Raw genomic sequence first — 264,790 nt, 5'->3', positions numbered from 1 at the left:
GAAACTGTTCTTGGTTCTTTATTTTGGAGAGTACCTTATTTGTGGGAAGAGTTGGGAGGGGAGCTTGAGGTGGTTATGCCATTCAAGGCCATCCCAATTTTATCAAATGTCAAGGCAGCACATAATATTGAACCTTAATTTTAGGCCTTACATCACTGTGTATTACATGTTTAAGGGTGAGGTGAAGGTGGGACTTAGCTACTGAGTGGGGAAACAAAGGACACAGGAGGCTAACAAGATCAAAAGCAGTGCTGTTCTGTGAACCATATGCCACCTGTCTGCAGTGAGGTAAGTACAAAAATCCAAAGTGTTCAGATACTTTTAGAAAAATTTGATGCAAATCTAATAGTACATGATTCTAGGCACACGCATAAAGCAAGCACACCCCAACAGGTATGGTTTTACACCAAGGAGAGCTCAGACATATTGCCAACCAGGTTGGAAACTGGTGAATATTGGTAGACAGGAGTGTTATTTTATTAATGGTTAATTCTGCTCCTGCACTCTTATCCCCATTCCAATTAAGTATAAAATACACATTTCAAGATTTGATGTCTAACCATAAAAGCTAGAGACATGCCTTGCCACCCAGCAGTAAATATTAAGGGAAAGATTTAATGTAAACAGCAGTATATGGCAGTGTCGATGATTTCTCATAAACTACATGGATTAATTTAGAAAGAAAAAAAAAGGCAGAGAAGCCTTCAAGGAAGTAATAACCCAGAGGTAAAAAATATTGATTAGGGAAAAATATTATCTTAATCAAAATATATCTTTTAGCTGTAAGTTGTTTGGGCTTCAGAAAAAGGAAACAAAGTATGTTTCTAAGATGAACATTTTTCCTTGTGGTTTTTGTTGAATAATGAGCAAGACCATCACTCTTTCTGAAGTCGTGGCTGTATAAATCAAACAAAGGCTTTGATAATCTTGCAGGAAAACTTATTAACTACTCTGATAAGAAGAAAGCAATGTTAATTGTTTTTTAAAATTTATCAATATATACCTGTGACTTTTGGTATTTCTTTGATAATATATCCTGATAAATTTTTTAGGACTTGCCACATGCTGTGTTTTCTTCTAATGAGAGCTTCTGATCTTTCTCATCTCTGTCTTCAAAATGGTTCAAAATAACTTGTTTCTGTTAGCATTTGTTGATGTTCAAGCAACTTATTTTTACTACCCTTCAAAGTTTAAGCTTTGTTTTAAACATTACAACCAGACAATATTTAAATATGCCACATGTATTTTTTAGAGCTTTTATAAATTCTTTTTTTAAGATTTTATTTATTTATTTTCAGAGAGGGCAGGGAGGGAGATAGAGAGAGAGAAACATCAATGTACGGTTGCTGGGGGTCATGGCCTGCAACCCAGGCATGTACCCTGACTGGGAATCGAACCTGTGACACTTTGGTTCACAACCTGTGCTCAATCCACTGAGCTACGCCAGCCAGGGCCCGGCTTTTATAAATTCAAACTGAATCTGAATTTTAAGTAGGTAAGAACTACTTCAAATCCTAACACCATTCCAGTTTTTCCTTAATCTTCAAATGTGTGGTTGTCCTCAGATTTTTATATACTAAAATGCCTTATTTTCATTTGCTTTTTGGACTCCATGAAGTTTATTCCTAAAAAAAACTGTCCATGGGAACACACAACCGCATTTTGCATTCTATATGTGTAGAGCAGAAACTGAGTGCTAAGTTATGTGTTAGGAGTAACAGGGGAAAAAGGAAAATTAGAACATATTTTCTCACTGTTCACTCTGTTTCTGAGTACACAAAGTCAGAAGTTGATAAATTATCCAATAAATTAAGTCATTTAGCCAAGAGAATTCAGATATAATTCATGATCAATGACCCAAATTCTTCAGGCATCCCGATACCACAGAATCTCAGTCCTGATCCGTGTATAAATACTGGCTCTCTCTTAGGCCCCCTTCACTGACCTCTGCATTCCTTCACTCTGATTCTGAACATATTTGCAAAATCTTTGTGTTTGAGGAGAACTACAGTTTTTAGTTTTGCATTGAATTTAAGGAAAAATAAAACTGGGTTGTTTCAAATCAAATCTTTTCCCCTTCATCCAAATATGCAGTGAGCACCCCCTGTTGGCTGCCCAGCAACAACAGCAAGTCATAAACTTGCAGCTTTGTGAGTCACCAGTACACAAAGAAGACAACAAAGTAAAGGGCCATGGTCATTTGGACTCCTGTATCAGAAGCAAGGGAGAGGAAATCAATATTTGCTTAATAGAAAAGGAAAACACTGATAGGGCAGGAGTTTTATTCTCAAGCTTTTAATGGGGTATCTTAACACTAGGAAGGGGGAAATTCTCTTTTCTTTTCCTTTCCTTTTTGAAACTTAAGGCTATATTCACTTTCAGTGCTAGATGAGTTTCTGAAACAAATAGTGGGCAGAAACCCTAACATATTCATTTTGGCTAAGACTACATCTAACTTTTTAGGTTGTGACTTTCCGTTATTCAATACTTATCAGGACTAAGAAATCTACTATAAATTCTAGGTCTCCCCTTCCACCCAATATTTTCAAGTAAGATGGGCATTGAAATGGGGGAAATGGTTAGGAGAATAATGCATAAACATACACATTTACTTTCATTCTGATATTCTAAGGATTTAATCAATAAAAATAGATTTCCTCTCCATTTATCATAAATATACTTCCAGCCCCTCCAAGCCTGCCTGCTAAAATTTGGTTTTACTCATCTACAGGGAAAGATGGATTTTACTTTAAGATTCTGTTCTAAAAGTGCAATAATAGATTACTTTTAAGACAATAGATATTTTGTCAATCCTGTCAGTAGAGGAATCAGGTGAATTTTTCTCCAAAAAAAATCTCTTATTTTAGGAATTTTAAATGTTCATTCTTTTGTTCTCAATGATCTCTTTCCTTAATTATAAGTTTAAAATATATGATTAGTGAGTGACATGGCAAGAACAGTAGACTAAGAATTAAAGCACTTGTGTCCTAATCCCAACTTTGCCACTAGAACCATGCAGGCCATTTAATCTTCCTTAGTTTCATTTTTCTCATTTGAGATATGGAAGTAATCAATCTGACCATTAATGCAAGATACATGAGGTGCCAATAACCAGAAGCATTAACTCTGGATGCCATGCAGGAGAAGGACTTATTATAACAATGAGCATGTATTGAGCTTCTGCTCTGTCCCAATCTTTGTAAACATCAGTGACTTGACTCTCAGGAGCTTAAAGGAGCCCAGCTCTGGAATCAGACTGGGTCCCAATCCCATCTGCCATTTCCCATCCAGATAACCTTGGGGAAACTAATATTTCTGAAGCTCATTTTCCTTATATATTTAGAAACATTGGGTTGTTTCTCCAAAGTCACATGAATGGAAAATGATAGAGACAGAATTCAAATGCAATCATACACTGTGAGGACCACAATATAGAAATGAATTGGCCACAGATAAAACATTTTAATGTTGTTCAACTTTGTTCCTTTATTGTTCCTTCTATTCCTTGAATGGCCCTCAATGTTATGCTAAAAAGCTTAGACATTATTTTGTAGTTAGATGAGAGATGGTAGAAAATTTTGAGTAGGGAAGGGGCATGATTGTGATTATTGAGTTCTGATATTCTGATTCTCATAATTCTCATCAGAATATTGAGAAAATTTAAGGAGCACCTATATATAAAACATAATACATTTCTGCAAAGCACTACAATTCTATTGTAGGTGATCACATAAGAAAAAGACCTACATACTATTCCTTACTCTGATGTTGGAGTACTGTGTTCTAATATGATATCCTATGGGGTTAAAGTAGGACCACTCCCCACAGTTCAGAGATATTAAGGAACTTTCTAGATGTCAGTCACACTGGAAAAATATCCAGGAAAAGGAATTGAAAATTGGAAACTGAGCATTAGTCAGTGGCCCAAAGTAAATCTTGCTTGTCTCCAGTTATCTTTTTCTTTGGCCTGTATTCTAAGGAATGCTTGAGAGCTGTCTACATTGGTATGGAAAATGGCCTCTGCCAAGGGAGGCAGCCAGCCTTCTAATCTGAGAATTCTCTCTCCATTGCCAGCCTTGGAACATGTCATGTAATGAAGTTGCAGCCATATATGTGAAGAGCATGAGTAAGGTGAATTTTGTTGTTTTAAAGAGAGGCATCTATTAATTGTGGCTATAAAGCAATATATGAACATGGCACTTAAGTTCAATATCTAGTCCGTGACAGTAAACAGGAATATGTTCCACCCATCTAATATGACATCTAACTAGTTTAACTTATTGCCAAAATGTAATAGGGTTTAGTTAAACTTTTGTTTATAATCCTAGTACATGTATTTCCAGATTTCTGAATTTTATCCTTTAGAATCATTTTGAAGGAGTGAACTCTGATTATTATGAAAGGTCAGCATGTTGTCCTGGCTGGGTGTGGGCTCAGTGGAATGAGCAGCCAGCCTGTGATCTAAAAGGTTGCAGGTTCAATTCCCAGTCAGGACACATGCCTGGGTTGTGGGTCAGATAATGTATCTCTCACACATTGATGTTTTTCTCCCTCTTTCTCTCTTCCTTCTCCTCTCTATAAAAATAAATAAATTTAAAAATCTTTAAAAGAAAAAAGGTCAGTATGCAGTGATTACAGCTTTTCTAAATACTGGTCATGGGTTCATAAAAGGCTTATGATCCATCAAAATACTTTGTTTGAGTCTACAGAATGAGAAATAATGTAGAAAAGCTATTGTTGAGGGAAATGCTTTGCATGTACTTAATGCCTGATCAGGTTTAGTTATTACTTATCCTACAACAAGTTTGGAATGCTCTACTTAAAGTGTGTGTCTTTGGAATGTCACATCATTTTTTTCAAAATTGGTACATCTTCCGTTTCTGAAAAATCTCTCTCTCTCTGTCTCTGTCTCCGTCTTCCTCTCCCTCTCCCTCTCTTTCTTTCTCTTACTGGTTAGTAAGGTGGGTCACTTACTTAAGAGCAGCAGCCTCCTCCAGGACTGATGTTTGCCTCCATTTTAACTATGTGTGTGGGGGGAGGGGGAGCCAGCTTGGATTTTAATGCCGTGAAACCTGCTGATATAGTCTCTACCCTGGAAGAGGCTCTTAGTTCAAATGTATTTCCTTAGAAAGGTTAGAGAAGAGTGGAGGGAAAAAATAGCACAACCCACCACGAAACCATGTACTTAGGCAGGCTCTTTCAAGTACCACTTAATGTGTGCAGCTGACGTGCAGAGATCAAGATTCTGACGTAGGGTGCTGCCACTTGGTGACCTCTTAATCAAGGGGTTGTCCAAGAATGAGTGTTGTGGCCTTTGGGCTCTGGGATTTTGACAATTATTGAAGGAGTTTGGTAGAATAGAGGAAATAGGACGGACAGGCTATTTCTATGAAGAGAAGAGAATTGGATACAGCACTGGATGGAAATTGTACTAAAAGAGGTTATCCCATTGGCAAAGCTGTGTGTGATTGGAGCCAGACCCAGTGGAAAGCATTTGGGACAGATGGAACTGGTGCCATGAACTCCTGTCAGAATTTATCAATAAAGCTTGGGGACGAGATCTATCAAAGGCTGTTTCATGCATCATCTACTCTGGGTTTTTTAAACTGCAATTAATGCTAAATTTTTCTCCTCAGGAGATATTATAAGAAAACTCCTTCATTGAACTATACAGGCTGAATATTTATGGCTAAACCAAACAAAGTTTGTGACAATGCAGGGTAGCTTTTGACTAAAAATAAAAAAATAACAGATTTGGAATGGAAGAGGTCTTGGGAGGCCACCCAGGCAGACCCCTATTCCATCAGCCCTTTGAATCAGTTGCATTTCGGCACCTACCCACTCCCCTACACTGTGAGCAACATCAGAGTGGGGAATCTTTTATTAGTCATCTATATACCAACAGTGCCTGGCACTGGGCTCAATTAACATTGATTAACTTTTGTTGAAAAGCTATGATACAAAAGTATATAAAATAGTTTAGTGCTGACTGACTGAGTCCCTGTTCAGTACATATTCAAGTGCAGAGGTGATGGTGTGGTGGTGGTGGCAGCGGTGGTGGTGGTGATGATGTATGTTGAGCGCAGGAGGCTTGGGAGTCAGGTTGGATTCTTATTACTGCCTAGCTCTGGAGAGATTTCTGGCTACTAATAATTTGCTTCATCTAAGTTCAGATGCAGTAGGGTTTCCTTCATCCTCAGTTCTTCATTGTCCGTAATATCTTTCTGTGTACCCAGACCTCACACTCTATTTCAGGAGGCTTGTGTGTGTGTCCCAGTGGAGGTTGTCTGCTCAGGGTTTGTGGAGTGCGTACATAGGGATTCAGAGGGGCATCTTCCCCAATACTTGAGCCTTTTGTGTAATTACCACTGTAGAAGAAAGATTCTCACAGATGCTGGAACAGAACTGGGTGGCTTTCTTAGCACCTCTCCGAACTTTCTCCACTCATGCCCCTTTCATCTTTCACTCCATTCAGCCTGGACATTCCTTTCTAGCCTTGTTACAGAACCCAGGGGGCCTGGGGCAATATACTACTACCACCGAAAGGACCCCTACTGAGCTCTATTGTCGGTCGCCAATAGGAAAGACATCTCTCAATGCCAGAGATTTGTGAAAAGGAAAGGAAATGTTTATTTAATTCTATACAGACTTAAAGTAGTGACTTAACATCTTCATTAAAATATCAAAGTCCTATAGAATACCCACAGCGGTCCACAGTGCTTCTTTCTCCCTCTGCCCTAATTCAGGGTGTGTAACTCCGAAAAAGAGGCAAACATCGGTGTTTCGGGCTCCCGGTACCATCAGCTGTATCACAGTCCAGGCAGGATCTCTAATTAATCCAAAACCATATTTCAGGCTGCTTGGCAAGAGTTCTTTCACCCTTCTTCCAGGCAAAGTTTCTCCTGCTTCCTAAGCCACATGGTCAAAGGGAGCATCCCAAAGCGTTGTGTTCCTGTTCTACTAAAGCTGCAGGGGTCTGCACTCTGGCAAAGACTGCATGGTCCTTCTCTCCACCAAAGCTGCGGGAGTCCCCATTCTGGCAAACCTCGTGGCTCTCTCTACAATGGCTGCCATGTCTGGGTTTAAATCCCCATGCCAATCTTCCTCTGTACCCCCATTTCCAACTCCTCCTACAATCAGTTACACCTTCCAGCATTCCTGTATTATTCCAAGTCTAGTGAGTTGCCATCATGAGCCTGGGCAGGAGTGGCCCCATGTCATGGAACCAGTCTTCTCCAAGCTCCCCCAGCCACACAGGCACTATAACTTGAGGGACCTTCCCCCCAGTCACATCTTGGATGGGGGGAAATCCCTTTCCATCACCCTAGCCCAGAACATGGCCACAGCTATTTAACATATCTAAGTGACCAGCCAAAGGCCTTAGGTATGTTAAATGACCATGCCATGGATTAGCTGCAAAGCTGTGGCTGTACAAAACAGCTCTGCATGTTCGTGCTCCATGTGTTCCTTCCCCCAACTCACACCTGTGGGGGAAGGGGTGAAGACATCTTATATGTCTTTCTAATATTTTCTAGACACCTTGAGTTCTGGACCCCATTCCAAATCTGTTTTTTGCCCCTTCCCCACCCCCTTGGCTGCACCCTGTATCAGCCTTACAATTAGAAAGCTTCTTTTTCTTATTCCACATCTCCTTGGTGTTCTCCTGAAGCCCAGGCAATTGAAAATGAAAAGCCAAAACTTTGTATCTCTTCAGTGCCATCCCTTTTCTGAGGAAATTAATAAGGAATGCCAAGCTGACTGAATGGAGGGAAAGGCAAGGAGTAGAAGAACCAATAAGGGAAAGGACATATGAATTAATACTTAAAATACTCTTAAAAATAAAATTTCCTGCCACATTAGTCACAGAACATCCCATTCTTATGGAGTTAAGGAAAGAGCCAAAAGGATATAGCCTTTAATATTTCCAGTAGTGTACAGGCACGTGATCTTTGCATGCACATCACAAATATCAAGCCCTATGTATCCATCTGCTTTAAAGAAGACTATGTTATCCGTACACCTTAGAAATGGAAGGTAAATATAGAATACTTCATATCTTTACCTAATTGTCCAAACATTGCTCTTAGAGTTTTCTTTCTGTCTCTTGCCATCCCTCAGTAGACCTTGGTTTCGTTATTCATTCACACTTCTTCCTCAAGCAAGACGAAGGGGACTGCCAACAGCCCACACCATAGCTCACAAGCTGGCACCCCAAAAGAAAGAGGCCATATTCCACATTTGCTCTTAGAAGTGAAATTTAAAGAGAAGTTTTTGAGCCCACCAGGATCACCTGTGGATGCAAAGAAAAAAAAAGTTGGGAAAATGTTCTGGAAAGAAAGAAGAAAAGAAAAGGACAGGAACTGGAAAGGAAGGAAAGGAAAGGAAATGAAAGGAAAGGAAAGGAAAGGAAACCCTATAGTACTACAATGTACCTTACTTGCCTTATTGTCCATCATATTGTTAAAATAATAATCCAATGCTTTTAAAATTGCAAGGTTTGCTTAATTGTACTAGCCATAATAATTATAGGCTACATAGCCTAGGTTTAGAACAAATAAAAAATTTCAATGATGGCCAATGTTAATTACATAAAACTACGTAAGTATTAATTCATATATATAGATTTTCTTACTGTGTGGCATTCAATAGATAGAAAACAAAACAAACAAAACCCAAAAGAAATCAAAAACCTTTAAAGTACACTAAGTTAGCCCACCTAGCAGAGAGACTTTTAAAGCATACTCTTAATTCTTTGGAAGATAAAAATTAATTCTACTCAGCACTTGGAAAGATTAAATATTTCCATTAAGAAATCAAATTTACTTTCCATATTTAATGACTTTATATCAATATGTTTCTAAAGGCTTTGACCATCAGAAACAATGAAACCAAAAATCCCTATAGTGCTTACAACAAGTGCCCATGGTTTGAATGTTCTAGATTTGGGTGCTCTAACTCAGAAATGAGAACCTCAGAGACAGTCCACTTGGCTGGCTTGTGGAACACATAAGTGGCAACACTTCATGTAGTAACTAAGGCAGCATTGGAGTCATATGTCTTTCAGAAGGTAGGACAGCAATCTGCAAAGATTCAGAAAAAACTATGCTAAGTTTCCAAGAGCCAAAGGTTTGTTTGAGGGCTACATTATTTTACAATAACTCACTTTGCCTAGAATAAAGAACCATTCTATGTCTGCAAAAAATGTTATAGTTTCATGATAACCAGGCATAGATAAACTAGCATCTTGAGATGGCCAAAATCTTAGGAAATTTGCTACAATTACAAACCAAAAAAGAACTGTATTCCCAATGGAAAGATTAATAGACCAATTTGTATTGCTGTTGTGAGGCAACAACAATAAGTGACAACATTGAAGCCAGAAGTTTTAGCAAACAAGTATGGATGTGGGGTAAAGGGGACAGGGACAGGATATTATTTGAGATAAAGAGAATAGCACAGCAAAGGCCCAGAAATGAGAGAGAATGAGGCATATAAGGCACTCCAAGTGATTCTGTTTGGTTGGAGAAGACAGTAGAAGAGGAAGTGGCAGCATGTTAGGCTGGAGAGGTAGAGTATATAAAGCCCCTGGATTTTATTCCAAGAGCAGTGGAGAGCCAGTGAAGAGTTTAAAGCAGAGGAGTTTTGCAAACATGTATCCTTTCTAAAATATCACTAGCTGCAATGAGAAAAAGGAAGGAGAGAGAAGTAGTCACAGAGGCAGAGAGACCAATTAAATTAGGAAGCTATTAACATAATCTAGGAGAGGGTTAATGGTGCATTGAACTAGGAAAACATAATGGAAGAAAGGGAAGTATACAGAGAGAGATGTGAACAAGTCAAATTAAACAGAACTTGGGTGACTTGTTGGGATATAGAAGTATGAATGAAGGATATACATCAGAGATGACACCTTATTTCTAACTGGGCAACTATTGTAAGGGTGGTTCCAATCACAGGAAATGAAAATTCAGGAGGAGGTTTGGATAGAAGATAATGGAATTAATCCTTAGATATATCCTCAAAGAAGAGAGAAAAGTTGGTAATACTAAGATATCCTATGCAGCATTTATTTGAGTCTCTATCTAACTTATCATATGTCACATTCTCAATAATGTACAATTTCTTATTTGGGGGGTTCATGTGTCCACCCTTACTACAGACTAATCCTTAAATGAATGACACCATCTGCCTAAATTAAGTAATAAAAGAGCCTGCCTTTGGAACAATATTCAAAGGAAAATTACATAGTATAATATATTGTTAATATTTCTGAATGAATAAGGATCTTAGACACAGTTTTGTGGATAACGAATTCAGTAAAGACTCAGAACAAACTATGGAAGCCCTAGTGTCAAGCTGCTGGCTCTGCCCCATATAATCTTTTGAATGGGCTGAATAAAAAATTCTCTCAGAAACCTTCCTTCAATAAACAATGAGAGAAAGTATCTAAGCACATTTTTACCCTCACAATATTAACTACACAGCACCAGATTTAATATACAGTAAATCCTCACTTAACATTGGTTGTAGGTTCTGTGATTTAAGCGAAACAACTTAAAATTAGTTTTTCCATAGGTTTAATTGATGTAAACAAGAAGTAAGTTCTTAAGGCCTGTCATCAATATTACAATGAAGTGATTTTGAACAAAATGATTGTTTATTCAAAGATCTGCTGTATTATAATGCCAATATCGTATGCACAGAGGAAGGAATAACTTCCTGACAACATAAGTTGGGGTACTATCCAGTGAGGAGCCAACTGCCTTTACCTTGCAAGAATCCACACCTGTTAAAGTGGGGAGATGGACTGCCCTGGCTGAGTGGCACAGTGGTTGGAGAGCTTGTCCTAGGCACCAAAAATTTGGTGGGGTCCATTCCCAGTTGGAAATCACTAGGTTTTTAGTTCGATTCCTGGTCACGGCTAGGGGTGTAAAGGAGGCAATTGATTGATGTTTTTCTCTCTCATTGATATTTCTTTTTCTCTGCCTAAAAAATCAATAGATATATCCTTGGGTGAGGATTTAAAAAGAAAAAAAAAAAGCTGGGAGGGGACTTTCTGGTTGAAATACATGTTATCCACAGGGTAGCACAGTTCTTGCATGACCAGTGGATCTGGGAGTCACTCTGGTGTGATTTCTAAGACTTTCATCTAGACTAGCTCACTTCATGGAATTCAGGAAGAGCAAACACAGAAAAGAGCCACTATTACGGATGAAAGGACTCTGAGTCTATAGATACATTAAATGCATTGATCCTCCAGCTATTTTGCAGCTATGTGGCACTTGGAGCATGATATATAACTGTTAGTAGTGAATCCTTTCCTAGGTATGAAATTACACTGAAATCACACCAGGTCTATAAGACTATCAACTTAAGATCTAACTATTTCCTCATCCTGCAGTTTAACATAGAAAAGTATCTTAGATAACACTGACAAATTGTGGGCCAAAGTGCAAATTTAGCAACATTTTAGATTATTATAAAGAGAAATACCAATTCATTTCAGTTTGTTTGTGGAAGAGGAAAATTTCCAAGTATTGTAAGGTGAGAACTCAAAGAAGGTAGAAATTCAATCTCTGAGAGCAAACAGTACCTTATTTAGGAAGGGTTGGAATGCAGAAAGTCATGTCTAAGTCTTAGTTGTTCAGTGCTTTATTTTTTTCTGTCAACAAGCAAGAGACATCTCCTTTCAACCACATGACACTCAAACAAGTGGCTATGTTGTTACTTGTGAACTCAAATAGTCATAATGCTATGACAATTGCATGTAGGTTTTTGACTGGCTTCCCTGTTGGCCTCAGGATTTTCCTGAACACTCTCTCCTTCATAGTCATCCCACCTCCAGGTCAACCAGGAGCAGGGACCCAAGGCTAGTACCCTACTGACTTAGTCCCTGAACCATATAAATGAGCTAGTATCCTATAATATTGAGTGCTAAAAGCACTCAGTATTATAGTTTCTCCTGAATTTGAAATTGCCTTTACACTGGATCCTGGCCTAGTAGCCAGCTAATCTGCAATTGCCTGTCTGAAATCCAACAAAGAAGGCATGGTAAAATCAGTTACTGGCTGAAATTTAGTGTCTCTAGAATGAGGAGTAGGAACTGGTTTGTGGGAACAGGAAGGCCAGAAAATCCCAGTTTGAAGTGGTATCTATAAGAATCAAAGTGTGTGAAGGAAAGATGTGAAGGGAAGAGTATTGCAGATGGGAATGGGAGGGGAACAGTGGGCAGAGAGGTACCTCCAAAATTTTTCAGGCATTTATATTTCAAAGAAGAAGTTGGTGATATATCATCTAGAGATATTAGGCCTTAGGTTCTTGTGCTGCTATATAAGTATAATGGGGACTGGGCACTAATTTTTTCCAGCACCTGCTGGATCAGCGAGAACATCACATGGGAATCTAACAAGTATTACCTAAAGATGCAGGGCTGGTTTCACTTTAGTATGCAGTGTTACCTTATGCATTCATTTTGTGAACTTTCTGCTTCCTTATAGTCTTCCCAGTATGCTCTCTTTTTAAGGGGATAAGGCTTCCTTAGTGATGGTTAAAGTTATTTCTCTCTTTAAAGCAACAATCAAAAGACCCGAATCTCATTTCTAGGTCAGCGATCTGCAACTAAGGTGGTGCCATCCTGTGGTAACTGCCATAAATGGTGGATAAACTCCTGGGTTGTCATATTTCAATAAATAACTGGAACTCCACACAAACACGACGAAGTAAAAACAACATTTTGTGATGACTAAGTGTAGTTTCATTCATGAACCAATGCCATGAAAGCACAAAACCACTGAACCAACATCATGGTGTTTTTATTTTATTTAATTGCTGGTACCGCAACAGTTATATTTTCTCTTTCATAACATGTATAGATTCAACAGTACTGTGGATTAAATAGTTTTCTGGCTAAGAAACATTTGCATTACTGTTTACACAAAAAGTGAATATTAAGTTTTATTTAATTAATGTAATGATTATGTTAAATCTTGGAATACAATTGGGGGACCCTTGCTTTCGCTTAGTGTAGCAGACCCTTCCTTGTTCCTCCTTTTCTTTTCTCTTCTTTTTCTTCTTTTTCAATTTTTGTGTCTTTGTGTTTGAAGGACTCAAATATATGGAAGAGAAAGGCTCTTGTTCCACAAACATACCTTGAAATTGAATTCTTACTGAAAAATGGACCTTGTTTCACAAATAATATTTGAATCCAATGGCAGGATGTGTTTAAGTATTTTGTTTCAAAATTTTGATTGAAAATGAAAGATTCTCTATAAAATAATATGTTTTCTTGGCACAACTAAACACCTGGATTCGGAACAGATTGAATCCATGCTTTAAGCTAAAAAATTAGTTTTGTGTTTTCCTGTCAAAAATATGAAAGAAATTCTGTAAATAGATTGCACATAAGCAGTCTATGTCTGGGGGAAACCGAAACAGATGGCCTTTGAAATATTTGTTAGTAAGACATATAATAGAAATCTGAAGGATGAATAACAGATTTCCTAAATTATTAAAAATTACAACATTAGGGCATTCTTGTTATTTCCAAAGAACTCATATGACAACTTCAAAGGTCCTCTGACCAAGCCATTCCATTTCTAGACATTTTTCTAAGAAAATATCTATAAATTGTAAAAGTGCACAAAGATACAATGTTCATCACAGTATGGCTTGTAATAAGAAAAAATGAAGCTATCTAAATGTTCAAAAGTGGGGGGATTTGATACATAAGTTATAATAATTCAATAGCCTATATAAGCACAGACAGTTATGTAGTTCCAAATGCATAGTTATGTGAAATTACATTTTTATATACTAATAATTAAAAACTGCTCCACAGAGCTATAGAGTATGATCCAAATTATATTTAAAATTCACATGTAGGTAGTTCCCTGTATATGCATATGAGAAAAATAGTATGGAAAAGTAACCCACAAAACTATCACAATAAACATAAGAAGAAAAAAAATCTTCCTAAAAATCTCTTCTCTCTTATTCATTATTGTGTAATATTTGACAGGTCTTTTCACAAAGAGATTAAACTTCACCATTCCCTTTAAAAAATCATAGATGTGATGAATTAACATGCATAAAGTAATGATTATTTAAGGGAAATTATGATGGAAAAGGATGACCATAATATTTTCTACCCTCACTATGGTCAAGATACAACCTGATACTCTCTATAATTACACAGGAAATATTTTTTAAAAAAGACTTGATTTTTGTAGAGCAGTTTTAGGCTCACAACAAAATTGAGAGGAAAGTACAAAGATTTCTCATATACTCCCATCTTCACACATGCATGAGCTCCCCCACTACAAACATCACTCAACAGAGTGGTGTATTTGTTACAACTGATGAACCTGTGTTAACACATCATAATCACCCAAAGTCCATAGTTTGCCTTAGAGTTCACTCATTTTAAAAAATACTTTGTTTATTTGTTTTTAGAGAGACAGAAAGGGAGGGAGAGAGGGAGAGAAAGATCAGTGTATGAGAGAAATATCAATTGCTTTCCTCTCCCAAGTCCCCACCTGGGGACCTGGCCCACAAACCTAGGCATATGCCCTGACTGAGATTCAAACCAGCAACCTTTCACTTCACAGGCCTGTTCTCAGTCCACTGAGCCACACCAGCAAGTGCTAGAATTGAGTCTTGATGTTGTATATTCTATGGGTTTGGACAACTATCTAAGGACATATATGCATCATAATATCATGCAGTGTATTTTCACTGCACTAAAAATCCTCTGTGCTTTGCCTATGCATCCTACCCTCACTTCAGCTCCACTCCACCCACCAAGGACCACTTACCTTTTTATTGTCTCCATAGTTTTGCCCTTCCCAGAATGCCATATAATTGGAATCATACAGTAGGTAGTGTTTTCAGATTGCCTCCTTTTACTAAGTAATATGCATTTAAGCTTCCTTCATATCTTTTCATGAATTGATAGCTCATTTCTTTTTAGTGCTGAATTATATTTCATTGTCTGCATGTATCACAATTTATTTACCCATTCATCTATTAAAGGACATCTTTGTTGCTTCCAAATTTGGGCAATTATAAATAAAGTTGCCATAAACATCCATGTGCAGGCTTTTGTTTGGACATAAATTTCAAACTTCTTTGGGTAAATACCAAAGAGCAAGATTACTGGATTGTATCATAAAAGAATGTTTAGTTTTGTAAAAAGCTGCCAAAACTATCTTCCAAAGTATCCTTGCCCTCCCACTTGCAGTAAATGAGAGTTCCTATTGCTCTACAACCTTACCAACATTTGGTGTTGTCAGTGTTCAGATTTTGGACATTCTTATAGGTGTGTAGTGGTATCTGACTGTTGTTCTAATTTGTATTTCCCTATATTTGATACATAGCATCTTTTTTTCATAAGCTTATTTGGCTTCTATATATCTTTTTTAGTGAGATGTCTATTTAGGTCTTTGGCCCAATTTTTAATCAGATTATTTTCTTAAGAGTCATAGATAGCAGGCTGACAGCTGTTGGAGCGGCATGAGCTAGGGTAGGTGAAGGGAGTGATCAAAAAGAGAGAGAAAACTGAAAAAAGAAGAGTTCTTTGTATATTTTGGGTAAGTCCTTTGTCAGTTTTGTCATTTGCAAATATTTTCTGCCAGTCTATGGCATGTCTTCTAATTCTTCTGACATTGTCATTCACAGAGCTGAAGTTTTCAATTTTAATGAAATTTGACTTAACAGTTATTTCCTTGTGGATCATGTCTTATCTGTTCCATTGATCTATTGGCTGATCTTTCACTAATACCACACTGACTTGATTATTGTAGCTTTATAGTAATATTTGGAGTTGAGTAGCATCAATCATGTAGCTTTGTTCTTCTTCAATATTGTGTTAGCTCTTCTAGATCTTTTGCCTCTTTATATAAACTTTAGAATCAGTTTGTCAATATCCATAAAATAAATTGCTAGGATTTTGAATGGAATTGCATGCAATTTGTAGATCAAGTTAGGAAGAACTGACCTCTGACAATACTGAGTCTTCCTATTCAAGAACATGGTATGGTTTCCAATTTATTTAGTTGCTATTTAATTTCATTCACCACAGTTGTGTAGTTTGTACATATTTTGTTTGAGTTACAACTGGAATTTCATTTTTGAGGTCCTAATGTAAATGGTGTTATGTTTTTAAGGTCAATTTTTTTTTATTCATCGATGATATACAGGAAAACAATTGACTTTTGTAAATTAACCTTGTATTCTGCAACCATGCCACAATCACTTATTAGTTCTAGGAGGTTGTTTTGGTAATTATTTCAGATTTTCTATATGATCATGGCATCTGCAAGCAAAGTTAGTTTCATGTTTCCCTTCCCAATCTGTATATATTTTATTTCTCCTTCTTACCTTATCTCATTAGCAAGAGTTTCCAGTAGGACGTTGAAAGGACTGGTGAGGGTGGACATCCTTGCCTTGGACTTGGCTTAGTGAGAAAGCTTTGAGTTTCTCACCATTGAGTATGATGTTAGCTGTAGTTATTTTGTAGATGGTCTTTATCAAGTTTAGGACATTTCCCTCTATTCCTAGTTTACTGAGAATTTTTATCATGAATGTGTTTCTGTATCACTGTTATGATCACATGATTAATCTTTTTTAGTTTGTTAATATGATGTATTTTATTAATTGATTTTCAAATGTTGACCCAGCCTTGTGTACCAGAGATAAATCCTATCTGGTCATGGTGTATAATTTTTATCCTTTTTTGGATTTGATTTGATAATATTTTGTTTAGAATTTTTGAATCTATGTTCATGAAAGACATTGGTCTGCAGTTTTGTTGTATTGTCTTTGTCTAGTTTTGGTATTAGGGTAATGCTGGCCTCACAGAATGAGTTAGTGAATATTCCCTCTGCTTCCATCCTCTGAAAGAGATTGTATATTTCATTCTTAAATGTTTGGTAAAACCCACCAGTGAACTCATCTGGGCCTGGTGCTTTCTTTTTTGAAATGCTATTAATTATTAATTGATTACATGTATTTAAGAGATTTAGGCCTACTCATATTGTCTTTCTTTTTGTGTAAGTATTAGCAGATTGAGTATTTCAAGGAATTGGTTCATTTCATTTAACTTATCAAATTCATGGGCATAGGGTTGGTCATAGCATCCTTTATTATCCTATTAATGTCCATGGGATCTGTTGTGATGTCCCTTCTTTATTCCTGATATTAGTAATTTATGTCTTCCTTTTTCTTAGTTAGCCTGGCTAGAGGTTTATCAATTCTATTGATCTTTTCAAAAAATAAGCTTTTGATTTTGTTGGTATTTTTCCACTTATTTTCTATTTTCAACTTCACTGATCTACTTGAATTCTCATTATTTAGTTTCTTCTGGTTACTTTGGATTTAATGCAGTCATCTTTTTCTAGTTTCCTAAACTGGAAACATAGATTATTAAATTTAGATCTTTCTCCTGTTTTAATATATGCATTAAATGCTATAAATTTCCCTCTATGCACTGCTTTCACTGTATCCTACATATTTTGATAAACTGAGTAATATTTTCCCTTAGTTCAAAATACTTCTATATTTTGTTGAAATTTCTTCTTTGACTCAAGCATTTTTTTTAGAAGCATTCATTTAATCTCCATGTACCTTGGGATTTTCCAATTTTTTTTACTCACAGATTTCTTGTTCAATTCCACTGTGGTCTGTGAGACTTGTCTGGTTTCTATTCTTTTAAAGTTGTTAAGGTATTTTTTTATGGCCCAGATGTAGTCTATCTTGGTGAACATTCCATGTGAGACAGAAAAAATGTGTATTCTGCTGTTGTTGAATGAAGTAGTCTATAGATATTCATTAATATCCAATTGACTGATGGTGTTGTTGACTTCACCTATGTCCTTACTGATCTTCTGGTGTTCTGATCTGTTCTTTTTTGTTAGAGAGGTATTGAAGTCTCAACTATGATAGCCCATTCATCAGTTTCTCCTTGAAATTCTGTTAATTTTTGCCTCACATATTTTGACACTTTGTTATCAGGTGCATACATATTAAGAATTGTTATGTCTTCTTGGAGAATTGAACTCATTTATCATTATGTAATGCCCTGCTTTATCCCTAACTTTCCTTACTTTGATGTTTGCTCTGTCTGAAATTGATGTAGTTATTCCTGCTTTAAAATTTTATTTTTATTTTGTTAATACTCACCCAAAGACACACTTTTTAAAATGAATTTTAGAAAGAGAGGAGGGAAGGAGACACACAAACAGACAGACAGAATCAGAAACATCAACTAGTTGTCTCCCATATGTGCCCTGACCCGGGGTTGAACCCACAACCTAGATATGTGCCCTGACCAGGAATCAAACCTGCAAACTTTTGGTGTACATGATGACACTCTAACCAACTAAGCCACCTGGCCAGGGCTACTAATGCTTTTAATTAGTATTAGCATGTTATATTTTTCTTTTCACATTTACTATATATATATATATATATAGAGAGAGAGAGAGAGAGAGAGAGAGAGAGAATATAAATGTCTTTATATTTAACACAGGTTTCTTATACTCACTATGTAGTTGGGTTGTATTCTTTTATCTAATTTGATAATCTTTGTCTTTTATTGGTGCTTTTAAATCATTGACATTCAAAGTAATTATTGACATAGTTAGATTAATATTTACCATGTCTGTTACTACTTTCTATTTGTTGCCCATGTTCTTTGTTTCTATTTTTGTCTTTTTTCTGCCTTTTGTAGTCTTAATTGAGCATTTTATGAGATTCCATATTCTCTCTTTTCTTAGCATATGTTATACTTCTTTTTAAAAAGTTTTAGATGGTTGCCTTAGAGTTTGCAGTATACAGTTATAACTAATACAAATCCACTTTTAAATAACACTAATATTATATCACAGGTAGTATGATATAATAACTAAATAGTCCTAATTCCTTCTTGTCTTTTATACCATTGCTATCATTTATTTCACTTATAAAAACATACATAAACATATATTGTATTAAACATGCAGTTGAATATAGTGTTCCTATTATTATTTTGAATAAATTTTTATCTGTTAGATCAGTTAAGAATTTTGTAAAAAGCTTTATTTTTACCTTCACTTATTCCTTCTTTGATGCTCTTCTTCTCTTTATGTGGCTCTGAGTTTCTGATCTGTATTATTTTTCTTCTTTCTAAGAACTTCTTTTACATTTATTGCAAAGCAGGTGTACTGGTAATAAATTCTTTCATTTTTTGTTTGCTGAGAAATTCTGTTTCTTTTTCAATATAAAAAAATCATTTCACAGATCTAAGTTGGTGTTCTTTTTCTAATTATATCACTCCTCTTTTCTTGTTTGCATGCTTTCTGAGGAGAAGCTGGATGTAATCCTTATCTTTTTTCCTTTATAGATAAAGGGTTTTTTCCCCTGGTTTTATAGAGAATTTTTTTCTCTATTTTTGATTTTTTGTAATTTGGAAATTATATGTCTATGTGCAATTTTTGACATTTACCCTGTTTGGTGTTTTCTGAGCTTCCTGTATCTGGGGTTTGATGTCTCTCTTTAACTTCTCAGTCATTATTTCAACTATTTATGTAGTTCCTTTTCTCTTTTCCTCTGGTATTCCCATTACATGTATTATATCTTTTGTAGTTGTTCCATAGTACTTGGATATGCTGCTCTTTTTGTCTTTTATTTCTTTGCTTTTTGCTTTTCAAGAACATTTGGTATATCTTCTCATTCAGAGATTCTTTCCTCAACAAAGTCTTGTTTTCAAATAAGCCCACCAAAGGCATTCTTTATATCTGTTACACTTTTGTTTTGTTTTATAGCTAGTATTTCTTTTTCTAATCTCTTAGGATTTCCTGCTCTTTGCTTACATTGCCCATCTGATCTTGCATGCTGTCTACTTCATCCATTAGATCCTTTATCATATTAATAATAGTTGTTTAAAATTGCTTTAAATTCCCAGTCTGATAATTTCAACATTCCTGCTATATCTGTTTCTGGTGCTCGCTCTGTCTCTTCAAATTGTTCTTCTCCCTCTCTCTCTCTCTCTCTCTCCCTCTCTCTCTCTCTCTCTTTTTTTTTCCTTTTCTTCTTTCTAATATGAGCCTCTACTCCATCCTTTGAGACTTTGTTACTTATCCTTTAAGCACCACTTGATGTGCTAATTCCTCCATGAAGTCATTTTTGAACTTTCCCATGGATTTGTTCACACCCATCTTTGAACTCTCATACAACTGCTGATATAAATATCCCAAACACCACCTTCATTGTGTCATCAACTGCCTTGTTCTAAATCTTCAATGTCTCCTTGTTTACTCATAGAAGAGATGGTGGCAGGACACCAAGAAAGTCTATTTCTTGGGAACACATCATGATAAGGAGATATGTTAAATTAATCAACTAGTTAATTGATTGACTCAATCAACAAATAATTACTAAGCTCCATTATGTGCCAGGCACTGTGCTTGGTGCTGGGCATATATTTATTTAAAAATAAGGAGCTGTCAAAGCAAGTCTGATAGTTTCTTTGGATTCTTTTATTAGTATTTATTTATTATTTTCAATGTTTTTGTCTTTATATTTGTTTGTAGCTCTGCAATGGCAAAATCAAAGATTCTAAGAAAAAATATAAATATGTGACCTAGCTAGAATCAAGAAATATCTCTGCTAAAATTAAAGAGTCATAGCATTTCCCAATTTACAGTAAAACTTTAATTAATTGGGAAAATATGTCACTTAGGACTTTTACATATTTTCTTGGAATCAGTCTAAACTCCATCCTCTTCAATGTGCCTTCAAATTTATGTATTCCAAAAGGTTATATTTTAGGTTTCAGTTTACCTTTATTGGTTAGTCCCTGTGTACCTCAAATATCATTTGCATGCTGAAGATCTCATAATATTTATCTCCAGTACCAGACTTCTCTTAGCTTCAAAACTAAATAATCAGCTGTCTGCTGGAGATTCTGTTTTTAATTCAATAAGGAAAAGATCAATTTACCAACAGGCAATGAGTAAAGAACAGAGTAGAAAATACAGAAAAGAATTGAAAATGGCGAGCAAATTTATGAAAAATGACAACTTACCTAAATTCAAATAACTACATATAAAAAAAGTAAAGTATGATTTTCTCATCAAATAAATTGATAAAGTTTTAAAGAAAATGATAATACCTAGAAGGCTACAGATCATATAGATTTTGGGAATATAAATTGTGAAGGATGGAAGATATAAAAAGACAATGATCAGACTATATATAAAAACCATACTCTGACCAGCAATCTGCCACAACTTGCTCAGGAAACCAACCCCTTATACTAAAACAAGCAGCTCAGGAAGCCAGCCTGCTATAAAGCAGACTTGGAGGAAGCCAGACTGTTGTCTCTAGTACAACTCCAAGAAGCTAAACAACAATCAAACAAACAAACAAAACAAATTGTAACAGTTCCCCTAAAGTGGCTAGGTCTTGATTTAGATAATGAAGAGCTCCCTAATTTTTATCTCCACTTCCAACTTTGAGCCAACCTGAGAAAGCTAAATATGCACCCCTAACCAATCACACAGGATGCCCCTTCTAGGTACCCCACCTACATCTTCCCCATGTGAATAGCTTCCAAAACATCACACCTGAAGCCTTCCCTTTTTCCACTATAACACTTTCCCACTCTTGTCCACCTTAGTATCTCTTGCCAAAATGCAAGTGATAGTGGTTGAGTTCCTTGCTAGAGCAGTTTTTGTATAAATAGCCTTGGATTTTTCTCACTTAGTTGGTTTTCATTAATTTCTCCAATGATACTACCTTACAGTACCTTTGGCAGATAATTAAAGCATCTCCCCCAATTATGTGCAGGGATATTAATTAAATATACTCAAAATATACATTAAAATAATGAATATATAAATTATGGTATTTTCATAGAATGTGATTTTAATGTGCACCATGAAATCATATTTTGAACAACACTTTATAATGTTATCGGAAAATGATCTTGAGTTGTGAATAAGTGAAGAAAGCAATGTGCCTGTCACCAATGTGATAAAACTTGAAGATAATGACTTTTCTTTGAAAACACTTTAAATCAGTGATTTTCAACTGGTGTCACACAAGAATTTTTAAAACATGAAATACCTGATTATTTAATCAGGGGCATTGACATCTTTTCCCTTAGATTGTCAAATTGAAAAATGACAACAGCCAACACATCAATACCTGTCTAGTATGAATGAATCAAAATTATATCTATTTTTTGTCAAATTGGCAAAAATATATTTTTTAATGTGCCACAGAATTTTAGTAATTAGTTTATGTGTACCATAAGATGAAAAAGGTTAAAAATCACTGCTTTAAATAAAACAAAGAGAGAGGAGAGAGACTGAGAGAGGGAAGGAAAAGAAGTATATCCAACAATGATGATCTGGGTGAAAAAAATTAAAAATTATAACTGGCTTTTGAATTTTATTTTCATGTGTATTTTTCCAATTCTTTATCATGAATATGCATTACTTTTGTAATTAGAAAATGTTGTTTAAAAATCTGCTGTGTTTGTTTAGGAAACCTCCCAATAAACTATATTTTTAAATAATATCCAAAATTCTTGGAGGTAATAGGTTTCAGTGGGTACACATTTTGAAAATCTAAACTGCAAAATAAGCTGAAGCTTTCCAAAATTATTAATAATAACAAGTACTATTTTAACTATTTGTGAGAGAAAATTAAAGAAAGGCTAAGAACATTGCTTGGAGTTAGTAATTTAATGTGGTGTAAGTTTCCTTGTCACTGGTAATCAAGAAAGACTACTAGACTGAAAAAGGTAGCAATTGAAGAAGGAATGGAAGCCAAAGATTGGGAAAAGAATATAGGGGCTACTATTTTTACATAACTTTTCCATTTTGCTAATTTTTCAAGTTAACTAAATTTAGAAACACCGTCTTAAATGGAAAATCTTGAAGGCATTCATATTGTCTAAAAGATGACATAGGTTATTATGAATAATGCCTACAATTTATTGAGTTTTTAATTGTTTCCAACCTATACAACAAACTTATGAGGCAGATTCTTAAAATCAGTAAACTACTCTGCAAATATAGTGTTCTAGGTTTAATTTGAAGTCTCTTCACTATGTTAGGTCCTATAGACTATCAATGAGAAATTGACTCTTATCTCCACCTCCATAGCTTGAAAATGAGAAAGGTGAACTGATGATGTACAAGAAAGAAACAGGTGATTTTTCCAGAGAATGAAAGAATGTTAAGTCAAACATTTCTCAAACTTTAATGTACGTATCACTTGAGGATGTTATTAAAATTCAGATCAGTAGGTCTCAGGAGGGGCACTAAGCTCTTCATTTCTAACAAGCTCCTAGGTAATATAGATGCTCCTGGTCTATGGACCACATTTTGAGCAGCAGGAAGATAGAGGACTTCTTAGATAAGGAAGCCTCAAACTTTAATTTCACTTGAGAAAACTTGGTGTTTGGAGGTCATATGTGAATTTCATCTTGCTCATGGGCCCAGCATGAACCTGCTTGCCTCTAATGGGTTTCTTCTTCTAATTCATGTTTTTATACCTATGTCTCTTTACCTTCCTAGTCTGTCCAAAAGGAGATAGTAATAGATCCAATGCTCATCATATTTATTATAGTCGAGACAGAACACTTAATAGGGAACAGATTTGGGGATCCAGAGGCTCTGAGGTTGTGTGAGTAAGGTAATTATCTGCAGTAAACTTTGGCTACATCTTCAGTCAGGCCCATTAGAGGTTTATGGGTAGGTCTATCTCATATGGGAGCATTACAGTTTGTAAGGAAAGTCAGAAAAGTAGAGGGGATAGGCTTATTTCTTTTTCCTGTGGAGGAGGGTTTCCATAACATCTTTGGTCTGTATGAGAAAGAGTCCTTGTTGGACTTGAAGCCTATCATGAGCAATACTTGGTACTGGGCTGCTTTTCAAGAGAAGATCTTATTGTACTGGGTTCTTCACTATGGATATCTCAATGTCTTGGGGTTGGTCTTCACTCACTTATGACTGAGTGATCAGCAGACTGGAAAACATATCCCAGCAAAGCCTGGAGGAAGAGGGTGTAACTAAAACTGTTTAGGTCCTGGGGAGAAGACAAGTGTCTCAGATGAAGTCACTCTGGCCATGGGAATCATGGGTTGAGCAGGGTATAGCTAGACACCTGGGAGGCACAGAATATTAAGTCTATGATTACCTACTAGGTCAGAGTCAATAAGAATAAGGAGTCCAAAAGGACATCGGGAAAACAGCACTTGCTGCTATACCTGATACCTTTTGCTTGTTACCAGCTATGGGAGATGAGTGGAAAGAAGAAAATGCCTGCCTTTGGATAAGATACTGCAAATTCCTGAGGGTTAGGAAGGAAAGTTTAAAATGCCTGGAAACATGAAGAGGGGGTCATTCATTCTAAAGGATGTAGGTAATACAGTGGTTTTACAGTGTTTTACCAAGAACAAATTTTTATTCTATTTCAAATATTTACCTATAGAATATACTCAATACTAGTTTAATGGATAATTTAATTAAACAACAGAGAATTTTTAATGTCAATGTCCAGATGCCAGAAGAAGATGTCAACTTAAAGTAACAAGAGTATAAGCTAAACAAATATTTTTGGAGTATAAAATGTTTTTTTGGCTGTTCCTGCAAAGAGTGCTTTACATTCCCTTAATATGCATTTTAAAAAAGGCCAAGAACACTTTTAGACTAGCAGTAGTTGTAATCAAGTCTTAGCATCAGATTGAGGCCAAATTTAAATCCTATTCTGCCTTCTTATTAGCTGTGTGACCTCGGACACAGGGTGTTCTCTTTAAGGAGGATAAAAGTAGGAGGTATTACTGGTAGAATTGAATGAGATAATTTATGCAACTTAATAAACCCAGGACCTGATACGTAGTAAATATTAATAAATACCATAATAATCACGGAAAAAATAAGACCAACAATAAAATAAAGCTATTGACAATGGTTACGTTTAGATTCTTCAAAGCTAACTTTGTTGAGTTTGAAGAGTCAGAAGCCGACAAACCAGGGCCTAGCACCTAACCAGATAGAAAGACCATCCCGGCTCACATGCGCTTAAAACTACATTTCCCAGCAGGGCACTGGGTCACCAGTGTCTCCACTTCTAGCTTTTCCGGGTTTGTCCCAGGACTCCCTGGCTGCGCCATGGCGGAAGCTGAGGAACAGGTAAAGGCCACTGGGCACAGGGAAGGGAAATAAGGGTGATGGTGTTCCAGGCTTGGAAAGCAGCGTGTGGATGTGTGGAGCTGCTGGAGGGCCGGTAGGCCCACGGCAGGGCGGGCATCGGAAAGGCCATTTCAGGAGCAGAGACGCCGGTGGGATGCCTGTTCTTGGAGGGCCTTCAACCGGGGAATGCCCACTGACCCACCGCGAGCGTTCGTGAGGCGTTCCTTTTCCCGGCTCTGCCACTGTGGCCTGTGCTCAGTGAAATTTTGGCTGAAGGCAGCCTGGGATACCCCAGCGGCTGGACTGCCTGTGGGAAGCATAAGAGAGACTTGAGTTTTGAGTCCAGGTGACTGAATTTAAATTGCTTTTTTATTCGAAGAAGGGCAGTGAGAGCGATTTGCAGGAGTCATGGGAGAAAGTAGATGATGATTTTTGGTTCTATCTATTGCATATAACTACAAAGCTAAATCACTGCGCCGTGCAACAGTGGTTAAGTGCATGTATTTTGGAGTGAAAATGAGTAGGCTCCAGCGCTGGTTCTCTTTTAAATATATGACTTGAGGGTAGTTATTTAACTTTACATAGAAGATAGAAATAATATAGTGTCCGTCTTTCTAAGGTGGTTTAAATTGGAATGAATTAGTACACAAAGTTAAAGTTGACCATAAAATTAGGAGAGGAATTATGTGTTGCTGGCACATCAGGTGACAATGTCCAGTCAACAGCTGGCAAAGTGACACTGGAGTTTACGGGAGAAATCGTGATGGCAGTATAGTATTTTCATACAGGCAAGAGTCGCAGCCAGAAATTAGTTGAAATGACAGAGTAACATAAAGAAGACAAAAAGAGAGGACAAAGGCTGGAAGTTGAGAAATACCCTAATTTTCCATTTCGAGGGTCATTTCAGCTTAGCAACTGTTTCTCCTCACAAATTAACAGGACCATCCATATCCATAATCACTCTAAGAAGCATTTGGTGATGAGCTGGTTAGCAACATAATAACAGAAGTTTACCTAGTTTATAATTTGTACCATTTGCAACATACTTACATAATGAAAATATGCCCTTTGTACATTTGATCTATGCCAATGATTAAGGAATAAGGTAGAAATTTGGTTTGGGTGGTCATTGAGATAAGAGTCTCCTACTTACCATTGGAGCCTCCTTTGTGTTTTGGGCATTTCAAAGGAAAATATTCATTAAGCACATGTAATTTCATGGCTCATTGTTGGGTTTGATGATATTAGTGAGATTGGTTTCCATACTGTATCCCTTTCATATTGAAATATAATTTTTGGTGGGTTGATTCAAAAGCAAAAAAAAAAAAACCCTCCTTCAAATCTTAGATATAGGGTAGTAGAAATGGAGAGAGTTACTCTTAGTTTTTGCTGTTGTTTTGTGCAGGAGTTTTTTTGCAAAGCTGCCTGATGTAGAAAGTTCATGATAAAATGACAGTGCTTTGAATTTGTACAGTACTTTTCAGTATAAAGAACCCTTTCACATTTGCATTTGGTCCTCAGAAAAGAATTCTGTGTGGTAAATGTTTATTCTCATATTTATGTCAGGTCCAGCCCATGTTCCAGACTTTCCAGTGGCTTCTCATTGCACTCTGAGGGAAAGCCAGAGTCCTTTTAATAGACTTGATGCTGTACAGGATGTTGCCCCAGTCGCTCTGTCCCCTTTCTCTGACCTCATTTCCACAACTCTTCCCTTCTATCATTTTGAATCAGCTATGCTGGCTTTATTACTGTTTTTTTCTACAAGGCTGGCATGTTTCTGCCTCAGCACCTTTGCTCATGCTGCATGCTTTTTTGACTCGAGATAGGTACAGGGGCTTTCTCCCTCATTCCCTTTATGTCTGTGTTCAAGTGTTATCTGTTTTGAGTGAGACCTTCTCTGATCATTCTTTGAAACCTCTTTCCTTCATATTTTCTTCTTTGTGCTCATCTATCTTTTCTGTGTATTCTGTATGTTCTTATAATCATTTCTGTGTATTTTCCCCATTAGAACATAAACTCCATGATGGCAAGGGGTTTGTTCACCACTGTCTCCCTGATACCTTGAGTAGTGCTTAATACTCAGTACATATTAAGATGATTGAATAGTCAGTACATATTAAAATTTTCTAGGTAAACAATAGAAAGTCAGACAACTTAAGTAGCCTGATCAGACTGGAGATCTGTATCTCCAGTCATCTATCTTCAAAGCTCATAATTTTTCACTAGAACATCCTGTTTTTTAAAAAATACTTAAGAACCTAGTCCTAAATATTTTTTTAACTTTATGAAGTAGAATTAGCCCTTATCACCTTTATACATTTCCTGTAAGTCATTATTTCACTTTTGATGTTTTAACAGCCAGGAAAGGATTGGGCAGACATTCACCGCTCCCTGCCCCACCCCAGTAGTGTTAGTGTCCTTTCAAAAAGACCAGTCAACAGCAGAACGGAGCAGACATTTACAAATTGTTGTTTTGTGTATTTTTTTGAAAGAAAGCTAATAAATAATTGTATCTATATTATTAATCCTTTATAGATTAAAAATGGTTAAAATTTTCTCACTTTTGTTTGTGCAGTTCACATTTTACAGTTGAAAGCCATTATAACCTCAACTATAAGATAATGAGCCTTTATTATACAGTTTTTTGAAGGCCAAAAGTGCACTAAAGTGGAGTTAAGTACATTTGCTGATTCTGTTCTGATACTTTGAACCTTTTAGAAAATCTTTTTTTTTAATATATTTATTGATTATGCTATTACAGTTGTCCCATTTCCCCCCTTTCTCTCCCCTCCACCCTGTACCCCCCTCCCACCCACATTTCCCCCTTTAGTTCATGTCCATGTGTCATACTTATGAGTTCTTTAGTTTCTACATTCCCGTACTATTCTTCCCCTCCTCCTATCTATTTTCAACCTACATTCTATGCTACTTATTCTCTATACCTTTTCCCTCTCTCTCCTCCTCCCACCCCCCCTGCTGCTAACCCTCCATGTGCCCTCCATTTCTGTGGTTCTGTTCCTGTTCTAATTGTTTACTTCGTTTCTTTTGGTTTTGCTTTAGGTGTGGTTGTTGATATTTGTGAGTTTGCTGTCCTTTTACTATACATGTCTTTTCTTTATCTTCTTTTCTTAGATAAGTCCCTTTAGCATTTCATAAAATAAGGGCTTGGTGACGATGAACTCCTTTAACTTGACCTTATCTGAAAAGCACTTTATCTGCCCTTCCATTCTAAATGAGAGCTTTGCTGGATAGAGCAATCTGGGATGTAGGTCCTTGTCTTTCATGACTTGGAATATTTCTTTCCAGCCCCTTCTTGCCTGTAAGGTCTCTTTGGAGAAATCAGCTGACAGTCTGATGGGAACTCCTTTGTAGGTGACTGTCCCCTTACCTCTTGCTGCTTCTAGGATTCTCTCCTTCGATTTTACCTTGGCTAATGTAATTATGATGTGCCTTGGTGTGTTTCTTCTTGGGTCCAACTTCTTTGGGGCTCTCTGAGCTTCTTGGATTTCTTGGAAGACTGTTCCCTTTGCCAGATTGGGGAAGTTCTCCTTTATTATTTGTTCAAATACGTGCTCAATCTGTTGCTTTTCCCCTTCCGATTCTGGTACCCCTATAATTCGGATATTGGAACGTTTAAAGGTGTCTTGGATGCTCTTAATCCTTTCCTCAATTTTTTGAATTCTTATTTCATCATGCTTTCCTGCTTGGTTGATTCTATCTTCCTTCTGGTCCACTGTATTGTTTTGAGACTCATATTCCTTCCTTTCACTATTGGCTCTCCTCCGCGTGTCTTCCTGCATCTGTTTTATGGTAATCTGCATTCTTTCATCTAAATTTCGTCCAAAATCAACCAGTTCCGTGAGCTTTCTGATCACCAGTGTTTTGAACTGTGCATCTGATAGATTGGCTAATTCTTGGTCGCTCAAAAGGATGAGTCCTGGGGGACTGATCTGCTCTGTTGAAAACATTTTTTTTTCCCCCTGTCTCTCCTTTTTTTTTTTTCCAGTCTGGTTGCTCCTGTTACGGTGGGGGGCGGAGCCTTAGGTGCTCACCGGGGCTGGGCACCCTAGTCGCTAGATTGTGACGTTATATGTGGGGGCGGAGCGGGAGCGGGACGGGAGAAAACAATGGCGGTAGTTCCGTTCCCCTGGACTCAGACCCTTGTCTGGGCTTCTGGGCCACGAGTTCTGCCCTGGTCCCACATCGCTACCCCTCTGGGTCTGCCAGCCGCAGCTTGCATACTCAGGGATCGCCGCTGCCTTCTTGCTCGCCGGATGGCTGTCGAGCCGATTTCGCGCCAAACCTTCCCCCGACCTCCGCGCACCGCGACTGGAGCCAGCCCCGCGCCCGCCCGGCTCGTCTTCTCCTACCAGTCCGGATGAACGCGTCTACTTCAACTTCTTGGCTGCCCGACTTCCATTCAGATAAATCCTCTGCCGGATCTGGGTGTTATTCTGATAGTAAATTATTGTTGTAAATTATTGGTTTTCTAATCTTGGTTGTATGAGGAGGAACGGTGCGTCCACCTATTCCTCCATCTTGCCGGAAGTCCCCTTTTAGAAAATCTTGACATAATTTTTCTCCTCCAAATGCTTTAAGAACTAACTATAATGACATGTTAGGGCAAAGGAAGCTTTTTTATTGTAAATGCAAACATTCCTCCATGACAAAACTAAATCTGCCCTGTTATTGTTCCTGAGCATTGTTTTTGATGATTGCTTTAATTTTAGGGAGAACCAATAGTGATATCTGTATTGAGTTAACAAAACTTCAAACAGTAAACTCTCAAACTAAAAATCAATTTTTGGATATGAATAAACATTTTTTAAGGGCTATTGAGATATCTTTGTATATGCTGAGTATGGTAAAGGTACAGTAGTTCTCAAAAATACTTACATATATGTTATATAGTTCACAGGAAGAACTAATACCCTGCCTTCTGCCTGGAAATCTTCTAAACTACAGTTTTATCTAGGACCAAAATAATTTACAGTTGATCTTGATAATCATAAGATGCTCAACCATATTTGTTTATACCTCTCATGAATGACATTCTGCTTCAAGTCTGGTTGTTTGTATATCTGTCTTACCTACTACAGACTGCTAAGTCCTCAAGAATGATGAGAGCTTTCTCATGTCTGTAAATCTCACAGGGCTAGTACTAGGAGCTTGATAAAATGTTTCAATTTATTAGGGGAAGAATAGCCTGAATTGAAAATGTCAAATTGTAAGTAGGTTAAATAGACTTTGTGGTGTTATTTATCTTACTCTAAACTTTTGAAAGTTACTAATTCAAATGTATTCTAGATTACTTCCCCTATGTAGACTCCTTACTCTGCCAGCTTCCCAAGTACTCTTTCATTTTTCCCACAGCAGGGAACTTAGGTGTTAAACTATTTGATCAATCAGATCATGCATTTCTTAACCAAATAGGATAGTTTCTCTTTTGACTTCTCTCTCTATGTTTTAAAACTTAGGGAAATTTCATCCTAATTGTAGAGCATTTACTTATTATCAGAGGCATATTCATGAACATGTATACTTTCATGTGGTTGTGTCCCATGTGTAAAGGAAAAATCAAGTCAATAAATAATTGAGTGCCTCAGTTTCTCTGCCTGTAAATGGGGGCTTTACTCTCCAGAGCTCTTGTATGACATAAAGCATTTTAAAGTGTCCAGATTGAAATGATTTTCTTATAAAGAACACGAATTTATCATCCAAATATGGGCTTGGCTTAGGTATGCATGTTTCTCTTCTCTTAATTTTGGCCAAGACAGACTTTTAAAAGGATCTACTAATACGGAAAGGAAAATCAAAGCCCCAAATAAATTGCAAGAGAAATTTTTAGATGGCCCAATCTTTAGTGTCATGTAACTAAAGTATAGTTACAAGTTAGCTTAGCTGGACATGTTTATTGCCTTGTTAGTTTTTTCCTCTCATATTTGTCTGGGTTGGTTGGCTGAAGGCCGACGTCACTAGCTGATTATTAGTAGTCTTCCTAGAGGTTGTATGGCCACCTTGGAGAGGGAGTTCTCATCAAATCAGGGGCTTCTCGGTTTCATGCAGCTCCCCATTCATGCCTGCCTAGTTGTAGTTGCCTTTTTGTCTTCTAGGTACTTGATTCTCCTGATGTTTTTGTACCAAATGCTTGTAATTCTAGGCTTTTATTAATACCCACTGAATCAGAATCTGTCAAAATGGCATGTATTGGCAGGTATTAGCCAGTTCCCCAAATTGAGTTTAGATGGTTCTAATGCAATGTCAGATTTGGGATTGAGTCACTAAGTCACCAAGCTGGGGCAGGTGTCAAGATGTTTTTTCACTTGCAGAGCAAGATGAGTGCAGTAGCTAAGGCTAGTGAATTGAACAGGGTTGGTCACCTGAGTCTCCTTGCTCCTGCTAGCTCCCTAGATATGTTTTGTTTCTTTCCCACTAAACCAGCCAGTTCCAAGGTACCTAGAAACTTTTTGAAATTGAGCCTCGCTTATACAAGGCTATCAAATACATACCACATAGAATATACCTCATTTCCTGTGCTTGTGTCAGATATTGAGAGTTCTCACACCATCTCTTCCATTAAGCATTGCTCTTTCACACAGATTGCAGGGAAGGGAGTGAAAGTGGCAGTACAACCTTGAATGTTCATTGTCCATATCCAGCCTAGTCTGGTTCCTGAGCCCTGGTCTTTGTTCTGTTTCTTCATTCTGCAGAGTTTGTAGCTGGCCTTCCTCAAACTCCAGCTGCCCATTCCTCTCCCAAATTCCCATCACCCCCACCCCCCCCCCCCCACAAATAGTGAGGATACCCCCAGAATTCTAAGGGCTTCACTACCTTGGAGGTCCTGGTCTCTCTTTCCTGGGCTGACAGCCTTCCTGACCCTTCTGCCTCTAAGGCCAGCTGTGCTGAGTCTTCTCTCAAGCCACTGTCATGGGCCCCATGCTGATGTTGGAAATGGGGGTGATAGATTGATAGCTTTTATTGGAAGTGTCATCTGAGAGCCCTGTTATCCCCTTCCTCAGACTTTTACCAGGTGGTTAACATTTTGTTTGACTTTCTATATGCTTGTTTGCTGCTGCTTCCCTGCAGGCCCCCTATGTAACTGTGTTATAGCCACAAACTAATAATTCAAGCCTGGAGATAATGCACCTGGTATTGCTCATAAGTGGAAAAGGAATATATAGAGGAGGGAGAATGTTAGATCAATTGCTTATTTTCAATCATCATCACCAGTAGATGGATGTTGAGGCTTTTCCTTCAGATAGATAATGGGAGACAAGAGGCAAAAACATTTGGGTTTATCTACATTGTATTTTTAAAGGGTAACCATTAGGACAAGGCTGTTAATATTATAAGTTGAGGGTTTATAGGAAAAAAACAAAGTCCACAGGAGCTCAGATTTGGACCTTGTGTTTTGGGCTTACTAGAGACTATTCTGTGAAAGAGGTGGGACCTAGATTGGGCTATGAAGAAATATTAGGATTTAGAAATGGCCAATGAGTTTTAAACTTTTAAAAAAACCTGATTGGCAACATGAAAGTATCAACCATGGAATCCTAACTCTGTTGGTGAAGCAAGAGTGAAGCCCCTTAGCCTGACTACCTACCTTCCAGAGGTGCCCCTGTGGGTTTCACCGAACCTGTAGAACATGTTGGGATTTGGAAGAATGCTAGGATGAGTGTTGGAGTTGGGACAAGGGCCTCTAAGCTGAGGGAAGCACTTAAGGAAAGGCTCAGTACAGACACTGCAAGTTCAGGGCAAGCACCTGACAATAGAAATGAGTAGAAGTGTCCTGATACAGGGAAACTGGGAGTGCTATGGGTGGGTGAAGTGCATTCTATCTCGGGACATAGCTGCTCAGCTACAACTGATGTTGTGTGGAAATGTAGATCCTAGTAGACATATTGTCTGATTTTTATGAAGGCAGAAATACAGATTTTTATGTGGCAGTCTTAAGATACTACCCAGGGCTGGAGGGCCCTGGGTTGTTCAGAGTGGAAGTGAGGTGTTTATATGGGCCAGGGTGGTCATTGAGTACCTTGCTGAGGAATCTGAAATCTCCTGACTCCTGAGGATTCTTTGAGGAGGACAGTGTCCAGCCTGATATGAGTTTTGGGAATGTAATCTGACACAGTTGAATAGATTTCAGAGGTCACATTTCAAGCTATGGAGAGCATTAGGTTTGGATAGATGATTGAGTTTAAGGGATTGGTGTGTAAAAGCAGTTGTTGACTGCAGCTTTCAACCTGTTGCCCAGAATTTGTTGGGCTGTGCATTTCTGTCACTGCATACCTTCTAGTTCATCATTTTTGCTTCAACCAGAACAGCACTTTTTTTGTGGTAAAATATACATACCATAAGGTTTACCACTTTAACCATTTTAAGTGAATGATTCAGTGGCATTAAGTACATTCACACTGTTGTGCAATCATCACCTGCTTCAGCCTCACCAACTTTTCATCATCACAGATTGAAACTGTGTACCCATTAAATAGTACCCTTCAGTGCTCCCTTCCCTAGCTTTCCCAACCTCTGTTTTACTTTCTTCTTATATTAGAGTAATCCTACAATATTTGTCATTTTGTATCTGGCTTATTTTGCATAGAGAACAACACAGTTTTATAACCTATATTTTCATGATTTAAAGTTAGATTCTTTCAAAGATAGAGTGTGACATTACAAAATGTTTGAAAACCATTGACTTCCTAAATTGTAATGTTTCTCAAGTTTCATCCTTATTTCTTAGATCCTTCACTGGGGACTTTGATGTCACGTTGTTTGCCTGGCTCTACAGCTTATTAAACACAGGGCTTGAATGAATGAAGCTAAGAAATACAGACCAGGCTAATTCTCAGAGTCACTCATTCATTGATCTGGTAGGGTTGTGGACACAAGTGTAAGTTTTTGAGGCCACAGCAATGTTTGGGAGGTTTGTGCTGCTGTTGAGGATCAATCTGAGTGAGGCCTGAAGTAAATGAGCTTGATTGATACTATCATTCACAGGAAGTACCTCTGAAAGCCTGGTTTTCCCTGAAGACTTTTGTTTCTGCAGTCTGATTGCTTTCTCTGGGAGCAAGTGTGTAACCTGGTTTAGAATTTTGGATTGAAATTGCTGGGTGGGGACTTAAGTTTTTGTTTTTAATCAAGAATGTAAGTGGGACATTTGCACTTTGCCCATGTATGTATTTGAATGGATTTCAAATAAGAAAAAAATTCCTTCTGTTGAATGTCATTTTTTCTGAAAAGGGTAGTCGGGTGTCCTTCAGAGTTCTAGAGTTAGGGAATAGGAACCTATGTGTGATTCATTGGCACAGTTATCAAGCCTAGTTTGCTAATGCTAATAATTTAATATTCAGGGACTTTTAGAAGTTCAGCCTCTAACCCTCAGTGTTCTAACATCAGGGATAATTAGGACATTTCAAGATGCTACCTGTAAAGCATTTAGTATTATGGGAATATATATAATAGATGCTGAGTAAAGATGTTAGAATAGTGACTTAATATTAAGTGGAGTGTGTTCTAAAGAGGATAGTAAGTGTACTAAAACTTAGAACTGGGGATGGTTAGCACAAAGGAGAAACATTTAGAAGGATAGGCATACTCTGTGTTATTAATTCAGTGGAGAGCTGTCACATAGTAGTAGAATAATTGCATTTTTTATGTGTCTTATTGGTTTTAATAAAGTTACTGTTGGGAAGATGTGGCTCCAAGTTAATTAAGAACTTCCTAATACTTAGAATAACATGAAAGTAAATAGAATGCATTGGAATGTAGAGAAGAGTCTCATCTTCATCATGGTTAATAATATAACTACAATAAAATTCTTAATTACAGGTAACATTCATCCCCATTTAAAGATGGTCTTTGAGAGCAGGGACTGTATTGTCCACAAGGCTGGTACCTAGGCAGCCTGCCACCTGCCAGGTTCTTACTGATTTTCCATGAATGAAATTAAAAATGTTTTCAAACACCAAATTTATGTTTTTTCCTCTTGTCCAATTTGCATTGAGTAATATATATACACATCATACTTTCTTAAAATGGTCATTCTTTTTGTTGAAAAAATATCTGTTATGTCTAAATGTCCTTGACTCATTTTTTTCTCTTCTTTATCTCATGGATTATTGTAAAATGCTTACATTCAGTGTCAGCATATTAGTTGTAACTTTTTATTGCTATTGATATCTATGAGTACGTTAAGCTAAATCTTCATTTTGCTGACCTGTTTGAGGATGCATGGCATCAGCAGATTCTCTCTTTCAGTGGACAGGTGAGAAATTAGCGGGACCAAGTCAATTTTTCCCTTTTTGCTTTTGTTTCTACAGAGCAGCAAGATCCATTGTCTAGCAAGAGGGAGAACTTTTAATGGTAAAATTTGTCTTTCCAGTTAATGGTTTAAAGAGTGGATGTAAATTATACACTTGTTTGCACAGTGTCTGATAGGTGCCACTGTAGGGGAATTCTTTTTAAATGCTGTTTAAGTGAGACAATTATTTCTATGCAACTAGATTAATAGCATAATAACTAATAGCACAGGAGCTTTTCAGTATAAAAATTGGCTTATAGATAATTTGAGATGGCAGTTCCCTCCTCCCTTCTGAGATTGGTAAGGCCTGTTTTGTCAAAGCAATTTGTATTTTTAACAAGGGAAAAGCCTTCCATATACTCACATGACAATTTCTGGGGTCATTTGTCAGCCTGCTGACCACTCAAGGGAGGCCAGCAGGAGGAGTGGATTCCCGTGGCCCCAGAGTGACCATCTCAGACCTGCAAGGTGTGGAGAAATAAGAGACCTGTGAGAATTGGACCATATGGAGTCCTTTAAACTGTATTTGCAGATTATCTCAAAAAAAGGGAAGGTGGATATTTGTGGTAGGGACATAAGGACCTCTTTTCCCTTGAAAATATTTTTTATTCCACTTCTGGCCAAGATGGAGGTGTAGGTAGACACACTGTGCCTCCTCGCACAACCAAGATAGAGACAACAAAATTTAGAACAGCATAACAGCCAGAACTGACAGAAAATTAAACTGTGTGGAAGTCGGACAACCAAGAGTTAAAAATAGACGTATTCATCCAGACCAGTAGGAGGGGTGGAATTGGGCAGCCTTGCGGAGAGGGTTGTGGAACAAAGAGCATTGGGACTGGCTAAGGCATTCCGGGCTCGCAAGACCCTCAGCGAGCAGACCCCGGCTGAGGGGTGGCAACTGGCAGACCCCAGTGAGGCAGTGATTGGGAAGCAAGGCACTGCTCACAAGGCAGCTGGCTGACCAGGCGGTCCCAGGGCCCCAGCGCTGGGAAAATAGAGCCTCGGGACACTGATTGAAAACACCTTGTGGGGTTGAGGCCAGGGAGAGACTCCAGCCTCACAGAGAGGTTGTTGGAAAGAACCATGGGGTTCACATGGGAATTAGCACCAGAAAGGTCCAGTTTGCTTGGAGGAAGTGGCGGAAGGGACTGAAGTCCTATGGAGAGTGGAGCAAGTGCCATTGTTGCCTCTCGGACCCTGTCCCCATGTACAGTATCACAACCCAGAGGCTGGGGTGCCCTGCCCTGGTGAACACCTAAGGCTCCGCCCCTCATACATAATAGGTGTGACAAGACACAAAAAAGGGTGGCTCAAACAGAAGAACAAATGAAGGCCCAGACCAATACTTTTAAGTGACCAAGAGATAGCCAACCTATCAGATGCATAGTTCAAAACACTGGTGATCAGGATGCTCACAGAATTGGTGGATTTTGGTCGCAAATTAGATGAAAAAAATGAAGGCTGCAATAAGTGAAATGAAGGAAAATGCACAGGGAATCAATATTGATGGAAAGAAAGCTGGGTCTTACATCAATGGAGTGGACCAGAAGGAAGAAAATAACATACAATCAGCAAAGAATGAAGAAATAAGAATTCAAAAAAATGAGGAGAGGCTGAGGAACCTCTAGGACATCTTTAAACGTTCCAACATCCGAATTATAGGGGTGGCAGAAAAGAGGATGAGCAACAAGTGGAAAAGTTATTTGAACATATAATAAAGGAGAACTTCCCCATTCTGGAAAAGGGAGTAGACTTCCAGGACGTCCAGGAAGCTCAGAGAGCCCCAAAGAAGTTGGACCAAGGAGGAACACACCAACACACATCATAATTACATTAGCCAAGGTGAAAATGAAGGAGAGAATCCTAGAGGGCAGCAAGAGATAAGGACCAGTCACCCTACAAAGGAGCTTCCCATCAGACTGTCAGCTGATTTCTCAAAAGAGACCTTACAGGCAAGAAGGGGCCGGAAAGAAGTATTCCAAGTCATGAAAGGCAAGGACCTACATCCAAGATTGCTGTATCCAGCAAAACTTCATTTGGAATGGAAAGGCATATAAGTGCTTTCAGATATAGGTCAAGTTAAAGGAGTTCATCATCACCAAGCCCTTATTTTATGAAGTGTAAAGGGACTTATCTAAGAAAAAGAAGATAAAAAACATGTATAGTACAAATGACAGCAAACACAATTATTACAAACCACACCTAAAAACAAACAAAAACAACAAGCAAACAACTAGAACCGGAAGAGAACCACAAGAAATGGAGGTCACATGGAGGGTTAGCAACAGGGGATTGGGAGGAGGAGAGAGGGGGAAAAGGTACAGAGAATAAGTAGCATAGATGATAGGTAGAAAATAGATGGGGGAGGGCAAGAATAGTATGGGAAATGTAGAAGCTAAAGAACTTATGACACATGGACATGAACTAAAGAGGGGAATGTGCTTGGGATAGTGTCTGCAGGGTGGAGGGGAATGAAAAGGGGGTAATGGGACACTGTAATAGCATAATCAATAAAGTATATTTAAAAGTGGAGGTGGGGACAAATAAACATAAATATACTCAAAAACAAAAGAAAAGACAAAATATTTTTTATTCTTTCTCAGTTTTTCTGACCATTTTCCCCCTTATTGCTTTGTAGGAAACTGGGTCCCTTGAAGAATCTACTGATGAGTCTGAGTGTAAGGTGGTGATTCAGGAGCCTGAGGATTTCTAGCTAACCACGTTATCATCATGACCACCTTCAGTCTTGCTAATACAGTGTTTCCCAAGGCTGGGATGATAAACTAGAGCCATAATTGATTGAGCCCTGGGGAAAAACATACCAGTTGTCTTTAAAAATGTTAAATTGGATTATCTTCAAAACAGAACAAGAAAAGGAACAAAAAGTTTTCTCCTTTTATTGAACAGTCTTTTAACCCGAAGCATGGGAAAATTGACACAAGTTTATAAACTAATCTTGACATTTTAAAACCTATTTAAAAAACAACCATTGTAGGTTCTACAATATTATTCTTACTCATTCTTTTCATAAATGTGGTGTACTCATTGCTGAAAATCTGAGTCATTGAATTGATGGCTTATTTCATAAAATCAAAAAGGGAAACAGTTACCTTAAAAAGCTGTTGGGAACTAAGCTGTATTAAAGATTGTATTTTAAGGAAAACAAGGGATATAAGGAAGGGCTTTTTAAAAAATTCCTTTTCAAGAATATGCAGAAGGAAAATGTTTTAAGCATAATACAGATTAATTAGTGCATCAATTATACAGATGGATTTAATAATAATTATATATTTTCTTTTAATATTTTTAGCTCAGAGGAATATTAATATATTTATGATAAACAGCTAGAGATTTATATCGATGTTGATTGTAGCTGTTACAGTCTATTAAATTTGTGTTGATATTGCATATAGTGTTTTTTTTTAAATATACTTTATTGGTTATGGTATTATAGTTTGTCCCATTTTTTCCTCCCTTTATTCCCCTTTGCCCTGCATCCACCCTCTCCAACCAGCATTGCACTCACTTAGCTCATGTCCAAGGGTTGTACATATATGTTCTTCGGCTTTCTCCATTTCCTATACTATTCTTAACCCCCACTCTCTACTTTGTACCTAACATTTATGCTTATTATTCCCTGTACCTTTTCTCCATTCTCCCCTTGCCCTTCCCCGCTGATAACCCTCCATGTGATCTCCATTTCTGTGATTCTGTTCCTGTTCCAGTTGTTTGCTTAGTTTGTTTTTTGTTTTTGTTTTGTTTTCTTTAGGTTCAGTTGTTGATAGTTGTGAGGTTGTTGTCATTTTCTGTTCGTATTTTTGATCATCTTCTTTTTAGATAAGTATCTTTTACATTTCATGTAATAAGAGCTTGATGATAATGAACTCCTTATCTGGGAAGCACTATATCTGCTCTTCCATTCTAAATGATAGTTTCGTTGGATAGAGTCATCTTGGATGTAGGTCCTTGCCTTTTCATGACTTTGAATATTTTCTTCCAGCCCCTTCTTGCCTGTAAGGTTTCTTTTGAGAAATCAGCTGCGAGTCTTACGGGAACCCTTTGTAGGTAACTGTCTCCTTTCTCTTGCTGCTTTTAAGATTCTCTCTTTATCTTTAATCTTGGCTAATGTAATTATGATGTGCCTTGGTGTGTACTTCCTTGGGTCCAGCTCATTTGTGGCTCTCTGAGCTTCCTGGACTTCCTAGAAGCATATTTCCTTTGCCAGATTGGGGAAGGTCTCCTTCATTACGTCTTCAGTTTCTTGCTGGTTCCTCTTTTCCTTCTGGTACCCTCTGATTCAGATATTGGAACGTTTAAAATTGCCCTGGAGGTTCCTAAGCTTTTCATTTTTTTTGAATATTTCTTCATTCTCTTCTGGTCAAATGTGTATTTTTTCCTTCTAGTCCAAACCATTGATTTGAGTCCCATTTTCCTTCCCTTCATTGTTGGTTCCCTGTGCCTTTTCCTTTATTTCACTTTTATAGCCTTCACTTTTTTCTCTATTTTGCCACTGTAACTCAACTATTCTGTGAGCATCCTGATTACCAGTGGTTTTGAACTCTGCATCTGATAGGTTGTCTGCCTTTTTTGTTCCTTAGTTCTATTTCTGGACTTTTGATCTGTTCTTTTCATTTCAAAGAACCATATTCTTTTGTCTCAGCTTGCCTGTTTGTTAGTAAGGGGTAGAGCCTTAGGTATTCGCCAGGGCGGGGCAACCCAGGTTGTTGTGTATGTGGGGGGAGGGATCTGAGAGGGAACAATGCCATTTAGTCAGTTCTCTGCCAACTTTAGTCACTTCCTTGCTACCCACAAGCAATTGGGCCGTTCTGATGCTGATTCCTGGGTGGATGGGTTTGTGTACATTCTATGACCCTATGGGTCTTTTCAGTGAACTCTCCTTGAGACTGGGAGTTTCTCCCATCATTGGAACCTCCACAGGTTTTTACAGCCAGAGGTTTGAGGTTTTAGTTTTTCCTGCACTGGAACCCTGGAGTGGTAGTTGTCTCACCCCCCTGTTGTTCCTCCTTGTTTACCCTTGTGCAAATGTGGGACTGCCAGCCACCTCTGCCAGTTGCTGCCTTGCTGCTTGTCTTCTTGTGCCCTGGCTTCCCGTCCTGTCCCTCATACCAGTCTGGTTGAATGTTTCTTCTTAACTCCTTGGTTGTTGGGACTTCCATATGGTTTGATTTTCTGGCAGTTCTGGTGGTTTTGGTTTTAAATTGTTGTCCTCTTTTGGTTGTGCTAGGAGGCAAAGTGTATCTACCTACATCTTGGCTGGAAGTCCTTCAGTGAGTTATTTCTTGTGGTTATTATATTTTCTAGTTATAAATGTTTCATTTTTTAATGATATCTCTTTCTTTTGTTGAGATATCCTATTCATTTATTTTAAGGGGATTTATAATTGCCTATTGAAACACTTTTATGATGGCCTGCTTTTAAAATCCTGGCCAGATAAATCTAACTTCTGATTCATTCTTGTACATTTTAAAGGAAGACAGTATTTAAATAATGACGAATCATCATTTGCTTCAATTTTCAGGTCCACTTACTATGTGCTAAGTGCTTTTGCATGAATTATCTCATTAAATATGTGTTACCAGTCTTGTCAGGTACTGTATGAGGCAGGAGAGGCTGTTTGTGCTGCAGGTAACAACAGTTCCAAATTATAGTGGCTTAACAGAGAATACATTTATTTCTGAGTAGATTCAGTGGTGCAGGGAGAGGAAATTGTGTCATCAACATACGGAAATGTCATCATTTTCTGTAGAGTGTTTCCTGTTTATGTATGGACGAGTGTACTATGTAATACTTTGATCATATAGCTGGAAACTGAAGCAGCTCTGTTTCATAGAGAAGTGTATTTTTAAAGCTCTGCTATATTTTGAATAGGTTCTTGGTATATTGTTTATGTAGAAGTATATTTTACCTTTTAAAAGAGTTTAGTGTGTTATACAGAGAAGTTTGCAGTAGAATCTCAAATTGTTAGCCCAGCACTACAAGATTGAACTTGTACAGCACAGAGAAGAATAACAAGGGAAAACCAATTAGGCTGAAGAGGGCTGACAAGGAAATAGAGGAGTGTACCTAGTGGAAATTGATAGGTAATAAGGTCTGCTTTGTACCAGGTATGGGTTCCAGTGACCTTTTATTATTTGTGAAAGCAATTGAATAGTTAAACTCAGGCTTATTCTGCTTGTATTGTGTTCCTTTGTAGCAAAGATTGCATATTGCATATAAATTACAATACCCCTTGTCTGGACCATGGCATGTAATAACAGAGACTTAATTAGTGTTACCTCTGTCTTTGTAACTTTTGTTATTAATAAACATACTCCCTGAATAGATGTCCATTAATATCTGGCTTAGTTCTTGCAAATATCACAAATAGGAGGCCTTAAATATGTTATATATATTAATTTCTATAAACCAAATGGACTGACAAATAGCTATTTAAAATAAACCTGCATGCAATGTATATGAGAAATTAATATTAAAATGCTACTTTTAGATGCATCAGTCACAGTGTTCTTTATCAGTTTTGTTAAAGTGAAAATCAATCATTATGAGAAATCAGTAGATAGCTTTTTTTAATCAGAAAATACATCACACAAAAATAATTTATTTATCTTACCTGGTGGTTAGAACATTGTGAATCATTTAGTGAAATATAAATGGATTCTTTACATATATTAGTTTTAATAAATGAACTTAGAGCAACTGGTAACTAAAATGGTAATGTGCCTTGTTAGGAGATTGATTGCTGAGAAAAATGGACCGCAGAATTATTATATATTCTTCCAAATACATTTGAAGTAAAACTTTGCTGTTTCATTTAATGAGCTATTAATATTAACAAGTTCTGAATGATGAATTATTGCATCATTCAGGCATGGATAAACATTCCCTTTGAAGTATATATTATAAAAATTATTTGTTTGGAAACTTATTAGAAACTTTCTGGATGCAGTACAGATTTGTGAACCTGTATTTCTGCTATTTGTTAGAGATTGGAAAGATAAACATGACTCTGGTATGATGTATCTTTGAACAGAATTTAATTTCACTACCTAGGAGAAAAATTATTTAAGTAGGCCAAATAGACTGATTGATTATTATTATATTTACTCAGCAAATATTTATTGAATACTTTCATCTTTGGGTGCTAACATACACCAGTATTTGATTAAGGAGGGAGACAGCAGGCAGAAACATACGTAGCTATATCAGGTGGTGATAAATGTTGTAGATAATAAAAAAATAACATTGGTTAAGAGGCCTGTGGAGAGTGGGCTGAAGAGGTACTGTTTGTCCTGGTCAGGTAATGCCTCTCTAAGAAGAAGACATTTGAGTAAATATCTGGGGGAAAGGTATTGTAGGTAAAAGCAAGAGCAAATGCAGTATGTCAAGTGGGGTCATGCTAGATCTTTAAGGGTATGATCTTTAAGGGTATGACTGGGGGTTGGAGCTGTGTGGTAGGGAATGAAGTAATGAGTGGCCAAGAACATATAGCCTGTAAGTCAATTACAGATTTCAGTTTTTACTGTGAGTAAGATGGGAATCCACTGGAGAGTCATTGTTTTAGTAAGATCACTCTGGGTGCTGTTGAAAAAAAAACAAATGGGTGGGAGAGGTAGCAAATAGGAAGCAGCACAATCAGTTAGGAGGCTTTGACTGAACTCTTAGGACATTTTGAAGTGAAGTCAATATATTTTCCTATCTAGGATGTGGGCATGCAAGTGAATGATAGGAATCAAGGCTGACCTACTAGAAAGGTAGAGAGGTTAACTGAGATAGGTGAAGACTGGCTATAACTGGTTTTTGATGTTCAGGGTGAGATGTTGGTGGTGGGGGGTATATTAGGAGTTTCAATGTGGGTATTTTAAGTTGGAGATGTCAGTTAGACATCCAGGGGGAAATTTTAGGTAGGTAGTTGGATGAAGATATACTAGTGCAGGTTCTGAGCTGGAGAGAATTTGAGGTCAAATATTTCGATAGCATTTAAAACCATGAAACTGGATTGAGATCATTTAGGGCATGAGGTCAGATGAATCAGGTCTGATGCCTGATCATTAATGGTACTGCAGCATCTGGTTCATGACAGGAAATCAGCACAGGAGACTGAAAACGAGTAGTCAGTGAGGTAGGAAGAGAACAGAATGAGAGTGGTGTCCAAGAAGGTGAGGGTGGAATGCATCTCAGAAGAAGAGCATGTCAACTGTGCAAATGCTCCTGAGAGGAGGAATCAGATGAACTTCAGGGATTCATCCTTGGATCTGCAAAGTTGAGGCCATTGGTGATCCTCACAAGAGCAGTTGTGACTCCTAATGTTTGGGGTGCTGGTAGGACTTGGCTGGACACAAGAGAGAGTGGGTTGGCAAAATGTTTTTGATACTCTAGGAAGTTCTTTACTGTGTATTTTCAATTGGTGACATCTAGAATGCTCATAAGGGACACATTTATTGAATAACTGTTAAAGGAGGTAGTATGTATTTAGCACTATGCCTGTTTTAGAAGGTATTCATTAAACATGTGGTTGATGCTGTTTTATTATTTGTCCAGTTCTATGCCAGGCACTTTCATGAGGGCAGGGGACCCTGTCACTATGGTCTCACTAGCAGAGCTGCTCATGAGTGAATAAATGGATCGATTTCAGTAATTCTGACAGCAACTATATGAAACTAGCATTATGTCTTTATTTCGGGAATGGTGAAACTGGGGTTTTGAGATCCCTTCATCAAAAATAGATATCAAGGACCACTCCTGGCCTCTTGACTTAAGCAGAGAACTGTTGTATTCCATGAAAGTATTTTGATTTAATTTAGGGACAAACAAGTTAGAACTGGGTTTTAGCTTTGGGTTTGGCTTGGGGCATTCAGTTCCATAGCCCACCATTATTTGTATTCTCTCTGATTCTTATACTGTTCTTAGTAATGGCAGAAAATTGGTGGGCAGAATAATGGTCTCCCCAAGATGCCTATGTCTTAATTCCTAGGATCTGTGACTATGTTGTTTTGTGGCAAGGGAAATAAGATTGCAGATGGAATTAACTTTATTAATCAGCTGACTTTAAAATAGGGAGATTATCCTGGATTATCCAGGCTGGGCCAGTTTAGTCACAAGGTCTTTACCAGTAGAGGAGGGAGCTAGAATTCAGAGTGATGTGATTAAGGACCCAACTCACCCTTGCTGGCTTTGAAGGTAGAGAGGGAGGAGGAGACCCATAAACAAGGAACGGAGGTGGCTTACAAAAGCTGGAAAAGTCAAGTAAACAGATTCTCCCCAAGAGCCTCCAGAGAAATGCAGATTTGCTAGTATCTTGATTTTAGCCCAGTGAGATCTGTATTGGACTGTAAGACAGCAAGTTGGTATTGTTTTAAGCCACTGAGTCTATTGTAATTTGTTATAGCAGATATGGGAAACTAATACAGTAAATAATGTGATTGAATGATCTTGTTCCTTTAGTACTTTTCATTAGGCTTTATTTCTCAGGGTTTGGGAATAAAGTACATCCAACAAGGGAAAAAATAGTTGTACTGAAACTGCTGATACTGTCAGGGGCTATATTTTTAGTAAAATGTGTATCTTTTTTTCAGTAATTGTTCAAGAATGTTGTTTAAATGATAATCGCACTTGACATTAGGGATTGATTGTTCCCTGAGTGAATAAATGGATCAAGACTTTAAGGGATTTCTTTCTTTGCAGCCTGGATTTAATTTATGAAATTCTATTTAGACCTTCCACATTTAAATTTTTATGTGAGATGACTAAACTATGTTTTCTTCCTTTGATATACTTTGGGAGTTTTGATATCAGGGTTTAAAAACGATTGAGAAGTTTTTAATATTTCCATGTTGTGCAACTGGTGAAATAGCTTACAAATTTCCTATTCTTTGAGAGTTGTTAATAGAACTTGCTGCTAAAACTGTCCAGGCCTTTCTGCAGGAGATAAGCTATAGTATTTTGACTTTTCTTGGTTTATTCTGTGGTTATTTTATTCCATTTGTCTTTAAAAAGTATTCATCCTTAGACTTACTAATTGCTCAGTTTTCTAGTTTATTAATGCATTTTTGCTTTAACTTTGTTAGTGTTCTTTGGTTCCCTGCAGTGCCCATCTTCCTGCTATCAGTGTTCTCTACTCCTGCAGGGTTTATGGCAGGGACTTGTAGGCCATTGATAATACACTGCCCAGCTATTAGGGACTGGTGGTTCTGCTAGTAGAAGAAAGATGTAGATAATTGGTAGCCCCAGCTGAAAGTGTCGCTGTGGAGAAACAATGGGTGAGGCTGCAGATATTTACTTCCTTTTGAAGGACAGGGCCTAAGGGGTGAGGTGGGTATCTGCTCAGTTGAGAGAGGCAGGCTCCAAGTTTTGAGGGTGGAGGGTTGATAGAAAGCATCTTTCTACCTTTTGTTCAGGTGGTTTATGTTTTCATCAAACAAATCAAGGTATGTCATGAATTCTAATTCATATTAAACGTAAGTATTAGATTTTCCTTGATTTTGATAACCATTTATCTTAATTTTTATTGCTATTGTAGGTTTTTATCTTTATTTGTTTCTTCATAGAAACTTTTGAGAAGCTGACAGGGGCTTTGTTGGGAGTGGTCAGCAAAGTGCTTCTTTGCACCTGGATTATAAATGTGCAATTGAGAATGCTTCGGAGGTATTTAATCTCCTCTAAAACATAAAATAATCCTGAGAACTGTAGCATTTTTTATATAAGATTAAACATATACATTATAAATAAATGTAAATTTTCGTGAAAATTTAGTTTGTAGGACCTCTGCTACTGATGTTAGAAGATGGTGATAGAGCTTCATTTCTGTACATTTATCTATAATTCTAATTTATACTGTTGCAAAATAGCCACCCCCTTCCCTTTCTCTGATACCTCCACCTCCCTGTCTGTAAAATACTACATAGTTCAGATGCTCTTTGAGGTTCCTTTTGGCTGATATTGTATGATTTGAATTTTCCTATGTGGAAATCTCAATGAGAGTGTCTTAGGAAAGTTTCTTATTAGTAATATGGTCTGTTGTTACCAAGTACCATATTTTGCTGTGTAGAATGTGCACTTTTTTGCTCAAATTTTTGAGGGAAAAATAAGGATGTGCATTATACATGGATATAATTATTACATACCATGGGTGCAGTAATGGGTATAATAATCACATGTGTAATATGCACAAAAAACATGGGTGTGCATTATACACAGGAGCACATTATGCATAGCAAAATATGATACTTTTGTTTTCACTGGTGTTTATTAGGTACCCGTAGTTTTGTTGGGTGAAGTTCAGAACAATGAAAAGGCATAAACCCTACTTCTAAGGATGTGATCACCAAGGCATATTGAAAAGAAAGGAAAAGAGTGTTATGTTTGTTGGCTTTAGTGGCAGGAATTGTCCACCTGAGTGGCGTATCTGGAAGATTGGTAAGGTTCTTCCAAATGGCTGAAGAAAATGAAAAGCTTATTTGCTTTTCTCTCTCTCTCTCTCTCTCTTTTATCTTCTATGTATTCTTATTGCTTTCCCAATATAAAATAAATGATGGGAGTAGATCCTGTATATGGTATTTGTCTTGGGGCATAGGAACCTTCACCTTATTTTTCCTCCTTCAATTGAACATGAAATTCTGATACTACAGGGCAAAGGAGAGACCAGGGGTTATGAAGACTTCATATCTTGTGAATCTTAAGTAGAGCTCTTCAATTACTACAAGCTCAACTTTTTCTCACTTGTCCAGTTGAAATACTATGGTAAGGAAAGCAGCTTTGAGAGATTAGGATCTTAGTTCAGTCGATATAAGGTTTTGAAGAGGATGCTGAACAATGGCTTTAAAAATACTATTTATTTTTGTCATATAGTTATTTCTGTAATAAATATATGTTTATTTTAGAAAATTTAGAAAATATTGACAATAGCTCACAATAGTGATTTTATTTGCTGTCTTCTGGAATGATCACAGCAACTCCATGATATGGGTCCTATTATCATTTCTATTCTATAGATGGAGAAACTGAAGCATGGAACAGTTACTGTGGTTTTGGTAGTTATGCTGATTCCCCACCACATATGTATATAAATTTCTTCGGTAAAACTTGAATCATGCAACACAGGTTTTATGACCTGTGTTTTTCACCTAATAAAATATTTTGAGAACATTTCTCTTTGTTATTAGTCTTTGCAAATATATTTTAATGTCTGTACAATATTTAATCTTGTGAAATTTATTTAACCCAGGGTTTCTCATCCTTCTCATCATTGGCCACATAATTTTTTTGCTCTGAGAGATTGTCCTATACATTGTAGGATGTTTAGCATCATCCCTGGCTTCTACCCACAAGATGCCAATAGCACCATCTCCTCCCACTCAGTTATGACAACAAATATGTCTCCAGACATCACCTAATGTATGTCCCAGAAGCACAAAATAATCTCCAGTTAAAGACCACTTATTTAACCATATGTATTTTATGCTTTTTAAAATAATATATGGATATGAATAGATTCATTATGAGTTTTCTCTCTATATGATAAAGTAGACCCATATCATCTAGGTTACATTTTCTATCTCCTAATTTTAGCTAATTTAGGGGGGTTAATATGTTTTTAGTAATAGTAGTATTGCTTGAAAACCAAGAATTTGATAACATTATTTGCATTCATATATGAATGTAATTGCTTACCTGTCACCAGCCTGAATGAAAGGCATCCTGAGAGTTTTGACCACAGTTGTTTTATTGTACATGAATTCCATTATTTCTATGTCACTTTCTTAAAAAGTTTGGTCATTGAGGCAGCTAAGTACCTTGTGTTATTAATAAACACCAGAAATTACTCTGTCAGCATGTTTATATAATTTTCTTGGTATCTTTTGACATTTTAGAAGTATATATAAAGCCATCTTTCTTACCAGGCAATCATCTTTTTGTGTAAGTAAAATCATCTTTCTGTAATAGTACTGTTGCGTACAATAATTAATAGTTGAATTTACCTTTTTAGGAAGTGCTATTCATTTGTGGGGGTGGGGAGGGGTGGTGGTATTACAAAGCTAATTAAAGTCTTCATTTGTCCTTAATTAATTTTGAATCTTAATATGTAGGGTCTTTTTTATACAAATTTTCTCATCATAGATCTCTTCTATTTTTTCTGGACAAGTTCAAAATTGATATATTTGGAGATGTCCTATGTTGTCCGTGTACATTTATTGATACCATTATAGTTTCAAATAAATGTTTATTTATATATGATTTGTACAATGATAGGTAGTTGTTTTTGACTCTGTTGAATTTGTTGATAGTACCATGTTATAGAGATGTGTTATTAAGTTTGTTAGTTTTGTTTTTGAAACTCAATTTGAATGTGATTGACTTACAGTATAATTTCAGTTATGATTTTTTTAAAAATCTTAATTTGTATTTGACACCAACTTTTTGTTGTTGTTTTCCCTCTATTTTTTTCTAATAATGATCAGAAAGAAATATTTTAGTATGTCATGGAGCATGATTTGTAAAAAGAAAAAATTTTTAAATCCAAATGTTCTAAAATTCAAATGTTCTGATATTAAACTTTAATGGCTTTTTTATATCTTAAACTTAAAAGGTTGAGTACTAATTTTGAAAATTTCAATTTTCCTTAAAGTAATTAGAATTCAAGGGAGAATGTTCTAGAGGAGGAAAAACTTTATTTTGTACCTTCATATCCACATTGATTATTAATTTGCTTTTATTAATACTTGTTTTTTCATTGTGGAAGTTTAAATTGCATTTTCTTAACAATAAGAGTTTTTTTAAATAGGTTAGTGTTCCTTATTATATCTAGGTTTAAACCACTGGATATTCATTTAAAAGTATTTGTCCTAGTCAGATGTAGTCAATGGTAAGAGAACTAAACCATTCACCTTATTGATATCCCTACAAGTTCAGCTGAAGTCTTTCTCACAGGTGAAATGGGATGGGATAAAGGCCATCTCCATAAAGTGAGATTATGAATTGTCTAAGAGTGCTCAACTGGTGCTATTCTTCAGTAATTTAATTGAACTTTTTATCTTACTTTTCCCCTTCAGTCTAGTTAGTATCATTTTATTTTGTAGGGAAAAAAACACACAAGACAGAACTGGATTTTAATAAATGATATCCAGAAATAAAAATTTAAGTTCTATGTATTAATAGTAACAATAGAAAATGTAGTGATATTCTGGTTAACCTCCAGAAATCATGTGACACACAGTTTTAAAAAGTAAAATCCAAGGGTTTATTTGGACTATAATAATGAGTTTTAAAATGTACTGATGTGAGGAAGATATGGATAAGGTTAAGACAGCATGAAAACTTGATCATAGACACAAAAAATGTTCTTGTACACAAATTTGAAATTATCAGATGAAGAATGCAATATTCTTGAGGACTCTGTCCATGCAAATTTATCCTTTGGTGTTAGTTGGCATGAACCACAGCTCCTGGGGTTCTCGATGTTATGGATGAGACAAGACAAATTCACACGGGCTACTGAGTCCTGTGGAGGAAAAGGGATGGCGCAGCTTCTCTCTCAAGAGGAGAGTGCCCCGACCCTTGCCTTGAAAATCTTTTAATGCTTTTCTAGGCACATTACATGATGGTCCTCATTTACTATGCATAGGTTTGCTTTAGGTGGTTACGTTTTACAGAAAACAAAGGAGAGGATGGTGCTAATCACCACATCACAGAAGAAGGATATTTGTAAATGCAAAGGGAAAAGTGGTTGAACTGGTTTACAACTCATCCTTGGAAGGTTTAGCATGGATTTTAGGAAGTTACTTTAAAGATTTGCAGTAATCGTTTGCTGTCTCAATTCAGGATGAGGGAGTTTTAGCAAAAGCAAGTCTCATAGCAGTCTAGGTACAATGCAGACCTGATTCCCCATGTGAGAACCTGTCTGTGGGCATGGGTCCTGTGCATCTCTGAGTGGGAGCTGGGCCCACGCCATGCAGAACAGTCTCCTACAGTTAGTAACAAAATTATAATCTTTAATTGCCTTAATTTGTTATCACCAAAGTAAATTTTTTAAGTTCAAAATTTAGTAAGAATGACTATGATATGAAATTTATTTTCAGAGTGTTCTAGAATCCTATACAGTGGTTTAAAGGACTTGTCTTGAATTAAAAGTGCTGTACACTTAGTGAAAATCTATGTTAGTTGATTTTTTTTAAAGGAAAGCTACAAATTTTTCTAGTGTGTGTAAATGTCAGTCTGTTCTTATCTTTGCTTAGCTGCAAGTTAGGACTTGTACTGTTCTGCTAGGTTGTGTTAGAAGCACAGTTAACTGTCATCTCAACTCAAACTGTTGATGGTTTTATTTGTAGGTTTGCACAATTATTAACATTTAACAAAAATTATGATTAGCTTTTTATTAACACTGGTGGTTTTCCATGGAAGTTCAAATTGTATGGAAGTCTTCTTTGTATTTAAATTTTTTATGAAGTGAAACTATTAAATCTGCTTGATTTTTTAAAAAATGTTTTTATTTAAAATGTGATACATAGTCTACAGCAGTAGAATAACCTCTGTGAATTGTATTTTTGAATCACTTTCCATTTTCTTTGTTTACAGCTAGTAGAAAAAAAACCTTAAAAATTCACCTTTAGCATGCTTTGAACTTAACATAAAAGATACCTGTCAGAAAAGTATATTTTCTATATCAAATGCCTAATATTGAGGTTTTCATTTTATTTATGTTTTTTGAAGCTTGGCACAAATACATCAGTGAACTGGGTTGTGAAAGTATTTTTGTACATTTTTGTGAGAGGAATTATTTAGTTTTCAATTGTAAATAAGACAGGCAAACGTTATTTACAGTAAGTTTATCTAATGGTCCGTGGATGAGTGCTTTTATGCAAAATAGTCAAGAGGCTAGAATTAGCTTTTCACATTGGATGCACATTTGATGTCCAGACTTGAGCAGTATGTGACATCTTATTATAAAGACTACCATTCAAGATTCAGTTTGTATTTACTACATTTACTTCAGAATGCACACAGTGTTTTTGCTACATTTAATGTTAACTTTGTAATGATTTCTATTTTTTGCCTGTAGGTACATAAATAGAAGTGTCTATTTGTCACTTTTTGTGACTTTTCCTGGTTTCTTTAGACTTGGTTAATTAGCTGTTTCATGTTTTAACAACATGTCACTTTTTGACAGGTAACAGCTCCTTGGGTTGGGTTATCGTTATTTTTCAATTTATTTATTTTATCTTTAGTTTTTAACCTTCACCAAGGTTACGTTTGTTGATTTTAGAGAAGAAGGGATAGAGAAAAGGGAGGGAGATGGGGAGAGCAAGAGAGAAAGAGGAAGGGAGAAAGTAAGGAAGCGGGGGGGGGGGAGAGAGAGAGAGAGAGAGAGAGAGGAAAGAAAGAAAGACTATTTTGTGAGAAACATCAATCAGTTGCCTCCCACACATGCACCAACCAGGACTGAACCCTCAACCTTTTGCCAAATGGCATGAACTCCAACCAACTGAGCCAACTGTCTGGGACATTAGTTTTTAAAAGAGATATAGGTCTTGACTTCTGCTCAAGATGGAGGTATAGGTAAACATGGCTTGCCTACTCGCACAACCACATCAAAATTACAACCAAACTATAGAAAAAACCATAACATAGAACTGTCAGAAATCCAGTAAAATAGAAGTGCAACAACTGTAGAATTAAAGAAAGCACATCCATCCTGAGTGATAGGCATGGCAGACATGTGGAATGGGCTGGTTTCATATCCACATATAGTAGATACATTTTTGCGGGGGGGTGTATTGGGAGTGAGGGATCCCAACCCCACATCAGGTCCTTCAGTGCTAGGAAAATAAGCTTCCATAACTTCTGGTTGTAAAAACCAGTGGGGTTTGAGTCAGTGAAAGGAACCCCAAGATTCCCAAGAAGGGCCTCTTAAAGGGCCTGAACAAGGACTTACTCAGACTCACTCCCTCTGAGTTTCAGCACTGGAATAGCATCTTGAAAAGCACCAATAGCATATGGGGAGGAACTGGTGTGTGGCATAAAGGCAAGAGCAAGGGAACAGATTTCTCTAAGACAGAAAGATGGGCAGAGGCCGTTTTCCCTATCCTGAAGCCTCCCTTCAAAGAACCACAGAGCCAGCAGAGGGTGCCATTTCTGTGACTCCATGTACCTAGCTAACAGTGTTTGCACCTGACCTAGAGATTCTCTGAGGCTCTGTCCCACACAACATACAGGCCCACAGACAAGCAGTTAACTATGGCTTTTCTTTCTTTTTTTTAATATATTTTATTGATTATGCTATTGCAGTTGTCCCGTTTTCCCCCCTTCACTCCCCTCCATGCTGCATACCCCCTTCCACCCATATTCCCCCCCTTTAGTTCATGTCCATGTGTCATACTTATAAGTTCTTTGGCTTCTACATTTCCCATACTATTCTTACCTTCCCCCTGTCTATTTTCTACCTAGCATCTACGCTACTTATTCTCTGTACCTTTTCCCCTTCTCTCCTCCTCCCACTCCCCTGTTGCTAATCCTTCATGTGATCTCCATTTCTGTGGTTCTGTTCCTGTTCTAGTTGTTTGCTTAGTTTGTTTTGTTTTTTGTTTTTGGTGTGGTTGTTAATATTTGTGAGTTTGCTATCATTTTACTGTACATGTTTTTTTATCTTTTTCTTAGATAAGTCCCTTTACCATTTCATAAAATAAGGGCTTGGTGATGATGAACTTCTTTCACTTGACCTTATCTGAGAAGCACTTTATCTGCCCTTCCATTCTAAATGAAAGCTTTGCTGGATAGAGCAATCTTGGATGTAGGTCCTTGCCTTTCATGACTTGGAATACTTCTTTCCAGCCCCTTCTTGCCTGTAAGGTCTCTTTTGAGAAATCAGCTGACAGTCTTACAGGCTCTCCTTTGTAGGTAACTCTCTCCTTTTGTCTTGCTGCTTTTAAGATCCTCTCCTTATCTTATAATTATGATGTGCTTTGGTGTGTTCCTCCTTGCTGTCCAACTTCTTTGGGACTCTGAGCTTCCTGGACTTCCTGGAAGTCTATTTTCTTTGCCAGAATGGGGAAGTTCTTCTTTATTATATGTTCAAATAACTTTTCTACTTGTCGCTCATCCTCTTCTCCTTCTGGTACCTCTATAATTTGGATGTTGGAACGTTTAAATATGTCCTGAAGGTTCCTAAGCCTCTCCTCATTTTTTTGAATTCTTGTTTCTTCATTCTTTACTGATTGGATGTATCTTTCTTCCTTCTGGCCCACTCCATTGATTTGAGTCCCAGTTTCCTTCCCATCACTGTTGGTTCCCTGGACATTTTCCTTTATTTCACTTAGCATAGGCTTCATTTTCTCATCTAGTTTGCAACCAAATTAAACTAATGTTGTGAGCATCCTGATTACCAGTGTTTTGAACTGTGCAGCTGATAGGTTGGTAACCTCTTTATCACTTAGTTGTATTTTTTCTGGAGCTTTGATCTATTCTTTTGTTTGGGCCATTTCTTTTTGTCTTGATACGCGCCTATTACATAGTGAGGGGTGGAGCCTTAGGTGTTCACCTGGGTGGGGCAACCCACGTTGCTGGGTTGTGATGCTATATGTAGGGCAGGGGTCCAAGAGGGAACAATGCTGCTTGCTCTGCTCTCTGACGAATTTTAGTCACTTCCTCTGCTTCCCACAAGCAAATTGGGCCTTTCTGGTGCTGATTCCTGGGTGGGTGGGTTTGTGTACATTCTAGGACCCTGTGGGTCTCCCCTACAAACTCTCCTGTGAGGCTAGGCATTTCTTCTGGCACCTCAACACCCACAGGTATTTTCAATCAGTGTTTCGAGGCCTTATTTCACTGGGTTGGGACCCTGCGTTGCTCGGTTGTCTTACTCCCCAGTTTCACCTGGTTTAACTGCATGGGAATGTGAGACTGTCTCGTCTGCCAGATGCCTTGCACACTGTGCCCCCTCCACAATCCACCGCCTTGCTGGGTCCACCAGCTGTCACTTTGCCACGCCCCATCTCTACCTGGCTGCCTGACTCCGCCCCTCCTACCAGTCTGGATGAATATGTCTACTTTAACTCCTTGGTTGTTGGACTTCCATACAGTTCAATTTTCTGTCAGTACTGGTTGTTTTTTGTTTTTAAATTGTTGTTGTCCTTATTTTGGTTGTGTGAGGAGGCACAGTGTGTGTATCTACGCCTCCATGTTGGCCAGAAGTCGTAACTGTGGCGCTGGTCTTGGCTCATGCTTCGGAACTTCCTAAATATTCTCAAGCAACAGCCAGCCTCAATGAGCCTGAAGCTCCATACATCTTGCTAAGTGGCTCCAGGCCCAGAACTAGTAGCAGCCAGCCTAGATGTACAGCTTCGCTTTGCCTGGGAACCTCTAAGACAAGCACAAGTAGCAGCCATCTGATTGATTTGTAGCTCATGCAGGGTGGCCTGGGTAAAACACAGGAGGGGGCTGACCTTGGCCTGCACCACCTGTGAAACCCCAGAGCCTGCACAAACCAGTGGACAGCTGGAGATCATGCTGAAGCACCACCACCCTGCCCCCACACAGCGGATCCTCCATGGAGAGCCGAGGTTGGTGGTCAGTGGTCATGGCCAATCTTTGCAGCTGACTGGCCTGGGTAAATTCCTTGAATTGACCTACCAACAGAAATCAAGTCTCAGCTTACAAAAGGAGGGTGTATTCAACCAACATGGAGTGCATACCTCAATACCCAGGGGGGGTGATAGGGGAGGCTGTGCCACTGGACCCTGTAGGATACCTACTACATTAGCTCATGACAGGGACTACCAAGACAGGGAGTCATAGTAGCTCCACCTAATACATAGAAACAACCAGGGAAGCTACTAAAATGAGGAGACAAAGAAACATGGCCCAAGTGAAAGAACACATAAAAACTCCAGAAAAAGAACTAAAAATGGACATAAGCAATCTATCAGATGCAAAGTTCAAAACACTGGTTATAAGGATGATCAAGGAACTCACTGAACACCTCAACAGCATAAAAATGGTCCATTCAGATACAAAGGGTACACTAATTGAAATAGAGAACTATTTACAGAGAAACAGCAGTAGAGTGCATGAAACCAAAAATCAAATCAATGACTTGAAATATGAGGAAGCAAAAAACAACCAATCAGAACAACAAGAAAAAAGAAGAATCCCCCAAAATGAGGATGGTGTCAGCTACCTCTAGGACAACTTCAAGTGTTCCAACATTTGCTTTGTAGGGGTGCCAGAAGGAGAAGAGGAAGAGTAAGAAATTGGAAATCTGTTTGAAAAATATAATGAAACTTCCCTAATTTGGTGAAGGAAATAGACATGAAAGTCCAGGAAGCACAGAGAACCCCAAACAAGATGGAAGCAAAGAAGCCTACTCCAAGACACATCATAATTAAAATGCTAAAGGTTAAAAATAAAGAGAGAATCTTAAAAGCAGCGAGAGAAAAGCAGTTAGTTACCTGCAGCAAAATTCCCATAAGACTGTCAGCTGATTTCTCAAAAGAAACTTTGCAGGCTAGAAGGGATTGGTAAGAACTATTCAAAGTCATGAAAAATGAAGACCTGCAGCCAACATTTCTCTACCCAGCAAAGATATCATTTAGAATAAAAGGGCAGATAAAGACCTTCCCAGAAAAGAGAAAACTAAAGGAGTTCATCATCACCAGACCATTATTATATGAAATGTTAAAGGGACGTGTTTAAGAAAAAGAAGATCAAAACTGTGAAGAATAAAATGGCAATAAATACATATCTATCAACAATTGAATCTAAAAAGCAAACTAAGTAAACCAGAAGAACAAAGACAGAATCGTAGATTCGGAGAGCATTTTGATGGTTGCCAGATGGAGGAGAGGTGGGAGAATTGGTGAAGAGATTAAGGATTAAGAAGTACAAATAGGTAGTTACAAAATAGCCATGGAGAGGTAAAGTACAGTCTAGGAAATGAAGTAGCCAAAGAACCTACACATGACCCATGGACATGAACAATGGTGTGGAGATTGCCTGATGGAGTCAGGGATGCTGGGTGGAGGGGGGAAAGGGAGAACAGTTGGGACAACTGTAATAGCATAATCAATAAAATATAATTAAAAATAGTATAGGTCTTTTATATAACTGCTTATTACATGCACATTTGTTGCTAGTGGTTCTTAAAGATATTCTTGGATAATTAATAGTAGTTAATGTTTTCTTTGATTTTAACACTCTTTCTAAATAAACATCTAATAGCTTATATATGCTTGGAGAAGACAGCTCATCATATGTATGGCATACTGATCTATTTTTAACCAGGTTTATTGTTCTTAAAATGTAATTACTACTCTTGTAGCTAGACTACACAATGGCCTCCAATGACCCTTGCTTCCTATTATTCCTGTCCTGTATCCTCCCTTTTCACTCTGAATCATGGCTGACCTGTATGATCAAAAAATATTGCTAAAGTGTCAGTGTACGACCTCTGAAGCCAGGTCATATATAACATTGAGGCTTCCAATTTGCTCTTTCTTGGATCACTTACTCTGGGAGAAGTCACTTCTATGACCTGAGGACACTCATGGGGCACTAGGGAGAGGCCCATGATGAGGCAAGGAAATATAAATATAAACCCTCCTGCTAACAGCCAGTACCAGCTTGCTGACCATTTGCGTGAGCCATCATGGAAGTAGATACTCTACCTGCAGTCAGGCCTTCAGATGGTTCATACCTCAGCTGGCATCTTGCCTGCAGTCCCATGAGAGACCTGGAGTCTGAATCACTCAGCTAAGCCACTTCTGCGTTACTTATCCACAGACACTATATGAAATGATATATATTTGTTGCTTTAAGTCAATAAATATTAGTATAATAATAACAGCAATAGAAAACTAATGCATCTGCTAAATAAATACATTTTAAAATGTTTTCTGTTTATCCCATAGTTCATATTATTTGTAGTCGTAAAAATTGTGAGGGAGGCTTCTGTTGTGATTTGTAGCATTACTTTCATAGAAGATTGGGTAGTGTGTTATTCAGAGCATTGACTTCAGAGCATTTATAACTGAATTTGAATTTTGTCATTGTGTGTGTCTTAATGAAATTACTTAAAATTTCTGATTAGTGTTTACTGAAAATTTTTAAAATGAAATAAATATATTTAACTCTCAATAGTGTTTTTTAGAGTCAGTATGAAATAAGAGATCTGACATTAAGCTTATGGCATAATGTTTGATATGTGTCATCCTATCCCCTTATGCACAAATTAGCCTCTTCCCATGTGAAGATACAGTTCTTAGCCATGGAGGTAGAAACTTTCATAAGCACTTGAGTTTGCAGTCTCTTCCTAGTGTGTTCTATCAAGTCTTAAAATATTCAGTAGGCCCAGCACTTCTTACTCTGTGAGTCATTTTTTCTTTAAAATATGATGTACCTTGTGATTTTCTTCATATTTTTCATGCTTGGGCTTGTAGAGCTTCGTGAATTTGTGAGTTGATGCCTTTTGTTTTAATAAATTCTGAGTTGTTACTTCTTAAATGTTGTTTCTGCCTCCCATTCTCCTTATCTTTCTGAGACTGTAATTAAAAGTATGTCAGGCCTTTGTGTTTTGTTCCACATATCTCATACATTCCTTTATTTATTTTTTATCCATTTTTTTCTCTAGGATTCCCTTTGGATATATTTTGACATGTTCTCCGTTTTACCAATCCTGTGATCTTCTTTGTTCATCTTCTGTTAAGCCATCTATTGAGTTCTTAATTTCAGTTCTAAACTTTTTGATTCTCTGTTACAGGTTATAAATTCTTGTTGAAAGTTTCTATCTTTTCATCCATTTCCTCCATCTTTTCCTTTGTTTTTTTTTTAACATAGGTGTATTAGTCATAGTTATATTAAAATTCTTTTCTGGTAATTGCCATATTTAGGTCACCCATGGGCCTACTTTTATGTTTGTTTTTTTCTCTTTGATTTCTGGTCATTGTCCTGTCTTGTAGCATACCTAGTCATTTTTTATTTGTCAATATTGTAAGTGAAAATTCCAGGGAGGTTTTCTTTCTCCAGGAGTCACCCATTACTTTACTGGACAGATAGATTGGGGTTACATACGTTATTCCAATCCAGCGTTGAACTGAGTCAAAGCTAGATTGACATTTTGGTAAATAACTTTTTGTGTGCCCTGGGGCCCAGAGTTCCAATTGAAAGTTTGTGGTATTCACCAGAACCTTATTTGCTGATGGCTCCTGAACATTAATTCTTATTTTCTCAGCATATTAAGGTAGCTGGTTTGTTTGCGTTTTTGAGGCTTTCTGTTTTTAACTTTTTAGCTTCATACCTCATATAGCTTTGAGAACTGGCAGTTGTTTTGTGGAGAAAAGTGGCTGCCTCACTCTTGCACTAGGATCTTAGCCCCTCAGGTCTCCAGTTTGTCATCCTATCCCCACAAGTACCAAAAGGTTTGCTGCTTTTCATAACTCCAGCAGTGGCCATCTTCCCAAGCAGATCTTGAGTGTTCAGTTCCTTGTATTGTACCCAGAATTGGTGAAAATCTCTAGGAAGAATGGCTGTAGAACATAAGCTTACCTCTCTATCCTTTCTCCACTACCTTGGAATCTTGGTTCTTCTAGTTCAGGTTGCCCCAGCAGCCTTTTTAATTGATGCCTTAGACTGATGTTGCCATGTATTTCATTAAGCCTTTCTAGTTTTTCTGGACTGGAGCATTGGTATGACTCAGGCTACTTAAATACTAGCTGAAAGGTAAAGACTGTACAATTATTTTTAAGGAAAAGTCCATGAGTAGATTATTTTTGTGAACTTCTGTTTTGGCCAACTTTGTGCTGTCACAAGTATTGATATGTGCATGTTCTTTTTTGTTTCTCATTATTAAAATAAGGTCTTATTCTGAATCACTGTATTAATTTTTATAACAATCCTGGATTTATTAATTAATAGCCATTATAGTCCATAGAGATTCCTAACTTTATTCCATAACTGTGAGGATTAAAGATATCTTATAATGCTGTATCATAATGAGTTTAAACATATAAAGTTAGTAATAATACCTATAAAACAATTAACAAATTTTTAATGCATAAGTAGGTTTATTTGTATGAGAGTAAACAAATATTTTCTGACATAAAAAAGCAGTGATTGTTCATGGATTCTCAGTTAGTTAAAAGAAATATTAAATGTTTTTTAATGTGGAGGGGGAAGCATATATTTTTCTGTATATAAAATTTCCAGTTCACTTTGATTTAATTGTTTATAATTATATTTTCTAATTAAAATGAAAATTTGGCATATATTTACATAGTGGGCCAGTTTTATATTTATTCTAATATGCCAAAGTTGATTAATGTTAATAGTAAGTATATATAATCTTGTTTTCAATCTTTGAATTTATTCTACCAGTGTAGTTGTAGAGGTTGATACACCCAGTTGGAAAAGTGAAACATGAAGATCTTAACCTTTAGCTATAGTTGTAGTTATTTATAATCATTGAGGGAACCATTTCTGGGTCTCCCTTAAGAAATATGTTTTGAATTTTGACAATATCAGGTAAATCCATGACAGCTGTTATTTTCTCTGCTTTTTGTGCAGGAAGAAGAGAGTGAAGAGGAACCCAAACTTAAGTATGAAAGGCTTTCCAATGGGGTAACTGAAATCCTTCAGAAGGATGCTGCTAGCTGCATGACAGTCCATGATAAGGTAAGATAGCCCTTGTAGAAGATTCCTCTGTTTGTCATTTCTTTTGTAAGTTTGTTTATATTTTGCAGTCCTCATGCTTTTAATGGTGATTTTTCACAGTAATTGTGCCTTCCGCCATTCTTCCTTCTTCTTCCTCACCATAAAAAAATCAGAAGAACAATAAAAAATATTATGTGTGTATTTGTACACTCACAGAGAGCACACTGTAAGGCTGTATGATAGAATTTAGACAATGATGGGTGTGCAAGATTTATAGTGAGTGGTTCTTGGAAACACTATCACATAATTCCTCAAATCATAAGTAGTATAGTAGAAAAGTATTAAGATTAGAAACTTGGTGGATCTCAGTGCTTTCACAAAGGTGGAAGGGATTATGTTGGCAGTAATCAGCAGAAAGACCACAAATTATTACTCATATATTATATGAATGAATTAATTTATTCCATTGAGTCTTTGCTGTAACAAAGCTCCCACCAACTTTCTGAGTCCCACCAACAGGCTAAGTACTGCTGTACTGTTTGCCTGTTCTTGGGCTAGAGCAAAATGTGTCATGATTGGGTATTAGAGGCAGGCAGTTTCATTCATTGCCCAATGAGCCCTGTGAGGACGCTTTATCTTTTACAAAAGGCAGACTCCCCAGCTCTGATCCATCTCCTGACTTTATCCTGTGTTACTGTTGCCCATCCTCTTCCTTGACCCCACCCATTTCCTCTGTACTTCAAATTATATTCCATTATAAACATGTTTCCTGTATTCATCATATCTCTAGAACATTTGTTGTCTCTCCTTTTACCAGAAACAACACCATGAGGTGCCTGCCTTTTAGCTGCACCAGCATCTACCCGCCCCCCCCCCCCCCCCCCCTTAATCTTGATACCATTCTGTTACTGTTTTCTTGATCTTTCTGTTTCTCCCTCTGGTTCTTTCACTTACTTTCATCTCTGCCTTTCCTGTACATCTTGGTTATCCCAATATTTGGCCCATTGTCCACATTTATTCTAAACTTGTACTTTTCTTGATTTTAAATTTCACGCTTCCTATGTTTCTGTTTTGACCTGAAACTTAGTATGTTCATAACAAACTCATTTTCTTTTCCATCTAACCTTGTATTTATTTTTTATTCTGATTCTCATTTGGTGGCGTCACTATCTCCTTTGTCATGTAGGCCAAAGCTGACTTCTTCTCCCTCTCTACCCAGTCATTCCCTATGGCATGGTGATTTTCTTATCACCCGTGCCCTAGTTGAGTCCCTCATCTTCTGTCAGCACTCAGATTTTTCTAATTTAAACCAATTTGCACCCTGGTTGTCAGAATCATCTATCGAAAATACAGATTTTAAAACCCTTGTATGATTTTTATGATCTATTAAATAAAGCCAAGTTTCCTTAATGTGGTATGTAAGACTCTGTATGATCTTGCCTCCTATGTAATTGGCCGTAAAAATGGTACTCTGACTGTAGTGCTTGGCTATTTTAACTCATAACATCTCTTGCCTGGCTTCCAACCCATCTCAGCTGCTTGAATCCATTCCCATCCTGACCCTTCTGGTTTAGTTCAGAAATTCTTTGTTCCTGGAACTAATGCATGCAGGGTGAACCAATCTATTTTCCTTCAGACTTGCTTTCATTCTAGTCCATGCCTCACAGTTCTTTATACTAAAATAATCTAGAAACTCAAAGCTGATCTTCTAATCCTCCTTCCTAGAATTCTTCATTGGCTCTCTGATGTCTTCATGATTTGGACACATACACTCCTTCCCTTAACTTTCCTACCTTTTATCTCCATAAATATTAATGCCTTCTATTAACCAATCTTTCCCACTCCATCGCCTGTCTCCTCCCATGGTTATGAACTGGATGCTTCTGTTATATAAAACTATTTGTAATTTCTTGACTTTTTTCTGCTATTTTCACTCCATGCCTTTGATCCAGTTGTATTCACTCTGCCTAAAATCGTTTTTCCCACAGCCAGCCACACTTGCCTAGTGTCTATTGTTTAACTCCTTAAAAATTCAAAGGTCAGCACGGCTGTCATCTCTAATGTTCCATAAAGTCTTAGAGATATTCCATGTTAAGCAAACTCTTTAAATTTAATTACAATCAACCATTTTTATTTCTCCCATTGTACTGTCACCTTTTTAAGTCATACTTACTTATTATCTATGCATGTAACAGGTTAATTTGGGATTTGGCCACCTGCTGCCATACACAACCATAAAACAGAGATTGGTGGGGAGGGAAAAAGGTTTTTATTAACAGGATTCAAGGCTTGGGAGAGCTGAGGTCTCCCCTGCTCCATGTCACTCTCTTCTGCAAAATATAGAAATTTATACCCTTATACCCAAAAAGACTAAAATCCAAACCCATCTCCAGAGGTCCCCCCCACATGCTTCTGTCCTTTTTGGAGCTTGAGGTGGCTACGTGAACAGGTCTCCATTCTCAGGCTCTCTCTTCACTGCATGTACTTGTGGGTTTCATTGTCACCATCACCTCATGCAATTTCTCTTTCTCCCTCCCGAAGCCAGGTTGCACTGCCAGGTCACTGCAGCTGGTCATCCTAGAGCCTTAGTCCTCTGGACCCCAGCATTCAAAGCTGCTTGTGCCCCTGGGACCGAGGGATTTTCCCGATTTACTCATCAGTATGCTGCTCTCAGGACAAAAGAGTGGAAGCAGTCCAGGTCCCATGAGCTGTGCAGCATAAGGTTGCAGTGTGCTGCTGACCCATGGCTGGTGAGGTCCATATCCTGCATGCAGACCTGCTTCAGACCATGCAAGCAAGGCAAGGCAAGAGCTGCAAGCTGGTCCCAGTGTTCCGTGGGGTCCTGTGAACGCTCTGTATGCCACCCTGACTCAGAGCAAGGCATGAGGAAGAGAGAGAGTGGGCTTATGTGTGCCCACCATTTTAAATTTTTCCCTCCAAATCCCACACACTGTGGGATTCTCCAAATCCCAGACAATTCCAGGCCAACATCTACTATGAGTGTCAGTTCGCACTATATCTTTGTCCCTCCTCTGGTTACCATGATCTGGAAGAGGCTAGGAGTTTCCCAGACATACACGAGGGCATAAACATCTCAGCCCACAGTGGGGCTTCATGCTAGAGCCACTTTGGTTTTGTTTACTGTTGCCTCAGGCAACCTCCTCTGTGGCTATCCCGCCATCTCCCAGGAAGTGCAGGCTCTCATGCATGCTTAAGGTTTCTCCCCCGGATTGGGGTGTCTCCTGCTGTGCAGCAATCTGGTCAAATCTCTGTGTTACAGTTTCTCCCTTTAACACTTTGGACTTTGTAAATCTTTCAAAGACAATGGGCAAAGGTCTCGTAATCTGTAACTACTTCCTGCTGACCTTGGGAATAGTCCTACCTATCCCCTGTTCCAGAGATCCCTAACAGAATAGGGATCTGGAGTGGAGGGTGGCCTTCCTGCATGGGAAGGATCTTGCAGAATCCAAGGCAGTTGACTGGCCCTGGAAGGCAGCATGTGTCATGTCCAAATAAATGGCACAGCTGGACAAGTTGGCATCCCTCTGGTTCTTTTGGTGACAGCTTTGGCAAGAGGGTTATTAGAAGCTGCAATCAGAACCGTAACAACTAAATGACAAAGGTAGGAACTAACTCTACAATGTTGCAGATTAAGAAAGAGTGGCTTCCTTGCAGGATAGTGTGAAAGGTGTGTCACACCATCTGAAGCCCTTTTGCCCTCTATACCTAAATTGGATATATGTAATATTCTATGATTCCCCATATAACACTTTGGCTCTTTTCTATCTAAACCATTAGGGCAGAAAAGGAAAGCAGTTTTAAATCGAGGTTGATAGGCTACCCCATACTCACTAACTCAACCACTAGTGCAGTCAAACTGTTGAGTTTCAGGAAGTGGTGATGTAGATGGACTTCTGAAGTGTAGCCTATACTATGTAACCAAACACCCAGGTAGATGAAGTCACAAGCATATACCCTATGAAAATAGAAGGAAGAACACACAGGTTAATTCACACAACTAATCACAGACTAGTCTCTGAGTCCATGAGACTGTCTTTTGAGAAGACATCCACTTGCAAGGCCTTTGCTGGAATGACGTTAAATGGTGACAATCTGATACATCCTTCCTGCTTGTATATTGTACGTCTCTGGTGATATCACAAACCCAGTTCATCTTTCAAGAGAAGACAAAACTTTGAAGACAGTTAGCTCTACCAGAGTCCAATGTCCACATCCAAGCATTGTGATTATCCTTGAAACACAATTTTTCTCCTTGAGATCACCCTCATTGTCGTCAAAGACTGCCAGTTTTAATTTTTGCCTGTTTATTTGCATAAACACAATAAGAACAGCAATTGCTCACATAGGGTTTTTAAATCTGCTTTGCTGTAACTTTTACAAGGAACTTTTAGATTGAGCTTTAGTCAGCCCTTCAGGGCACAAAAGCCAATCCACACACCTGATATAAGCACCTATATTCCTCAAGTCCTTGAGGTTCCCAATGTGCCTTAAAGTTCCTCCTTGTCCTCTTTCAAGAAAGTAACCTTTGCCGCTTCCCTAGAAAGACTGTCGTGAACCACATGATGAAACAAGGTACCAGCCATTTCTCCAGTGGGCTTTTCTTAGCTTTGAAAGTTCTTCTCAGTTCCTCAAGGCTTTCTGGCAAGAGCCAGAGTCCAGGCATGCCTCCTTCAGGGATGCCTTTCCAGTCAAAGTCTTGGTTAAGAAAACCACCATTGTCAGCTGGTCTTACTTGTTTTATGCAAAGAAGCTTTATGCCATCATTCAGTCATTAATAAAAGCAAATTCTGGAGGGATCAGGTAAGGGAGAAAAATACAAAGCCAAAAGGTATATCCTTATTCTTCCAGTATCCATCAAATTGCATCTCCATGTGTTATACCTTTCATTACTTACTTTCCAACTTAATCTAAAGTTTTAACTCAGAAACCTCAGTTTTCTTTCAAGACAGAAACAAAGCAAAATCTAAAGCAAAGATAGAGTTCCAAAAAAAGTGGGGCAGTAGGACTAGCCTTAGAATTTTGACTCACACCAACTGTTCATACCAACCAGTAACACAGATGAGATGACCTTTCCATAGGTTCAAATGTCCTCAACTCCCAATGGTAGAGACACTGTCTTGCCTATTGGTGCACCAACTGATCTCACAGCAGATACATGTTCTTTCTAGCTGGTCTCATGGCTGAGACATGATCGCTCACCCCAGCTGACCTGCTGCCAGCACCCATTGACCTTTCCTAGGTCCAGTGGCAGTGACACTCTATTGATCACTGGTCTCATAGTAGAGACAGAGAATTCCCGTTGTGCACAAACAGCAAAGTTCAAATAACATCCCCAGAAATTTAGAAAGCAAGAAAAGAATAGCTGTTACCAAGGGCTGAAGTTCTTTTCTTTCAAGTTTAAAATTTTTAAAACCTCCTACATACCTTTACAACTTTCTACACACCTTCTGCAACTTTCACAGACCTTATATATTCCTTTACAACTTTCAAAGGCCTTTGCTAACTTTCTGGAACCCTTGTGCAATTTTCATAAACCTTCTATAGTCTTCACAACTTTTCTACCAAACTTTGATCAACTTGACAAACCTTCTTCAACTTTTTATATACCTTATACTCATTCAAAAATAACCATAACTCATTTTCAGTCTTCGTCCTTTTTAACAATGGGAAGGACCACCCTTTAACTCTGTATCAGGCAGCTACAAGTCCTTAGGTCTGCAAGCAGATCTTACAATTTCTTGTGAAACAGACTATAGGAATCCTGTTGTACAATGACCTGAATGCCTGAACATACTGGATCTTTTCCCACTTTCCTAACCATTGGCAATAGCACTCCAACTCCAAGATGGTATAACAATATAGGGAACCATTTATGGGCCATTTCTCCCCATAGTCCAAAATGTACATAGGCCCAACAGTGTTGCAATGGAAATCCAGCTCCTCCTTACACATTGGATGATGACTGTACGTAGTCCAGTCTACTAAAAATCTACCTAGTGGGCTCACTCCAGTAGCCAAAACAGAATAACCTTTATTGACCCAGGTGTACAGACCCATAATTATGAGGCCAACAAGACACCAAGCAAACTGGGAACATAGAAGCAGAACTTGAACCCAGAACTTCATTTCATAAGCAAGTTTTGGGGTCTCATCTTCTGCCAACCAGGGGCAAATTGTGGCCCCTTAAAACTCTGGTGATCCTCACCCAATCCTAGCCACTTACCTTTCCTGGGGACCTGTGCGTGGGGCTGGAACAAATAGTGGCCTCTGAATGGTGCCCCCCAAATGCTTGGGTGATCCTCACACCTTGTTAGAGTCTCTGTTTTCTAGAAGGCCTGTTTCCTCAGTAGCTTCCCAATGTGTGGATAGTCCTTGACCAGAGCCCAGGTTATGGCTCCCAGAGTGGCCCCCATTGGACACTGGTACATGGCCTCCAGAGCTCAAATGATCCCAATTGTGAGCTCAGATGGTCTCTCATAGATGCCAGTTTATGATCCCAGAACCAGAGCTGTTTCCATCAAATCCCAGTTGCGGAGAAAACAGGCAAGTAGCCAAATGGTGGGTGTGGCCCACCACGTTGCCTGGAGCCAAAATGGAAGTGAAACCCAGGTGGCATACCCTGTATGGCAGTGCACTTACATGACACAGCCCAACTGGCACAACCCCCATGTGACCTGCAGCCTGCATGGCAGAGGTGGCCTGCCAAGTGGTACCCCATGTAGCTCTAACTGGATGCATGTGGCACTGTGTTCAACCCCCAGTATGCGTACCAGTACAGTTCACCCAGTCTTGGGGTCCCTTTTCTCCCCCACACTGTTTCCTTCTATCATCCTGGCATTCCCAGTGATTGGCACCTTGAGTAGGAGTGCAGGGAAGTTTCCTTAAACTGGGAAATTCCCACAGCTGTGCTCCTGGGGTCGATCTACCATAGGTGGCTGGAATAAACTTATAGTTTGCTTTGTCCCATCTAAGGGTGTCCAGTTCTGTTACAGGGTAATTTGGAATTTGGCCACCTGTCACCATACACAACAATAAAACACAGATTAGTGGGGAAGGGAAATGGTTTTTATTAACAGGATGCATAGTTTGAGGGAGCTGTAGTCTCCCCTGATCCTAGCCATTCTCTACTGCAAAACACAAAATTCCTCTTGTTCCCAGAAAGACTGAAATCCAAACCCATGCCCAGAAGTTTCTGTCCATTCTTATCTGATATTTTTGGAGCCCAAGGTGGCTACATGAACAGATCTCCATCCTCTGGCTCTCTCCAATGTGTACACATGTGGATTTCAGTGTCACCATCACCTCACACAGCTTTTCTCTCTCCCAGGGCCTGGATTGCACTGCCAGGTCACTATAGCTGGTTGTGGTAGGAGCTAAGTCATTGGGCTCCAGTGTCCAAGGCTGCTCAAGAACTTTTATGGCATGTGTGTTTGTGTGCTGCTCTCAGGATGAGGGAGTGGAAAGTCTAGGACCTGTGTCCCATGCGGCACAGTGTCCTGTTTGCCTGCTGCTGGTGAGGTGCACGTCCTACATATGGACCTACTCCAGACCCTGTGAGCAGGGCAAGGCAAGAACTGTGAGCTGGGCCTGGCATCCCACTGGATCCTATGAACACTCCCTGTCCCCATACGACAAAGAACAATGGGTGAGGAAGAGAGACAGGAAGCTTCTGCATGTCCACTGTTTTAAATCTTTTCCCCTAAATCCTGCAGGCTGTGGGAGTGTCCAGATCCCAACCAATTCCAGGTCAACACCCACCATGAGTGTCAGTCTGCACAGTATCTTTGCCCCCTGGCCATCATGATCTGGAAAATGGTAGGAGTTTCCCAGCCACGTGCAGGGGCACAAGTGTCTCAGCCCAGATCTGGGCATTACACTGGGGCAACTGGAGCCTTGTTGGTTGTTCACTGTTGCCTTGGGCAGCCTCCTCTGTGACCCCTGCCCCATCTCGGGGGAAGTGCAGACTCTCATGCAGTCTCAGGGTTTCTCCACTGGATTGAGGTTTCCCCTCCTCCCCAGTGATCAGTCCTGACCCCTCTGTTACGTGCCAGTCACTTTTGTGTTTTTGTGTGTTGAATGAACGATTGAGTGAATTAAATAGAGAACAAAGTGTACCTGTTCAGATTACACTTCATTATCACCATGCTTAAACAAACTTGCCATGGAGCCTGACTATTGGAAATGTAATATGTGCTAACTTTTAGATCATGCACTTTGATCTGAGGCCCATGTTTTTGTTTTTGTTTTTGTTTTTGTTTTGTTTTAGTGAAGTTTCTGGTTCAGTGGAGAGTATTTTGTCTCTTAATTCTGACCCTAGCTCTGCTGTTCATTGGCTGTTTCTAGGGAAATCACATAAACTGTCAGACTTATTTCTGCTTATGTAATTAAAGGCACTCCCTACTTTGGAAAATGCTATGTTCAACATAGATGATATTATATAGCTGAGCACATTTAAAATATGCTACTTCTTGTTTTGACTGTGGTATCTAAAGGATTGCTTATCATTTCCACTTGTTTATAGACAAAAAACCCAGTTATTCAAAGTAAAAACACTTATGCTAGAGGATGGTTCAGAAGGATTAGATGCCCAATCTGATTGTTAAATGAGTCAAGTTTCTGTAATCAAACATGAAAGGAGCTAATTAAGTTATATTTATTCTTTGCCCATCCTGGATTGCAGGTGCTCTCATGTTAAAAATAATTAATAGTTACAAACACTCAAGACTTTTAATGACTGGAAAGGTAATCACATTTAAATAATTTGTATTTACATTTGTGATTTGTGGACAATTTTGCTTTTTTGTTGTATTTAAGTAGTCAAAACCATTAGTAAATATGTGACTCATTAATAATTTTCATAGTTAAATACATTTTTGAAGACCTCTCCACTTGGCTTACCAAACTTGTTATTTTTTAAGCATATACAGTTATTTCTAAATGGGAATAGCAGTAATTTGTCTAATTGATGAAATATTTTTGTAAACAAAAGGTAGTTTGTCAAAAGCACTGTATTTTTCAAAATAATTCTAAAGTAATTATAATTCTAGGTTAAAACTATAAAATCAAAATAATTATTTTATGTTTCCTTTCTATCTTAACTATTAAATGGATTCAGTTAGTAATTTTGACAAAAGAAAAAGAAAAGGAACTAATGTACCCTACATAGAACCTTTAAAACTTTAATAAAGTATAATTGGAAGTTCAAATATGGCCTTCACAGAGGTGTCAGAGATGATGTAGTAGTAAAACATTTGAAGAATCCAGTTCTCCTTAGTTTTCTAATAAACTAAATGCAGTATTTATGAGGAGAATCAGTATTGTCCAGTACTTGGGGTATAATGAGTTGAAGTACTGTTTGTTTTTAGTTAGTGTTAAGTGGCTTTTTTTAATTGAAATATTGTCAGTGTTACTGTAGAGGAAAAATTAAAACCATCTGAGTCCTGTGTTTCTGATTATAATATTCTTTTGCTTTGGTGAAAACATCCTGGTTTGGTTTATATATTCAAACTAATTTCCCCCCAGAATTATCACTTGCCCCTTCCCTTTCTAGGGCCTGGGCATCCTGTTTTCACCATGTTTGCTGTCTGCTGAAGATGAATATTCGCCATGGCACCTGGTGCATTCAGGCAGGATTGTGCAGCGGAATCGTCATACCTAGTTATGTCTGCACACCTGATGTTTTATTAACCAGTATTGATTTTTTACCCAGGGGATTTTTCTTGAAAAAAGGCAACCTTGCAGGAGTGAAAGGGATTGCTGGGATTGAATTTCTAATGAACCCCTTCTTTCCCTTTTTGTGACTCCTTTTTAGTGTAGCTTTATATTTTAAGTGCTTCAACTGAAAATTTTAAGCAATTCCATTTTGATAAATCTTTTTAAATCTTGACCTTCTATAGGTTAATTTTTTAAAGATTGTGCTGTTTGAAATGCCTGGTAGTGCCTGTAAATTTGAGCATTTCATTATTGGTTGCAATGAAGCATGCTCACATGCAGTGAAATACAGAGAATTTGAAACTATTTGAGTAATGCATAAAGAAATAAAAAGGAAGAAAAATCTCATGTCATATTTCATGTCCTAAAGTTTCTTCTGTTTTGTTTAGGTTAGTTCAGAGAATTAAAAGAAGTTCTGAACTAGGTTCATATCATAAAATGAATATGTAGCTCAACAGTTATTTTGGGACAGAAAAGGATTTTTGCGTTAGAATATAAAAAGTTACATTCATTATTACATTAACTTATAGAGGCATTCTAATGCTAACTGTGTAAGTATATCTGAATATTTTTCATTTCTTGATACAGCATAAATTTTTCTTTCTAAAAATATTACTTTGTTTGTATACATGTATTGAATTTTAATGATAGCACAAATTTACATACTTGTCATAATTAAGGTGAGTTGCTTAATCATTCCCTTCTGACTTTTGAGTTCAACCTTAGGTTGGCCATGCTTTCACAGCTGCATTTTAATTTGCTGCCACAGTTTATTGTGTAAAGACCACATACATACTATTAGCTGTCAGTAGACGAAGGTCCTCATGCGTCAGTGAGTCATTCTGATAGTTAGCTTGCACTATAAGGATAAAGTGGGCCCTATTCTGTTATTTCCCTGAAGCTGGAAATGTACCATCTCCAAGGATTGCATGTCTTCTAAGGCATTACAGATCACTAAGGATAGAGACTCTTGACTTTGAAAATGGTTTTATTAGTAATTGTGTGTTAATGGTACATTAGTAAACTGATCCCTTTGTTTTTCTTACAGTTTTTGGCACTGGGCACACATTACGGCAAGGTTTATTTACTTGATGTCCAGGGGAACATCACTCAGAAGTTTGATGTAGTAAGTATACAGTATAAAATAATGTGTGAGCTAAATATTATGCAAAAATTTGTGCTTTAGAATATTAGCAATTTGTTTTAATAGCATAAAGGGTCTTTATCAATTAAAGCCGAGTGCTAAGAACATGTACTATATATATAGTTATATACCATATACAACTCTGACTGTTATAGTATGTCCTAAAAATTTTAAAGGTGAACTTAGAGAGAAGTCTTACATGTATATATTATATATTTTGACTGATTATTTTTATATACAAATTTCATTTAAAATTCTCCTATAAATCCATTTAATTGCAATTCTTTACTTAATTATAGTTATCCATTTGGACTTAAGTGGAACATTTAAAATACTTCTGTGTGTTCTTTTTAAATTATAATGCTGTAGAATGTCTAGGTGAAATGTTATTAAAAGAAAAACCTTCATTAGTGAACAGTGGTACTCATTTACATACTCAGGGTATGTGGAATCCTTAAAAGCATGAACCCCCTCATTTGGTCACTGGTGTCATTTGTATATACATGCCTGTCATCTCCATCTCATTCAGTTGCCAAATGTAATAGAAAATCAATTGATCACTTTGCTGGTTCATTTTCTCTCTTCTAAACATAGAAAGCTAATATTTTATGTGAATTATATTAATCAAAAGCAAAGATTCGGGCTTTTAAATTTTTTTAAATTTTATTTATTCATTTTTAGAGAGGGAAGGGAGGGAGAAAGAGAGAGAGAGAAATATCAATGTGTGGTTGCTGGGGACCATGGCCTGCAATCCAGGCATGTGCCCTGACTGGGAATCAAACCTGCGATGCTTTGGTTCACAGCCCGCGCTCAACCCACTAAGATACGCCAGCCAGGGCGGCTTTTTAATTTTTTTTTTTTTAAACAGAGAGACAATGTCCCTTTTTTTTTGTTTGTTTGTTTTTTTAAGATTTTATTTATTTATTTTTAGAGAGGGAAGAGAGGGAGATAGAGAGAGAGAGAGAGAAACATCAATGTGCAGTTGCTGGGGGCCGTGGCCTGCAACCCAGGCATGTACCCTGGCTGGGAATCGAACCTGGGACACTTTGGTTCCCAGCCCGCGCTCAATCCACTGAGCTACGCCAGCCAGGGCTGGCTTTTTAATTTTTTTAATTGTGATTTGGAATCATTAAGGAGGAAGGAAACGTTGATTTTGAAACTTGACTTTGGTGTTTAAGATGTACCTTTAAAGTATCAGTGGTTGTACCTTTCAAGTATCATCTGTGGTTGTATGAATGTGAACATTTGGGGCGAAAAGGTGATCATTTTGGGGAACAGATAATACTTTTTTGAAGAAAGCATTAGTACTTATTGAAAGATCCATCATAAGGTATTGATGTAGTTTAAAAAGGAGACAGTAGTTTCAAAAGTTGGCATATTGTATGTGAAAGGAAAAGGACTGGGTTTTTTTTGTTTGTTTGTTTGTTTATTTGCTTAAAAAGGAAATGGAATGACTGAATGATAATAGAATCTTTGGAATAGTTCAGAAAGGGATTTATATGCTCTAAATATACTGATACATCAGGAAAATTATGGGTTTTTATTTTGCTTTAGCATCCCTTTTAGGCAAGAAGAAAATACTTTTGGCACCCTCTCATTTATTTCTGGACATCGGACACCCAACTTGATGACTTAAGCACTTAGTCTTTGAATTGCCATCCATTAAAACAGGGAGCTGGTACTTGGTAGAGGTCTCTTTTGTGGTGTTAGTCATATCTCCTCGCCTTTAAAAAACCTTGCCTGTATGACCTCTTAAATTTCCCACTCTAGTTTGGTGATTATGTGACACTCTGCTTCTAATGTCTTTTTAATATTGCATAGTGATTGCTGTGTTTGATTGCTAAGGTTCATGGGACGTACACTGCTGGTTCCATTGCCAAAAGAGAAAAGAAAAAATAAATACTGTAGGGTTTATTCATGTATTCTCTCATTTACTTATTTAGTCAGATCTTGTGTCTACTCAGTATATACCTTAAGTTAAATCTTCTCTGATGTTAATTTTATATCAAGTATATCTTATATCCTTTTTTAGGTAACTTATATCATCCTTAAATTTGCCTACACCTTTTTTCAGTTCTTTTTTTGTGTCCTGCTTACATGACATCTTTGGAAACTAAGTTCTCTTTAGCTTTGCACTTTTTTTTTTTAGCAGGAGAGGAAGGTGGTTTGGTGCTGTTTTATTTATTTGTTTACCTTACTTAAGAATTTGATAGTCTACTGTGGGTGTTACATGAAGCCCTGACTTCTTCATGATTATTGCCATATTAGATATTTAACTTTCAGATGAGCAGTTTTAGGTTGACATTATCTTTTGAAAGGAGCCTTAATCTTTAGCTTCTCATCTCTGATGAGTTTTTTCCTTTATTATTTTATTTTCCTGTCTCTGATGTTTTAACTGCTTTGTGGGGCTTTGCATTATTTCTCTTAAAAGGGCTTCTTTCAATTCTAAAAACACTGTTATGACTTGAATTTGCTTATTTTCTTTGAAGATAATAATCACTATATTTAATCAAGAACTTTTTTTCTTCATTAGAAACACAACTAGAGTGAAACAAGTACCCTGTATTAGGGGGGAAAATGAATGAATAAATGCCCCTGACTTTAGTTTTCACATCTAGTTGAAAATAATTAAACAAAATAAAATTAGGTAAAATAATAATACCTTCTATTTCCATAACATTATCTATTTCTTTATCCCATTGATGGCTTTTATAGTTTTGATTCCAGTAGTCAAAGTCATGAAGCAATTGTCCAAAATCCTCCCCAATCAATAGTGGGGTTTTTTGGCAGAGGGTGGGAGCATTGTGGGATCTCTATTTTAAAAAGTTTTCCCAGATGATTTTTTTAAAGATTTTATTTATTTATTTTTTAGAAAGGGAAGGGAGGGAGAAAGAGAGAGAGAGAGAAACATCAATGTCCAGTTGCTGGGGGTCATGGCCTGTAACCCAGGCATGTACCCTGACTGGGAATCTAACCTGCAACACTTTGGTTCACAGCCTGCACTCAATCCACTGAGCTACGCCAGCCAGGGTCCCAGATGATTTTTAAAGAGACTGACCATACCAAGTGTTGGCCAGGATATGGAGAATGTGGAACTCTCACAGACTGCTGGTGGAAATGTAAAATGATATAACCACTTTGGAAAACAGCTTAACAGTTTTTTAAAACATTAAAGATACACCTATAGTATGACATAGCCATCCCATCCTTAGGAAGTCAAAGCATGTACTCATATAAAGACTTCTGCGTGAATATTCATATTGGTGCTATTTATTATAGCCCCAAAGAAGAAACAACCTATATGCCCATGTACAGGTCAGCGGGTAGGTAAAATGTGGTATATCCACACATGACATTCTACTCACCAAAAAAATACTCTAGCATGGATGCAACTATTATGTTAAGTGACTGAAGCCATGCTGAAAGGGTATATATTGTATGGCTAAATTCTATACAATTCTAGAAAATACAGACAAATGTATAGTGGCTAAAACTGATCATGGTTGCTTAGAGATGGGCAGAGGATGGCATGGATGGATCATAAAGTGGCATGAGATTCTCAAGGCTGATAAAAATGTGGCAGAGTTTTACAAGTGTATATGTATGTTAAAACTTACAAATTTACACTTTAAATATCTGCGCCTTATTGTATGCCATTTATACCTCAATGCTGTTAAAAATAATAATAAAAGAGACAAAGTATCAAAAAAAACACAGATTAATATGTTCCCAGAGGTGATGTTTACACATCAAAATACTTAGGTTATTTGCATGTAGGTAACTTTAAACTATTGGGTACTCTTAAGGTGCTTGACATTTTAAATGACGCTGTACAGCACAAGTAGCAAACACAGGACCCAAGGGCCAAATCTGGTCCTCCACCTTGTTTTACCGGGCTCGGCACCTTGTTTCTACCTGGTGGCAGCGCCAGGCTCTTACTTAACTGTTAAGGAGTTAAGTACATTTATATAGCCCTAAAATTACATTTGGCCCTTTGAAGACAACTGTGAAGCTGATGTGGCCCCTAGAGAAAATGAGTTTGACACTCCTGCTGTACAGAGTGGGATCTGTTCTAGATTATTCAATTACTGGCTTCTTTGGCCTTTTTTAAGTCATGAATCAAAAGAAAAAACCAAAATCTGTCTTTTAAATTTTTTAATTATTTTCCTTATTTCTGACCAATGAACTATAGTTGGAGAAAATACCAAAAGTTTAGCTTACATGAGCTATGAGAGAATTTTATGAATATTATCAATATCTTTTTTTAAGATTATTTTATTGTTCAATTACAGTTGTCTGCATCTACCCCCTCACAACTCCCCTTCCACCCCAGCCAAACCCACCTCCCTCCCTTGCTTCCAACCCCCTGCCTTGGTTTTGTCTATGTGTCCTTTATAGTTGTTCCTGAAAACCTTTTTCCCCATTATCCCTCCCACCTTAATTTCAATGTCTCAGGTTATATTTTGCTTGCTTTGTTCTTTTGTTTATTAGATTCCTTTTAAAGGTGAGATCATATGGTATTTCTCCCTCACTGTCTGGCTTATTTCACTTAGCATAATGCTTTCCAGTTCTATCCATACTGTTCAAAGGCTAGGAGCTCCTTCTTTATCTCTGCTGCATAGTATCCCATTGTGTAAAGGTACCATAGTTTTTTGATCCATTCATTTACTGATAGGCACTTAGGTTGCTTCTAGTACTTGGCTGTTATAAATTGTGCTGCTATGAACATTGGGGTGCATAGGTTTTTTGGATTGATGTTTCAGATTTCTTAGGGTATGATCCCAGCAGAGAAATTGCTGGCTCAAAAGGCAGTTCCATTTTTAGTTTTCTGAGGAAATTCCATACTGTTTTCCACAGTGGCTGCACCAGTCTGTATTCTTAGTACAACATTGTACTAGGGTTCCCTTTTCTTCACAGCCTCTCCAACACTTGTTTGTTGAATTGTTTATGAATGGCCATTCTCATCAGTGTGAAGTGGTATCTCATTGTGGTTTTAATTTGCATCTCTCTGATGGCTAGTGATGCTGAGCATCTTTTCATATGCCTCTGGGCTCTCTGCATGTCCTTCTTGGAGAAGTGTCTGTTCAAGTCTTTTGCCCATTTTTAAATTGGGTTTTTTGTTTTCCTGGAGTGGAGTCATGTGAGTTCTTTATATATTTTGGAGATCAAACCCTTGTCCAATATGTTTTCCCATACATTTGGTTCTCTTTTCATTTTAATGCTGTTTTCTTTAGCCATGTAGAAGCTTTTTAATTTCATGAGGTTTCATTTGTTTATTCTTTCCTTTATGTCCCTTGCTTTAGGAGACATATCAGTGAAGATGTTGCTGCGTGAAATGTCTGAGATTTTCCTGCTAATGTTTTCCTATAGGACTTTTATGGTGTGATGACTTATATTTAAGTTTTTTATCCACCTTGAATTTATTTTTGTATAAGTTGGTGCTTGAGTTTCATTTTTGTGCATGTAACTGTCCAGCTCTCTAACACCATTTGTTGAAGAGGCTATTTTTACTCCATTTTATGCTTCTGCCCCCTTTGTCAAATATTAATTGACCATAGAGACTTGGGTTTATTTCTGGGCTCTCTGTTCTGTTTCATTGGTCTATGTGTCTGTTCTTATGGCAGTACCAGGCTGTTTTGTCACAGTGGCCTTGTAATACAGTTTGATACCTGGTATTGTGATCCCTCCAACTTTGTTCTTCTTTCTCAAAATTACAGTAGCTATTCGGGTCATTTATGGTTCCATGTAAATTTCTGAAATGTTTGTTGTATATCTGTGAAATGTTTCATTGGTACTTTAATAGGGATTGCCTTGAATCTATAAATTGCTTTGGGTAGTATGGACATTTTAATGATGTTAATTCTTCCAGTCCAAGAACATGGTACATGCTTCCATTTGTTTGTGTCTTGCTTAATTTCTTTCTTCAGTGTTATGTAGTTTCCTGAGAACAGGTCTTTTACCTCTTTGGTTCAGTTTATTCCTAGGTATTTTATTTTTCTTGTTGCTATATCAAGTAGGATTATTTTTCTGACTTCTGTTTCTAATATTTCATTTGATTTCTGAGTATTGACTTGGTATCCCACTGTTTTGCCAAATTCACCTATTAGGTTGTGTAGTTTTTTGGTGGAGTGTATAGGATTTTCTATGTATACTGTCATGTCAGCTGCAAACAATGACAGTTTTGCTTCCTCCTTTCCAATTTTTATGCCTTTTATATCTTTTTCTTGTCTGATCGCTGTGGCTAGGACTTCCAATGCCATGTAGAATAGGAGTGGTGAAAGTGGGCATTCTTGTCTTGTTCCTGATCTTAGTGGGAAAATTTTTAGTTTTTGCCTTTTGAGTATGATGTTGGCTGTAGGACTCTCATATATGGCCTCTGTTATGTTCAGGAATGCTCCCTCTATTCCCACTTTGCTATGATAAAAAATGTTATTATCATAAATGGATGCTGTACCTTGTCAAATGCTTTTTCTGCATCTATTGATATGATCATGTGATTTTTGTGTTTGCTTTTGTTTATGCGATGTATTACGTTTATTGATTTGTGAATATTCTACCATCCTTGCATCCCTGGGATGAATCCCACTTGATCATGGTATATGATCTTTTTAACATATTACTGGGTGCAGTTTCCCAATATTTTGTTGAGGATTTTAGTGTCCATGTTCATCAGCAATACTGGCCTGAAGTTTTCTTTCTTTGTTATGTCTTTTTCTTGTTTTGGGATTTATCAGTATCTTTTTAAATTATATTTTATTGATTATGCTATTATAGTTTCCCAGTTATTTCTCCCTCTTGCCCCCCTCTACCCAGCACCTACAAATCCCTCAGGCAGTTCCACACCATTGTTCATATCCATGTGTCATCGATAGTTTCTTTGGCTACTCCATTTCCAATTCTGTACTTTACCCTCTTGTGACTATTTTATAACTACCTATTTGTACTTCTTAATCCCCTTCTCTTCACCAATTCCCCCATAACCCCTCCCATCTTGCAAAATATCAAAATGCTCTCTCAATCTGTGATTATATCTCCGTTCTTCTTTGCTTAGTTTGTTTTTTAGATTTAATTGTTGATAAGTATTTGTTGCCATTTTATTGTTCATAGTTCTTATTTTGTTTTTCTTAAATATGTCCCTTTAATATTTCATACAGTAATAGTTTCATGATGATGAACTCCTTTAGTTTTTTCTGGAAAGCTCTATCTGCCCTTTGATTCTAAGTGATATCTTTGCTGGGCAGAGGAGTGTTGGCTGTAGGTCTCCATTTTTTCATGACTTTGAATACTTCTTGCCCATCCCTTCTAGCCTGCAAAGTTTCCTTTGAGAAATCAGCTGATAATCTTATGGGAACTTTGCTGTAGTTAACTAACTGCTTTTTCCCTTCCTGGTGTTTTGCTGAGTCCCATCTCTGGGATAGGCTTTTTTCACTTGGTAGGCATAATGGTTGGCCAACAGTCCAAGACTGGTGTCATAGCACTGTAGTCCTCGTAAACATGAAAGGACTCCTTCTTCAATAACTGGCAAAAAACGGTGAGCAAGGTTTGATGAGCTTGGTTGGGGTATGTGCTTCTACCTGAAGCTGTACGTCCTTTGATAGAATACTCTGGTTAGGCTTGAGTTAGAAGTGGAATTAAGGGCAGAGGTTGAACCCCACTCTACTCATATAGAATCAGTTTCTTTAAAAAAGTAGGTCTGTTACTGCCTGGAGCTGTCCAGGAACCAACTTTCCAGTGCCCTTAATGAATGTACACTTAATGAATGATGCTAAATCTAGGTATAATAGTGAAATGGACATCCGTGGGTGGGCAGGGGAATCTTGTGACTGATTATTTATTTCTTTTGAACAAGTACTTTGAGGTGAAATCACTAGGTGAAGCACTATTAACATGTGTAAGGTTTTGCTGCAGATTGCTGCATTTCACTGCACTTCAGGTTATACCAAATTGTATTCCCATCAGCACAATAAGAGAATGTCACTGTATTTCATCACCAGCATTGGTTTTATCATTCAAAAATTTTTTACCACTTAAATTTCTAGAAAATGGAATTTTTGATTTAATTTGTATTTTTCTGATTACTAATGCGGACGTTTATTCTTTTGAGAATTGTCAGTTTGTGTATTTTGTTAGTATATGTGTAAAGTCCTACATTGATCTGTAATCAAAGAGTTGATTGTTTATTTAAAAAAATGGTAACACTGATCAGGGTGGTGTATGTGATGGTTTAAAATCAGAAATCACCAGCAAGTCAAATTTAGCACTTGCAAATAAATCTTCTATTATTAAATGAAGCGCTGATGATTTCCTTTTAGGATAGCATCCATTTTCATACTAAATTAGTACTTTAAATCTGAACTTCATTGATTTTGTTTGTTTACTTGTCTTGACTCTTTGAGTTCTATAAAAGCTATAATCATAAGCTGTTTGTAGCAACTTTAACAGTGTTAAAATATATTTTTGTTAAAATATTACTTCTATAGAAACTTTTACAGGTTGATAAGGAAAACACAAACAACCCATAAAGAAACTGGGCAAACAGTATGAACAGGAAGTTCCCAGATGGGAAACCTTGAAATGTCTCCAATAGCCACATAAAAAGATGCTTGATTTCTCTAGTAATCAAGGAGTAATCAGGGAAGTGTGAATTTATTAACAGTAAGGTACCATTTCACACATGTCAGTTTGGAAGAACGTTTAAATGTATGATCAATACCAGAAAACAGACAAAGGTGAGCCAGGGACTTGGCGCTGTCCTCCAGGGCACAGGGTGCCTAGAGTCTGGATGAAGCTCCTTGTTGCAAGAATGTCAGATGTCTTCTAGTCTATGGCTTATCTTTTAATTCCTCGTTTTTGTATTTTCTGTTCAGAAAATTTTTTATCTGAATACCAATCCTCTCATTTATGGTTTGTATTTTTTAGGTGTTCTTCTGTATTTTCTTCCAAAAGTTTTAGTTTTGCTTTTTACATTTAAGTCTTCAGCCTTCCTCAATCCTGACTGTACTGCAAGAAGAATTTATTCTTGCCTTGTCTGGAAAATAATTGTACAAAGATTTGCAATCCCCTGAAACTACTGATTTCCTATTTTCTTTCCTTTGCCCTACTAGGTCCTGACTTGGTTGCATTACTAGGAATTCAGATACACCAAATGGATGTTAGAAAGAGAAGTGCTAGCCCTGGCTGGTGTAGCTCAGTGGATTGAGTGTGGGCTGTGAACCAAAGTGTCGCAGGTTCGATTCCCAGTCAGGGTACATACCTGGGTTGCAGGCCATGACCCCCAGCAACTGCACATTGATGTTTCTCTCTCTCTCTCTATCTCCCTGCCTTCCCTCTCTAAAAGTAAATAAGTAAAATAAAAAAAAAGTTCACTTAAAAATTTAAAAAAAAAAAAAGAAAGAGAAGTGTTGATGGGATGATTGAGGAGAAGATGGACAGGGCAGTAAGCCCAGCAGATACTGGTGGGCCAGGTCCTGGAGTTGGCAGGGTTTGGTCCAGAGCCAGGAGTTGGAGAAGGAGAAAGGGGCAGAGAAACATGAATGTGTGGTTGCCTCTCACACACCCTCTACTGGGTATCTGGCCCTCAGCTCAGGTTGTGCTCTAACTGGGAATCAAACCAGTGACCCTGTGGTTCAACCTCTGGTGCTCAGTCCACTGGGCCACACCAGCCAGGGTTGAATTTGTGACTTTTTAAATGGTCTTCATGTTATGTCTGAAAAACAAGTTGGGCATTTTCTGTTTGATTAATAACTTCAACTTAGTCTGTATTTAAAGCATCCAGATTGTCCTTTCTAAATAAGTGATTTTTTCCCCACCTGTGAAAACATAAAGGCTTTATTTTCTCAGATATTTTTAGATAAATAGAATGTATTAGCAATGCTGCTGCTATTATTAGGTTATAAATAAAAGTGAGAAAAAAATCTGTTACTCTGAACAGATTTTTCCTTTATCATTGATAGTATCTTATCTGTTGAGAAATTAAGCAAGGATACCTGTGGGCTCTGCTGAGATGTTCGCGTACCTTTGCAGTCATCATGGATTTGCACCATGCTTGGCTTTCTTGAGCTGAATTTGTTCATGAAGTTTGTCCTTAAAGGTGTGGCATAGCAGATGCTTAGGACTTGGATAGTCTAACAGGTAACCCTCTAAGACTTAACTTTGAAGAATAATAATATGCTAATTACTTCTTTTTCCAGTTATAACATTTCTGGGGTGCATCTCATTTTTGTTGTATAACTTATAGAAAAAATTATATACTTTGGGGCAATGTTCTTTAGGAAAAAGGAATTTTGTTTTTTTGGAATTGCAGTTTTAGAATTTTGTAGACTAGAAATCTTGGTGGCATGGCCAACTGCAGAAGACATCTTACTCACTGTATCACCTTTCGCCAAACCCATGTTTGGGTATTAACACATCAGTGTTTAATTATTTATTCAGGTTGGGTTGTGTGATGCATTGCAGGTCGTGTTGTGAATACCATCGGGACAGAAGGGACCACACTGCACCTTTTTCTGCTGAGTCTGGCTCCCTGGCCTGACAGCACTAAACTGCTCCTAACAAGGTCCTGCCTTTCATTAGACAGTGTATCTTTCCTAAGTCCTTATTTCTTTACCAGTGGGATCTAGTGGGCCAAAGTAAGGTTATTTTTATTTATTTTTTATTGATTTTAGAGAGAAAGAGGAAAAGGGGATAGAGCGACAGACAAGAGGGAGAGAAAAAGATTTTGTTCTACCCATCTATGAATTCATTGGTTGATTCTTATATGTGCCCTGACCAGGGGTCAAACCCATAGCCTTGGTGTATCAGGACATTGCTCTTACAGGTGAGGTACCCTGCCAGGGCAAATAAAGGTTTTATTGTTGTTTGTTGTTTGTTATTGTTTTTAATCTAGTACTGTAGCCAAGAAAATTCATTCTTTGCCTAACTGAAAAGAAGAGTAGTGTAATTCCAGGCTCCTGATGAATATCATCAGTCAGAAAGCCCCATTCTCTCTACTCCACACTGTTTACTTACTTCCATCTCTGTGATGTTTATATCCTCCATTATGCCCTGTATATTCTCTAGATTCTTCTCTTAACTCATTCTTTATTTTGCTCACTTTTTATATTGCCAGTCCCCCCCACCTCCTTGTTTAAGTCTATTGAGTCTCACCTGGGTTATTGCAGTGAAACCCAACTGATCTCCCCACCTTATGCCTCTCCTAATCCATCCTTCACATAACTGCCCAAGTAATCTTCCCAGAGCAGTGCAGGGATTTTGTTACTCCCCTGACTGAAAACACTTGAGTGCCTCCTTGATGCCTGTGGAATAAAACAAAGCTCTTCTCTGCGGCCCTCAGAGCTTTCACTGTCTGGGCTACAGTCCTCTCCACATTGTGGCCTGTAGTGTGCCCAGACTTTGTCCTTTTGCTCTTGTTAGAATGTGCTTTCCCATCTTTGCCTATAGAAATGCCCAGTGTCCTACCTTTGTGACACCTTCCTTGATGACCTTACACAGAAGAGTACATATTTCATATTCATTCAGGAGTTTGCTTCTTATTCCTTTAGCAAACACTCTGTAAGGATGTGCAAGGGATATAAAGAATAATTAAATCCAGCCCCCTGTTCTCAGCTCTAATTACTTTTGGAGCTAGTCATGCAAACAATGATTGGTAATATAAAATGTTAAATTCTAAAACAGAAGTATTACCCAGTGCTGGGATCACACTGTACACAAAATACCTTGAAGGCAGGCCTTTTTTTGTCCAGTTTTTACTTAATGCTCTTTGTATCATGTAGGGGTTTTGGTAATATTAGTTCCTCTTTTATTAAATGCATTTAGTAGTAAATTTCTCTTCTGCACTATTTCTTTGCAATACTTCAATGACTTATCTTTCTTTGATAACTCAGCTTTCCTTTTTTTAAACCACTCCTTTTGTATCTCTTTTTGGATACATGTCTAAGCAAGGAAAATATGACTCAGTTTAAACAAATAATTTTAATCATACTTCACACATTATACTTCACTTTTGAAAACTTTCAGTTAAATTTCTTTTCAGGTCATTTATATACAGAACAAACACAAACTCTTCTAACAATGGTTTTGTAGTAAAATGGATTGATTTACAATGGCATCACAACTACCAACAGCGTAGTGTCTGGTAATGGGCAGGAGCTTAGCAATTCTAGCACAGATACTAGTAAGAGAAACTTTGCTGGCTTCTTATGCTGTTGCTTAAAGCTGACTTATTTAGAAGTTACTACTAAAGTTTTCCTCACTCACATGCCAAAATTTAGTACTGTAGACACCCGTCCAAAGCATCATCAGGAGACTTCTCCAAAATGTCCATTCTGAACTGTTAAGCAGGTGGACATTACAAGCTCTGGGGAGAATAAACTCTGACTCTGATTAGCTATTCATTCCTCTCTCTTCAGAGAACAACTGCAGATTTGCAGAATTTCCAGAAGGTCACTGTCTTAAACGTGAACAGTATTTCAGTGAATTGCAAGCCTCATATGGGCAACATTTACCATCTTCACTGTGTGTTCTGGCATCCAGCACAGTGCGTGGCATGTGAATAAAAGAGGAAATGTGGACCAAAGATCTGATTTAGCCTTTTTTGAAGCTCCATTTCAGTCAGTGCCCAGGTTGTGAATAACTGTCTTGACTGCGTATTGTGTGCAGCCAGCCTCCTACTATTTTCTGCGGGGATGTGGCAGACACAAGCAGAAGATGAAGTTTAACAAAAGGAAAACAGTGCTAGGACTCAGCAGTATGCCAGCTTCTTAGGAGGCAATCCCTTCCAAATCCTCCCTGTATTTTTCAAGGTTGTTAGGATTTAGAAAACGAACATTATCTAGTAAGACTTCTGCAGGCTGAAAGGCTGTTCTGTGCCCCTGCCTCTGCTGAGGTTGTACCGTCCTGGCAGTGCGCAGCAGTGGATGAATGTCTGAGCCTCTCACAAGTCAGCTGTGCATAGGGCCTGTGGGTCTTGGGCGGTGGGCAGGGATAGTATCCTGGGGTTTGAGGGGTCAGATGAGGTTGCAAATGGTCCTTGTAAGTTTATAGCATCTAAATCCCACTCAGTGTGCTCTTATGGGGGAGGTGGTTAAAAACTCTTGTTAGAGGATATTTTTTAAAGTTAAAAGAAAAAAGTACTTAGGAATTATTTCAATGAATAGCAAAGACTGATATATAAATTTGCTTATAAATGCAGAAAACTTAAACCCAAGTGTTAAAATAGTGATAACACAATGAATAGACAAAATTGTTTTCTTTTCAAACAAGGTAACTCTTCTTTAAAACTTCTTTCCATTCTTGTCAGTCCCAAATAACTTTTATTTCTATTAGATTATTTCCAAAATATTAGTTAGAGTTTAAATCAAGGACATTCATTTTCTTGTAGGGTAATTTTATTTTTTGATCATTAGAGCGGATGTTAAATTGGCTAATTAGAGATACTTAAATTTATTTTTTCCTCTCAAACTGTATTCTTGTGGAAGTTATATAATACTTATTAAGCTTATCTGGAGATATATGTAGTCAGTGTACTCTGTACCCTAAAGTAATCATTTCATATTCATATTAAATTTGCAGCACCAATGGAAAGCTATGATGAACCATAAAGCTACTTGCAGCACTACCTCTTTTACAATATGTGATTTTATTTTGTTTTTTAAACTTTCTTGAGATATATTGGTATATATATTACATAAGTTAAGTTATGCAAGGAATGATTTCCTACACTACATACATACGTCAAAATGTTTACCACAATAAGGTTAGTTAACACATTCTTCACATAATTACCATTTTGATGTTGTTATTGTTATGGTGAGAATTTTAAAGCTCTACTCCTAAGGCAACTTTTACATATGTCATACAGTATTATTAACTACAGTAACCATGCTGTACATCTTATAACTGAAGATTTGTGTGCTTTGATCAGCATCTCCCCATTTACCTACCCCAGCCCCTGCAGTCACCATTTTACAATGTTTCTGTGAGTTGAATATTTTTAGATTCCACATAGAGGAGAGATTAATACAGTATTTATCTTGTCTGAATTCGTTCACTTAGCATAATGTGTTCAACATCTATGGGTAATCATCATAATACATTTATCACATTTTCTTTATCCTTCATCTGTGAACATTTAGGTTATTTCCATGTCTTTGCTATTGTGATTAATGTTGTAGTAAGTATAGGAGTGCAGATATCTCGTTGAAATGCTGATTTCATTTCTTTTGAGTATATAGAAGTGAGATTGTTGAATCATAATGTAGTTGTATTTTTACTTTTTTTAGGAGTCTCCATCCTGTTTTTTCACAGTGGCTATACCATTTACATTCCCATCAACAATGCACCATGTTTCATTTTTGTCCATATCTTTATCAGCATTTATTATCTCTTATCTTTTTAATTACGACCATTTTAAACAGGTGTGAGGTGAAGCTTATTGTGGTTTGATTTGCATTTCCCTTTGACTAATGATGTTGAATGGCTTTCTTGTACCTGCTGGCCATTTCTGTGTCTTCTTCGAAGAACTATTGAAGTCCTCTGCCCATTTTTAAATCAGATTGTTTGTTTTCTTGCTATAGTATGCCCTCTGTATTCTTGGGTTTCATGTCGATGGATTCAACCAACCATGGATGGAAATATTTGGGGGAAAAAGGTTATGTTGCCAACATGTACTATGTAGTTATGTGTACAACTACATAGGCCTAACTATATGCATATGCTGAGTACATCACTAATCAGATGGTTGTGTCTGAACATGTATAACTTTTCTTTTTTCTTGTCATTATTTCCTAAACAATACAGTATAATAACTAGTTAGATACATTTACATTGTATTAGGTATTTTAAGTAATATAGAGATGATTTAAAGTGTATGGGAGGATATGCAGAGATTATATGCAAATACTATAATCATTTTATAAAAGGGACTTGAGTGTCCATTAGTTTTGGTATCAGCATGGGTCCTGAACCAATCCCCCAGGGGTACTGGGGGAGAATTATATTGAGTTGTATGAATTCCACATATATCTTAGAGATTAATCTCTTATCACGTATATGATGTGTAAATACTTTATTGTTAGGCTGCCTTTTCATTTTGTTGATTTTTTTCAGAGCTTTGAGTTTGATGTAGTCTCACTTGTTAATTTTGGTTTTATTACTTGTGCTTTTGGTGCGTATGCAAAAAATCATTGCCAAAATAAGTTTTTTTTATCCATTTTGAGTAAATTTTTGTGAGTGGTGTAAGGTAGGGGGTCCAGTTTCATTAATTTGATATGTGACTATCCACTATCCAATTTTCCCACTCTTTATTAAGGAAACTGTCCTTTCCCTATTGAATATTTTTGGGCCCCTTTGTCAAATATACTTGACTGTATAGGGTTTATTTTCTAAGCTATCAGTTCTTGGGTTTATTTCTAAGCTCTCAGTTCTGTTCTGCTGGTTCGTGTGTCTGTTTTCATGTCAGTACCACACTGTTTTGATTACTACAGCTTTGTAATATAGTTTGAAATCAGGATGTATGATACTTCTACCTTTTTCTTTTTTTAAGATTTCTTTTAAGATTTTATTTATTTATTTTTAGAGAGGGAAGGGAGGGAGAAAGAGAGAGAGAGAGAGAGAGAAACATCAATGTGCAGTTGCTGGGGACCGTGGCCTGCAACCCAGGCATGTGCCCTGACTGGGAATCGAACCTGCGATGCTTTGGTTCACAGCCCAAGCTCAATCCACTGAGCTACGCCAGCCAGGGTAGCTTTTTCTTTTTCAAGATTTCTTTGGCTATTCAGAGTCTTGTAGTTTCATATGAATTTTAGGATTTTTTTCTGTTTCTGTAGAAGGGATGTGCCTCTAAAGTATAAATTTATAATAGGTGATCAATGGTTGTAGAATAAAGTAAATTGAGTCACATTATTGTGCATAATTTTAAGTATAGTTTATATGCAGCTATGCCATATTTTACCACTACTTCCTGTTTATTCAGAATGAAAAGTAAATGACTTTGCAGCTTTTAAATTTCCGAATTATTTCTCAAGTTGGAATAAATTGCTACTAATAAAACATATCCCTTTATCTGCAGAAACATGGCTTTTGTTAAATGACTGCCATATGTAGATAATCAACTCTTCTTCAGCTATTCAAGCCTTATAATGAGTACTGAAAAACCTTGGGTCCCCTCAAAAAGGAGGGGTTATGTTAGAAGTTAACTCTTTCCTTGAAGGTAGTTTGAGGCTTTTCCATTTTTAAAAACTTTATTCGGAGCGGGGGCTAAGATGGCGTCGGAATAGGAAGGAGCAGATTTGGCTTCCCTCTGCTCAGGGGAGAAAATCCTGACCGATCTATGGAGTAGAGAAGCAAGCAACCAACATACTTCAGATTATGTGAAAATAGGGGACCAAGGATTGTGACGGAACCGAAAAACCAGACCCTAAGAAGAGTGCTGCAACAAGGTAGGGTCCCGGGGACCAGCGTGTGGTCCCAGGGCTGCAGCCCCAGGCCCAGGGCCAGCTGCTGGGTTTGCCACAGAGTCCTTGGGAGAGAGCCAAGACAACTGCTCTCTCTCCCCAGCCAAACAAGGTCTGAGCGGCAGTTGGAGGAATCCAGGTGTTAGCAAACACACAAAGGCTGTGAGCACCTTTGGAGGCTGTGGACACCAGAGAGGCTGGGTCAGGCATCAGGGCCCTAACCCCCACAGGCACCAGTCTGGCTGGAGAGTGGGGCTGCGGGAGAAGCCAGTCCATTGTGCGGAGAGGCAGGCTTGAACAGGAGGAATTTCTCAAGAGGAAGGAGAGAATGGACAGGCACTGTTTAAGGAATTCTCCTAAAGTGATCAGTCGCTCCAGCCTCCCTGCCACCCAGCCATGGGCACGTGGGCGTGCATGCAGGGAGAGCATCCCCGCACCCCAGTCCACAGCAGTAACCTTGGGGAAAGACCTGATTCCCACACCCAGGGCGCAAGGCTGAGGAACCACATTAGCTTCCCAGACAGTGAAGGAGCCAATGTGCGCTCCGCTGACCGAGGAAGAAAAGCCATACCAATCACCCCTCAGCCTGCCGCAGCCAGCAAGAGCAGAAAAACTGGTTTGGCCACTTTGAAACTAAGAGACTTTTTAACTTGATTCTATTTTTTCTTAAACAATTTTTAATTTTTTAATTTTTATTGTTTTATTCTCTTGATTTCTTTTTTCCTCTCTTTCCTGATTTCTTGTTTTATTCCTTCTTCCTTCCTTTCCTCCAATTTTATCTCTTCTTCCTTCTTTCATCTGCCTTTTCTATCTTTACTTTTTAAATTTTTTTCTAAATACCTACAAGTGAAACAAAATCCTGGATCCATGAAAAGACCAAAGTTGAACCCAAAGAAGGGGTATCACAGCAGCTGGGACAGTGAGACAAATTTCACTCTGCTATTAGAGAACCTGCAAGTTATTGCATATTTGTATTAGTATTATTTTTCTATTATTCTTACATCTTTTTTTAAAATACTATTTTTGTATTCCTCTTTTTTCTGTATAGTCTGCTTTGCTAGGCTAGTATATTGTATCACCTGACAGGTTTTCCCTGATATCTCTTTTATAGTGCATTGCTAATGTACTGTTCTTTACCTCACCTGTGTCTCATTAGCACACTACTCAAGGTTCTATACTCGCTATTCTTGTTACCTAGATTTCATAGATTCTGTCATATGATTGTTGCTCCATTATTGTTGTAAATAATTGCTGTTCCATGCAATTGTAAATACTTCACAACACCCCTCCCAGATCTTAGCCCACTTCAAAATTTCCTGAACTCTATTACTGTAGTGGTTAACTCTATTCTCTCACACACAACATCTACTTACTATCCGTTACTCTCACCTTACCTCAGAATCTGACCTCCCATAATCTCCCTGCTTTATAGATCCAACTCACAGTCCTTCCTTCCCAAACAAGAGTCTTATCTTCTTTCCATCCTTTCTGAAAATCAGCTAGCTGGGTGGAAGATCACGGTTAACACTATACATAGTCAAAGGATCTCCTGTCTTTTCCCTACTTGCTGCTACTGTAAATATCAGCTCTGTTGCTGTCTTAAACCATTTTGCCTTCCCCCTCCAACTGATGAGAAAAAAATAGTTGGAGGCGGTGAACACCAGGATACCCATTTGAAGAGGAAACCCAACAACAAAGGAACCACTAACAGATAACAACAGAAGATGGTGAAGGAGGAAATGGTAACCACACAAACCTCAATCCAGGACCTATCTGGAAATACAACTAAACAGTAGAGACAGTACCCAATACAAACAACTGAACAAGAGCAAGAGAGAATTCTTTAAACCTTATACACACAGAATAACCAGCTTCAACACAACCTGCCCTCACCAGAACGACAAAATACAAGAGGTGGTGGACAGAGTGACCCTCATTTAACCAGCTGGTGGGAAGGAACCACCAAAGAAAGACCCAACAACAATCAAAACACAAAGGCAAACACAAAGCCAACTGAAATGACAACCCAAGACCAGTGAGCTTGGGAGATCAAGGAAATTGCTTGGGAGATCAAAGGAAACTCACTGATTTTCTACTAAAGAAGTTCACACCACGAACTCAGGGAGCCAGAACAGATCAATTTAAGAAGCTGAGGCTAACAAGAAGAGTCTCACAAACAATGGGAAGACAAAGAAACAATCCCCAAATGAAAGGAAAGGAGGAAGCCCCAGAAAGAATGCTAAATGAAATAGAGGAAATTCAACTATCAGATATTGAGTTCAAAGCAGTGATCGTCAGGAAGCTCAATGAGCTCACAATGAGCTACCAGAAACTACAGGGAAGCTACAATGAACTAACTGAAAACTACATCAACATGAAAAAGGAAATAGAAACTCTCAATACGAGCCAAGAGGAAATGAAGAATACAATTTCTGAACTGAAGAACAAGTAGAAGGAATTAAAAGCAGGATCGATGAAGCAGAAGATCGGATCAGCGAGCTAGAGGACAAAGTAGAAGAAAACACCCAGAAAGAGCAAGAAAAGGAAAAGAGGCTCAGAAAGAATGAAGAGGGATTAAGAGAAATGCAAGACAATATGAAACGTAATAATATCCATATAATAGGGATACCAGAAGGAGAAGAAGAGCAAGGGATAGAAAACCTATTTGAAAAAGTAATGATGGAAAATTTCCCCAATTTGATGAGAGAAAAAGTCACACAAATTTAGGAAAGACAGAGAGTCCCAATCAAGAGGAACCCAAAGAGGCCCACCTCAAGACACATCATAATTAAAATGGCAAAATTCCAAGACAAAGAGAGAATATTAAAGGCAGCAAGGGAAAAATGGGAAGTAACATACAAGGGAGCCCCAGTGAGGCTAACAGCTGACTTGTCAATGGAAACATTCCAAGCCAGAAGAGAATGGCAAGAAATATTCCAAGTAATGAGAATCAGAGGTCTGCAACCAAGGCTACTTTACCCAGCAAGGCTCTCAATCAAGATAGAAGGCCAAATAAGAAGCTTCTCAGACAAAAGAAGGCTAAAAGAATATACCTCCACCAAACCAGGTCTGCCAGAGATGCTGAAGGGACTGCTTTAAGGAAAAGAAGGAAAACAGAGGTGGAGGGGGAGGAACACAGGTACATAAAAGGCATGAATAAGTACCTATTGATAATACCTCAAACGTAAATGCATTAAATGCTCCAATCAAAAGACATAGAATAGCTGATTGGATAAGAAAACATGACCCACCCACATATGCTGCCTACAAAGACCCACCTCAGGATTAAAGACCTGCACAGGCTGAAAGTGAAGGGCTGGAAACAAATTTTCCAAGCAAATGGACAGGAAAAAAAAAGCTGGGGTAGCAATACTCATATCTGACAAAATAGACTTCCAAAAAAGGACCATAAAGAGAGACCCAGAAGGTCATTTCATAATATTCAAGGGAAGAATCCACCAAGAAGACATAAATATTGTAAATATATATGCACCCAACATAGGAGCACCCAAATACATCAAGAATATCTTAGAGGACTTCAAGAAAGATACTGACAGCAACACAATTATTGTGGGGGATTTTAACACCCCGCTATCAAAAATGGACAGACCTTCCAAACAAAATATCAACAAAGATATTGTGGCATTGAACAATACCCTAGATGAAATGAGCTTTACTGATATATAAAGAGAGGCTTTAATCCCAAAGAAGCTAAATACACATTCTTTTCAAATGTACATGGAACATTTTCAAACATAGACCACATGACAGGATACAAAACAAGCTTCAACAATTTCAGAAAAATTGAAATCATCGAAGCATTTTCTCGGATCAAAAGGGACTGAAGCTAGAAACCAACCCCAAGGAAAAAAACCCAAAACACTCAAAATCATGGAGATTAAACAGCATGCTATTAAACAATGAATGGGTCAAGAATGATATTAGGGAAGAAATCAAAAGGTTTCTGGAAACAAATGAAAACGAACTCACAGCAACCCAAAACTTATGGGACACAGCAAAGACAGTCCTGAGAGGGAAGTTCATAGTGATACAGGCCCACCTAAGAAAGTTAGAAACATTTCAAACAAACAACCTAACCCTACGTCTACAAGAACTCAAGGAACAACAACAAAGGCAGCCTGGAGCAACCAGAAGGAAGGAAATAACCAAGATCAGAGCAGAATTAAATGACATAGAGACTAAAAGCACAATTCTAAGGATCAATGAATCCAAGAGCTGGTTCTTGGAAAAGATAAACAAAATCCACAAGCCTTTAAGCAGACTCATTAAGAAAAAAAAGAGAGAAGACACAGATAAACACAATCAGAAATGAAAGAGGAGAGATTACAACAGATACCACAGAAATCCAAAGGATTGTAAGAAATTACTATGAAGAACTGTTTGCCAAGAAATTTGAAAACCTAGATGAGATGGACAAATTTCTAGAAAAATATAATCTTCCAAAACTCAATAGAAAAGAAGCAGAAAGCCTGAACAAACCAATAACAGCAAAAGAAATTGAAGCAGTAATCAAAAAACTCCCCAACACACAAAAGCCCTGGACAAGATGGTTTCACAGGAGAATTCTACAAAGCATTTAAGGAAGAGCTAACCCCTATCCTTCACAGACTATTCCAAAAAATTGAAAATGATGGGAGACTCCCAATCTCTTTTTATGAGGCCAACATCATCCTAATTCCAAAACCAGATAAAGACACAACAAAGAAAGAAAACTTCAGGCCAATATCACTGATGAACATAGATGCTAAAATCTTCAACGAAAGACTGGCAAACTGCATCCAACAGTACATTTAAAAGATCATATACCATGACCAAGTGGGATTCATTCCAGGGATGCAAGGATGGTACAATATTCGCAAATCAGTAAATGTAATACATCACATAAACAAAAGCAAAGACAAAAACCACATGATCATATCAATAGATGCAGAAAAAGCATTTGATAAGGTACAGCACCCATTTATGATAAAAACAGTCAGCAAAGTGGGAATAGAGAGAGGATTCCTTAACATACTAAAGGCCATATATGAGAGACCTACAACCAACATCATTCTCAATGGGCAAAAATTAAAATCTTTTCCACTAAGATCAGGAACAAGACAAGGATGTCACACTTTCACCACTTCTATTCAATATAGTACTGGAAGTTTTAGCCACAGTGATCAGACAAGAAAAAGAAATAAAAGGCATCCAAATCGTAAAGGAGGAAACAAAACTGTCACTGTTTGTAGATGACTTGATAGTGTACATAGAAAATCCTATAGACTCCACCAAAAAACTGTTTGACCTAATAAATGAATTTGGCAAAACAGCAGGATACAAAGTCAATATCCAGAAATCAAAGGCATTTCTGTAAACCAACAATGAAACAGCGGAAGCAGAAATCAAGAAAAAAATCCTATTTGAAATAGCAAAAAGAAAAATAAAATACCTAGGAGTAAACCTAACCAAAGAGGTAAAAGAACTGTATTCAGAAAACTACATAATACTGAGGAAAGAAGTCAAGGAAGACACAAACAAATGGAAACATATACCATGTTCATGGATTGGAAGAATTAATATCATCAAAATGTCCATACTACCAAAAGCAATTTACACATTCAATGCAATACCTATTAAAATACCAATGGCGTATTTCACAGACATAGAACAAACACTTCAAAAATTTATATGGAACCATAAACGAGCCCAAATAGCTGCTGCAATTTTGAGAAAGAGGAGTAAAGTAGGAGGGATCACAATACCTGACACTAAACTATGCTACAATGCCAGTATAATCAACAAAACAGCCTGGTACTGGCTTAAAAACAGGCACATGGACCAATGGAACAGAACAGAGAGCCCAGAAATAAACCCAAGTCTCTATGGTCAATTAATATTTGACAAAGGAAGCAGCAACAAAAAATGGGATAAAAATAGCCTCTTCAACAAATGGTGTTAGGAGAATTGGACAGGTACATGCAAAAAAATGAAACTCGAGCACCAACTTACACCTTATACAAAAATAAATTCAAGGTGGATAAAAGACTTAAATATAAAACGTGACACCATTAAAGTCTGAGAAGAGAACGTAGGTAGGAAAATCTCAGATATTTCATGCAGAAACTTTTTTACTGACATGTCTCCTAGAGCAAGGGACATAAAGGAAAGTATAAACAAATGGGACCTGATCAAACTAAAAAGCTTTTGCACAGCTAAAGAAAAAGGTATCAAAATTAAAAGAGAACCAACTGTATGGGAAAACATATTTGCCAATGATACCTCAGACAAGGGTTTAATCTCCAAAATATATAAAGAACTTACACGACTCCACTCTAAGAAGACAAGGAACCCAATTAAAAAATGGGCAAAGGACTTGAATAGACACTTCTCCAAGGAGGACATACAGAAGATCCAAAGACACATGACACAATGTTCAATATTGCTAGCTATCAGAGAGATGCAAATCAAAACCATAATGAGATACCACTTCACACCAGTCAGAATGGCCATCATAAACAAAGCAACAAACAACAAGTGTTGGAGAGGCTGTGGAGAAAGGGGGTCCCTAGTGCACTGTTGGTGGGACTGCAGACTGGTACAACCACTATGGAAAGCAGTATGGAACTTCCTCAGAAAACTAAAAATGGATCTGCCTTTTGACCCTGCAATTCCACTGCTGGGACTATATCCTAAGAACACTAAAACACCAATACAAAAGAACCTTTGCATCCCGATGTTCATAGCAGCACAATTTACAATAGCTAGGTGCTGGAAGCAACCAAGATGTCCATCAGTAAATGAGTGGATGAAAAAACTATGGTACATTTACACAATGGAATTCTATGCAGCAGAAAGAAAGGAGCTCCTATCCTTTGCAACAACTTGGATGGAGCTGGAAAGCATTATGCTAAGTGAAATAAGCAGGCGGTGAAAGACAGATACCATATGATCTCACCTTTAACAGGAACCTCAACAACAAAACAAAGAAACAAGCAAAATATGAGCAAAGACACTGAAATAGGGGACAGACTGACAGTGACCAGAGGGGAGAGAAGAGGGAATTTCAGGGGAGAATGGGAAGGGTTTACAGGAACAGATTTAAAGGACACCCGGGACAAAAGCTAGGAGGAGGGTGGTAATGGGAGGGAAGTAGGGAGGGTTGGGTGGGTGGGCTGGAATGGGAGTAAAAGGGAGAAAACTGTACTTGAACAATGATTAAAATAAAAAAAAGACAAAGAAAACTTAATTCATTTTTAGGACTATACCATTTTAACAGACTTGGTCCAGTTTTTGTGTAGTTTGTTCTTAATTAGTTGTCTTTTATTAGTTTGTTTTACCTGTTTTCTGGCTCAAAGCCTCAGACTCTGAAAGACTGTAGTTCCCATTCTTTTGGCAGCTTCATTGAGCCTTTTGTGACAGCTGCTGGGTTTAAAGTAGATTTCTGCTCTCTAGGAGCTCAAGTTAAGTGCCAGAGGCAGACAATAGAGTGACTTACTGTTTGGAAACAGGTGTTTTCTGATAGAGTGTGATATAGGAATACACAAGGGGGTATCCCATTCAGCAAAGAATAAATTGGGATCCTTTCCAGAGGAGTGGATGTTTATGATCTGTCCCTGGTGCACAAAAATTGAATAGCTTTACTGTTTAAGTGAAGGTCATTATGTATTCTTACTTTCAGGTGAAAGCCAGAAACCTAGCTTCCTGGTAATCAATACCATATTTGTTTTTACTGATAATAACTGATATTTATAGCCTCTTAAGTTTTGTCTCTGTCATTTTAAACTTTATGTTGACTTTTGCACTATATTGTTTTAATTTTGAAACAGTTCTTCATTTTATGTTTATTATCATTCTTCCCATCTTTTGTTGTCATTATTGAAGGTTTTTAAATTTTAATTTTTTAATTTCACATTTATTAAATATCCATAATTTAATATTGCTTCAAAGCCAGACTACGAATATGTCCTTCATCTTGTCTTGCAGGGTTTTGTTTTTTTTTAAACATTTTCTTCCTTTAGTATTATGCATATTCACTTGACATTTAAAGTTTTGTTTGTTTGCTTGTGTTTTGTGTCAGGTAAGTATGATGTATTTAGCTTCTGTCATAAGACCATAAATAACAAAAAGGGCCCTTATTATTTTCTTTTTTTCAAGTGTTTATATAGCTCATTGTAGTAAGTTCAACAATAGAGAATGTGATTACCCCTGTTGGGGGAAGAGAAGGTTGGAAGAAAGCAGTGATCAGCAGGGTCAGTTGTCACAGTGGATGAGTTAAAGTCGGGCTGATTGCAACTTCTTAGTCTCAAAGACAATGGGAAGAACCAGGATCATGAAGGAAGTTGTCCCGATCTACAAGGCAGCCTTGGAAAATGGTGCACATGGAGCAACAGCAGCAACTGGATCAGTAGCAAATACTTTTAGGGCCTAACATAAGACTCTCAGGAGGAATGTCAGGGGCTCTATCTTCACTTCCTGGAAAGATCTAGATTGTTACTGATACTTTTGACCTGTCTTGGTGGGAGAAATTTGAAACTCCATAGTATTTGAATGGCTGATTTTTTTTTAAACTTTGGCACATTGACCAATCTAAACCTCGCTGGGAGAATTTTCCCCACAGTGTGTCACAGAGAGACTCCTTACTTGCAAATGTGCCCTCCAAGCTACCTGGACTTATTACTTCTGTCCTCACTCTGAAACCAGAGTGCAGCAGTGCAGATGGTTACTCCAGCTCTGTCCATCCCACATCTTTCGCTAAATTGACTCCTGACCAGAAGATCTCTTCAGTATCTCATTGTGGGGGCCACTGGATGTCTACCTGGCTGTTTTGTTTTGATATGTACACTACATGAAATACAAAATGCATTACAGCTGTAGTGTAGCAGCCACTGTGAATTTCTATGCATATTGGAAAAGAGGGGCGGCTGGCAGCCGCTTAAACCACAGGATGGGGACTGAGGAGGGCAGAGCAGTAGCTTACTTCCTCTGCACATTTTGGTTCTTAGACTCATGTCTATGTCTAAGAGATGGGAAAAATGTCAATGTTCACTTTTGTATTTAGATATTAAAAATATGATTTCAACCAAAAAGAAAAGGTAAGGCTGAAAGAGTTCCCTTACTTCAGCCCCAGGGAGAGTAATTGGCAGTGGAAGGACGGACAACAACCATATCAGGAGGTTCCGAGATAATGAGGCTGTGGGAACTTGAAGCAGATCTCCCAGGGAATTGGCTGGAGGCTTTACATCTTTTCTTCTGCTTTTATCAAACTCATATTTTGAGACTTTCAAGAAAGCTTCATAAAAGTTCTCCAACTTCAAGATTGCCTGTTGGTAAATTTATTCCATCTTAATTTAAAGAAGGATCTTAAGTGAACCTAGAGGTGAAATCTTAGAGCAAATGAGAAGATTTGAGAATTTATAGTTAAAAGTTATGTCTTTCTGACTACAGAATAAGTCAGTGAGAATATAAATGTTTCTGTAGATTTGTAGAAAACCCACTTCTTAAATCCTGATGGAGGCCTTGCTTAACCTTAGGGTGTATCATCAGGGAAGAGTAAGATAAGCTCTTCCCAAGTATGAAGAACAAACATTTGCTTTTCACTCATGTACTATAAATATAGCTTGCTTGCTAACTGTGATTGAAGAGCACAAAGCTGCATAGGCAGCCATGTGGATGCTGGGATTGCTAACTAGTGGATCTCTAAGAAAATGAAAATGAAATCCCATCTTCTGTTTCTTATTCATTCCACCCTGTGTCCATGGGGATGCAACATTTATGAAGGAATCAATTATCCATTTGTTAGAGGAGCCTTACAAATTATACATTAGCAGATTGATTTTTAAGGTTCACTGTCGGAGGACCGATAGCTTAAGTTGGGATGATGAGGAGCGTCAGGGGAAAAGAAGTTGCCACAAAGAACACCATTAAAAGCAGCTTTTGAAATGACTGTGAATTTATTCCTAATTGAAGAGCTGACATAATCCATACTGAGTATATTTATTTCAAGCATTTTACATTAGGTAATTGATTATCACATGAGGAGTACATGTTGGTAATTTTGCCTTTTCTTTAAGTGTAAGATCTTGAGACCACCTGTAGTGGACTTGGATTTAGAAGGTATATGCAAGTCTTTGCCCCCTCCTGCTGTCTTGGACTTCTTTTTTTGTTCCATTAAGGAAACATTTTTGTATGTTCTATAGTGTCAGCTTGACATTATTGATTTTTGAACAAACTCACTTATATTGTTCAGTATTCTAAACATGTCTCCATTAGGAATAAAATTGTAGCTCATGGAAAATACAGCTGAGGACATTTTTTCTCTGGTCTTTTTTCCTCTGGGCTCTTACCCTTATCTATATCTATTCTAGTATCCCATTTTTGTAAATATACCCCTAAATTATATGTACAAAACAGGCCATTTGAAAAAAAAATCAGTGATGAAGAAAGACAGAATCTTGCAATCTAGTTTTTTCTTACACTCTTTCTCTTTTTTCCTGTTTCTTTTTCTATTGTTGTTATTGTTTGTTTCTAGTATATAGAAATGACAGATACATGTAAGACATTTGTTTCTATGTCTGAGAGGAATGATTTTGTATCATTAACAGCTGTAATATTGAAATCCAGTTATTTATTTGTTCTTCATTAAATGTTATGTAACTGTTATTTATCAGTCAAGATTTATTTTGGTTTCTTTTTGTTTTTAGATTAATGAATTTGCTACATGATTATTTTAAAAATATTTATCTTTTGATTACAAACAAAATAAATATTTGTTTTAGAAAATTAGCATAACATAAAACAGAACCACCTAAACAATAATATCTCAGCTCTAGATATAACCAATGGTGATATTTTGGAGTATGTACTTCTAGTCACCTGTATTATATATTAATACCTGTGACTATAATAGTATTTATCAACACTGAGTTGTACTTACCCCGAGTTAGCCAAATTGTGAGATTTAGGGGCACAGTCTTCTAGACTGCCAAGCCTGCTAAAGACTTCTGACACCAACTGCAAGTTCTGGGGGTTCCCAAATCTGCCCTCATGTTTGATGATTAGTTAAAGGACTCATGGAACTCACTGAAAGCTATTATACAGGGGTAGACAAAAGTAGATTTACAGTTGTGAGTATGTGAAACACAGAGTTTATTCTTGTATTATTTATTTATTGTTAGTTACTATATTATTTGTCTTATTATTAGTGTTAATTATTTTTTATCCTTACTTATGATTTATCTTTTGGGTAATGATGGCTGGTAATTTACCTACTTTTGCTCACACCTGTATTCATAATTATGGTTTATTTACAGGGAAAGGATACAGGTTGAAAAATCAGCCAGAGGAAGAGATGCATAGGACAGAGCCTGGCATGGTTCTAAAAGTGACACTTCCGTGGTATTCAGGACATTTTACCCTCCTGGCATATGTGTGCCTAGAAGCTCATCTTGGGATTCAGGGTTTTAATTGGGGCTCTCTTATGTAGTCATGATTGGTTGATGGTTTTTCCACATGGCTGATGTCAGCTTCCAGGTTGACTGATGCCCTGTGACCCAAAGGCTTGATCCTAAATCATAGGCTTGGCCTTTCTGGCATGGCCAGCCCACGTATCAGGTGTAACAGGCCCCTGCTTTTAATGAAGACATCTCTATCAGGTATGTTGGTGTGACAGATTATCTCCTAGAAGCCAAGGGAAAAGGCTAGGCCTCTGGGCAATTCCAAATTCTCTCCTACATAAAACTCTGAATAACAAATGTAATTTATTTTGTGTTTATTCTTTTAATTATCATTTAGATTCCTTGCTTTTAGAAAATAAGATAATTTCCAGTGTTTTGCAAAAGAAACCTGCTGTGAAAAGCATCTTTGTAAAATAATCTTTTCCTTGGGTATAATAGTCAATATATATTTTAAAGAATTATTATTTGCCTTGTGAAATGATACTTTGGAAAGTTTTCCCAAATTTGAATTCCTACCAGCAGTGTAAGAGGAGTATCTACCTTTGTACTTCCTTGGCAAAACTAGGTACTTAAAAACATTTTTTCTGATTCCATAGGCAAAACATCTATTTTAGTTTTCATGTATTTGTTATTACAGAGGTTTACTCTTGGTCTCATTTACCTACAATTTATAGTATTTATTTTGTGAGTTAACAGTTTATGAGTAAAAAATCCAAATTTCTTTAGAAACCGAAGACAATTTTAAAATATACAGTAAACTGCAAAATTGTCTGCAATGTATGTGACAAGGGGTAAATATCCCTAATCTATAATAATCTCTTGTGAATCAGCTTTAAAATTATGGACACTCTAGTAGTAAAATGGTCTTTTTCTCTGAATTGAGGCCTAGAAGTAATAGTTTAGGATTGCAGTTTTTACTGATATATTAGCTAGCTTTTTTCTTCAATTCTATTTGAAGTGGCTCAAGAAATACAAAGTATTGGTACTCTCACTTTAAAATAGGTAAAGAAGGAGGTGGTAAATGAACATGTGCTAAATACCCTATCTTCTGAATGAGTCAGTTAATGCAATTGTGTTGATTTTGGGGGGGAGACATAATTCAACTGTAACTTATAATAACTTAAAGATAATCATTAATAAGATAAAAACAGAATGAACAAAACTAAAATTTTCCTACATAGACAAGAGAAAACAATTTGAGTACTATAGCAAAAGAAGAACAATGAAAAGGGAAAACATGATTCTAAAATGTATAAAATAATGTAGCAACCAAGGTAACACTAAATGGGCCAGATAACTTGTTACTAAAAGAAAAATTGCCTCAGCTTTGAAGGACATGTATCTCATAAGATGATGGAAGTAAAAAACAAAGATGTGAGCAAAAGTAGACTATGAAAAGCCAAACAAAAGCTATACGTGTTGGCAATAAAAGTGTGAGAAAAAGTAAAGCTTAAGGCAAAGAGTATTAACTAGTAGAAGATACATTATACTGATCATATTTACAAGATAAAGGGGAAATATATACGCTTTGATGTGCCAAATTATAAGGCATCTAATATCTAGCCAAAGTTAGACATTCAAGGACAAATAGACAAATTACTATTATAGTGGGAAGATTTTGAAATATGTTGCTATCAGTTTTTAAGACATTAAATGATACATAGAAATTAAATAATACAAATAACATGATTAAAATATATTTATTTTGAGGTCAAATAGAGAATAGGAAAGGCTAATAGCTTAGGTTTCAAAGAGAAATGTGAATTTCTACAAATAGATATACAAACCACATTCTCTGAATTTTATTATAATGATACAGAGTTTGTTAATAACTAGATAGGTAAGCAAATAATGCTGTCACCATCCTTAGAAATAAAATAAAATATTACTTTTCTCAAAGAGGAAATAGTTATTGCATTTCACATAATTTTCTGGTCTCTGGTTTATGGCCAATGGTATACTCAAAAGAAAATGTGAAACACTATTATTTTATGATTAACAAATGAGCAATTATAATGAACAAGAACTATGTATATTAATGTGAGGAAGAGTGAGGTAAACAATACTGTTCTAAGACTTAAAGGGAAAATTAATATTTGTTAAGAATAGAAACTAATAGAAAACATTAAAAAGTATGGCAAATTGATGAAGTCTTCTATAAAAAGGCCTCTACAACTGATGAATACTTGATAAAGGTAATAAAAAAAAGGGAATAAAGTATGTGAATACCTGTAAGATACTGCTATGTAATTTGTATAAATGAAATTGAAAAATTAATAGCACCTACCTCATAGAATTGATGTGAGGATTAAAAGATATGTATAAATCTCATGGAATAAAGCCTGATGCATAATAATCATATAATAAATATTACCTTAGTTGTAATATTATTACTTATTAGAATAAAATTAATATATTAGTATTATTAAAATATTAAATGAACAATAAAGTAAAATAAAAATATTTTTATCACTAGGAATTTGAAATGCATTGTTTTCTAGGAAAATATAAATGACCATAATAAAATTAGAGCATTTGACAATCATGGGAAAGAACATAATCTAAGGGATAAACCCACTGAAGTTCGTGATCCCAGAAATTTTCATGGGCGGGTTCTTTTTCATTTTCTTTAAAGAATTTCCATGATTATTTTTATTGTGAAATATAACTTTAAAAAGTAGAAAATATGTGCAGTAAAACAGCTATAAAACAAACAATCATGTAACTACCACTTTGTTAAGAGTAGACCGTGTCATCCTCCTGTTCACAAGGGGGTACCATTGTACTCAACCTTATACTACAGTAATAACTGCCTAGCTTTTTTTTTTTTCACTTTATACCCTGTATGTATACTCACTGTGCACTATACTGTAGTTTTGTCTCTTTTTGTATGTTGTATTAATGGGATTAAACATATCAGAAGTGAGGAAAGGATGCTCACTATCATTGCTACTTCCAAAATAAAACAAAATGTCAGACCTCTAAAGGGAAAAGTAAAACTTTTAGTTAAGATGCTAAAGAAGGCCAGAATAAATGGAGAAATGATTGATGTTTATGGATTAGAAGAATCAATATTGTAGGTATATCGAAGAGAATGCTTCCAACATTTCTTTTTTCTTTATTTTAATTGTTGTTCAAGTACAGTTTTCTGCCCCTAACCCCGATCCCAGCCCACACCCCCCCCAGCCCTGCCCACCTCCCTCCCATCTCCACTCCCCACCCCTTCTTTTTGTCCAGGTGTCCTTTATACTAGTTCCTTTAAACCCTTCCCCCTTTTCCCTGAAATTCCCCTCTCCGCTCTGGTCACTGTCAGCCTGTTCTCTATTTCAGTGTCTTTGGTTATATTTTCCTTGTTTGTTTTGTTGATTAGATTCCTGTTAAAAGTGAGACCATATGGTATTTGTCTTTCACCACCTGGCTTACTTCGCTTAGCATAATACTTTCCAGTTCCATCCATGCTGTACAAAGGGTAGGAGCTCCTTCTTCCTCTCTGCTACATAGAATTCCAAATGTACCATCGTTTTTTGATCCATTCATTTACTGATGGGCACCTAGGTTGCTTCCAACACTTGGCTATTGTAAATGTTGCTGCTATGAACATTGGGGTGCATAGGTTCTTTTGGATTGGTGTTTCAGGGTTCTTAGGATATAATCCTAGCAGTGGAATTGCCTGGTCAAAACAGGTCCATTTTTAGTTTTCTGAGGAAATTCCATACTGTTTTCTATAGTGGTTGTACCAGTCTGTAATCCCACCAACAGTGCCCTAGGGATCCCTTTTCTCCACAACCTCTCCAACACTTGTTGTTTGTTGCTTTGTTTATGATGGCCATTCTGACATGTGTGAAGTGGTATGTCATTGTGGTTTTAATTTGCATCTCTCTGATAGCTAGTGATACTGAGCATCTTTTCTTGTGTCTCTGGAACCTCTGTAGGTCCTCCAAGGTGAAATGTCTGTTCAAGTCCTATGCCCATTTTCTGATTGGGTTGCCTGTCTTCTCAGAGTGGAGACATGTGAGTTTTTATATATTTTGGAGATTAAACCCTTCTCTGAGGTATCAGTCTGAGGTATCATTGGCAAATATGTTTTCCCATATGGTTGGTTCTCTTTTTATTTTAGTACTGTTTTCTTTAGCCATACAGAATCTTTTTATTTTGATGAGATCCCATTTGTTTATTCTTTCTTTTATGTCCCTTGCTGTAGGGGACATATCAGTGAAGATGTTGCTGTGTGGAATATTTGAGATTTTCCTGCCTATGTTCTCCTATAGGACTTTAGTGGTATCATGACTTAAATTTAAATCTTTTATCCACCATGAATTTATTTTTGTGTATGGTGTAAGTTGGTGCTCGAGTTTCATTTTTTTGCATATAGCTGTCCAGCTCTCCCAACACCATTTGTTGAAGAGGCTATTTTTACTTCATTTTATGTTGCTGCCCCCTTTGTCGAATATTAATTGACTGTAGAGACTTGGGATTATTTCTTGGCTCCCTATGCTGTTCCATTGGTCTGTATGTCTGTTTTTATGCCATTACCAGGCTGTTTTGATTACAGTGGCCTTGTAATACAGTTTGGTTTATCAGGTATTGTTATCCCTCCTACTGTGTTCTTCTTTCTCAAAATTACAGCAGCTATTCAGGGTCGTTTATGGCTCCATATGAATTTTTGAAGTGTTCGTCCTATGTCTGTGAAATGTGCCATTGGTACTTTTTAGGTATTGCATTGAATGAGTAAATTGCTTTTGGTAGTGTGGACATTTTGATGATGTTAATTCTTCCAATCCATGAACACGGTATATGTTTCCATTTGTTTGTGTCTTCCTTGATTTCTTTCTTCAGAGTTGTGTAGTTTTCTGAGTATAGGTCTTTTACCTCTTTGGTTAGATTTATTCCTAGGTATTTTATTTTTCTTGTTGCTATATCAAATGGGATTTTTCTCTTGGTTTCTGCTTCTGACGTTTCATTGTTGGTATACAAAAATGCCTTTGATTTCTGGATATTGACTTTGTATCCTGCTGTTTTGCCAAATTCATTTATTAGGTTGAGTAATTTTTTGGTGGAGTCTACAGGATTTTCTATGTACACTGTCATGTCATCTGCAAACAGTGATAGTTTTACTTCCTCCTTTCTGATTTGGATTCCTTTTATTTCTTTCTCTTTTCTGATTATTGTGGCTAAAACTTCCAATACTCTGTTGAATAGAAGTGGTGAAAGTGGACAACCTTGTCTTGTTCCTGATCTTAGTGGAAAAATTTTAGTTTTTGCCCATTGAGTATGGTGTTGGCTGTAGGTCTCTCTTATATGGCCTTTATTATGTTGAGGAATGCTCCCGCTATTCCCAGTTTGCTGAGTGTTTTTATCATAAATGGGTGCTGTACCTTATCAAATGCTTTTTCTGCATCTATTGATATGATCATGTGGTTTTTGTCTTTGCTTTTGTTTATGTGATGTATTACATTTACTGATTTGCGAATATTGTACCATCCTTGCATCCCTGGAATGAATCCCACTTGGTCATGGTATATGATCTTTTAAATGTACTGTTGGATGCAGTTTGCCAGTCTTTCGTTGAGGATTTTAGCATCTATGTTCATCAGTGATATTGGCCTGAAGTTTTCTTTCTTTGTTGTGTCTTTATCTGGTTTTGGAATTAGGATGATGTTGGCCTCATAAAAAGAGATTGGGAGTCTCCCATCATTTTCAATTTTTTGGAATAGTCTGTGAAGGATAGGGGTTAGCTCTTCCTTAAATGCTTTGTAGAATTCTCCTACAGGAGAATTTTTTGTGTGTGAGCAATTTTTTTATTACTGTTTCAATTTCATCAGGTGCTACTGGTTCAGGCTTTCTGCTTCTTCATTGAGTTTTGGGAGATTGTGTTTTTGTAGAAATTTGTCCATTTCATCTAGGTTTTCAAATTTCTTGGCATACAGTTCTTCATAGTGATTTCTTACAATTCTTTGTATTTTTGTGGTCTCAGTTCTAATCTCTCCACTTTCATTTCTGATTTTGTTTATTTGGGTCCTCTTTTTTTCTTGATGAGCCTGCTTAAAGGCTTGTCAATTTTGTTTATCTTTTTAAAAAACCAGCTCCTGGATTCATTGATCTTTAGAATTGTGCTTTTACTCTCTATGTCATTTAGTTCTGCTCTGATCCTGGTTATTTCCTTCCTTCTACTTGCTCTGGGCTGTCTTTGTTGTTGTTCCTGGAGTTCTTGTCGATGTAGGGTTGTTTGTTTGAAATGTTTCTATTTTTTTTAGGTAGGCCTGTATCGCTATGAACTTCCCTCTAAGGGAAGGGAAGTTTGGGGTTGTTGTGAATTCATTTTCATTTGTTTCCAGAAACTTTTTGATTTTTTCCCTAACTTCCTTCTTGACCCATTCATTGTTTAATAGCATGCTATTCAATCTCCATGATTTTGAGTGTTTTGAGTTTTTTTTCTTGGGGTTGGTTTCTAGTTTCAGTCCCTTGTGGTCAGAGAAAATGCTTGATATGATTTCAATTTTCTTGAATTTGTTGAGGCTTGTTTTGTATCCTATCATGTGGTCTATCTTTGAAAATGTTCCATGTGGATTTGAAAAGAATGTGTATTTAGCTTCTTTGGGATGAAGGGTGTATATATATCAGATAGGTCCATTTCATCTAGGGCATTGTTAAATGCCACAGTATCTTTGTTGATATTTTCTTGGGAAGATATGTCTGTTCTTGACAGTGGGGTGTTAAAATCCCCTATTATAATTGTGTTGCTGTCAGTATCTTTCTTGAAGTCCTCCAAGATTTCCTTTATGTTGGGTGCATATATATTTACAAAGTTTATGTCTTCTTGGTGGATCCTTTCCTTGAGTATTATGAAGTGACCTTCTGGGTCTCTTTTTATGGCCCTTTTCTTGAAATCTATTTTGTCTGATATGAGTATTGCTTCCCCGGCTTTTTTTTCCTGTCTGTTTGCTTGGAAAATTTGTTTCTAGCCCCCTTCACTTTCAGTCTGTGTAGGTCTTTTGTCCTGAGGTGGGTCTCATAGGCAGCATAAGTGTGGGTCATGGTTTCTTATACATTCAGCTATTCTGTGTCTTTTGATTGGGACATTTAATCCATTTACATTTAAAGTTATTATTCATAAGTGCTTATTCATTGCCATTTTTGTACCTGTGTTTCCCTTTCCCTTTCTCTTTCCCTTCCTTTCCTTAAAGCAGTCCTTTTAGCATTTCTTGAAGAGCTGATTTGGTGTAGGCGTATTCTTTTAGACTTCTTTTAGAATTCTTTTGCCTTGGAAACTCCTTATTTGGCCTTCTATCTTGATTGAAAGCCTTGCTGTGTAAAGTATCCTTGGTTGCAGGCCTCTGGTTCTCATTACTTGGAATATTTCTTGCCATTCTTTTCTGGCTTGTAGCATTTCCATTGAGAAGTCAGCTAGAAACCTTATCCAGGCTCCCTTGTATGTTACTTCCTGTTTCTCCCTTGCTGCCTTTAACATTCCCTCTTTGTCCTGAAATTTCGCCATTTTAAGTATGATGTGTATTGAAGTGGGCCTCTTTGGGTTCCTCTTGATTGGGACTATCTGTGTTTCCTGGATTTGTGTGACTTTTTCTCTCATCAAATTAGGGAAGTTTTCCATCATGACTTTTTCAAACAGGTTTTCTATCCTTGCTCTTCTTCTCCTTCTGATATCCCTATTATACGGATATTATTACGTTTCATATTGTCCTACATTTCCCTTAATCCCTCTTCATTTTTTCTCAGCCTCTTTTCCTTTTTTTGCTCCTTCTGGGTGTTTTTTTCTACTTTGTCCTCCAATTGACTGATCTGATCCTCTGCTTCCAGCCTGCTTTTGATTCCTCCTACTGTGTCCTTCAGTACAGAAATTGTATTCTTCATTTCCTTTTGGCCCTTTTTGATAGTTTCTATTTCTTTTTTCATTTTGATATAATTTGCAGTGAGTTCATCATAGTTTCTCTGCTGTTTCTGGTAATTCTGTGTGAGCTCATTGAGCTTCCTTATAACCATTGCTTCGAACTCAATATCTGATATTTGACTTGCCTCTGTTTCGTTTATCATTCTTTCTGAGGCTTTGTACTTTCCTTTCATTTGGGGATTGTTATTTTTTTTTTCTTTTTGCCTTCCCATTGTCTGTGAGACTCTTCTTGTTAGCCCCAGCTTCTTAAATTTATCTCTTCTGACTCCCTGTGTTTATTGTGTGAACTTCTATGGTAGAATATCTGTGAGATTCAGTGGTGCTGTCTTCTCGGTCTCCCGAGCTTACTGGTCTTAGGCTTTTGTTGATGTTGGCAATGTGTTTATCTATGGGTTTTGATTATTGTTGTGTCTTTTTTGGTGGGTCCTTCCCACCAGCTGGTTAACTGAAGGTCACTCTGTGTACCACCTCTTGTATTCTGTTGTACACGTGTGGCCAGGTTGTGTTGAAGTTGTTTCTTCCGTGTGTACAAGGTTTTGAGGGTTCTCTCTTGCTCTTGTTCAGTTGTTTGTTCTGGGAGATTTCTCCACTATTTGGCTGTATTTCCAGATAGGTCTTGGGTTGAGTTAGTGTGGCTTCTCCCTCCTTCACCGTCTTCTGTTTTCATCTGTTGGTGGTTCCTTTGTTGATGGGTTTCCTCTTCCAGCTGGTACCCTGGTGTTCACAGCTTCCACCTAAGCTTTTTTGTGATCAGTTGGAGGGGGAAGGCGAAAATGGTTTTAAGACAGCAATAGTATATTCTATGATATTTACAGTATCAGCCATTAGAGAAGAGATAGGAGTTCTTTTGGCTATGTATAGTGTTAACCATGACATTCCACACAACTAGCCACTTTTTAGAAAATGTAGAGAGAAGATAAGACTCTTGTTGGGGGAGGAAGGATTGTGAGTTGGACCTGGAAAGCAGTGAGGTTGTGGGAGGTTAGATTCTGAGGTAACGTGAAAGTAAAGGATAGTAAATAGGTGTAGTGTGTGAGAGAATAGAGTTAACCACTACAGTAATAGAGTTGAGGAAACCGTGAAGTGGGCTAAGATCTGGAAGGGGCATTGTGTAGTATTTACAATTGTATATAACAGCTATTATTTACAATAATAATGGAGCAACAATCATGTGACAGAATCTATGTGATCTGTATAAGAAGAATAGGGAGAATAGAACCTTGAGTAGTGTGCTAATAGAACACAAGTGAAGTGAAGGACAGTAAATTAACAATAAACTATGAAAGAGAGAACAAGGGAAACCTGTCAAACAATACAGTTTAACCCATCAAGCAAAGAAGACTAATCAGAAAGAAGAGGAATACAGTAATAGTAATAAAATAAAAGATGTAAGAATAATGAAAAAAATAATACAAATATGCAATGACTTGCAGGTTCTCTGTAGTAGCAAAGTATAATTTGTCTCACCATCTCAGCTGTTGGGATGACCCCTCCCTGGGTCCAAGTCTGGTGTTTTCACAGTTCCAGGTTTGTTCTTCTCACCTGTGGGAATTTAAAAAAAAAAAAAGAAGAAGAAGAAGGAAGGAGGAAGAGATAAAATGGAAATGAAAGGAAGAAGGAATAAAACAAGAAAGGAAAGAGAGGAAAAAATAGTTGAACGATAAAAAAATAATAAAAATTAAAAAATAAAGAATTACCTAAAAAAAAAAAAGCCTGTTGCTGGGTTTAATCAAGGAAAATTGGTTTGGCTGGTCTTCCTAGCTGCAGCAGGATGAGGGGGGATTGGTTTCAATTTTCTCCCTTCCTGATCTGCAGTCAGTCAGCCTACAGCCTAGCTCTCTAGCAGCCTCTGGTCCCTCAGGTTCCACAATTTGGGTGCACATTCTCCCCAGGGCTAGCCGGGTGCCTTTTCCTGGGGCTTTGGGTGTGGGGTCCAGGTTTTCCTCAGAGCTCACTTTCCCTGGGGTAAGGGGTGTGGGCTTGGAGCCTTCTGCAGGGTGCACTTTCCCCAGGTTGCAGGAATGTGCCTTTGGCCAGTCTGCTCCCCAGCCCCTCAGGTTTGGGTGTGTACCCTTCCCAGGGCTATGGGGGTGTGCAGGGCCTTCCGCACCACCTCGGGAGCAGGAGCGCTGTGAGCTGGGTGGGGAGGAGGCCTGCGTGGCTCGTGCAGGAGAATTCCTGGAAAAGCCGCCAAGCGCCTGTTTTCACTTTTTCTTTTTGAGAAAACTTCCTGCTCAAGCCTGCCACTCCTTATAGAAGCCTAGCCTATTTCTCACACAGGCCAATTCTCCAACCATACTGGGGACTATTGGGGTCAGGGCCCGTCCTGGCCCAACTCTCAACTGTCCCCAGCCGGTGTCCACAAACTCCCTGGGTGTTCATAGCCCCTGTGTGTTAGCCACTTAGTTTTTATTCCCCTCTCTGTGACTTCAAGCAACCCAGTCTCTCTTGGTGCTGTTCAAACCTTGTTTGGCAGGGAAGGGAGCTGTAGACATGGCTCTCGCCGAAGAACCCTGTGGCAGACCCTGCAGGTGCCGGGCTGGGGCTGCAGCCGCCCTGGTCCCAGTGCGGGTTACATGGACCTTATTGTCCTCAAGCACTCTCCTTACGGTCTGGTTTTTTCAATGTCCTCTACAGTTTTTTGTCTTGTATCTTCATATATGCTGGGGTACTGTTGGCTGTTTGTTCTGTTTCTCTGTAGATTGGCTAGGTTTTTCTCCTGTGTGTAGGGGAAAGTAGAATCCACTTCCTCCTACCTCACTGCCATCTCAACATTGTCTCTCAACATTTCATTATGAAGTGAGATTGAACAATTTTTCTTCTAGTGTGCTAAGAGTTTTTACCATGAATGGGTGTTAACGTTTCATCAACACTTTTTGCATCTATTGAAATGATCTTTCAATACTTCTCATTTATTTTATTAGTGCAGAAAATTATAATATAATGATTTATTTCTTTAAGTTATATCAGTCATATTTCTGGCATAAACTTGGCTTTTCTATATGTGCTGACTTCATTAATATTTTCTTTAAGATTTTTCTGATTCTGTTCACAAGTGAGATTTACTCATACTTTTTCTTTCTTGTAACATCTTTGTTGAGTTTTGTTATGGTAAGGTTTGGAGCATTTCCTTTTTCATGTTTTCTAGAAGAATTTGTGTATGATTGGAATTTTTTATTTTTTGAACTGTTTCTTCTGACGTTAATATTCTAGTTAGTGTATTTAACACTAAACAAGTAAAAGACGTAAGTAGTAAATAATAGTTTACTGATATAAGTTAGTAAAGTATAAAAATAAATAAGATAGTTGTAAATACTAAAAAGAAATAAAGCAGTGAAGGAGTTTTAATATATTTGGGTGATATATTGAGATTGTAGATCATATGGCCAAAGAAACGTTACTGAGAGGAAGGCTACTGGGGAGAGCTGGGAGAAGAGCATCCCAGGGTTCATCCATAAATGAAAGACTCTGTTGGAAGTTAAAGGGCAAGAAGGGCATTGTAGCTGGAGGAGACAGAATAAGGGAGAGAGTGGATAAGGTCAGAAGTTGCAAGGAGGGTTGTCGTGAGATCTCTTAGGAATATCAGGTTATAGTAAAAACTTTGGGTTTTATATTGAGATTGGAGGCCATTAGAGGATTTTCAGGAAAGGAATGACATCATCTGATCAGCTTGTTAACAACATCACACTGCTGCTTTATTGAGAATAGATTTCTGGGAAAGTTAGGGCAAAGTAGGTCAACTAATTAGGAGATCACTAGGATAATTCAGAGAAGAATGATGGTGGCTATTGGGGTGAGGAAAAGTGGTCAAAGTCTGGATAAATTTTGTTCAAAGAGATGATAGGAATTGCTGACAGATAAATAGAGAGCGTGAAAAAAAAATCAGGAGTCAGAATGGCTCTGAGATTTTTCACCCTGAACAACAAAAAGAATGTATTAGTCCTTAACTGAGATGGGCGTGACATCAAGAAGGGCCTTTTTATGGGGAAATATCAGGATCTCAATTTTGGATATGTTTTAATTGACATATCTAATAGGTATCCAAGTACATACGTAAAATAGGTAGTTATGTATATTGGTGTGAAATAGGGAGAGGTCCAGTCTGGAGACAGAAATTTAGGAGTCATTTTATGACCTGAAAGGGAATATCAAGAGAGCCAGTGTAGATGTAAAAGAGAAGAGGCGGAAGGATCTAACCATGAAATACAGAGATTAGGAAATCAGGAGTATCTACTCAAAGAGACTAAGAAGGAACAACCAGAAATTCAATAGAAAAATAAGGATGGTAATCTGGCAACAAAGAGGAGAGCGTTGTCATCAGTTTTACATGCTCCTATTAGGTAAAGTAAGTTAGGATTGAATAATGATCATTACATTTAGTAACGGGGGGCATTTCATCTTAAAATTTACATGGAGGAATTAAAATTCTTTTAAAAAGCCAAGGAAAGTATGAGGAATTATAACTGGGTCTTGCCACTACCAAATATCAGAACATACTGTATACATCTTTTACAATTAGATCAACGTGGAATTGATATAGCGGGGGACAGTCCAGCCAAGGTAGAGGCGTAGGTAGATATGTTTTGCCTTCTTGCACAACCAAAGGAAGGACAACACTAAATTTAAAGAGAAAAAACAACCAGAACTGCCAGAAAATCAAACTGTGTGGAAATCCGACAACCAAGGAATGGAAGAAGAAACATTCATCCAGACTGGTAGGAGGGGTGAAGATGGGCAGCTGAAGCAGAGAGGACACATGGCAAGGCAGTAGCTCCAGCCAGGCCAGGCAGGAAGGACTGGTGGTTGTGGTGGTGGAAGAAACTCTCAGCCTCACGGGAGAATCCATTGGAGAGACCCACAAGGTCCTAGAACATACACAAAGCAATCCACCCAGGAATCAGCACCTGAAGGGCCCAGTTTGCTTGTGGGTAGTGGAGGAAGTGACTGAAAGCTGGCTAAGAGCTTAGCAAGCAGGATTCTTCCCTCTCAGACCCCTCCCCCACATATAACATCACAACACTGTGAAGTGGGTTGCCCTGCCCTCGAAAATACCTGTGGCTCCGCCCCTTACCATATAACAGGTACACTGAGACAAAGAAATATGGCCCAAATGAAAGAACAGATCAAAGCTCCAGAAAAAATACAACTAAGTGATGAAGAGATAGCCAACCTATCAGATGCACAGTTCAAAACACTGGTAATCAGGATGCTCACAGAAATGGCTGAGTATGGTCGCAAAATAGAGGAAGAAGTGAAAGCTATGAAAAATGAAGTAAAGGAAAATGTACAGGGAACCAACAGTGATGGGAAGGAATCCGAGACTCAAATCAATAATTTGGAACAAAAGGAAGAAATAAACATTCAACTGGAACAGAGTGAAGAAACAAGAATTTAAAAAATGAGGAGAGGCTTAGCAACTTCCGGGATAACTTTAAATGTTCCAACATCTGAATCATAGGGGTGCCAGAAGGAGAAGAGGAACAGCAAGAAATATGATAACTTATTTGGAAAAATAATACAGGAGAACTTCCCCATTCTAGCAAAGGAAATAGACTTCCAGGAGTTCCAGGAAACCCAGAGAGTCCCAAACGAGTTGGACCCAAGGAAGCACACACCAAGGCACATCATAATTACATTTGCCAAGATTAAAGAAGGAAAAAATCTTAAAAGTAGCAAGAGAAAAGGAGACAGTTACCTACAAAGGAGTCCCCGTCAGACTGTCAGCTGATTTCTCAAAAGAGATCTTGCAGGCAAGAAGGGGCTGGAAAGAAGTATTCAGAGTCATGAAAGGCAAGGACCTACATCCAAAATTGCTCTATACAGCAAAGCTATCATTTAGAATGGGAGGGCAGATAAAGTGTTTCTCAGACAAGGTCAAGTTAAAGGAGTTCCTCATCACCAAGCCCTTATTATATGAAATGTTAAAGGGACTTATCTAAGAAAAGGAAGATGATCAAAACTATGAACAGTAAAATGACAGTACATTCATGAGTAACAACTGAACCTAAAAAAACAAAAACAAAGTAAGCAAACAACTGGAACAGGAACAGAATCTTAGAAACAGAGGTCACATGGAGGATTATCGGTGGGGAGGTGGTGGGGGAGAATGGGGGAAAAGGTACAGGGAATAAGAAGCATAAATGGTAGGTACAAAATAGACAAGGGAGGTTAAAATAGTATAGGAAATGGAGAAGCCAAAGAAGTTACATGTATTATCCATGCACATGAACTAAGGTGGGGGAACTCTGGTGCGAGTGAGGAGGAAAGGGGAGAAGAAAATTGGGACCATTGTAATAGTATAATAAAAAAATATACCTAAAAAAACCAATATATTTAGAACATAGTAAGTACTTAAAAAAAAATGATATAGCAGTGGACAGAGACACCAGAATTGAAAACCCAGATGGTCATTTCAGTGTATATAAACATTTATAATATAATAAACATAGTTCTTTTTAGAATGAGAAAGGTGGATTATTTAATAAATGGAGCAAGCCCAACTGGATATCCATTGGAAGAAAGTGGAAGAAAATAAAAATGAATCTTGTAAGTATTAAAGACTTAAATATTAGAAAGCAATAACCATCTTACAAAAAAACATAGTGGACTACATATACAATGTCTGTTTGAGGAATTGTGCCTAGGCCTCATATCCTAAAAATTAAAAAGGAAATTTACCAGACAACAGCAAACTTGTAATAGAAAAATTGGTAAGAAATGTGAACAAGCAGTTTGCATAAGTTCAAGTTAATTGGCCAATAAAAGACTTTAGAAAAATATTTGTTTATTAATAGGGAAATAAATCAATGAATATTGATCTTTGGGATTAAAAAGTATTTAAAAAATAACTTCTGTGGCTAACAAATGTGATTGAGGGAAAGAGGATTCTAATACCTTATACCTATAAGGTATAACTCTACCCACCACCCCAGTATGGCATATGTGTTGGCACAAAAAGTTTCTACTCAGAAAGAAACACATTGTAATGAAAAGTTTGGTTTATTTGTATGTAGAATACCTCTTGGTGGCTTAGGCCCTGAGTATTAGTCACTGTGGTTCTAGACAGCTCACATAACTCTTGAGGCCTCATTTTCCTTGTTGTGAACCATCTGTCTGCACTGACTGCTTTCCCCTGAGTTTGTAAGGATCAGATAATTTGTCTGTCAGGACTTTGGAAATGATACATTGTGATTCAGAGGATATTACTTCAGGGCATGAGCTTTTTATTTTTATTTTTTAATTTTAATATATTTTTATTGATTATGCTATTATAGTTGTCCCATTTTTTCTCCCCCCCCCCCATAGCCCCCTCTCACCATCATTCCCCAACCTTAGTTCATGTCCATGGGTTATACATGTAAGTTCTTTGGCTTCTCCATATCCCACACTGTTCTCAACCTCCCCGTCCGTTTTGTACCTGCCATTTATACTTGTTATTCCCTGTACCTTTTCACCCATTCACCTCCTCCCCCTGCTCTTCTCTGCTGATAACTTCCATGTAATCTCTATTTCTGTGATTCTTTTCCTGTTTTAGTTACTTGCTTAGTTCATTTTTGTTTTTGTTTTTTAGGTTCGGTTGTTGATAGTAGTGAGTTTCTTGTCATTTTACTGTTCATATTTTTAATCTTCTTTTTCTTAGGGCAAGAGCTTTTTGAAAGCACAAGTTCAAGAACAAATTTTGTAAATTGTGAAGTATATCTGAGAAGAAAATGTATTTCTGCATGTATGTTGTACTGAAGAAGGGCTTGTAAAGGATTTGCATTCTGCATTGGACTGAGTTTCGTAGGCTTGGAATTGTACTGTGTAATAGAACTTTCTGCAGTGATGAAAACCTTCTGTGGTGACTGGTTTCTAATAACTCTAGTCAGATGTGTCTGTGGAGCACTTGGCATGTGTTAGTGCAACTGAGGAAATACACTTTTAATTATGTTTAATTTTAACTAATTTAAATTTCTGTATAGTCAGTCATATGTGGTTAGTACTCTATTGAACAGGACAGGAATCCTTGACATTGATTTGGTTTAATATATTAAATTATAGCTTGAGGTAGATTACAACCAAGTCCCACTTATAAACATCAGAGGCATGTTAGGTTTATATATGCCAAGAATAAAATGAATATTAAAATGTCATTTGGTAAACAGAAGACCAGGATGAAGAAACTGTTAATAGAAGGTATTTATTTTGGAAAGCATTTATCCACAGAAGACTGTAGAAGCTCTGAGCATTCATACTTAGAAGTGCAGACATGCTGGTACTTGGTGCTTTCCTTTTTCGGCTTTTGTGTTACCTCACTGCCATCACAGGGTTCCCTTGTAGGACACCTCTTCACTGCTCCAAGGTCAGAGCCCTGGCTCTGCCATTTTTCTGTTGTGATTCTTATCCATGGGCTTTAGTTTATTCTCCTGCAAAGTGGATCAAATATCTGTCTCTAAGGCCTTTCTTCTTCTAACATTCTGGGAACATTTTTTTTAATCCTTACCCAAGAACATGTTTCTTGATTTTAGAAAGGGGTGGGAGAAAAACATTGATGTGAAAAAGAAACATTGTTCAGCAGCCTCCCATAAACACCCCTACCAGTTGAACCCTCAGCCTAGGTATGTGCCTTCACCAGGGATTGAACACACAAACTTTAGGTGCATGGGATGATGCTTCAACCAGCTGAGCCACACTGGCCACTCTGGCCAGGGCTAATGTTTATATATACATTAATACTTATCCGAGGACATGCTTATTGATTTTAGAGAGGGCAATGGAGGAAAAGAGATAGGGAGAGACACATTAATTGGTTACCTCTCTTATACACCCTTACTGGGGTCCGAACCTGCAATCCAAGCATGTACCTTGATTGGGAATTGAACTAGCAAACTTTTGGTTTATGGGACGGAGTTCTTAACCAACTGAGCCATACTGGCCAGGGCTAAGGTTAGATATTTTTAAAAAACTAATTTGCAAGCTCATGTTGTAATCAGTGAAGGCTTATTTTTGGGGGTTACGTTGTTTTTGTCATGTTTTGTGTAAAATAGTGAGGAGTTGTGATTATTTAAGAAGTAAGAAAAAAGAAGAGCTTGTCATTTTTCTCAATGTTTACTGATTTATTTTTTACTTCTATTAGAATATCCACCTACTTGAATATTTTAGTAAATAAACAGCTATATAGAGAACTGGAAAGCAGTGAAAAAATTTTTAATGTACAGTTGTATATTTATATTATATTTGGAAAAATACAGATGAAGTAGAAAGCCTGGTTTGTATCTTGATAGATTTTTAAATTTGAGATTACTCAAAAGAATGGGGATAACAGTTAGTTAATATATAGTTAGTTAGTCAGTTATAACTAACTTAGTACTGCTTTCTGGAGGAAGTCCAGAAAGTACTAAGCATAAAGTATAAATAAAAGTTGATTTAGTGATTTGTAAGAGAAGAACAAATAGATTGCCTGGTGAACCAAAGTCAAACAACTGAAATTTTTCTTTACATCATGATTTTTATTTTGGCTTTTGTTTCGTTCTTTTAATGGGTTTGGTTGGGAAAGAATTTTAGGAGTGAGGCATGAATAGAACAAAACGAATAAAAGGCATATAACAGCCCTGGCTGATTAAGCTCAGTGGATTGAGCGCGGTCCTGTGAACCAAAGAGTTGCCTCTTTCATTCCCAGTCAGGGCACATGCCTGCATTGGCGGGTCAGGTCTGCAGTTTGGGGCAGGCAAGAGGCAACCACACATTGATGTTTCTCACCCTCTCTTTCTCCTTCCCTTCCCCTCTCTCTAAAAATAAATAAGTAAAATCTTTTTTAAAAACTTAAATAAAAGGCCTATAACATGTAAGAAAAATAACATTTGATTATCAGTATGTATTTTCCTAAAGCTTTGTATGTGTGTGTGTGTTTTTTTTTTATAGAGTCCTGTGAAAGTAAATCAGGTTAGCCTGGATGAAAGTGGAGAACACATGGGCGTGTGTTCGGAGGATGGCAAGGTATGGTGCTGATGTGGTCACCCTGAAAGCATTCTTGCACTGAGGACTGAGCTGTTACCCAAGTCCAGGTGCTTGGAAAAGCACTCTGCTTTTTGTATACCTGCATTAGGAGAAACTTGGTTATTCTTTTTGGGTATGAACTTGCTTCTGATTGCTCATAATTAAAGTAAAATATATTTTTTCACAAGTGTGCCTTAGGAAAAGTAATTACGAGAATGTCAATAATATAACTAGTATTAAGCTGATTAACAGCTGTGGCAGGGGGACATGTCACCTTAATCATTACTGCTGTGCCACTTAGACTTCAGTGACTAGTCTGCAGTTCCAGTAGTTTAATGCCTTTCTGCCATAAATCCACAAAATTGGATTTTGTGGGCATGATTTCTGTGGGCCGGTGGTTTTCATTTTCACACAAGTTATGAATGTTTCTCTTGAACCATAGAATCTTTTGATAAGCAATCATAGTTTATCAGAAGAATAAAGTATCTTACAATAGTCACATTAAATAAATGTAAAATCAATATATGTACAGTTTTCTAAAAACCTGGTACCCACTTCCTCGATTGAGGACATACATCATTTGTGCAGTGTATAACTAACAATTATCAGTGCTTCTTGCTGATGTTGAGCTGTGACATTTAGTGGTTGTGGTGATTGATTTTCCACTTAAAGGAATGTCTTTTTTGTTTTTCAGTCCATGGAAGTCTTTTCTAATGTTGGTTTGCAATGATAAAATTCTCATGCACAATGTATTTAAGATACTTTTCTAAAATAACAGTTTAAAAAGAGAATGCATTAAGAATCATTATAGAACCTTACTTGTTCCTGACTGAGGAGAGCAGATTTTCTAATCTAATTTTGTATTTTTTATGTGATCTAAATTTAATGTGCCATTAGGATGAGTAAATTAAAAACGTCCTCAGTATAAAAGATTTATACCCATTTAATCTGTTAACAAAAGAAAAATGAACCCTTCTTGACATGCAGGAATGCATTTTATGTATCTATGCCTAATGTTTCTTAAAGAGTGTCTTGAAATAGTAATTAGAACACTTGTGCTTTTCAAAAAGCACTGTCAGATTTTACAGTACCTTCTGAAATTCTGCAATGAATCAGACTGTCAAAGAGAGATTGTGGGAGGAGTTGGTATGTGCAGAAGTTGAGGAGAATTATCCAAACCATTGAAACATTCTTATATTTATATACTTGTGAGAAAGATCTTTATTTTCTTAACAATGAGGAATTCCTTCTGGGCTGTTATCAATTTAATTGAACTAATTTATTGAAAGAAAATATTCATTTTTTGAATTAAAAATTTTTTTACTATAATAGTTCATCTAGAAATTTTCAAACTTTAATGTTAAAGAATTATTATTTGATGTGGCAGAGTGGATATTTTAACTACTTTTGGTGACACTTGACAAACACCTCTGTTTTTTAATTTTAGTCAAATTTGTAACTGCTGTATTTTTGTGTAGACCCATGATACCTTTTAAAAATGCTTTTCTTATATATTTTATTAGTAAAGGTGGAATTGCAAGTATTTCAGGGCACATTTTTGTGTAAGCTTGCCTTTACCATGGGTTAGTCAGTATTGTGAAAATTGAGTAGCTAGCATAGAGTGACCTGGTAAAGTGGTTAGTGACGATAGAGATCATTATTACATAGGTAGACTGTAAATATCTAGGTGAATGCATCTTAAAAGGACTGTGCTTTTCCTTTCTTTAGTGTATTAAGACTCCTAGATAATAATCATCTGTGTACTGTTTCAAAGATAAACTTTGATATTTGTATTCAGTTTTAAAGTCATAATTCTAACAGTTGTTTAAAATGTACTCTGTTTATTCAGCTGGTATTCATTTCTATCTTTATTCCAGGGCTTTGCTGTGCTTCAGTTCTAAATTTTGAGATACATTAACACATATTTGTACATGTGGGTTTCAGTTTATGGGCATACATTTTTAGTTAACTTTCTGATAAGTGCATACAAGATTTATTTTTAATCTCTTACATATAAAAATGTTACCTTAATACATATATTAGAATCAATTTAGTATAGAGTTCTGGGTTGAATAATTTTTCTCTCAAAATTTTGGACATGTTTTTCCCTTATGTCTAAGCTTCATTCTTGTAGACCTATCTGAGGCCTATCTATCTACTTTGGTTCTTTCACAAAACCTTTTTAATTTTTTCCTTGTCCTGTCTTGGAGCTCAGACTAATAACAGTAGCAACAACAATGACAAAATAAACATCTCTTGTAATGCAGTTTGCTAAATTATGTCTTGTTTGGGTCTGCTTTCATTAATTTTGTCTGGAACACAGTAAATTCTTTTGATCCATATTCTGAAGTATTGTTTTCATTTCAGGAAAGTTTACTTCACTTCTGATTTTGATTATTGCTCCAGTTCCATTTGTTTTCATTTCTTCAAAGAAATAACTCAATAACGCTTATGCTGGAGGCAGTGCCATGCAGAGGCTAAGAGCAGAGCTCTGTATTCTACCTGCCCATGTGGTGGAACCACTCTCCTGAACCATAATGGGCATAATGTTTGCCCTCCTAGTACCTCTGCTTCCTTAACTGGGCAGTGAACACAGTGGGAGTCCTGCATGGGAATGTCTCAAGGTGACAGGTGTATTGTGAGCTCTCAGCCTAGATTAACCATTTTTATTGCTAACCATTCATTTCTCAACCCATTGCATTCTGGCCTCTTCTCTGCCTACATTATTGTACCTTAACTTTTCAGGGTAAAAGGGTGAATGAATCAGGACTATTCACCCTTCCTCTCTTTCCTAAAATATATAAATTGTAAGAAAATTGGTCATATTGTATGGTATAACCCCCCACCCCACCACTACATATGTGCTTTGCTTTCTCATTATTTTTATCCTCTCATTTCTTTGTAGTCAGGGAAAGTTCTTTTACTTGTTTGTTCCCTTTGCTGATTTGTTTTTCTTCCAGTGTCAACTTTACTTCGTGAAGTAGAGTTTTATTCCATTTTACATTTTTAATATTCCCGAAATCTTCTCATAGCTCTGTTTTTATATCAGCCTGATAGATACTTAACTTTTTTATTACAACTTCTTATATGTCATAAAGGGTCAGGCTGTATGGTCTACTGGTTGAGTGAAATTACCTGCCCCTGGTTTTAGCTGTGCGATGCCAACAAAGTTATTCATATCTCTCTGTGCCTTAATCTATTTCCAGCTCTATAAAATGAAGATAATGATAGTACCTACCTCATTGATTAACAGGAGGAATAAATGAATTAATATATGTAAATTGTTTGGGAAAGAGAGCAGAAGAAACACGTAGTAATTATTAACTATTATCGTCCTTTCATTATCATCACCATCAGTGACATCATTCTTTGTTTCTGTGCCAGATTCATGGAGGTCTTTTCTTCTTATTCAAGTTACCAAAGAGTATTCTAGTTTTTCTTTCTTTTCTGGTTACTATTAAAACATTTTTAGAAGCATGGTTTTTCTCTCTCAAAGTAGTTGGAATTTGTTCTGCAGTATTTCTTTTAATAGCCCGTGTGTGTGTGTGTTGCTTGTTTATTCATTTCAGAACAAGAAGAGCTCTTTCTAAACCTCTGTTAGCAAAGAGATTGGTGTCTGACTGCTCTTGGCCATGCATGTTACAATTTTGAGTGTTGTAGAATCACTTTTTAGTTCTACACGGGCTCAGTTAATGAGCTCAATTTCCTCTCACCAAAGGTAATTAGTTAAGGCAGCTGCCCCAGAATGAAGTGGGAGCTTCTCTTGTCATCTCTCCCTGCTCTCTAACACTACAGGGGTAGGAAATATAAAAACCAGCAATTTCCCCACTGGTACCCTCTTTCAACTACCTCCCTCAATATAATGACAGTTTGCATGGTCATCCCTGTTTGAATTGTTGACATGTTGTTATTGGGAAGCTGGGGTTTGAGAGACTGTTAAAAGGGAAGTACCAATTGGCAGGATTGTCTGAGCCTCTTGCCGCCTCACTCAGTCACTCTACATCAGATGGCCTGTCACCCAATTCTGTGGTTGGCAAATACGTAGAAATCTATGCTAAAGTGGAAAGAATACATACCTTCCTTATTGTTTCATGAAGGTAGCTCTTCTTTACTTCAGGCAGTAAAACATGTATCACATACCTTCTTTGGTCCTTACCATATGTCTCTGTGGCTTTGTAGTTCATTGAGAACTCCTTTAGGACTTTGCAGTAGTGTGTCTATAAGGTCAGTTTTTCTGAATTTTCTATTTTCCTTCATTAGGTATTTTGGTGACAAATTGGAAGAGGTTTTTAGGGTTGCTATAGGGGATAGCATTTCCAAAAGAATCCTCTCTATTTTAACCTTTATATGATTCTTAGGTGAGGTCTTCCTAAAAACTCCCTAGGCTGTCATTCAATGGAGTCTTTTCACAGATGAGTAGGATATTCACTGAAAAAATGACCAAGTAAGTAAGAAGGAGAGTGAGGAAATGAATGAGAATTATTTTGGATTTTATTAGTTTTAGTAATGTAACTAAGACCAGCTAGTTTGGGCTGTTGCATAAGTGAAATAAACTGAAACATCAAAGGTTCTACAAATCACCCTCTTGTACTGATAAAGTTTCTGAGATCTTGTGAAGTTTATATTGTTTTGTTTTGTTTCTTATCCTGAAGGAAAAGATGAGGACAGTTCAGGAAAATGTTATTTAGTTAAACATAGTAATAGAGACTGACCTAAGAGTTTTAGCTTTCCTACCTTCAGGAAACACTCCTCTAGTTCCACTCTGGGTATGACAGAATTTTTGCTTCTGACTAGTTCTCGTGGTGAGTGTCAGCCTATTTGTTAAGAAATTCTTGATTTGCTCTCTTTTCTTCAATTGGATTCATAATTTTACAGGGATGTTCAGCCCTGGCAATTTATAATTTAATTTTTACCATTAGAGTCACAATCCTAATAATTATCTTCTCATTTACTGATAATTCAGTCTTTTTCAACAGGCTTATGCATCATTTGTTTACATCTCAAATACTTTTCTCTGCAGTGAACGTCACTTAACTTTTATTCTTAAAATCACTTTTTCCTTACTATAGACAGAAGCAAGTTTATACTTTTGAATTAATGGTCTGCTTCATTTTTCAGCCTCTGTGACAGAGTTGCATAATTCAAAGTCTAATATTTATCTTCAATTTGGCAAATATTTGCTATTTTTGAATTTTTTTCCTATTTTACTTTTATTATACTTTATATAGAAATATAAATTTCTTATTTGCAGATTTTAGGCTATCTCACATAATGATAGTATCTAGAAAAATAGGACTTGAAACATTTTTCTTGCTTTTGATGACCTTAGACAAGTCATTTATTTTTCTGCAGAATCATCTGTTGAATAGGCATAATGGTGTTTGCTCTCATACCTAATGGTTTTGCTATCAGGACCAAAGGAGGTAGGGCAGGATTTTCAGTGCTGACTACATCCTGTCAGTCACAGACCTCTAAAAAGACAGTTTCATCCCCTTGCCCTGCCCTCCTGCACCAAAAAGTTTAATTTGTCTAGGTTGGAGTCTAGCCATTAGTCACTGCAGTGCAGGCAGTTTCCAGAACCACTAAGGTAAAGCATGTGGAAGCATTTAGAGATATGTTAGTGATCGTAATACATGATTTGACACAGGAACATGTCACATTGTTGTACAGAAGGGAAATAGCTTGTGTTGGAAGAATTTAAACTTCCTAGTTCAGCCTGACATTCAACTGAGGTAACTAACTTCAGTAAGGTGACTACTTTTTGATTTACTTAATTAAGATTCAGATGATATAGTACCACCCTTACTTTTACCCAATTTCCTTGGATTTTTGGGGACTCATCAGGGTAAACTTCACTTGGGTAAAGTAAAACTCTGAATGCAATGCCTTTCTTTCCTACTTCTTAATCACCATTTTACATAAGAAGTCTATTGCCTCTTTTACATATACATTTATATAAAAGTAGTGATTTGATAACCTTCTAAACAATGAGAAGGTGGTGGTGGGCATACATGTATTGTCATGTTAAGAATGCATTCTGCCTTGGCTCGTGTGGCTCAGTGGATTGAGCACCAGAGGGCCACTGGTTCAATTCCCTGTCAGGGCACATGCCTGGGTTGCAGGCCAGGTCCCCAGTGGGGGGCGTGCAAGAGGCAACCACACATTGATGTTTCTGTCCCTCTCTTTCTTTCTTCCTTTCTCTCTAGAAATAAGTAAAAAAATAAAAATCTTTTTTTAAAAAAAGAATACATTCTAAAAGAATACTTCAGGGTAAATCAGATTCCTTCTGTTACATTGTACCGAGTGCTGTTCTTAGGACCCAAATAACATATTTAGCACAGGGTTAAAATCAGTAGTCATAAAATGAATGGAGAATCCTATGATTTTAGCTTTCAGTGAATAGGTTTGTCTCCAATAATTATAACATGAGTAAATTTTCCTCTTTGAACTTTCAACAATGAATCACTCACATCTTACCAAGATTAAAACAAAAGAAATCGAAGTTAAAATAGTTTTAGATCTGTTTAAGAAATTGAATTTGTAATTAAAAGCTTTTCACAAAGAAGCCAGTAGATTCAGATGTCATAGCTAGTGAATTCTTACAGAATTTAAAGAAGGAATAATACCACTTTTTTAGAGACTAGAAAAAACAGTAAACACATCCCAAGTGTTGGGAAATAGTTCTGAGTGGCCTAATAGTTTCAAGTGTTTGAGGGCTTCTAGAATTCTTAGGCTCTACTTTTGAGAGTATATGTTGATCAAAATCACATTGTAAATAGTTTGGCTAGCTTTTAAATGTGAACAGATGCATAACTTCTGACTCAGCAATTTCATTCTTAGTTATATAACTGTGTACATAAATGCACCAAAAGATTTGTAAAGAATGTTTATTGTTTCATTACCATAATAGCTCAGATCTGGAAATAACCCAGGTGATCGATGGAAGATGGATGATACATAAATTTCTTATACTGAAATACTACACAGCAGTGAAAAAAAAAATAACAAGCTACTGCTATATACAACAGTATGGGTAAATCTTACAAAGAAAATGTTGAGCAAAAGATGCCAGTAAAATAGATTATGGTTTCATTTATATAAAATTTAAGCACCTCCGCATCTTATGTATGGTGATCAATTTCAGAGTAACAGTTAGTTTGTAATGGGGGAGGGCACAAAGGAACTTCTTGGGTTCTGTTTCTTGGTCTGGGAGGTAGTTGCAGGGGTGTGTTCATGTCATAAAGTTTGTGAAGCTGTAAATTTATCATTTGTACCCCTTACAATATATGTTATTTATTTTTTAAGTAAACAACTCAGAAATTAGATAAGTATGAGTAAAGTAGCCTGGAACAACTTTAAGGAAGGCACTGATAAGTAGAACTTAAAAATCATACATTTATACACTCTTAATATATTCAGCATAAGATTGTACGTGAAGTGCAGTTCACCTAATCTATATATGACTCAAAATGAAGCTCTTTTTTCCTTTAAGGGAAGGAAATAATTCATTTTTTTGTAAAGATGTTAGTATTTATTTTTAGAGAGGGAAGGGGAGGGAGGGAGGGAGGGAGAGAGAGAGAGAGACGCAGAGAGAGAGAGGAGAGGAGAGGACGAGAGAGAGAGAGGGAGAGAGAGAGAGAGAGAGAGAGAGAAACATCAATGTGTGGTTGCTGGGGGTCATGGCCTGCAACCCAGGCATGTATCCTGACTGGGAATTGAACCTGCGACACTTTGGTTCGCAGCCCGCACTCAATCTATTGAGCTACGCCAGCCAGGGCTGAAAAATAATTCTTTTAGGATATAATATGAGGGGCTGATAAAAGAGTACTAATAACCTATTCATATATGTTTTATTTTAAAAGTTGTCATCATTTAATTTAAAAAAATGTGTAGTGAGTAAAGGGAACTCTATCCATGAGATTGCAGTGGAGTACTCTCACCCTATGAGAATTATTTCTATTGGATATGTGATGGAGATCACAAGAGCCCTGGATTATTAAATGTTTTACTTTGTTTTTTTTTTGAAAGTTGGTGTTCTTACTGATTCAGCAGCCTTCTTTGTTGCTCTCATGGTGAAATAACAGGTTCTATTTCCTTTTCAGGTGCAAGTGTTTGGACTGTATTCTGGAGAAGAATTTCATGAGACTTTTGACTGTCCCATTAAAGTAGGTATTCAGTAAGTTTTAATTTTTCTAAGGGTATTCTCACTGAAGGCCAATAAGGATTTTAATACTTTGAGTACTACCAATTTTCCATTAATTTTGTCAGTAAGCATTTATTAAACACAATGTACTAGATACTATTTGATGCTTTAAGGGAGCACAGACTGTATGTTATGTGATTGTGATTTCACCTTATCCTCAAGAATGTTCTTGTAGTGGGTACAGTGGTACACACACACACACACAACATCTGTGATTAATGACTCAAACTGGTAAAACAATATTAAGCAGTCCAAAGCTGAGAGCAGTTTCTTTTAGCTGTTTTTGTTAGTGATGGCTTTAGATGGAGTGATGTTTGACTGGGCTTTAGTAAATGGACAGGGCAGATGGAGAAGTCGGCTTTCCATGTGGAAGAACAATATAATAGAAATGGAGATGTTAGAAAGTTCAAATTGTGTTCAGGATGTGGCAAATAGTCTAGTTTAGATGGTGCATAAAATACTGATTTGGCAGGATTGTTATATAGACAGATGGGCTGGCTGTATATTTAGGCTAAGGTATTTGGACTCTATCTGATAGGTAAAGAGAAATTGCTGAATGTTTAAGAGAAAAGAAGTGATATAAACTAAGCTAAACTTAAGGAAAATTAATATGGCAACTGTATGTAGTGTAGATTGGGGGGCTGATAGCCACAAGGCAGGAAGACCAGTTTTAGATAACAGTTTCATTAGTTAAAGTGATTATTGCAGTTGTGAGGAAGAAGTCATTTATTGTTTTCACTTGTTCTAACATTTATGGGTTGACAGGTAAAGGGGAGATAAGGTCAGATAGTGTTTTAGAAAGTCAAATCTGTCATGATAAAGGGTGATTTAAGGAGGAAAGTGACTGGGGACAAGAGACAATTTAGAAGGCTAATGCAGTATTGTAGGCAAGGGCATTACAGGATATCAGTAAAAAGAGCAACAGTGAGGCCCAGATGGATATCTCAGTGGTTAGAGCATCATCCTACTATGCCATGGTTGTGCGTTTGAACTCTGGTCAGGGCACATACGAGAAGCAACTAATGAATGCATAAATAAGTGAAACAACAAAACGGATGTTTCTCTTTCTCTCGCTCTCTTTCTCTCTCTCTCCCCCCACCCCCACCCCTAAAATCAACAAATAAAAAATTTAAAAAGAGCAATAGTGAATATAGTCATACCTCAGAGATATTTAGGGTTTGGTTCTAGACCACTGTAATAAAGCAATTTTGGCAATAAAGAAAGTCATAAATCTTTTTGCTAGTGGAGGGTCTTGACTTCAGTTTCTAAAAAGCACAATACCTATGAAGTGCAATAAAATGAGGTATGCCCATATTCAAGATGGAGTAGAAGAAATGAATTTGGAAAGCCTTTGGGAGGTAGATTTAACAAGCCTTAGTGATGGATTTGATGAGAGTGATGAAAGGTGAAGGAGATAAGGGTAAATCTAGGTACATGCTTTGGCATTGGTGTGGGAATGCCATCTTGCAAATAAAGGGTGATTTGAGTAAGGACGTTGCTGATAGGGTTTTGAGTTTAGATAACTGTAGTATATTATGGAGACTTTGGAAACATGAGTGTGGAGCTCAGGATGGAGATTGGGCCTAAAAACACAAAGTTGATAACCAGAGTTGAGTAAAATGAAGCCACTTTTAAAGAGATCTAGTATCTAGTAATTCTAGAAATCTAGATGATGAAATTAAAGTCAGGTAGTGGGGTGTGGGGTTGTTGGGGGGGGGGTATGGTGAATGACAGCAAGGGATCTAAGAAGAATTAGTTAGAAGGAAGAGAGGAGACCCAGAATAGTGGTGTTGGGAAGCCAAAGGAGAGAGGGTTTACAAAAGGAATTAGTGGGCAGCAGTGTTGGAAGGCAGTGTGATCACACAAGGTAAGAATGGAAACGGCATTTTATTTGATAATTGTGAAGGCATTGGTGGCCTTAGGACAGTTTCAAGAGTAAGAGGATCACCATATATTACGAAGTAAATTCATGATAAAGAAGATAGAAATAACTTCTTTAGATAGATATATAGTTATTTTGTGGTAGAAATAACTAGTATTAGACTCTTCCTTCAAGAAATTTGGTAACAAAGAAGAGAGATCATCTGGTGGGTAGGGAGAAGTCAGTCCCCAGAGATTTCTGCAGATCATGTTTTGGTAGATGGTAAAAACAAAAAAATAGTAGCAGGGGAACATTGGAAACAAAAGAAGGGAATACTTAGTGGAACAGCAGGAAAGAATGCAATCCACCAGGCAGGGACAGAGAATAGCCTTGGGAAAGAGTCCTGCAGCCTCTGCCTGTGAGGCCTCTGCCAAGCCCAACTACTGCTAAGTTGGGGGGTGAAGGAAAAGTAGTTAGGGTAGTAACCCTGATGGCCTTGTTTTCTTAGTGGTGAAGGAGGGAAAGGGTAAGATAATGTGACTGAGTTGCATAGAGGATGTCTGGAATAACAGTTGCTACCTAGGATTATGTATTACAAGAACATTAGAAGTACTCTAATGAGAGGGTTGAAGAATGTGTAACAACAGAATTGAATACATGATTTCATTGGTATCTAGGGCAGATTAGAAAAGTGTTGAAGGAAAGAAGGCCAGCCTGGGAAGGAGGTGTGTTTAGAGAAAGGAGGGGTCCTTCCACAAGCCCTAAAATGATAGTGTAGGAGGAAGAATTCATTCCATTGGAGATGGAAATTTATAAGAACATAAAATGTATTTAGTTGAAGGCTTATGAAAGTATAATTGTGTGGATTTTTTTAATGCCTGAAAATAGTCTGTATGTTAAGTTAGGGAAAAAAACAAAATGTATTGGTGATTACATATATGCAGGCTTACAGCAACAGAAGGGGGTCCCTCAGACAGTCTGGCACTGAGTGGTGCCACTGCACCTTCAAAAAGCCACTGGCAAATGAAGTGGGAAGTGATGAGGGGTGGAACAGCTTGGGGAGAAATCTGCGTAAGGGTTTGGGAAGAGACTGGCTGAGTGGAAAGTGAATGAGTATCAGCGACAGGAACTGAGGCTGGAGCTAAAAGAGAAGATCCTGAATGATTAGCTCCATAACTGTTGGATCCTACAGCTGTTTGATGTAGCTACACTAAGTGTCTATGAGGCTGCATGCCCTACCTGTTCTTCCACTTGGTGCCTTCAACCATTGGAAGGCGTCCTGGGCAAGGAAGGAGCTAGTTGGGTTCTTTCTTTGGGATCCTTCTATGAACTATATTCAGTTGCAAGCATTTGTGACATCTTTCTACCTTGATTGGTCTACTTTGCCTTCTATACAGAGAGGGTGCCTACTCATAGTCATCACTCAGCCAAAACTAGATCTAGTGTTCACTCTAATCTTTTAACTTTGACCTGGCTTCATAGCAGAAATCTTTTCACACAAGAGCAAAACTCAGACATCCTCATATTACCTGAATAGATTACTTCCTACTATGATAGAAGGATGATTTTTAGATCATGCTCCCTATAATGTATAGTTTTTATACTGTGCCTTAACCATGATTCCTAAACTAGTGTCGGGTCCTTGTTCCCTTGTAGATCATTGCTGTGCATCCGCATTTTGTGAAATCCAGCTGCAAGCAGTTTGTGACTGGAGGGAAGAAGGTAAACACTGTTTACGATCATGTGCAGTCTTTTGGGGGGCGGGGCTGGGGTTTGCTCTTTTATTTATCCTTAATATTTTGAATGTGTGACTGTTCATTAGGAGATATTTTGAGAAATAACAATGTAACACTAAGACCATTGTCTCGTGGGGGAGGTGTGGCCCCAGTGTTTCTCACTGACATTCCTTTGGAGTGGCTTCAGTGCAAGGCAGAAAGGGATAGGTTGTGTGTTACTCAAACTACCTTCTAACTCTGAAATGTTGTCTCTCCCCCCTCCTCCCCCAAAGAGGTAGCATTTAAAAATAACAAAAAAGCAATTCAACTAGTGTTTCTTTCCCTTTATAGAAAATCTCTTGCAGGCCTTGAGAAAGTTGTAGAACAATTCTGACTATTTGTTCTTGGTATTTGTTCTTTGATATGTTCTTGGCATATTTTATTATCTTAGTGTGATTTTTAAGAGAATAAGATAATCCTTTGTGCATGTTTGTTTATATAGTAAATTGTAAAGCAGTATTTTTATTTATAGAAGGTTGTTAGTTTTTTTTTCTATTTTTATGAACCAGAGATACATTTAAAACCATTTTTTTAATCCTTACCTAAGGATATGCTTATTGATTTTAGAGAGGAGAAGGCAGGGAGATAGAGAGGGGGAAACACATCTGTGTGAGAGAGAAAGATCTATTGGTTGTAGGATGACACCCAAACAACTGAGCCACACTGGCCAGAGCTAAAACCCATTTCTATGACAAAATGTCACTACTGTGCTGGAACTGTGAATATTATTGTATATTCAGTTTAGAGCAGTGAAAGGAGGTGGTCTGTGGTTATTTCTGTGGCAGTGCATAGCTGTGGAATTGCTCCTTTGATGCCCAGATATTAAGTGGTTTCTAGTGGTTTATGGTAGTTATGTCTTTTTCCCTTGTGCTGCTGCTTTGCAGAATGATAGTGTTGCCAAGCAAGGACCAGCTGCCCAACACACATAAGAGCCAAAACTATGACATTGGTTTTGGAAAAAGGAAAGAAGGTTTTGTTATTGCTGAGTTGACCCTCAGAGATAGGAGGTACCATTCAAATCTGTTTTCCCAATCTGGGGTCTGGACAAATTTTAAGGGTAAGGGAGAATAGGGTGGTATGTGGTAGTGCTGAGGAGCAAGTTTTGATTAGAGGGTTTTGAAACTTTGCCAATTATGGTTTGGAGTTGATGGGCAAGAGAAAACACAAAGAAATTGTTTGGTCAGTTCCAAATTTGTCCATATTTCATCTAGACACTGCATCATCTTTTTGAAATGGCTTCTTATTTCCTAAAGGACTCTGGTGGCCACAACTCTGTTACTAGAGTTCTATAGACTGAAGAGTCTTGGTTTCAGGTTTATATTGATGACTGGGTTGGCACATGCACACTACAACTGTCCTTGTAAAATAATTCAAAGATTGTATTAATTACCAATTTGCTTTAAGGGAGCAGAATCAGTGTGCTGTTTCAATAAGGCAGTAAAGCATATTGGTCATTACCTTACCCAGCATTTTTCAAGTAGTGGTTTTACTTCATTGTTGTGGTTGAGTGATAGGTCCTGTAGATCCTGATTCCATTTCACAGCTTGAGCCACAATTGCACCAGCTCTGATTTCTGGTTGCGAGCTAGCCAGTTTCTTTCCTCCCACCCATCAGGCCTCTGTTATCTTTAGGCTTTAGCCTCATTAGCCTCATATAAATTGTCTGTGGAATTCATCAGTGGGAATTGCAGATTTAGTCATTCTGTAGCTTACATGTGCGGTTGATTTACTCCTAAAAAAATAACTTACTTTTGTTGATCTCAGGAAAGGGTAGCTTTAAAATTCCTCTCGTGAAAGTAGTTTTTACTGAACTCTCTTCATGTGGCACATGTTATGTCAGATTTAGCATACATTCATTTAGTTATACTTTAAAGTCATGCATTTTTAAAATTTAAAACTCAGTAGGGAGAAAGAATGCTGAGCCACTTTTTTGGTTTGTTTTTTAAGTGGCTTAAAACAATATATTTTTTCACCTCACAAAAAGGTAAAATTCAAAAATTAAAGCATGGCTTGCCTTGCATGTTTCTGGCTCAGGATCCTTCATGAGGTTTCAGTCTAGATTTTGGTTGGGACTGCAGTTATCTGAAGGCCTGACTGGGGCTGCAGAATCTGATTCTAAGATGTCTGCTGTCTTTTTAATAATAATCTTCATAAAATATTGATAACTTAAAATATTTATAAATCACTGTGTTTTAAATTTTTTCCTAGTGTGGGATATAGTTTTGGAGCTCCAGTTTCAATTTCAGGAGTTAGAGATTTTACAGTTGTGCCCTATTTATGAAATGAAAGAACATATTAGAGATATTATGACTAGTGATGCCCAAGGGGTAAGATGAGAGATGAGATTTTTCTGTGTTAGTTTGTATTCTTAATAAGCAGCTGATTAGTGGCGTTTAATGATTGTTTTTATCCTCTGGAGGATATCTGTAGTCTCATCAAGTTTGCCACAGTTTTCCTACATAAATGTGTTGTTAACCTGCAGTATATCTGGCTTAACTGTGCCAAGAACATAGTCTCCATTCTTCTACTTAGCATTTGATATCATTTGTAAACATCTATAGAAAGGACAGTGTGAATGTAGCTGTTTGGGTTAGAGCTCATTGAGTAGATAAATGGACATTATGTAAACAATAGAGAAGTCCATCATCCAAGTACAGGTGAGGTAATGTGGAAAGAAGTTAGAATTTATACTAAGATATACATTCTGATAAGCAAACAGCAAAATAAGTAGAATTCACTGAATGCTGAAACAGGAAAGAAAATAATGATTTTTGGTTTATCTCTTTGGTTGTATTTGACTGCTTGACAAGTTTTTCTATGTTTAGTGTCTATGAGAGAACATTCTCATATCTCCCTTTTCCTTATTCAGCTCTCTAGAAACGCATCTGTAGACATTTCTTCCCAAGCACGAAAAGGTGTTTAATTAAGTGTATACAGAATAAAAACAGTTTAGATCATCTGGTGAAAACTTTAAAAAATGATGTTATTAAGGTAGTGTTTCTAATTAAAATAATGTAAAAGAAAAAACACAGTGTAAGTTTAGTATATTCCATAAAGAGCTTAGTTTATTGGTCATAATAAAACTATATGTATGGTGTTTTGAAGTAAAGAAACATACACTGTAAAGTCACTTTTAAAAAATTTTAATAGCTTTGTTGATATATAATTTGCATATGATAAAGTTTACCAATTTAAAGCATAGAATTCAGTGGTTTTTAATGTATTTATAGAGTTGTGCAATCATCACCACAGTGTAATTTTAGAACATTTTCTTCATCCCAATAAAGAAAACTTATACCTACTAACATCATTCCCTAACTCCTTTCTTCCCGTTCTTAGCCCTAGCCAACCACTAATCTACTTTATTTCTATATAAATTTGCTCTTTCTGGATATTTCATATAAAGTATGGATATTTTGTATAAATGGACTCATATAGTGCTTAGCCTTCTTATTTGACTTCTTTCATTCATTTTCTAGATATGTCCATATTATAGCATGTTTCAGTACTTCATCTTTTTTTTATGACCAAATCATATTTCATTGTATGGATATATCATATTTTATTTAGTCATTTATCAGTTGATATACATTTAAGTTGTTGCCTCCTTTTGACTATTAGGGATAAAGCTGCTGTGAACATTCATGTACAGCTTTTTGTGTGGCCATGCATTTTCATGTGTCTTGGGTGTGGAATTGTTGTTATATGGTAACTATGCTGAACACTTTGAGGAGTTGTCAAACTGTTTTCAAAAGTGACCACACCATTTTACATTCTCATTAGCAATGTGTAATGGTTAATTTTTCACATTATCACTAACACTCAGTTTTATCTCTCTTCCATGATAACTATCTGTTGGGTGTGAAATGGTATGTCATTGTTGTTTTGATTTTCATTTTTTTAATGGCTACTAATGTTGAGCATCTTTTCATGTACTTATTGGCCATTTGCATATTTTTGAAAATTGTCATTTTGAATTTTTTGCCCATTTTTTGATTGCATTATTTGTCTTTTTACTTTACAGTTGTATATATTCTTTATATATTCTATTCCTTATCTACATATGACTTGCAAATATTTTCATACATATGTATGTTCCTTCTCAACATATGACTTGCAAATATTTTCTCCCAATATGTGAGTTGTCTTTTCACTTTATTGATGTGATATTTGAAGTATAAAAGTTTAATTTTGATGAAATCCCATTTAATTTTTTTTTCTTTTGACACTTGTGGTTTTGGTGTTATATTTAAGAAGTTATTGCCTAATTCAAGTCATGAAGACCTACACCTGTGTTTTCTTCTCAGAGTTTTATAGTATTAACTCTTACATTTAGCTCTAGAATCCACTTTGAGTTAATTTTAGTGTATGTATAAGGGAGGGGTCCAACTTCAGTCTTTTCCATATGCATGCATGTCTAGTTGTCCTAGGATCATTTATTGAACAGACTTTTTTCATCATTGTCTTGGCCCCTTTGTTAAAAATCAGTTAACTATAAATTTCCGAACTTTCTTTTCTAATGATCTATATTATCTGTTCTTGTACTAGTATCCCTTTTAGAGCCACCAATTTTGTTTTAATTACTTATGGGTTAACAAACAAATATACTCCTCTTCAGGCATTTTGATTTTGAGTTCTTTCCCTTTAAAAAGCCATAATTTCTTCTATTTATGTTAGGGGCTTAAGAAACATTGGTATGTAAATGTGTCTTCTGTGTCTTCAGGGACTTGAAACATACAAACTATTGACTGATTTCTTTGGATACATTAACATTTATTATGTAAATGTATATTTAGTTAGTAGTAAAAAGTAGTGTATATTCAATAAACTATAGTGACCTCTCTGTATACAGTTAAATAACTATAGAGATTTCCAAAATGTGCACCAGTGTGGTATGGTCTGCAGAAATCTTCAAAGAAAGTTCTTCTTTCTGTATGTGTATGCACTTTTAACGATTATTCAAGCCGTATAGTATTGGCCTTTATATGTTTTGTTAGTTTTAAAATAGATTTATTTAAGTGAAGATATTTTAAGAAATATATTTCTAATTTCATTAAGGAGTATGTCTTTGATTTTAAAAACTAAGAAAAAAGTTTTTAATTAAGAAAGGGGAACTACTGTAAAATAATTATTTTCACCTTAAAGAGTTAGCACATTTTTAAGAAGAGTTGTTTTGGTCTTTTTAAATAACCAAGTTACAGTATTTTAGACGTTTGAAAAATGAAAAGAGCAAAGATTTACATTGGCCCACTCATAACACTGCTCATTCCAATTGTACTTTTCAGCTAGCATCATAAACTAGCAGAACAAGTTTGCGAGTCCAACATTCAGCAAATGGTGTTCACTTTGCAATAACTATATATTGTAGATATCAAGAGCTCTCTCTTCAGAGCAGATGGAAGACCAAGGGAAGAAAAAGAAGTAAAGATAAATATCATGTAACTGAGAGGTTAAGACCTTCTACCTTTAAGAAATAATTTAATTTTCAAAAAGAAAAACTGGAGTAAAGACTAGCCAGATGAAGGTGTAATGTAGAATGAAGGCATTCCTAACCCTTAAGAACACTGATCCTCCATAGACTGACAGCCAAATGAATCTTGGAATCATATGCCAACTTCTGTAACCATTGGTGAAAGTTGCATGGAGGGTAGAGAAGTGAAATAGGAAAAATAGAAGTCTCACGATGAGACATTCATCCTGCTATTTCATAAGACTATTTGAAAGAGATGTCTAACTTAATATCTTGTTTTGATTTTATTAAAAATTTTGATTCCTTAAAAGCATTTTTAAAAGTAATTAGCACATACATTTCAGAATAGCCCTACAAAACAGCGAGGTAGAAGAAAAAGCCTGATACTGTAGTTTGATACATTTGTTGATATTTCCTTTAAAGGTTTCAGCTTCTTAGTTCTTCAGAGATAACTCCTTATCCACCAGGGACTAGGAAGAAGAAGCTGTGGTTCTGTATGACATAAACTTTAATTTTAGGTTTTCAAGGTAACTTCTTAGCAGTTGAATACCATAGCTAGATCTATGGACTCTGATCTGACACATGAGTATATAAAAAGCTTATTCTAAATTCTGCTTGTTTCCATATTGAAAAAAAAAGGAAAGAAAAAGCATGTATTTTAAAAGTGCCATTGGAGAGAGCTTTCAAACATGTGAACCAATGTTTTTTTTTTTTTTTTAAGTGTAACCTCCTCGTGCAGCAAGAATTCTAGTACATGAGCATAGCAGTGAGGTTTCTGTTTTAGAAATAAGTCTGCCAAGCAGAACTTGTCTGGATTTTTTTTAATTGCTCAACTTTCTCTGTCAGCAGGTAAATTTTAGCTTCCTACAACCTTTATCTCTGAACTTTGAAATACACTTCATAATAACTGGTTCTACTACTTTGACAAATTATTAAATTGTTGCAGTACTGTTTGCAGCAGAGTTAATGTTTAGAAACAAGATAGTCAGCCATTTAGTGTTGTGGTGGTATAGAATGAGAGAGCCTGGCCATAGGACAGGTTGCTTTGTAAGCTGGAAAATATCACTCAGCAAATGAAGAAAGGATCTGTATGAATGAAATAAGGAAAAGTGTCTCACACATCAGGGCTGAAGGTTGTGGCAAATTTTCCCTGAAGGACAGAGGTGGTAGCATCAACTAGTTTCTGTAAGTTTCCAATGGTGATTTGCAATGGCAAATTTCATTTTAAATCTTTTTTGGGAGAGGATTTAATAGAGTAGCTCTTTGTAATAGTTTGGTCTTCTTAGACTTCAGACAGCCCAAACCAGTGTGAGCGCTAAACATGGAAATGTAGCGGTGTTTGCTTATCTTCTGGTCAGATTGGAACCAGGGCTCTTAGGGTCAAAAGGGATTTGACATCAGTTATGCCTCTTGGTCTGCTGTTCAGTGGATCTCTAAAATGGTATTTCTGCAAGTGGACAGATGCTTGATTTTAGGCAGCCTTGTATATATACAAACTTTTCTCACATACTACTCCACAGGCAATTATCAGTTTTATGTCCTAGTGGTTGCATGTTGAACCACTGTAAATAAATACCTTAAGTTTTACTGAGTACTATGCTATACATTGTGGTTCCATTCCTAGAAATTTATTTCATGCTTTAATCATATTAAAATCAATTAAAACCCACCAATTAATGAGAGGTAAAAACAAATACAATGTTTACAAACTTTTTTATATATGTAAAACTAAGTTGTAAAATAACTGTATTGTAAAAGTATATTTGAGTATAGTTTTCTTTATGTGCCAAACTGAAGCTAAAAATAGAAATCCAGTGATGAAAGTAGAGATGTTTAGTCTCAAAAATAGGTGTTCTTCATTGCTTTCAAAATTAAGTTTGTCTAAATATATTGAATAATTACTTTTTTCAGGCCAATATGTAAGACTCCCAAAGTCTTTGAGATGGATCCATGGCAACTTTATTTTCCTCAGTGATTCTCCTTGTTTCATGTCCATTAAAAGCCTGTTGAGAATGGAAGCCCTTTTCTTTTAATGAGTTCAACTAACTTTGTCATATGTAATGTCTCCGTATGGATTGCATTATCCCCCTGAATTCTGATGTTAGGCCTACTATCTGTCTCCTTGGAGCAATCAAACTACCTTTGCTCCTGCAGAATATATTTTCCTTTGCACATTGAAAATGCTCTGTTTGTTCTTAAATATTTTGAATAGCGAATGACTGTGAAAATCGTTGCCTAGTTCAGAATGCTTATCATGTTTTCTTGAGTTTAATACCAGTTGACTGTCATTAACACTGGGTGGCTCTCTCTCTGTCTCTTTTAACAAGGTTCTATTAACTACTGTTCCTAATTTTAAGAGGTTTTTTCCTTTTTCTTCTATTCTTTATTTAAAGATAAGGCTATATAAAGCAAGGGGTCATAATTTCAGCCATTGTTAAGTTGGTTCACTAATACAAAGTAAATCACATGCATTTCGCTGGAATCTTTGGCTTCTTGAAGACAATTTTGTGTCAGGGTCCATGTTGGATCTGTGAGTATGTAGCATCTGGATTTCAAGAATGACAGTATATTTCCAAAAACAAACAGTTAAAATGCTATTATTGGAAAGCAGTTAGACAATAAGACAGTTAATCTGAATGTGATTTGTAGAAAATGAGTATTTCAAATCTTTTGAGAAGGAAGAACATGTGTATATGTATGTATGTATCATTATGTGGTAATTTTATAATCTTTTGTTATAGAGCATTTTGGGTTTTCTCCCCTATTGTTCATTTGTTTCCTTTCAATTTTATTCAGTGTTAACCAATATCCTTCTTTGATGTGTGGGTAACAGTGAAAATCGGAACAACCTAAATGTCTAACAATAGTGAATTAGGTATGTCTTGATATGCAGCCAAAGGTCACCGGGAACATACCAATGGGGTGTGAGGAAGAGGGTGTTAGAAAGAAGTTATTGTAGGATTTGTGTTGGTATGAGGTGATTTGGGAGGGTTTAAGGAAAAAAGGGCTTTGCTCTAGATTGGATACTGTCAGGAAGTAAGAATAATTCTATGATTGCATATTTTAATAAATCTTATCTGGAAAGAGGAAAGACTAAACCAAGGCTAAAAACATACTTGGTGTAGAAGCAACAGTCACACATTTTAGTCTGGTTAGGGGGATGCTTGGTCATTCATGTGGCTTGGAAAACATTTCTATTTTGTCTGCATTCAGACATGATTGTGGAGTGGTGGTGTTTTTGTCCTGATCTTTCATGGTCATGAGGCTTGGTCTGATGCTAGTGTTCTGTGAAATTGTTTATGTTTGTCCGAAGAACACCAGGGCTTAGTGTTGAGTGCCAGATCAGTCCTGGATGTCAGCTTTTCTCTTTCTCAGTTGGAGCAAGTCAGATGCCCAGCATTAGCTAGATTGCTTCAATTGAGGTATGTACTCAAAAATATATGTATGATCTGATTTTATTTTGTTTGATAGATATATGATTATGTATGTAGCAATATTTATGGAATGCTCTACAGCAAATTGTTAGCAATATTATTATTATATTATTAAAAATATCTGGGTAGAATTAAAAGTGTTCTTTCTGGCCTTCATTGCCTTTTATTTCTTGCACTTTTATAGTAAATAGGCATTACTTTTATAATAATAAAAGAATACATAGTCATCTCAACTCTAGATTTTTTTTAAACTTAACATTGTAAATCAAATGAAATTCCCAACATCATTGAGGTCTTTTCTTAGCTCAGATATTCTTTAATAGTGACATAATATTCCACACTATGAGTCTATTTAATTTTCTTAACTTATTCTCATATTATTGGACCTTTAAGTTGTATCCAGTATTTGGTTAATAAATAGAACTGCAAGGAAGCTAGAGATATTTGGGCATGAACTTTTGTCTGTGCTTCTGAATGTTTTTTTGCTCTGATTCCTAATTTGGGAATTCTTGAATCAAGGATTATGGTTACTTTTTATGCTTTTGATATATACTGCAAAGTAAAATTGCATTTCAGAACACATAACAATTTTACAGTAACTGTGTATAAGCCGACCTGTTTCACCACATCCTATTTGCCAATTTAATGTACACAGATAGTTTACTGTTCTATTTTGTAATTTCTTTGCATTATTAGTGATTTGGGGCATTTTTACTAACTAGCCACTTACATATCTTCCTTTGTGATTTGTCTGCTTGCATGCTTTGCTTGGGGCAGCTTTTAATATTGCCATAGAAGCCCAGATAATGAAGACTGTCCATTTGATATTTATTGTCAGTTTGAGTGCAGATTATTGCTGCTTACTGAATAGCCTGTGGCCTTTTCTCCAATTTTGGCTAAATCTGGAATAATTATTCTTTTCTCCCAGAGGCTTTATATAGGAGTCATAATGAGCATTTAGAGTAGACACTAAAGTGTATAAAAGAGGACGAATATATTCTACTACACAGGTGTGCATCTGCCCCAAACCGCCAGTCCTGCCACTTCTGCAGAGACTGTTAAGCTGTTAAGGACAGGCCAGTGCCCCCAGTTAAAGGCAGGTTTACCTGACTTAGTTTCTTCTGTAATGTCCTGCCCTTTTGTTTTTCTCCTGTTTCTTTTCTTCCTCTTTTTGACTAAAGAAAGGTCATGTATATATAACATATATACTTAATTTTTTAAAGATTTTATTTATTTATTTTTAGAGAGAGAGGATGGGAGGGAGAAAGAGAGGCAGAAAAATGTCAGTGTGTGGTTACCTCTCTCTTGCCCCAGCTGGAAACCTGGTCCACAACCCAGGCATGTGCCCTGACTGGGAATCAAACTGGCGACCTTTTGCTTTTTGGGACAATGCCCAACTAACTGAGCTTCACTGGTCAGAGCTTGCTTTTCTTTTACTTAATTAAAGTGCTTATTCAAATACATAAACTTGTGTGTTCAGGTGACCTTTTTTGTTAGTCAGGACTTAGCAATATTGTATTGTTTTCATGTCCTTGATGTGCAGAATCTCACTGCAGTAATCTATGATTGAGATTATGTATAGTTAAAATTAGAGATAGTTGTTCATCACATAGAACATTAATTCAAGTTTACTTACACAGCAGATGACTTTTATGTTTGTCTTTAGCTGCTGAAGGGTCCAACCTTGAACCCAGCCCTGGGAAATGTAGCCTCAGGTAGCTGCAAACTGAAAAATTGACCCAAGATATTTGAACAGCCAGATCTATTAAATCTGTGGAATCAATATTGGAACCTTTGTTTTGGTTTGGTTTCAGTGGTAAATTGTTTTAAAATGTCCCCTTTGTTTCTGAAATCACAGTTGTGATTGTGTTTGCTTATGCAGAAATTGCAGATCACTAGTTTAAGTAGGAGTCTACCTCACATGCTGGCTACAGTTGATTCCTAAATCCATACAGGTAAGCAGGTAAATACATAGATTTATAGCCATCTGTTATCACAAGTTTTTAATATAAAGGAAACTACTCGTAAGTGGCACTGAGAGTGTTCAGTTTCTTTTGTTCACCTTGAACCCATAGCTTGGATTTCTTGGTCACTGAATTGACTCTTCTTTATGTTGATACTGAGTCCTATTAAATTTAAAAACATAATTTAATCTACATCATTGTCACAGGATTAGTTAACTTCTAGGGCTTTTCCAAAACCTGTGTGGCATTGGAATTGTGTTTACTCAAATATTGCGTAGAAGCAAGCAGCTTGTCAAGTGGGTTTTGGAAACCCATCTATATACAGAGACTTTCTATGGCAGCAGTATTTGGCCTATATTAAACTGCTTTTAAACTTGTTAAATAACCTTTAAAGAAGGGAGTTTGAAGGATTGTAACTTGTTCAGAAAATAACCACTACATTTAAAGCAATAATATATTGGGGAAATTCCCTTTTTCTTCCTACATGTCTTATGTTCTCTCATGATGGTGTTTAAAAAAGCTATGTGTTTTAAACTTTGGTAGTGAGCCCAAAGCCAAGAAGCAAGAAAAAGGCTCTCTCTGTAGTTCACTGGGGTCTTCCTCCAGTTGCTCCTGCCTCCATCCAGGTTGAAGCCTCCTGTCTGCTGTCAGCAGCCAGCTACCATCCCAGGTCATTTTTTGTCATTTGTTTTTTTTTTTGACTTTTAAAATTTAATTCCTAATCTTGGGTTTGTAAATCCTTCTGTGACAGGTCCTCCTCATCATTATTCCCTGTCTGTTTTTAAGGAGAAAAGTCATCTTTGGCATGCCATGATTTGCTGGGTTTTGCTTTTATTTCTTTGTTTCTCTACTTTATTATCTTGAGTTCCAGAATTTTCTCTGATCAATCATTTTATTTTTTGTGGAGTTGTTTCCTCTAAGCCCCTTGGTGCTTCCTGTAGGAATGCACCTGGTACCTGAGACCTGCCCAGGGCCTTATACCCCAGGCCACAGCTGTTCCTGCTTTCTTCTTTGCCTCAGAGCAAGCAGTATTGCAGGGGTTTAGGAAGCCTGAAGGAGTCCAGTGATTTATATACCTGAAAGATCACAAGATGATTAAAAAGGGGCCAGTCACACTCCCCTTCCTCCAACAGGAAAGAGTGGGTGATGGGTAATGACAGGTGTTATGCGACTAGAATTGGCAGTTTTATTACAGTCCAGTAGGAATCTTACCACATGTAAGGGAGATTCTGGGATGTGCATCCTTATATGTACTAGATAGATTTATCAGCACAAAACATAGAAAAATAAAGTATATTGCTGAAGATGTGAGGGCTCCTACTAAAATATAAGTACCGAGAGTGCTGACTGCCAGAATGTGGATTTATGGGAAATAAAGCTCTAAAATACTTTCTCCAACAACAACAACAACAAAAAATAGACCTTTTGGAAACAGTTTTTTCTCTCTATGTACTTAGCTCCCATTGAGCTTAAATTTCTCTCAGTGTTGTGATAATGACAATTCAGTGTTACAGGATGTGGAAGATGAACCAAATAAATTAACCAGCGGCTTTTAAGGTAGTTCACTCAGTGGCCAACCCTCTCAAATGCTTTGTAGAAAATTCATGCTCAGTAGGTTTCTAGGCAGTTTTATGACTAGAAGAAAGAAATGGATTTTATTAAATGTTGGTGAAATACAGGCAGATAGTTTTGTGATAGTTAAATTAGTGTAGAATATTTGTAAGAAAAGCAGCTTCTCTTTACTGAAGTCACTGGAGGATAACTTTCCTTGGCATTCCTGCCAGGCAATGTGTTTATGCTTGAAATTCCCATAGACTAGGATTAAAAAAGCAAATGGAGAGTGTATTGTCTGGTCCTTTTCCGTCCTATATGAAACTGTATGTCCTACAAAATGTTACAAATCAAATCCTGCATATGCAGCAGATGTATTTGGAGAGTTTCGAAGACCAGTAATGGGAATGATTCCATAATTACTAGCTGATATTTAAGATTTTTATACTATATATGGGTTGGAAAATAAGATTCATTAGTAAAGAATAAAGTGGAGTGCAAAGGGAATGCAAAAATAAATGCTTCAAGGGCCAGGCAGGTAACATAGAGGAGAGAAGCAGGCTGGGTGCAAGACAATGAGGAGAAATGGGCACTTCAGCAACCCAGAGAGCCTTCTGCAGGCAGGCAGACACATTTCAAGTAAACACTTTCCAGGCCAAGTTGACATCCCTAAAATAAAGGAACTACAATTATCTAAACTGAATAGGGGAATTAACCTTAAAAGTAGTTTTCAACTTTTTGACAGGCTGTGCATAAATTATATCCTCTTGCATTGAGAAGTGGGATATAGACCAACATTTCTGGAATGGGACATGGGGTCAGTATAAGTGGCTTCTTTCTCGAAGCAAGGATATATATTATGGGAACAGTCACAGGGTTCTTTTCTTTAGATTTTTGAGATTAGGGCAGATTCCACTGGACATTATTAACTACAGATGGGCTAAGTACCTGGAGAGTTTTTGTAGCTTCTCCTAAAGCAGGGGTGTCAGGCTCATTTTCACCAGGGACCACATCAGCCTCATGGTTGCCTTCAAGGGGCCAAAGTAATTTCAGGACGATATAAATGACACTACTCCTTAACCATTGAGGAGTTGAAATTATGTTCAACCCTTTGAAGGCAACTGCAAGGCTGATGTGGCACCCAGTGAAAATGAGTTTGGCACCCTTGTCCTAAAGCAAACACATTGTATATTTGGACAATGAAGTAAAGATTAAGACTGGTAGGCCTAGGAAACCCTACTCAGTATTTGTTTTTTATTATGCCATGTGTGTTTAGCAAAGTATAAGATGTGGTCCTTTCCCCAAAGCATTTGCAGTCTGGGAGATGAAAGGTAAATACATGAATCTCAATAACCAAGATAGAATATGGTTCTCATTATCCCTCAATAGAACCAGCATGACCCTAAAAGATATACTGAACCGAGAATTTAGGGGGCAATTTTTTGACTTATAAAAGAATAATTCTAAATGATGATCTTCCTAATATATTTAAGGGCATTTATATACATATTATTGCTTATTTTCATCCACAAAATATGAAGATGAAGTGATTGAAGCTACTACTATTTGAAAAACATAAAATAACATGAATCATGTCTAAAATTGTAATGCAAATTAATTAACATCTGTCTCTTCTGCAGAAGTTAGTATATTAGCCTCCTACACTTTTTTGATCACCCCATCAGTTGCACATAATGTCGTGTGTCCTCTATACTGTAAAAAGGTTGTTAAGGGAGAAGCTTCTTTGTTCCTTTGATTCCACATCAGAGCAGAGTATACAAGATTTGTTGTAATAGAACTCTGGAAACTTAAGACTCAACTGTGAGATGGACTGAATTCAGAATTCTCTCCTTCCTTTTTTTCTTACCCTCTTCTAGAAGTTTTCTTTGGAGCTAGAGTAGGAGACAAAGGGAGGCCAGGGCCCAGCTGGCCTCAGGGTCCTCCCATAACCAAAAGCATACCAACCACAACTGAAAGGATCAGTTGGAGTGGGTTGGGATTTTGGTTGCTATTGCAAGACTTTATTAATAATTTTTCATAGTTAATGTTTTGTTTAAAAAATAGTTACAGTTTATGTGAATTAATTCTAATACATATTCAGTGAGCTTCACACATTCCTTCTTTCTCTAAGTACCAGTGAATTTTTTATTTGTTTTATTGTTTTGTTTCAACTATTCCCCTGAATTATTCTAATTGTAAAGTAAGAGAATGGATTTTTATTGCCACATTTATTAACATTATAAAAATAATTCATAAGTTTCATGAGAAATAATTATAAAACTGAAATAATATAAAAACCTATCACTTATTTCTAGAATTAATTGTGATTACTTTATAATATATTTTAGATTTTCATACATGGATACACATTCATGTTTTATTTAAAGGTCATCATATTTAGTACTAGTTTGCAATCTGCTTTTTTATTTAATATGCCTTAAACATCTTTTCATATTAATAAGTGTACATGTAAAAAGTCATTTAAAAATGGATGCATATGCTTCATATGTCTAGCTCTACCTACCATATTTTACTCAATTAATACACAGTTTTTAGTTCATTTCTGGTCATTATAAATAACTTTACATACATGTTTACTCTCTTGCCTGATCACTTCTTAACATGAATTTCTAGGCATGGACATAACTGGTTTCATTTTAAACTTTGAGTCCATAATCCCAAAGGATCCTCCAGGAAGATGGTGGGATTACTGCTCAGTAGTGTGAGGGTACCATTTCCTTCGTGTATGCGTGTACACACATAAACAATGCCTGACCTTGTCATGATTCACCTTTGTCAGTTCTTTTCTTTTTCCTTCATCTGCCAGTTCTTGGGCCATTGTTACAGCGTTTTGAGTGTTAATTTTATAAAATGTTTTGCTGTCTGGCAGAGTCAGTCCACACACAAATTGCTTTATTCAAAAACCACAATTAGATACCACTTCACACCTGTTAGAATGGCCATCATAAACAAATCATCAAACAACAAGTGTTGGAGAGGATGCCCGGTCAAAAGGCAGTGTTGGAGAAAAGGGAGCCCCAGGGCACTGTTGGTGGGAATACAGACTGGTATAGCCAATGTTGGGAAACAGTACGGAATTTCCTCAGAAAACTAAAAATGGAACTGCCTTTTGACTAGGCAATTCCACTGCTGGGATTATATCCTAAGAACTGTGAAACATCAATTCAAAAGAACCTATGCGTCCCAATGTTCATAGCAGCACAATTTACAATAGCCAAGTGCTGGAAGCAACCTAAGTGCCCATCAGTGAATGAATGAATCAATAAACTATGGTACGTTTACACAATGGAATACTATGCAGCAGAAAGAAGGAAAGGAGCTCTTACTCTTTGCAACAGCATGGATGGAACTGGAGAGCATTACACTAAGTGAATAAGCCAGGTGGAGAGGGACAAATACCGTATGATCTCACCTTTAAGTGGAACCTAATGAAAAGAATGAATAAGCAAGCAAAATATAACCAGAGACTTTGAAATTAAGAACAACCTGACAGTAACCAGAGGAGAGGTGGGAGGAGATAATGGGAAGAAAGAGGGGAAGGGTTTTCAGGAACAACTATATAGGACACATGGACAAAACCAAGGGGGCTTGGAAGCAGGGGAGGAATGTGAGGATGACTGAGTTGGAGTGGGAGTGGTGGGGGGGTAAGTGCAGACAACTCTAAATGAACAACAGTAAAATAATTTTTTAAAAAATTCCTGTTCTTACATATTTTCAAGTGAATTTATAGCATTTTAGAAGTTCTGCAAATGATTCCTTTGAGATTTTCTTTGGACTTACATTAAAATCATAGGTTAACTTAGTAAGACAAAGTCTTCAGTGAGAATTTTGAGTTGTTTTATTCAGAAATGTGATGTCTCTCTCCATTTGTTTAGTTCTCCTTTTACGTATCTCAATAAAATATTTTTGTTTTTGTCATGTAGCTAGTACATGCACATCTGTTTTTGTTCATTAACTTGTAGAGCTGTGGACTTTTTCTTGTTTATAATTTTGATTGCATCCCCTAAAGTTTAGATTTGTAGTATTTGTGTTCTCATTCCCAGAGTGCTCTGGATATAGTTTGATTTCCTCTTTCATCCAGTAATTGAGGTTACTTATTTTTTACTTAAGTTTTTTCTTTTTTGGTTTTGTTTTGTTTATCCTTTGTTACTAATTTCTTGGTTAATTTTATTGTCATCTGAGAACAAGAAGAATTATTTTTAAAGTTCTCTGTTTTATGACTGTCTCATAAAACATTTTCATTTTCTGTTTTCAGTATTCAGAGTTGAAGTTGCTGTGAATTTATTGTAGATTCTCTGAGAACTTGTTTGAATTTTTTTATTCTGGACAATGGTGGAGAAGGAAGTTTTTGTGTTTGCCTGAATTGGAACACAGTTGTCTGTTGGAAAAATGGCTACCAAAGAATATAAGCATTGATGCCACAGGGAAGTGCTGTATCTTTTAAAAGCCTGCTTTCTGCATTTACTAAGGCAGTTTGAAGTGTGTATAGGTACTGCCCACCTGTCATAACTGGGCAAAACTATTCTTGGTAGGTGTCTTCCTATTGCCAGTGTGCTTGCTTTCCTTTTCAAATGTGTTGCCAAGTGATGGTGGGAGTAGCTACTCAAGTGTCAGCTACCAGTGCTGACCAAAGCCTCTGTGACCCTGGGTGACATTTTCTCTATGACTCAGCTCACCTCCAGCCCTCTCTGCCCAACCCATTACTTCACAGGCAGGCTTTTTCTTTTTCTTTTTTTTTTTATTTCAAGAATATAAGATTTAATGGTGAGCCATTTATTAGCATGTACTGATCTAATATAGCTTCTTCTAATAACTGAAAGAAAAGTAGCTACAGTTGACACTGAACAATGCCAGGGTGAGGGAAACTTAACTACTAATAGCCTACCATTGACTGGAAGCCTTACTGTGACAGCCACTGTTCAGCAGTGACTGCGAATGCAAAAAGTCAATTAACACATATTTGTATGTTAAGTTTACTATGTACTATGTTCTTACCATAAAGTAAGCTAGAGAAAAGAAAATCTTAGAGATTATTAAGAAAATCATAAGGAAGAGAAAACTCATTTACAGTATCTATTGAAAAAAGTCAGTATGTAAGTGGACCTGCACGGTTCAAACCCATATTGTTCAAGCATCAACTGTATTTTGAAGTTAGATTTTATACATAATAAATATCAACCCTTGAAAATTAACATCTGGTCACAAGCATAGATTTTCACAGAATCTTCACTGTAGACAGTGGTAAAGAGCCAAGAATTCACAAGCGAAATCTGTTACCTAAATATAACTTAAAAATATCGCCATAGTTTTACCATAGGAAACTTTCCTTTGAGTGTGAAATCCATATATTTGTACATTGTATAAAAAGATGCTCATGCTCAGAGAAAGGTAACTAAATTTCTTTACCATAAGGGGTTCTTTATTCTAATATTAATCAAATTCAAGCTAACGATCTGGGGACAGCTAGGAAACCTTGATGCAGATATCAAGGCTGCTGCAGAGCAGTGGGTTTCAGCGTATTTCTTAGAATCTTCTACTCACCAGCCCTGGCTTAGATCCATCTATTTCTGGTGGTAATTACACCCTTCTTGTTGCATCTGCTTACATATTAGAATTTTTCATTGTTTTTGTTTGCTAAATTACTCAGTAAAATAAAACTGTACAAAGCACCAACTAGACAAGCAGTTCTTAACCCAACTTGCACATTGTAAACACTAGGGAAGATTTTTATAAAACTTATGTCTGTATTCCATCAGAGTATCTATCAGAATATCCAGTATCATCAAAAGCTGCCAGGTGATTCAAATATGCATCCAGGATCGCAAACTAGGCAGTGGGGTAATGAGTGAGCCTGTCTAGATGATGTAGGAATGGTAGAGCATAGTCAAATCATCCATTCATTATGTTATATTATCTAGAATATAATCAATTTAGAAAGGGTGGAGGCTTGCCAATGAATTCCAGTGACCCTCAGGAGTCTCAAATTCAAATCTTAGAGGAGCTGGAGATGAAATTAAAAGGGAAATTTAATTAAAAAATTGGGAACCCTCACTATGGCAAACAGGAACGAGTTCAAATTCCATCTAAAGTGGGTGGCTGTGACTCAGTTCTGGTTAATGATTAACACAAAGAATGTAAACCAGTGCTGCTGCATATTTTAATTTTTCAAGAAAAATCAGGTGTGTGTATGTATATAATCTGATTTTTCAAAATAATTTATGAAGTTGGAAAGCAAAATAATGATGCCAGCTGAGTAGAGTAGGGACTTTTGCTATACACAACCCAAGGCCCAATTCTAAGTGTTGGAGCTATAGGACCAAGGAGTATACCTGGTGGTGGCTGCAGAAGCTGAGCTTGCTGCCTGAGTCATCAGTTCTATACATACAAGGATCAAAAACAAACTAATTAGCCACTAAACATGTGACATGTAACACAAGTAAACATTCTTCCACACTTTAATTTATCCCTTAAAAATTTTATCTCATACTACCATTAAAAAATAAAATGAGTACTTATATAAAAATCACATTAGAGTCATTTTGAGAGATATGAGAGCATACAATTCTGTTCTAAAAATGGACACATCAGTGGAACAGACATAATACGAGGAGTGTCCTTTTAGACTTGCCCAAGGATGGTAATGCTAATGTGAAAGGAGAAGATGGTTACCTCCTTGTATGTTCTTTAGTACTTATTTTATACTGATGTGTACATTAAAAACACAAAGTATCTGTGGATTGGTTAGACATTGAGTGACAGTGAGTATTGCCTTGATGTTCCATTATTGGGCATCTGTAGGCCCTGCATGTATTTACATATTATAGAACATGTACAGATGATTTCTGGAAAAGCAATTTGAAATACGCACATCAGAGTTTCTCGAGCACATACTTTTTGGTCCAACATTTACACCTTTAGCAATGCATAACTATAGAAATACACAAGTACACAAAAATTAACATGTGTGAGAATGTTTGCCAAGAAGTTTAGTGTCTCCTACCTTCCATCTCTTGAAATCCTGGGAGCCACCTCCATACACTCAAGACATCATCCAGATAAAAGCAGAAGATATTTAGAACTGGGTAACAAAGAATTACTGGAAAAAATAAGCTTCAAGGAAACCATTTTAATTAGTTTTTCAAATTGTAAGTCACAATCCATGGGTTGGTCACAACATCAATCTAGGAGATTGCCACCGGATTTTTTTTTTTAATTTAAAAGAACAGAATAAAATAGAGAAGACAGCACTCAAGTAAATTAAATATACTAAGGGGAAATGTTGTGTTTTGTAAATACATTTTTTCCATTTCATACATACACGCACAGGCATCTGTATACCCATTGTGATGTAAGTTGTGTTTCTCACTCTGAGTCATAACAAAAAAATTGAGAAACAATAAACATTTTTCTGACTAATGTTAAACCAGAATGCTGTTTTTTTTGTCCACTGATAGCAGGTGGCAGCTTTTTTGGAAAACCCACTCATTTATACATGCATGTAAATATATGTTGTTTGTAGGGCCATGAAGAAGTCCAAAAGTATACACATTGCACAGGGAATATGGAAATTATTATAAAAAGGGAGAACTTTCATTTTTATATTTTCATTACTTTATGTACTCTATATATGATATCCTTATAGGCTTGTATTGCATATTTTTCTCCTTCCTCATTTTAGTTTTTCAATTACTTTTGACATACATTATTATATTAGTTTCAGCTATATACCCCAATAATTATACATTACATAACTTACAAAGTAATTATCCCAGTAAATCCAGTACCCATCTGACAACATGTATAGTTTGAATATTACTGACTATATTCCCTATGCTGTACTTTACATCCCTATGAGTATTCTGTAACAACAAATTTGTCCTTCTTATCCCTTCATCTTTTTCACCCATCCCCCCAATCTTCCACCCATCTGGCAGCCATCAAATGTTCTCTGTATCTATGAGTCTGTTTCTGTTCTACTTGTTTGTTTATTTTGTTTTCCAGATTCAGTTGTTGATAGATATGTGTGAGTTGCCATTTCATTGTGCATATTTTTGATATGTTTTTTATTCCTTTTAAAGAAGACTAACATTTCATATAATATTGGTTTGGTGGTAATGAACTCCTTTAGCTTTTTCTTATCTGGGAAGCTCTTTTTCTGTCCTTCATTTCTAAATGATAGCTTTGTTGGATAGATTAATCTTGATTATAGGTGCTTCCTTTTCATCACTTTGATTATTTCTTACCAATCCCTTTCAGCCTGGAATGTTTTTGTTGAGAAATTAGCTGACAGTCTTATGGGAACTCCCTTTTAGGTAACTAACTGCTCTTCTCTTGCTGCTTTTAAGTTTCTTTCTTTGTCTTTAACCTTTTGCATTTTAGTTATTTGTGTTGGTGTGTGGGCCTCTTTGGGTTCGTCTTGATTGGATCTCTCTGTGCTTCCTGGACACATATGTCTATTTTCTTCACCAAGTTAGGAAATTTTCTGTCACTACTTTTTTCAAATAGGTTTTCAATTTCTTGATTTCTCTCTTTTCATTTCAGCACCTCTACAACCAAATGTTGGCATGCTTGAAATTGTCCCAGAATCCTTACTCTATCCTCATTTTTTTTTTGGTTTCTTTTTTCTTCTTGCTGTTGTGATTGGGTATTTTTACTCCCTTATATTCCAAATTATTGATTTGATTCTTTGCTTCGTCTACTCTACTGTTGATTCCTTATAAATTATTCTTCATTTCAATTAGTGTCTCTCATTTCTGATTGGTCCTTTTTTATGCTGTTAAGGTCCTGAGTTCCTTGAGCATCCTTATAACCAGTATTTTGAACTCTGCATTTAGTAGATTGCTTATCTCCATTTTGTTTAGTTCTTTTTCTGGCATTTTGTTCTTTCTTTCATTTATGCCATGTTTTTTTTTGTCTTCTCATTTTGGCAGCCTCCCTGTGTTTGTTTCCATTTGTTAGGCAGAGCTTCTATGTCTCCCAGGCTTGGTAGGGTGGCCTAATGTAGTAGGTGTTCTATAGTGTGTAGTGGCTCTCCAGTGACCAGACTCTCTGATCACTCCAGGTGGGCATTCCAGTTGCCCCCCCTCATGTGGGCATGGGCTTTGTATACCCTCCTCTTATAGTTGAGCCTTGAATGCTGTTGCCACATCAATAAGAAGGGTTTATCCCCAGGCTGATCCACTGCAAGGATTGATTTTGACCGCCAACTATGGAACTCTGACCACTGTGGATGATCAGCTGTGCAGCTGCTGACTCCATGGAGCAGAACTCACTCTAGTGGAGCTCTGGTGCCCACTGAGTCCACCCCTTGAGTATATCTTTGTGGAGGTGGTTGGGTGGTGATTCTTTGACATGGTCTGAGGCTGTTGATTGGGTACACTGACTCTGAAATCTCCTAGGAGGTTCGGGCCAAGGTCAGCTGCCACCTGTGTTCTGCCCAGGGCCACTGGGCATAAACTGCAAATGTATCTGCAGGTGGCTGCTACTTGTGCTGGGCTTAGAGGTGCCCAGGTGAGGCCAGGCTGTGAACCCAGGCCAGCTGCTATGAGTGCCCAGGGCTGGAGCCATTTAGTAAGTGGTATGGGGCGTGCTGCTTGTTTGAGAGGTTTTAGGAAAATATGTGAAGCATGAGCCAAGATAGGCCATTAGTATGGAAAAGCCACTGGAAATAGCTTAGGAGGGCCTGAAAGTTGGGTAGGGCAGCTCAGAGAATCACCTTGGAGGACACTGTGAGCCAGGTTGCTGAAGACTCAGATATGGTGCCCACCTGCTGCCTCTGTGCAAGGAAGGCTCATCAAAGGAACCTTGGACTCTGCCAGCACTTCTCTTTGGGAGAAAGCTGTTTCCCTTCTTCCCTAGCTCTCATCCTTGTGCCAGACAATTAAGTTTCTTCCAATATGTCTCTGGTGCCTTTCAAGCTGCAACCCCAGTGCTGCAGCTCAGATGGGAATGAGTCCTACTAAGTCTGTGTCCTTTAAGAGGAACTGCCTGGGACTTCTGAAGCCTTCAGTCTCCCTCAGCCACACTACCCACGGGTTTTTACAGCCAGAGGTTGTGGGGACTTCTCTTCCTGGCACTGGAACCCTGGGCTGGAGGGCCTGGTGTAGGCATGGGACCCTCGCTTCTCAGGGGGGACCTCTGCTACTGAAATATCTTTCCCAATTTTTATCTGCCACACATGAGTGTGGGATCAGCTTGTTCTGTCTCCAATCCTTGTACCAGTCTCAGTGTGGCCTCTGCTTTAATTCCCTAGTTGTAGGATTTCCATTCACCCAGATTTCAGGCATTCTGAATGATGGTGGTTCTATGGTTTAGTTGTAATTTTGATGTGGTTGTGGGAAGTGAGTACTACTTTTACTACACCATCATCTTGCCCAGAAGAGGCAGGATTTTTCTTGTAGTGAGTTGAGTCATGCCTTCACTGGGGTCTTATTTCTATCATTTCATAGAATTTTTAATTTAAAATTTGGGGCATATTTAACTTTTCTAACCCAGGTGCAATTTGTTCCCTTTTAATACTGCATCATTCATTTCTAGGTAGGAGTTGATGGGGGACAGGAACTTGATGCTGAGTTCCAGCACACTTTCATCCTGGCCATCCCACCACAGTTCCTTCCAGCAGGTGGCGATGGAGCACTCCCTGAGCCCAGCCCTCAGTCACCCCCACCCAATCCAGATGACAGATGGAAGATAAACATTTCAATCTTATCATTTCCTCATGTTTAATATAATTAATTTTAGCTCCCCATCTTTAGTGGAATGTGTAGCAGGAGCTATATTCTCAGATTTTCTCTTCCTTCCCTGAATTTCAAACCTATCCTAGTACAAAATACTGAACATATTCAGGGACCTCCTTGGCTCTTAGGGAGAGGCTGAATCACAGACAGAGAGCAGGCCTAAGGAAGTAGGGAGACATGGTGGTGGAGAAATTTCTTAGTTAGGACCTGAGGTAGGAGAGGACAAGAAGGGGGTTTAGAAGGTCCTGTGAGAGGATGTCCTATATCTATCTAATGGAAAGACAGGAGTACATGTGTTAGTAAAAGCCCTGCTTCCAGTCTCCATAGTGGACTGTGTGAGGCCTCCTTTCTTTTCCAAGGATAATAGAGAACTTCAGACACTTGTGGCACTTAAAAGTGGCCATACTCTACTTATTTGTAAAGATGGACACTAATTTAGTTTTAGGTTTTTTTTTCTTTATTGTGCACTTTCTGACTATATGACTAAGTATTGGGAAAGATATATAAAAAATATAAGTAAAATATGAATTTTACTCTCTTCCCATACCTATTGTCTCCCTTCTTTGGGGGTAGGAAGGGACACGGAATACACTAAGTAAACTGAAACTGACTCTGATAATAGGAACTTTAAAAATTCTGTTAGGAATTGAACAATAATAAAGTAATTTAAAAAAACTCTGTTAGGGAATCTGTCATCAGTATTTGCTTTTAAATGGTAAACGTTTCAGGATTACATGTGTGAAGTTATATGTATATAAATGATATACATTTATACATATATATATTATATATTATATATGTATAAATGTCTTTTCTTAAAATATTTAAATTGGATATATTAAGAAAAATATTTTATTGTATCCTTAATGCACGAATTATTAGAACTACAGTCTTAGAGGTTTTGATCAGTTATATTTGATAGTAAAACTTACCCAGCAGATTTTTTTATTATAGATTCTTCCCTTTAAATAAAGACCCTAGCTACTCTGAACTTTTAAAAGAAATTTAATACTGAAGCAAATTTATTTCTCTTACGACTTGAATTACTACTCAAATGTCATTGTTATAAGTTACTTTTCTTGGGTTAAATGAAAAACCAACTGCTTCTAACTATTGTGGTTTAATCTGCAATTAATATGTTACTTTAGGGAAAGATTATGAGGCTTTGATTTCCCAGTTTACAAAATAAATAAATTCTTGGGCAATTGTTTGAAGAACATTTTGTGATACAAGTCTTTTAACTGACTGTTGTACATTATTCTCCATTAATTTTGGTATTTTGGTGCCACCTTGTGGCTTGACTTTGTAGTAACTTCCACACTCACATTTTAAACAGTATCCTGGGCTGAATAAAATAGTGGAAATTCTTTCCAAAATACAAATTATGTAGTACTATCAGTCTGCATTAAAATTGTTGGGAATGACTTGTTTGTCATTTGGTCAATGGCCAAGCAAAAATAGTGAGAAAAGTATCTAAGACATTTTTCTTCATTTCTGAAATTCAGTTTTATATTTGTCCCTAGTTGCTGCTGTTTGAACGATCTTGGATGAGCAGGTGGAAGTCTTCTATTCTGCATGAAGGGGAAGGGAACATAAGGAATGTGAAGTGGAGAGGCCATCTGATTGCTTGGGCCAATAATATGGTAAAAAGCATGTCTCCTTCTTCCTAATGCTTCTGCAGAGCCAAAGGAGGGGCCAGACTGAGAGGGAGGTAACAAAGGGAGAAGATGCCACTTGCTGCAGTGGTCATTTCTAAAAGATACAAATGGCAATTCATATCATACCCGGAAGGTTAAAGAAATTAGATTGCTCTTGGCTGTCATAATAGAGTAACTCCCAACATATTCTGTACTCTATTTTAGAGGAAGAAACCTGAGGTATGGAGAATAGCCAAGAAAATAAAAAAGCATCTTAATAATTGAAAGGCTGCATTGGGAATGTGGTCTTGAAAATACCATCTGCTTATTAGCCAAGGGCAAGTAACAGTGAATATGAAACAAGTGCAGAATATTGCCAATTCTATTTTCACTCCCAGTATAATCACAAGCAAAATATGTGCCTGCCTTTTAAAAAGTAGATCATGGTTTTTGGTGCCAGACTTAAAGTTTACTCAATGTGAATTAGAGCTGATAGTTTAAAAATTGTCTTTTTGACAGCTGGCATATCCTTTGAAATTTCAAGGTATATAACTTAGTAGATTAGTTCTATTCTTTTCTCCTGGAATCTACTTTGCTATTCAGGACTTTTCTTACTGTTTTCCTTGGTCAAGTAAAGGTAAACAAACTAGTGGTCCCTTGGTTTATTTTTAGTTAGCAGCTTGCTTGATGTTTCCATTTGAGCACTTTAAATGTCAGGTGTAGTTTTTTTTTTTTAGTAGTGGATTTTCAATTTCAAAGTGTTTCTAAACAGCAAATTTCATTTTGTAGCGAGTGGAATGATACATTAGAAATGTTACTTGTCTTTCATTTTAGAAATGCAGTTGTTGACATTCTATACATTTCACATTTGTGTTGTATTTGAGCCACTGATGGCATCTACGAATAAAATTGCTTTTGTCCAGAAAGAAATATTGAGGTTTTCTTTTGTTTGGGGTTCTCACAGGTTTCTGTGGAGTAGGAGCATTTCCTTTGCATGGCTCCCAGCAGTACTCAATAAACACTGTCAATATTTTGTAGTGCTAGTTATCAGTGGTGTGTAGCAGTGGCTGTTAATAAATTTTTCTGTACTTTTCTTCTCCCAAGAAGAGGCTGCTTAATGCTATTTTATTTTCCAGGGTGTGAAGATTTTCGACATTACCTCAAAGCAAAGAATCACCAATGTGCCCCGGGATGATATAAGTCTTCGCCCAGATATGTATCCCTGCAGCCTCTGCTGGAAGGACAGTGTGACACTGATTATCGGCTGGGGGACATCTGTCAAGGTGGTTTTGCTTGGCTTATAATAAGTTCATGTTGTTACAGATCCATTGAGGATGGTCCAAAGGAATACAAGTTCTTGAATGACTCCTTGCAACCAGAATATTTTTACCATGAGTATTATTGCAACCAGAGTATTTTTGCCATGTGATAATCATTTAATACTCAGTCCTTTCCTAAGCATAAGTTTTAAGACAGTCTTTCTTTCCCACGTTGTAGAAAACAAACTGAACTTTTCTATGTTCACAAGATGCTACTTTTTTAAAAGTCTTTTAAAATTTCCTATAGACCATTTGGTTTTGCCTAGTTATAGAACATGGTGTTAGTTTTGTGGGTTCATCAGGTTTTCCTTTCTCTATTCTTTCCATTTCCCTTAGCTCTTTCATTAGAGTTAATGGCAGAGAAAGGATAAAACTAAATCATCCTGCTTGCTTGGTAATAATATAAAGGAGTAGAGGCCCAGACTTTTTGTCAGTAAGACTTAGGACTATTTTGTGGCATATAACTATCCCCTTTATGTGCCCAAGTAAATGAAATTTAGTTATTCTACAAAAGAGGCCCAAAGCTTACTCACATTTATTTCATGGATAACAGTGCTTGTTTTGTATTAGATACTTCAGAGCCAAAAGTTGTTTGTTTCCCAAAAGCTATATAGCTTAACCTAAACAAAATAAAATAAAAACTAGCTGAGGTAAAAATGATATGAGAAAGTATACCAGCAGTAGTCCAATGGAAGAGCTCTGGCTTTAGAGTCAGACAGATCAGGCATCAGTTACAAGGTCTCCATTCACTTCCTGTGTGATCCTTTCTGAGACTAAATCTCCTCATCCACAAAATGGGAGTACTAGTTATTCTCACATCCTAAATTTTGTGAAGGATTAAATGAGGTAATGCAAATAAAGAGCTTAGCATAGAATCTGACCTATTGCGTCTAATAAATATTAGTTGTCATTGTTATATCATAAAATTCTAGCAAAGTCATTAAAGAGACATGGCTTTTAAAAATTTACTCTTCTCTGGAAAATGGAAGCATAAAAATAATTAATGTCATGCTTCTTATTACCAAAACAAAAGCATAATTTACCTGAGGTTATGTACCTCCTGTCTCTCACATTGGTAGGATTCAAGTTCTCTTTCTTAATTTAACATGCGCTAATTGTTTTCCTGTGTTAAATGAACACAGCCTGATTCATATTAATGATAATGGGAAGGAAGTTATGTCCAGAGCCTAGGATAAAAAAAAAATGATTCTCCAGTTTCCCTAACCTGTGTGTGTCATTACTCACTAAAAACAAAACAAAAAACAAAAAAAACCACCTTACATTGTTGATAGTTTTAAAGTTCTTTAAATGGACCAGGTGGCTTTTTTGTTTGTTTGTTTGCTTTAAAGTTGCTTTTTCTTTTGGTGAAAAACAAGGAAAATTAGCCTGTAGGGACACATAAGTAGTTTGCTGATTTCTATAAGAAATGCTTTCTCTATGAGGATGCATAGAGCAGCCCCCAAGAGAGCAAGCGCTAATTCCTGCAACCTGGAAACATTTCTTTAAATGGTAGAATATTATCGCAAAAGATGTGATTAATTAAGGGTCTTGAGATGGGGACATTATCCTGCATCAACTGGGTGGGCCCTAAATGCAGTCACACCTGTTCTTAAAGCAGGAGTGCTATCACCAAAGGAAGGAAGACAGTGTAACTATGGAGGCAGAGATTGGAGTGACTCACCCAAGGAGTGCTAGCAGCCCCAGAAGCTGGAGGAAGCAAGGATTCTAGGTGCTTTTCTAGAGCCTCTGGAGGGCATGCAACTCTACCAATACCTAGATTTTTAGCCCAGTGAAACTGATCTGACTTCTTGCCTACAGAACTATGAAAGAGGTGATTTCTCTTATTTTAAACTACCAAGTTTGTGATAATTTGTTACAGCAGCCATGGGAAACTAATGCACTTTGTACCTGAATTACAATCCAAGTCATGATTTTTCTTGTCAAATATTTCAGTTTGTTGGGGATTCCTCTTCTTCAGAATCAATTAGGAATATATATTGAGTACTTCTTGGTGGAGAATCTTTCTGCCTGCTGTGGAGGGAAGATAAGATAGGACATAATCTTTTTCTCTCAGACAGAGCAATCTTTTTTTTAAGACTTTATTTATTCATTTTTAGAGAGAGGGGAAGGGAGGGAGAGAGACAACCATCAGTGTGTGGTTGCCTCTCATGTGCCCTCTACTGGGGACCTGGCCTGCAACCCAGGCATATGTCCTTGTTATAGAATAGGACGGGATGGGGGTGGTGAATGATATACTATTACCAAAAGGACTCCCCCTTTCCTCCTTTTGCTCCAGGGATCCCCCTCCCTGTACTAGGTTTGACTTGCCTGCTGCCAGGGGAAAGACTGTCTCTCAATGCCAGAGATTGGTGAAAAGGAAAGAAATTATTTATTTAAAAAGTTATATAGACTTAGAGTAATGACTTAATGTCTTTATTAAAATATTAAAGTCCTTTAGAATATCCACAGACACACACTTCCTTCTCCCTCTGCCCAGTCCAGGGTACCATACCCAGGGTACCTGTGGCTCAGGTTCTGGCACCATCCATTGTGTCACCACTGTGACCTTCAGTTAATCCAAAACCATGTGGCACCTTTTCATGGCCCACCAGCAAGAGTCCTTTGACCCCTTTTCTTCCCGGCAAAGTCTCTCCTGCTTTCTAAGCCACATGGCAAAAGGAAACACCCCAAAACCATGTGGTTCCAATGTTACTCCCAAGTCATGGGTCCCAACCAGGCATGGCTGCCATGCCTGGGTTTAAATCCCAGCACCAGTCTTCCTCTGCAGCCTAATTTCTGACTCCTCCCACAATTAGCTACACCTGCCAACATTCCCATATTTGTCCAGCTTTACCAGGCTGCCATGGTAAGTCTGGGTAGGCATGGCTCCACGGTGTGGAGCCAGTCATCTCCAAGCTCTCACACAGGCACTGTAACCAGGTTGAGTTGCCTCCCAGTTACATCTTGGGTGGAAGTTACTTCCATCCCCCAGCTCAAAGCATGGCCACAGCTATTTAACATATCCATGAAACCAGTTAAAATTTATAGATATGTTAAATGACCATGCCAGAGATTAGCTGCAAAACTGTTGCTGCAAAACAGCTCTCAATGGCCCTGCTCCATGTGTCCCATCCCCCAGCTCAGACTTGTAAGGGTGAGGACATCCTATTTATTTTTTTCTAACATTTCCTGGACACCCTGAGTTCTGGACCCCATTACAAATCCCTATTTGAACCACCCTCCTCCCCCTTGGCTGCACCCTGTTACACCCTGACTGGGAATCAACCAGTGACCCTATGGTTCGCAGGCTGGTTCTCAGTCCACTAAGCCACACCACTCAGGGCAGAGAGAGCAATCTTATTGGGGAGAAATAACCACCACAGTGTAGAAAAGTATAAAATTGGAGCTAACCATTTCACTCATGCAGTCATTCATTCATTCATGTGCATGGACAGTGTTCTGGTGTGGCAGATACCTAAATAAATAAATAAACAAATGGGTGAATTCCCTCTCTGGGCAAATTTATATTCATTCTAGTGCATAGAAATGGATAAATAAGTCAACATTCCATGTTGGTAGTGAAAATCAGGGGCAGTAGTTAAACAGGAAAGTAGGGAAAGGGATGGAGATGGGTACCATTTAATTTATGGTGGTTCAGGGAAGGCATCTCTCTTAACTCATGTGTCATCCTGGCACAGACCTGGAAGGAGGAAGCCCTGCAGCTGCAGCTGTCAGGGAGGGGTTCAGCAGAGGGAGCAGCCTTAAGGGCAGATTCATGGAGGCAAGAGTTTGATTGGTGTTTCTTTCTGGAACTGGAGGAAACCACCATCACCAGAGTAGGTAGAGCAGGTCAGAGGAGAGGGATACAAGGTGACAGTAGAGACTGATGCATGTGGGTTTTGTGGTGGAGCAGATCATGTGGGGGCTCAGAGGGGGTTGGGAAGCCAGCAGAGGGTTTGAGAGGAGGAATTAGTTAAATGATCCAACTTGGATTTTTAAATGCTCATTCTGGTTGCCTTGTGGAGCTAAACAGCAAAGGTGCAGGGAAAAGAGGAGACTGGTTAGGAGGCTACTCAAGTCACCTCAGAGTAATGTGGTGTCTTGGATGAGCTGGTGGAGCAGGAAAGGGATGACTGGATTCTGAATATACATTGAGAGTAGACCTCACAGTATTTGTTCATGGTTAGATATGGCATGTAAGAAAAAGAAGTTAATGGTGTCTTTGTTTTACCTGAGGAACTAGAAAATGAAGCTGCCTTTTACTGAAATAGGAAGACTTTTAATGAAGAATGCTTAGAGGGGAAAAGTCAGGAGTTGTTTTTGTATGTTTCTACTTGAGATGCCTACTAAACTTGTAAGTGGAGAACTGGAGGAGCGAGTTGGATGAAGCAAATTAGTGTCTGTGGGCGAGAAACTACCAGTCAAGGTAAAAAGGACTCTTGAAATCATTGATATGCTCTTATGCAGGACATGAGCTTCAGGAAGCACTTTGCTATTCACACACCTGAACCAGCTGCCACTCATCTGTAAGACAGGTGCTGGGATAAGAGCTCAGACCACAGAACTGCGGAGGGTAGAATGGAGCCATGACCTTGCTGCCAGTGGTACCATGTGTCCTTGTCTTCGGAGAAGTTGTAGCATGGCCCTGGAGACAGTTTAGCCTGGCATTAGCTCACTTCTTCTAGGAAGCCTTTCTCCCCAGCCTGTAGATGCCCTGCTCTACACTTCTGCACTTCCCCATTACACTTGAGGAAAATACCTTGTTTAAGTGTGTGTCTCTGCCACTGTTCCATAATCTTCCTGAGAAGAGCTATGTCTGTTTTATAAAGCCCTTAATTGAGGAATGGTGTCCAGAGTTGCTCAGAAGTGCTAGTTAATATTACACATACACACAGGGGTGGGCAAAAGTAGGTCTGCAGTTGCCTTGTGACATCCTTTGAGTTAATAAAACTATTGTAATAAGAATAACCTGCATGTCCTTTTCCATACAAACAACTGATATATATATATGTATATATATACACACATACACAGAAACATACATTCATTCATTATATTATTATATTTCAAACCCTTTGAAACATTATCCTTGTGTACTTTTATTAGTAAAACGGTTATTCATTTGGCATTGTGGACAGAAGAGTGAATAACAAAAGTCTATCAAAAGGAGGAGGAAATTGTGAATACTGGGGAAGTAGACAGGAAATTGTCTGAGATGGACAGGAGACAAATGAAAAAAAAAAAAACAGTCAAGAGAGAAAATAGCTGGTCACTTCTAAGTAAATGTGTATACTTCCACAGGCATGTGTTCAAGTCCTGTGTTAGACAAAGTGAGGGCTCTCACATAGTCACTGTACTGCTGGACAGCAGTTTGGATGTGTATGTAAGCAAACCAAAGAAAACCTTGTACATACCCATTGATCTATCAGTTTTACTTGTAAGAGTTTGTCCAAAGGAATCAAAAGTCCAAAAGTTTTCAAGTCCAACCATGTTGCTTGTACTATTGCTTGCATTATAGATAGAAACAAAAACTGTCTAAAATTGGACTGATTGAGTAAATTATAGTATACTCATGTAATGAAATGTTGCTATAAAGACATTAAAGAACTGTGGAAGAATATTTAAATAATGTATTATTATTTGTAGTAAGTTGTTAGGTTTATAAAATATCTTTTTTAAAAAAAGGTTAATGGCGTTCACCTTGTGAAGGAACAATGATAGTATTTGTTTTTTCCTTTTGGGTTTTCTATATTTTAGAATTTTCTATATTGTGGCTATAGTTAGGGTAGCAGCTATAAAAGAACATAATAAATGCTATCTAAAGAAAAAGGAAAAAACCTGATCCCTTACAAAAGTGGGTATAATCAGTATTTAACTTTAGATTGTTTTTACCTCCATGGCTAAACTTAAAATTTTGTTGTCTTATTTACCTTAGAAAATATGACAAAGAAAATAGAAAATATCTATAGTCTTACAATCCTAAAACAACCATATGTTGTGTGTTGTATTTGTGATAGATAAATACACAGATATATACCTAAACTGTATACATATAATTTAAAATGGGGGTTGGCAGACTTTCTAGCATTAAATACTTTAGATTTTATGGACTACATTCTGTTTCTGCTGAGTATTTCCCACCCTCCCTCCCTTCCTTCTTCCCTCTGGCCCTCCCTTTTTCCTTCCTTCCTTCCAAGCCCTTAGAAGTATAAAAACTATTCTTAGCTTGCAGACCTAAAAAAAAAACAGGCCTGGGCCAGGGCCAAGCTGTAGTTTACCAACCCCTGATTTAAAACTATGTAGTACATTGATTTTAATACACTCAAAAGAAAAAGTGTGTGTGCCACTTGTGCAAAGTACTATTTAGCAATAGTAAAATAAATTACTAATATGTAATTAGGAACACAAGACCTAATATGAATGTTGCCCAGATTAGCTGTTGGGCGTTTTGGATATGTATTTCTGCCAGAGCTTTATTTGTGTGATAACAGAAGTAGCCCATAAGTAGAGTTGCAGAGAATGGATCATTGGAAACATGTTAAAACTATTTTATAGTTTGCTTTCTTTCTTTGCCTTTGAATAAGACTTTATCAAATAACAATGTTGAAGAATATAAGTAACAATAGCTATTGTTACTTATGTATGCTATTGAAATTAATTTTTGTCATTTAAGTCAGTAGGTAGATTATATGCATTCCATCTTCAATGTTACATGGCTGATTTAATGAAAGTATCATACATGGAAAGAAATGTTTATGAAGAGTTATTCATCAAATGAACGAAATAACCTATGAATTTATTTTCTAGATATGCTCAGTGAAGGAACGGCATGCCAGTGAAATGAGGGACTTGCCAAGTCGATATGTTGAAATAGGTATGCCTTCCATAAGTATAAATCATCAAAAGAGAATCCATTTTTTTGTGGGGAAACCTAAGGCTGTGTTCTTTAGGCCTTATCACTTGGGAACTTGATGAAATAGGTCAAGAAGCTTTTAAGTTTTTAAATTTCCTATAGAGACCCTTTTTCTAACTATATGTCTAATTTTTTACACAATAATTTTGTAGTTAGCATTGACTATTGGTTTGGGTTTTTGTTCTGTTTACCACCTGGATTTTGGACAGATTCTACATGCCTCAATATTCTTATCTATAAATATAAAAAAGAATAGAAAAGGATACCCATCTCATGTGCCATTGTAAGAATTCCAAAAGTTAATACATGCACCGTTCATAACACAACACTGACATCTGGCTCTGTCACCATGTATCTCTCTGAGTATTAATTTTCATCATTACTGTTCTGCTCCAAACTGCCATAATCTTTTTTTTCTGGATCACTGTAGCAGCCTCCTAACTGGTTTATCTCTTTTCCTTGTGAATTACTGTAATCTCGTCTCCCTAGTGTAGTCTAGATACAAATCAGATCATGTCACCACTCATGAGCCTCTTCCTGTTGTTCTTAGGGTAAAAAGGAGACTCTTGAACATAACCATAGGGATCTGTGTCAGCCCTCACGCATCAGCCAAGCTTCTCCTTAGTCTCTGCTGCAGCCATACTGGTCTTTTACGTTTCCCTGGTCCTTTTTCTCCTCTGTCTAGCATGCTCTTCATGCCTCTTTACTTCATTGGCCCATAATCATCCCCAGTCACACCTCAGCTCAAGTATTGCTTTCCTGGGAAAGCCCTCTGGACCTCCCTAACTAGGTCCCATCCTCCCATTATGGGCATGTAGAAGACTCCTCTGTGTTGCACTTGTTTCAGTTGCAGTGATTGTATGATTATTTATTACATTTCTGTCTCTTCCACAAAACTATAGCCTCCCTCAGAGTACGCATTTGGTCTGTTTTTGCTCAGTGTTTGTATCTTAGGAACCTGGTACAATGCCTGGCACATAGTAGGTACTAAATAATATTGTGTTGAATGAATCAGTGACTCTGAGAAAGAACTGTTCAGAAGTATGCCAAGGATGACATACCATTTACTTCTACAACTGAGTTTTATAATGTAATGCAAAAGTTACATTCAGATAGAAAGGATGAAAACTGACTGACTTTTGTCAATTAAACAGGTATAATAAAAGCTATTTTTATATTATTTAGAACTGAGAGCAATAGGTAACAGTTGCATGGCAAGAAAAGTTTTGCTGTCTTACAAGTCAGCTGAAAATTTTATTTACCCATTTGGATGATGAATAGGGAATATAAATTTGATGGGTAATTATAATGAAGTGAAGCCAAGATAATCATTTGCACATTACCATATTTCTAAAACCAAGAAAGACGTATCTTACCCACATGGCTAATATGGTTATAGCATTTAAATCTAGGATATTTTGTACTTGAAGTCAGATGGTGGTAGGGTTTTAATAACTTTTTGCCTTAGAAGGATAAATAAATACATAAATACATAGTTCATATTGCTCAGCATATGGACAGAATAGGATGGCAGAATGTAATGGTACTGAAAAAAAAACAAGAATAAAATAATAAGAAGACTGATAACACTAAGATAAAGATAATTATTTTATTATCTCTGTCATCTTTCCTGCTGTCCTCTTGCCTACCAGAAACAAACAAACAAACAAAAGGAGGTTAGAGTGTGGGGGAATTGAGCAAAAAGGAAAAAACACTCATGGACATGAACAGCAGTGTGGTGATTACTGTGGGGAGGGAAGTATAAGGGGACTTAAATGTATGGAATAAAAATACAATAAAGATTAAATTTTAAAAAAAGCTTTGAACATTTCAATACATAGTGTCTTCAGAGATAAGTGTTAAAATATTTTAAATACAGATGTTTTTTAAAAAGGCAAGAACTCAGGGAACTTTTTTTTTCTGTTTTGTTCTGTTTGTTCATTTTGTGGGCATAAAAGTGTAGTTGATAGCTCATTAGTTGATGTTTATTGCTCATGTAGTAGATACGGGGTGTTGTGCTGCACACTTTCCCTGCATTAGTTCACTTCACTCTCACAGCAGCCCTTTGAAGGGCAGGCAGTGTGCTTCTCATTCTATAGATGGAAAAATGGAGCTTCGGGGACATAAACTAACTTGACCAATGTCTTACTGTTATAGTGTTAAAAGGGTAGAATCTTCTTGATAAGGTTACTTCACCTCCATTGTGAGAATTAGACGTGACATAAATAACGTCTGTCACACAGTGCTCGGCAGACAGTAGGTGCTCACTGAATCATGGTGGTTATTATCACCATGCAAACTTCCATCCCAGCTTTGTGACTGCCAATAGCTGGCCCAGTAGTGGCCCTGGAACCCTGGTATCATGCTATTAGAGTGTAGTTCATCTGTACTACAATTTATGTGAAATACACTGTGTTTGTACCAACAATATCACATTACTGACATTTTACTACTATGGTTAGTGGTTAAGTACCATTTTTTCCCCTCTTCAGAACAAACCTTTAATAATATAAACCATTTCCACAGCAGGAGGCAGAGTGTTTTAGATCAGAGTCCTTGAGTAGGATAAGGTAAAGAGAAATATTAGGAGGTCTGGATTATAATTTGCTTTAGCCCTGAATAGTATGATCTACTGTTCTTCAGGAAATGAGGTGAAAACAACATTGAGATTAAAGAAGCATCTGTGGCTATACATTTCTTAGAAGTCAGATATTTATAACTCTTCCTTGTAAGTCAGAATCTCAAAAACAACACAAAAATTACTCATGGGATATTAATTTATTTTTGTAAATGAAAAATAATAATGATGATAGATTACTATTTAGTCACCAACTCATGAAGGTATTCTCTATACTTAAGGGCTTTTTTTATGTCACTTCTTTTTTTCAGATTACATTGACAAAAGCAGGTTGCAGTCCATACCTGCCCTACATTTTAACTTGGATCTCCTGTGTTCTCATAGGACTCTCTAATCCTTTGGCACTTTTCACCAAAGTTTTTCATGGTCCTTATAGAATTGTAGTTGGAAATGAAGCCAATATTTTTGGAAATGAAGCCAATATTTATATGTCATTTTCTGGGTGTTTGCTTTCAGGGGCTGATGACATGATGACTTACATGCAGAGAATTAATTTTTTACTTTCTAATCTTGTTTTATGTAGAAATTTGTTTCAAAAAATAATAATAGAGAAAAACTATGTGGGAATCTGTATAAAATGACAAAGAATCCAAGAAGAAAAAGGGAGGGAACAAGATGGGACATCTTTTTCATTTTAATTAAGTGGTGTCAGTGACTGTGACTCTTAGAATTTAGCATATCATTGTATCTTCAGCCTCTTGGTTAGGAACACAATGACCTGGAAACAGAAGCTGTATCTGTGGTGGAGGAGAACTGTAAGATAAATGTCTTTCTTTTTTTTTTTAAGATTTTATTTATTTATTTTTAGAGAGGGAAGGGAGGGGGAGAGAGAGAGAGAGAGAGAGAGAAACATCAATGTGCAGTTGCTGGGGGCTGTGGCCTGCAACCCAGGCATGTGTTCTGACTGGAAATAGAACCTGCGATAGTTTGGTTCACAGCCCAAACTCTATCCACTGAACTATGCCAGCCAGGGCGATAAATGTCTTTCTTAGGTCTAAGTGTGTCTCTCCATCCACCTGTTTCTGTTCTGACCCTGACATGCAGGTTCCAGCAGTGGCACAGTTCTCATGTGCATGATGTGGTCCATCTGGTAGTCTGTTTCATCAAGAGTCAGGACAGCTCTGGTATCATTCAAGGTGTTTTGCTTAAGGATCTAGCTATGTGTGGTTTTCTGTTCTGCTCTAATTCACTTTGACTGTCTATAGTCTGTTAATTTTCCTGTTCTGGATTGAATTTTTTTCCTCAACATTTTGTTATGAAATATTTAAAACATACAAAAAGGTGAAAAATTTTACAGTGAGCACCCATATACTCACTTCCTAGATTCTGCAGTTAAGATTTTACTACACTTGCTTCATTTATTTAGTTTTATTGAACTTAATTGGGGTGAACATTGGTTCACAAAACGATACAGGTGTCTTGTTACAACTCACTAAAACATTACTTGTACACTGCATCATGTGCCTACTGCCTCAAAGCAATGTCCCTTTTCATCCCCTTTACCCGCCTTTGCCCACCTCCATCTATTTCCCCCTCCCTTTCCCTCTGGCTATCGCCACACTGTTGTCTGTGTCTATGCGTTATGTATATATGCTTTTTATTATGCCATTTCTCTATCCATTCCTCCTCAGAGTAAGTACTCTTTCCCTCTCAGTGCTAGAGACTCAAATGTTTATTGTTGTTAGAGAATTAATATTTTTTTCAGTAAATAGTACTAGTAAAAAAATGCTGAAGTACCTGAAGTAACAAATATATTTTATCCCTTTTATAAGAACAAACTACCAGGCAAATGCTAATACATTACAATTTCATTTAATCTTCAAATGATCTCAATAGGGGAAGCAGCTCTTATCCCATTTTATGGTGAAGAAACTGGAGGTTTACAAGAGTTAAGCAACCTGCTCAAGATTACATTTATAAGCAAGAAGGCACCATTTGAACTCAGATACACCTAGTTTCTCATCTCTTGCTCATAATCTCTGTGCCATACGTTCTTCCCATGTATTCCCTCTACTGCTCTCTGGACCTTGTTGGCAGCCAGAGAAACTCATGAGAAGGACAGAGGCGTGCTCTGGGCATTTAAATAAAAAGCGTAGGGAAGAAATTCTGTAGAATCCAAGAGGATCCCTTTTAATATATCAGTGATGTCTGCTTACCTCTTCTTCATACAGCCAATGAAACAGAAAGTGCAGTAGATTTGTTCTTTATTTGGTTTCAGAAGGACTTATGTCAAAAGTGAGAAATATATTTCTTGTTGTTTTATCCTGGGATTGACAGCCCTTCATTGTTTTTCCTTCAGATTGTTAGGGACTAAAACAATAGTTGCCCGGCTGGCTATCAAATTTGTTTCTAAGGAAAGGAATCCCAAATCCAGGACTGTGATGTGATTCTTTTCAACTTTTTGATAACGAAGGAAGAGCTCTTGTTTGCTATTGTTAGTGTTTGATAAATGTAGTTGATGAATCAAAGTAGTTTGGGGATTTTATTGGTCTCTGAAATTATTTATTTACTTTTAAATTTTATTTATTGTGGTAAGAACACTTAACATGTAATCTACCCTCTTAACGAATTGTTGAGTATACAATATGGTATTGTTAACACAGGTGCAAGCAGCTCTCTTGAGTTTAATGTGACTGACACTTATGTCCATTGATTAGCAACTCCCCAGGTTTTCCTCTACCAGCCTTGAAACCACCATTCCATGCTTTGATTCTATGAATGTCACTGTTTTTTAAATACCTCATATAAGGGAATCAGGCAGTATTTGTCTTTCTGTGACTGGTTTATTTCACTCAGCATAATCTTGTCAAAGTTTATTTCTATATTGTGGCATGCTGCTGAATTTTTTAAGCGGCTGCATAATGTTCATTGTATGTGTATGCCACATTTTCTTTAGTCATTCCTCTGTGGATGGACATTTAGGTTGTTCCCACACCTTGGCTACTATGAATGGTGCTGCAAGGACACATAGGAATGCTAATACCTCTTTAAGATCCAGATTTCAGTTTTTGATATGTGTCCAGATTGTATAGGTAGTTCTATTTCAATTTCTGTGGAACTTCCATACTCCTTTCATTGCAGCCACATCATTTTTGCATTTCTACCAATAGTGTTCCGGATTTCCAACTTCTTCATATCCCCACCAACACTCGATGTCTTTTGTTTTCTTTTTTTTTATAACCTACTTAAAGTATAACTCTGGTTTGAGCCTTTTGACCCAGCAGATCATAAATCATTTACCTTTTCTGTTGTTTTAAGCAGTATGTTGTAGGCTACTCACTGAATTCACTCTTTTCTCAGTGCTGCTTCAGGAGTGCTGAAGTTAGTAAAGGAGATAATCACATCAGCTTAACTTTGTCATTTAACACAGAAGTGTGCTGAATGTTGATTAGAAAAGATGGAATTAAATTGCAGACTAAACTTGTTATAAATAGTTTGATTGTGTGTACTGATACCTCCTGAGCTGAATATTTTTATTTCATCCATTAGTTTATTCTCTTCTCTTTCACTCCCAAATACTAGGTCTTCTCCATAACTTGCTGACGTAAAGCACTCTGTGAAGTCATTTTACTTAATATGTCTGCTTCATAGCACAGTATTGAAGATGTTGGAATGTTGTTGATTTCCAAAATGTATTTTCTTAGGTCAGTGCTCATGCTGACAATGTTCAAACTTAATGAAAAGTGTGTGGAGGTTATATCATAAAATGGCCTTAATACTTTTTCATAAGTGAATATAAGACAATACAAGTAATTATTCCATCTTATAGGTTGCTTGGACATACCTTTTTCATCTGCTTTTTAAGAATCATAGAAGCTAAAATCTATAGGATATCACTTCTTAGCATCAGTAAGATACCAAATGCTTCTGCATCACATTTAGCTAGTGGCCCTTTTGGTACCACCAGCAAAGGGGGAAAAAAAGGCCAAAAATTAAAAAGCAGTAAAAGTTCGTGTATTGTGGTACTTCTGCTCTTGTCACAGCCTAGCAAATTCAAGAGAGGGGCCAGGGTACCATGGCTACATGCATGCAACTCTACCAGAGGGTTGTCAAGCCCTTAACTTCCATTTCTCTAACTGTAGTTCATTTTTATCTAGCATCTCTATAATCTGATTTGTTTTCAAGTGTGACTTATAACTGGGAAAAGTAAGACTTCAAATTCTTCTGCTACCTTCTACTTAAGTGACTTAGTCAAGCTGCTTAACCTTGTTGAGCATCAGTACCCTCTAAAATATATATAAGGGTTATTATGGTAAAAATAGATAATGTCTGTAAAATATTTATCATGTTGCATCTCAACCTAATAGTCATTAAGTGAGAGTTATTATTAGGTTATTGTTAATGTTACCAATATATTTAGTTATTTAATAAAAGAAAGACTTTTATTTTTTAACAATCAGAAAATTAAACTATTGTGTTCAATAAAATCAGTTGAAAGAATATTGGTGGAAAGATATAGATAACCCTTTACTAAATTATTCTGAAGAGATTAATACATTTCATAATTGTATTTCTCACTACAATATATCTTTAAGCTACATAGACAGACATATATCCATGATATATTTACATAGATAATAAATATATATGTGATACACTTACATAGATATAAATGTATCTATGATAGAGGTACAAGTAATAATCAAGAATATAGACTTAAAGCCCTGGCTGGCATAGCTTAGTGGATTGAGCTCAGGCTACGAACCAAAGTATCGCAGGTTCAATTCCCAGTCAGGGCACATTGCCTGGGTTGGCAGGCCACGGCCCCCAGCAACTGCACATTGATGTTTCTCTCTCTTTCTCCCTCTCTTCCCTTTCTAAAAATAAATAAATAAAATCTTTAAAAAAAAAGAATATAGAATTAAATATCTCTTACAGGTCTGTATTATGAAGTGTCCTGGGTCTTGTTTTATGGCCTTTGTTTGAAGTCTATTTTGTCTGATATGAGTATTGCCACCCCGGCTTTTTTCCTGTCCATTTGCTTGGAGTAACTTTTTTCCAATGCTTCACTTTCAGTCTGTGTTGGTCTTTTGTTCTTTGCTGGGGTCTCTTGTAGACAGCATATGTGTGGTCATGTTTTCTTACCCATGCAGCTACCCTGTGTCTTTTGATTGGAACATTTAATTTATAACAATTTAAGATTATTAATGATAGGTACTTATTCATTTCCATCTACACCCCTTATATACTGTGTTCCTCTCTTTCACTCCTTTTTCTTCTTTTCTTAAAGCAAGTCCTTTAGCATATCGTGCAGTGCTGGTTTGGTGGAGGTATATTCTTTGAAGCTTCTTTTGTCGGGGAAACTCCTTATTTGGCCTTCCATTTTAATTGAGAGCCTTGCTGGATAGAGTACTCTTGTTTGCATTTTGTTTTTCATTACTTGGAATGTTGCCATTCCCTTCTGGCTTGGAGTGTTTCCATTGAGAAGCCAGCTGCTAGCCTTTTTGAGGCTCCCTTGTATGTTACTACCTGTTTCTCCCTTGCTGCCTTTAAGACTTACTGTTTGTGAATTTTGCCATTTTAATCATGATGTGTCTTGGAGTGGGCTTCTTTGTGTTCCTCTTTATTGGGACCCTCTCCAATCTGGATTTGTGTGACTTTTTCTCTGATCAAATTAGGGAAGTTTTCCAAACAGGTTTTCTCTCCCTTGCTTTTCTTCTTCTCCTTTGGTATCTCTATTATATGGATATTACTACATTTCATGTTGTCCTGCAGTTCCCTTAACCCCTCTTTGTTCTTTTTTAGTCTTTTGCCTTTTCTTGCTCTTTCTGGGAGTTTTCTAACTTGTCCTCCAACTTGCTGATTCAGTCCTCTGCTTTGTCTAAATTGCTTTTGATTCCTTCTACTGTGTTCTTTAATTCAGAAATTGTATTTTTCATTTGTTCTTGGCTCTTGTTGATAGTTTCTATGTCCTTTTTCATGCTGATATAGTTTGCAGTAAAGTTCGCTCATAGTTTCCCTGTAGGTTTTTGGTAAATTTTGCACTGAGTTCATTGGGGCTTCCTTATGACCAGTGTTTTGTTGCACTCAATATCTGATAGTTCACTTGCCTCTAGTTCATTTAGCATTCCTTTCTAAGGGATTCCTCCTTTCCTTTGATTGAAGTTGTTGCTGCTTGTCTTCCATTATTTGTGAGACTTTTTGTTTGCTTCTGCTACTTAAATGGATGTTTTGACTCCTGAGTTTGTGGTGTGAACTTCTATGGTAGGAGACCTGTGAGATTCAGTGGGGCAGTCTCCTTGATCCGAACTGATGCCTTGGGATGCCCTTTAATGTCAGTTATGTTGGCTCTCTGGATGTACTTGGGTTTTGATTGTTGTTGGGGTCATTCTTTCGTGGGTCCTTCCCTGTAGCTGGTTGACTGAGGGTCACTCCCCCCACCTTGCCTTGTATGCTGTTCTGCAGGTACTGCCAGAACAAAACCACAAAGCCCAGGAAACAAGCCCATATCCACAAAAATACCCCCCCCCCCCCACAATCCCACTATTAACAGCAAATGAACCAGTATTAATAAGTGTGTAAAGAGATTAAGACTATTATAAGAAAGGAGAGAAATAAACTATAGTATAAATTCTAGTGACTTAATATGCACAAACTTGCTGGACAAGAAACGAATGTTAAATAGCTATGCAGGAAAGAAAATATTTGGAGAAGACCACAGTGGATTTCGTCTTGGTAACCTTTAGTATTTACCACTGTTTTCTCTTTCTGGATCTGCCTCTGATAATGTCAGATATTGACCCTGTCTGACCTTAGGCAGCCTGCTCCGAGACTGCCAGGGATCTACTATCTGTGGCTGACTCTTTCAGCTTTTAATCTAGTTATTCTGCACTCAGCAGTCAGCTTAAGCACCCTTGGGGCTATTGTTTCCCCTCAGACTGCTGCTGCTCAGGAGAAGTGGTCTGCCTGAGCAGGATGGCTGCTGCTATAGGGGTGATGACTTAGCACCAGGATCCCAGTGTCTACTCTCTCAGTTCTTTCCCCAAAGCTTCCATCCCTAGTTTCTCCTCAGGCATCTTTAGCCTATTCTGCCCCTGCCTTTGACAGAGCCCAGGGTAAGTGGCTGCAAATGAAAATTTGTGCATTTCCTTTAAATGACTGTGTCTCTAGCCATCTCTCGTTGGCAGAAAGCAACCCTACTGCTTTTTGCTGCCAGTTGTTATCTGTGTACTTTTTGAGCCCTAATGCTCTAGGCTGGGCATCCCAGCTTAGGGTTTAGGCCCCACATTTCTCAGGGGGATCCAACTAGTTGCTTAATTATTCCTCTGGCGTTGCCACTGTGGGTGTCCAGCCAGCCTTCTTGAGTCTCTACTATACTCCTTACCGTTCAGGTTGTAGTGAAGCTGATTCTTCTATCTGTCTGAGGCTTTAATGCTTCTCTCTCACTATTGTTCCTTTTTTTTCTGGGTGATTTCTCCACAATTTAGTTGTAATTCCAGGTTGGTCCTGGGAGGAGGTTAGTGTGGCTTCATTCACTTCTCTACCATCTTGCTAGCTTCAAATATCCCTTAAGGTTTGAATATACTAATATTAATTTAGATAATCTGATTGTTAATTGTTGGAAGATGGTCTTTTTATTCAGACCTAAATAAAATTTTGATTTTTATCCTTCACACTGTAACATACATTAATTTTTAAAATCTTTTTTAATGAAATTTTTTCATGAAACTTTATAATGAATATTTAATGAAATGTTGTCTCTCATGATATAAACATCATTTCCACCTTTAAGGGGCTTATAGTCATGATTATGGCTGCTGTTTCCTCTCCCTGCTCCTCCTCAGAAATAAAATTTCCTGCTTTGTACTGTTTCTTGATTTACGCCTATTTCCATGTGGTATTTTAATTATTTCTTTAGCTTCTAGACTCATAGTCTCTTTTATAGAAAGGGTCTTCATCATTTTGATGCTTCTAGAAGAGTATCTTATGACTAATTGGTACTTAGTAATTCTTTAAGTTGTTCATAATTTCAGGGATATAAGACTGAAAGTTACAAGAAAACTCTTGTTATGTTTTATTCCAATCTCATGGCAATCATTCTGAAACTGATAGCACATGCACTGTTGACGGCCCAGCAGTATTTATGCATCTGTAACTCTAAAGTTGACTCCACTGTGGCTAATATAAAGGCTATATCACATATATACCTTTATATAGGTGTATATAATACATATAACACTGATCTGTTAACAATTTTTGCTTGGAGGATTCTAGGAAGATGATGGCAATGTATGCATAATATTTCAGGATGCCCAAGACCTCACATAAAAATGGAACAACTGGATCACACAGCCAAATACCCATAGGCAACATTAGCAATAAAACTGAGTGACAGGATGGCCCTAAAAACCCCAAGATTCAAGTGGATGGGAAAAACCAACAGCAACAAGTCCCACCGTGGTATCAGTGTCTGTGTGAGAAAAAAGTAGAGAGGAGCAAGGGAGTGTCTAGCAGACTTAAGCCAGGAGAACATTGAATCAGCTGGCTGGAGTTTCCTGGCAAAGACCATGGGCTCCTCTGAGAAGGGTGGGTGCAGGGTTGCAGTTAGACGAAGGGGCTTGGGCAACCCAGAAGCCCCTGTGAACTTTCACAGTTGAGCAGCCAGCACTTCCTGCCAGGGCCTGAAAACAAGGACCAGAAAAGTACCGGGTCAGTTCCCATACTAACCTTTAAGAAAAAGTGAATATGAAGTAGAATAACATCCTTGACAACAGAAGTACACCAAAAAGAAATATCCACAAAATAGATCACAACTGTTATTTACTATTCAGAACAAGTTATAAGACATTTTTAAGAAGTGATATAGGCATGAAAGAATAACAAAAATAAGAATTTAATAATCTCAAGTAAGATGACAGAACTCAGAAAATATCAGTAAAAGATCATTTCAGCAATGAAGATTAAACTAGAAGGAACATGAGCAAACACACACAAAGGTAATGCTGCATGAGAAGTAGAAGAAAAAATTTAAATCAAAAAGAAATCAGGAAAAGCCCTGGCTGGCGTAGCTCAGTGGATTGAGCTCAAGCTGCGAACCAAAGCATCGCAGGTTCGATTCCCAGTCAGGATACATGCCTGGGTTGCAGGCCACGGCCCCCAGCAACTGCACATTGATGTTTCTCTCTCTCTCTCTCTCTCTTTCTCCCACCCTTCCCTTTCTAAAAATAAATAAATAAAATATTTAAAAAAAGAAATCAGGAAGAAAAAGATTTACAATTGAGTGATAAACACTGAAAACAGGCAAAACTGATTCAACCTACAAATAAGAGCCTTTTATCCCTTTCTCCTTTTCTTCTCCTTCTGGTTCATGTTGTCCTGCAGCTCCCTTAAACTATCTTCATTCTTTTTGAGTCTCCTTTTGTTTTGTTGCTCTGACTGGGTGTTTTTAATCCACCTTGTCTTCCAACTTGCTGATTCAGTGTTCTGTTTCATCTAGCCTGCTTTTAATTCATTCTGGTTTATTCTTCATTTCAGTTATTGTATTCTTCATTTACTCCTGGTTCTTATTCAGAGCTGCTGTGTACTTTTTTATGCTGACGTAGTTTCCACTAAGTTCCTTGTAGTTCTCACTGAGTTCCTATAGCATACTTATAACCATTACTTTGAACTCTATGTCTGATTAATTTCATTTAGCACTCTTTCTGGTAATTGATCCTTTCCTTTCAATTGTGGGTTATTTCTTTGTCTACCCATTTTAGAGGACTCTTTTTTTTTTTGTTTCTACATATTGATCTGCTGTGACTCTCTGTTTTGTGGGGTGACCCTCTGTGGCAGGAGTCCTGTGGGACTCAGTGGTGTTGTGTCCTTGATCTCCTATGTTGTTGTACAGGTCCTGACAAAACTAGCATCTGTCCTTCTCAAAGTATTCCAAAAAATTCAGGAAGAGAGAAGATTCTCAAACTCTTTTCACAAGGCCAGTATTATCCTAATTACAAAACCAAATAATGCCATGATAAAGAAAATTACAGGCCAATATCTCTGATGAACATAGATGCTAAAATCCTCAAGGAAATATTGGCAAACCAGATCCAGCAATATATTAAAAAGATCATATGCCATGACTAAGTGGGATTTACGCCAGGGATGCAAGGATGGTACAATATTTGCAGAACAGTAACTGTAATGCATCACATAAACAAAATGAAGGACAAAAATCACATGATCATATCAAGTGCTGAAAAAGCATCTGATAAAATTTAGCATCCATTTATGATGAAAACATTCAACAAAGTGAGAACAGAGGGAGCATAACTAAACATAATAATAGCAATATACAAAAAAACCTATTGCCAATATCATGTTTAATGATCAAAAATTAAAAGTGTTTTTCTTAAGATCAGAAACAAGACAAGGTGTCCACTTTCACCACTCTTATTCAACATAGTACTAGAAGTCCAAACCACAGTGATCAGACAAACAGAAGAAATAAAAGACATCCAAATTGGAAAGAAGGAAGTTAAACTGTCATTTGCAGACAACATGATACTGTACTTAGAAAACCCTATGGGATCCACTAAAAAAACTATTTGACCTAATAATTGAATTGAGCAAAGTAATGGGATACAAAGCCAATATTCAGAAATTGATGGCATTTTTGTACACTAACAATGAACTATCAGAAAGAGAAACTAAGAAGAAATTCCCATTTAATAAAGCAACACACACAAAAAAACAATTACCTAGTAATAAACTTAACCAAAGAGGTAAAAGACCTATACTTTGGGTACTATAGAACAGTGAAGAAAGAAATTGAGGAAGCTACAAATAAATGGAAGCATACACCATGTTTATGGATTGGAAGAATTAACATCATTAAGATGTCCATATTACCCAAAGCAATCAATAGATTTTAAGGCAACTCCTGTGAAGATTCCAACGACATATTTCAAAGATGTAGAACAAATGCCCCCCAAATTTATATGGATCAAAAATGACCTCAAATAGCCTCAGTATCTTGAAAAAGAAGAACAAAGTAGGAGGGATTATAATACTTGATATTGAACTATACTTAGGACACCGTAAACAAAAGTCTGGTACTGACATAAGAACAGGCACATTGATATGTGGAACAGAATAGAGATCCCCATAATATACCCATGTCTCTATTGTCAATATTTGATAAAGGGGGCATGAGCATACAGTGAAGTAAAAATAGATTCTTCAATAAATGGTGTTTGGAGAACTGTACTGGTACATGAAAAAAAAAAAAAAAAAAAAAAAAAGAAAGAAAGAAACTAGACCAGCAACTCACAACATACACCAGAATAAACTCAAAATGAATAAAAGACTTACATATGAGCCATGATACCATAAAAATTCTAGTGGAAAACATAGGCAGTAAAAATTCAGATACTCATGCAGCAATATTTTGCTGTTATATCTCCTAGGGCAGAGGAAATTAGGGAAAAAAATAAACAAATGGGACTACATCAAATTAAAAGCTTCTGCATGGCTAAAAAAAAATCAAAATGGAAGGAGAACCCACTGTATGGAGAACATATTGCCATAATATGTTGGAGTGGGGTTTAATCTCCAAAATATGTGAAGAACTCATATGACTCAATACCAGGAAGACAATCCAGTTAAAAAATGGGCAAAGGACCTAAATCGACACTTTTCCAAGGAAGTATATACAGATGGCCAATAATCATATGAAAAAAATGCTCAACATCACGAGCCATCAGAGATGCAAATTAAAACCACAGTGACATACCACTTACACCTGGCCAAAATGGCTATCATTAATAACTGAACAAACAAGTGCTGGCAAGGATGGAGAAAATGCACTGTTGGTGGGAATACAGACTGGTGCAGCCACTGTGGAAGATAGTATGGACATTCCTCAGAAACTAAAATGGAACTGCCTTCTGACCTAGCAAGTCTGCTGCCGGGGAATATACCCTAAGAATCCGAATACACAAATTAAAAAGAACTTATGCACCCCTGTGCTCACAGAAGTGCTGTTTCCAATAGCCAAGAGTTGAAACCCTTCAATAGAGTGGAGCAAAAAAACTGTGGTACATTTACACAATGGAACACTATACAGCAGAAAGAAAGAAGTCCTACCTTTTGTGACAGCATGGATGGCACTTAATACTAATGCGTTAAGTGAAATAAGCTAGGCGGTGAAAGACAAATAACCACATGATCTCACTTATAAGACTAACCTGTGAACCAAATAAAACCATCCAAAGAGAACCAGAGACATAGAATAATAGAACACACTAACAGTAGTAAGAGGAAGGAAAGAAGTGGGGTCTGTTTGAAAGAACGTGAAGGGATTAGTCAAGGAACATATATGAAGGGCCCATGGACATGGACAGGGGTGAGGATTGACTATGGAAGTGGGGGGCGGGCTGGGTGGAGAAGGTCAAAGGGGAAAATTATAGAAGAACTATAAAATATAAAAATAAGAAATAAAAAGGAGAGAGGAATTTGTTTCCTCTGACCTTTACTTTGCTTAAGAAATAATAGATTTATCATAATGTAATCTATACACTTAATTCCCCTTTTTAATCTTTAAATAAAATGTTTATTAAATGTTAAAATTAAATACTATATTTATAGTAAATAAAACTAAAAAGTATTTTGATACTTATAAAATAACCTTCCTTGTTACCTTTATAACTGTAATGCTCTAATTATGAAAAATTTAAACTAGGGCCATTTTAAGATATTATTACTCTTTACTAGTAAAGTTTACATTAGGTTTTCATGGTATTTAACTATGTCATTGTGTCACATTTGACCATTCATGCTGCTCTTATTGTCAGGTTTGCTTGTTGTTTGTGATAGAAATTTTCAAGTGTAGGTTTCCAGATACACTTTTCTGGTACTGATTGTTGTCAAGAAGGTATGTTTATCCATGTCCCTTTGTGTTAGATTTCTAAAATGAGTCCATCAAGAATTCAGAGTAGATGTGTCCTTTCCTTTTGTGCTGCTTTTTGCTCTTGTTAATGGTGAATCTTGTATCCTTTTTGTTTGCAGTATCGCAGTTTGAAAACTGAATTCTACATCAGTGGTCTTGCACCTCTCTGTGATCAGCTTGTTGTGCTTTCCTACGTAAAGGAGGTTTCAGAAAAAACGGTAATTTATTTCACCACAAATACAAGGGATTTATACCCAGATCAGTATACCCAGATCAGGTTGTCCATGAAAGGGGTCTGCTGAGCAGAACTTCCTGACCTATAAAATAAGGTCAGCAGAGATTACCCTGTAGACCTAATATATTCATTTGCCTTTCAGAAGCTCTACTTTTTGCCTGCCTTTGCTCCTTTTGCTGAGCAAAGGGAAGTAATTTTTTTTCCTATCTGTCTCAGTATTTTAGTAGAAAGGAATGAAGGATTCCTCATGCTGAAAGGCAGTGAAACTAAGCTGACACTGTGCATTACCAGAAATGACAGTAGTAAAGTTGATCTGCTGCAACAGCATGTCCCCTGTGGCCAGAGGGAATTACAGAAAAGGCAGTTCATTATTTCCTGTGGTCCAGACATATTTGTTTACTTCCCAGTGCCCCAGTGATTCTGAGTAGCATGATTCTTGCTTTTAAATACAATGATTATTGCTAACTCTCAGTTATCAGTGTTAATGTGATGGTATGAAATGTATGGCAGATAAGAAGCAACAGAGAATCTGAGTTTTGTTATATGTGACTTTGGAATAAAGCCTGTATCTATATGGTCCAGTGGAGGGGCATATACATACAGCCTCCCTTTGAAGCTTAGGCGGGCCCCATTTGCAGTGAGTCTTTATTGTCTGAGTCCAGGAGTCCTATCAGGAAAGGGAGGGGGTAGCTTCAAGGCATAAACAAGGAGAGCTTATTGTAAAGGATTTTCTTTGCATCCTGTGTATTAAAAAAATTGCAATTGACCGTCTAGCCCTTTACAGTAAGTAGGCCCTCTTTTTCTGTACCCTCTCCTCCCCCACCCTTTCTCAAATGCCAAGGAATAAAATAGAAAGAAAAACCCTGGGAGCCCCAGTTTTGAAGTGGTAGCTGCTCTCAAGCATTTCTCTGAGCTAGCACTTCCATCAGGAAGCCATCACTATAGTAACCTGAAGCTCTGGATGCCCATGTTGCTAGGCAATAGGATGCTGTAGAATTAAGTGAACACTCAAACCTGCTAAAATCAATAGGGCTGGCTTCTAGCTCTGTTGCAGGATATCAGTTTATTAATTTTTTTTGAAAATAAAGAAAAGCAGTGGCTCCTGAGGGAGTAAATATGGTGCTTTTTGATGAGAAATGTGGGGGGGGTTGAGGATGTGATTCAAAGACATAAGGAAAGAAGCATTGAAATGAAAAAGGAAAAGCCTAATAAACAATTGACCAAAAAAAGAGAGAAAGAAAGAGAAGAAACCTTTATTAATAAAAGAGAGTATTGGAAAGGAGTGAAAACCAAGAAAGGCCAACCTCAGAGCAAATAAGAAAATGGCATTTTTTAGAGAAAGAAGTGAGGGTTGTGAAGGTGAATTAAAAATGTATGTGTGTCATTATATTCATTTCACATAACACCAAAGTACACCTTAAATCTTTAAAACAGAATAAACTGATGAAATTAAGACAAAAAGGATAAAAAAGCAGCTTGGGGCCATCCATGCCCTCCACCTTTTTTCTCCATATCAAAAACATAGCTTAACCGCAACATTAAAATTTGCTTTTATATGATGTATCTCCCAACATATTTTTCCAGTTATACCTTTTATATGTGTGGCATTTTTCCACACAGTTGCAGTCATAGTTACGTGCTATCCTGCACTGCCATATTTTTTGGAGCCTTATTCTATTCTCTCTCCGTATGGCTGTGTTGTCTACCATCATTATCATTTAGAGTGGTTGTGTACTATTTCATCTGGTTGATATATCCTAATGTGTTAAGCTGCTTCCCTAATGTGTTTCTTTTTCTTTCCTTCATTAATAAAGCACATGTGTGTGAAAAATGTGCTAAGCATTGGGAATTGGAGATCAATAAGACCCAATTCCTGCTCCTAGGAATTCACAGATAAGCAGGGCTTGTTTTGCCAGTGAGCAAAGGTTATCAAACAAGAAGTGATGGTTTCCTTACACATATAAGGGGCTCTTATGTTGCCTAGCAAGGCAGTTTTCTTTTAATATTTAGTTCAAATATGATTCTATTTTGTTATTTTTGTCTTTGTTATAGTGGTTAATTTTTTAAGTATTCAGATCTTCAGCCTTTTCCTTCATTTTTTTTGTTTCAAATTGAGACAGTTTTCATCTCTCTATAGTTCTGAAAATTATGCTCTGTATTTACTGTTTTTTTCCTCTGCTAGTTGATCTTTTGTAATTACTATTTTATTTTTAGAATGTTTTCAATGTATTAAGCACAGAGCTAATATAATTGCTTCTCAGTTAACCTAACAAAATTGGTGAAAGAAATCTGTGAGGCTTACTGTTTACTTAGGGAAACTTGAGAGTTGGGGGTAGTTCTGGACTTCTTTCATTGTTTCTGTCATCTGTGTTCTCTTCACCAGTGTTACACTGCTCAGGCCTGTTGCTTTAAAAAATAGTCAACCTATGTTTTATGCCTGGGTGCTGAATACCCCAAAAATATGAACTTTAAGGTAAAACAAACTTGATTTGAAATCCAGGGTTTACCATAAGTCCCAGTTTTTCTATAAATCCCAGTTTCACCATTTACTTATGTAACTTGACCTAGCTAAACTTTTTGGTCCTCAGTTCCTTCATCTGTAAATGAAGAACAATAAAACTTACTAAGGGGTAATTTAAGAACCCCAAGAAAATAGTCTTTGTATAATCATACTAGGTTAGTGGGGCTGTCAGAGGCCCTCAATAAATCTTTTCCTCTTCTATCTTGATCTAGAACCACACTGTCCAAAACTGTAGTCACTGACCATGTGTTTAATTTAATTTAAACTAAATTTAAATTAGTTAAAATGAAATAGAATTAAAACTCAGTTCTCCAGACACTGTAGTCACATTTCTGGGTGTTCAGTAGGTAACTGTGTCTTATGTCTGTCACATTGGGCCATGCAGGTAGAGAACATTTCCATCATCTCAGCAAGTTCTGCTTTAGAATCTCTGGCTTTTTAGCATTACCAGTAAGTTTATCTGTAGTGGCAGTGGTTTGAATAATGGAGTAGTTTGTAATATTATTTTTACTTTTCTCACATTTTTCAGGAAGGGGTATAACAAAGTTGCCTAAGGCTGTGGCAGCCATGGAGTTGAATGGGCTGCAGTAGGGGGCTGCAGACATGACACAGCAGTACCTATTCTGTTTATCTCATGCAAAAGGCCAGAAAATAAAACACAGTTATGAGGCCATCTGTGGTGTTTAGAAGGGCTTATGTCTGCCAAAATTAGAAAACCAAGGCATTTAATTATGTGTAACTAAATTTAATTTGTATAATTTATAGAAATGTAATTAAAATGAGCCTTTTCCCTCTCTTTTTGCCCTAGGAAAGAGAATACTGTGCCAGGCCCAGGTTGGATATTATCCAGCCACTTTCCGAGACTTGCGAAGAGATCTCTTCTGATGCTCTGACCGTGAGAGGGTTTCAGGAAAAATGATGTAGAGATTATCACTTAGGTGAGGGAGATTGAGGATGTGGCTGTGTTATTCTTACATTTTTAATTTTTCCCCTTCCATGCAAGTAGCACAAACAGGAATTTAAATTGAGTTTCTGAAAGAATCTTAAGAATATCCAGGCAGGTCTCTTACATTACAAATGTGGGCATTGAGGCCAAGAGATACTGTGAACTTGCTTGAGCTCCAGCAGCAGAAGAGAGGGGAAGAGCTGAGGCCTGGATGGAGGTGAGTCAGCTCTGTGGTCTTTGTTCTTATAGTTGGTCTGTTATCTTAACTATTTAATGTGTACCTAACTTACATTGATGTCAAGCTCATGGCTCTACTCACTCCAACTTGCATTCCTAGACTGTGTACTCTGGGATGGCAGAAAAGTTATTCTCTCTCTTGTGACCAAATGCTCAGAGCCTAGAGGAGCGCTTGGCACAAACTAGGCATTCACTGAATATTTGTTTCGTGCATAAATAAAATATACTAAAGCACTGCTTAGAAATAAAGGGAAAGCCAGTGCTGTTTAGTCATACTGGGGCGTCTGTGTTTGGGTGTTATCACTTTATTGAAAGATACATTGATGAAATAGACCAGCTTAAGCTTTTTATAAGTTCTTTCTGCTTTTAAAAACAATTCACATTTTTTTAGCAAATATTTTCTGTTCTCATTTTACCCAAAAGAAATAAAGGTATATTCTGTACATGTTTGAACTTCCTTACATGAAGCACCTAATCAGCTGAGAAATGTGAGAATAGTATATTCTGGACTTGGCAAAAAGCAAACGTGATTCACAACTGAAAGTATCCAATCAAGGTATTTTGCTCAGAGCAAACTGCTGCATACCTAGACATCCTTCAGAACAGGTTTTATAATTGAATCTTCAGGAAACCCTCACAATTGGCACTGTGCGCAACATGCTGAAATGTCAGATTATATCCCCAGGGCTTGGGGCATCTGTCATTTATGCTTTAGATGGCCTTGACCTTGATGAGGACGCAACATTTATCTCAGGTTGTGGGGTGTGATTGTTCTGTAAAAATAGAGCAGTGTTGTAAATGACCATAAATGTTTATATGCAGTAAATGAATTCTGATATGCAGGAGACATGGAGAATTTTGAATACCTATCTTTTATCTGAGGTCAGAATGTTAATGTATTAAACACAGAATTTTAAACCCACCATATTTAAAAAAAAATTTTTTTGGTGGTATTCCCTTCTTCCCTCCCTCCCTTCCTTTCTTTTTTCTTCCAAACAATTTACAGTTAAATACTTTTTAAAGCACTGGTATATATTCTGTCATTCTCTACCATGTCCCACCCCTTCCTTCAAACATAGCCAAACCACTTATTCCAAGGATAAGGGAGTTTTCTGTTCACTCTTAATAAGCTGAGTTGTCTAACCACGTCCCCCTGAAACCACTGCCAAGGTTTCTACCGTTGAGTCACCTGAGATGTTCCTTTCTTGTCTCAACTACAGAGTACTCTGAAGGGGAATCACTCTTCTACATCGTGAGTCCAAGAGATGTCGTAGTAGCCAAGGAACGGGACCAAGATGACCACATTGACTGGCTCCTTGAAAAGAAGAATATGAAGTAATTTTGATTTCACTTTCTTGAAAGTATTGACATGTCTGTACCATAGAGAGGATAAATGTTTTGGGGGGGTAAATCTTTCATGTAGATGGATTAGAATGCCCTAAGCTAGAAATATGTTGGAGGCTAATAACTTTCCAATTTTCTTTTTAGAAATTTGGGAGCAAAAAAGATTATAAGGAGATTAACTGGCTTCACTGTTTAATGGAGGAGGAGTTAGTAGCAGAGGGAGTAGGTTAGATCCAGCCTATTGAAGTGTTTATTCTGTGCTTTTTCAAGGAAAATGAAATAGAGCTAGTATTTCAGAATTGTGAATTTGGGATATTTTCGTGAAATCATTCCTTTGGTACTTTGGTACTTATTTCTTATGTAAAAGGAAAGCTATCAAATTAATGCTCACTTAGGATAGTTTGAACTACCGGTTTGGATAGAATGATATTGTCTGCTTTGTTGAGCCTTGGTTCAGACTAATTTTAGTAAATAATGTGTTATCATGTTTTTTTTAAAAAAAGAAACCATTTTTTTTAACTTTAGTAGTCAGAAAGGCATTATTGCATTAGTTTTGTTATAGAAACTGGATGGGCTTTTGTATTAATCAGTTAAAAACAAACAAAAAATAGTCCATTTATATGTTGCTTTAAGTTTGTAACCACCTGAAAAGATTTGGGGGAAATGTTTTTAATGTATAAACTATTTGGAGTCCAGGTATTGACCTCAAGTTCATACCATATTGTTTTACCTCCAGTAGTTTCTTGAAGAGATAGTTCTGTGTTTTAAACATTTGTGTTGAAGTAATAATTGTAAACTTCTTAGAATAAAAATTAAATCAGAGATTTTCAAAATCTTATTTGTAGATATATCTAAACATATACATATAGGTTACCTTTTATATTTCATAAAGGAAAGGTACCCCGTCATTAATATATGCCATACAGATTTATGATGACAGATGAATTTTTGTTGTTGTTTGAACCTGGAAATTTTTTATGTATTTTGATTTCTGTCTGAAAAGTAATTTTAATATCTTAATGTGGAAGTAAATTCAAATAAGAGAAGTCTTTATTTTGGTTGACTGCTTTTGTTAGTGTTTGAATGCAGTGAGGTTCATTCAACCATAACATTAGAAATTCCTGTGCTTCAAGCAAAAACTACAGGAAAATGGGGCTTTATTTAAGTAGTCCAGAACTTTAAACATAATAAATATAATATTTTTAATCTCAATGTCTTTCTCACTTTCTCCCATTTTTTCTCCTCCTTCTCTACCTTTGTAATGCTTGTGTAAATATAGGAAGCTTTGATGGCAGCTGAAATTAGCCAAAAGAACATTAAAAGACATAAGATTCTGGTAAGTATGTAATTTTATTATTTGAAATATAACTCTACCTTTCAGTAGGTTATAATGAGACTGAATGAAAAGAACTGATTTCTTCCTTTTGAGAATGTATTTCAAACTAATTCTCCAACATGTAAGGTCACAGTATTTCATTTTATTGAGTCAGTTTCTGCATTTAACAAGAGACTCAAACATCTGCTAGGAGATGGTTTTAGGTAATTTGGAAACTGGATTTGTGAAATACACTTTAAATATAAAGCTTCCCAGTTATGTGTGGGAAAGTTTCTTTAAATCATAGGTAAAATCACATTATCACAAAATATCAAGAGTGGTTTCATAAAAGTAGATTGCTTTAAGTGTCTTCATAATAACAGACCATAATAATTGATTTTCTTATGGAGACTAATCTAGGACATCAAATACATTTTTATTACATTTGGATTCCGGAAAAATATAGTGACTGAAAACCTATTTATTTGCTAGATGTGACAGTAATGTGCAGAATGAAAGCAGAAAAGAAATGTTACCCTCTGAGTGTGAAGGGTCCTTAGACAACGTCTAGTCCAGGACTCTTATTTATAGATGAAAACTGAAAACTTAGTCTATCAGAGCTACTTGGTTTTCAGCACAAATTCCTTTTGCCTACACTTCCCCACCTTAAACTTCTCTGTAAAATTCCATATAAAAGCCTAATTCCCAAAATGTACAAGCAAAATAATTCAGTAACTAAACAGAAATAACCAGAGCATCTTTTTTTTTTCATTAAAAATTGTGGAATAAGCAAAAATTATCTAGAAATGGAACAGAAGGTGTTCCAGCCAATAGAATAGTATATGTGATGGTACAGAGAAGTGAAACTGCTTGGCCTGCTTGGTTATGTGAAGCAGTGGAGAGTTTATACATAGGAAGAGTCTGATCCTAAAGGGCCATGTTTAATTAGGGGCTTGGCTCTGTCTTGTAACTTCTAGAGATAGTTTAAGCTTTCATTGCTACATCACATTTGCTTGTTAGAAAGATTTTCTGTTGGAGATGGCCAGAGGGAAGCACGCTGAAATGGGAATCAATAAGATACAATTCCCTTCTTGGTGTGGAGGTGGAAGTGATGAGAACTGCAGAGTTGATAGGAATGGAATGGTGAAGATAGATGGAAGACACGGTCTACTAGACTCTTTGGGATTTGTTGACTGACTCTGTGTGCACAGGGAAGTGAGAGTGAATATTCTAGGCTGACTCCCAGTCATGGAGACAGAGAGAGACAGAGAGAGGGAGAGAGGTGGGGGAGGGAGAAAGAGAGGAGGAGGGGTAAGAAGGAGGAGGAGAGGGGGGAGGGAAGAAAAGAGAGATTAGGGGAAGGGAGGGGAGTACTAGTAGGATCAGGTATGTGGCAGGAGGGGTAGGTAAATTCTGGTTTAGACACATTTAAGTTTTTGCCACTTACAGAACACCCTAGATGTCTGGACTCAGAAATAAATTTGAGAGACTCTTCAGTGACAGAGAAGTGTTTGGGCAAATCCACACAGAGCAAATGTCTAACATTAGAGAACAGAGGACTGTGAATGGAACAATTGGGAACACTCATACAGGCAGATTTGGCACAGCCAAAGGAAGGTTGTGTCATGGGAGCTGAAGGAGAGAATTTCAGGGTAATGAGAGATAAATCTTAAATTGTTGAAGTTAGTGGGTCAAAAGTAAGACAACCTCAGCTAGTCAGTGGTACATTTGGTGTGGTAGTTACAAAAGTGACTAGTGAATTTTATGTATATGTATTATTTATTCTTAACATTTTAGGAAGTGGAAAATTAATAGGAGATGATGACATAGAGTTTAATGTAGACTGTTTAGTTCTGAGGTAGAAGAGAGTGAGGACTGGTTGGTTGGGGGCTGTGACATCATGGGAAGGTTGGTGGTGATGGTGGGTATTTTGTGTACGAGAGACACAACATGTTTATGTTAAGGGAAAATATATAAAATTGGACTAAAGTTCAAGGTCTATAGAGAAAGAAGATGAGTGGCAGAATAAACTCCACATGAGGAGCGGGCATGACATTAGGAAAAAGTTTGTAGAAATTGGCACTGCAAAGGAGACCTCTGAACCTGGACAGGAAGACTCTCCATTGATATTGAGTTGTGGTCTGTTTTCAGAGAAATAAATTTAGGCACCCTTTCTTCACTATGCAGTGCCTATAGTTTTAAAATATGATTTCCTACATTGTAGTCAAAAATATAATAAACTAAGAACCATGGGTATTTTCTTCATTATTGGAATGGGCATGTACAATACATTGGTTATATATAGACTTTTTTCTCCTGGCACATTGTAATTTCATAAGCAGGCAGGCAGAGAAATAATCTCCTGCCAATTTTATCATCCAGGAAGAAGTTCACAAAAACTTCTATGTACATAAAGTAGAACTTAACATCCAAATTTTGTTATATATGCTGAGTTTAAGCTTCTCGTGAAAATGCTTTTAAGTGAAAGTAGTATTTTATAACAGGAGTCATGGGGAGGCCAAGCAAGAGCTCCCATGCCTCCACTGCCACAGGTCATACCAAATCTTTCAAGTCCAAGGTGGAAATAGTGAATGGACATGAAATACTCTGAATCCTGTCAGTTCTGCTTTGAGGCCCAGTTTCCTCATCTGTTAACACATGGGTTTCAATTACATATTTTTCTGAGCTCATTTCACTTGAATGTTAACTTTAATATTTAATATTGCCCTTTAATATGATTTTCTTTCATTGTGTTTTTCGTGTTACATTTCTTCAGACTTGATATAGGAGACGGATAGCTCACATTTTATAGATGAAAGCACAAGGAAACAATTTTATATCCTTGACAACATTAAATTATTGGATCATTTTTCTTTTTTTTATGTTGCAATTTTTTATTCTTGTTCAGTTACAGTTGTCCCAATTTAGATCATGTTTCTAATATGTGGAGATTTATTTTGTAAAAAATCTCTTGGAAGGAGGCAAATTAGAAGGCTTTAAAATAGTAACATTTTTTACTGTAAATTTGAAAATTTGTGTAGCAAGTATATTTAAATATAATTAGGAAAGAAATAAGCACAATTACAAAACTATGCTTAAGAAAAAAAAGAACATAATTACATAAAGCAAACTAAGATATATAAATAGGTTTCAATCACAGTGCTAACAGGACCCTAAAGTCACGGCCTTCCCAGAAACTGCGACTCAGCTTTTCAGCCATTCCAGTTAATTACAAATTTCCTTTATTTGCTTTTCTCTAGGACATTGGCTTGGCATATATAAACCACCTGGTGGAAAAAGGAGAGTATGACATAGCAGCACGGTAATAATGACATTAACTTGTTAATATAAATAGAATTGATCAATGTTAACAGCAAACATACGCTGTTCTCAGCAGTTGATAGGCATTTTTAAAGATCCTTCTAATGAGTAATTTTTGACTATTAATGGTTTTAAACAGAATGGATCGAAACTTATTATATACCTTTTAACTATCTCATTTTCACCAAACAAGAAATATTTTTCTTATTACTTAATGAGAAAGGTATCAAAAACCATGAAGAGTATGAGATTTTATCCTTTCTATATGGTGACAGGTTAGCCTGTCACAGTTTCACGGGTGCCTCAGCAATAGTAGTAGCCAAAGGACCAGCACTTGTGCCAGATCGATCCCACAGCTCCAGTTCTCATAGGGAACACAAGGAAGGTCAGGTGGCCCTACACAGGCAGTGGGTTGAGCTATAGGAGGGAGACCCTGAACTTTGGATATCTAATTCTTTTAAGCTTGCCTTCCTTTGGCTGCAGAGGAAAGTGTTACTTTTACTATACTGGACAGAAAACAAACCTTCCCTTTGCTCTGGAGGGAAGCACTCTTTGGGTCCTCTAACTTTCAGGGATCTTCACTCTAGAAGCGTCCTTGAGAAGGTAGTCTAGAATAAAGACAGTCAGCACCTCTGCTCACAATTCAAGCAGAATTGTCTCTCAACAAGAGGGTAGCAGTTAAATGGATGTGATCAGACCCCAGATTCCTGGTTCACAGGAGTCTATGGTGAACAGAAAGCAGACATGTGGTTGTGTAGGTGTTGTCTGGGTGGCTTCCCTGCAGCTGTGCAGTGCTCTCTGCCAGGGCTACATGTACATGGCAGACCAGGAAGACAGACTTCAGGCCTACTTTTCATACCCTGAGATTTAGGGAAATAAGTTTCTTTGATGTGCAAAATGTGTAAGGTTTTATCCATATGCAAACACTTCTCCACGTTACATACTATGATAGGATTCTAATTTTCTTAAGTCTGATTTTGTAGTCCGTTATTTAAAGCCATTCAAGAAGTGGTTTAAATTGGCACTTCGGGGGATGATGACATTTCTTCAAGTGAACAGTGCTCATCTGGATAAATAGGCATCTCAACAAAGGAAAGTCATGGGGAAAACTCCTAATTGTAGTTTACTGAAAGCTATTCATGTTTATCTATAAGTATTTTTATATTAATTTTATTGATTTTCATCAACCTTTCATATACAATCAAGTGAGTGCCAATAATAGCTTTGTATTCAGTGGTACTTGAGATAGAAATTTGTCAAAACTCTGAAATGAGAGATTTATCTGAAACACTAGGAGAAATGTATATTTATTTTATCTGTTTATTCTTTTACTTAAAACTTGCTTTCTCTCTGGGATGTTTTGGCTTGCCAGCAAATGCCAGAGAATTCTTGGGAAAAATGCAGCACTCTGGGAATATGAAGTTTATAAATTTAAAGAAATTGGACAGCTTAAGGTAAGCACTACTTTATTTTTAACTCTTAATTTTTATATGTAGTATATTAATATGAGCATGCCTTGGAGATATTGTGGGTTAGTTTTCAGACCAGCACAAATAAAGCAAATACTGGTATCTCATTAGAGCAAGTCACATGAATTTGCTTCCCAGTGCATATAAAAGTTGTTTACAGTATACTGTAGTCTAGTAAATGTGCAGTAGCATTATTATGTCTAAAAAATAAACACTGCACATACCTTAATTAAAAAATACTTTATTGCTAAGAAATGCCAATCATCATCTGAGCCTGTTGGAAAAATGGTAGACTTGCTCCACACAGGGTTGCTCCCCCTAAAAAAAAAAACAATCTTCAATATTTGTGAGGTGCTGTGAAGTAAAGCACAGTAAAACAAAGTATATGTTTATTGAGATGGAAATAAAATTAAGACAGTAGTAGTCAGTTCTTTATTGGGAAGCAAATTATGTCAGCCAGGAAGATTCAAACTTTTAGAAGTTAGCTTCAAAATGTAAATGTAGTTTATGTTTTGTATGTATAATATATTACATATACGTTGTGCTTACTTTATTTCCTAGTTCTGTGCTCAAATGAAGTTTTCATGTTCTTTTTCATGAATATGGAAAACAGGTATAGTCTCATGCAGGAGATTATAAGACATGGGGTTCTTTTTTTCTGAAATTAAGATGAATGCTTTTTGAAATAATATTTTACTTACTGGAAAATAAATGGAAAAGTTTGACCATGTAACTCTAACAAATAAATTTGATACTTCATTTTTTTCTTTCAACTTGGTGCATAATATCCAAATCAATAAAGTATTTAGTGTTTGTTTAAAAGTTTTTAAAAACTTTTTCTTATGAGTGGACATTTTCAATGTTCTCTTGGTATTATGAATATTCTTCTAAAAATTCCCAGTTACTCAGCTGCTCAGCCCCATAAATGTTCTCTTCCCTGGGAAACTCCAAGGACACTTTCTTCAGTTTATTGGGCTGCTCCTCGAGGGTGTTATCAGGACCTGTGGCCATGTTTACCTAGACAGCTCCATAACCCAGACTTCTGTTTTGAATTCCTTATCTACATTGGAAGTGTATGATGGCCATTTCTCCTTATATATAATGCTAATAAGGATCACTCAAATTAATCTGAATCCCTTTCTTTCCCATATTTGGTTCTTCTCCTTTTAATCTGTGTTTATGACATTACATTATACTCACTTTTCCATGCTTAATAGCTCAAAACCACTGTTTTGATGAGAACATGTAACTTACCTTATCCTATTTAACCTCCAGTTCTTGTCAGTTTTACCCCGTCAGTATCAATTCAGCTTCTCCTCTTTCCTTCTGGTACTGCTGCCTTAACTCTTAATAGATCTATAGGCAACCCTCACCCAGAGTTAACTGCTTAAAAAATAAATGTGCTTCTCTCACTTCCCTAATATCTGTTGTTTCACTCCTGCCCATAGGATAAAATCTGAGTTCCTTTCATGACCCCACTTCACTTTCCTCTCCAGCCTCATCTCCCTTCAGTGACTCTGTTCTACATCTGTGACATCCCTGAATGCAGGGTGTGCATTCATGGCTCCATGACTTTGCTCATGCTGGTCCCTGTGCCAGGGTGCCCTTTTTTTTTTTTCACTTTCTTTGCCTAAACAGACCTTGGCTTCTGTGATCTCAGCTTCAGTGTGTAAGATTTGCCACACCTTCTTGTTAATCCCTCTTATATCACTTCCCACATAATATTGCAATTGGCTGTTTAGATGTTCATTGACCTTTCCTCTGGGACTGTGAGCTTCTTAGAATGGTGATTTTGGTGCACAGTATACTGCTGAGTCATTTGACAGTATTTGGAAATTTGATCCTTAACATAGTTCTGAATAGCTGAAAAACACAATAACATATTTGCCCCTAATTTCAAAAGATGATTGTGAGTTTTTAAAGGTTGATACATTCCAGTTAAAGGGAAGAACATTGAATAGATAATCTATACTGCTTGATTACTTACGAAGTTGACTTTTATCGTGTCTGTGGCATTCTCCCTCTTATTATTTAGATTTTCATTAATTCATCAGGAAGAACAGAGGTATAAGTTAACCTAGGCAATTTTGTATTCATTCATTCATGCACACATACCCCTCATAGATTTTTTTAAAAAAATATTATAGCCCTTGCCAGGTTACTCAGTTGTTTGGAGTACTGTCCCACACAACAAAATGTTGCAGGTTCAATCCCCAGTCAGAGCACATACCTAGGTTGTGGGCTCAATCCCTGGTCAGGGCAGGTACCAGGGACAATTGATGGATGTTTCTCTCTCCTCTCTCCCTTCCTCTCTCTCAAAATCAGTAAAAACATATCCTTGGATAAGATTAAATATATACATATATAGAGTTATATGTTGCAAGTAGTTTATTTGAATCTTTTCTCTACATAGTAATTTTCCAAAGTACTTTGTTGCCTTAAACTTTCAAATTGAAAATATACAGTGTAGGGTTCCAGCCAAGATGGAGGTATAGGCAGAAATGCTTCACTTCCTCAAATAACCAAAAGAAGGATAACAACCAATTTAAAAACAAAGAACAGCCAGAACTGCCAGAAAATCATTTGTGTGGAAGTCTAACCACCAAGGAGTAAAAGAAACATTCAGCCAGGCTGGTGGGAAGGGCAGAAATGGGCAGCCAGGGTGGAGAGGAATGTGGCAATGCAAGGCAGCAGACCACATGTATGATCCCACATTTGTGCACAGATTAGCAGGGAGAAACAACAGGAAAGTGAGACAGACAGCGAAAGCCAGGGTTCCAGCACAGGGAACAAAGTCTCAAAACCCCTGGCTGTAAAAAATCTGTGGGGGTTGCGGCAGTGGAAGAAACTCTTAGCCTCACAGGAGAGTTCATAAGCTGCTTATGGGAAGCGAGAGAAGTGATGGAAAGTGGGACAAGAGTGGAGCAAGCGGCATTGTTCCCTCTCTGACCACACCCCACAGACAGCGCCACAGTGGAGCAAAGAGGGTTGCTTTGCCCTGGTGTATACTTAAGGATCCATCTCTTACCATGTAACAGGTGCTCCGAGACAGAAATATGGCCCAAATGAAAGAACAGATCAAAGCTCCAGCATCCTAATTACCAGTATTTTGAGCTGATGCAGAGTTCAAAACACTGGTAATCAGGATGCTCACAGAATTGATTGAGCTCAATCACAAAATGAAGGAAGAAATGAAGACTACATAAAGTTAAATGAAGGAAAATAATACAGGGAACCAATAGTGAAGGGAAGGAAACCAGGACTCAGATCAACAGTTTGGAACAAAAGAAAGAAAGAAGCGTCCAACCAGAACAGAATGAAGAAACAAGAATGCAAAAAAAAATGAGGAGAGGCTTAGGAACCTGTGGGACAACTTTAGGTATTCCAATATCTGAATCATGGGGGTGCTAGAGACAGAAGAGGAAGAGCAAGAAATTGAAAACTTATTTGAACAAATAATGAAAGAAAACTTCCCAATATGGTGAAGGAAATAGACTTCCAGGAAGTCTAGGAAGCCCAGAGAATACCAAAGACATTGGACTCAAGGAGGAACACACCAAGACACATCATTAATTAATTGAATTAAGTCACCCAAGATTAAAGATAAGAAGAGAATCTTAAAAGCAGCAAGAGGAAAGAAGAGAGTTACAAAGTAACTCAAAGCTCCCGTAAGACTATCAGCTGATTTCTATAAAGAAGCTTTATAAACAAGAAGGGGCTGGAAAGAAATATTTGAAGTCATGAAAGGCAAGGTCCTACATCCAAGATTACTGTGTCCAGCAAAATTATCATTTAGAATGCAAAGGCAGATAAAGTGCTTCTCAGATAAGGTAAAGTTAAAAGACTTCATCCTCACCAAGCCCTTACTGTGTGCAATGTTAAAGTGACTATTAAGAAATAGAAGATCAAAACCTATGGACAATAAAATGACAACAAACTCACAAGTATCAACAACTGAATCTTAAAAACAAACACAAAAACTAAGCAAACAACTAGAAAAGGAACAGAATCACAGAAATGGAGATCACATGGAGGGTTACAGTGGGGAGGGGGAGAGGGAGAATGCAGGGAAAAGGTACAGGGAATAAGAAGCAGAATAGGTAGGCACAAAATAGACAGGAGAATGTTAAGAATAGTATAGGAAATGGAGAAGCTAAAGAACTTACATGTACAACCCATGGACATGAACTAAGGTGGGGGAAATGCTGGAGGGTGCGGGGAGCAGTGCAGGGAGGAGGGGGGAAAAGGGGAGAAAAAATTGGGTCAACTGCATAGCATAACCAATAAAGTACACTTTTAAAAATTGGAAATATACTTTTATGTTTCTGTATAATTTGAGCATAGTTTGTTTTGCCACTTTTTAAAGTTTTGTTTTTGTTTTGTTTTTTCCTTTTCCTTCCCTAGGCTATTAGTCCTTATTTGCCAAGAGGGGATCCAGTTCTGAAACCACTCATCTATGAAATGATCTTACATGAATTTTTGGAAACTGATTATGAGGTACAGTATTCAAGCATGGTCATATTTACTTGTTCTCAATAGAAAATGTTAACACATTTAGAAAAATAATATAATGGAGCAACTGGTTTACAGTTAACTGATTTGCAGTTTGTGTGTGGTAGATGAAACTGAGATAGATAAACTCTAATGATAATTAATGTTTATGTAGATAGTGAAAATCTCTAATCCATGTACATTTTGGAGAATTCCTTAAAGTTACCACTGTTAATAGGAAAAGGGACTCAGTACCATTTGGGGATTTCAGAAATAGAATAGCAACTTCTATTAACATTTATACTACCCCTAAAGAAATCAGACCTTTCTAATGGGTGAAACTCAGAACTAATTTTGTCAAAGGAGAATTAAAGAGAAATTGAGGGGGCAGTAATGGGGAAAGGGATTGGAAATGACCTGTGTGCTTATTGATTAAGGAAAAAGGCAATACATAAATTGCTTATCTACTGTAACTCTGCACTTGTGCATGCAAATTGTGATTTTATTCCTAACAACACTATGAATAGTAATGTCCAATTTTAGAGAAGAGAAAACTAAAAAATGAAGAAATTAAATAACTTGTCCAAGGCTATACATTTAATAAATAGTATGCTTAGATTGTAATTTAAGTTTGTTCTTTGCATTTACCCAAAATGGATTATAATTTTTAAGGTTTGTTAATTTGACACATATTTATTGAGAAAGTATCTGTTTAGTTCCTGCTATGTTCCAGGAATATGGTAGGTACTAGGCCTACAATTGTGAATGGAATGATGACCCTTCAGCAGTCACTCAATATGAGTCACACCCAAGCATGTGAACCAGTGGTTCTTGACAATGACTGGTTCTCTCCCACAGGGGACATTTGACAATGTCTGGAGACATTTTTAGTTGTTCCTTCTGGGGAATTGGTGCTGTCATTTAGTGGCCAGAGGCCAGCAGGAATGCTGTTAAACATCTCACAATGGCACAAGACAGGCCCCTACAACCAAGAGTGGTCTATCCTTAGATGCCAATACTAAGGTTGAGAACCCTGATGTAAAGATACATTATTACATAATATGCTGGATGCTCTCATACAGCATCAACAAAATGTTGTGGCTAAAACTCAGCTAAGTTCCCCTTCGGACCAAAGAAAAAAATGAGATTTCTGGTGGGCAGTTTCTAGACAGGGCCAGTAAACTCTTCTAGAACTGTGACTGGTGCTAGGAGGATCCATAAACGAAGAGCTGTAACATGTTCTGTAGCTTTGGGCCAACTTGCAGGGTCATAAAAGTGGCACCACCTTTAGTCTTTGTGAAGTTCAGGGCCCTAACCTTGTGATCAGTTTTAATTTTTGGTGCCTCACAGTATGATGCAGGTTGTCGTTGCCTTCTTTTTTATTCTTATGTTAGGTTTTAAAGATAAGGAAGACTTTGTTTACAACTTTCTTTTTCCCATGATAATGTGAGGTAGCTTGCCAAAGGTTAACATACAGAAATAAAAAGAGGCAATAAGACTAGAGGGAGAATGAGAAAATGAACTCCTGTGTTTTTGAGTGCCTACTGAGTACTAAACACCTTGTTAAGAGACTTCTTTTTAACCAATAACTGATTTAGTTTAAGGAGTGGTAATATGGCAAACACTGTTTCAACTCTGAAATGATATTTTATACCTTAGAATCTAAGGGACCTTTAAAATAGTGATCTCTTACCCTAGTAACAGAAGTGTTTGCTCAGTTACTGTCAACCAGGTATTCCTGGATATGTAAGATCCAAGCATCCTGATGCATGTATTTATATAGTCCCTTTACTTTTATAGGCCTATGTTGTTATAGGAAGAAATTAGATGCTTTAGCATGAATTCAACTACAACAAAATATCAATATTTCTTTTAATCATACATACTAATGGAGGCAGTGTTTCCTCATCTTTTCTTATTAGCATGTATGTTAAAAATACAGTGTTCTCTAACAGCATTAATCTATTCCTTTCTGGATCTGTACAGAAGATTTTATGGTAATAGTTTCTGCCATTTATGCTAGATACCAACTAATGTAGACTATGGTTTCTGTTTATTTCCTTTTCAGTTTAATTCAACATACCTTTATTGGGAAGCTACCATGTTCTCGAACTGTACTCAGTTGGATGCTAGAGAAATTAAAAAACAGAGTCCTGGCCTTCAGTGGATTTACAGACTGACCAGGGAGACCATACTAATAAGCTTAAACTAGAAAATAAGTAACAGAGCAATATGTTCTCTAAGAGATCGAGAGAGAGGCCATTATTTCCCATAGTTATTGGAAAAGGTTTCTTCAGTGGGTAAAGACTTATAATGGACTTGTGTTTCTATTCTGTCTTTATACATCATCCCAACAGAAAATTATGAGTGTTCTGTGAAAAGGATGGGAAAGCATATATACTTTACTTAGAGATACTACAACTTATTATACTTGTCTTCTTTTTAAAGTAATGCAATTTAACCATAAAAAGCAACTTTATTATTTTTATGGTTCTGTTACAATTTTTTTCACATGATTCAACTCTTACTTTTTCAAGAGACTCAATTTCTGTGCCATCAAAATTATCCTGCCCTGGCCACTGTTGCTTAGTTGGTTGGAGCATCATCCTTTAGCTGAAGGGTTGCAGGTTCAATTCCCAGTCAGGATACATGCCTGGATTGAGGGCTTGATCCCAGTCTGGGCATGTATGGGAGGCAACTAATCAATGTTTCTCTTTCTTCCTTCCTCTCTCTCTAAAAGCAGTGGAAAAATGTCCATAGGTGAAGATAAAAAAATTACCCTTTTGATTCTTATCTAGAAGACTTTTGACTGAGCCTGAAAGAAATAATCGTGACTTAAACTCACAGCTTAGAGATTATTTTCCTCTGGATGTTTTGGGTATCTTCCTGGTCCCTACTAAGAAGGTTATAAACAATTTTTATTGTCATAAGCTCTTATAAATAATTCATATTTAGCCTTCATTATTCTTAGTTTCATTCTTAATTTTGAATTAAATTGTCACATATTTGATTGGCTAGCAGTATTTTGTGGCAAGACTTTTGATCACTTATGTACATGGAAATTTTGTGGTGTTAAACAGCACTAAAGAGCATGTTTAAAAAACAACTGTACTTCTGGAATGTTGAGTTCTCAACTTTCTTTTCTTTCTGAAAATGAACACAGTCCTGGCCTTCAGTGGATTTACAGACCAACCAGGGAGACCATACTAATAGGCTTCAAACACCTAGAAAATAAGTAACAGAGCAATATGTTCTCTAAGAGATTGAAAGAGAGGCCATTATTGCCCATAGTTATTAGAAAAGGTTTCTTCAGTGTGTAAAGCTTATAATGGACTTGAGTTTCTTTCCAGTATGTTCTGAGTACACACAGTGGCTTAGAATTTTCTTCTACAGTGATGATGCTTCATGACTTATTTTTATGGGGTTTCTACCCAAATGCATATTTCTTTGCCTCTTCATTTACAACCTTGCAAAATAGTTCTAAATAGTTAAGCTTTGTTTTATAATATTAATTAGAAATGTATAAGCATGTTACAAGTGAGACAATTTCTATGGCATTTCATTTAATGAATATTTTTAACCTTTTACTAACTAATGGGCACTGAGATGTTCTCTAACTTTGCTCACTCAGTCATAACAGCTCCCTGATAACTCTCTTTTCTAATTAATAATAATGGCCACAGTGTTAATTTCATCAGTATTTCTTAGCACAAAGCCCATTAAGGAGGGGAAAGCCTAATAAGACATGTAATAAATGCTTAATTCAGTTTATGTAGGAATCATCATGCTTTTATCACACAACATGACCAGTTTGTCTTATTTTGTATTATAAGTTGGCAGTGGCACAAGGCTGTTGAGTAAACATGAGGAAGAGGAAATGGAACCAAGCTTTCTTCTTTCCTTGAATAGTGTTATTCTTGGTCTCAGGGATACTGAAAGCTGCCAGTTATTCTGGTGGAAATCTTTTGAGTTTTCATTTTATAAATTGTACAGCCTTAAGAAAACAGAAACTTTATCCAAACTATCATTTTGGTTTAGAGAATATTTTAATGTTCTGATTCAGCAGTTTTATAAAATATATCATCTTTACCCAGTGTGACCCCCTTCACAAATGTCTCAAGTCAAACTGCAATCATGCTAATACCTAGAGAGGTTGAAGTTTGAATGGAAACTATAGCCCATTGTTTCTGTCTCTTGCCATCCTTTCTGGGAATCACTTTAGGAGAAAGTGGGTAGGACTTTAATGCAGACTGTATTCCTGATTCTTTTGTAATTTTCTTCTTACCAAATTATCACACCTTATAGAAGCAAATTTATGTCACTATTTTCACTTCTAAATATCACTTAAACACATTCAAAGTAGTTAAGGCATTGGTTGAGTTACTTAATATGATTTTTAATATAATTTATAATATAAAGATTATTACTTCTACTTGCTGTCTTCTAAATACATACCAGGTTTTGTTTTGTTTTTAAGTTGTAAAGGATCAGTAAGTAAAATGCTCTGCTATACTGAGTTACAAAACCTGAGGGCTAAAGTTGGGAATCAAGAGGGCAGGGGCTTCCTAGGACTTGGGCCAAGAAGCAGCCATGAGGGAGAAACAGGATCCAATCAGATGATAACCCCAGATGATATTTGGAGTTTTCTATCAGAACCACAAATTTTGTGCTCCAGTGATAGTCAGGGTAAGAACTAGAGAATAAGACCTGAGCCAAAGTCTCAAATTACCAAACAAAATTAGGTGGGCATGGAAGGAGGACAAAGATGTTAACTTGCTAAAGGATGCAGGTGATTCCACTGTGGGACAGGCCATGGTGTTAAGTGTGCCAGCTATGCTGCCCAGATCTGACATGTATCACGTATCTGTAAGGTGTTAAAGATGTCTTCCAAATGTTGTAGTTAATCCAGAGTGAGGACATAGCAAGTCAGACCTACACTCTGCTTATGCAGTGGTACTTTATTGACAGACCAGAGTGCCTTTCTTACTTGTACATTTCATCAGATAACAACAGAGGTGGATGGCACCACCTACTTCTCAGGAGTGGCAAATGGAGATTAGTGTACAGTAGTTCTCTGTCTCCCTTGGCCAGCCTGAAACCCATAGTCTGGAAAGTGATCCTTGTGGAGCAAATTTTCATCATAAAATTATTTTGCCTGTTTACATGAATACTTTTAGACATTGTTTAAAATATTTGAATTGTTATCCTATTTAAAGAGTGTTCTTTTTACCCTCTCGGTTAGGGTTTTGCCACTCTGATCCGAGAATGGCCGGGAGATCTGTACAACAATTCAGTAATAGTTCAAGCAGTTCGAGATCACCTGAAGAAAGATAGTCAGAACAGGACCTTACTTCAAACCCTTGCAGAATTGTGAGTATAATTTAGTGCTTCTTCAATCAATCTATATGGAAAGTTTTTCATATATTAGACCTGGGAAACTCTGAATGGGGAGGACACAGAGGACTGAGCCTTTTATACCATTTTTTTTATATTCATTCTTAGTGAAAGCTTTTCATAAACCTTCAGTGCACAACAAAGAGGTAAGAAAAATGTGTGAAACTGCAATTATAGTGTAATCTCTTCCCCAGAGAAGAATCCTAGTCAGCAATAGTGGGCAGTGGCAGTGGTTCTAGGAGGGAAGGGTGCAGGTCTTAGATTAATTAGGCAAATTGAGGCTCTGGATTCTGTTATTCTTGGATCTGTAAGTTGGTTAGTCTCTCAAACCTCAGACTCCTTTATGACCCTTTCCCTTCCCATGGACAAAGCCAAAGGAGAGTAGGATTGAGGGTGGTAGGTGGGGGTGGGAAAATGGAGACAACCATATTGGAACATTAATTAAAAAATATCAAAAATAAATGTGCCCGAATAGCTTCTGCAGTTTTGAGAAAGAAGAGCAAAGTATATATGAGTATGAGTGTTTAATCAGAAGTATTGATGAACATTAATGTAAAAAATTTTTGTTACCAGGTACACCTATGACAAAAACTATGGCAACGCTCTGGAGATATACTTAACTTTAAGACATAAGGATGTTTTCCAGTTGATTCACAAGCATAATCTATTTAGCTCTATCAAGGATAAAATTGTTTTATTAATGGATTTTGATTCTGAGGTAATGTGTGGATTTTTTTTATTAAATTTTAATACTGATAATTTATTTTTACTCTTCCAAATTTTTAGCAACTAGACATATATCCAAATGCTAGAATAGTAAATCACATACCGTGGCTGTATGCCGATGATGTTCAGGACACTTAGACCCTTTCTAGATGTTAGGTATTTTAGAAGTTGGCATTCAAAAATCCTTTATTTGATGTGATTTTTCTGTAAAAGCAATCATAATTTGATGTGTAACCTTTGAAATTTTGTGTGAAGTAAATTTTTAGTCAAACAATTCTTGTAATTTATAGAAACAAATTATATGTCCCAGAATTAAAATTTTAAGTAAACTTTTACTTCAATCTATTTATTGTAATTTTATTCCTTGGCATTTACAGATTTAGCATGTGTGGTGTCCATGGGTCTCAGACGACACTTAGGTCCAGCATAGGGAAGTGTGTTATTTTATTTTAAGACAAATTTGAATGGTGGATTGCTTGATTAATGATGGCACCCAGCCTCCACAGCTCACAGCAGCTCTTGTACAGGCATGCAAACTGTGTGTGTGTGTGTGTGTGTGTGTGTGTTTAAAAAAGAAAGCTAATGACAAGTGCTAGTAATTGAAATAAAGAGGTTCATAAAACAGAGTAGTTCTTATTCACAAAATTGAAGTTTTAGGAGAACCTTAAGAATCTAAAATGTTTACTTGGAATTTTCAATTTTATTTTAATGTATTTAAGGGTATTATATGTTATGTGTATGTATATTTTATATACATATACATATATCATGTGCTGTTTATTAGTCTTCACAAGCTTAAACTTAATTTAAATAGGAGCTAAATATACCTCTTTTTTTTTCTGAAAAATGCTTTTAGCCCATTTTTCATTCTAAATGAATCAAATCCTTAGGAACTACAGACCTAAAAAGAATTAGTGCAGTTCCCAGGAAGTTTAGGCACACAGGTTCTCCTTCTTTGGCATAACATGATCAAGAGGATGAGATGCTTATATAAAAATTAATTACATTTGCCCATATCCTTATGCCTCTTTACTCATCTACCAGCATGTCTCAAGAGTCTAGTTTTGCATATGTAGTTATAGAAAAAAAGGTGAGTGAGCTGAAACTAATTACTAATTAAGAGTATGAACCAAAATTAAGGAATCATAGGGTTTTTTAATTATAACATATCTATAGGATAATCTCTTCTAATACCTCATATATCAGAGGGAAAAATTGTCTGGAATAGAGACGTAAGTAGCAGCAAAGGCAAGAACTGAACCCAGGTCTGGTGGGCTCTTGTTACAGATTCTAATTTGTGTTTCATGAATATTAAGGGTAGCTAACTTCTAAATTCTAAAGGTTCATAAGCCTTATATCATTATGAAACTTCAGGTATCTTACTTTTTTTTTTGGCTCTTATCTTCTTTATATAAGACTAGCTCCTTAAATCTGTGAAATCTATGGAGGGAATTGGTCAGTAATCAGATGACCAGAAGAAAAGCTTATTTTTGTGGTACAGGGAATAACACTTTCTCCCTAAGTACTGAGAGTCATGTGAGAACTTGTGAAGGTATCTGAGACATCAAGGAGGCTATAATACATGTAGTCAGGATAGTTTGTATTTGGTGAGCTATAACAAGATAACATTTCAATAGTATGCAAAACACATAAACCTCAGATTGAGGCCCATTTTAAAATGCATTATTTTATAAATATATCACTTACTGGTGGTTGAAAGCTAAGGGATTCCTTATGTATGGAAAATAAGCCTTCTACTATTAACTGTGACAGCATATGCATTATGTCATGTTCAATGATCCCTACTTACATGGCAAATTTCAATGACTGTGGCTATTGTTTTTTTTATTTCAGAAAGCTGTTGACATGCTTTTGGACAACGAAGATAAAATTTCAGTGAGTGTCTTTTATTTTTGTATATGTTACCAGGTCAGTATCTAGGACCATGATAACCAAAAAGAGGAGAGATGTTTATCAGATAATTTTGCAGTTATGTTTGTATCCTCATAACTCTATGCTTAAAATTGTCTTTTTTCCCTAGATAAAAAAGGTAGTGGAAGAGTTAGAAGACAGACCAGAATTACAGCATGTGGTGAGCATGAAAGCTGTTTTCTGCTGCTCTTTTGATGGCCTAGTGGGGCACATCACTTTTCAGTATTGATGTGGGAATGCTGGAGAGAACTCTTCAGGTTAATACTCAGATAGAAGGTCTGACCACAAACAGTATTCCGTAATTACTAAAATTCAACATGTGCTCTGAATCCAGGTTAGGGATTAATTACAGATAAGCCACTTTAATTTGATTCACAATTGAATTGTGACTTTTAAAAAGTTATCATATTCATTTTTGTATTATCAAACTGTGCCTGGGACTAAGCACTTCTTCCTATAGTTACTGTTTAATGTAATTATGGCATAAATTGTAATACCACAGCATAATCAAGGAATGGAGTCTTGTTTTCTCATTCCTCACCTGCCAGTAGCAAACCCTACTTCTCTAGTGTGGTCTTGGTGGTGGTGCTGTGAAGGCCCTTTATCCTGGATTTCTTTGGGGGGAATACTTTGATTTTCTGCGTTGCTATCATCATGTGAATAAAGAGGAGTAGATGTTTTCTATTTCCCTTAAAAATTATACAAGAAAAAGCTTCAGTGAAAATAGGGATTATTCCTGTAGGACTATGAGCATCAAATACCATGAGTTCTCTTTATCGTTGCCCACTTTTCTGTACTCAGAAGGAGGCTATGGGAATAGAATATTTTATTCAAAAGTTAGTTTTGCTCTAAAACCCTGAAACACCAATCCAAAGAACCTATGCACCCCAATGTTCATAGCAGTTTACAATTTACAATAGCTAAGTGCTGGAAGCAACCTAAGTGCCCATCAGTAAATGAGTGGATCGATAAGCTATGGTACATTTACACAATGGAATACTATACAGCAGAAAGAAAGAAGGAGCTCCTACCCTTTGCGACCGCATGGGTGGGATTAGAGAGTGTTATGCTAACTGAAGGGCAAATACCATAAGCCAGGCAGTGAAAGACAAATACCATATGATCTCACCTATAAATGAAACCTAATCAACAAAATTTACAAGCAAGCAAAATATAACCAGAAACATTGAAATTAACAAATGGACAATAACCAGAGGGGAGGTGGGAGGGGTTAATGGGGGATATAGGGGGAAGGGTTTTCAGGAACATGTGTAACGGACACATGGACAAAACTAAGGGGAGGTAGGAGGTGAGGATGGCTGGTGTGAGGGGAGTAGTGGGGGGAAAAAGACAACTGTACTTGAACAACAATAAAAAAGTTAGTTTTGTGCAGATGCTATTGCAGTGTTGCTCATGATTAGAAATCTCAAGATCACTTTCTGGCCCAAGACAGGTGACATTATGCTGGCCACCTTGGGATTTGTTTATAAAACAGTGATTTCTGGACTCCTCATACCATGAGACAGGATTACAGGCAGTATGTATTTGTGTGACAAGTCTAATTAGTGCAGTGGTGAAATGATGGCACAGCTCACACTAAAATGGTTCACCTTCCTGTCAGGTAATGTAATTTCTCTATAAATGTGCCTCAATAGATGTGACAGAACCTTCCTACCCTGTGAGTGCTCCTGGGAAATAGCAGCAGGTGTCCAGCTCACACACTGATCCTGGACCAGTAGACTGATAGTCACCTTTATCAGACTACATGGAGTTCTGTCCAGCTGCTCTCCCACTTTCTTGCTTTCGGGAGATGTGAACACTTAACCTGAAGAGTGGTTTCTCAGTATGCATCTGTCATGGTTAGGCTTCTTTTGTGATTGTATACAACTGTGAACATCAAATTTCACAATGATTAATTGTCAGTCACAGCTGCAAGGGCAGGCAGATGCTCTGTGGTTCTTTTGAACCATCACTCAGGGTGTGAGTGCACTTTATATAAATGTTGTGATGAAATCTTTTCATCTCTGGTGGGTTGTGGGATGTTTGTTTACATTTAACATTGAACATTGATTTCCAGCTTCTTTGTAATATATTGATAGACTTACTCTTGCCTCTGAGTAGAAAGTGAATTCCTCATTTCCTTTGAAGTCCATTAACTGTTTTAAACAGCTAGGGAAAGGAATCCGTTTTAAAAATTGGTATAGAATACCTGAACTCTTCTTGATTTTTACTTGTTATTTTTGTTTTTGATGTCACCAGTACAGGCAGCATTTCATTGCAAACACAGATTCTCAATAATCCTAACAGACAGGAGATGAGGACTATATGAGAATTTACTTAGTGCTTGCTGCTTGAATTTTTTTTTTTTTTTGCCAGTATGGATACTTTAATGATCTTAGTTCTTCCAATCCATGAATCCAGTATGTTTCCCTTTATTTGTGTCTTCCTTCATTTATTTCTTCATTGTTCTGTAGTTTCCTCTTTTTTTTTTAATTTTTGTTCAAGTACCGTTGTTTCCATTTTCATCCCCCACAGCCCCCTTGCCCCACCCATCCCTGCCTCCCATCCTCAAACCTATCCCCTTTGGCTTTATCCATGTGTCCTTTATACATGTTCCTTGGTGGACCTTTCCGTATTTTCCCCCATTATCCCCTCCCCAATGCCCTCTGGTTACTGTCAGTTTGTTCTTTATTTCAATGTCTCTGGTTATATTTTGCTTGCTTGTTTGTTTTGTTGATTATGTTCTATTTGTAGGTAAGATCCTATGATATTTATCTGTCTTCCACCACTTTGGCAATTTTGAGAAAGAATAAAGTAGGAGGGATAACAATACCTGATATAAAACTATATTATGAGGCCACTGTAATCAAAACAGCCTGGTACTACCATAAGAACAGATACATAGACCAATGGAACAGAATAGAGAGCCCAGAAATAAACCCAAGTCTCTATGGTCAATTAATATTCGACAAAGAGAACTGAAACATAAAATGGAGTTAAAATAGCCTCTTCAACAAATGGTGCTGGGAGATCCGGTCAGGTACATGCAAAAAAAATGAAACTCAATCACCAACTTACACCATACACAAAAATAAATTCAAAGTGGAAAAAAGACTTTAATGTAAGTCACGATACCATAAAAGTCCTAGAGGAGAGCATAGGCAGGAAAATCTCAGATATTTCATGCTGCTTGAATTTTTAAGACCATATTCTTATCCCATGATTCTCCTCCTTATAACAAAGGCAAGAATTTTTATGCTCTAGGAAGACCATTAATCAAGCTTTTTATTTCTGAGGCAGAGGAGATGATGGTGACAGTATTAACAACTATGGTTTACACTTGAACAATGCTGGGGTTAACCCACAGAGTTGAAAATTCGTGGATAACTTTTGACTCCTCCAAAACTTAGCTACCTTCCCCCCTGCACCCTGGGTAATTAGTTCCAAGACCCCCTGCAGATACCAAAATGTGCAGATGCTGAAGTTCTTTATATAAAATGGTGTAGAACAATGCATACACTCAGCCCTCCACATCCAACAGCTGATTCCCAACAGCAGATCAAAAATCCTGGTTTTGATCTTCACTTAGTTGAATCCACAAATGCAAACCCCAGGATATAGAGGGCTGATTATATGTTTATTGAACAAAATCAGCATGTAAGTGGAGCCACACAGTTCAAACCCATGTTGCATCAAGGGTCAACTCTACTATCCTTAACATTTCTGTAGTGCTTACTGTATGTCAGGCATGGTTCTGAGAGATTTACAAATGATAACTCATTCAAGCCTCACAACAGCCCAATGAGATTTTAGCAGATAAAGAAACTCAGTCACAGAGAGGTTAGTGACTTTCCAAGGTCACCTGGTAGGTAAGTGATAGAGCCAAGTTACTCTGGGTCATTCTAGAGAAAGTGTTAGAATTTCTTTGCTCTCACAAAGATATTTCTCTTACATTCAGTTTTTCTTTTCCCTAGAAACTACTTTCCTCCAGCCTCTCTGTGGAAGCTGTTTAGAATTGAAAATAGCAGTATTAAACAGGTATTGCTTTTCTTATTATAACATTCATGGTTTATTCCTTTGTTTTGTTTAGTATCTGCATAAGCTTTTCAAGAGAGACCATCATAAGGGGCAGTGCTACCATGAAAAACAGATCAGCCTTTATGCTGAATACGACCGACCAAATTTACTTCCATTTCTCCGAGATAGTACCCATTGCCCACTTGAAAAGGTAAGTTATAGCCTCCCCCACTCACACACTTCAGCAGGGGAAGTTGTCACTGTAGGTAAGCTCTTGGTTTTTCTAGTTTCCCTGTCTCTGTTCACCCATCCCTCTTCAAGGTGAAGACTGTTGCTCTAGGTTTCATTGGGACATTCTGATGAGAAGTGCAGGTCCTGATAGATTAGATTTGGGTTAGGAGTTCAGGTATTTCTGTGCCAGGTTTAATTGTAATAAAGGTTTTTAATCCAGGGTCTAGGATTCAGTCACATAGCAGAAACTGTCAGGAGTCTGAGTCACTTTACCAGGATTAGCACAGGACCTCAGAGTCAGCCTGGTGGGGAGACAAGGACTGGTAGGCCCTGGACCCTGCCTGCTTTAAATACCCACCTCATGTGTTTATATATTTCTGTCTCATGCTGCATTTTATTTCTCTAGCATACTACACCCATCATAACTATAATAAATATATATATATATTAGTGTCTCTTTCCTACTGTCTTGTAAATTCTACAAGGACAAGGAGTTTTTCTTTCTTATTTTGGTGAACCCAGTAACCAACACACATTAGACACTTAATGTTTGTTGCATCATGAGTTGAGTACATAAATGACCAAATTAATACACATGAGGTTCTAGTTAGGGTGAATACAAACTAACAAGTTTTATATACTTGCTGTTTCAAAATAATCTGTAATACTCCCTGTGAAAGTACTAGAAACTAAGCAATCTAAGGCCGTCAGTATTGTTTCCAGTGATTTTTATAACGTCTGGAATGCTATCTAACATCTACAAGTGTCTTACTAAATTTAGATAGCCATATAACAAATACTTTTCAACAAAACAAAAAAGCATTTGACCCATAAGAAATACGTAGTAAGAAGTTGATTGATAACATGCACCTTATGTACACTCACTACCTAGTTGCTTCTTCAACCCATGATTATTAATTTTATTTATTTATTTAAATTTTCTTTATTTAGTTTTAGAGAGAGGGGAGAAGGAAGGGAGAAAGAGAGAGAAAGATCAACGTGTGGTTGCCTCTTGTATTCTCCCTACTGGAGACCTGGCCTGCAACCCAGGCATGTGTCCTGACTGGGAATCAGTCCGGTGACCCTCTGGTTCACAGGCAGGCCAGCACTTATTGCACTGAGCCGCACCAGGCAGGGTATCAAATAATTTTAAATATGTTGGATTTACTATGAACCAGTGTCAGCTCAGTGGATTTTCAAAATCTAGTTAATGAAAAAAATACCTTACCTGCATATTACCTTGATTTATGAAAAAAACTTGAACATTTTATATTTGAGCCCTAAGACATTTTCTCAAGAATATATTTGGAAATACATCATTTTACTTTAAAAATAAAAGCAAATGTTCCCCTTTTTTTCTAACTATGGAACCTATAATCTAAAAAAGGAATGAGAATCTTACTCTTTGCACAGTGCCCTTTCATTTGTATCTCATTTTTGAGAAAACATTGTTTGTTTCCAGGAAGACATTGCTGTCTCTGGTTGAAGGACTCCTTCTTATTCGCTGAACACAGGAACAGAGGTGCTACCCAAATTCCAATATGTTTGTTACTCACACACTTTCGACCCATCTGGTTTACAGTTCAACAGAAAGTGCACTGCTCCACTTGAAGGGGAGCATCAGCAAATTTGCAAACCTACAAATGGTATTTCTGACACATAGAATTCGCTTAGAGAATTGTGTAGACCTTGTAGAATTTTTCTCTCATCCATGTAAAAGTTGACACAAGCATATTGAAACTAATTATGTTTTAAATAGTTTTTTTTTAGTTATCTCATGTTTTCCACTGAAAGAGAATTTTGAATAAAATGGATTAGAGGTGGTAATGGTGGAAACATGGCATTATAAAATAACCAAGTCAAAATCCCACATTTTTAGAACTCCTTAAATGGGCTTTTATGTTACAGGTCATTTAGACTTCTTCATGAGAGAATATTTTTTCATCAGGCTCCATTGTGGGAAATTTGTATATTTGCAAAAAACATGTCACTATTTTTGCTCAGGTACCCAAAGCCATGTTAAAGGAGATATTCTTGACTTTATTAACTCATGAAGGATCTCATTTCTTTTGCCCTAGAAGTAAGAACTCTGTATATATTTACTCATCTTAGAAACTAATTCCTTTTATGTTTACTTGTAACATGAAAAATCTACCAATTCATAAAAAGCAAAATAGGTTTTCCCCCAGTAAATGTCTCCCAAGCGGGCTAACAGTGAAGTGAAAGTCATGGAGTTCATGCTCACCTGTTTTGTCTAAAGACAGACTCAGAAAAGCTGGTCTTTTTTTCTGGATATAAAGTTAAGAACTTAAAATTTTTAATGTCCCTCCCACCCCAGAAGCCTATACTTCATAATATTTTGTAGATTGTTTAGTCTCATAGATGCTTAGGTGGTATTTTGATTTTTGTTTTTATTTAAAATGAGAGGTGTTTAAGGTTTCACAGCATTATTCAGAGCATGTTGACCTACTGTTGTTCATAATTCACTTCTGGCAGAATAGCAGCTCTGTGTTCCTCATTTCTGGTTATTCAACTTTGCTGGGATTGGGTAATTGTTGACAGGAGAGGTAGGTTGGAGTCTTCAAGAATCCAAGTCAGAGTTACTTTGAATTGATTAAAATCCCACAATCAAGGGTATTTGGCCAAAAACTTTTTAGAATCCATGACATGACATCAGAAGCCCCTTAGGATTATCAAAGACTGGAGTTCAAGATTTAAAATCACCAGAACTCTTAAATTCCAAAATTAATCATAAACATCTGTGAAATTGTTCAATATGAAGGATATACAAAGGTAGTAAGGATACAGGGGTGTTCAACCTTTTGGCGTCTCTGGGCCACACAGGAAGAAGAGATGTCTTGGGCCACACATTAAATGCATTACAAGATGTAATCACACAAAAAAAATCTCATGATATTTTAAATAAATTTAGTTTTGTATTTGACCTCATTCATAGCCATCCCAGGTCCCAGGCTGGCTGCAGGTTGGACACCCCTGATTCCACAGCAAATTAAAAAGAATAAAATTGTTTGTTTATATTGTGCTTTATAATATGTGCTGTGCTTTCATGTACCTTGTTTTTTATTTAGTGTAGGTAGGTGGTTAAAGTCATTTTGTACATGACAAACTGAATCTTCAGGGGTTGAAAGAAACACCCCAAAGGCTAGAGCTAATAAGTTAAAGAACCAAGCCTTGGAACCTGGATGTCTTAACTTCAGGTCCCATATTCTTTACACTATGGTGAGGAAATATTTTTCTGGTTTAAAAAGTTAATTAAGCCCTGGCTGGCGTAGCTCAGTGGATTGAGCGCGGGCTGCGAACCAAAGTGTCACAGGTTCCATTCCCAGTCAGGGCACGTGCCTGGGTTGCAGGCCATGGCCCCCAGCAACTGCACATTGATGTTTCTCTCCCTCTCTTTCTCCCTCCCTTCCCTCTCTAAAAATAAATAAATAAAATATTTTTTAAAAAGTTAATTAAAATAGTAACAAAAACAATATTAAAGATACTTTCTAATATTGCAAGAATCATGAAAGATACAATCTTTTTTTTTAGTGAAAGGGAAACTTTATTTTGGCCCCAGTTAGGCGGAAGTATAGGCCAGAGGAGGTGATGGAGGGGCCTTATTTAACCTTCTTGGGGCGCAGGTTGCTGGTGTGGCCACACCTCTTGCGGCAGTTGACAGTGCAGGGGTGCAGGCAGGCATAACACTTGCAGCAGGTCATCTTATCACAGTTGCACTTCTGGGTGAGCTGGCGGAGGGAGGGCTCAATGATGCCACCATGCAGGCGAAGCACTAAGTGCAGGGTGGACCGTTTCTGAATGTTGTAGTCTGAGAGAATGTAGCCATCCTCTAGCCATTGGCCTGCAAAAATCAGTCACAGCTGGTTAGGTGGGATGCCCTCCTTGTCTTGGATTTTAGCTTTGACATTCTCAGTCTTGTCAGGGCTCAGGTTCAAGGATGATGGTCTTGCCAGTCAAAGCCTTCACAAAGATCTGCATCTCTGTGTTTGCTGGGGAGGCTGCAGTCAACACACTCCGCACCTCATTTGAAAGATACAAGTCTTTAAACTGTGAAGCTGGCCTTTCTTCTATAATTTCCAGGTTTGGAAATCAGGCATAAGTTTTTGCAAATCTGACTTGCTTATGCACAGAATAGTTAAAAGCAGAATATCTGCTTAATAGCTTTAGTGAATTTATATTTTAATGTATGATCTCTCTTATCTAATGGTATTAACAGGGTGGCAGTATTTATGAATTTGGAGAAATAAAGCTGGGAAACATAAAGTTAGTAGATTTTCATTAAATAAATTTAAAGACAAAATTAGATAAAAGATGACAGGCTCAAGGCAAGGTAGAAATAATTATTTAATTTATGGTTGATCAGGTTCCTGTTAGTTACCCCCAAACTTCTATGTTCCTTACCATTATACTAAATAAGAAAAAGAAAACTAAAATATTGTTACATTATTTTTTACTCAATTTCTGTCATTATTCTTTTCACCTTTATTTTTAGTATTATTCTCTTCTTACCTGTGTGTCCTGTTAGGTTTAAAAATCTTTGTTTCCCCAACCCAGTGACTGGGTTGCCCCGCCCTGGTGAACACCTAAGCCTCCATCCCTCATATGTAACAGGCGTGACAAGACCAAAAAAAAAAAAAAAAAAAAGCCCAAATGGAAGAACAGATCAAAGTTCCACAGTAAATACAACTAAGTGACTAAGAGATAGCCAATCTATCAGATGCACAGTTCAAAGCACTGGTGATCAGGATGCTCACAGAATTGGTTGAATTTGGTTGAAAATTAGATGAAAAAATAAAGGCTGCACTAAGTGAAATGAAGGAAAATGCACAAGGGAACCAATAGTGATGGGAAGGAAACTGGGACTCAGATCAATGGAGTGGACCAGAAGGAAGAAACAACCAAACAGAAAAGAATGAAGAAACAAGAATTCAAAAAAATGAGGAGAGGCTTAGGAACCTCTAGGACATCTTTAAACATTCCAACATCCAAATTATAGGGGTACCAGAAGGGGAAGAGGAAAAACAACAAGTGGAAAAGTTATTTGAACAAATAATAAAGGAGAACTTCACCAATCTGGCAAAGGAAATAGACTTTCAGGAAGTCCAGGAAGCTCAGAGAGTCCCAAAGAAGTTGGACCCAAGGAGGAACACACCAAGGCACTTCATAATTACATTACCCAAAAGTAAAATGAAGGAGAGAATCCTAGAAGCAGCAAGAGTTAAGGGGACAGTAACCTATAAAGGAGTTCCCATCAGACTGTCAGCTGATTTCTCAAAAGAGACCTTGCGGGCAAGAAGCGGCTGAAAAGAAATTCAAAGTCATGAAAGGCAAGGACCTACATCCAAGATTGCTCTATCCAGCAAAGCTTTCATTTAGAATGGAAGGGCAGATAAAGTGCTTCCCAGATAAGGTCAAGTTAACAGAGTTCATCATCACTAAGCCCCTATTATATGAAATGTTAAAGGGACTTATCTAAGAAAAGAAGATAAACATGTATAGTAAAATGACAGCAAACTCATAATTATTAACAACCACACCTAAAACAAAAACAAACTAAGCAAACAACTAGAACAGGAACAGAACCACAGAAATGGAGATCACTTGGAGGGTTAGCAACAGGGGAGTGGGAGGAGGAAAGGGAGGGAAAAGGTACAGAGAATAAGTAGCATAGATGGTAGGTAGAAAATAGACAGGGGGAAGGCAAGAATAGTATGGGAAATGCAGAAGCTAAAGAACTTATGACATATGAACATAAACTAAAGGCGGGGAATATGGGTGGGAGAGGGTGTGCAGGGTGGAGGGGAATGAAGTGGGGAAAATGGGACAACTGCAATAGCATAATCAATAAAATATATTTTTTAAAAAATCTTTGTTTCCTTACTCTCTCCTCTAGAGGGAGCACTATGGCCCAGGAACATTCAAGAATCTAAAATAAGGAAGCATGCTTTTATGCTTCACTCTGGTCAGCAATAGAAAAAAATCTTCATATCAGAAATATTTTTTACACTTTACTCAAAACTGCTAGAGATTATTCTAGAAGTTCTACTTTCTCATATATGAGAAAGGATAATTTAAGATACTGTTAGGAACCAGTCGTAAAACATTTAAAAATCTGTGAAATTCAAATTTCAAAGACTCTTTGAGCTTGATGTGACACATCTGCTTATACTCCAGACCATTCTTCTGACTTGCATTTAGATAATTTTGTATATGAATGACCATTTTTGATAGTACCCTAAAAGAGCTTTCAGCAGCACTATCCTGTACAATGCTGTGCAACTATTTGAAATGTGGCTAGTGAGGAACTGAATTTTTAATTTAACTTAAATTTAAGTAGCCATATGTATGTAGCAAATGGCTGCTGTCTTGGATGGCTCAGAAGAGCCCTCAGACTGCAAATTCTTTGTGATTTGAGACAAACATGTTCTGAAGAATTTACATTTGCTCAAGAAAAGGGGGTGTGGTTCTGTTGGAAACTTCTACTGGGACTTTTAAATGGCAGTAAACTTCCAAGTACAGAATTGGTTTATGGATACCTCTCAGTAATAAAATACTTGAGGCAGTATATTCATCTTTAATCACACTATCTTGCTCTAAACATTGTACCTATCCAATTGTGTTACCATTATCTGTTTATCTGTGAATGATAGTGCCACTAAACCATAAACTGTCCATCAGCTAGCACAAATCTAAGCACTTAGTTGGTTTCTCAATAATTTTTGTTGAAATAGTCCCAGGTCCTCCGATTTCAGGTTTTTTGCTTTTTCCCTTACTATTTAAACTTCTCACATGTGTATCCCTGAAGCTTCTCTACTATCATCCTAGAAAAGAGTTGGTAAGGGCATGATGGTAGAGAGAGAAGTAAACCATATTTTTAATCAAAATGAATGAGGATTTTTCTAAGTGATAGTTAGGATTGGATTCAGCTGTGGTAAAAATCCCCAAATGATAGTGGCTTAAACAGAGTAGCAATGTTCTCTGTCACATGGATATCCTGGTGGAGTGTCCCTGCTGGTGATACCATGCCACCAGGCCTGAGACCCAGGCCCTTTTCTTTTGTTCCCTAACCTTGTATGACCCTGACCTCATGATATGAGACAGTAGCATCCTTGTTTCCAGAATCAGATTGGATGAAAGGACTAAAAATAAAAAAAGCAAAGTGTTCACACATGCCGCTTCATAAAGAACCTTTCCAGAAGCTTCCATATTTCTGTTTCATCTCTGGGGGCATTAATCACATAGGTTTCACCTACCATGTGGAGACTCAAAGATATTTTTATTTTTTTAATTCTGGGCAGGTTCACACACACCTGACTGATTTGTATACTTTAAAATGTCATCCTAATTTCATTGTCATGCCAAAGTAAGGTGTTATTTTTTAACTTTTTTATGTTTTATTTGGGTTTTACCCCCTACATTGACCTCTAAGATTAGCTGTCCTTCTCCCTTTTAGTTGTTAATCCTCCAACAAAAGACATAGATTTAAATATATATTTTACACAATATTTTAAGTAAAAAATCAGAATTTCAAAACTAGCTCCTGCTTGTCATTTCCCAAGGTAGATTATTGAGCCGAAAGAGCTAATTAACTTGAACTGTTCTATCTCCTTTGTTCTTGTTTTTAAAACAAACTTGGCTGTTTTTAAATAATTATTGTAACTGTGCAATCCAGTCATCTTCCTCCTGAGACCTTTTTGCCTGCTTATTTATTGAAAAAAAAATTTATTGCACACCTATAAGTCAGTCATGCAAAAAAGGACAGGGCTTGAGGTACTCATGGTCCCAGCTGACAGAAATCAGAGAAATGGGAGTTTGTGAAGGTAGGTGTGGAGCACCTAGCAGAGTTAAGTGCCTGGGATCTGACCTAGTGTGGGTCCAATGAGGATTTGTCTCAAGGACTTGCCAGGGGTGGAGAGTGGTGAGGGAGGGCAGCATTCCAGGTCCAGGGGTCAATAGCATAGAGGTGAACAGGGTGTGAGGTGTTGCTACACAAAGTGGCAGGGCATCCGAGGCCACATTAAAGTAGAGTCTCCACTTTAAGTTGGAGCAGAATAACACAGTTGGAGGGTTCCATAGTAGATGTGTGAGGGAGGTTCCTGGTGAGCTCTTAATCTTCATACTGCACCCCTTTCAGATGCTGCCTCCTCTGTGAAGCTGATGTCCTATATCTGTGCATATAGCCCTCTGTTCATGTTCCCTCTGGTCATGGGATTCTGTGTTGTCATATCTCTGCCACACTCTGGACCCTGCACTCCCTGGTGGACTCATGCTGCCTCCCTCTCTCCTGAGCCACCTCCATTTCCTCCTTGTTGCCCTTTGATATGTCACCAGTCAGCATTTGTGTTACTATCATCTTTGAACCTCCATCCAGCCTGACTTTCTAGTGCCCAGCAGAGTGTAAATTTGTGCCAGTTCATTTACATTATTGAATTATTTATAATCACCTATTGTTTTACTTTTACTCAAGGAAATGCTGTCATTTGTGTATTTCCTCATTTCTTCACTTGATCTCCTTCTTGATCCTTCCAAATTGTTAGATATGTTTTTTCTCTCTCACTTTTGACAGATCCTTGAACAGAGTTATTTAAAACCTGTAAGCTAGCAGTAGAAATATTCCCAGTATTTATTTATGTAACAAATACTTACTGAGCTGTGGTACACTCTCTACTGGGAACATGCACAGTGGACATGGACAGGTCCTTTCCTGCAGCTACATCCCAGTGGAAGGAAACAGAGTATAAACCAGGGACTGTGGGTCAGTTGGGGGGCAGGAAAGCTGTGAATCGGTCTAAAGCAGCATAAAAGAGAGCAAGCTTGGTGGGAAAGGGCCTTTCAGCATGTTGCTTTCTGTCTTTACTCATGGAATGTTTGGAGCTGTATATTATTGCTTAAATTGCATAGGAACCAGCACATCTGTGATAGATGAAAGGGCACAGCCACCAGTAACACCTAAGGAGATCTGTGTTTTTATATGTTTGCTTCCTTTTTTTTTAAGTGAGGCAGTGGAAAAAAATCTTTCAAATTTGTGTGTTTTCAGTGATTCTATTAACATTTGTTCTTCCTGGTAACTCAGTAATATTTTCCCCTGCTTTATTTGAAGGCTCTTGAGATATGCCAACAGAGAAACTTTGTGGAAGAGACGGTTTATCTTCTGAGTAAGTAGTTTTCACTCATTTTGGCCCCCATAAACTAAGAAATGGGGTGACAATGTGATTTAAATTGTCTAGCAATTGACATACGTTTTAAACCAAAGTAACTGGGAGGTTAAAACCAATTTTATATAAGAATTTAATACATGGAAAAGGCGTGAGTCTTCACAGCTCAATAGAGAAGGAAGAGTTATTTAATAAGTGCTGATGAGGTAACTTATTAGTACTGTATAATAAACATATTGGCTTATATTACCACCATCTTGATAGAAATTAAATAATGTTCATTTTCAAAAATCATACCCTAAATAATAGAGGGAATGTGATTGAATATCAGAATTTTCAAAAGAGAAAAAGTTTTTAATATGATATAGCTGTCAGTTGTCCCTGGTCCTGAGGTTGCTACTTCTACATGTATCATAGTCTTTGTACCATGTATACCATGAAAAAGAACTTAGTATCTTTTAACATTCCCCCAAAATGAACCACTTGCATGAAAGCAATGTAGACTCTTAAAGATTTCCTAAGGGAGCTCTGTGCAGGTATTTGTACCTAAAACAGAGTTCATATTAGGTGTTCCTCCAGCCAGTGTCACTTCTCTTCCCTACAACAGTAGGGTTTTTCCACTTCATGTTTTCCCCTCCTACAGCACTCAGCTTCATTGGCTTCTTGGGCTTCTCTAGTGAAAATAATTCAAATCTTCTGTTCTGATTAATGGGTATGCAGATTTATGGATATTTAACAGCAAACCTAAAACTGTTCGTCACTTATAGGACCTACTGTCCTTAGGAAAAGTGTTTTGGGACAGTGTTTTTATAATTTATGTTATTGGGGTTCTAATCACAATCTCAAGTAGCTCATCAGTTTACCTCTTCCAAACAGAATGCCTTCCAAGATAAACTCTAGTAAATTTTTGCCATAATGTCATATTGTCTTAGAAGCAGAAATGAACTTACAAGGAAAACATAGTATCCTTCCTAAGTTATAAAATCTTAAAAATCATACACACATTTTTTAAAAATGAGGGATTTTGTAAAGACAAATTGTGGGAATAATATTTATAGGAAAAGCAAAATGCTATAGAAGATACAACAAATGGGATATAATTTTATGCACCCGCCAGCTGTTATCATTTGATAATGGCTGCCTAGAGCGAAGAGAACTTGAGATCATTAACAGTTCCTGCTGTTGTCCAGGGGCCAAGGCCAAGGGTGATAGCCCACAGCCAGGCAGTTGCTGTCCTTGTGCTGAGTAAAGTATTCTATGTGTACTGTATTAAAAACTCATGGAAATTGTTACCAAAATCATTAAAATGCCAATAAATCAGTGAGCAGAATATATGAAGATAATTAATCAAATAGAAACATAGTAAGTTCTTTTATTTCATGAGAGTTATTGAAAGGCTTTCCCATGATCTTGAAAGAGAAGGAAGATGAGGTGGTCTTCTGATAATTGAATTTGAAGCTGGCACACACTGTATCAGAAGAGCAGTATGCAAAGCTACCTAAAGAGGCAGAAGGACTCCAAGGCCTTTATTTATAATTATTTTTTAATGTATTTAATTTTTAAATTTTTAATTGTTTATTGGGGTGACATTGGTTAATAAAATTATATAGGTTTCAGGTGTACAATTCTATAATACACCATCTATATATTGTGTGTTCACCACCCCAAGTCAGGTCTCTGTCCATCACCATTTACTCCCACTTTACCTTCTGCTTCCTCCCTTGACCCCCTTTTCCATCCCTTCACCTTTTTTTCACCCAGCCTTTTAAAAGTCTTAATTGTATCTAGGTATAAAGTCATTCAAAAGAAATACAGGCCTGTGACCAGGAAGTCAGCATCTGACATACCAGGTCTGCCACTGAACAGGAAGTTACTAACATTTTTGTGTCCTCTTCTATAAAATAACAAAATATTAGTATAACATACCTCTTAGGATTTCAGTGATGATGAAGTGATGTCATTTGTGTGAAGAACTTAAATGAGTACACAGCATACAGAACACACCTAGTAAATAGCAGACCATTTCTTTTACCATGTTATGTTAAGTCACATATGAAAGATACTTTGTCTTAGCTTTCAAACTGTGTAAACAAATTATGAAGCATGCTGTTTCTTTAACAATACTTTATTAAAATGTCCTAATGAAGTATTTCTCACATCTTTTCTAGGCCGAATGGGTAATAGCCGAAGTGCCCTGAAGATGATCATGGAGGAATTACATGATGTGGATAAAGCGATTGAATTTGCCAAGGAGCAGGATGATGGAGAGCTCTGGGAAGATCTGATTTTATACTCCATCGACAAACCACGTAAGCAGAAAAGCCATCTGCTGTCATAATTTTTTTCTCTCAGAATAGCCAATTATGTCTACAGTAAGAATTACCTCAAGATACATTGAGTTAAAAATATGGTCAAGTATTTATAATAAAAGCAGGCCAAGCACATTGTAACACTTTGCAATACTATTCCTGTGCAGAGAGGCCTAGAGCCCCATCACTTTGTGTTACCTGAAAGTGATAAAGAAAAAGTGCTTAACTTAATGATAGTAATTGTGTCCCCATAAAGCATATTTTTACCTACTGCATCAGGAATATATTTGTTGGCCCTCTGCTTGACCATTTGCCGTGGGTCTCCCATTTTGGAAAGAAACAAAAGCAGGTTCCTAACAGTAACCCAGGTTCTCTTTTGGAGAAAAGAGAGATGATTCAGAATCTAGCAATAGTGGTTTAAATCTCCCCCCCTTCTCTTTTTTATTTTTTGGTTAGAAGGCTTATCTGTTTCAAAATTTTCAGATTCTAGAAATTGCTGTTATAATTATCCATTTAACAAAGAGGTGTAAGAGGATAATGTTAATGTACAAGAGTAGTAGTTTAAGGATCTTAAAGGAAGCAAAGTGAGTATAATATAATACATAGTGAACTGTCTGGCCTGAGTTTGAATTTGGGCTTATAACTTGCTAGCAGTATGGATGGATTAGTTAACCACCCCATGTCCCATTGCTGTAAAATGGAGACAAATAGCATTCCTACCTCACAGATAGCTGAATCATAGTAGTTGCACACCCTTTAACATCGCAGACAGTATTCTGAAGTAGTCATTTGTGCTTTAAATTCTTTAAATTTAGCTTCTCCTTTGTGTCATGAGGAAAGTAAAGGAAGATTAGTTCTTGAGAGTTAGAAATTCAAACTTGTTATCCTGCTGAAAGAAAATCTTGTGTCAATCATTTTTGATTTTTCCTTCATGAGGGTAAAGTCATGATGGATGGACATGGACAATTCAAAAAAAGAAGAAAAAATTCAAATTTGAAGGAAATAGTTTTACCTTTGAGTTACTTTTGACTTAAAGTTGCATTATGTGTGGGAGGAGCTCAGCCCACAGAGCCCCCCCCCCAACCCCCATCCACAACAGATGAGAATAAGTCTACAAAGACATGATCTGCTTGGAGAGGAAAGGTAGAAGATCTCTCAAAGGACAAGGGCTAGGAGCCTGTTCCTCAATGGGCTTTCATTGGGTTTAATTTGCATAGGAATACAGGGTGTATACATAAAGCTCAATCATTGTTAGGCAGTAAGGATAAAACAATAGATAACATTCAGAGAACTCTGAGGGCTTATTTTGAGTCAGGGTCAGATAGCTAAAGGGCCATAAAATTTTGGGGAACAAACTCATTTCATGCTTAGACCCTTATCATTTAAATTGAGGGTATTAGCAAAGCAGGTTTCAAAGGATTTTATGCATTCTTTCTTAGGCCCAATCACCCAAGGGAACCTGCCGTTTCCAGCACAGGGCCACACCCACCTTGGGCATTGTTTCAGGCTTAAAGCATTGTTTCAGGCCTAAGTCAGGCAGGGGAAGTAAGGCAGCCAAGAGATTAGGAGACTTCTTGCAGACAGAATGAGGACTCAGGCTATGTCAAAGCCAAGGGGCTAGGGTCCACCACCCCCCTTTTTCTATAGGCCCCCAAGTCCTTCCCTGAGGGCCCCTCTTTGCGACCCATGCCTGTTTTAGGTCATCCCCTCCCTTGAGAAATCTTACCCATTCATTGGCTAACAGTCATCCATCTGGGGCAAGCAGGGTAAAGTGAAAAGGGGAAGAGGCAGTGCTGCTGCAAGGAAGATAAGATTTGTCTCCTAAGTGGCTTATGGTCCCAAGGTCTTTTTACTCAACCTTAGCCATGGGAGGTTATAGCCTCTGAAACCAATTGGACAGTTCCCAATAATTATGTACATTGCCTGTCTGTTGTTTTTTGTGGTATTTTGTAGCATTCATTACTGGCTTGTTAAACAACATTGGCACACATGTTGACCCAATTCTACTGATTCACCGTATCAAGGAAGGAATGGAGATTCCCAATTTGAGAGATTCCTTGGTTAAGATTCTGCAAGATTACAATTTACAAGTAAGTATCCTTTCTTGGAGAAATAAACATGCTGAGTGAGTTCATAACTATGGATAAACTTTTCTAGGTTTACTTTAGGTATCAGTAGAATCATTCAGTTTGATACTTATTTTATATAGATCCAGATATTTGGAAAACTGTTCAAATAAAGAAACTAAGAAATATCACTCTTTAAGGAAGCCATCTGATTTTGAACTATCCCCAAATTTTCTCTTATTAATGAGTAGGCATCCTTACATTTGTGTGGTAGATACTGCATGGCACTGGGGAAGGAGTAGTTACCATGGCCATTAGATCAAACCACCCAAACCATTTTGAGTAAAATGGGTATTATGTCCATTTGAGAGAATAAAAAAAATATTTTTCAAATAGTTTAATAATTCCCTTGAAGCCACTCAGTAACCTATTGCTCAAAATATGTTAATATTCTCTCTTTTATTTAACCATTTGTCTGTTTCCTAGATGAATACCATTTTTTTATCTGTAATAATTTAGAATGTGTGATAAGAGCATTGGAACACTATTTTCATATAAATTAATATGCTAATTACATAGTATCCCGATCTTTTCTTTAAAAGGACTGTTAACATTATTTTTAGGATGCTGGTAGCTGCCACAGAACTATTTCAAACATATTTCTTTAACAGATCAGACTATTCTTTGTCTAATTTATTTGAAAATGAGTTTTTGCTATAATGTGGATGAAATTGCTTTCCTGGAAACAAGATATTTTCAGACAGAGCTGAAAGATAGGGTGTGGGGAAGAGAAGTGGTAACTGGGCTAAGTAAGGAGAGGGGGGGGTCATGATTAGAATTTGTGGGGCCCGCAGTCACTATAAAGGGTGCGAGTGCAGTTGCCTGTTGAACTTGGGCGGTGGCCTCAGTTAAGAGGCAGGGTGAGAAGAAGGAGAAATTAAGGAAGATTGTTGGCACAAGAAGAGATGGAGGAGATATAAAGGAGTGACAGAACTGGAGGGACAAGAGCTGTGGCCAGAGAGTGGGATATTGTCACATTAAAATTTCTGGAGTCACTTCAAACATGTTCAAAGAGTGGGATGAAGGTAAAGATCATTGGAGGAGTTGTGGAGAAGCTGTGAGGGCACAGTGAGTCATCCAAATGGGCAGGGAGGAGGGAGGAGTGGGGACTGTAAACCAGGCTCCAGCATTCTCAGTGAGCTGGGAGCTTAGATGCACAGCCCACTGGTGACTGTAGTATTAGTGGGTAACAAAACTTTAAAGGAGAAGAGGTTTCCTGGAGGTGGGATGTGAGAGAACAAGAAGCCTTCACTCAGGAGGGCTTATGGGAATTCAGGGTCCTGGGAGAGAAATAGGTTAAGGTAAAGAGGAAGAAAGGCCAATTCTGCAAAATACTCCAAAATATACAGCTATTTATTTACAGTGGAATTTGGAGGTTCGCAGATGACCCAAGGAATGGAGATCAGAAGGGGAATGAGAAAATTAAGGAAGGAAAGAGTAACATGGGAGTGGATCAGTAGGTGAGTAGAGGTGGTAACAAGAGGAGCTTGCGTTGTGTAGTAGTACCCAAGGGATGCAGAAGAGCAATCCAGGCAGTGAATAAGTTACTAATTCTGAGGCTTAGCATGGGACTTTGGGTGAAGTGGTTTCACAGTCTGACCTTTTAAAGCTCAGGGTATGAATGAGCTTAATAATGGTCTATATTTCACTGGCTCTTAACTACCCCTGAGTGTGCTAGGATATGCTCAGTTTCCAATCCAAATTTGTGAAGAAGCCATTTAGGTGGCTTTGAACAGTTCTACCCTGAGGAAGGTGATGAAATAATTACCCCTTCTACCCTCTAGCTATAGTGCATGAAGCCTAGCCTGTGGGTTGAAAAATGTGCCACTTTTTTCCCAGCTTCTACAATGCCTATAGAAATGCCTAGTAAATCCCTGTTATTAGGCTCTGAACCTAGAGAGCCAAGGTCATGGACACCACTGGATATCACTGCTCATTAATTTTTTATGAATAAGTTTGCATAGTTCTGAGTCAACTGGAGTAAAAATAAAATTATTAATGTAGAATGAATTCCATATAAAAGATTATCCACTAAAACAGCTGTTAACCCAACATTTTATCCTCTTAATTATATTTTTAAATGGTCTGAGAGATTTTTCTTAAGATTCTGTGGAACAAAGGGGAAGGGGCCCTCAGGGAAGGCATCAGAGCCTATGGGAATCCACTGGAGCTCTGATGTCTTACTGGAAGATGCCCAGAGAGAATGCTCTATTCAGGTAGATTCAAAGAATTCTAGGGGATACTTCCTACTTAATAGATATGAAGAAAGTGTTTAGATGATTTTCCTATGGAAAAGGCTATTGTTTTTATATTGACAACTGTTTCTTTCTCTGGGCAACCTAGTTAGGGATCACCATAGAAATAACAAATCTATTTATAGAACATTTTGAAGTTTCCATAAAAATTTCACATACATGTTTTAATTTAATTCTATCTAGTCCTTTGTTCCATAAAACTATAGTTGATTTTCACATGTTTTGACAGGGTAGAAAATTGCCAACCCTGTTAATTTCCCGAAAATTGTGGGGAAATTTTGTAGCTCCTAGATTTTGCAAGAATCTGGAACATACTTCATATGAGAAAGGGCAGCAAGGCCAGAAGGGGTAACAACTCTAGGGGATATTAAGACCCAGTCAGTAAACATAATGACCCGTGGTCAAATGTGAAAGAAAGTCTTTCATGAGGCTTCTCAGATTCTTTTTATATAATATGCCTGGAAATCTCAAAGGGGTGGATTTACAATAGAATATGCAGCATTTTAAACTTATTTGGCCACTGAAAATGTTTTGAGAGATCATTAATTAGCAAATCGCTAATTATAAAGAGAGAAGGTAGAGAAAGTTCTGGGAAAATTTTTTAAATAAGTGTCTCTCTTCTGGTTTTAAACTCTTACATTTTCTAAAATTAAACAACTTCAACTGAAGTTTAGTGTAAGGCATGTTAGATGTTGATGACATCCTTAAAGTTAAGAAAATAATATAATCAACCACATTATTAATGTTTAAGTTTTTAAAAATATATTTAACTTATTATGGTTTTATACATTCTTACACTGTTAGTATAATTATTCAACAAGTTTTAAAAGCTTCATGAAGCCAGTATGATAAAAGTTACCCCTGTCATACTTCATAAACTTAAAATGAATCTAGGCCTGATTTCAAGGACAAATAGCATTTATTTTGATAGAAATTATTTATAAAACAATATTGTATAAATGATACTTCCAACGTATGGCCACAATTTCCAAATTATTTTTATGGAATAAATTTTTATATTTTAAAAACATTTTTATTTTATTTATTTAGCATTTATATCCATTTCTATTTTTTCCCCCTTAAGCATCTTTGTTCTGAAATACTTCTCTTTTGATAGACTTACTAGCCAGTCATTTCATCCTCACAGTGGTCCTTAAGGACCTGTCACCTCTATTTTACAGACGAGAAGAATGAGTTTACAAAGGTTAAATGCCTTGCTGATCTGGGAAACTGATGAACTAGGTTTGAACCAAGATTTTCTAATTAAATCTTGTGTATTTCTCACTAGTTGTTACATTGGTTTCTGGAAAGGCACTTATGTCCTGGCCAGTTACAACAGAGGAATATCTAGAACCGGCCTAGAAAATGAACAGGCAGGCTGTTATCTTTAAAAAGCAGTGGACAGGATGTTTGCAGACCTGAGCTCTAGTCCTGGCTTTGCCACTACAAGCCTGTTGACCTCAGGGAGGGTGCATAAACTTTCTGGGTTTCAGCTTCCTATTAGATTAAATCATTGTCGAGCCTAGCCACACACCAGAATTATCTGAATTCTTCTTTAAATTACCTAGATTCAAGTACCACCTCAGATCTGCTGGGTTAGAATTTCTTGGGGACAGATAGGGAGTATGTCCTTAAAGTACCTTGGTGAAGTACACCTGACCTGTCCCCGAAATACTGTGCATTGGCATTTAGGGACCTCAGAACTAGATGATCTAATTAATACCTTTCATCTCTCAAGTTCTTAACAGAGTATTTTCATAAACCCACCTTTATAGAGTGAATGTTAACTTAATATCTCAGTGTAAATCATTCATAGTACCTTTCTTTAAATCTGTAACAAAGTAGCTTAGATTTTTAGGTGTAATTTTGTTTATCTCATTAAAATCCAGGCCCTTAGGCTTTATCTTTCATGTACAAATCTGTGTATAAGTTATATATAAATGTGTGCATAGCTGTGTTTCTGTAGTTGGTTCCCTTCAAGCATTGACTATACACAGTGATGATGAAAAGTGAACACCTAGTGGTGCAGCCTGTCAAAAGCAAGGCTGGGTCTCCACCACTGCTGATGCTGGGTAAGTGTGCACAGTAAACTGCTGTGTCTCACTATCACTATGAGTCATGTGTTCTGGAGACAGAAGACAGGTGTCTCAGGAACACTCAGTAATCTGAACACAGTGAAGGTATAATTTTTTTAAATGGCATACACTTGTTTATAAATACTTTTATTTAAATATTTGAGTGCCTGCTGTGTTAGATATGGTGCTGAGTGCTAACAGGACTCCCATGTAATGTCTCATGGACCTGGAGATGAGTAGGATGCAGCCCTTGCTCAAGTGATTTGAATTACTATTTCTGTGTGAAGTACAAAGGTTTAACACTTGCATTTTATTAAACTTCACACACACAGAGGTAAACTGACTCCAGATGTCTCCATGACTGTCAAAGTTATTTTCACTTATTTACATTTGCTATGACTCCCATATTTCTTTATAATTTCTCAAATTCTCTACTTTAAAAACAGAGACGAATGAATTAAGAGGAAATGACTTCTTTCTTACATGTACTTTTGGGGGGACACATTGGTTTTTTTTGACTCATAGTTTTTAAATTTATAACCCCTGAAATAAACTTTAAAATAACATGGATTTTTTTCCCTTTCACATTATTTCAGGTTGGCCTCATCACAGCTTTTATGTGACATAAGTGGCCTGTGACAACCAACTATAATAGTGTTCTTTATCTCTAACATGAGGCTTTAGAGTCTTTCTAGCTTTTTCTTCTTGTTTCTCTCCACTTCCTCATCTTTGATAATAATCCCAACAAAAAGAAAAGCTTTTTCAAGTAGAATTTGAATCCCATAGTACTGTGGCCTAAATAATGAATTAGAAATTAAGTAAAATGATTTCTCAGTATAGCTCTGATGTAATATTGGATGCTTGTAAAAACCAGGTAACTATCTGACATTTGCAGTTCAAATGATAAGCACTGTAGTATGAATAAGCACCAATGTCAGCAAAGAGATCAACATTCAAAGAATCTTTTAAAATAAAAATTTCAGGAACTTAGCAATTTTTATGGCATTTTTCCCTGGCAGTTGTTTCTAATGAACCATAATAACTTCACTGATGTTCAGTTCTTTTATTGCTTTAGTAAATATCCATGAGTTTGCTACTTTGCTTTTGGTTAGAATTATTATCAATGATGAACTACAGAGAAGGAAAATAGAGAGAATCTAGAGTCTCATGTTCATTTTCAGTAGCTATCTTATAAATACAGTTATTTAAATTTACAACAGAAAAAAGTATGCTTGTAACTTTGTAGAAGCTACAACTGGTTGTCTTGAAAATGTTGAGGACAAAGAATAAAGGCAATGTTAATAAAATATAGAATTCAGAAAAACTTGGAATTATAGGGAGGAACATTATTAGGAAAACAGAAGTGGTAGAGAAGGAGGTAGGAAGAAGTTGGCCCATCAAATTGAATAATCTTGAAAAAATAAAGGAAAGTCCCATAAGGAAAATATATGTAGGTAAAATAATATTGTACATGGTAAGAAATGCCTACCCATTTGTTTTGAGATGGAAGCTAATGCCATTATGAAGTTAAGGAAGGAAAAGATCAGACAGTGGCTTACTTACCTTGGTAAACTTTAGAGTTACAGTAATCAGATATAGATTACAAACCAAAGTTTAGTAACAGTGTTGTCTCATTTATCAGGTGGAGACATTGTATAGATGACACAATAAAGGATATTCAAACTGATTTGAATTTCTGAAAGCAATATCAGAGGCCATCCTACACAGAATAAAATAGGAAGCAGAAAGATTTTGCTGAGCTGAAAATGACTTGATCTTTGAGAGGCAAAAGGCATCCTTTGGAGACAGAGAGTATATTTATGGGAGACAGGTCATATATCCTTAAAACGTCTTCTGAGCTTAACTTTTATAGCCTAAAATTTTCTGAAAACATCACAAAATGTATGTATTTGTAAATTCCATAAAGACTGAGAAAAAAATATGGGGAAACCACCAGCATAACAATAAGTAAGTAACTAAGTAAGTAAATAAGTAAATATATAAGGAATAACCCCTGAAGATTAGTTTGGCTGTGCCTTATAACCAAGGACAGACGGAATAAATCACTTCACCACAACAAGACTGGTAGGGTATGTGGAAGAGATACAAGAGGACTGGCTGTGCTCCCAAGGGAGGCAGCTGAAATTCCAGAAGGACATTGCAGCGGCAAGAGGGGTACCCTCTGAGAAGTATGGGGTCTAAACCCCAAACTGGGCTCCCCAGCCTAGAGCACCAGAGAGAGAAAGGAACCCAGATAACATCCAGCCGTGAAAAGCAGCAGAGTTTCTGTCTGCCAGGGAGAGACAATTAGAGACAAAGGACCAATACTCAAGATTTCATTTGCAGCCACTTTCCCTGGGCTCCAGCAAAGGGAAGGCAGTATACTATAGACACTTGAGGAAAGTCTAGGGTTGGTGTCTCTGAGGAGACAACGGAAGGAACAGCCTCCAGGATCCCTGTGCTGAGTCATCCCCCATACTGTAGTAGCCATCTTTCTCAGGCAGAGCACTCCTCCCCAAGTGGTGTCAGTCTGAGGGGAAGGAATAGCCTGCCCACAGGAATTACTCTGCCCACCCTTGGTGCTTAAGCCTGGCTGCTGATTACAGCTGGAGACTATATACTTATTAGTTTAACAACTAAAGCACACCTCTGAGATTTCAGTTGACCCTTCCCAGGGCCCAGTGCTGGCAAAAGCCAGCATTAGTGTGCAGCCTGATTCTTTCAGCACACAAACAGGCCCAGCAGAGAGAGCAACATGCTGTGAATCACTGATAGCTCCAAACAGGTTGAGCACATCTAGTCACAGCAGTATCTGACAAAGGCCTACACCAGAGTCTTTGCAGATCTACCCAATACATACAAATACAAATAAGCAGCCAAAATGGGAAGACAAAGAAACAGACTCCAAATGAAAGAACAAGAGAATTCTCCAGAAGAAGAATTGGATGAAATGGAGGCAAACTATTTAGCAGAGAATTTAGAGTAATAATAAAAAGGATATTCAACAATGTAAAAACAAAACAAAACAAAACAAAACATAGAAACCATTTAAAAGGACCAGTCAGACATAAAGAATGTAATATCTGAAATAAATAATACACTGAAACAGTAAACAATAAGTTAGATGCAGCAGAGGATTGAATTAGTGACTTGGAAAACAAGGTAGGAAAAAAACACCCAGGCAGAGCACCAGAAAGAAAAATAAATTTTAAAAAATGAGAGCTTAAGAAACATTTTGGACAACATGAAGCATAACAACATCCCCATCGTGGGAATACCAGAAGAAGAGAGTGAGCAATGGATCAAGAACTTATTTCAAGAAACAATGACTGAAAACTTCCCTAATCTGGTGAAGGAAAAGGACACATAAGTCCAGGAAACTCAGTCCCCAACAAGTTGGACTCAAAGAGGCCTAAACCAAGACACATCATAATTAAAGTGACAAGGCTTGAAAACAAGGAGTAATCCTAAAAGCCACAAGAGAAAAGCCGTTAGTTATATACAAGGGAACACCAATTAGACTGTCATCTGATTTCTCAACAGGAACATTTGAGGCCAGAAGGGAGTGGTGTGAAATATTCAAGGTGATGAAAAACAAAGACCTACCACCACAGCTACTTTGCCCAGAAAGTCTATGATTTAAAATCAAAGGAGAAATAAAGTGCTTTCCTGACAAGAAAAAGCTAAAGGAGTTTATAAACGCTAATCCAGTACTGCAACAAATGCTAAAGGGCTTGCTTTTTAAGAAGAAGAAAAAAAGAGAAAACTAAAACAGAAGAAAATAGTCTAACAATACAGTGGCACTAAATATGTATCTATCAACAATCACCTTAAATGTAAATGGCTTAAATGCTCCAACCGAAGACATTGGGTAGCTGAATGAATAAGTGAACAAGATCCAATATATATGCTGCCTCCAAGAGACCCATCTCAATTCAAAAGATACACATTGACTGAAATTAAAGAGATGGGAAAAGATATTTTATGCAAATGGAATTGGGAAAAAAGCTGGGGTAGCAGTAATCATATCCAACAAAATAGACTAAAATCAAGGCTATAGGAAGAAACAAAGGATGACAGTACATAATGGTAAAGGGAACAATCCAAAAACAGGATATAATCCTAGTAAACATTTATGCACACAAAATAAGGGCACCGAAATATGTGAAGCAAATCTTGAGGGAAATAAAGGGAAATAATGACAGAAATACAGTCATAGTCAGGCATTTTAACACCCCATTGACTTCAGTGGATAGATCTTCCAGCCAGAAAATCAACAAGGAGACAGCAGCTTTAAACAACACATTAGGACCAGGGGTGTCCAATCTGCAGTCTGCAGGCTGCATGCAGCCCAGGATGGCTGTGAATGTGGCCCAAAACAAAATCATAAATTTACTTTAAACACTATGAGATTTTTTGTGTGATTACATATTACAATATATTTAATGTGTATAATGTGTGGCCCAAGACAACTCGTGTTCCAGTGTGGCACACAGATGCTGAAAGGTTGGACACCCTGCTGAGATCAAGTGGATTGAACTGATATCTTGAGAGCGTTTCACTCCAAAGCAGCAGAATATACATACTTTTCAAGTACATGTGGAATGTATTCTAGGATAGACCACATATTAGGATACAAAGCAAGTCTCAATAAATTTAAGAGTGAAATCACATCAAGCATCTTCTCTGACCACAATGCTATAAATCTATAAATCAATCACAAGAACACTGATAATCATACAAAGACATGGAAGCTAAATAACATATTACTAAACAGTGAATAGGTTAACAATGAGATCAAGGAAGCAATTAAAAGATGCCTTGAAACAAATGAAAATGAGGACACAACAATCCAAAATCTATGGGACACTAGAAAAGCAATTCTAAGGGAGAAATTTATAGCATTATAGACCTATCTCAAAAAAAAAAAAGAAAAGAAAATTAAGAAAGAAAACAAAAAAGCTCAAATAAACAATCCAACTTCACACTTCAGGGAACTGGATAAAGAATGACAAAGTCAAAAGTGCATAAGAAAGAAGGAAATAATAAAGATCAGAGCAGAAATAAATGAAATAGTCTCTAAATAAAGATACAAAAGATCAATGACTCCAAGAGCAGATTCTTTGAAAAGATAAACAAGCTTGACAGACCTTGACAGACTCATCAAAAAGAAATAAAGGACTCAAATAAATAAAGTTAGAAATAAAAGAGGAGAAATAACTGACACCAGAGAAATACAAAGGATTGTAAGAAAATATTTTGAGCAACTATATGCCAATAAACTGGATAACCTGGACAAAATAGATAAATTCCTAGAAACATACAGTCTTCCAAAACTAAATTAGGAAGAATCAGAGAATCTGAATAGACAGATTATACCTATTGAAATTAAAGCAATAATCTATAAACTCCTAACAAACAAAAGCCCTAGAACAGATGGCTTCACAGGTAAATTTTATCAAACATTCTGAGAAGAAGTAACACCTCTACTTCTCAACTATTTTATAAAATTCAAGGGGAGGGAAGTCTTCCAAACTCATTTTACAAGGCCAGTATTATCTTAATTCCAAAACCAGATAAAGACACTACAAAGAAAGAAAAGCATAGGCCAATATCTCTGATGAACATAGAAGGTAAAATCCTCAACAAAATATTAGCAAACCTACCATATTTTTTGGACTATAAGATACACTTTCCCCCCCAAATTTGGGAGGAAATGGGGGTTCATCTTATGGTTTGAATGTAGCTTACCTGTGTGGGGGGCAGTGGAGCAGGGTCACAGGTTATTAAACATTTTACCACAACTTTTGCTTTGCAATTTTTTTTCCTATTTTCCTCCTCTAAAACCTAGGTGTGTCTTATAGTCCTAAAAATACAGTAATACAGCAAAGCATCAAAAGATCATACTCCATGATCAAATGGGATTTATTCTGGGAATGCAAGGTTTGAACAATATTCACAAATCAATAAATGTGATTCACCACATAAACAAAATGAAGGATAAAAATCACATGACCATATCAATAGATGCAGAAAAAAGCATCTGATAAAATACAGCACCAATTCATTATAGAAACTCTCAGCAAAGTGGGTTTAGAGGGAACATGCCTAAACAAAATAAAGGCCATATACAACAAAGCAACTACCAGCATCATGTTCAACAGGCAAAAATTACAAGTGTTCTCCTTAAAATCAGGAACAAGACAGGGATGTCCACTTTCACCTCTCTTATACAGCATAGTACTGGAAGGCCTAGCCAAAGCAATCAGAAAAGAAGAAATAAAAGGCATCCAAATTGAAAAGGAAGAAGTAAAACTGTTGTTATTTGCAGATGACATGATACTGTACCCCAAAGATTCCATCAAGAAACTACTAGAACTGATAAATGAATTCAGCAAAGTATCAGTATACAAAATTAATATCCAGAAATCAGTTGCATTTTTATATGCCAATAATGAACTATGAAAAAGTTCCCATTCACAATTGTGAACTAAGAAAACAGTCCCATTCACAATTGCGACAAAAAGAATAAAACAGCTAGGAATAAACTTAACCAAGGATGTAAAAGACCTGCATTCAGAAAATTATAAGACACTGAAGAAAGAATTTGAAGATAATACAAATAAGTGGAGCATATGCCATTTTCATTGATAGGAAGAATTAACATTGTTACAGTGTCCATACTACCCAAAGCAATCGATAGGTTCAACACAATTCCTATCAAGATTCCAATGATGTAATTCACAGATCTAGAACAAATATTTCACAAATGTATATGGAACCACAAAAGGTCCCATATAGCAGCAGTGATCCTGAGAAAGAAGAACAAAGTTAGAGGAATCATGCTTCCTAATATCAAACTATACTACAAGGCCATAGTAATCAAAACAGCATGGTACTGGGACAAAAACAGACACATAGATCAATGGAACACAATAAAGCGCTCAGAAATAAACCCACACCTTTACAGGCAATTAATATGCAGCACAGGAGGCAAGCACATACAATGGGCTAAAGGTAGTTTATTCAATAAATGGTTTTGGGAAAATTGGACAGAAACATGCAGAAAAATTAGACTAGACCACATTATACCACACCTAAGAATAAATTCAAAATGGATCATCTACTTAAATGTTAGGCCCCAAACCATAAAAGTCCTAATAGAACACATAGGCAGCAAAGTCTCTGACATTGCTCATAGCAATATGCTACTAGATGTATCTCCTTTGGCAAGGGAAACAAAAGGACCTGAATGGTCACTTCTCCAAAGAGCACATACAGATGGCCAATAGACATAAGAAAAGATGCTCATCGTCACTAATCATTAGAGAAATGCAAATTAAAACAATGAGATATCTTACACTTGTCAGAATGGCTATCATCAATAAATCAACAAACAACAAGTGCTGGTGAGGATGTGGAGAAAAGGGAACGATTTTGTACTGTTGGCAGAAATGCAGACTGGTGCAGCCACTGTGGAAAGCAGGATGGAAATACATCAGAAAATTAAAAAATGGATCTGCCTTTTGACCCATCAATCCCACTTCTGGGAGTATATCTGAAGGAACCCAAAACAGTAATTTGCAAGAACATAAGCACCCCTATGTTCATTGCACCGTTATTTACAATTGCCAAGATACAGAAGCAAACCAAGTGTCCATCAGCAGATGAGTGGATAAAACAACTATGGGACATTTACACAATGGAATACTAATTGGCTATAAAAAAATTTTTTTTACCCATTACAACAATATGGATGGACTTGCAGAACATTATACTAAGTGGAATAAGCCAGTCAGAGAAAGACAAATGCCATATGAGTTCACTCATATCTGGAATCTAATGAACAAAGTGAACTAACAAGGAAAATTGGGACAGATTCTTATAGAGAACAGGATTATAACTAGTGGGAGTGGGAGGTATGAGGTGGAGGGATTAAGAAGAAAAGAAAAAGGACTCATGGACATGGACTACAGTGTGGTAATTGTTGGGGGAGGGGAGTACAAAGGCACCAAATGGCAATGGAAAAAAATATAGTAAAGATGAAATTAAAAGATAAACATCAAAACAAGGCCTTGTAAGTCTATTTAAATTTTTAATATCTAAATTCAATAAGGAGCCCTGCCTGGTGTGGCTCAGTGGATTGAGCGTCAGGCTGAAAGCAAAAGGTCACTGCTTCAATTCCCAGTCCAGGGCATGTGCCTGGATTGCAGGCAGTTTCCTCAAGGCAGGATGCATGAGAGGCAATCACACATTGATGTTTCTCTCCCTCTCTTTGTCCCTCCTTTCCCTTCTGTCTGAAAATAAATAAAATCTTTAAAAAATAAAAAAATCAATAAGGCATAAAAGTTTGTAATCAACTGTCAAGGTCAATGATAAAGATTAAGATTCTAAGAATTCAAGTAAAATACATTTAAAGGAGAGTAAATATAGATATAGTCTATGCTTATAGATATTTGCTTTACTTAACATTGTCAACAGTATGTATACTAGAAATTTATGTTTCTTAACCAGAGAAGATTTAGATTTCTGGATATATGATAGACTAAATTGAATACTCCCTTCCTGTTAAAAAGAATGTTAACTAGGATGTTAAAAATAATTCATTTTTAATTCATAGCTCATCTCCAAAAGGGATAGGAACAGGTACCCAGAAATACTGAGAGCAAATCCAAAGTGGAAGGGAATATTGTTATTATGGTAGTCCTCTAGATAAGCAGAAACCATTTCTAGATTATGGGCTTCTTAAACTTAAATGGGAGCAGGAGAAATGGTCATTGGCCCACCTGAAGTGAGGAACTAAAATCAAATGCCTTCTACAGAGCCTGAGTCTCAAGCCATATTAAATAACTACCCTCTGGTTCTGTGTAGTGACAAGGGAGCTAGCCATCTCCTCACAGGTTAACAAGGGAGAGAAGGTTGGGGAAAAGAATAGCTTACCCATAAGAAATTGGAGGATCTGTGTTTATGCTATCCTGCTTGGGAAAACTCTTCGAGAACCATTGAACCCCTTGATACTTCAAAAAAGCAGAAGTGAAACTACTCAAAATGGTGTGTTTCTTCAGCTAGGACACACAGGACTTTCCATTGATGATGAGCTTACCATAAAAAGAATTATAAATTATATAATGAATGGTAGTCAGGAGATACTATACACAAAATAATAAAAAATGTTGCAACAATCTTCATATTTCCAGGAACTGAAAATAAGACTAATCTCAAAGGCTTTACTAATTAGTCCATTTAAAATAAAGGCATGAAAGAAAAAGTAGATGCCATAATATGAAAGAGAACAATATAATAGAAAATAAGAATAATTGAAAAGAAAAACTAAATAAAAATTGTGTGAGTGTATTCATTAAATTATCAACTGGGCGGACAAGGCAAATAGTAGATTAGATACAGCTGAAAAAAATTAAATAATTCAGAAAAGGATCTGGTTAATCATTTAGCATGCAGCACAGAATAGTTGAGAGATAGAAAATATAAAAGAGCTGTTAACAGAAACATGGATGTTAGAATGAAAATGTCCTCACCAAAGTTCCAAAGGAAAGAATTGAAAGATTAATAAAATAGGAAAACCTCTAACAAAGTTGATCAAGAAAGAAGAAACAAATATCAGAAACAAAGGCAACAGAACTACAGCTACAGATGAGATTTTTAAAACAAAGTAAATGCTACAGTTTATATAAATATAAATCCAATAAACAATTTTCTAGGAAATATAGTACTAAAATTTACTTAAGAGCAAATAAAATAGGCCAGCAGTGTTTAAATAGACTAGTAGTCAAAACATAGCCACAATAAATCATCATTCTATAGACAACTTAGAGATAATCTTTACCACACTTATAAATATAGGCAAGTTTTATTTACATAAATTCTTTCAGAGAACAGAATGGAAAAACTCAGTTCCTCATGGGATGCTAAATCTAATCTTACCAGCATCCCACAAGGACACTATGAAATAATCATAGCCCTCTCTCTTTAACACAAATGTAAAATTCTACATAAATTATTAAACTGAATTGGACCACTTATTTAATTATTAAAAGTAGATACATATCATGTTATCAGTTCTCCCCAAGTAATCATCTATATGTTTAGTAAAATTCTAGTCATGCCAAAAGACCTTATCGGGGTTTTAAATTATATATTAAAAAGTAAAGGGCTAAGATTACCCAAGAAGAAAAAGAGGGTAGATTCATCAGGTATCGGTGCTCAATATGTGGCAACGTAAAATGGTATATAACCACTTTGGAAAACTGTTAGGCAGTTACTTAAAAAATTATACATACACCTACTTCATGACCTAGCCATGTCACTGCTAACTATTTATTTACCCAAGAGGTAAAAAGCAGGTCCACAAAGATTTGTACAAGAATGTTTTCTGTAGCTTTATCCTTAATAGTCCTACACTGGAACAGCCTGAACATCCATCAACAGAATAATACACCTCCAGATTGCTGCCTTTTGTTCACAAAGTGGATGCTGTATCTCCAGGCCTCATGTCCATATTCCAGGCAAGAAGATGTGAGAAAACAAAGGGATTTTTTCCTAGTGGGGCTTTTGTTTTTTTGTGGGAGATGTCTCCCCAGGACTCATTGACCAGATCTGTGTCATATGAACCCCAGCCCGGTGCATATTTTGATAGTTGGACACACTAAACAAAGTTGGAGTGTGTTTGTAAGGAAGGAGGGAGGAAGGTGAAAGCAAGGAAGTGTCAGTTATATCAGTAATACTTTATTTCCTGAAATAAACAAATCTGAAGTAGATGGCAAAGTATTAATAGATTTGTTCAACTTAGGTGGTAGAGACAGTCTATTTTATTTTATTCTGTATAACTTAAACATCTCATATTTTAAAAAGAAAAATAGCACAAAATAATAGAACATAGTACTCAGAATGTGAGTAGCAGTGATGTTATGAGTATGCTGTTTTGGTCATTGGGAAACTGCATGACAGAAGAAAGTACATGTGCCCTAAGTGTGTGAATAACATTAAGTGTTCAAGGACAGAAAGAAGACAGGTGACAGTTGAGACTCCACAGCTGGGAAGATAGGCTGGGCAGATGACCTTAGAATATGGACATGGTCAGAAATCATAAGTGTGAAAGTCAGAAAGAGATGAAGACCCCCTCCTTAAGCAAAATGCTACTGCATCTGACTTTCACTAATTAGTCTCTTACTAAATGTATTCATGGGAAATACCAAGTATTAGCTTTCGAGTGTAAACTCAGTATAAGCAACTGATTTCATGAATCACTGATGTAGTTGCTATTGGGAATCTGTTATGTTGACTAACATAATACCTTGTCGTGTGTCTGGTATTGTAAAACAGTACCTGTGCAATAGTACTATTCTTGTACAAGGTTTCACCACCTCTGATTGCCTTCAGAGTACTACAGATGTTACAGAATAAGTACTTCTTTCCTACAGATGATAGTCTCTTTATATACACTTGTTGGCATCATGTAAATGAAGTTAAAAGGTTTTCATGTTTTTCGATTTGAAGCCTGGGTGGGTTTTGATCAAATGAAGTAGAAAGTAACATACTCAGCTGTATTTGTGTATTTTCTGTTCTCCTGGCTGTGTGCCTCTTAATAATAAAGGTTTCCCTAGAAATATGTTTATGCAGGGCAAACAGATTATACCTATTTTCAAACTGTAAAACTGGTGAAAAACTAGTTCCTCTTAGTTTGCAATTTTTTTGCTGTTTTCTTTTTTAAGTTGTAGATACTGTGGCTTCTCCAATGGTGTCCAGGACTTTTGACATTCTCTGCCACACTAGAATAAGAGTTGTCTTGGGCCACACATTAAATACATGATAACATGTAATCACAAGAAAATCTCATGAGTTTTAAGTAAATTTACAAATTTTTGTTGGCCACATTCATAGCCATCCTGGGTGGCATGCCAGCTGGCAGGCCACAGGTTGGGCACCCCTGTTTCATGTAGTAGACCTAAAACACCCAGTGAGGGTCAGAGCTAGCTCTTTTGGAAACATTTCACCAAGAGGCTATGATTGTTACTATTTTTCTTAAATGTTTATTTTGGTATCAGAGGCTGAGGAATTTTATATTGTTTGCTTACAAATTTTATTGAAGTTACTGACATGAATATTTTTAGATATCTTTTACTATATTTATTTTTTCTGTAGCTTTAATGATGTCAAAGTTTTAATATCTTTTTTAAAATGAATCAGAAAAATTCTATTTCTAATAGCATTTTAAAAATAAAACTTTATACCACACTGCTTCAATTAATGTACTACTATTACTACTAATGTACTACTACTTAAGTACTACTACTACTAAATAGTACTACTATTAGTTATTTCCTGCTCACCAATACTAGACATGGGGGTATAAAACTTTAATCTGGACATCAGGTTTGTGTTCTTGAATATTAGCCTTCATATCATTAGGGTGAAGCCCTCTGGCTTCATTCCCCCAAAGTCAGTGCTCTTTGTGATTTTAGAGGAGCACCTGTTATTGCAGATGACTAAGGATGGAGTTCCAAGTTGGCCAGTCTCTCACTTCCCTTACCTGAAAAACATAAGAAAGCAAATTGTGGTGATGCAAAGCTGGCTGCATGAGGTAGCAGTGTCGTCATGTGGGTTTCCATGGCAGTTACATGGAGTTGCACAGAAGACATTGGGATCCTGCAGACACCTGCCTGAGACCCGCTCAGCCCTTTAGGTCTTCCAAGTATTTTCCCCTCTTTGAAAGCAGGGGAGTTTGGGTTAAAAAAAAATGTCATCTGGCTTAAGCACACCTCATACCAGAGCATCTCTCAATTTCTAATAAAATACCAAAGAACTATCAGAAAAGAGTTGGAACTCACACTATGGCCAACAGAAGGGTTTCAAAAATAAGGTGGGTTGCTGCTTACCGGCCTAAAGCAGGTGGGCAGGTTTTGTTTCCCCAGCTCTACAACATGAAGTTGGTATCAATCCAAACCAGGTGTTTGACCTCTGCTGTCTGCATCCTGACTTTAGAGGGTGCTGAAGTGGTTAGCTTGCATCATTCTTCAGGCAGAGAGTAAGGAAATAAGCCTCTGGAGCAATGAACATGTAGGAAGGAACAACGTACAGTGCTGGAATTGAAGAGTAAGAAAATGACTATCTTGTGACAGAATATGTAATATCTGTGGTCTTTTTTTCACTTGCCAGACACTTCAGACTCATTAAATTTTAGGGTTGATATAGTCCATTACACTAATATACTACATTAATTGCCACATGGTTTGGGTCGGATTTGCAGAGAACGGAACAGTTTGCAACCCTGGAGGGGGCTTAGGACAGAAATCATGTCTGTTTAATTTATTACACCATGTCTTGTGCCTAATATATGATAGAAATCCAGTACAGTAAAACATCTGTGTAGTAAGTAGATGGCTTTATGAAATAAATGATTTTGGAATAGCAGGTTTTCCCTCCTGGGCAAAGATCTGGGGTTTGGAATCAGCAGGTCACATAGGGGCCAAACTCTGTTCCAGAGAATCTGTATTAGGAAGACCTATAAACAATAGAGGTAGTTAATAGAGGGCCTTCTGCGTCAGACTTTGGAATTAGAATTTTTTGTTACAAGCACTGCAGGAACCATGATATGTTGCTAAGAAAAATTGTATAGTCATACCCAAATGGAAGCTAGCAAGGTGGGTCTGACAGAGGTTTGGAGGGAGGAGAGTGCTGTGGGCAGAGCCAGGGTGGGTCTCTTTGAAGTATTTTAATGACACCAGTTTCTGAGGGCCCAAGTGAGAGGGTCCTCCCCCCCATCCCAGATACTTGAATCTTTTTAAGATGGCTTTTCTCTTACAATGTGTGCATTAGATTCTGCTTCGTGAAGGCTGCAAGAAGATTCTGGTAGCTGACTCTCTGTCTTTACTGAAGAAATGCATCGTACTCAGATGAAAGGCATTCTGGTCGATGGTGGGTAAATTGCAATAATCATATGGAACTATATGTCTAGCTTTCAGAAGAGACAGAGCAAGTATAAACCAGAAACACTGTGTAATCTCAAGTGTATGCTTTCTTGCAGAGGAGAACATTTGTGAATCGTGCCTTTCCCCTATTCTTCCATCAGGTAAGATGCTTGGGAGGGGCAAAATCCCCAATATGTGTTAATGATAACTGAAATTTTAAGAAATTATATAACTTTCAAAATAATCCAGTTTACAGAATAATTTCAGCCCACATCTCTACTCAGTTGCCTGCTGATTGTGCCATTCTTTAGAACCAAGGATCTTCAACTGTGGAGTAAGTCAGCATCACCTGACAATGTTTGTTAAAGCCCAGAATGCTGGTCCTACTCACGGAGGTTCCAATTTAGTATTTCCAGGGTAGGACATAAGAATTTGCATTTCTAACAGTTTCCCAAACAATGTGGATGCTACTGGTTCAGGGGCCATTCTTTGCAAAGCACTGCTATGGAGTAAAACAAACTAAATGAAAACTTACTGTCAATGTGTTTAAATTCCAAGGTTGAAGAACAATGTGTGTATGTGGGAAATTTTTTTTATATGGCTTTACCTTTTTTAAAACCTTTTCTCTCCTAATATGGTTTTGGCATCCAAATTACCTCCACATGTCAGTGGAAACATAATTAACCGTGCCCCCCCCCCCATCTAATTGGAATGGTTGATTTCTTAAGAGACATAAACATTTGTTTATAATTTGTGGTTTATTTATCTTCATGTATAATCAAATCATCTTTACACTGGAATAATCTGACATGAGAAGAGGAAAAGTCTGTCATTTAAAAGTAGAAATTAAAGACATTGTCAGGATACTAAAAAATCTTTCTTGTTGTTTTAATATAAATTCATCTTAGAGAAATACTGATGATCTAGTTGATGTAGCCATTTACTTAGCTATAAGGGATTATTTAATATGGCAGGAGCATGAGAAGTTTTTTCCACTTAGGGCCTTTTCTAGAAGAAATAAATACGTTTGGATTTTACTGTTTATGTTACAAACGCAGTGGGCACAGGGAAAGAAGTGAGCTTCCATAGTGTTTTAGGCAGCATTTAACAGAAAGAGACTGTATACACTGGCACTGTACAGTTAGATTAAATTCTGCAGAAGTGAGATACAATGCAAGGTCATAGCCTACAGTTTAACCAAGTTCTGCCCTGAAATCAGAAGATGGTCTTGACAAAGATAGTAGGTGAACAGGCAGAAAGCATTTTCATAAAGCCACAAAACTGACCTCACTATGTGGAATGTAACAATTCTGTGTAGGAGCAGGGTTCAGGAGGAGAGGATGCATAAACTGTACTGGCTTCTAATATGGTTAATATGTTAAACATGGATAAATTTGCTTATGGAACTGTCCCCAGTTTGTTGTTGTAGTAAATGGCATAAAAGCCAAGCAAGTAACCTGTGACTCACATGGCAACATGAATAGAATATCTATTTTTCATTTGACTACCACCCCAACTCAGGAATGCATTATAAATAAGCAATCCTCCTAAAGCAGTTGGTTTAACTACAGCTGGATTTTCATTAAGACTGGTTTTGACTGCTGAATACACAATACAGTATACAGATGATGTATTATGGAATTGTACACTTGGAACCTCTATAATTTTATAACCAGTGTCACTGCAGTAAATTCAAATTAATTTTATAAAAAGTATGCTAACAGATGGGCAAAAAGGACTGTTTAAGATATAGATTCAAGATGGCAACAATGGTAGAACACTGGAACTCACCTCCTTCTACAAGCAACTAAATATACACATACATAGAGAGCAGTTACTCCTGAGAGACGAGTGCTGAATGAACAGCTTCTGACCAACAAACTAGAAAAAGAGACCAAATGGAAAAAACTGGGAAACAGGAAGCTCTCCGGCAGCTATGGAAATGTCTGGGCCAGGGGCCTAGTGAGCACCATTGCTTAAATTTCATACCACTTCCCACCCCACAGCTCCATTTGGTGGCCAGGAGCTATATTCAAGTGCTCTGGCCCAACTGCAAGGTACCACACCGTATTCCCTGACACGTCACTTGAGCTCTTTCAGCTCCAGACAAAGTTGCTTCACCTGGCCTCCCCACCTAGAGCTGCTCTAGCACTATAGGCGAGGGCCCTGGACACCGTAGGCTCTTGTTTGCTCCAGCTGGCCTGCCAAAACCACCCAGCAGACACACCCTACAGAGAGGTATTTCTATACAAGGCCACTGCTTTCATGACTGGGAGAGATGGCTATTTTGTCTTTATATAACAAAATAGAAAATCAAACTAAACGAAAAAATCAGAATAATACCTCTCAGATGAAGGAATAAGAAAAATCTCCAGAAGAAAATTCTAAGGACATGGAGGCAAGTAATTTTCCAGTAGCCAATTCAAAGAACCAATCATAAGGATGCTCACCAACTTGAGAGTGAAATGAGGAATTTACAGAGCACTTCAACAAAAAACTTAGAAAGCATAACAAAGAACCAGGTAGAACTGAAGAACACAATAATTAAAATGAAAATACATAAATAATAGGTTAGCTTATACAGAGAATGAATCAGTGACCTGGAAAACAGACTAGTGGAAATTGATCAGGAACAGTAAAAAGAAAAAAGATTTTAAAAAACAAAAGATAGTTTAAAGAACCTCTGGGATAACATCAAGCACATAGACATTTACATTTATAGAGGTCCCAGAAGGAAAGGAAAGAACAGAAACTTTATTTAAAGAAATAACAGCTGAAAACTTTCCTAACCTGCAAAAGGAAATACACATCCAGGTTCAGGAGCGCAGAGAATTCCAAATAAGATAAAACCAAAGAGACCCACACAAAGACATATAGTAATTATATTGGCAAAGTATAAAGTGACAGTCTTAAAAAAGGAAACAACTTATACAAAGGAAACCCCAAAAGGCTGATTTCTCAGCCTCAACTTTCCAGACCAGGAGGAGTGGCAAGACATATTTAAAGTACTGAAAGAAAGGAACCTATGAACCTACAACCTATAATAATTTTACCCAGCAAGGTAATTCAGAACTGAAGATGAGAAGAGTTTCCCGACAAACAGAAAATACAGGAATTCATCACCATAAACCAGTCTACAAGAAATGTTATAGGGTCTTCTTTAAGTAAAAAGGAAAGACACTAACCAGAAATAAGAAAATACGAGAAAAGAAAAATATCACAGGTAAAGCCAAATAGTTAATAAATGTAGCAAATCAGACATTTAAAAGCTACTGCCTTTTGGTCAAAAAATAAAAGTGCCAAACTCAACTCAAACTACAATAAGTAGTTCAAAGATACATAACACAAAAACATCTAAAATATGACATCAAAAACTTAAAGCATGGAGAGGGGTATACACATATAGTCCTTTTAGAGTATATTCAGATTTAAATATCTATCAGCTTAAAATAAACTGCTATACATATAGAATGATATACATAAACCTAATGGCAACCACAAACCAAAAACCTACAAAAGACACAAAGAATAAAGAGAACAGAACTCAAACAAAAAACTAAAGAAAATCAGCAAACCACAAGGGAAAAGAACAAGAGAAGAAAAAGAAAGAACACAACTATAAAAACAACCAAAAACATTTACAAATGGCAATAAGCACATAGTTATCATAATTAATTTAAGTGTAAAATGTAGTGAATGCTCAAATAAAAGAGAGTGGTGCTATGGCTGGCGTGGCTTAATGGTTTGAGCATTGGCCTGTGAACAGAAAGGTTGCCAGTTCGATCCCCAGTCAGAGCACATGCCTGGGTTGTGGGCCAGGTCCCCAGTTGGTGGCACGCAAGAGGCAACAAGTCAATGTTTCTCTCCCTCTCTTTCTCCATCCCTACACTTGCTCTAAAAAATAAATACATGAAATAGAAAATACTTTTAAAAAAGACACAGAGGGGATGAATAATTAAAAACATGACTCATCTATATGCTGCCTACAAGGGTCTTCAAATCAAGGGCACACAGACTGAAAGTTAAGGATGGTAAGAGATGTTTCATGCAATTAGAAATGAAAAGATAGCTGGGGTAGCAATACTCATATCAGACTAAATAGACTTTAGAATATGTAACAAAAGGCAAAAGACATACATAATTGTAAAATGGTCAATCAAAAAAAAAGTCTATAACAACCACAAATATCTGTGACCCAACATTGAAGAAACTAAATATATAAAGCAAATGTTAATAGATAGATGAAAGGAGAAATTCAGTAATAGGAGGATACTTTAATACTCCACTCTCATCAATAGATAGATCATTGAGACAAAATTAATAAGGAAATAATAGCTTTAAGTGTCACATTAGACCAGGTCAACTTAATAGATATTTATAGAACATTTCATCCAAAAACTTGAGAATAGAATACACAATTTTTCAAGTGCAATTTTTCTTTTCTGGATCCTTCTCCAGAATAGATCACATATTGGGCCATATAGCAAGCCTTAGTAAATTCAGAGAGATTGAAATCATTATCAAGCATCTTTTCCAGCTGCAATGGCATGACAGTAGAAATCAACTATGGAAAGAAAACTGGGAAAAAAACCACACAAATACATGAAAACTAAAGTACATGAAAACTAACAGCCAGTGGATCAAAGAAATCAAATAGGTATTCAAAATCACCTTGACACAAATGAAGATAAAAACACCAATTTTCTAAACACACTATGGAAGGCAACAAAAACACTTCTAAGTTGGATATTCATAGCTATACAGGCCTACAACAGGAAACAAGAAAAATCCCAAATAAACCATCTAACTCTACATCTATGAGAACTGGGGGGTGGGGGAAGAACAAATAAAACCCAAAGTAAACAGTGGGAGGGAAATAATTAAGATTGGAATGGAAATAAACAAAATAGAAATTTAAAAAACAATTGAAAAGTTCAGTGAAACTAAGAGTTGGTTATTTGAAAAGATAAAATTAAACCTTTAACCAATTCATTCAAGAATAAAGGAAAGAGAAGCCAGTAAATAAAATCATAAATGAAAGAGAAGTTAACAACTTACACCACAGAAATACAAAGAGTCATTAAACAATACTTTGAAAAATTATATGCCAACAAACTTGACACATAATGGATAAATTTCTTACAAGACAGGAAGAAATAACAAATCTAAACAGACCAGTTACTAGTAATGAAATTGAGCAAATAATCAAAAACTCCCAACAAATAAAGTCCTGGACCAGATGGCTTCACAGGGGAATTCTACCACATATTTAAAGAAGAATTAATACTCATTCTTCTTAAAACTATTTTAAAAATGAACAGTAAAAGAAACACTTCCAAATTCAACCAAAGACATTACAAAAAAAAGGAAATTAGAGGCCAGTATGCTTGATGAACATAGATGCAGAAATTTTCAACAAAATACTAGTAAACCAGATGAAGTATACATTAAGGGGATCATGCCCCATGACCAAGTATGATTATTCCAAGGATGCAAGGAGGCTTCATATATGTAAATCAATCAACCCCAGTAACAAAATGAAAGATGGAAATGATAGGATCATCTCAGTAGAGGCAGAAAAAAGGATTTGACAAACTTTAACATCCTTTTCTGATAAAAACTCCTCTCAACAAAGTGGGTATAGAAAGAAGATACCTCAATATTATAAAAACTATATATGACACACCCACAGCTGATACTGTACTCAGTAGTGAAAAAGCTGAAAGCCTTTCCTCTAAGATCAGAAATAAGACAAGGATGCTATTACCACTTCTATTCAACATAGCCCTGGAAGTCCTAACCAGAACAATCAGACAGGGAAAAGGAAATGAAGGCATCTAACTCAGAAAGGAAGAAATAAAACTCTTATTATTTGCAGATAGCATGATACTTTACATAGAATACCCTAAAGACCCTACCAAGAAACTATTAGAATTAATAAGTGAATTCAGTAAAATTTCAGGATAGAAAAATCATACATAATTTTTTACTGTTTCATTAACCAGTAATGAATTAATTTCTCCAAAAGGAGAATTAAGAAAATCCTATTACAATTACATTAAAAAAAAAAACCCTCAGAATAAATTTAACCAAGAGGTGAAAGACCTGTCCTGAGAGAACTGTGAGATATTAAAAGAAATTGAAGAAGATAACAAATAAATGGAATTCCACTCATGGAGTGGAAAGATTAGTAATCGTAAAATGTCTTTACTACTATCTTAAGTCATTTACAGATGCACTACAATCCTTATTAAAATGCCAGTGGCCCTGGCTGGTGTAGCTCAGTGGATTGAGCGCGGGCTGGGAACCAAAGTGTCCCAGGTTGGATTCCCAGCCAGGGTACATGTCTGGGTTGCAGGCCATAACCCCCAGCAAACCGCACACTGATGTCTGTCTGTCTGTCTGTCTCTCTCTCTATCTCTCTCTATCTCCCTCCCTTCCCTCTCTAAAAATAAATAAATAAATACATACATACATACATACATACATACATAAATAAATAAAAATGCCAGTGGCATATTTCTTTGAACAAGTAATCCAGAAATGTACATGAAACCACAAAAGGCCCTGCCTGAAAAAGAACAAAGGGAAAGGTGACATGCTCCCAGATTTCAAACTACTACAGAACTAAATGATCAAAGCAGTGCATACTGGCATAAAAACAGACATATAGATCAATGGAATAAAATAGCCCAGAAATAAACTCTTGCTTATATGATCAATTAATCTATAACAAAGGAAGCAAAAATATACAATGCGTTAAAACAGTCTCATTAAGTAAAAGGTGTTGGGAAAACTGGACATATACATGCAAAAAAAGTGAAATGGGGCCACTTTCTAAATTGGACCATATACAAAATAAACTCCAAATGGATTAAAGACTTAAGTTTAAGACCTGAAACTCTAGAAGAAAACATACACAATAAACTCTTTGACGTTGCTCTTAGCAGTATCTTTTGGAATGTGTACAACAACAACAAAATTAACAAGTGGGACTACATCAAACTGAAAAATTTTTAAACTGTGAAGGAAATCATAAACAAAATAAAAAGAACCTACTGAATGGGAGAAGATACTCGCAAATGATATGTCCAATAAGAGTTTAATATCTAAAATGTATAAGGTACTTACACAACTTAACACTAAGAAAACCAAACAGTCTGATTAAAAAATGGGCAGAGGACCTCATTATACGTTTCTCTCAGGAGGACATATACAGATATCTAACAGAAATATGGAAAGATGCTCAATATCACTAATCATCAGGGAAATACAAAATAAAACCACAATGAGATATCACCATCACATATGTCAGAATGGCTATCATCAAATAATCGATGAATAACAAGTTTTGGCCAGGATGTGGAAAACAGGGAACACTTTTGTACTGTTGGGATTATAAATCAGTGCAGCCATTGTGGAAAAAAAAGTATGGATATTCCTTGAAAAAAAAATTAAAAATAGAGTTGCTGAATGATCCAGCAGTTCCACTACTTGGTATTGATCTGAAAGAAACATGAATTCAAAAAGACTTAGGTACCCCCTATGTTCATTGCAGCATTATTTACAATAGCAAAGATATAGAAGCTACCTAGTTTTCCATCAATAAATAGATGAATGGATAAAGAAGATGTGGGATATCCAATGGCATATTAGTCATAAAAAAAACAAAAACAAATCTTGCCATTTGCAACAGTATGGATGTACCTAGAGGGTATTATATTATGCTAAGTGAAGTCAGAAAGAAAAGGAAAATATCATATAATTTCACTAATATGTGGAATCTCTTAAAAAAAATGAATAAACAAAACACAGCTACATAGAAAAAAACTGACGGTTGCCAAAGGGAAGGGTATGAGAGAATGGGGGAAAAAAAAAGACTGGTTTTGTAAGTTTCCGATCTGCTTGTTGCATTGAGTCCTTCTCTCTTTTCTGCCCTCTGCCCCCAGACGCAGCTAAGCCCTTCAGTGTGGTGGTCTTCCATTGCCGGCATATGTTCCACAAGGAGTGCCTGCCTGTGCCCAGCATGGTGAGTTGGCAGCTAGCCACCATTAACTAAAGAGAAATTGATGCAGTCAATTCTGTAGATGTGCTCAAATTGTAGCCTGTCATCCTATGGTTCCCTGAGTTCCCAAAATTATAGTTTTATATCATGTTAGGAAAATTAATTCATTTAATACTTAAACATAAAAATGTTATTAAACTAAGCATTATAAAATCATATTCATTGAAGTGATTTACTCAGGTAAAATTGATGACTGTTGAGCTATGGAGACATGATACAGTAAGAACCATTGTATGTTTTGTACAGCTCTCAACCTAATTTCTGCATCATGACCCTGCTCTCTTTTAGTGTCATGTTCCTCTCTGTCACATTGGACTTGTTTTTCTGTGGGGTGTTCTTTGAATAACAGCTATTCTAAATGGAATCCTATGTGAATCAGCAATAATCTCAAGGAAAAGAAATGACATTTCATAGCATCCTCCTTGTCCCCTGACTGATGCTCCCATAATATTTCTGAATATGAAAGTAGAAACAAAAGGGTTTTTTTTAATCTGTGTTTTTAAATTATATTTTAGACCTCTCCTGCACAGTTCTGCAACATCTGCAGCGCTAAGCACCGTGGACCAGGAAGTGCCATTTTGGAGATGAAAAAATAGCTCTGTTCCATTGTCAGTATCTTCCTGACCACTCTTTTTGAAGATAGTGTTTGCAACAACAGAAGCATTTGCTGAGTTTTGTATGTTTATGTTATGCTCAGAAAAACTTTTGTCATCTTTACCTGTCTACTAGAGTTTTCTCTTTGCAGTTAATAAAGATGTTAGATTTTCCCCATCCATGCATGAAATAGTTGGATTCAGTCAATATTTCATCATTTGTTTGGCTCACTCTTTATTGAGGAATGGAAACATCAGTTTGGGAATTAGAAATTTTTAGATCATAGTAAAATTGTTCATTCCTAAAGTGAACTGTCAAGGGTCATCCACAGCTGTCTAAGCATTGCCCATGTTGCTGTCCAGCCAGCTCCTGCTGCATTGGACCTTGGTTTGTATGCTCTTTAGTTCTTGCATATGAGTTTGTCTTTTGTAATGTCATCAGCTATTGTTATTATGTCAATAGGTGTTTAATGAAACATTGTGCACACTGTCACTCAGTGGCATCTGCGTGACATGAGCATGCTGATGTCATGCAGTTTCATGTTGACTGATCACATGTTCTATGTATCCCAATGACTAGCAGTGGTCCTGGCAGGCACTCAGCATTTGTTGATTAAATAAATGTTAGCTCTCCCCACATGGAAGACTCTTTATTTATTGGGTTGAACAGCTTCAGTCAAGAATTCTGGCACCCTCTTGAGGAACAGAACAGACTCCCAGCACCCTAGAATGTGATGGGTTGTGTTTAGGTTTTGCCCAACCAGAGGAAATGAGTCCTACTATAGATACTCTGAAGGATTCTCAGGAGAAATGGGACTGTCTGATGCCAGAGGATGGGCTTAATGATGTTTTTCTTCTCTGGTGCTTTCTTTGCCCTTGTATAACTTAGCATAGGATAGAGAGAGAGAATGGAAACCTGTGACTGTTTTCTTGTTATTAGCTTCATCTATACTGGGATATATTGCCAGCCTTTAAAGGGTGAAAAAACATGAAAAATATATACTCAATGTCCCCACTCTCTTAGTTCCATGGAGAGAAATAAATGCAGCTTTCTGCTTCAGTTTTTTGGTGAAGAGGGCAGGATGCTAATGAGTACTGAGCACATACCAACCCCAATATTGGTGCAGGCATTTCCCTTAGCAACAACTTACTTAATTCTCATGGAACCCCAAGAAGAAGGTATTATATCCCTCAGTCTGCTGGTGAAGAAACCAAAATGTAGAGATGTTATCACAGTGGCAGAGGTGACTGCCTTCAGAACACAAGGCTCCACTTTGAACAATCATAGGGCCAAACTCTGAGGAAATGTGCTGAACAATCATAGGGCCAAACTCTGAGGAAATGTGCAGTGCATCTCATTGCATTGTTGTTAAAAAGGATATTTTCTATTAGATAACAGACTCTTTCTGGTATTCTTAAATATTTAGAACTGGAAATTCCTTTGTTGTTACTGAATGTAACTCTCAGTCATCTCAGTATTCTCTTCTTCCAAGACTAGTGGTCTCTCTGCTACAAAGTTAGTTTTCAGTTTTGTTTTTGTTTTTTGTTTTTGTTTTAACCAAAGAAGCCCTTCCATCACAATAAAAACAACAACAAAAAATGAACAAACTCACAAGTAAATCTAATGGGGTTTTTTTTTGAGATGTGCAGTGTACTGATAATGCACGAACCAGGATACACAGGTGGTGGATGCAGCACCAAATGGCAGCTGCCATTCTTCTCACTGTTCTTTTTTTTTTTTTTAAGATTTTATTTATTTATTTTGAGAGAGAGAGAGAGAGAGAAACATCAATGTGCGGTTGCTGGGGGTTATGGCCTGCAACCCAGGCATGTACCCTGGCTGGGAATCGAACCTGGAACACTTTGGTTCCCAGCCCGCGCTCAATCCACTGAGCTATGCCAGCCAGGGCTAGTAAACCTAATTTGAATCAGAAATAGAAAGCTAAGCTACTTCCACTTATATTAGAAAAGAAGAACGTCATTGCAAAGTGCATGTTTCGTATCCTCCCTGAAAGAAAGCCATTCTCTGAGTGTGAAACAGCCAAGTTCAAAGTTGTTTTGTGATAGCAGTTTCATTTTGCATTTTTTAGCTAAAAGGATTTTATAAACTAGTTTGTTCATCTTTGAGAATCTTTGAGTTCTCAATAAATATCTCAATCATTATTTTAAAGTAAACTTCGAGTAAATAAAAGTATACACATTTCTCAGTTTATTATAAAGTTCCCTCTCAGTAACACTAAATATAGAATATTAGGTGTGTGCATATGTGTGTAGGAGACATTTCTATGTGCTATATCACACCAGCTTATTTTGTTTTCTAAACTTAAGACTGGGCTATTAAAACTCCACCAATTTTGATACTAAACAGTAACTTTCACTTCCCAAACACTTATTTCTGGACTCTTTGTTGATTGTCACTTTATAAAACTTGGAAAGAAGTGCCTTCCTCTTTTCTGATGCAGTGCAGGCTTTGGGATGATTAGGACCACTGTGGTATCAGTAGTAAAGATAAGACAGGAGGCAGAATGAAAAACAGCCTCCAGAAGCAGCTAGTTAGCTAGCCAGTCCCCAGTCCTTTCTTTACATTCACCCAGAATGGTTGTTCTGAAATGAAAATGTCATTCCTCTTCAAACCTCAGTAATGTACTGCATGTGAAAGGGCTTTTGGATTTGAACCAGTCAACCCATTGCATTTCACTTGGCAGCCTCATTTTTATCACTCCCTGAACTGTGGCCATTAGAGGTTGGCGAGGAAGGGGGTCCCTTATCTCACCCCTCACCACTGCTGTCCTTCACCCCACAGTACTCCGCTCAGTGTGGCACATTGTTTACTCCAACCTCTTCAGACTGGATAGACCTCTTACTTGTCCTCATAGAGCACCCAGGGCTCCATCTGCCTTTGTCACACTACACTGCAGTTATCTTGAAGCAAGCATAATCTCAGTCCACAAACTCAGATCGATAAAAGGACAATGTTTAAATCTTGTCAAGTCTTTAGTATACCTAGTGGCCTAAATTTCATCTCAGTTCATTCTGAAATGAGATAAATCAGGCTTTTCTAGGTAGTTCAGGGACTCCTGTGTTACCTGTAAGTTTTGGAGTGATAGTAGGGATGATCCCATTGGTCCACTATCAATGAGGATATGGCATATGGATATCAGTTAACCTCTGTCCATACTGGCATTGGTTGAAATGCCATCATCCCACAGCCTTCTGTCACCTGCATCCGCTCCCCAAGTCAGCAGCCGCAGTTAATCTCAGTCCTTGGTTCTTGTACTACCCTGCTGTTTCTAACCTCCAGCCACCAACCCTCTTCAGACGCCCACCTCTGTCTGCCTTGTGGCTCTGGTGCTCTGAGAAATTCTTGCCAACCAAGTTGGTCTTTATTGCTTCCTCACCATCCATGCCCCTGGAAAAGTTTGGAGAAGGTGGACATTTGGTTTACAAGACTTGCTACCTCTCAAAAGAAATGGAAAGTAGGGACCTTCTGCTTGCAAAGCTCCAAACCTCTGCTGGGTCTACCTGTACACCATCTCCCAAACCCTGCCCCAAGAGCTAAGTTCCAGAGTATGGAGCAAGGTGCCCTTCCTTCTCAGCTCTCTTTTCCCTGAGCCTTGTCCTCCTGCCCCACTCCAGTGCAGTCCAACACATTCTTACTGGGGCAGTGGGACTGGCTCTCACATTATCATCATTTACTGTTTTTGGTGTCAACTTTGATTTTGATCCTCAAAAGGATGAGGCTTCTGCAAGCTCTGGACTCTAAATTTTTAAGACTCAATTTTTGGATTTAAAGGTTTGGTTTCCTTCCCTGCTATATCATTCCTGCCCTTGTTGCTATTTTACTATGAACAAGGGAGCAATAGGAAAAAGGCCAGGGGCAGGGGGCACCCCATCTTGATCACTACACCAAAATACTATTCTGCCAATTCCACTTACTTGTTGGCCTCATACTATGGACTGTGATCTCAGTAAAGACAAAGAATTCATTGTGTTAATAATTCCCATGGTAGAGTGAGGCACTTGAAAATGTTGAAGGAAGGAAAGTAAGGCTTCCCTGTTCAAGATAGATAAATCATAGACAGATAGACATAGAGATGTATGCTTTATAGCATTCTATGTCAAAGAGTGACATGGCTTGTACATGTGGCCTTCTCCTGGTGCATGTTCTTATCTATAATCTGCTGTCATTTCTACTCCCTTGTATTCCTCTCTCTTGATCCTTACCACAGCCATCAAAAAAAAGTCCCATTTGTCTACTTTCTTACTTCTGTAACAGGGCACAATTTATTTTCATGTTCATCCCATTGAAACCTTATCTTTCAGTGTTCTTCCAGCTTTGCCTCCCCAACCAGTTAGCCATCCTTTCTCACCATCACACTGTCTTTTGCACACTTATTGCCACTGTCTTGTACCCAGGTTCTTTTTATCTAGCATCTGAATGGGTTTTAACTAATTCCTTCCCAGTTTTCTTGCCTCCGTATCTATACTTTTCTGGCTTTATTATATACCCAGCTTCTACATTAATCTTCCTTCCAGACTGATCCAATGAAGATCCCAGGTACTTTGCTATTCACAGGGCTTAAAATCTCTACTGATAAATTCTTCCCATGTCTTTAATTCCTCTCTTCTATCTCTTCATCAACTGAATGCCATCCAGCCTTCAAAGTCTAGTTTAATGTCTTACAATTTCCACATCCTCTTTCTCAACACACTCTGCCTACCCCCAACCTATATTAATTTGCACTTCAACATCCGTCACTGTGGCACAAACATAACAAAGCTATTTGTGATATATTATCCTGTATCTATGTCTTATCCCCTCAAAAATTGTTCCTCAGAGGAAACAATCTGGTAGACTCTCCAAAGACATGCTGCAGTGTTCCCAGTGGACAGAGAAAAGCCTCACCCCCTGGGTTCTTTCCTCAGGAAGGAATATGGGAAATACTATGGCAAAACAGAGCAGAGATGAGACCTGCTAGCTCAGGGAGCTCCTGTCATTTATCTTTATTGATACCTGATATGTACACAGACACATCTGCTTTCCTTAGTTCCCCTTTCATGCCCTTATTTTCTAAAAATGAACCTCTCCATACACCATAAAAATATGAGACACATTGGTAAGGTCCCTACTGCAGAAACTATAAATGCATGAATAGGTCAGGTCACTACTGGTCAATGTGTTCAAGGGCATTAAACTAAAACATTTTTTGCAAAATTAACCTAGCGTTTGCCCCAGTTCCTTTTGGTATGATGTTGTCACATCAATGACATTTTAAAAATTCTGTCACTCGTCATTGACTAGAATGATTGTGTAAGTTGTGATCCCAACCAGGACTTCTTGAGAATGTGAGGGAGCACTTTTAAAAAAACTACTCCATGAACTGAGGAGGAAGATGGTGGTGAGGTAGGTGGGAGTAGAAGCCCACTTCCCTCTACATATTCGTGAAACACCTAGCCGATCTACTGAGGAACAGAGTGAACAGGCAGTAGTACCCCAGCATATATGAAGATAGGAGATCAAAAATTATAGAGGACGTTGAAAAGCCAGATGTTAAGAAGAGTGCTTCAGGACAACAAGATCCCCAGGACCAGCTCAGGGACCAGGGCAGGTGCTGCCCCATGCCGGGCACCTGCTGTGTCTGCCACAGGGTTCTTGGGAGATAGCCAAGTCAATGGCTCTGTCCCCTATCAAACAAGGTTTGAGCAGCACTGGGAGAGACCTGGTTGCTTGGAGTCCCTGAGAGGGGAATAAGAACTAAGTGGCAAACACATGGGGGCTGTGAGCACCCACAGAGTCTGTGGACACTGACTGGGGAGAGTTAAGAGTTGGGCCAGGACAGGCCCTGACCCCGATTGTCCCCGGTCTGGTTGGAGAATTGGGCTGTGGGAGAGAGAGGCCAGGCTTCTGTAGGGAGTGTCAGGCTTGAACAGGAGGAATTTCTCAAAAAAGAAAAAGTGAAAAAAGACACTTGGCGGCTGTTTGGGGAATTCTCCTGCAGCAGTCACTCTGGCCTTCTCCCCACTCAGCTGCGCGGTGCCCCCAAGGTGGTGCCAAAGGCCCTGCGCACACTGCCATAGCCCTAGGAAGAGTGCGCGCCTGAACTTAAGGGACTGGAGATGGCCAGGCCAAGCGCACATGCCCACAACCCAAGGAGAGTGCATTCTGTAGAAGGCCCCGAGCCCACACCTGAAGCCCCCGGGAAGAGGTCCTCAAGCCCACACCCAAAGGCCCAGAGAGAGTGCACACCTAAACCTGTGGGACCAGAGGCTGCTGGGGAACTGGGCTGGAGGCTGACTGCCAATCAGGAAGGGAGAAAAGCGAAATCAATCACCCCCCAGCCTGCTGCAGCCAGGAAGAACAGAAAAACTGGCTTGGCTAGTTTGAAGCCAACAGGAGACTTTATTTTTTTAAGTAATTCTTTATTTTTTTTTACTTTAACTCCTTCCTCTCTTTCTTTCTTTCTTGTCTTATTCCTTCTTCCCTTCCCTTTTTATCTCTTCTTCTTTCCTTCTTTTTTTTGTTTTAATAATTCCCAAAATTGAGACAAAAAAACCTAGAACTGTGAAAAGACCAGAGTTGGACCCAAAGAGGGAGCATCTCAACAGCTGAGACAGCGAGACAAATTTTACTTTGCTACTACAGAGAACTTGCAAGTTATTGCATATTTGTATTATTTTTTTCATTATTCTTACATCTTTTATTAGTATTTTTGTATTGCTCTTCTTTCTGATTAGTCTTCTTCACTTGGCTGGTTAAATTGCATTGTTTGACTGTTTTCCCTTTGTTCTCTCTTTCATAGTGTATTGTTAATTTGTTGTCCTTCACTTTACTTGTGTTCCATTAGCACATTACTCAAGGTCCTATAGTCCCTATTCTTATACATATTATGTAGATTCTGTCATATGATTATTGCTCCATTATTATTGTAAATAATAGCTATTCCATACAATTGTAAATACTACACAGCACCCCTCTCAGATCTTAACCCACTTCACAGTTTCCTCAACTCTATTACTGTAGTGGTTAACTCTATTCTCTCACACACTACACCTATTTTCTATCCTTTATTCTCACTTTACCTCATAATCTGACCTTCTACAAGCTCACTGCTTTCTAGATCCAACTCAAGATCCTTCCTCTGCAACCAGAGTCTTATCTTCTTTCCACACTTTCTAAAGAGTGGCTAGTTGGTGAAATATCACGGTTAACACTATACATATCCAAAGGATCTCCTGTCTCTTCTCTATAGGCTGGTACTGTAAATATAAAATACACTCTTGCTATCTTAAACCATTTTGCCTTCTCTCTCCAAATGATCACACACACAAAAAAAGAGTAAGTGGAAGCTGTAAACACCAGGGTACCAGCTGGAAGAGGAAACCCATCAACAAAGGAACCACCAACAGATGAAAACAGAAGAAGGTGAAGGGGGAAGTAGAAGCCACACTAACTCAACCCAGGGCTTATCTGGAAATACAGCTAAATAGTGGAGAAATTACCCAGAACAAACAACTGAACAAGAACAAGAGAGAATCCTCAAAATCTTGTACACACAAGAACCGACTTCAACACAACCTGCCCACACCTGTACAACAGAATACAAGAGGTGGTGGACAGGGTGACCTTCAGTTAACCAGTTGGTGGGAGAGATCCACCAAAGAAAGCCCCAACAGCAATCAAAACCCAAGGACATACAGAGAGCAAACATAAATGACAGCCAAGACCAATGAACTTGGGAGATCAAGGAGACAGCACCACTGGATCTCACAGGTATTCTAACATAGAAGTTCACACAATAAACCCAGGGAGTCAGAACAGAACAAGAAGAAGCAGAGGCTAACCGGAAGAGTCTCACAAACAATGGGAAGACAAAGAAACAATCCCAAATGAAAGGAAAGGAGGAAGTCTCAGAAAGAATGCTAAATGAAATAGAGGCAAGTCAATTATCAGATATGAGTTCGAAGCAGTGGTTATAAGGAAGCTCAATGAGCTCACAGAGAATTACCAGAAACCACAGGGAAACTACAATGAACTCACTGCAAACTATATTAACATGAAAAAGGACATAGAAACTATCGACAAAGGCCAAGAGGAAATGAAGAATACAACTTCTGAACTGAAAAACACAGTAGAAGAAATCAAAAGCAGGCTCCATGAGGCAGAGGATTGGATCAGTGAGCTGAAGGACAAGGTAGAAAAAAACACTGAGAATGAGCAAGACAAGGCAAAGAAGCACAGAAAGAATGAAGAGGGATTAAGAGAAATGCAAGACAATATGAAACATAATAATATCTGTATAATAGGGATACCAGAAGTGATAGGAGAAGAAGAGCAAGGGATAGAAAACCTATTTGAAAGAGTAAGATGGAAAACTTCCCTAATTTGATGAGAGAAAAAGTCACACAAATTTAGGAAAGACAGAGAGGTCCCAATCAAGAGGAACCCAAAGAGGCCCACTTCAGAGACACATCATAATTAAAATGTAAAATTCCAAGATAAAGAGAGAATCTTAAAGGTAGCAAGGGGAAAAACAGAAAGTAGCATACAAGGGAGCCCTGATAAGACTAAGCAGTTGACTTTTCAATGGAAACTCTCCGAGACAGAAGAGAATGGCAAGAAATATTCCAAGCAACGAAAACCAGAGGCCTGCAACCAAGACTACTTTATCCAGCTAGGCTCTTAATTAAAATGGAAGGCCAAATAAGGAGCTTCCCAGATGAAAGCCGCTCAAAGAATATACCTCTACCAAACCAGCTCTGCAGGAGATGCTAAAGGGACTGCTTTAAAAACAAAAAGGAAATCAGTGGAGAGGAACACAGGTAAGAAAAAAGGCAATGAAGAAGTACCTATCAATAATACTACCTTTAAACATGATGGAGCAATGGCTACAATCAAAAGACTCAGAATAGCAGAATGGATAAGAAAACTAGACCACACGGATGCTGCCTATAGGAGACTGACCTCAGAATAAAACACCTACACAGACTGAACTAAAGGGCAGGAAACAAAAATTCCTAGCAAATGGACAGGGAAAAAATAAAGTTCAGAGCAGCCATACTCATATCAGACAAAATAGAATTCAAAAAAGAACCATATCCTGGCTGGCGTAGCTCAGTGGATTGAGCGCGGGCTGGGAACCAAAGTGTCCCAGTTCGATTCCCAGCCAGGGTACATGCCTGGGTTGCAGGCCATAACCCCACGCAACCGCACATTGATGTCTCTCTCTCTCTCCCCTCTCCTCTCTCTCTCTCTCTCTCTCTCCTCTCTCACCCCTCCCCTCCCTTCCCCTCTCTAAAAATAAATAAAATCTTAAAAAAAAAAGAACCATAAAAAGAGACCCAGAAGGTCACTTCATAATGCTCAAGTGAAGAATCCATCAAGAAGACATAAACATAGCAAATATATATGCACCCAATATAAGAGCACTCAATACATAAAGAAAATATAGAGGACTTCAAGAAGATATTGACAGTAACACAATTATAGTAGGAGATTTTAACACCCCACTGTCAAAATGGACCCGATCTTCCAAATAAAATATCACAGATATTGTGGCATTGAACAATGCCCTAGATCACATGGACTTAACCCTTCATCCCAAAGAAGCAAAATATACATTCTTTCAAATTCACATGGAATATTTTCGAAGATAGACCACATAATAGGACACAAAACAAGCCCCAACAAATTCAAGAAAACTGAAATCATAGCAAGCATTTTCTCTGACCACAAGGGAGTGAAACCAGAAACCAACATCAAGGAAAAAACAAACTCAAAACCATAGAGATTGAATAGCATGCTATTAAACAATGAATGAATGGGTCAAAAATGAGATCAAGGAAGAAATCAGAAGGTTTCTGGAAACAAATGAAAATGAATTCACAACAACCCCAAACTTAGGGGACACAGCCAAGGCAGTCCTGAGAGGGAAGTTCATAGCAGTACGACCCACCTAAAAAAAGATAGAAACATTTCAAATAAATGACCTAACTCTACCCCTACGAGAACTTGAGGACAACAACAAAGACAACCCAGAGCAAGTAGAAGGAAAGACATAACCAAGATCAGAGCAGAATTAAATGACATAGAGACTAAAAGCACAACCCTAAGGATCAATGAATCCAGAAGCTGGTTCTTTGAAAACATAAACAAAATTGACAAGCCTTTAAGCAGGCTTGTCAAGAAAAGAGAGAGGACCCAAACAGAATCAGAAATGAAAGAGGAGAGATTACAACTGATACACAAAACACAAAGCATTGTGAGAAATTCTACAAAGAACTATATGCCAAGAAATTTGAAAACTTAGGTGAAATGGACAAATTTCTACAAAAGTATAATCTACAAAAACTCAATAAAGAAAAAGCAGAAACCTCAACAGACCAATAACACCTGATGAAATTGAAACAGTAATTAAAAAGCTTCCAACACACAAAAGCCCTGGACCAGATGGTTTCACAGGAAAATTTTACAAAGCATTTAAGGGAGAGCAAATCCTTATCCTCCACAGACTATTTCAAAAAATTCAGAAATGGAAGACTCCCAAACTCTTTTTATGAAGCCAACGTCATCCTAATCCCAAAACCAGATAAAGACACAACAAAGAAAGAAAACTGCAGGCCAATGTGGCTGATAATCATGATGCTAAAATCCTTTACAACATATTGGCAAACCAGATCCAGCAATCCATTAAAATGATCGTACACTGTGACCAAGTGGGATTTATCCCAGGGATCAAGGATGGTACAATATTTACAAAATTAATAAACATAATATACCACATAACAAAACAAAAGACAAAAATCACATAATCATATCAATAGATGTGGAAAAAGCATTTGATAGGTGCCAGCACCCATTTATGATGAAAACACTCAGCAAAGTTGGAATACAGGGAGCACTCTTCAACATAATAAAGGCCATATATGAGAGACCTATGACCAACCTCATACTCAATGGACAAAAGCTTAGAGCTTTTTCTCTAAGATCAGGACAGGAACAAGACAAGGCTGCCCACTTACACCACTCCTATTCAACATGGTATGGAAGTCCTGGCCACAGTTATCAGACAATAAAAAGAAATAAAAGGCATCCAAATTGGAAAGGAAGAAACAAAAGTCACTGTTTGCATATGACATCATAGTGTACATAGAAAATCTGCATAATCCACCAAAAAACTACTTGACCTAATAAATGAATTTGACAAAACAGCCAGGTACAAAATCAATACTAAGAAATCAAACGCATTTTTGTACACCAACAATGAAACATCAGAAAGAGAAATCAGGGGAAAAAAATCCCATTTGATAATAGCAACAAGAAAAATACAGTACCTAGGAATAAACCTAACCAAGGAGGTAAAAGACCTATATGCAGAAAACTATACAACACTGAAGAAAGAAATGAAGGAAGACACAAACAAATGGAAGTATGTACCAAACTCATGGATTGGAAGAATTAATGTCATTGAAATGGCCATACTAGCCAAAGCAGTTTATAGATTCAAGCAATCCTTATTAAAGTACCAATGACATATTTCACAGATACAGAATGAACATTTCAGAAATTTATATGGAACCATAAACAACCCTGAATAGCTGCAGCAAGTTTGAGAAGGAAGAACAAAGTAGGAGAGATCAAAATACCTGATACCAAACTGTATTACAAGGCCACTGTAATCAAAACAGCCTGCTACTGGCATAAAAACAGGCACATGGACCAGTGGAACAGAACAGAGAGCCCAGAAATAAACCCAAGTCTCTACCATCAATTAATATTTGACAAAGGAGGAAAAAGCATAAAATGGATCAAAATAGCCTCTTCAACAAATGGTGTTGGGATAGCTGGGCAGGTACATGCAAAAAAATGCAACTTGATCACCAACTTACACCTACACAAAAATAAATTCAAGGTGGACAAAAGACTTAAATATAAGTGTAACACCATAAAAGTCCTAGGGGGAAACTTTGGCAGGAAAATCTCAGACATTCCACGCAGCAACATCTTCACGGATTTGTCCCCTAAAACAAGGGACATAAAGGAAGGCAACAAATGGGTCCTCATGAAATTAAAAAAAGCTTAGGCTAAAGAAAACAACATTAAAATGAAAAGAGAACGACTGTATGGGAAAACATATATGCCAATCACACCTCAGACAAGGGCTTGATCTCCAAAATATATAAAGAACTCACATGACTCCACTCCAGGAAGACAAATAACCCAATTTAAAAAATGGGCAAAAGACTTGAACAGACAAGCCCTGGCTGGTGTAGCTCAGTGGATTGAGCACAGGCTGCAAACCAAATTTTCGCCGGTTCAACCCCCAGTCAGGCCACATGCCTGGATTGCAGGCCAAGTCCCCACTTGGGGCACACAAAAGGCAATCACACAATGATGTGTCTCTCCTTCCTTTCCTCTCTCTAAATATAAATACAATTTTAAAAATCTTTTTAAAAATTTATTTAAAAAAGACTTGAACAGACACTTCTCCAAGGACAACATACAGAGGGCCCAGAGACACATGAAAAGATTCTCAGCATCACTAGCCATCAGAGAGATGCAAAGTAAAACCACAATGAGATACCACCTCACACCAGTCAGAATGGCCAACATATAGAAATCAACAAACAGGTGTTGTAGAGGATGCAGATAAAAGAGAACCCTAGTGCACTGTTGGTGGGAATGCAGACCGGTGCATCCACTGTGGAAAACAGTATGGAATTTCCTCAGAAAACTAAAAATGGAACTGCCTTTTGACCCAGCAATTGCACTGCTGGGATTATATCCTAAGAACCCTGAAACACCAATCCAAAAGAACCTATGTATCCCAATGTTCATAGCAGCACAATTTACAATAGCCAAGTGCTGGAAGCAACCTAAGTACCCATCAGCAAATGAGTGGATCAAAAAACTATGGTACACTTACACAATATAATTCTACACAGCAGAGAGAAAGAAGGTGCTTATACCCTTTGCAACAGTATGGATGGAACTTGAAAGCCTTATGCTAAGTGAAATAAGCCAGGCGGTGAGGGACAAATACCGTATGATCTCACCTTTAACTGGAACATAAGAAAATAAAAAGGCCCTGGCTGGCATAGCTCAGTGGATTGAGCGTGGGCTGGGAACCAAAGTATCCCAGGTTCGATTCCCAGCCAGGGTACATTCCTGGGTTGCAGGCCATGGCCCCCGGCAGCCGCACATTGATGTTTCTCTCTCTGTCTCTCTCTCTCTCTCCCCCGCCCTTCCCTTCCCTCTCTAAAAAATAAATAAATAAAATATTTAAAAAAAAGAAAATAAAAAAGCAAACAAGATATAACCAGAGACATTGAAATTAAGTACAATGTAACAATAGCCAGAGGGGAGAGGGGAGGGGCAGTGGGGTGAAGGGTTTTCAGGAACTACTATAAAGGACAGATGAACAAAACCAAGGAGGAGGGTGTAAGCAAGGGAAGGAGGTGGGGTTGGAGGGGGTTGAAGGGGTGGGGAGAAAATTCAGACAACTGTAATTGAACAACAATAAAGTAATTTAAATTAAAAAAGTAATTACTTAAACTAAAAAAAAAAAACAACCCTACTCCAAGCCAACTGGACTCTCCCTGGCAACCCTCTGTATCTCATAGTATTTTTGGTTCAATCCTGCTTGTAACAGAAGAAAGAAAATAATGTTACTTAAAACCAAACTGACAGTAGGTTCTGCCTTCTAAGGGAAATTGGTGTAAGGCCTACCAGTGAAAAAAATAATACACTGTTCATCTCCACTTATAAAGACAGGTGGACAATAGAAATGGAGGCTCAAGAGGGAGAGAGGAAACATGGAACATCAAGACCTCTTCAAATTCTTTGCTGAAAGCAGAGCAATTATTGAATCCTTATATAATGAAAGCCCAGAGTTCTATCAGGAATGCAGGCCCAAGTGCTCTGCTTTCTGAAGTAAGGGGAATTGAGAGTTAAGGATTTTAGGGAATATGAACAAGCAACCCAGCTGATCAAAGAACTCTTAAGAAAAGGAAATACTAACACTCAATTTTATGTTACATTGATACTGAATCTTTCCATCTCCCCAAAATGTCTAGTAAGCCTGGTATATAAATAATGTCTCTTGTAAGTAGTTCTAGGGAAAATAGATGAGCAGTGTTCTACAACCAAGACCCTGAAGAGCGAAGTGAACAGTGGCAGGAGCTGCTGGAGGTTGACTGGGAACAATTCAGACGCACAGGTGAACACAGGAATATGAAAACCTGGAACCTGCTGAAATGTTGGGAGAGAACTGATCTTCCCAAAGGGAAAGGGATAAAAGTCTTGAGACAATTTTATGTAAGTGTCATAGGACAGACTGGGCAAGTCCATTGTGGTATATCCATATTGACAAATTTGGCTATGGAGGACAAATTTAACCTCCAATTATATAGATAATTTTACTTCAAAAACTATATATTTTGTCAACAGACTTTTTTATCCTAATGTATACCCTGTTTTATAGACACATCTGTGCATTCTGGTTTCTTCAGCATTGTTTTCCATCATGACCTGTGTGCAAATAGGAGAAGGATTTATAGATGGCATAAATAGGTGAAAGGAATTCACAAATAAGAGAATCAAATGAAAAATCCCTTGTAATATTTAATAAGTATGCAAAATTTAATAGAGGTGAAATGCAAAGTTCTTCAATCAATACTTAAAAAATTATTTGTACAAGGATGGATTTGGAGAGACCTGGTTAGTAGTTCAGTGAATAGAGGTTTTTGGTTAAAAAAAAATAGACCATTTTGCCGTGAGTTTAGACCTATGTCTTAATCTGCTCTCCTTAAGAAACAATTTGGTTAAGCTACTTAGCATTTCTAAGCCTCAGTTGCCTCAAGTGTAAAATAGAATGATGATAATAGTGTCTACTTTGGAGGTTGTTGAGAGCATTGAGATGATGCATGGAAAGTACTCAGCTAGTACAAGCACAGGAAAAGTAACTGGCATGAAGCAAATGCTTCATAAATGTCAGCCTTTGAGATGATCTCCATGATCCCCACCTTTACCAGGGTTGGCCCGTGACTAATAATATATGGCAAAATTGATGGTACATCACTTCCAAAGTTAGGACATAAGAGACCTGTGGCTTGACACTCCTTGCTCTAGGGGATCCCGTGTTGGGAATGGAGAGGCCACTTGGTGAGGAAGCAAAGCTCCTGCCTAGAGCAGGGAAAGAGCTCACAAGTGGTTCACTAGTGCTGATCTGGTCTTCAGAATCTGCAGCCCCACCCAACAGCTGACTGCAGTTTTGTGCAAGACCCTGAGCTGGAACACCCACTTCAGCCACTTCTGAACTCCTGATTCTCAGAAACTGTGGAGACAATAAGTGTTCTTCTTTTTTTTAAGTTGCTAAATGTGAGAGGGGGCAGAATTTGTTATGCAGTAGTAGGTAACTGATATAGCAAATGTTTAACTTCCTGCTTACTGTTCCTTGACCACAAATACGGACCATCAGTCAGTGAGTGCTAAAAAATCTAATGCAACATTTTGACTATTTGTCCTATTCACAGAAAGCAACATTCTCCACTTTGCATGTGAGAGCACTTTGTTTAGAACATTTTTAACAGTGATTTGACAAGTAGAGAGGAGTAGCTAGAAGAGTGACAGAGCTTGAAATCTTACCACTTAAAGAACAAGTGAAGGAATTGGATAGTAACTTATTCCAAAGACCTGAAACTGAGGGCCATACTAATCTACAAGGTTTAGAAGTTCAATATGTCACATACAAAGGACAGACACATTTCTGTTGGCCCAGAAGTCCAGTTGCTGAGGTTAATCAGTAAAAGCTACAGCAAGAATGGTGTAAACTCAACATAAGAAAACTTTGTAACATCCAAGGTGTCCAGCAACAGATGAGTGAGTCCCGCTAGGGTCACGCCCTGGAGGAGTGGGGCTGGTTCCAGCCCCTGTTGCTGCTGGCTGACCCCAGGGCCTCCAATTAGAGTAGTTGGTGTGTAAAGTCCCTTTCAACTCTAAGCATATCTAGATCCCTCCAGAAACAAAATTTAGTCAGTTCCTCTCATGATCTTTTTATTTTTATGCTCAGATCCTGTGCCCATCTGCCATGTGTCTGAATACCCATGTCTTTGGCTGGCTTACTCTTTTAGTGTCACTACAGGGTCCTTTCTCCTATCCTCCCCCCAGGCAAGATCCACTCATCTCTCCCATCTGACCATTTTACAGCTTTATTTTTTGCCAGATTAATGTATATTATTATTCAGCTCATAATAATGCTAGTTCTTACAGAACTGCCAACATTGCTTTTAATTTTCTAAAAAGGAAAATTTGTGTGTTTCCACGTGTGTTGAGGCTGAACTGTTTCCCCCCAAATTTGTATGTTGAAATCCTAATCCCCAGCACTTCAGAATGTATTTGGAGATCAGAACCCTTAAAGAAGTAGTTAAGGTAAAATAAAGTCACCTTGGTGGGCCCTGATCCAATATGACTGCTACCCTTATAAAAGGAGGCAATTTGGACACAGGCCCTGCACACACAGAGGAAAGACCGTGGGAGGACACTGAGAAGGTGGCCATTTGTCAAGTAAGGAGACAGGCCTCAGAAGAAACCAAAGCTTAGGAAACATTGTTCTTGGACTTTGAGCCTCCAGAATTATGCAAAAATACATTTCTATTGTTTAAGCCATCCAGTGTGTGATATTGTGTTATGGCACTCCAAGCAAGGGAATACAACATAATTCCTCATTCCATAAATGGACTCTGTCTCAGCAACAGGAACATGCCGCCACTCCCTGCCCAAGGGACCGCTGCCTGCACTTCTGATAAACACTATCTAGGATACTTCGCCCACTCACATGCTGGATCTCTTCCCAAAATGCCATATGTCTTTATCATCTCTCTAGGTGTTATCTAACATGCTTTCAGATTCTTTGGTGCCAGGCTTCCCCACCAAAAAGTGCTGATGAGAGCATAACAAGAATTGTCTATTTAAACCAATGTGAAAAGACTCAGGAACATACATTTCTAATTTCAAAAATCTAAAAGAGGTGCTCATAAGAGTTCAGTAAAATATTTGTAGATAATGTTACTCTAATTTGAAGTTCACTTTAACATAGGTAGCTTCTTTATGATTATTTTTGGCTTCAATAAAAATGCTTTTGCTAAGGTTTAGGTTCAAAATATGTAGATTCACCTGTACAGTCAGTAATGTGACTGCATTGGTCAGGATTTAGCTGCAAGTAAGAGGAAAACTATTCAGACTAAGCTTGGACAAAATGGAGAATTCGTGGTAAGGGTCATGGAACTGGAAGAAGGATGATGTGCCTGGGCTGTGGGGATCATGGTGAGGCATGTGCTCTAACTGCAAAAGAGACCTTCAGGCAGCTTAAGGTGACACAGATGACTTGCTGGATGATGTAGCACCCACAGTCTAATTTCGCTATGCAATCAAGAGAAAACTGATGAGCCTGAGAGAATCCATGGTTGCCTGGCGTTTTACCTCATGGGCAGTTCCTCAAGACTTGGGCAAGCACTTTTAGCTACATTCTCACATATTGCTTCTCAGTTGTGAATAGTGTCATCTAGTGTGGAGGAGGGCACTCTCCTCCATGATGAGTAAGGAGGTCTGAGCTCAACACTAATGGAGGAGAAAGTGGTGACAAGTAGGAGAATGAACCACTCTTCCAATGCCTCCTCACTAACACCTACATATCCTTCTGCTTCAACATTGCTTCCCTAGAGTTGCCTTCTCTGCCTTCCCAGATAAGGCTAGCTTCCCTGTTAAGTACATCTATAGCAACCTGGATATCTCTAAATACTTTGAATTCATGAAATTCCTAATCATTCATTTGATTCCCACTAGACCATTCCCAGATAGCAAGGGGAGTCAATTCTATGTCTATCCCCAGTGCCTAGTTGTGTACCAGGGCTTTCTACAAAAGACACTCAAATATATTGGGTTGGCCAAAAGTCTGTGTGGATTTTTCCATGAAATAAAAGACATTTTTCATTTTCACCAAAAACTGTTTTGATTTGGATATTTTGAGTAGGTTGGCTATCTTCCATGTGTTATAATGTTGATTGTTCTCAGTTAATGGTCAATTTGACCTTATCAACTTCAAAACAGGTCTATCTGACCACGGAGCATTGTCCAGTGAGAAATCTCCAGCATGAAACTTTGCAAAGCACTTTTGAAGCATTCAGCCAGTCACAGCACCTTCTCCATACACTGCAAAATTTTTGTGTGTTTTCAGTTGCATTTTGACCTTTCTTGAAATAATAAAGCATATGTTGAATAATATTGCCTTTTTTCTTCCATTTTCAATGTTAAAATGACTCTACAAAAATTCACCAATTTTGATAAACTTTTTTTAATGCACACTGATATGACAGTTTTCACAATACAATCTAACAAAATAGTTTCAAATGAAGTTCAAAACCACTAAGCACCATAACAGCCATCTTACAGAAAAAAACAATTGAACTTTTTGGCAAATCCAATATGTTCACTGATTAGTAGGATAACAGTAGAGTTAATTCTGCATCTACTGAAGTCTTCTCAGGCCCAAATCTAATAGATGAAGCCAAGACATGTTAGCCCCTGTAATGTCTACTCCTGGGCCAATCTTCATTCTGTCTCCCTCTCTAGTCAAGTGGTCTAGTCATTGTGGTTGGAGATAGTTCAAACAATCAGGTATGGTCCTCTATATGCTGTGGGGGTGTTCAAGAAGGACAAAGAGGTAGAGGAAAAAAAAAAACAGGAGGAGGAGGAAAGAAGGAGAGGAAGATGGAGAAGAACAAAAACCAGGGGAAAAATTACTGGCCTTAGAATTGGGAGGTCAATAGGTTCTATAGTGAAGAGAATAGCCTGTGAACTGTAACAATTTGATAATAGGGCAGTTATGTTAAGGGGTTCATTTCCC

General features: G+C 37.3%; 1 protein-coding gene, 1 long non-coding RNA gene, 1 other non-coding gene and 1 pseudogene across 3 annotated transcripts; 3 read left to right on the top strand and 1 right to left on the bottom strand.

Annotated features, from left to right (window-relative positions):
• The first annotated feature begins 25,122 nt into the window (after positions 1-25,122).
• VPS41 (VPS41 subunit of HOPS complex) lies at positions 25,123-246,871 on the top strand. Its single transcript, XM_028525988.2, is given in 32 exon segments — positions 25,123-25,181; positions 38,126-38,162; positions 60,047-60,156; positions 70,916-70,993; positions 116,725-116,799; positions 124,902-124,964; positions 128,520-128,585; positions 153,337-153,456; positions 154,587-154,733; positions 161,577-161,643; positions 177,308-177,321; positions 177,323-177,406; positions 180,753-180,882; positions 182,348-182,462; positions 183,369-183,375; positions 183,751-183,807; positions 187,047-187,108; positions 188,480-188,561; positions 192,981-193,073; positions 198,310-198,437; positions 199,035-199,179; positions 201,042-201,083; positions 201,229-201,279; positions 205,210-205,347; positions 214,489-214,543; positions 216,712-216,852; positions 218,806-218,942; positions 237,142-237,199; positions 237,202-237,240; positions 237,350-237,394; positions 245,183-245,262; positions 245,814-246,871. Coding segments are annotated over 32 exon segments (2,568 nt in total). The 5' UTR covers positions 25,123-25,160; the 3' UTR covers positions 245,895-246,871.
• On the bottom strand, positions 208,880-209,928 carry LOC118497126 (annotated as a pseudogene).
• On the top strand, positions 217,689-217,820 carry LOC114508253. The gene has a single exon (XR_003685501.1). It is a non-coding gene; the product is annotated as a small nucleolar RNA SNORA69 (small nucleolar RNA).
• Positions 237,403-240,777, top strand: LOC118497127. The gene is made up of 2 exons (XR_004899673.1): positions 237,403-237,628; positions 237,681-240,777. It is a non-coding gene; the product is annotated as an uncharacterized LOC118497127 (long non-coding RNA).
• Positions 246,872-264,790: the final 17,919 nt, after the last annotated feature.

Source organism: Phyllostomus discolor, chromosome 10, assembly GCF_004126475.2.
Source record: "Phyllostomus discolor isolate MPI-MPIP mPhyDis1 chromosome 10, mPhyDis1.pri.v3, whole genome shotgun sequence".
Lineage (NCBI taxonomy): Eukaryota > Metazoa > Chordata > Mammalia > Chiroptera > Phyllostomidae > Phyllostomus > Phyllostomus discolor.
The sequence above is the reverse complement of the archived record's forward strand: the minus strand, read 5'-3'. Positions and strand labels throughout refer to the sequence as shown.